The 253518-nt window shown below is 41.3% G+C and overlaps 6 protein-coding genes across 7 annotated transcripts; 2 read left to right on the forward strand and 4 right to left on the reverse strand.

The window, feature by feature from the left end:
• Positions 1-5293: 5293 nt before the first annotated feature.
• abhd17c (abhydrolase domain containing 17C, depalmitoylase) lies at positions 5294-15442 on the reverse strand. Its single transcript, XM_088297286.1, has 3 exons — positions 14580-15442; positions 7778-7957; positions 5294-7435 (listed from the first exon to the last, which is right to left on the reverse strand). Exons 1-3 carry the CDS (start codon positions 15041-15043, stop codon positions 7216-7218), a joined length of 864 nt encoding a protein of 287 aa, XP_088153412.1. The 5' UTR covers positions 15044-15442; the 3' UTR covers positions 5294-7215.
• Positions 15443-40485: 25043 nt separating this feature from the next.
• Positions 40486-131388, reverse strand: arnt2 (aryl hydrocarbon receptor nuclear translocator 2). 2 transcript variants are annotated; one of them, XM_088295611.1, is made up of 20 exons: positions 131089-131388; positions 121776-121887; positions 120865-120912; positions 119089-119133; positions 114157-114370; positions 113687-113900; positions 107169-107271; positions 103084-103149; positions 102206-102291; positions 94491-94567; positions 90256-90390; positions 80976-81050; positions 75859-76010; positions 57383-57455; positions 57118-57241; positions 54137-54239; positions 53889-54027; positions 49964-50114; positions 45192-45337; positions 40486-43654 (listed from the first exon to the last, which is right to left on the reverse strand). In XM_088295611.1, the coding sequence occupies exons 1-20, from the start codon at positions 131117-131119 to the stop codon at positions 43556-43558; spliced, it is 2193 nt and encodes a 730-aa protein (XP_088151737.1). In that variant the 5' UTR covers positions 131120-131388; the 3' UTR covers positions 40486-43555. The 2 variants fall into 2 exon arrangements, with proteins under 2 accessions (XP_088151737.1, XP_088151736.1); XM_088295610.1 differs by lacking the exon at positions 119089-119133.
• Positions 63379-67442, forward strand: LOC148336003 (uncharacterized). Its single transcript, XM_088295944.1, has 3 exons — positions 63379-64683; positions 64858-66116; positions 67071-67442. Exons 1-3 carry the CDS (start codon positions 63591-63593, stop codon positions 67440-67442), a joined length of 2724 nt encoding a protein of 907 aa, XP_088152070.1. The 5' UTR covers positions 63379-63590.
• Positions 131389-135082: 3694 nt separating the features above from the next.
• On the reverse strand, positions 135083-152371 carry fah (fumarylacetoacetate hydrolase (fumarylacetoacetase)). The gene is made up of 14 exons (XM_088297223.1): positions 151871-152371; positions 151618-151728; positions 151056-151177; positions 150079-150128; positions 149350-149440; positions 143696-143793; positions 143207-143259; positions 142981-143080; positions 139171-139301; positions 138353-138428; positions 137819-137865; positions 137347-137448; positions 136343-136460; positions 135083-135613 (listed from the first exon to the last, which is right to left on the reverse strand). Exons 1-14 carry the CDS (start codon positions 152018-152020, stop codon positions 135537-135539), a joined length of 1326 nt encoding a protein of 441 aa, XP_088153349.1. The 5' UTR covers positions 152021-152371; the 3' UTR covers positions 135083-135536.
• Positions 152372-155478: 3107 nt separating this feature from the next.
• On the forward strand, positions 155479-158946 carry mthfs (5,10-methenyltetrahydrofolate synthetase (5-formyltetrahydrofolate cyclo-ligase)). Its single transcript, XM_088296704.1, has 3 exons — positions 155479-155768; positions 157956-158220; positions 158418-158946. Exons 1-3 carry the CDS (start codon positions 155658-155660, stop codon positions 158642-158644), a joined length of 603 nt encoding a protein of 200 aa, XP_088152830.1. The 5' UTR covers positions 155479-155657; the 3' UTR covers positions 158645-158946.
• Positions 158947-160713: 1767 nt separating this feature from the next.
• On the reverse strand, positions 160714-210697 carry emilin1b (elastin microfibril interfacer 1b). The gene is made up of 14 exons (XM_088297189.1): positions 210216-210697; positions 185155-185280; positions 183708-183934; positions 182835-183088; positions 180885-181058; positions 179801-180808; positions 179215-179518; positions 176174-176416; positions 175841-176089; positions 175466-175657; positions 166215-166322; positions 165378-165395; positions 162013-162147; positions 160714-161831 (listed from the first exon to the last, which is right to left on the reverse strand). The coding sequence occupies exons 1-14, from the start codon at positions 210359-210361 to the stop codon at positions 161509-161511; spliced, it is 3507 nt and encodes a 1168-aa protein (XP_088153315.1). The 5' UTR covers positions 210362-210697; the 3' UTR covers positions 160714-161508.
• Between the last annotated feature and the right edge of the window lie 42821 nt (positions 210698-253518).

Genomic DNA, 253518 nt, shown 5'->3' on the forward strand with positions numbered 1-253518 from the left:
GAGCTGGAAGTTCCGCCACTTGCTCCGCACGTCATAGTTCCACTTTTGAAAGGCACCAGCTGTAGTGCAGCGTGGTCTGTCCTGATGATGAAAGTCATGTCACACAGGTAGTATTTGAAATGGCGTGCAGCTAAAACAACTACTACCAGCTTGCGTCTGGTGACACAGTAGCATCGTTCACTCTTATTGAAAGTGTGGCTGAAGTCGGCCACCACTCGCTCACCTTCCGGCCCCAATACCGCCCCCATATCGACTATGCTAGCATCTGTGTCAAGCACAAAAGACAGGGCTGGATCTGGCGGGGTGAGAACAGCATTCATGAAGGCATTTTTTAGGCTCGAGAATGCCTCCTGACAGTCCACTGTCCACATGAATGCCTGGTTGTCTTGAAGGAGGCGGAACAAGGGCACCCGAATGCAAGTAAATCCCTCCACAAACCTCCTGTAGTATGAGGCCTGCCCCAAAAAGCTCTTAAGCCATTTCTGGTCTCTTGGGATTGGCCAGTTTTTGATGGTGCTGACCTTCTCCTTCAGTGTGCTGATGTCGTCACCGTTCACTCGGTGGCCCAGGAACTCCATCTCTTGCCGTATAAAGTTGCAAATTTCTGCAGTTTCAATCCAGTCGCTGCAATTCTCCCCAGCACCAGCCTCAGAAAGTCTATTGTGGCCTAAAATGACCAAAATGGACGACACATCATCCAACTACACCAGGCCCTTTTGCCTCGGAATGTTGGAGAGCACTGTTTTTATCAAGCACACAAATGTTCCTGGTACATTGCATAGTCCAAAACCCATGACCTTAAACTCCCAGTGTCCTCGGGTAGTGCAGAACGCAGTCTTAGGTCTGGACTGGGAAATGCCAGGAGCCACTGAGCAGGTTGAGCGATGAGAACCACGCTGACCCTGAGACCAGATCCAATGTCAGATGCGGATAGTAGTCCTTCCTCGTCAACTTATTTTTGTTTCCCTGATGGTTTAACATCTTTGGGCAGCACCACAGCAGACAGCAGGGCATGCACGTCGAACACGCCCTTCCTCTTGAATCAGATTTCTCCACATTATAATGGAAGAAGACTATCAATTAGAGGCAGTGGTCTTTTTCGCCTTTTCCCCTGATTTGGTAACGTTAGCAATAATATGTAATAATAAATGATAATATATATATAATAAATATATTAAATGAGCAATAATTTAAGAGTTTTATTTATTTATAATAATGTGTGGTTTCACTTGTTTCAATATTAAATCATTTATTTTTCACAAAACCCTAGTAATAAATAAATAAATAAATAAATGGGAGAGTCACTGACGGTGTAGTGGCACACTCACCTGACTTGTGTGCGGGCAGCGAGGGTTCGGTTCCCACTCAGTGACGGTGGCTATGTCTGCCCGGTGACAGGCTGGCGACCACTTCAGGGTGTAGTGGGCGTTTTGCCCGTAGTCAGCTGGAATAGGCTCCAGCACCCTCCCGCGACCCTGTACAGGATAAGCGGTGTGGATAATGACATGACATAAATAAACAGTAAATATAACTTAACTTTGGATCTGGAACGGATTAATTGCATTTCTATTATTTCAACGGGTAATATTACCTCGATTAATGAACATTTCAAGATAGAAATGGGCTAATGGAATGAATTAACTTGAGGTTCCATGGTATTTGTCCGCAGCATGTTGGTCACAATTCATGATATTGATCTGAATACTTGAGGCAGACAGTGAAGTTGCTTCTATTTGAAGATCTTATTACTCCATAAGATACCTAGCATAAAACATGTACTTATAACAGGGTTAAAAAGTAGTAGAAGTTGTCAGTGTTGCTACGTTCATTCTGGACGCGAACAAAACTGTGGCGTTTTGAGCCTCGGACAGGTTTAATCCTCCGTAATCTGCTGTGCATTCGCTTTTACCAGAAAAAAGTGGAGCACTACTGATTTAAATAAGGGGAAAAGTATCACGTTCTTCATTTCCTAACCAACAACAAACAACATACGCTAGCAACTGCAGCTGCTTCTTTCTTGTTGTCCCACAAGTCTCACCATCGAGAACCACAAATCTGCTCTTGAATTTCACAGCCCTCTTGGCATGACAACAGCTTGCTCTTATATCTTTTAATAAGGTGTTGAGCTCCCTGTTTACTTGGATGTTTAGCTAACCTGTTAGAACTGCCTGCTCCCAACGTAGAGACCTGGGCATGATTTCTGAAGCCGGTGGTAGACCTTATGTTGTTCCCTGTAGTGTAAATCGATCTTTTTGGCTGCTTTGTGTCTCACACACAGACGCACACCCACATCTACTCACTGTACAGCATTCTATTCTTTTCGACAGTCACTGGAATTTATTGGTGCTATTGATGACAACAGCTAATATCATTAAAATAGTATAGTAGGGTTAGGTCACGCAAAAGGACACGGAAACCACAGGCACATCGGACTAAATGCAATTAATTGAATACTCGTGTTTAATTAATTTGGGCATATTATGAACACATAGTCTACAGTATTTTCAATCCAACTCAGTGGTTTGTATGATACAGAATTGGCACTTCTCACGAGGAGCGCGACTATGCAGATGAGGCAATTCTGCTGCAGGAAAACGTCATGAGACCACCCTCTGTGGTTTTTTACTCTGCAGATAAAGACACAAATAACCCTGACGTTGACCTTTACATAACCAAAATATCAAACACAAAAGGCTTATATTTCATTCAACTGCATTTTTGTTTTACTCAAGAAAGAGCAATGAATGGATTGCTTTTATTGATTTAACATTTAAAAAATGGATAAAAGTTGTAAATAAAGTCAATATTAATTACTGAAGTCTCGTTTTTGTTCCTTACAAAGACTGACCCTGAGACATATCTATTGATCCTGATGTCATGAAGGGCTGGTTTCATATATATTAATTTGTGAACTTTATTTCACTTCTTTCTCTGCAGTCGCATCGTGGAAATTGTCATCATTAGCGGCATTTAACCGCCTAGAATGCATATGGATGGTTTGTGTGTATGTATGTATGTATGTATGTATGTATGTATGTATATATATATATATATATATATATATGTATATATATATATATATATATGACTGGGTTAATACACTTTCTGTGTCTCTGCCCCCTGGCTCCTTATCTAAAGGAGACTCTCGAACTTGGGTCTAAAACTGGACAGTAATTTTAAATCTCACTTTGAAACAATAATTCATGCTTCGTAACATCTCGGCTAGATTACTGTAATGCACTTTATTTTGGACTCAGTCAATCCTCCATCAAGCGTCTCCAGTTGTTTAAAATGCTGCGCCTTTTGACTGGTACTCCTCAGAGTGGGCACAGAGCTCCTTCTTTGCCATCTCTTCATTCTCTCTTTTAGAGTTCTTTTGAAGATTATATTGTTTTCAAATCTTTAAATGGTCTTGCCCCACCTTACCTCTCTGAACTCCTTCACCGTTACACACCTGCCCGGCTCAGGTCTAGGGTACTGAAGACTAAGCGAAGGCACATAGGTGCTTAGCCTTTTCCGTTGCCGGACCCCTCTTTGGTACGACCTCCCACTTAATTAGGAAATCCCTCTTGCTTCCCATCTTTAAAACTCATCTAAAAACTTTATATTTCTTGGCTTTTGACTCACAATGAGATTTAATTTTGGTTTTACTGACTTTGTGTTTTTTTACTGTCGTCATTCCTAATTTGTTTGGTTTGTTTGTTTTATGGCTGTATCTTACAGCCCTTTGCATTTAGCAGTGGTTGTTTGAAAGAGCTTTATAAATACAGTTGAGTTGAGAGCACCTGAGCATTCACACAAACTCCCTCCCTGAGCATGCCTTGGACAACGGTGAGCAACTGGGGGCAACAGAATTTGCACCAACTTTTTTCTGTGATCGACTTGATCAACATTCTCCCCCAGCCCGAATTGTATTTCTGATGCTGGAGTAGCTATGTTTGACCTAGCGATGGTCCATTAAAAAATTTCTTCGCAGCTGAGCAATGCAGTGGATTGCTGTCTTTGACACAGGGAACCACAATTAAAATCAACACACGTATGCTAGCCCAGAATTCCAAACCACTGTCTGTTACTCCCTACCAAACCCGGATAAAATTGAGCGGGAAGCATCACGAAGGGCATCTGGTGTAAAAAAAAAAAAAATTAAAATTACCAAACATACTACAGTGGACATCTGACCAGATGTGCTCATAACAGCAGACGTCTCACTGCTGGCAGTGTCACCTTTCCACCAAGAGCTAATAGACTGTGAAAAGGTCATAAGTGGTTTAGATTTAGAAAGCAGTGCTAGATTATGCCTTGGTACAAAACATTTTGCGTTGAGCTTTTAACTCGCTTCGCATGACATTTTTTCCAGTGCTAAATCTGATATGTATGATTTATTTTTTTTAACAGAACCAAACCGATTAACACTGTTAAAACACATGACTTCTGAGTCACTGTACTTACCGTGCAGCTAATGTCATGGCTGACCATCATAATCTGGCTCACTACCTTACCATTTAATAATTTATAACGGACTATAGTTTGACTTAATTGAGATAATAGGTAATGTAAACATAAGATGGTGGCATGGACACCGATTGGTTAACACGACCTTCTCTCAGTGCAGCGGTGCAAGATTCGATTCCGGCTTCGGCTTTCCTGTGTGGAGTTTGCGTGTTCTCCCCATGCCTGCGTGGGTTTTCTCTGGATACTTACCGGCCACTCCTCCCACATTGCAAAAACACGCATGGTAGGTTGGTGGAACACTCTAGATTAGCCCCATGTGTGAGTGTGAGTGGTTGTTCATCTTTGTGAGAGCTGCGATTTGCTGGCAACCAATTCAGGGTGTACCCCGAAGATGGTTGGGATAGGCTACGGCACACCCTCGCCCCTTCTGAGGCTCAGATGATGGATGGATGGTAACGTATATCTAAAGGTTTTACAGTACCATCTAAGGCACCAGTGGGCAAACTACAGCCCGGGGGCCACATGCGGCCCGTTAGTTTTAATCCGGCCCGCCGAATTTAAAAAAAATGTAATGAATAAACCTTGTTAATATTTTATTTTCTAAATACTGTGGTTTTTCAAAGACGTATATATTGTTGTAATGCTTTTGTTGACTTTCATTTAAAACTAAATGTCCATCCATCTGCTACTCTGTCAAATTTTAGAACCCATTGTGGCCCGTCAATCAAAAATTTGCCCACGCCTGATCAAAGGTGAGGTGATGTTTTTCATAATCCGTTGGTAAACATTAAGTCCCTTAACCAAACATATTTCAAACATAGTGAAACTCTTAAATCATGACTTCATTTTCTTGCAGTCTTTATTGTTTTTTTAAGTATTTAAACATACGCTGTGTTGCTTTTTTTGTAACAATTTCAAAACAATTAAGGCATATTACATTTCAGATGATCAAAATCTGCCCTTTCTAGTGTCATTTACTTTATACTTGCATCAGTGATTCCAGTGTCACCAAGACTTGCCGGCAAAATGTACACACGCAAAATATTGTGTGATTTGATTTTATAGACTATTAATCTAGCAACAATCAAAATACTAATTACAGAAATATCAAGTATCAAAACAGCTACTAAAACTTAAGAGGGGCCATGGAAACATTTCAAAGGGCAAACAAGGTTATTCAATCAGAAACCACATATAAAAAAAAAATATAAAAAATCACAATTAATTTATGAATTACTTTGTATCCAAACATTAACACTCTTATTTTCAACATTACACTTCATACTCAGTGTTTGGCTTTTTTTCTGAAGCACATTTGAATTCTTAGTCTTGTGGGACTTGTTTTAGTGTTTTGTTTAGTTTTTTTCATGCTAGTGCAAAAAAAAGACAAATTAAATGCTGTCAGTACGAAATGGCCATAAGTACTGGAAGCGACTAAGCTATCTCATAATATTCTTTTCTCATGTCATTGGAGTTTCATCCTAAAAGAAACAGTAAACAGAAACAAACTTCCACTTCCACAGGAACTCAGTGAGCAAAATTTTTAAAGGAGAGTTACAGCTGGACTGCTGCCCATCTAATGGGATTCTGGGACGAATGTTGACCAGGATGGTGGTGGACAGACTTGCATCCTTAGTGCAGTAGCTTAGTATTTCATTTTTTCCAGCTTCCACAGCGTTTGACTGACTACATCTCAAACAAAGAGCATGTCTGCCGAGACATGGCTAGAAACCCTCTGTAGTCGACATGGTTTCTGTGAACTGTCAGAGAGCAAAGCTTGATTTGGACTGGACAGGTAGAAGTTGTACACCTGAAAAAGTGACGACATGATGTTTGACATGGATCATATGTTGCAATTCACTGAAGGAAAATGTAAAAATCAGGTACCAATATCAAAATCAGGTAATAGACTACCCTCTTCATTACCACAAACGTAAGTCTTAAGCGAAACATGATCTCTGGTTAACCAAAAGGTGGCCGTCACATTTCTCGATTTTGCAAAGGCTCGTGTCTATATTTTTGTATGTTCACTTATAATACTTATGTACGGTACATCCTCTTGGACCAGAGGTTAGCAGTCCTTAGGGCCAGAAAGAGCACAGCTATAAAAGTTCAGATATGTAAGAGATCCTTTAGAAAAGGGGTAAAAAGGAGAAAAGAATACTCTCAAAAACAAAGAAAAAAAATGGAATGCTTGTGAGAGGGCACAGAAAATACAATTCCTGAAAGTAGACGCACAATCAAAGTGCATTTGTTTGATCCGACCTGAAAACTATGAATACAAAAAAAATGTACAAACTTCAATTGTCACTTGAGGCGAAGCTTGAACATGTCAGAGACTCAGCAGGCAGGCATCGCTGTATAAAGTTTAAACATTGCATAAATGTGACACACTGGAGTTCTTGGTTGGACTAAATAGATATGGAGTGTTTGGAAAAAGGGAAGTAAATATAGCTGGAGTGAAACAAACAGCTCCTTAAGACTGTCTTGGCCCAGTCAAGTTGTCAAATTGTCCACATGTACAGATACAAGCATCAGGTTTGGTGACACCACATAGCAGTCCAAACCGCATGTCTGTCCTGGCCTAGCGTGACCGTTGACTTCGACTTGCGGCATGCTCTTTCAGCGCACCTTTCTGTCCAAAGACACGGGAATGCCACGTGATCCGTTTACTACAGCGCTGTCAACGTTTGGGGATGAAGTTGGGAACTGAGAAGGAGAGGACTGTTGAAAAGAACCCCGGCCTGTGTGTGCTGGGCCCACTCAGGAGGTGGAAAGCTCAAAGGAAATGAACTGCTTAAGTCGCTCCAGGTATTGTGCATATAGTTCAATGTCATTATGGCCTGCTCCCTCCACCCAGAGAGGCTCGACGGCACGTGGGCAGCGCTCGTACATGGCTAAGCCATGGGAGAAGTCAATCACGTCATCCTCTGTACCATGGATCACCAGCACCGGGGACGCCACCTTGGACACCTTATCAATACTATGGGGAGCAGAGAAGAAGAAGACGTAAGTCATTGTTCAATGTTAGCCAGGTGCACAACTTGGCTACGATCAGCGATGGTTCTCTCAATTCAATCTTAAATGATGACTTGAATGACAGAATACAATCAAGTTTCTGCCATTTCTAATAATTCACCACTCTAAGAAAGTTTACAATTCAGCCACTGCAAAGCAATGCTCCTACAACAGTGGTTAGCTGGAAATTCAACGCTCAGGTGTAATTATTGCAAGTTGGATTAATTGGAGACTATTCAAAAAGTTTGTCTGTGAGATCTGTCCGTATGCGCATGTGAGCTCACATGGGTGTGTGAAAGAGACTCACCTGGGGAAAGCATCAAAGCAGTAGGTTTTGCGCGTGTTAGGGAAAGCCACTCGAAGTCCCGACATGAGCGGCGAGTGGAGGATGATGGCTGCACATTCATGTCGAGCTGCCAGGTCAATGGTGGGCACAGTGCCGATACTCTGACCATAGAGGATGATGTTCTCTGGTGTTACCCCATACCTGTGTTAACAAACCAGAGACTAAGAACATTCAATTGACTCTCATCACAATATAAAGATGCATGCTTTTGTTATTCTTTACAAATACTAACTGAAAAAATGTACATGGCAGACCCAATCACGCTGTATTTAGTCCATATGTGACTGAAGTGTTTGTGCACGGCTCGAATGTTGATTTTTCGTCAGGGTTTGTTGAATGTCGGAACATTCGCCAGACATTAGGCAAAAGTTTTAATGGTTGCAAATAGCTTTTCTTGTCCTTGCGAACATCTTTGCAAACAGATGAAAAAGTAACATTTGCTATGTGCGCACGCTCGCAGGCAGACCTGCGCTGCTCAGTGAGATACGGGTTTTAGCGATTTCTGTATTCCGGTTACCTTCTATTTATATTTGTCCATGCCAATAGTAGCTTGAACTGAGTAGAATGAAGACGTTTTAGTCTTAATCAGAGATGGACCATTCTGGAACAGTCCGTCCGGTATGTCCATCTATAGTGGTTCAATACCTACGTAACTTAAAATTAAAACTATCTTTTAGTGGACTAAAAAAGAAAAAAGCCATGTGGGAGTATGGAGGGCATCAAAACGCGACCCAGGCTCGCACAGTTCATTTCGCTGGTAGTCCACACGTCCAACACTTTTGTTAAAGCATGAAATTATTTATCAGTAGTTGATATTGAAGGGCGTCAGTAAGTTCTAATAAAAGAAACTACACTTTCCAAATATCCCTTCACTATGAATGTGTTGGAGCATTTTCAATATTTTTGTAAAAAAAATTTATTACTAATGCATAATTGAAAAATTATTGCCAAATTGTTATCCATTTTCAGTATTGTCAATAAACTGCAAATTATATATACATAAATCTCCTCTCGTGTGTATGTATAATTGAACATTTGACACTCTGCTTGATAAGTCGAGAAGGAAATTTATTGTTATAGTCTGTGGACCCCCTAAAATAGCCTTGGCCACCCCCTGGCCACCCCAAGTATAAATGTCTAGCTCCACCACTGGTAGGTACAAGTGTAAAATGACAAACATTTGGGTGTTGTAATTTAAACGAGACTCTTTTACGTATTTCAGAGGTCAGGTGACTAGAAATGTTTGTGTTTTATTAAATTGACGTGTTTTCTTTTATTTATGAGTGGACAATGTGAGACCATATTTATACAAATCCAATTGAGACTTGATTATACTAAAAATGATCTGTGCGAAAAGTATCAAACCAGGTCTTATTTGAGTGGTGTATGTATGGGACAGAAAAATGAAAACTGGGCTGTATTTGTGAATTAATGATCGTTGTCCCAGCTTCTGAGGCGTGATTAAATGTTTTGGTACACCTTAATCGAATTCAAATCGAGTGCCAGGAATTCTTTAAACTTGGGAATTACTGCATGCTTCAAGTGTGACTGCAAAAATGTTCATCCATTTTTTTTTTTAACACCGTCTCCACTTTTGTGTTGCTTTACTTGATATTAGGCATTTATCGATTCACTCAAGCCCCGATTTGATTTTAAGTTCCCGATATCAATTAGATTTTCTTTAAATCGCTGCCATGCTTGTCTCTGTGTGCTCGTGTGGTACTGCAGCCTCCCACAAACACAATACAATGTTTAGTGCATTTTCAATGGAACCAAAAACTATACACTATGCTGAGTTGCATTATTACTATGAAACTACGTATAAACACTAAGAGAAATACTTTTCTTGGGCAATAATCCATTTTTTAATGTACAAAGGACTGACATGATGAATAAAATTGGGGAACTCCACTTTTCACGAACAAGACAATTTATGTATTCTTTTCTCAGGAAAATTCGCTACATCACTCATCCGCAAATGACGCCCAGTGCGAGCACACTCGGCTGGGGAGTCAGCCTTCTTAGTCTGTCCATTTATCCACCTATTTTCTGCACAGCATATACAATACAATACAAAACAACCTTATTTGTAAAGCACATTTCACAACAGCTGGAGCTGTAACAAAGCGCTTTCCATATCCTCAATAGGATCGTGCTCTGGCATGCAGTATGTTTTCAAAGTCCAACATTTCACCAAGGTCTGAAAACCGTGGTTGTCGTGAAGTTCACCATCCGACATTGACGCTCTCAAAGCGGCAGTTTTCATACAGTTAGCATACATATAGTATTACGGGGCATTTTTTTGTTCAAGTTCACCATGTATGTGCTTACTAGGGATGTAACAATATCCAAACGTCATAATCTGACCCTCATATGATAATTATCATGCTATTGTGGGCAGGTTGGCGATATAAAACAGCTTACAATTCTGTGTAAAAGGCAGGATATTGTGTGTAAACAACAACAAAAAAAAACTCGATATTGAAAATAAAAGCACAATCTTGTGATTTTGTACATTACAGCAGTGAGAGTTGTCCAGTCATTTATGTGTTGTGTTTCTACTGGCTCAGTGGGGCAAAGTCTTTGTGGTTCCCAATGCTGTATTTGGCTGAAGTAGGTCAACAGTTTTTTGACAGAGATGTGCTACTTTTAACATTGGAACATGACGACGGCGATGTCTTGGCAATTTCAATATGCCAATAACGCCAGTGCCGTGACCTCCCAAGTGCACATGTTCGATAGGAGCACTCCATTATCAAGGATCGGACTTGGACACGCCTATTTTGAAATTTAGTATAATCATGTAAAAAGGTGGTCTGCTTTTGTGAAGTTAATTCGAACATTTGCATGTAACTGTCAAAGATAAAGGAATATGTAGTGATTAAATGGCTTTTAAGGGGTGAGATTTATCAGAAATTGTCACACTCTCTTTTGGATCTTTCCTAGCCAGCCCATTTCAATTGGTGATAATATAAAAGTGATCTGCACAATATTGATCAACATCATAAACATCTCAGTAAAGATTGTGCAGTAAAATTTAAATTGAAGTAGGACAAGGTCCAGAATGGCCCATTTTCCCACCACTAAGATTACTTTATATATTTTTTTATCAGGAAACTGAAATTAGTTATCATTTTCCGTTTTATCTATTCATTAGGGAGAACTTGGGAAATAAGTGATGACTTGAAAAACGCCTACTTTTAATCCGGAATATAAAAATATTTAGTTTGTATTTTTTTAATTCCCAGTTACAAATTTAGCAGTCAATATTGGTAATATGGCGTTTAAATAGCAAAGCTGTGTGCAATTTGTAATGGGAATTTGTAAAGTATTTACAAGTTGCGGACGAAGCACTTAGCATGCTAGTGGTTAATGAACCTCCATGATGAAGTCCAGATGATTTTGACAGTTGGGTTGACACATTTCTTTGTAAATGTTATTTAAAATACTGCGATTACCAAAATAGTCACCATCCACTCCCTTCTTGTTTAGGCAGCAAGTTTCGGGAGCGGCGAGGACTCGATCGCTCTTCCCTTACATTAAAAATATTAAGTAATTCTGAAATGAATAAACCACATTTTTATTAAATATACCTGTAATTTGATTAGTTTTTTTCTCCAACAGTAATGGAATATAACTACAGGGGGCTTTTTGTATCCTGAATACATAATGCTGGTAGATCCATTTCCTTAACATGTTGCGTGCACTCCACAATGTCGCAAGGTCTCCTCCCTATTGACGAAATGCCGCGCCCCATAGATGGTGGTGCCTGATGCGCTGTGCTGTAAATCCAGTTAAAAAGGAAAAGGCACAGCAATAAATAAATAAATAAGCGTTAAAAAATTTTTTAAGTCACACGATTAAATATTTTAACTCAGTTAGCTCAGTTTTATTTCATTAAAAAAATAATTTACATATATTGCAAAGCCAAATTTAAACTGTACCATATCAGCTGTAGATTTTTAGCACATCATTTCACAACAAAACATCCTGCTCAAGTTACCACTGGGCCTTGCAAACCTTGTATTGTATCAGTTTTGAAATTCCAGTAAAGATGACTCAATTTATTGTTTTAAAGGATAATTTTTTATTTAAAATACACTTCATATTTGGATATTTAAAAGTTTCACCAAAAAATAATGGGAGAAAAAATGCGATTATCGCAATTAAACAAGATTTTTCTTCCGATTAATTATTTAAAATGTCATTGCTTGATAGCACAAAATTATACATCGATATTTATTTTATTTACTTAGCGCATTGCTTTTCTCTTGAAACTGTCTTGTCTAGCGCTTTTCCCGATGGCTGTATGCCTGTCTAGGGCGCACATGCGCCGTACGAGTGATCTGGGTCAACTGTGATGCAGAGTGAAGCATTGCAAGTGTCATGGCTACCTGGTGTTAGCAATAGAGTCCTAAAGTTACAGCACATTTCACATTATATGTGCAACTCTGCATAGTGCATATTTTGGGTTCCATTTTAAAATGTACTTAATAATTACAGCTAAAAAATTTAAGGCCCCAGTATTGCCTTCAATTTAAGCTCCACTATCAATTATAAACGTCTCACAACTGCTGGTACAGGTTACAAAATTGAATCAAAGTTGAATGTTTTGTCATCTTATTTATTTGTGCATACTTTAAAAAAATCAAGATGTAAACTAATTCTGGTCATAGAAGAGCAGCAGCTTGCAGGTTTGACATGCCGCAATTTATATACGATCCGATTAGTCGACTAATCGTTACTACTGACGGTGATTAGTCGACAACTAAAATAAAAATTTGTGGCAGCTCTACTTGTAGGCGACACATAGTTAAAGGACTAAAACTCACAGACTGTTCGACCTTGCTTCTAATACCAAGGCCGAAAAAAAAAAATCTTAGAATCAACCATAGATTCATAGATTATATTATTTAACAAAGACAAAAAAAAGGACAGTTTCACTATAATTATAGTTAGTTTAAAGTAGTTTTGTAAACATATGTAGTTTTATACAGTTTTTGTTTACATAAATGCATTTTAATTTTCGTATTTTATTTTGTTAATGAAATTATCTCTTGTTTTTTTTAATTTTGGTTATTTCTTTAGCTTTCGTTAATGGAAATAACCTTGGTGGCCTCAAACAAACGGTACTCTGTCCTGAGTTGTTTAACACATCTACATGTAAATACCATGAAATAAAAGCGGGAATTCAGAAATGCTGACTCACATTCATCTTTTGATGGCAAATGTCTTCAGTATACAACAAAAACAAAGGTATTGAGCTTCCCCTTTCAATGCTTTTGGGGGGGGGGGACTGCAGGTTGTGATGTGTTAAGGAGTGGCTCGGAAATGCACGTAATGACATGTTAAAAGGGAATTTAATTGTTTTAATCACTGTTTAAGAACGTGTTTGGCGGGTAAATTAGAGGGGATGTTATTTTCGTGATTGAAAGTGCCTGATTTGCTTGCCTTGTTACAGCTCCTCTGATCCGTTTCGCAGCTCATGTTGTCCTCCCCAATCCTATTCACAAACTCAAAAATGCCGACCTCAGACTACATGACTCGACTCGAGCTGTCTTGAAGCGTGATACCACATGTAGTGTGGCGTAATTTAACGTGACAAATAAGGCCTGCCAATCTGGCATCGAGGATGCCTCACAACCACAACACGAAGTCTGGCGTGTCATTTTTTTTCTTTTTTCACATTGAGTGACATGTCCAACGTGGCCCCATGATTTGTTTATAGACATTGACCATTAGGTTGATAGAGCGAAAACTCTCATCATTCACTGATCAGGGAACGTTAGCTATTTTTTCTGCTTCAACTATCAGACAAGCGCTCTACGGGTTGCGCGTCATGCATTCATTCCTGTGGAGTCAAGTTCTGGTGCGGACCCGCACTTGTGTCACGGTCCTGCATGCCCACAAATGCTTTCTCTGATGCCTATATTTTTCCTATTGTCCCATCTCTCTGCTGTCGGACAGCGCTTTGGGCAGCAGCACCCAATAATCAGGCACCCAGTTTAAGACAAAGAACATATTTATCTCATAATCTGATAAAGTGACCATCGTGAAAAGCAAAAAAACATTTTGTAGTCTGTGCTTGTCTTGAGTCAAATGGCAGTAATAATATTCATTCTTTAATTTGTTTAACTTTAACACTTTTTTGGCGGGCGGCACAGTGGTCAACTGGTTGGCACGTCCGCCTCACAATACAGAGGACCAGGGTTCCAATCCCAGCTCCGGTCTTCCTGCACGGAGTTTGCATGGACAGTTACAAAACCTTTTACTGTTTAAAGACCACAGAAAGGCTTTCAAACACATGCACATGGAAAAAAAAGGGCATTTTTGGCATTAAGGAGAAAAGGGGCAGGCGCCGAGGCATTCAGAAAACACCCCTCGCCCCTGCATGTGCCTGATATCGAACAAGGCAGAGTGCCACGAAAGGTCCACAGCAATTTCTAAAAAGACTGATTGTGCCAATCAAAAGTGAGAATTATTATCCATGTGAAAACTGAATTTTGGACTGCCTGAAGTGTTGGATTCCATTACACTGTGCACTTGTATTCATGTTGTGACTGGTGAGCGGGCACGTCCAATTGCCTCTAATGAATTGGATGAATGAGTTACACGGATTTGCCATTTATTACTTTTGTGGTTATTTACCTAGAATTAAAAAGGGGTGTGTTTGGGTGTGGGATGGCTGCACTGTAAAATTTAGAAATGCCTTACAATCACAGATGGGTTTCTACTTGAATTTACTCGGATGGTTCCCACTCACTTGTTCCTCAGGACCTGCCAGGCCGCCTCGATATCAGCATACATATTCTTCTCAGAAGGCTTGCCAGAGCTGACGCCATAGCCCGAGTAGTCGTAAGAAAACACGTTGCAGTTGATCCTGGATCCCAAGCCGATGTAAAAACTGCACATCTGTCCCAAGTCCACAGCGTTTCCATGGGAAAATAGTAGCGTGTACCGGCTGTTGGGCGCGCAACGCACAAACATCGTTTGCACCCGGTTGCCTCGACTACTTCTGGTGCTGAAAACCTCCACCGCATCGAGTTCACGCTGGGAATACTGCCAGTCAGCTCGTTCGGTTAAATGCAAGCTAGTTCCACCGTTAGCATCGGTATGCACGGAGTAGGTGGGCTCCGGTGGAAGGAAAGCTAGTTTTGCAGCGATGCGACTTGGACAGGGCGGACAACAGAAGAGCCAGCATATTTCGTTCAAAGAAAACCCATTCATCCTTGGGCCGTGTTGGGGCGTTTAGACGTGCAACAACCAGTACAGTTACAATAGGTGGAAAACTTCCCTGAGGCATGGAATTCTAATTGCGGGCCATTTGGAAGGCTTTTGCGGTGACAGGTGGCTCGGCACTCGACTTTGGAGCTAACGCATTTACTTAGCCGTTACACCGTGTTTATCAACAAACATCTCTTGGCGGAGGAAAACGACACACTGAAGCATAACTTCCAGATTTAGAAATACAACTCTTCAGAAAACAGCGGAAGAAACTGTGAAGTTTATCTGCTACTCCATCATGGGTTTTACAAACTGAATGTGCCATTCTGATTCACATTCTAAGGAAGAAAATGAGTCCAATCCGCTATCCTCAAGAGTGAACACAGCCTCGTTTTCCGCTTTGACCGGATATCCTGTTTGGTTGTGATGCGGACGCTCCACAAAGATTATTATAAAAATAAGAAAACGAACGAAATAACGACATTTTTCATGAACTAAATAAATTAAAAAAGAAAGCCTTAAAAAAAAACTAACTGAAACTACACCTTCCGTTTATAAAGTTAACTCTATTGCGAAAATGTTCTTTTGTTTTCTTCTTGTCAATTAATATTCTACAACTAATCGTACTTTTAACTGTATCACATTTTTCAATTACAGAAGAAGGAAGGTCAAACATTCTTTTGAGAATTGCAGTTTAGTTTCGTTTCTATATATATAACAAAGCAAATTTACTTGAATAATATCTTGGAATTAATGCAAAATCAAACTGTACAAAATGAATGGCCTTTTACATTGATATTTGCAACATATTCCGTAATTGGCATCACTCCTCACTCTTCATGGGTCTGGCGTTCAAACAGCCATCATCAAACTTTTGGAATTTGCATTGTGGTGTTTGAAGTTGGCTGGTGACCAGTTCAGGTGTACCCCGCCTCTTGCCTGAAGTCAGCTGATATAGGCTGCAGCACATCCACGACTATAAAAACATGGATGGATGGCATTGTTGTTTCTGGTTAGAATTTTTGCCTCACAGTTCACTCTGTTCAGTGTGGAATTTGCACATTTTTGCTATGCTTTGAGGGTATTCCCTTTGATTCCCTCACATAGAATTGCATGTATGTTTAGTTATTAAAGACATAAATGTAAAAAAGATGACTGTTTTTATTGTCTAAATTATATTGCATGTCCAACAGAAGATGGCATTACATAGTTACAGTTGACCTCTCAAGATGTAACAATGTTTATCTTTTTCCAGCTTTCATGGATCAGTTCATCTGGCTAGAGCAAACACCCTATTTAGATTTTTAAAGAATACACTACACATTGACTTAAGGTAGCTTGGTTCAAAAAGTATGGTCATCTTGCATCACTATTTACCAGTGATCCTATTGGGGAGACTCCACACTGCAACATTCTTCAATTAATGACAAAGTTTCAATGTTTTTAGTCATGGCTTCTAGAATCTTTAAATCTTTATAAATATGTTTATATTGTTAACACATATACAGTATGTCCTATGTTATTCTTAAATGCACCCTTCAGGAACATTCATGGTTCACTTTTTGAATCATATAAATATTGTATTTGACATCAAACAGGTCTTCAGTGCAGTACCATAGTTTCTTTCTTAATTTGTAATCTGCAACCTAAACAGAATAGTCACTGTATGGGGAGTGTCTCATCCTGGAATATAGGATTTATTTATATCTATTTTACTGTATCAACAGGGTGTGAGTGTCCAGAAATTGAACGAGTGTCACTTGAATTTTTAAGAAAAGGTTGCCGAATTAACATCCAACTCAATCATCTTGTTAGATGCAAGGCTATCAGGGTCACCATTGCCGTGACTTTATCTTCCTGAAGTGTCTTGAAGCCTGACGTTGCAATACACTAATATTTACTGTTTTGGGAAGAGGAGTGAGCATCCTGAGTCAGTTCCTGGGAAGACAACTCAATCATTCTGCTATCATAAACAGATCACATTCTACGGAATCATGCTGTGTGCATTTTATTTGTTTTTGCTCACAGGTTTGTTTGATGTTGCACCAGATTTTGCATCCGTCAATGATTTCCTTTTAAGAAGCTCTGTCAAGCAGCATCTGACTTAGAAACCTCTTCATAAAAGTACATTGTGAATGCAGATAAAGGGATTATAGGTTGTTTGGGAATATTTAAATTATAAACTTTGATAATGGATTTTGTGATGCTTTTCTGCCTTTGTGGGAAAATGAAGGTGATGCCTTACCTAATTTCTGTACACTAGCAACCAGTTCATGGTCATTATCCACCTGCACTGAGAAGCGTAGGCTGTTTGATAGCATTTGGCTGAACGTGAACCCAGCACCCCTAAATTCAATCTGTTCTGATAATGAGAAAGAAGGGGATCCCACATGCATAGACAGGGATAACGGTAAATAAATTTAATGTATTTACAGAAAATCCTAAATACTGACAAAGTACAACAAAAGACACTGGCAACACCAAACTCAGAAAGATTAAATAACAAGCAATTGCAAACAGCAAGAGTAACAACACAAAAACGCTTTGAGAAACGAGATCGCAACACAAAAATGAACGAGCAACGAAACCAAAATTACTATACACGAGGAAAAGCACAAGACGGAGAGAGCTGCTATTAAATGCAGGAAGGGAGACAGCACAGTTGAGTACTTCTTACTTTCAAACCCAAACAGGCTTTCTAGTCGGTTTCAACCGTGATCTTCTGGGTTTATCTTACACGTGTTCCATCTCTACCTGCAGCAACACAGCTGATTCAAATGATCAGCTCATCAGCAAGCACTTCAGAAGCCCGATAACGATCCTTCATCAGTCATATTGAATCAGGTGTGTTGCACAACCAACACTGGTAATGTGGGAAGGTGTGTAGAATTTAGTGCCAAAGAGTTTTGAACTAATAGAATGCAATGACCTAAGTTTGAAACACCACAGTCCTTCAGTGAGACAACACTTCGCATGCCTACTACCGATTTCTTCAGCAGAAGTGTGAGCAAAATGACTTTTAGTATCCCGTCACGTGACAAAGAAAGTACATTTTATTTGTTGCACATGCTGCAGTACAGGAAATTTGTGATCGGGTGATTGTCTCCTTCGTATCTCCGTAGCAGAAAGTATTTTGAGGCGCCACCCATGTGACATAATCAGCAAATTAAAAAAATATAATATACGTACCGTACAAAAATATACGTTGATGTGATAAAACATATTTTTGAACATTATTGAAAATCAGTGGCAGGCCATGCATTTCGCACATAGTGTGACGGTTCGGGTCGGGGAGGAGGGCGTGGCAGTTCTGCTTGTTTACAGATTCACGATCCACCCAGCCAGGCCCTCCTCCGGAGAAAGTGGGCGTCGGCTCCGGCGCACCTGCAGCTCGTTGCCGGCAATCAGCGCCGGCTTAAGAACCAGCCACGCCAGGAGTCCGACGCCGGATTATCTTGTCACCTCACGTGGTACTGGCTCATGTCTCGTCCTGTTTCCCGATCGCCTGACTCGTCGTGCTCTCGTGCTTGCTTGACCCCTGCTCTTCCGTCTCCCCCCTCTAGCCGACCTGAACCCGTCTGGTCCCGCTCCGCACGCCAGCGCCTCCGAGATCCTGCCCGGCAAGCATCCCGCCAGCGCTCTCCGCTCCGCCGTGCTTCGCGCTACCACGCCAGCCCGACTTCGCCTCCCGACGCGCCCCGCTCGACCGCACCCTCGTCCGCGCCACCCGGCACTTGCCCGTCGGCTTCATTCAACGCTGTCCTTGACGACGCCTGCCTTGTGGTGGACTCTCTCCAGCTCGCATCCCCACTCCAGCCTTCAATAAACCCTGTTTCCCACTCACCTGTCGCTTTTGGGTCCTCCTTCCTTCCCACACGGTTCATAGAACCGCGACAGAATAATCCGGCCAAGTTAATGGACCCCGCGACCACGGACCCCCTGGCCGAAGCGCTTGCCCACCAGGGCAGCGTGCTCGAGCGCCATGATCGAATGCTGCAGGAAGTTCCGGGCTCCCTCCAGGCCATCCAACACCAGCTCTCGCACCTCTCTAACCAGGTGGGTTCACTCGCTCCCCCCTCCAACCTCCCCAGGGACGCGACCCTGGCCCCCCCGGCCGCCGCATTGCATTATGCGGGCGGTCGAGAGCCCCACGTTCCTACTCCCGAACCCTACTCCGGGGACTTGGGCTCGTGTAGCCAATTCCTACTCAGCACCTCCCTGGTTTTCGACCTCCAGCCCCACAGTTACGCTACCGAGCGGGCCAGGATCGCCTATACCATCAACTTGCTTCGCGGCCGCGCCGCCAAGTGGGCAACCGCATTGTGGGAGGCGGCGTCTCCTGCGATGTCTACTTACGCGGATTTCAGCGAGGAGTTACGCCGTGTCTTCGACCACCCGGTGCAGGTGCGCGAGGCGTCCCGCCGGCTCCTCTCCCTCCGACAGGGTTCCCGCTCCGCGGCCGACTTCTCGGTGGAATTCCGCATCCTGGCCCACGAGAGCCGTTGGAACGAGCCGGCTCTCCGCGAGGCGTTTCTCAACGGGTTGACCGACGCCCTCAAGGACGAGCTGGCGATCCGTGACGAAACCACGACTCTCGAGGAACTAATCGCCCTGGCCATCAAGGTGGACCATCGGTTGCGGGACCGGCAGGCTGATCGTTTCCGACGCCCCGCCAGAGTCGCCGCCCGGGCAGCCATTCCCCGACCCGAGGTTCGCTCGCCATCGCCGGTTCAGCTATCCACCGGCGCGGAGGAGCCTATGCAGGTAGGAAGAACTACTCTGGACCCTCTGGAGCGCCAGCGCCGTCGGTCCCATCAGCTCTGCCTGTATTGCGGCCTCCCCGGCCACTTCTTGATCCACTGTCCCAGTAACCCAAAAGAGCAGGCTCGTCGCTGAGGGAGAGCCCAACGCCGAGCCTGCTGGTATCCGCTTCTGGCTCTTCTTCCCGGATGTCCATCTCCGCCCGGCTGCTGGGTCAACACACCCCCCGCTCGGTCACCGCGCTGGTCGACTCGGGGGCCGACGGCAGCTTCTTGGACCTGACCCTTGCCCGCCAGCTCGGCATCACCATGGAACCCATTCTGTCCCCCCGAAGGGTGGTCGCGCTGGACGGGCATCTCATCGCCCGGGTCTCCCAACAGACCGCTCCCCTGACCCTCATCGTCTCGGGAAATCACCGGGAGTCCATCAGATTATTTCTGATCCACTCTCCCCAGGTCCCCCTGGTCTTAGGTTTCCCCTGGCTCCAGACCCACAACCCCACCATCGATTGGAGGAGGTGCGTGCTGACCGGATGGAGTGAGTTCTGCCACTCCCACTGCCTGCGTTCAGCGGATCCGGCCCCTTCCTCTACGCTTCCCCCCCCCCTCCCCCTGACGTCTCCTCCGTTCCCCCGGACTACCACGACCTGGCGCAGGTCTTCAACAAGGACCTTGCCCGTACCCTCCCCCCCCATCGTCCGTACGACTGCGCCATCGACCTCCTCCCGGGGGCCCCCCTGCCCAACACCCGTCTATACAACATCTCCAGGCCAGAGAAGGAGTCCATGGAGACGTACATCCGTGAGTCGCTTGCGACCGGTCTCATCCGCCCCTCGTCTTCTCCTCTGGGCGCGGGCTTCTTTTTCGTGAAAAAGAAGGACGCCTCGCTCCGCCCCTGCATCGACTTCAAACCACTAAACCAAATAACTGTCAAAAACAAGTCTTCGCTCCCCCTCATCGACCCGTCGTTCGAACCTCTATGTGAGGCCCAGATTTTCTCAAAGTTGGACTTACGAAATGCGTACCACCTGGTCCGCATCAGGGAGGGGGACGAGTGGAAGACGGCATTCAACACACCATTGGGGCACTTCGAGTATCTGGTGATGCCTTTCGGACTTACCAACGCCCCCGCCGTCTTCCAGACCCTCATGACAGACGTTTTCCGCGACATGCTCAACCGGTTCGTGTTCATATATCTCGACGACATCCTCATATTCTCCCGCTCTCTCGCAGATCACCGCCGGCATGTCCGACTGGTCCTCCAGCGCCTCCTGGAGAACCGCCTCTACGTGAAGCCCGAGAAATGCGAGTTCCACGTCCCTTCGGTGCCCTTCCTTGGCTATATCATCGCCCGGGGGCAACTTCGCCCCGACCCGGCCAAGATCCAGGCCGTGGCGGAGTGGCCCCAGCCCACCACCCGGAAGGAGCTTCAACGTTTTCTCGGATTCGCAAATTTCTACCGCCGTTTCATCCGGGACTACAGTAAGGTCGCCAGTCCACTCACCGCGCTTACGTCCACAGCCACCACATTCCAGTGGACCCCGGCGGCCGCCCAGGCCTTCACCCACCTGAAGAAGGCCTTCACCAGCGCCCCCGTACTCCGGCACCCAGACCCCGCTCTCCAGTTCATCGTGGAGGTGGACGCCTCCGACACCGGGGCGGGGGCCGTCCTCTCCCAGCGGGATCCCGGTACCCAGGTAGTCCATCCGTGTGCCTTCTTTTCCAGGCGCCTATCCCCCGCCGAGCGAAACTACGACGTGGGCAATCGAGAACTCCTCGCGGTGGTATGGGCTCTCCAGGAGTGGCGGCACTGGCTCGAGGGCACCTCGACCCCTTTCTTGGTCTGGACCGACCACAAAAACCTGGCATACCTGCAGTCCGCCAAGAGACTCAACCCCCGCCAGGCACGCTGGAACTTGTTCTTGAGCCGTTTTAATTTTACCCTCTCCTTCCGCCCCGGCTCGAACAATGGGAAGGCGGACGCCCTCTCACGTCAGTTCTCGCCCCCTGCCAGCCCTGACGCTCCGGAGCCCATTCTTCCCTCGGCCTGTCTACTGGGGGCGGCCACCTGGGACATCGAGCAGGTCGTCCGCAACGCTCAGGAGCAGCAACCGGACCCGCGCCCAGTCCCTTCCGACCGCTTGTTCGTTCCCGACACCGTGCGGTCACAGGTACTGCAATGGGGGCACTCATCCACACTCACCTGCCACCCGGGGGTGGCACGCACTCTCCGCTTCCTCCAGCAGCGTTTCTGGTGGCCCCGGATGGCAAAGGATACCCGGGAATTCGTGCGAGCCTGCTCCGTCTGCGCCCGCGGAAAGGCCTCCCACGCGGTCCCCGCCGGCCTCCTCCAGCCCCTGCCTATCCCAAGTCGTCCCTGGTCGCACATCGCCCTAGACTTTGTTACCGGCCTCCCTCCGTCCAACGGACACACAGTCATCCTCACCCTGGTCGACAGGTTTTCCAAGTGCGTCCACTACGTCCCCCTGCCCAAGCTGCCCACCGCGCTTGAGACCGCCAAACTCATCACCCAACACGTTTTCCGACCCCACGGCATCCCGGAGGACATCGTGTCCGACCGGGGCCCCCAGTTCGCTTCACAAGTTTGGCAGGAATTCTGCAAGGCAGTCGGGGCCACCGCCAGTCTCTCCTCGGGCTACCACCCCCAATCCAACGGCCAGACGGAGCGGGCCAACCAGGACCTGGAAGCCGCCCTCCGATGCGTGGTGGCCCGCAACCCGGACTCCTGGAGCGACGCACTACCCTGGGTCGAGTACGCCCATAACTCCCTCTCCACCACGGCCACAGGTATGTCTCCCTTCATGGTTTGTTTTGGTTACCAACCACCTCTCTTCAAAGACCAGGAGCATACCGTGGCCATTCCTTCCGTGGAGGAGCACCTCCGCCGGATCCGGGGGGTGTGGGCCGAAGCGAGGGCCGCCCTCATCCGAACAGCCCAGAGGACCAAGCGACTGGCTGATCGCCGTCGGTCCCCAGCCCCGGACTACGTGCCTGGCCAGATGGTGTGGCTCTCCTCACGCGACCTTCCCCTCCAAGTCGAGTCTCGTAAGCTGGCCCCTCGCTTTATCGGTCCCTTTCCCGTCGAAAAAATCATTAACCCGTGCTCTGTTCGACTCAAGCTTCCCGACTCCCTGAAAATTCACCCTACATTCCATGTCTCCCTCCTCAAACCGGTATCCTCCAGCCCTCTGAGCCCTCCGGCTGTACCCCCCCCACCCCCCATGATAATAGACGACCACCCGGCTTACACGGTGGCAAAAGTCCTGGACGTGCGGCGCCGGGGCCGGGGCTACCAGTACCTGGTGGACTGGGAGGGTTACGGTCCGGAGGAGCGCTCCTGGATCTCCCGAAAACTGTTTTTGACCGACGCCCCCATCAGGGAGTTTTACGCACTTCACCCGGACAAGCCGGGTAGGACGCCAGGAGGCGTCCGTTAGGGGGGGGGTACTGTGACGGTTCGGGTCGGGGAGGAGGGCGTGGCAGTTCTGCTTGTTTACAGATTCACGATCCACCCAGCCAGGCCCTCCTCCGGAGAAAGTGGGCGTCGGCTCCGGCGCACCTGCAGCTCGTTGCCGGCAATCAGCGCCGGCTTAAGAACCAGCCACGCCAGGAGTCCGACGCCGGATTATCTTGTCACCTCACGTGGTACTGGCTCATGTCTCGTCCTGTTTCCCGATCGCCTGACTCGTCGTGCTCTCGTGCTTGCTTGACCCCTGCTCTTCCGTCTCCCCCCTCTAGCCGACCTGAACCCGTCTGGTCCCGCTCCGCACGCCAGCGCCTCCGAGATCCTGCCCGGCAAGCATCCCGCCAGCGCTCTCCGCTCCGCCGTGCTTCGCGCTACCACGCCAGCCCGACTTCGCCTCCCGACGCGCCCCGCTCGACCGCACCCTCGTCCGCGCCACCCGGCACTTGCCCGTCGGCTTCATTCAACGCTGTCCTTGACGACGCCTGCCTTGTGGTGGACTCTCTCCAGCTCGCATCCCCACTCCAGCCTTCAATAAACCCTGTTTCCCACTCACCTGTCGCTTTTGGGTCCTCCTTCCTTCCCACACGGTTCATAGAACCGCGACACATAGGCCTTCATTGAATTCCTACTTAGTCCGACTTGAATAAATCCCCCTCATATGGCCATCATTTATGACACCTCGCCTGGACAAATAATATAGAGAAACACACTTACACAGTGCTGATTGAGTGTTGGACAACATTGCTTCTCAAGTGCTATATAAATAAAATTTGATTGGTTGAAAGGTCCGTCTTGAAAATGGCCTTGCAAGTGTATCTGCAATTAAATCCACCTTTGGCCACTGTGGTTTAAAAAAAGCGAGAATATAATTTAGATCTATAATTTATAATTTATCATTTAGAATATAATCTATCTATCTATCTATCTGTGCAACACGGTGCACAAGTGGTTAGCATGTCTTCCTTCCATTTCTTTTGCTTTGGAGTTCAATTGAAATAAACACTTATTCCAGGACGATATTCTCCTGTGCGCTTTTATTTCTGATCGTAATCCCCTGTCCACTCCAATCTGTTATTTATGCATCCTCAAGCCAGATACGCACTATGGGTGTGGAGCAACCCGATAAGAGGACACCCCCTTTCAAATCTGGCCCTGCACACATTCTCCTGTATGCTTATATCAGAAAAGGCGCACAGCTACGTACTTTATTGGCTGCACAGATCCACCCAATTAACTTAAGTGACACTTACACACTTTGAGTGGGACAACCCTGAAGACCTCTACATGCCAATCCAACGTCAGCCATTGCGGCCAACTCTTGTGTCAGCCTAGAATTCGCCACGTCGTACTGGAAAATGACCAAAGAACAAATTGCAAAAGCCGATGCAGACGCCCACTACTCCGGACTCGAGAAATGAAAATGAAAAAAGTTCATTTAGTTCTTGAGAAATAGCTTACATTTTCCGCCTTTGTCACTTCCGGTTCATTTCCAGTGCACTGATTCGCTAGCTAACAGCCAATCACAGGGCTCACTAAACCCATCAGCCCAACCTGATTCTACATGTTGAATCAGACAAACCCACCCAGACACCCTAACAACGGCTTCAACTTTACAACATTGCTCGCTACGCCAAACACACAGCGTGTGCCAACTTTTCAATGGCTGGCGGCAGATTGGTGTGTTGAGGCCTGAAGACAATGGCCTTCCTTGTCAAATTTCACCACAAGCACATTCTTCTAAAGACTTAAGCGACTTTCATCGTGCACACTCCAGAGGCTATACTGCAGGACTGCCTATTATGCCACTCGCGAGTTACCAGTCAATCCCAAAAGGAGTGTCGTCAACGCTCATGACATTAACTCAATCATTACCAGCCCTCCCAGTGTTATGCTGTTAATATAATATACTGAAGATGCCGGACAGTGAATGACTTGAAAACATAAATAAAATAGATTCCTGCCTATCTCCTGTTGTGAAATTCATCACGTCATTGATTTACAGTGCACTTGTCACATGTCTCATGTCTCACTTGTGCATGACTTTTTAAAAAAAAATTTTTGGGGTGGTGGCCTCAGTGGCTTCATGTTGGGCATTTCTGTAGGAGTTCTGTTTGGTTCAAATGAGACACTTCTCACCTTCAGTACAACAAAACCAAGTGCTATGTTTTATGACAACCTGAACTGATCTGTCAGAGCACAAACCAAGGATGAAGTCCAAGAAATTGTCTATAGACATTTGACAGGTCTTGAGGCACAAATCTAGGCAAGAAAAAATGTCAGTGGCCTCTGTCATCCATAAATGGAAGGAGTTCTGAATCAACGGGACTCTTCCTCGGGTTAGTCCCCTGTCCAAACTGAACAATCGGGGAAGAAGGCCCTTACTCAGGCAGGTGACCAAGAACCTGACATTCACTTTATCAGAGCTCCAGCGGTCCTCTGTCGAGGGAAGAGAACCTTCCAGAAGGATAACCATGTCTTGAGCACTCCAATAATCAGGCCTGTATGGTAGAGTGGTGAGACGGAAGCCACCTCTTACAAAAGGCATATGGAAGACCGCCTGGCGTTTGCCAAAAGACACCTACAATACTATCAGACCATGAGAAGGAAAATTCTCCAGTGTGATGAGACAAAGAGGAAACTCTTTGTCGTGCGTGAATGCCAGGTATCCACTTTGGAGGTGACTAGGCACTACTTATCACCTAACCAGTAACATCCTTAGAGTGAAGTGCAAGTGATTTTCAGTGTAAGGAACTGGGTGACATATTCTGGATGAAAAAACTTCTCCAGAGTGTTCAGGGCCTCAGACTTTCAAAGTTTTCCCTTTCAACAGGACAGCGACCCTCTGCACATACCGAAGGATTGGCTTCATTACAACTCTGTGAATGTGCTTGAGTGGCCCAGTGTCCCCATTTTACAAGCAAATTTGGGCTTTGAATCTTATGGCGTAGCCTGTGTACTTTTTATCTTTGTATTCTAGAGACAGAACATATTGATACATTCACTGCCCTCTGGAGCTTGTTGTTGATGTCATGAACAGTTGTTTTGAGATATCTATTTCCAGCTCTTAAAATGTTTCTGTCATCAGTTACCATTATTTTCTTTGGTCTAAATTGGTCAATGTCTGCTACTTAGATTTATAATGAATTATTTTTGACACACCACTTTTTTAAAGAAGATTCTCGAGTGTAGGGCAGTTGATTGCCGCTGTTGTTCACAGGACTCTGTCCTCTGGTGTTTTCCTGCAATGTTTTGGGTCAACTCAGAACCAATGCTGCAGTTAGTGCAAATTGCTTGCTGTAACCAGGTGCAGTGGTAAAAATTATAATATTTACATTAAGAAGTGAAGCCAAAGCAGTTATATTAATCATGTAAGTTTTATTTAACACGACCTGCCATTTTGTTTTGTTACGCCTCCTTTGTGTAGTGAAAAGATCTCGCGGAAGATGGTTGTATTGTTTGCCATTTAAAATGATTGAATTCATAATAATAAAAAAATAATCATTACAATTGAAAAGCCTGTATTTATGATTAGAGGGGATGGGAGAAGCGGGTTGTTGCAAATAAAGGCTGGCCGAGTTGGGTCAGAACAAAGAAACTGGACGTGTATTTTTCTTAGAAAACCCCACTTAAACAGAATAGTCTAGTCACTCTACTCCTACATTTCCAATAAATATTGTTTGTGCCATAATGTTAGATAATGACATTTAATAAGCCCATTGGGAGAATGAATGGCTGTGGAGCAGATCTAAAGTTTAAAAAAAATTGGCTGGTGGAAATTCTGATTGGCGGGTGACTTTAGAGAGTCACCAGCCACATTGGCTGGTGTTCAAAAAAGTACCTTTTGAGCCCTGATTTTGAGGGGCTGATTCTCATACCCACCACTTCCCATTGATTGTTAACCAGTCCAGTGAGAGTTGAGATCTCAACATGGCGGAGCTTTCTATCAACAAACCAGCAGAAAAGAAATAATCATGATCATGGTTTTCCCATTCAAGCATTGGAAAATAAAAGTTGGACAGGACTAGAGTTTTGCTATCTTATTCGAGAACGACTTCCTCAAAGCAACAAACATTTTGAGTGGAACACAATGAAAGAAATCACTTCATGAACTGAGTTGTTCCTTTCTCAATTCAGTTGAACACAACTGCAATTTGGGCAGCTACGTTAGCTGCCAAAATATGTACACGGGAAACCGGTCCGTGGAGCATAAAAATAGGGAATAGGAGCCAGGCCCAGCCAGGTCCAGACCCAAACTTGGAAGATAGGCAATAAAAGAATAAAAAAAAAAAAGAAATTAAAAATAAAAATTGTTTCATAAATTATAATCAGTCACATTAAAATGACATAGATCCACAGTATCCTTACATCACATTTAATGAACAATACCAAAATAAATAAATACATGTTCACAGTGTCTATAATAATAAGTACAACCCCAGCTTGAGTTAGGCTTTGGGGTGGGGGGTGCAACAATGCCAGGGAAGGGCAACCTTGGGTTAAGATCGGGGATGTCGATTGTGGCTATGTAAAGCCCTTTGAGACTGTCTGTGATTAAGGGCTATACAAATAAAATTGACTTGACTTGACTTGACTTGGCATTGCACTGGGTGACTCCAGGGTAACATAATCTTTTTTTTTTTTTTTTGCAGTACTAGAATGAACTATTTGCTCATCCACTACAGTAGGTGGCATTTATTTATTTCTGTTTCAAGCAAACTGATGGACTTCAAATATTTTCAGTTAAAGACGATGTTAACAAAGTTGTTTTCTTTATTGTTAATAAGGATACAGTGTTACGCAGGTGTACTTAAACAATTGTATTGATCAGGGGTGTCAAACTAAATTTTGTGGACGGGCCACATCGTAGTTATGGTTTCCCTCAGAGGGCCGTTATGACTGTGAACCCATGTGATCACCATACGCTTTCAGATACACACAACAAATTGATGGGAAGCCAGTTTTGAAACCAGGAGCCAGTAAGTAATTGTTAGTTCAACAGTATTTCAATTTATTTTAAAAACGGAGGATTGGTAACAAACAAATATCTCATATCTCAATGTTGTTAAAAGTGACGAAAATGTGCTCGAAACAGGAAGTTGACGCACTTGGCGGGCCACATTAAATGAGCTTGCGGGCCAGATCTTGGCCCCCAGGCCTTGAGTTTGACACCTGTGGTATAGATAAATTATACCATTTATAGTGAATTGTTTTCACCATCCTATGAGGCATAATAGAATATAACTAAGAAACATTGACTTAAACCAATATACAGTTCTCTTTGAAGCCTTGCATTTTAATGAACAGAGAGCCATTAAAAAGAAGGCAACTGTAGAGACACGCTATAACAGGGATTCTCAGTTGACAGTCCCGGCCTGCATCTGGCCCATCAGCCAAATATTTGTGAACCTCCCATCTTTTACGCCCTTTCAATGGTCAGAAGAAATCGGGCCTTTTCATATATTTCATCCATTGTGCATGTGAGGCTTGCACACACAAGGAAGGCAGGCACCAGTCATGTGGTAGCTGCACCGAGAAAATTGTTTTGATAACATGCTTTGGTTGGGCCAGTAGATGTGGATTGCACTAACATAATATTAGATGTCCTTGTGTTACATAATTTCAGAAAAAAAACACACTGAAAAAACACGGATCACAAATACATTTAGCATTTCAATTTTAGCCCTGTGATTGGCTGGAAACCAGTCCCGCCTACTGCCCGAAGATAGGTGGGATATGCTCCAGCTAGCCCACGACTCTCGTAAGGAGAAGTGGCTCCGATAATGGATTTTTAATGTGGCAAGAAGCTAGTTCTTGGTTCGAGCGCTCATTCGCTTTCAAACTAGTGAACAGTTCAACAAGTGTCATAACTAGTTACAATATACACAGCTCTCATGGCCATGGTTGTCGCCGTGGTATTAAAGCAAACCAAGTGATCATTTTAGCCAATGGGACATGTTGTTAGCTTTCAAGTCACAGTGACAGGAAAAGCCCAGCAGGATAAAAATTTCTCATCAGGAGAGTGTTAGTAACTGGCCATGCAGGGTTTTCCAAGGGCGCCCAGTTTGAAAGCGACACGGGGGAAGGGAGTAAATGGAGACTGTTTGTTTATTCACAAAATAACTTGTTCATCTATTTGCAGAAAAAAAGAAAAAATTGACTTCACTACTGCAGTCGAGCTAGCTGTGAACTAGCTAACTGGTGGGTCCACGGCACCATTGGCAGGAGTAAAAGTTTGACCTCCCGTCACAAATCACCCGAAGCTTTACTAATTAAACACCATATTACCAATATAAATAGCTACACTTATCAGTTTTGCATGTGGTTTTATCAGAGATGGGCATTCTGTCCCAGGGAGAGGTTGGCCCTTCTGTCCATCGCGGATGGACGCCAATTTTGGAGGGTGAGGACGCGGACAAAACGTTTTTTTAAAAAAGAGGGATTAAGGACTGAAGTGGGTTTTTGTCTGTCGTTTGTGATCGTCAGACATGGCTTCTTTTAAAAAGAGTTTTGGATTGACGGACTGATGAAATGCAAGGATGGAAGCGTTTCAAAAGGACGAGGACGGATGGGGAGCAAGGAGAATTATTTTTATGAGTAAGGATGGAGAGACAATGTCGAAAGGGTGCGCAAGTCACGGACAGAGGAAAGTGCCCATCTCTGGGTTTTATGTATGCTTATCATGGAATCATAAACACTGCACTGAGATGAGGTGTGTGAGCGCCCATACATATGTGTGTGTTATTTGCGTTAAATTACCGCAAAGGGTTTCTTCATTACGTTAAATTTGCGCCCCTTTATTAAATCCAGTTTTAATTCATTAGAACACACACTGTGTCATGTGGATAAGTTTAAAAACAATGTTATGAAGCAAAGCATCAGAGAGGTATAGTGGTTTTGGAATTTTTTTTCTCAAAATACAAATGGCATTTGCTTCACTTTGTGTTTTTATTATGAATAAAAATTATATTTGGTTTGTAATATTAGAGTATTAACATTGAATATGTGACCTGACCGACCTCGATAAATGGAAAGCAGCTCTATTATTGAGTCTATAATAAAGCTGATGATGGCGGTCACCAGCACTGGTAATTGTTGACCCAGGCATCACTTAGCTGAACAAAAGTCATCGAGCTTTTGAACATTTAAGAGGCCATGCTTTATTGTCACTGCTTTTAGAGCAAATTTGTCGGCAGGAGACCACTTAATCACTGCCTATTCAAACAAAAAGCTTTTTGTTGTTGTTTTTAAGCATTAAATGAATATGAAAATGTATGATCATGAAATTATGTAGAGAGAAGAGAGAGAGGTCATCTAAAAAGTATGGAACTAATATGGAACTTAAAGCCCAAGTGTGAAGTAAATTTGATCCACCGTATTTTGATTAATGAATCTATTTTAACAATGCTCACGTTAGTTTTTTTTCACGCAAACGTCCTAGATTCATAGTACGACTCATAACACCCTAACAACAAAAAATGCTTTTGTTCAGAAATCTACGGTGTTCTTCAGGAATGACGTCATTTACAGAACAACCAGTCGCCATTGTACTGCATTGTTGATTGTCCGGTGCGTTGCTCAACTGCCATTGTTGTTGCATTATTCGGCGAAATGCTGCGGTGCTGTGTGGCGATGCATTGTTTGCATTCTACGAAGCATCTTTATGAGTGGTCAAAACAAAATAATAGGGCACGGAAATGGACAAATTTTGTACTGTCAAAGAGAGGGAATTTCAAGCCAGTGTGAACGAGTGTTCTTTGCCACAAGCACTTCGAAGATCTCTGTTTTTTTGATGTGCATGATAACGGGTTTGCAAAAAGGTAGGTGTACTTACAATTCATTTCGAAAAATGTGTGGTGTGTTGTGTGTATTGTGACAGTTTGTGTGTCTGATAACTGTCATGTATATATGCGGAGTGCGCATGCGCTGAAGAAGAATGGTGAGAAAGGAAGAAGAGCAAAAGCAAGTGAGGACCGTGTGTGTAAACAAGGAGCCGAGGAGAACAAGTGGGCGAGTGTTAAGTAGAGAGTTGAACAGCAAGTGTGTATATATATATACACCGTATGTTTATGGCCAAAAGACACGCTGTATCAACGGGCGCAGCACCAGTATAGGGTGCTATTTCTGTTTTTAATACTTACACTGGGCGCGCCATACTAACTCGCGCATGCCAGCACTCATGCAAATAAAGGATTGCTGACAGCAGCAGGACATGAGACAGATGAGAGATGACATGGCAACACATCTAATCGACAAAGTCAGGGGAGGGATGTCACTGGTCACCACACTCCTTATAGTCACAGTTTCAAATCAAAACAAAAAATATCTCTGTACAGCATACAAGCAAACAATGAAACGAAGAAATAAAATTAAAACAAAACGTGCATCTCTCATGCCATTCATATCCCAAAAAGAAATAAAAATAACGCAAAAAGATTACAGCAATGGATTCTGGGAGCCAATCCGCCTGAGCCAATCACATGGCTGTTTAGAAGAGATGTGAGTGGTGTGATTTGGGAAGTGTGTTTTTTTTTGTCCAGCTTTCTCCTGCACCATCACCAAAAATCGTATTCACATAATGTATTTGGCACAGTCAATTCAAAGCATAGATGTTTCAGACTTTGGCCAGCCGGGTGAGCTAACATGCACTCTGAAATGCCCCAAGGGGATCAGGCCCAATGGTCAAGATAATTGCTCAATTTATACAAGAAGCGCGTCGCATGACAAGGCATCTCGTTTGTTTTGGGGAAATTTTGCACTTTAAAGGGCCCCTTATGGTCGCGAAAAAACTGTACCTTAAATACCCTACTAATGACAACAAAGGAAACTAGTGATGGGTCCAACGACACCGAGGCGTCGATGCGCGCGCCGATCTTCCAGGGCAAACCCCGTGTCGGTGCGCGTACTGCTTTGAGAAAGTCACGTGACCACTACCAGAATCGTGTCGACACAGCGGTCGCGCGCCAAAATGTGTTCATAAGGAAGCGCATCTGTCAACAGGATGGACGCTCAAAACAAGCATTGAGTTATTAGCGCGTTACTTTGCGTTAAAGATCCGCAAGATGGAAGACGTCACTGTTGATGCGCACTCAGAGGTGCTGCGCTTTATGTCAGCAGGACACGTTGCACGTACGGAAGACCCGCTCTTATACTGGAAGTCCATGGAGGCAACGTTCCCTCACCGATTTATATTAGCCACACAGGCGTTGTGCACACCGGCCTCTTTAGTGCCTTGTGAGAGGATCTTCTCAAAGGCGGGGGAAATTGCCTCAAAAAAAGAAATAGACTGAATAACAAAACGCTGGAGAAACTAATTTTTTGGAATAAAAATCTTTAATTACAATGAGTCCATTGTCATTCACAACACTTTTACTTGGGCATTCAGACAGATGTTCTCTTAATTTATCAACTGCGTCTCAAATATCAAAGATTTTTTTTATGAAATTGCGTGCATGTAAAAATAATGTGAAAGCAAATGCCTAATCAGAATCAGAAATCCCTTTGTCATTGTACTCAAGTGTGCAACGAGATTAGAGAGCTCCCCTCTCCAGTGCAATACAACAATAATTCAGTTAAATATATAAATTAGATAAGAGAATAATTAGTGCGATGGAAAGTAATACGAAATAGGATATATAAAAACACATCACGTCGCTAATCAATGGAATTGGATAAAATTAGTTTGACAGATCAGTGTCAGATGACCCTGTCAAATGTTTCCTGCAAGTCCACCAGGTGTCAGTATTCAGCAACACAGTGTCAACACAGTGTCAATACATTGTGTCACTGTGTCGAAACGATACAGGATGCCTCATCTACCCATCACTCAAGGAAACCAACCCTGTATAACTTGTGGTCTCAGTACTAGCAGAATAATCTCACCGTGCGTAATTTACAGCACAACAGAGCATCAAATTTAAAATAATAAGGCAAAGCTAATAAAGCACGCCTATATATCTGACCATTCTTCCAGTCTCAATGAGTCTCGTCTCTCCTCCATGTCTGGTGTTCCGCCAAAATGTCCTGACCGTGTGAATCGTACTACCCGAGGCTCATTTGACAGTCGCACAATCAAAAAATATTTTTGGTCACCAGAGCATCTGGCTCGTACATGTAATGTCCTTCGTTTTCTTTTCCTTTCGGCTTTTTCCTTCAGGGGTTGCCACAGCGAATAATTTGCCTCCATCTAACCCTGTTCTCTGCATCCTCTGCTCTCACCCCAACTACTTTCATGTCCTCTTTAACTACATCCATAAACCTCCTCTTTGGTCTCCCTCTAGACCTCTTGCCTTGTTTTTGTAAACTCAGCATCCTTCTGCCAATATACTCACTATCTCTTTTCTGGACATGTCCAAACCATCTCAGTCTGGCCTCTCTATCTGAACTTTTGCTCACAAGGGTTGCGTGGGGTGTTGGATCCTATCCCAGCTATCTTCGGACAGTAGGCGTGGTACAGATCTTAGAGCACAGATAGACAAACAACTATCCAAGCTCACACTCAAACCTAGGGGCAATTTAGAGTGTCCAATCAACCTGCCATGCATGTTTTTGGAATGTGGGAGGAAACCCACGCAGGCACGGGGAGAACATGCTAACTCGGATGACCTCTGCTCTGTGAGGCCATTGTTCTAACCAGTATTATGTGTAATTTTACTAGTGACACAAAAAGATTTAATTTGGTATTTTCTGAACTTACTTCACACCATGTCTTGAAATATTTAGGGGTTCGGCATAGTAGTCATAGTCAGTTGATCTTGGTTCTCATTTCTGTTGAAACATCTCCGTGTGGCGTTTTGCTGTTCTGCAAAAGCATGCATAAGTTTTCTCCGGGTACCACTGATCCTTCCTTCATTGAAAAAAAAAACATGAGTGCTGGGTTAATTGAAGGCTCTAAATTGTCCATAGTCTAAACATAGTCAATAGTCTGTGAATGTGAATGGTGAGTTTTCTCAATGTGTGATGGAATACACGGAATGACCAAAAATAAATCTATCCACTATTCATTGGCGCATGATGTGAAGTAAACAAGTCACAATTCAATGTGAACAACTTTTACATTAATAATGAATCCAATTGTGATTGATTCAATGCCCTGAAATGTCCAGAATGAAAAAGACTATTCACAGGCAAGATTAATCATAGTAATTTCAAATATCAGTCAGAATTGGGAATAACAGCCACCCAGAACAAGCTTTACAAATTATTTATACTATAATTAACACAGACACAATAGTCCATGTCTTTGATTATTTTGGCAACAGTTAGACATGTGTATCGCCTTCAAGGTGGACCTTCAAGTCCTTCTCTGCTGCCCAAACATTATCAAGAAATAAGGATCATATTCTTCACAATGATGTCATATTATATCCTAGTGTTGTATTTTTAGTGAGTTTTTATCCAATCAGAATTCAGCTAGCTCGTGTTGCCAGGCAGGTTTCACGATACCAGTAGCACGCACAATTCGTCCAAGGCCTTCAGACACAATTGTGGGGGCATCTGTTCTGTCAAAGCCAATGAGCTTTCAGATTTGATAGACAGTTGCAATAGCCAATCAGATCACAAGTTGCTTACAGTGAGCCTTCTCGCTAGCCTTACGCTGAAGGTGATGATTTTTTTAATTGGATACTCACTCGTGAGGGGGCAGTGCTATGCGGAATAAACACCAGAAAGACGTAACTGGCGACTGTTTGAAAATCTAAAATATATTCTTGCTTTTTTTTTTAAACCACAATAGCCGAAGGAGGGAAAAGTGTGGATTCAGTTGCAGATACACTTGCGAAGCCATTTTCAAGAGGGACCTTTCAAGAGAAGCTAGGTCGTCCAACACTCACTCTGTACTGTGTAAGTGTGCTGTCATAAACTATGGTATTATGAGGGGGATTCATTTAAGTAGGAATAAGTAGGACTTCACTGAATGCCTATGTGTTAAATGCACGCCCGCCACTGGTGCCCCCTACCTCTCGCCTTTAAGTCAGTCGGGATAGCCTCCAGTTGTTGACCCAAATATGGACAAGTGCTGAAGAAATTGGATAGTTGGATGGATAATCTTGATTACAACAACCTCCTTTGATGAAAAATCGCTTTAAATATCTGCCCTGCATTATTTAACCCTCAACCCTACACAAGGTACACTGCAGGACTGTTGAAACCATCGGCTGTATTTTTCTTTGAATTGACATGAATATTTTTTGCCAAGATCTAATTAAAGCACTTTCCATAAATAAAGTGAAGTTAAAATAAATCAAATTTAGACTGTTGAGGCTTGCGGGGAGCCACCTGACATTCACAGCACAAAAGTAGGGCAAGTGAACCACAGTCGGTCACTTGTTAAAATAAAACTTTTACTCTTATAGTGAGAGGAAGTTTGTTTCTTCTAGTTCTTTTAATTACTTTTATCTGAAAATATTTGTGTTTGTCTTCGCTCTTTTTTCGTATGACACTAAAGGAGAAGAATTCCAACGTTGTTGTATGATGGAATGACAATAACGCCCATTACCGTAATATTCTGTTCTGTTCTATACATTCTTTGCAGCACATGCACTACCGTTAATATACTATGTGGTATATGGTCGGATCAATTGTACTTGACCATTACAGCATATAGCAAGCACACTGTGACACATGATGGATGATGGGAATCCATCCATTTTCTGTACCGCTTCTTCTCACAAGGGTCGCGGGAGGTGCTGGAGCCCATCCCAGCTATCTTTGGGCAGTCGGCAGGGGACACCCTGAACTGGTTGCCAGCCAATCGCAGGGCACACAGAGACGAACAACCCTCCACGCTCACACTCATACCTAGGGGCAATTTAGAGTGTTCAATCGACCTACCATGCATGTTTTTGGAATGTGGGAGGAAACCGGAGTACCCGGAGGAAAACCACGCAGGCACGGGGAGAACATGCAAACTCCACACAGGATGGCCGGAGCCGGGATTGAACCCACGACTGATGCTGTCTCTCACTGTGAGGCCATCGTGCTAACCAGTCGGGCCACCGTGCCGCGATGATGGGAATATGAACAGTAAATAAAAGTTATTGCGCAAAAACATTGATGTTGCGTTACAGGACATTGTGGTTGGTATTTTCCCCTCTCTGCGGTTTTTAAGCTGTTGTAAGAGCATTTTGAGGACGGAATTTGAGAATGTCCATTTGGTTTGGAGACACACAGAGACAAGAGATAAGCATGCTGCTCTTCTCCACCAACCAAGTGTGTATGTGAGAAATAATTGCATACTGTACATGCAAAGTACGCCAGTGGCTTATGCAAATGGAGCGCTTTTGCTCTTAAACTCAAACGCACACACGCGCTTGCTATTTACAAGACAGTTCATGCCAATAAGGCATTATGTGGGACGGGAGCGTGTAGTGTGGCGCTACAATGAAAACATCCCTGGAATGAAATGTTTCTATCTCCCTTCTTCCTGCCAGTCCATCACTAATGCTGCAGAGCTTAAGAAAAGTCAGAATGGAATTCAAGAGGCTGATCAGAGTTCATATTTGTCACGAAGGAATGTGGGCAGCAATTCATTTTCATCACCTTTCAGCCTGTTCACAATTCCAAATATATACCACTGTCACTGCTTGGCGCCATTAGTCACCAGTGTCGTCTCCCAATGTTTTTTCACTCACTCCTCTGCTCTTCCAGTCCACCGTGCCCACATCTGGCATCAGACACAACCACTTATTTAAGGCTGTCCCAATCACTGACTCATTGCTAGGTTGTTGGCTACACATCCATGCACTTTTCCGTTGCCTGTCTGGCCTGACCTTCCTGGCTCGTCTCCTGGGAATCCTCACAGTCTTCTGACCCTGACCATGAGATCATTGACAAGCGAAGGCAAAGTTTTACCACTTGCTGCAGAGCTGATATAGGTTGAGCAAGCTGCTTAACATCCCATTGTGGATAACCAAACTTCCTCTTTTGCACGGACATGTCCACTTTTTTACACCCTGGGCGGCATGGTGGTCCGACTGGTTAGCACGATGGCCTCACAGTGAGAGACAGCAGCGGTCGTGGGTTCGATCCCGACTCTGGCCTTCCAGTGTGGAGTTTGCATGCTCTCCCCGTGCCTGCGTGGGTTTCCTCCGGGTACTTCCTCCCACATTCCAAAAACATGCATGGCAGGTCGATTGAACACTCTAAATTGCCCCTAGGTATGAGTGTGAGTGCGGATGGTTGTTCGTCTTTGTGTGCCCTGCAATTGGCTGGCAACCAGTTCAGGGTGTCCCCCGCCTACTGCCCGAAGATAGCTGGGATAGGCTCCAGCGCCCCCCGCGACCCTAGTGAGGAGAAGCGGTACAAATAACGGATGGATGGATGGATGGCTAACCAGTCAAGGTTAGCACTTTAGCAGAAATTGATCAGCTTCTAACCATCCAGACATGGGGCTTCGAGTCTCGCATGCCTGCCCGCTCATGCAGTCGTGGAAGAGTAGCTCCACGCCGCCACCGGTCAGCCAGCCAGCTGAAGAGCAGGCAACAAGAGCACAACCTGACAGCGTTCGAGCCCCAACCAAAGCGTTCGCCCGAGCTTTCATTTTTGGATAAGGATGATAGGGAGTAACTCATAGACAAAGGGGGACTTTTGGGGAAAAGCCTCATATTTTCACAGCCAAAAGATGTGCAGCATCAGTTGGGCAGCCAATTCTCCGGGGCACATGCTAGTTCTAATGTAGAGCTAGAAATCATTGCCAATAGCTGCACCTCACGCGATAAGCACTTATATGACTTCACAACTAATCAACATAGTCAGGGGAGGTATTTCACTGGTCACCACACTCCTTAGAGTCACGTTTCAAACCAAAACGGAAAATATCTTTGAACAGCATACTAGCAAACAATGAAACAAAGAAATTAAATTAAAACAAACCATGCATCTCTCATGCCATTCATGTCCCCAAAAGAAATAAAAATAACACAAAAAGATGACAGCAATGGATTCTGGGAGCCAATCCGCCTCAGCCAATCACATGGCTGTTCAGAGAGATGTGAGTGGTGTGATTTGGGCAGTGTGTTTTTTTAATTTTTTTTTTTTGCAGTCTGTCATAAACCTGTGATGTTTCTCACATGCAATAACAGTAATGATAAGACAAACTACAACATCGTGGACAGCTGCCCCTTTGTCCAGCTTTCTCCTGCACCATTACCAAAAAACATATTCACATAATGTATTTGTCACAGTCAATTCGGAGCATAGTGGTCTGAGGCTATGACCAGCGAGTTGTGCTAGACTGCACTCGAAAATGTCCTCAGGGGATCTGAGTGGATAATGCAGGACCATATTGAAACAGATTCTATTTGAACTTGAACAAAATATACTTAAAATAACTGCTGTTATTTTCTTTAAGTGGGGCTGGTTTGATACAAAATGTCTTTTCAATGATTTGATCTATTCTCACGTAGACGGTTTGAATGTTTCTGTAACTTCTACATCATATAACAGGTGCGGTACGGGTTTGGCCGCTATGTGGATGTCTGATGTTGCACACTGTGGTCCAAGGGATGCTCAGGGAGTTAGTCTGAATACTCAGATACATGGAAAATTAGAGGGAACATTGATTGGCACCATCGTCTTTTTATAAACACATTTGTCAACACTAGACTTGTCATTATTTAAGATTCAGAGAATCGCACTAATTAAGCATGTATTGTATGCATTGCATCAAACGCTTCTCCAACCAAGCGTGCATTGACTGTGACCAGCAAAGACATTGTCTCACTGTCTCAGCGCGTCTCAACCCAAATATGCATGAATAAAATAAAAAATAAAAGGCAAGCACATCCTTGCACTCATAATGTTTAATTTAGGATTTGTAAAAATGATTCAGCTCACGATTGCATGCATTTCTTTTCTCAGAAGATTGAGTGCATTCGGGATGAGATTAAGGACACTGTTCCTACAACCCACTTGAATTTAGCGATAACTGAAGTTAATAGATGCACTACGGCTGATAACTGTACGGCAACCTTATCACATTTTAAAGAAGTATCTCTTGAAAGCCTAACAAAACTGGTTGGTGCGTCAAAACCGACAACTTGTGTGCTCGATCCGCTTCCTGGCAAACTCATTAAAGAACTGTTTATGACCCAAGGACCCTCCGTCTTAAATTAAATTAATTTATTGCTCACCACGGGCACAGTACCGTCAGCTTTTAGGACTGACGTTATTCGACCATTACCTAAGCAACCAAACCTCGACCAAGAGAGAATTTTTTTTTTTTTTAATTTGTAGCGCAACAAATGAATACATGGCCGCTAATAATCGATTTGAACTTCCATCAGGATTTAGAGCCGACCACTCTACTGAGATAGCCCTTGCTAATGTGACTAATGATCTTTTTCTCGCTATGAACGCTAACACCTCATCAATACACAATTGAGCCTATCATGCTATTAAAATGCCTTGAAACGTGTGATGGCATTTCAGGCTCAGCACTTTCTTAATTTAATTCTTCCTCTCACAGGCGTGCTCCGTGTGATTCATGGCAATACGACTTCTGAGTTTTGTCATATCATTTTACTTGGACCTTTGTTTAGCATCTACATCCTACCGCTTGGTCATATTTCACATAAATATAACAATAGTTTTCACTGTTATGCTGATGAATTGCTTACTCATTTACATACTTCACTATTTAGTTGAATTGTTTACTACTTCTGTTCTATTTTCTGCCCCCAATTCACCAGCTTGGGAATTAGGTGACGGTGACCGACTTAAAAGTGGTTGTTTCGATTCAACAGCAACTGACTGGTACAAGATTGAAGGCAGACCACATCCTTGGAGGTGCTGCTATGGAGATAACGGCTCTGATCAACTAGGCGAGTACCCACTCCACTGAAGTCATCTTGCTGCAGCACTCCATTTGTCTGACTCTCGCATTATTGTATAGCATCATATTATGTGTCAAATGTTCCCTACTTGGCATCCATTGCAGACTGATCATCCTGGGAGGAGGATTTCCCCATCATCCACCTTTCTCACTTTTCCCAGATGGGGTTTTGAGTTTTTCCTAGCCCTCCTGGGGGTTAAGCTCAGGGAATGTCGTTTGACGGTTATGGAAAGCCCTTTGAGACTGTCGGTAATTAAGGGCTATACAAATAAATTTGACTTGACTTGACTTTTACCATCTCTACACTTAAATCTTTATTAAAATCAAAAACTGTCAAACAATGCAACTAAAACAGCGAAGTGAACACACCTACACAGTAAGAATTTATTGTCACAACTCACAAGTTTCACACAAAAATAATAGGACACATTTACACAATTTATACAAGTCTAGAACTCAATGTACATTTAACAGACCAACTAAATACCAATAGTTAAATATGTATTCACATTGGACACAATATTATTAAGGATGCACATTAAACACATGAAACAAGTAACAGTGTGAAAATAACACCAATTGACGTAAAAATCACATTATTTACAAAAACATTTTGATTTGAGAGCTCAAGCCAAAAGACTGATGTGTTCTCTCACCTGTCTGTCAGAGACATCATACAATCCATCATGTAAAAGCTCCTGCACTACAAAGTATTATTACTAAGTCTTAATTCTCCAAAATGATTAGAAAGCAAATAAGTCAAGTAGCGAATGATGAAGAATACCAAATGCACTACTAAACACACTGCAATTGCTTGGATAGTATTGCGGTTTTCCCTTTTAAATCAGGCTGGTGAGATTAGCAGTTATGAAGTGCACTTTTACGCCTCAGCTCAGGAACGGCCTTCCCTTCCATGTTTTTCTCTCAAATAAGCTTCATTTATACACAGAATCCGTCCATAACCATTTTTTAAATTATTATTCTTTTTTTTTTTTTTTTTTTTTTTTTTTTAACTGGAGTTATGGACATCACTACACTTAGCTGAACTTTACAAAGTAAGGTTGATGAGGTGATGAGAATGAGCAAGCAGCTTTTCTCCCGCTGCTGTCAAGAGTCAGTGATGATGTGCCAGGGGGCTTCATGAGGCAGATGGAGGTTTACTTCTTCAACGCTCACACACAGTTCAGCACTTTTTGTCTCAATCTATACATGTCATCACAATCACCAGAGGGGACTGATTGATTTTCGGCTTAACGCTTACATTCCTGGACGCATGACCTGATACACACATAAACATTAAAATTCTACAGTTGCGACAAACTCTGATTTTAGACCTTATTATCCAATTGCAAAGAGGCTGTAAAACACCATCATTAATACTCTGATTAAACTTACATATTTTTTCAAAACAGGAAGAAAAATAAGCTGTGATAATGTTGCACATGTCTGCATACCCTCTTGTAACTGATAATGTGGCTGTGTTCAGAATTTACCAGTCATATTCAAACTCGTTAAATGGGAGTCAGCACACACCTGCCACTGTTTAAAGTGCTTTTGATTAACTACAAATAAGATTCAGCTGTTGTAATTGGCGTTTCCTGACATTCTTTTGGCTTTTTGGAAGAAGCATGAAGGTTTTTGCGTACACCGACCTGTTTTTGGAACAATTCATAATTGCCTCCACCTTGGCTAAGGCCTGATAGTTCAAGCTGCAGAAAAACAGGCACATGTTCCAGCACAATGCTCCCATCACCAACCTCATTGTAAGAATTGTGTTCTGTTGGTGATGAGCAGGATTGTGTTTTCACCAAAATATACCTTTTTGGAATTACGGCCTAAACGTTCAACCTTGGTTTTATCAGGCCATAACACATTTTCTCATGTGTTTTGGGAGATTATATGGGTGTTTATGCAAATTTTTGCTGGGCTTGGATATTTTTTATTTGTAATATGAGACTTCTATCTTGCCAGGCTACCCTTGTAGCCCAGACATGTGGTACGAACCACACGGGAAATTGTTGTAGCGTACTATAAAGCCGTTACTTTCCAGAAATTCCTGCAGCTCCTTCAATCTTGCTGTTGGCCTGTCTGACATTTTACTTCTTGTCTTTAGCAATTGTGGAGGGTCTTCCATTATTTGTTCATATCAAAGCTGTGCCATCGCTCTCAGCTCTCCACTTGATGATGACTGCGTTTACTCTGTTCCAAAGTTGGAATTTTTTCTGTAAACTTCTCCTTACTGATTGAACATTTATTTGTTTAATATTTATTTATCCAGGTAAGGTAATCAAGAATATGTTCTCATTTGCAATGCCAACCTGGCAAGAGACAGCAGAGTGCACCAGAGTAAAATAAAAGCTAATTGCCATTTAAGTGCACCCATTCTATGAACCACTTATCTTGACCTTACCCGAAATGATGATTGGTTAATTCTGAACACAGCCACATTCCCAGTTAATGAAATTGTGCAAACCAGTGCAACAACATTATCTATTATTTGTTGTACATCCCCTCTCAAAAAGATCTCATTTGTGATTAAGTTGCACAGGATATGGGCACATTAATGGCGGGAAACATGTAATGATTCGTCTTGGTGTCATTTTTCTTTATTTTTATTTTTTTAACAAATACCTAACATTTAAATAGGGGTGTGTATACTTTTTTATCCACTGTAGGTCTATCATGCACCAGGTGTTACTGTATATAGTCTCTTCTATGAGACTTCAGTCTTAGCAGCTAAGTGCGAAACTTGTTCTATAATTAATCCCTTGCATTATTTGACCATGATAAACATAGGCAGAATTTGCCATCTTATTCCTTATTTGACACACAGTCAGTATGCTGTGCTTGTTTTGCATTTGACAAATTGAAAATGCATAAAAAAATACAATGAAACTATTATTAATTAGCCTAATCCTCAGCAAAGACTGCAGCTTTAGGTCAATCAACAGATAAAGTTCAAGAATTCCTAACATCAAATTTTCCTATTCATGGAGGGGTCAAAAATATTTTCACTCCCATCTGTGGAGTGAATGTGCCATAATAGTATTGACGTGCTAAGATCAAACAGCTGCAGTCCTCTGGTAATGGCGATGCTTGCTATCTTGCCTCAGCAGACTTTCTTTGCGTTCATCATTGAGACAACGTCCATTTCGGGGACAGACGGCGAGACGTTGACAGAGGTAGTGTCCATTTGGCAATAGGACCCCCTCTTTCATTGATGAGGTATATTCACAGATACATACTGCAGACCATCAGGTCCAAACGTGTGGACTATGTTTGTATGTGTGCACCTTGACATTCAATGTGCTGCACATCAGTTGTGAGCTGGTGGCCCAGCCATGTTTCCAAATGAGACACAACATGAGAGATGAATGGAAACCAAACCAGTCCAGTCCAGTTCCTCCGTTGCAAAGGAAGAGTGACAGGCGATTGCAGGGTTACTCGGAGAACGGAGGGAACATGCCAAGGTCAGCAAAGTCCTCAATGTTGTAGTTGGCTGTTCCCTGAGTGGGATCTCCAGCCATGGGTAGCATGTCCTGCAGACACACAAGTGAGGGGTTAGGGGTGAGCCTTTATCTCTAACCACCAAGCTACAACCTCATGAAATAGTGATATCACAACTGAATATTTTATCGAAAATCCTTTGCCGCTATTTTAGCGAAAAATCCAAACCTGTAAGACCAAAACAATTACAGTGGAACCTCGCAAATCAAATGACTTCGAACTCCTACAAATCTGAATGCGACCCCCAAAAAATCAGTGTTAAAAATGTTTCAGAGTTTGTCCAAATTCTCGGAGCTCAAACACCTGAGCAATGTCGAACGTCGAACGGGTAGCTCAGTCAAGCTGAGCAATGCCGAATGCACACGGCACGGTAGCGGTGATGGCCACTGCCCATTTCGAGTCAGGCAGGCATAAGCGTGAACGCTCTCAACACATTTACAAGTGCATTCCAGTACAGTCCAGTTCTTAGCCATAGCCCCAAACAAAGACAGCAGTGTTACCAACAGCAATGAAAAAAAAGGACAGTAATGCAAACTACAGTTGCTTTAAGGAAGGAGTTAAATACTCAGCATGAAAATGAGAGCGTGTGTGTTACGGAACGTGCTAAAGGCTATCACCGTATGGCTAAGGTGACAATTTTGACTATCCTAAAGGACAAAGATGTAATAAAGGCAGCAAGTGTTTCCAAAGGAGTGATGAGCATTACAAAGCAAAGGCCACAGATAACATAAGAAATAGAGAAGCTACTTTTGATATTTCAAAGAAAAATTGTTAGCAGGGGACAGTATTAGAGGCTAATATTGATGAAAAAGCTTTTCAAATTCATGGCGATCGCCTGAAGGAAATGCCAGTGCCGTTTCTTTGCAGAGGCTGGTTTCAAAAGACAATATAACAGAACTAATAACAATAACTAATAACAAAATAACAGAACAGGCATTCACAATTACCCAGTCAAAGCATAGAGGAAGATTCCCCTTCTCAGGAGTAAACCTTCCTTCACATCCATCCAAAGAAGTCCAGCCCAAAAGGCAAATGATTCGCATTTAAATTGATTTAAATTTTACAATTCTTATGTTCACAATTAATTTCTTATTGTTTAAACAGAGGATGTACAGGTTTTTACATACAATTCTTACATTAGTTTAACACGTTTTTTGAGCATGGACCGGATTCAACTAATTGACATTATTTCCCGTGAGAAAAAATCTTGCGGAAGTTGAACAAATCGAACTTTGAACACTTCACAAGAACGAATTCTGTCTGAACTCCGAGGTTCCACTGTATGTATAATACATCTGATATTATTTATTTTGATACAGAAATTAATGCTTGCGTTTGCTAAAAAAAACAAACAAAAAAAAAAACAAAGGGGAAGAAGACCTTGAAAAAAGTAATCAAAATAAATCACAATTACAATATTGAGGAAAATTACACACACAATTAGATTCCCTCCCCTCATTATTATTCAGTCGTTTTCAGGACACAGGTCTTATCAGCCATATTTCAGTATATACTTTTGGTCACGTTATAAGCAAAACCAAAGACAAATGTGCGTGTGTATGTTATCACCTGAAACACTTCAGTCTGGCTGGGGTTGGGGTGTGCATGCTGCTCCCCAGCCTGCTGGGAGTGATGCTGGTTCTGCCACTGGGACCACACTTCACTGGGTCGACCCTGGAACTGAGCTCCGCTCTGGCTGCTCTCTCCTGACACGTCTGGAATAACACACAGTTTTGCAGGCACACATGCTGTCAAATACTGTACAGTGCTGCCTTCAGAGTAGATTTCATTTGTTCCTTTGGCAGGCTCATAACTCAAAACACTTATATTGCAAATCATCCTTCCCCACTGAAATGGATGTAAATGCTATTAATCTGTTCAGGCATATGTTGCAAGCAGAATTAACTTTGTCGCGTCAAACTAATTAGTTTCACTTTAGGGCTGAACGATTGATTGCATTTGATATCTTATGTCGTCTAGGCTGCCGTCGTATATTGGAACACGTGCAGTATGGAAAGTGCATGTACTGATAGCTCCTTCATATGTGAGCCAACATGACTGTCTGATGTGGGCCGCCCCTCCCAAGTGTTGACTTCGATTTTACCTGTCTCAGATGCTTAAGTACACGCACAAGGACACGGCGGTGCACGGTACTTAAGTGGGGTAAAATCAAAACGCATCTTCCGGTCAAATGATTTGAAAATGGAAGCGCCGTGCAAAATTGTCAGTGGTCACATATTAAATGGATGAATTCTGTATGTAGCATTACTGTTGCATCATCTGATTTCATGAATGAACCTTAAGACAAATAAATTGGTGTTCCTCCCTATTTAATGGATGAGGTGCCACCACTGCTAGTAATTACTGCTATAAAAACTGCTGGCGCTTTTCCTTTTATTTTTAAATCGGAAAATGTTACATCAAAAGCATGTATAATCTTACGTTTCCTATACGTTAAAGTGTGGCGTTTTTGACTGGAGATCTGGAAGCTTTATTGGTTCTAAATTTTTTTTATTGGTCTGGACGCAAAATTCACTGTTTAAGACGTGCAATCCACGTTTCCATGTCATGTAACATGTTTCAAGAAACATGAAGTTGGATACGTGAGGTGGTAAAACCATGGATTTGTTTCCATTATTGTTGTAATCTGCATTTGAGATTCCTTACTAGTTTGCAGAATAGAATAAACTCATCTTTACATTACACTTGTGTGGCCGAATGCTGTTGTCATGGTGAACGTTAAAAAGACTACACTTCAAAGTTATTTTGTAAGTTTACACCTGCAATTGTAGAAGATAATGTCTTTCAAATGAATGCTTCATTTGGCTTCATCTTCGGATCCTATATGGTATAGTAGAGATGATATTGTTTGGTCTAATAAAGATGAATTAATTGCTTGATTGTTGAAAAATACATAAGAAAAGGACCTTGAAAAAAATAATCGCATCTCAAATCGCAATTGCAATTTTGAGGGTGAAAAATAATCACCAGTAGATTACTTCCCATAATAGTTCAGCCCGATTTCACACTATATCTTATAAGAACACGTTTGAGCCAAATATATCCAATATTTCCAGAAAAATAGCAAGCAAAATAATTATATAATAAAGTTCCTGTTACCACAGCAACCAGTGCTGACAGACACTGAATTTGAATTACATTATGGGTTCATATCATGTCCAAGTGGTAATATTTTGGCATCCTCATTTCATAAAAGAATTTAAAAATTCAGGCCATCTTATAAATAAGCAGAGCCATAAGAAATAAGTTCAAAATCAAATCAGCATGGCCAATTACATAGATGCATTTATTAATTATATGTTGAGAATTAAGTCTTTACTGTTTTTTTAAGATCCATTTTTTTCCTTAAGCAATGTAACACAGAAGCATTCCGCAACAAACCAATAGTCCCGCCCCCACACACACAAATTTGAATTTTCCTGGAAATTATCATCCAATTTTTTATTTCATTTTTTATTCTTGTTGTGTCACACTCAGGTTTAAGAGACCCTTGCAACCAGATTTTGCATTTTAGAGAAAGCTTGTCACACAATGCGGTTCAAAATCATTGCAAAGTTGCATGTCCTTGTTCTGATAATTTGTAACATTTTGTCAGGCTAAAATATACAGAAAGAACTGCACACGCAAGCATTCATTCTATGAGTACCAGAAAGACACACATTCCAGCAAGGCTCTATTGAGAATCAACCGAGAAAAAAACACAAAGAAGATATCAGATTGCCCTACAGAGACATTGCTTCTCTTTAACCATAATAAACAATGTGTTCATCAGGTCTACACGTAGCTACAAAAAAATGTTGGCGGAGGGTAGAGCGAGGGGAACATATAAAACAACAGATGCAAAGTAATTAACAATTCGCAGAGGAGTGCAGAAAGAGAAGGATAAACTGTTTATTACCAATTATTTATGAAACCATGCAGCAGATCATGTAAATGCCATTGCTTGAACCAACTTCATTAGTCTTACAAACCGTCGATGAGGACAGTAAAGGGAGCACAAGTGGCACTGCAGAGATAATCCATTTGGCTAATGTTTGTGCCCATTAAAAGGCCATCAAGTAGCTGTTACAAGCTGGACAAGCTCCATTGCGCTCACCATGTGGACAACAAACAGCAGGAGGCGTGAGCAGCTGCTTGACAATCAGCTCCGACTGAACGCACACTGAGGCTGTCAGTGTGCTCTCATTCCATTTTTAGCCAGTGATCATGTGGCTCGGAAATTGGCAATATTGAGTCAGTGATACCAATAGTTTTAAACTATTGGACAACATATTTGGGACTCATTTCACAGCAGCAGGTAGTGTTTGTTTGATCTTTTCCACTTTTTCATTGGGACCAAAAGGCTGAGTTTTGAAAGTGTTATTTTAACCAGCGGCAAGTAGTGCTTATAACAGGGCTCTGACCGTAAATGGTAGCATTTTGAAAAATAAATGATAAATGCGTATTTTTTTTATCCATTCACGGTAAGTAATCTCATAATCCTTTCTTTTTTTCTTAAATGTATTGTTCCATTTGTTTTGCTGATTTTGCGCATTTCTGCTCCACACTTCTGCTCCACTCAAACAACGGAGGCATAAATAGGTAGTTGTTCCCAGTCGTGGTGTCATAAATGATGGTAATATGAGATGGATTTATTCAAGTCAGACTAAGTAAGTATCCACACCAAATGTGTGTAAATATTCATTTTTTTGTAGGACAATTACGCTCAAAATCAATGCTAAATTACCGATAGCATTTGAATATTGTATATATCATTGACCTAAGCATTAGCAGCAGCGACGTTTTAAAAATGAAGCATGTTTTGCATTTACTAGTGATAGACCGATATACTTTTTTCAGGGCCGATACCGATTATTAGTAGTCATTGAGGCCGATAACCCATATGTCAAGCCGACATTCATTGGTTGAAAAAAGTGGAAATTTGATCAATAAAAACTCAAAAACTTGACTTAGTTTAAATACCTTTAAACACATGTTTATTAAACAACTTTTAGTGATTTACATGTTAAAGCTTTTTTAGATCTTAGAAAATAGAAAACTTAATTTCAAGAGTCTAACAAAAAGTGCAAGGATCTCCCAGGCTCAACTGCATGTATCAATGAAAACAAACATCTCTTTAAAGTTTACTACGGCAAATAGTTTTGTATTAGTTGTGACTCGTAGTAGACTGTCATTTATTAACATCTTTTTGTTGTGTGTTAAATTCTACAGTAAAGTCCAACAGAGGTGTCATTAAACAGCTTAAAGGATGCATCGGGAGGGCAGAATCACAAATGATGCACGCTTGCTCCGCAAGCAACATGATGCCCTACCCCACAATATATATATATATTTTTTTACTGACGACAATGTCCTTTAAATAAGGACGCCTTTAGACATAACATCAGTAAAAAAATGTTTTAATATTGATTTTAAAGGCGTCATTCAATTCACAAGTCCCTCTCTGCCATTAATAGCTGCTCCAATAAAGTGAGGAAAAAAAATTAACCAGCAGTGACTGTCAGCCTTGCTTGGTCCTCATTCGTTTTTCTTATACATTTCCACGATAATCACATCAGGTATGACGTTACAGTTACACTCACAGAGGATCGCTGTTTAGCCATGTCGACGCGCTCTGGAGAGAGCTGTGGCAAGATAAATTTGCTAGAGAAGTTTAAACGTGCAACGATAAACTCAAAGATCATGCTTTGCTCTTGGGGATGAAAAGATTCATCGAAAATCGAAATCAAAATATGCATCCATATAAAAAACAATAAAAGAATCGATTCACAACCCAGACTGAGCTGAAAACAAACTGCATATGCACGATTACTGAATACAATGTAATCCTCCCTTTCATAGCAGCATGGCGGTGATAAAAAAGCACCTTAAAAAGGAAGCTATGATGAGCTATGAAAACTAGCTGTAGTTAGCACGCAAAGGCTACCGTGTGGATCTGATGGAACACAACCTGCGATGTCCTGCTGTGGTACGCTAACATAATGGAGCGCCTACTGTGGATTATGGCGGCATTAGTCAGCGAACTCATGTGTATCAAAAACCAAAATACAATTTACTTATTAATCCCTTTGAAAATTATATAATTCCCCTTATCACTTACACAAGACGCGCACGTGAAGACAAATTCTAAATTAAGAGTAAAACACGAAACACAATTGGGAGTTGAAATATTTTACTTTTATTCTACTTGATTGTGTGTCGATTTGGTTGGAAATTTGTTCATGATACAAACGCAAACTGTGAAAAATATGACTGGAATGATTTCACAAAAGATCCAGTCTTTTCCAAAATAATGAAAAAATAGAATGTAAAAAACTCACCAAAAGCTGTACTGCGGTTTGTCAGTCCAGAGTAGGCATTGCCGCTGGGGGATGATGTGGCTGGTGAGGAAAGGGGACTGTAGGAGCCCGGATCGGTCTGGTAGCTGTGGCCCGTACCAATACCAAAAGGACTGGACTGGGCTTTACTGGACTGTAATGTTGAAATACTGGTTAGATATTTGGCGTACAACAATGAATAAGTGGGCTAGAAAAATTATCTCTTGACTTTTTTTTTACCAATGCAAATTTCATTAAAGATTGATTTAAGACTCTGTAAAGCAACAAAGATGTATTCATGTCACAACACAGAGAAGAGTATTGCTTAGAAGCCTGCAAAAAAAAAATAAATAAATAAAAATAAATAAAAAATCAGTGCGCTGTGTGTGTACATATATCCATCCATCCATTATCGGAGCCGCGTTTCCTCACGAGGGTCGCGGGCATGCTGGAGCCTATCCCACCCGCTCTCAGGCGGTATACACCCACGACTGGTTGCCAGCCAATCACAGGGCACACAAGGACAAACAACCACTCACTCTCACAATCACACCTAGGGCCAATTTAAAGTGTCCCATTAACATATTAATGAGTGTCTTTGGAATGTGGCAGGAAACCGGAGTACCTGGAGAAAACCCACGCAGTTCATACTGCTGCCATTCAAGTCATGTTTCCTGGCAAATACACCTGCTTTGTTTTCAACTATGCAAGCTTAAAAAAAAACATTATTTCAGTGAAACACTAATCTTATACTTATTCTCCTTGATAAAAGCTCAAATTATTTAATATGTGATCCCATAATGTGGCGGCATAGTGATTACTAGTTAGCACGTTCGCCTCACAGTGCCGAGGTGCAAGGTTCGGTTCCGGGCTTCCTGTGTGGAGTTTGCATGATCTCCCCGTGCCAGTGTAGGTTTTCTCCGTGTACTCCGGTTTTCTCCCGTGTTCCAAAAACGTGCATGATGGGTTGATTGGACACTCTGGATTGGCCCTAGTTGTATTTGTGAGCGCGGATGGTTGTTCGTCTTTGTGTGCCCTGCGATTGGCAACCAGTTCAGGGTGTACAGCGCCTACTGCCCAAAGATAGCAGGGATAGGCTCCAGCACGCCTGCGATCCTTGCGAAGAAAAGCGGCTCTGATAATGGACGGATGGATGATCCTTTGTTTTCCCAAGATCAAATTATTAATTACGTTTTATATGATGCACATTGACTGAGATGTGTCATATTTCATATCCAATAAGGATAGAGCAATGATTGTGTATTATTACTCTTTCCCTAATGATATTTATGTGTGAATGAGCTCAGATCATGTATGAATGTAAACTTTGTCATTTCGTCATTCACAGGAAATAAGCAAACACACGTTAGTCATCTTTTTACCAGAAACGCCACCACACTAGATTTGCAATGAAATGAAAAAGATGTGCTTTGACTGCAGACTTTCATCTATAATTTGAGGGGATTTAGGATACATCCAAATCAGATATTGCTGTAGGTAATCAAACAGTTAGTCGTCGATATTTATATGCCTCTCAGTTTTTTACAACTATTTACAGGCTGGCATCGATTATCCTCCGATTAAAGCGAGTTTCCCTGACAAACAAAACACCTCAGTCACGCACACAGCAATTTCTAGGCAGTTATACTTCCAAAGCTTGCTTTATTAAAACTAGATATTACTTTAAATTAGTATTGTCAAGCGATTAAAATATTTAATCGTAATTAATCGCATTCTTTCACAGTTAACTTGTAGTTAATCACACATTTTATTCATTGTAAAAAAAAATCCTTTTATTTATTTTTTTTTGGGCCCAATATTTTATTGACTTGTAATACCTTAAATATATGAGGATTTATTTTTTTGATTTTATGCAAATACTTTTTTTTTTATTGAAAAAACAAAGCATTGGATTCGACTCACACAAACAAAGTCACACAAAACAGCATCTCAACAGCCTTTCTAAGGGATCAAATTGGAGTAATATAAGAAATATAAAATTCCAACAAAGTGCAAATGAAATGGGTCAAAATAATGGGCCACACCGAGGTAGTTATGTTTAACTGAGGGAAGTCTAGTAATCACCGGTGAGGTGAGCGCGACTGCTTCCGCGTTCTCCGCTTCCTGCAAGTCTTGAATGCGGGTTGTAATGGTGTATCTAGAGGACAATTCGTAAGTGCAGTCGTTGGACGCAATGCGAAGTATTTCAGCCAGACCTTCGTCCTCCACGATGCTAACACGCATAGTTTAGTGCACGATGGCAATACACACAAATGACTTTGCTCTTATCAATGACACCATTAGGTAACTTTAAAAAAAAAAAAAAAACTTTACCACCGCCACGATGCTTTTAGTTCTATAAACCGGCAAAAACTCCGCACAGCAAGCCCATGCAGGCGTGTCCTAAATTTCGCGTGCTTGATGTTTTTTTCCTATCTCGCAAGCATCAGCGCGACGTCATAGGACTGCATTGTTTATTAGGCCAAGATGAGTCTTAATTGCTCGTTAAAAAAATTGCCGGCGTTAAAAGGTTGGATTAATCCCATTAATAACACATTTTTCTGACACCTCTACTTCAAATATACAAAGACTTGGGCGCAATGGTTTCCAATGTGGAGCAGGTGCAGGAAAAGAAAAAGCCTCAGAGGTTGGCTCTACCCTACTGCAATATGATTGACTGCCTTGTCGCTGCAAGGATATGACGCACATGCCATGACACGCTGTCGTAACTGCAGATACTGCCGCTACAATGTACGCCGCTATCTTGGATAGCACTCACGAAGGGGGAGGGAGTAAGAATGAACTGGCGGAATAACTGGGATTGAACCGACATGTTTGGACTGATCGGTTTTGTTGGTTTTCCAAAAATAGTTCCACCCCAAATTAATAAATAAATATAAGCTGCTTATCCTCACAAAGCCTGGTGAAAAAGCAAACAGGCAGCTTACTGCACAAGGAACCAATCAGATGGTGCTGTGGGTGGGCCAATCTGCTTCTGCAGGCAGGGCCACAGACAGACAGAGAAAAAGAAGTGTGCTGCAGCAAGCCAAAATAAACCAGCTTTTAATATATAGGCCTCGAAAAAAGGCAGTTGCCGATTATCGGCAAAATGCCAAATATCAGCCCTGATAATCGGCCCAGCCGATAATCGTAGTTTAGTTTATCACTAGTATCGGCCCTGAAAAAAAGCACATCTGTCTATCACGAATTTAATTATTTAGAAACAATTCCAAAAATGACTTACTTGAGAGTTTCTTTTAAAAAAAACAGTGAAACACTAAATCATACACACCAAAAATGTTTTGCCAAACTTCACCAAATGTATTTGCTTGTTTAGTAGAAAACAGCTGCCATCTGGACTATCGGAATCATTGTCTTTAGTGTGATGGGAGCTGATTTGAATTATTTTCATCCGATGCCCATCCGACATCCATTCCAATAAACTTATCCAAACTAGCCTGGAAACCAGAACAATCTGTAAAGTTTATTTGCCCTCACAGATGGGTCCCTCATACTTTTCAGACTGATTTATATTGTGTTTGGAACAATCTTTGACTGAAAAGGCCAAAAAGGGACTCAAAACTTGGTCAGGCTCTAAACTTGAACATGATGTCAGATTTTACCATCTGTTTAGAGGTGGTGAACATCAACCCTCTTTTCCTCTAAATTATGTCACTGCAGTGACTGGATTCATTTGCTGGAAACCTTTGTTAACCCTTACCTTGCATTATATTGATTTACTTTGAAAGTATGCTAACTTCCCCAGTATGCACGTGTAAACACACTGACACGCACACCAAACAAAGACTAATTCATCTGGCATAAAGATGGAACGGGGGATGATCAGGAAATAGCTGAGGAAATCATTTGGCAGCACTGGAAACCGCACCATAAACCCGAGGCTGACACTATGTCAATGTTTGAATACCTGGCCAGAGAAGGGGGGTCGGTTTCCTGACCAAGCGACCTGGCCTGGGTTGAGCTGTCTTGATATCTGAGCTAGATTCTGATTGGAGGAACTTGAAGGTTGGATGTCATTCACACCTGGGACATGAATGACAGAGGAACTGGAAAAAAAGAAAGACAAGTTGACATACACACATTGTAATGCAATAAAATGACAAAAACATAGTTGAAGAATGACTGTTACATGACATCAGTGACAATGACATGTACCTGAAAGTTTTTCCAGAGTGTCCTTGCTGGAACGGAGAACTCTGAGAGTAGAGCTGCTGTCCTCCCGCTGTAGAGGAAGGAACCATCATCTTCTTATCACCCGCTATACACATACACACAAATACCAGATTAAAATTTGAGTAAATAACCGAGAAGAGACAAACATTGGGTGGCATGGGTGATAGCGGCATAAAGCTGTGAAAGCAGCAATTAGCAAATTTAAATCCTTTAAATACAAAGACTTTGTTTGGATTGTTAAAATGAAATTAGGACAAACAAAACCGGAACCTTCAGGGATTTCAGCTCTCTAAAATGTAAACCAGTAACTACAATGCTCCATTAACAGGTCCTCAAACGAGCACCAAAGATTGTTTGGTGACCGACCCACCGACCTTATGGGAAACTTGGGCACATCTGGTTTATCTTTAATGTGTGTATTTCCTAATTCTAAAACATACCAGGGCTACACAACAACATCTTATTAATAGATAATCCTTTCACCAGTGGCTCCCCTCTCACTCATTTGGCCACCATCTAACGACGAATGGAGTTGTTAGCGCCGGTGATAGCCTAGTCCAGTGCTTCTCAATTATTTACTGTCACGCCCCCCCCTACCAAGAAGAAAACAATTTGCGCACCCCCACCATCACCCACTCTCCGCCGCAACTATTAATAATAGCATTTTTGTTGAAAAACAAACCTACATCGTAGAGTTACGCTGCGCACAATGGGCAATGAGAGCGCCACTGCTAACTACTGGAGAGGATGTGCAATAATAATTTATTGTAGTACGGCATAGGGCTGAACGATTTTAGGAAAAAAAATGAATCGCAATATTTCGGGCTGATATTGTGATTTACATTTTTTTTTTTTTTGCATTTTTTTTTAATTTGGTGCAAAAATTCACAATTTCTTCAACATCAATTTTACAAACATGACGGAAAATGCCATTATCTATACCATTAAAAGCAATAAAAGCTACGACTGTAATGCAAGGACACTGTTTTTAAAAATTGCTTTCTGTCAAGTATAATTTAGTATTTTTGTATTTCTGTATATGAAAACGCATTTTTTTAAACCCAAAAATATTTTACATTTCGTACTTATTTACATGTTCTTTGCACACAGATTTTGTCAATAAAATGTTCCTTAGATAAGAAATACAATTTTGAGAGCTATTATTGTGTAGATCTCAAAACTCAGTACTCTGTGAGGCAAATATTGATGAGATGATAAATATTTACAATCCGTTTAACATCGAACCTCTTCGTCATGATGACGTCATCCGTTTCCGTGTTCCGGTCTGAGATTGTCTGCCAAATTGCTAACGTAACCATCGTCTTATTTTATGTTTCGATACGTAATGATTGCAATACGAAATTTCTGTTCATAGCTGCTGGCTCTCCACCCAAACGCGGTTCGAGTCACAGACTTCTGTTAAAAGTTAGGCATATATCGAAGCACTTATTACTCTGCAATTCATTTTCGCGATTAGCACGTTTAGCGCCTCCTCATTTAAAACGCTTCTTGTTAGTGAGGTTGTTTATTTGTCATCACGCAGCTCGTTGCTGCTGCTGTGCACAGACATAGATATACAGTGAAACCCCGGTTATCGCGGTTAATGGGGACCGAGACCACCCGCGAAAACTGAAAATCCGCGAAGTAGCGGCGCCCCTTCAAAAATGCTTAAAAAAAATATACAGGTATACAGTATACCCCCCTGTATACAGTACACCACATAGAATACGGGTAGAGAGAGAGAGAGTAAAATAAAAAAAAAAACAAATTATAATTAAAAGTTTTTTTTTTTTTTATTCCCCAGCCATTATTTTTGTATTTATTCAATTACTTCTTTTTGTATTTATTTAATTACTTCGACTTTTACCTGCTGGTACGCCGTCCGGTGTGCCCTGTGAAATGAAAGGTGGCATTCTTCATTTATTTATTTATTCATTCATAACTGACAGCCTCGCGCTACGCTCGTGCCCGGGCGGAAGAGGTGCTCCTCTTCGGCGTAATTACCACGCACGCCGGCCGGCCTCCTCCGGAGCTCTCGTACGGTCCCGAACGGAGCGAAATGTCGCCCCGCTCGTGCCCGGGCGGAAGGTGCTCCTCTTCAGCTTAACTGCCACGCACGCCGGCCGGAGCTCTGGTACGGTCCGAACCGCGCGAAACGTCGCCCCCGATCGTGCCCGGGGGAACGTGCTCTTCTTCGTCCACTCTCCTCTTCGCCCACGCTCTTCTTCGGCACACGCCGGCCGTCTAGCCGCTCCAGTGCGCCGCTCTGCGAAACTACAATGCCCCCGCGGAGCGGAGCGAATGGAGAGCCCCGATCGTGCCCGGGCAAAAAAGTTTTTAATTTTTGAATATTTTTTAGACCCGCGAAGCACTGAACCCGCGAAAGGTGAACCGCGAAGTAGCGGGGTTTCACTGTAGTACAAATAAAGCTCACACTGCTGCGACGCACGATATCTTGGTGGCTAGCATTCAAGTCGCGGCGAAAGAAATTACTTCTGGGACAACGATCGACAGGGTGACGTTTTTCTTTGTTTTTTTTTTAATCAGTACTGCGTAACCTACTGCGTGAACTAGGGGCACAAATCGCAGCTTTGACTGTCTCAAAATTGCGTCGCCTGAGATCGCAATATCAGTCCCAAAACAATTGTTTAGCCGTACTACGGCGGAAAAAAAGCATGTGCCCAAGGGGGGCGGGCGCCCCACTAATTGAGAATCACTGTCCTAGTCATTGCTAGCCGCCATAACAACGGTTCATAAGCTATGCAACATGCCACGGGTCAATTTCAAAATATTAGGCTTTTATTTTGATGTTGGCCCTCGTCATGGCGGCTGACTTGACGTTCAATTCAAGCTGCACACCGGCACGCTGCTTATGTGCACCCCCCCTGTTTATTATATTTCACATTTGGGTCTAACTGTGTGTGTGTGGGGGTGGGGGGGCGTGTGTGTGTGTTATGACATACATCCCGAGATGCTGGTGTACATTTCAGCAAAGCGTGGGTCTCTCTCCTGGGAAAAAAGGGCCTCTGGCTTGTCGATGCTCTTCCCTGCCTCATGCACTCCACTGCTCACACTGGCCACAGGAACCTGGCAGTTGGGTTGACAAGAAGATTTCAACTTTCAGTAAAGTCACAAAATATCCACAGCACAAGTTTTTGAGCAATTAGGCTTTCCTCAAAACGTAAATGTATCTGCTTCCCCCATCTTAGTTGTTCAGAATTTGTTTACCTGGGAAAGATCATAAGCCGTCAGACCGTCTCTCTGATGAACTTCTAGCTCTGCCTGTTGCTGCTGAAGCTGCCTGCAAAGAAAAGACAAAAATAAATCTAATGCAAAAAAAAAAATATTTTTAGCTTTGTGTTTGGCTCTGCATTTATGTTTAATTGATGTTACAATTGGTTATTGGAGAATTGGTAATGAAACCCAAATCTATAAAACTGGAATCAGAATCATCTATTTTGGCCAAGTATGTAAAATACACAAGCAATTTATCTCCGGCAGTATGAGCTACAGTCGTATTACAGTCACAGGCAACTACGATACAAAAAGACATAACAAATGAGTTTCAAAAAAGAGAAACGCTTATAAAAATCACCACCTCACTAGGGCCGTTCAGAGACTTAGACCTGGCCCAAGGGCCGTGTAATGCCTCGGTCTCCACTACACAGTCAGTGAACTTTCATGAAATGTTTACTTCATTTTATTTGGTTGAAAGATCAGAGTGGGAACATTACTTAGAATACCAGAAATCCTACATGCCAGAAAAAAACCCGAGCATATTTAATTTGGAAGTGATGAGCAACTCCACAGGTGATTCAGCTGTTCGCTTTCCTCCTGTGTGTGCTCATCTACTTCATACCTTAACTAAGCGATTGCCCACAATAACACTACTGCCCCCTACTGTCGAACAGGTTTGCATATCATACGGTAGAGAAATACGCTTAATACCCAGAACATTGGGAACACTGGCATAACATAATGAGATGCAATGCAAGCCCTGCATTTATCAATTAATACTAAAAATTGTTGATTGACACAGTACGACATTCATATTAGTTTTGAAATAAGTTTTTTTTTTTTTATATATAACCTTTATTTAACCAGGAAAGTCACGGTGAGATTAAAAACCTCTTTTTCAAGGGAGTCCTGCCCAAGGGGCATCAATAAACTACAGACATAGAAAACAAATAAGATAACATACAATTATAAAAAACAGTTACAATGAAAAGATTTGACCTCAAGTGCTCTCAGTCTGGTTTTAAAAGCATTTAAAGAAATTAGTTCAAGTTCGAGGATTTCTGCAGTGTTTTCCAGGTTGTAGGAGCAGCATGAGAGAAAGCTCTTTTTCCCAGTTCAGAGCGGACATATTAGGGACGTACAATGTAGTTTGCAGTGGGATACAACAACGTAGTATCACACAGTGGTGTTTATGTAATCAACAATATCACCGCTACAAACTAGAATAATAAGCATAATACTGAAGTTAGTAGAAAGTTGAAATAAAGTGACTTCAACTGTAGACCAGCTTCTAGTTGGATAACAGCTGCAATAGTAGGCAACATGTTGACACCATGTGTCACGAAGATTAAAAGCTGCAAAAATAGACCAAATGCCTCATTATGAAAACATGCTACAAATTCAAATAAGTAAGCAAAATGTAATGATAACACGTTCTCTGGAGACAACTGTGCTTGTGCTTTGAGTTTGTTTACGGAAATGTTGCTCTGTGTAGTGTTGCCTGTATGCTTTGCAATTCAGCACATACTCCCACTGAAGTCATGCTTTGTTTACGTTGGCAGTTTTTCACAACCACCTTACATAATAAAAGCCAAGAAAGAATTTAAGAGTATGACTTCTTAGGTTCAACCCCAAACATGGTTAGCGAGCCTGAGCGACGACAACCTAACCAGTTCACCGTCTGGTCCAAATGGATTGTTTCTGGCATTCCTGAAAGATTACAGCAGCAAGAATGTGACAGATGTGAAGTCAATGTGACCTTGACCAACCAAAATGTTCATTCATAATTGCAGGTGGAGTCAATTTCACTACCTATTAACGTTTACTCATTGTAATCTCCTGTGAAGAAGTTATCCTACCCAACCAACCAAAGTTGGATAAATGAACAAGGCACCAAATGTGAAACTTGGTCGTGTAAATATATAAGTGAAGGTGGATGTGTATTTTATAAATCCACTGGGGCCGAGCGAAACACTTCTGACTGCTGATGTAAAAACATCAGTATTTGTCTTTGTGGTAAAGTGAGTGCTGGTTTCTGATGCTGTCAGAATATGCTGGATGGCAGGCTCTGTCCCATGAGCAATTTCCAGCCCACCATTCATTTTTTTAGCGGCGTTTAGCATGTACCCAAAATTACATTGAGCACAGCTAGTGTCAAGTTTGGCTGCATCGCATTTCTTACTTTTGACACTGCGGCGCTGCTCTCAGTGAAGAAGAACTTCCGTCAGTCACCGAGTTTTCACCAAATGAGTGGCAAGTGACTTTCGTGACTCACAGTCTATTTTTTCTTGGATGCTAAAACTCTAATTGTGAAGCATATTTTAGAGCCCAATTTCAAAAATTATTCATATCTATTGCAAAACCACTCACTGAGTTGCAAAACCTAAAGCACAAACACTGCTTTGTACTGAGTTTGTAATTTTGTTACACACAACTCACAGCTTTACGCACAATTTTCAAATAATCAACACATTCCTTGAAAAACTATACACATTTATGGCTATTATTTATACCAAGTTGACAAGTGTCTGGCCACACTGTCACATGAGTAAAGTATTTTAGCTAATTAATTGACTTTGCAGTCAGCCTGAGCACAATAAATAAGCCACTGGTAAACTGACCTAAATGTGACAAAGCCTTTCTTATGCAGAGAAATCAAAACCCGAATGTTGCCCACTTGGCACCCATTGCAGCCTGGTCATCCTAGAAGGGGGATTCCCCCAACCGTGGTCCCTTCTCAAGGTTTCTCACTTTTCCCCGAATGGGGTTTTGAGTTTTTCCATGCCCTCCTGGGGGTTAAGATCAATGGATGTCGATTGTGGTAATGTAAAGCCCTTTGAGACTGTCTGTGATTGAGGGCTATACAAATAAAATTGACTTGACTTGACTAGATGTCTTTTTCATTCTTCCCATTAGTGTGTAGTTGGTGCATTGTGTGTGTCTGCTACTGTGTAAAATGATAGTTTGTGTTGTGTGATATAATATCTATGCCATTTTTACAAAGGTTTGGAAAGTTAGGCAAGGCGTACTTGCTTTTGCAAAATGTTTTGACATTTTGGTTAAAGATTTCCGTATTTGTCAGGAGAGTTTTCAAAAATTGCCAAAAGTCGGAAAAAAATATAAAGAAAGCAAAACAAAACTAAATAATAATAACCATAGGCAGCACCGTTGAACAGTTATAATTGTGTCTGCATCTGAGTGAATTGGTTCTAGTTTTAAAGGTTGGCTCAGGCCTTCCTGTGTGGAGTTTGCGTTATCTCCACGGCTTCTATAAAATGTGACCTTTTATAAGAGGCCAAAAATGGTACCAAGTAGGGCCGGGCGATAAACCGAAAATTTACCGTTATCGAAATTTATTACAATGACCGAAATCATTTTGCCAATGACGGTAAATTCGGTGTTTAAAAAAAAAGAAAAGCCTCTGTCTGCGGCAATGTTCATGCCCCTTTAAGACGACGACTACAGCGCCTCTAGTCACTTGACTCCACCCGTCTGATCGAGAAAGAAAACAGACGTCGCGGTCGTAGCTGGCGATTCAAATCCAGAAGCTTTTTCACCACCCACAACACAACCATGCTGTGCTGAAAGTTCAAAGAGAGAAGCAAGGTTCGACAAGTGACAACAGCCCATTAACGGAGGCGACACCATACGAGAGAACTTCTCAGTGGTGGACGCGATAGCCCAGTACATAGCTAAAGATTTAGCTCCTCTAGTTACAGTGGCGCGCACAGGATTTAAACGCTTCATGAAAGCCGTATTTCCCGATATGGACTACATCGGGCCGGGAGCTTAGACATGTCAAGCATTTTGCATCTACATCCGACTTGTGGTCGGGTCGCAACATGGATCCCTGATTGAGCCTGACTGTGCATTACATAGACGACAAGTGGCGACTGCACCAGAGTACTCGAGACGGCACATTTTCCCGATGATGCACACTTGTTTATTTGGCTTGCCTTGACATTTTCTTTCATTTTATTTAGCATTTTTTTTAATTTGGTATATTTACATCATGACAGCATCTTGGCGCAATCTATTGGCAGAAAAAGATTTTGCAAGAGGTATCCTTTTTTTTGTGACATTGTTCAAGTCATGCAAAACAAATTATTTGGAATGTTTATACAAATGATTTTTGTACTTTTATTTTTCATTGAAAGTAATGTGTACCAGTTGGTCAATAAAAAAAAAAACAGTCAATATGCATTTCCTTCACTTATTTTGAATCTAGTCCACGGGGGAATTTATCTTGCATTTATCGTTATCGAGGTAAAATTGCTCAATTTCTGGCGATATTGATTTGAGGTCATATCGCCCAGCCCTAGTACCAAGATAATTTAATATGTCAGACTTCCTGCTAGATTTAGCATAGTGAACTTTTTTTGTCTGACTTGGGTCATTCGATGTTGGTGAAACATACAACCGGAGCTGCATCGTTAAACATTTGCAGGAGGCGCAACTGTAGCTTGGAACGCCACACCCACTATGAAAGTGGGTATGGAGACTAAACTCTTCGATTGGGTTTCGGTTTAAAACAAACTGTCCAATAAAATTTGTTTACTTGCTGTGACGTATAATTCGTGAGCAACGTCACTCTTGGGTGGCAGTTTGCTCAGTTTTGCACCGCCTCAGAAATGCGTTTGATGAGACGACCCACCAGGATTTCCAGGCTACTGCTACTAAGACATTTTTTTAAACCGCACAATAACCAAATAAAACGGTGGTTATTTTAACAGGCGGCATGTATATGCAAAGATTATTTCGTTTTTACGACTGATAAGACCATCAAAACTGGTGTCATTCAATCTGAAAAAATGTCTCAGAGGAGGGTTTTTTGACCTGTATAAGAAAAAAAAAATCAGGCCAAATTTAAAGTAAAATTCAAGGAGTTTCTGTTGGGTTTAGCATGTGGCTCCAACAGAATATTTTAGTAGGTCTCGGGCTGTTACATTTGCCTCCAACCTTTTGTAGTTCTGTGTGAAACGTATAACTTATTGAACTTTTGCGTCTCTTAATAAGCGGATAAAATATTGATTATTTTGGCAAGCCTGATGTGTATGCAGTTGCATGAGCGTTGATGCATTTTTAAACCCTCAAAGTTTGCATTGTTTTCTTGGCAAACAGCGAACGCATTGCCACAGTAACTGTGTTTAATGAAAAATCCCCAACTGCTCGTTTCAACATCATGAAAGCCTAAACTCACTCATTAACTCACAAGGAAAAAAAATCCCTGAAAGATCAAGACATCTTTCCATCCATTACCCGAACCGCTTCTTCTCATGTTTTCTTTTTGCCAGTAGGTCGTATCACCATCGCCTGGGCTCTCATCAAATAAGTGAAATTTTGACATTGACATATTTTGGTCTTGCGTTATGTGCAATATGACTTTTCGGTAAGGCTTTACATGATACTCTGCCGCAATTTCACCAGTGTAAACACTCCTGATGCAGGTTCAGAGAATCCATGCCGCCTCCTCCGAACAACTACCTAGGCAGCATGTCCTCGAGGTCTGCTACCACGTAGCCACCACGGCCCACAAAGCCGAGCAGAGGTCCAGAGGAAAAAAATAGTCAACGCAATCGGTTGGACGCGTCGATCCAAACAGGACACACGGAAGTTGTTCGCCTCCGTAGGAGTGCTTATCGTAGTAAGCTTGCACTACTTTTACTGCTTGGAGATACTTTTTATACTTTTTATTATTTTTTGTATACAGTGACTGTTTTAAATTTTTAACCTACGGACACGCTCCCACCGGTGAACCGGCCAACTGTCAAACAACTGTCAAACAGCTAGCATACTCCTGCCTCAGACAAGCCTCTGCTTCCGGTTCCGGCGCCGCGCGAGTGGCTGCCTGTTTACAGCAGCGTGGCTCACGATTGAGCCTTTTTCGTGTGTTTTTTCCCTTTACCCTTTTTTATTTTATTTTTACCTCACCTCAGCAATGGACATCCAACTTGCGGTGGTTTTACTACTGTTGGGGGCTGTTTTTTGCGCGATCGTGTCCGGAGACGAAACTCGGAGCTACGGATCGATCGTGTACACAAGAGATCAGCTGTTAGCACTCCGTGCTAACCCCGCGTGGGCTCCCGGAGCGAGACCCGATATTCCCCGCGAGCTGAGGAGGAAGAGACGGGGATGTCGTGCGGGGGCTAAACGCCAGGCAAGGAGGAGACGATATCACCCCGTCCTCCCGTCCGTTATTATGGGGAATGTTCGATCCCTCTCCAACAAAATGGACGAGCTAACAGCGCTAACCCGGCACGAGAGGATTGTCCGGGAGGCTAGCTTGCTGGTGTTCACGGAGTCGTGGCTAACAGAGCTAACGCCGGACGCCGTCGTGGAATTGGACGGCTTCCAAATACTACGCGCGGACAGGACACTGGAGAGCGGTAAGAGAAAAGGGGGAGGGCTGGCTGTGTTTGTTAATGATAGATGGTGTAACCCTGGGCACATAACTGTTAAGGATCAACTTTGCAGTCGGGACATTGAGATGATAGCTGTTAGCATGCGTCCGGTCTATTTACCGCGAGAGTTCAGTCATGTGATCGCGGTGGCAGCGTACGTGCCTCCCTCTGCTAACGGTGAGACAGCCTGTGATGTACTGAATGCAGCTGTGAGCAGGCTACAAACACAGCACCCAAATGCCTTGTTCCTTATCTCTGGTGACTTCAATCGTGCTTCTCCTTCCTCCTCTCTGCCTTCATTCACACAATATGTAACATGCCAAACCAGAGACAATAAAATATTGGACCTCTTCTATGCCAACACCAAGGAGGCGTACACGTCACTGCCCCTCCCCCCGCTGGGCAAAGCTGACCACAACTTGGTTGCTCTCCTGCCTGTGTACAAACCTCTCGTCCGCAGGCAGCCAGCTGTGACACGCACAGTTCAGCGATGGTCCGGAGAAGCCGAGGAGGCCTTGAAGGACTGTTTCAACACAACTGTGTGGGAGGTATTCAGCGAAGCTCACGGTGAGGACATTAATGGTCTAACAGACACAGTTACAGACTATATTAACTTCTGCATGGAGAACACCATTCCCACCAGGACTGTAAGATGTTTCTCCAACAACAAACCCTGGATCACACCGGACATTAAAGCTCTCCTGAAGGAGAAAAAGAGGGCTTTTGTTTCAGGCGACAAGGACGAGCTGAAGAGAGTGCAGCGTCAGCTGAGAAGGAGGATCCGAGAGGGGAAAAAGTCCTACAGGATGCGGATGGAAGAACAACTGCAGCGGAACAATGCCAGGGATGTCTGGAGGGGCCTGAAGACCATCTCAGGCCACGGACAAGCAGGTAAGACCCAGAAGGGGGGGGGGCTTCAGTGGGCAAATGAGTTGAACCTATTTTTCAATAGGTTTGATCAAATGTCTGACCCCGCTCAGGCTTCCCTGATGCAGCCCCCACCAACCCCTCCTGCCACTGCGAACAAGACTCTCTCTCTCCTCTCTTCACTCTCTCTCTCCACAGGCTCCAGTTCCCAGCCTCATCAGACAACCACCACTTCCTCCTGCTCAGCCTTGTTCCTCACAACATCTCAGGTGAAGAACCAGCTGAGGAAGATGAAGGCGAGGAAGGCGGCAGGCCCAGATGGGATCAGCTCCCAGCTCCTCAAATCCTGCGCAGACCAGCTGTGTGGAATCGTCCAGCACATGTTCAACCTGAGCTTGAAGCTGGGCAGAGTCCCCCAGCTGTGGAAAACATCCTGCCTGGTTCCGGTTCCAAAGACACCCCATCCGAAGGAGCTCAACAACTTCAGACCAGTGGCGCTGACGTCTCATCTGATGAAGACCCTGGAGAGACTGGTCCTCGTCCATCTGCGCCCCCTGGTCAGCTCCTCAATGGACCCACTCCAGTTTGCATACCAGCCTGGCATCAGTGTGGATGATGCCATCATCTACCTGCTCCACACTTCACTCTTCCACCTGGAGAAGGCGGGGGGCACGGTGAGGATCATGTTCTTTGATTTCTCAAGTGCTTTCAACACCATCCAGCCCGCCTTATTGGGAGACAAGCTGGAGCAGGCGGGAGTGGCCCACCACCTCATCACATGGATTCACAACTACCTCACAAACCGGCCACAGTACGTGAGAACACAGGACTGTGTGTCTGACGTGCTCCTCTGCAGCACGGGAGCGCCGCAGGGAACTGTGCTGGCTCCCTTCCTGTTCACCCTCTACACCTCGGACTACAAATACAATTCCACAACCTGTCACCTGCAGAAGTTCTCTGATGACTCTGCGATTGTCGGCCTCATCACTGACGATGACGATCGGGAGTACAGAGGGGTTACGCAGGGGTTCGTGGACTGGTGTCAGCAGAACCGCCTCCAAATCAACGCTGGGAAATCCAAAGAGCTGGTGGTGGATTTCCGCAAGCGTCGGCACTCTCCACCTGCACCAGTGAATATCCAGGGAACAGACGTTGAGAGGGTCTCAACTTACAAGTACCTGGGTGTTCATCTGAACAATAAACTGGACTGGAGCGACAACACAGACGCTCTCTATAGGAAGGGTCAGAGCAGACTCTTCCTACTCAGGCGGCTGAGGTCCTTTGGCGTTCGGGGAACACTCCTCAGGAACTTCTATGACTCGGTGGTTTCATCAGTCATCTTCTATGGAGTGGTCTCCTGGGCAGGAGGCATCTCGGGCCGAGACAAAAAGAGACTGGACAAACTGGTGAGGAGGGCCAGCTCTGTCCTGGGCTGCTCCCTGGACTCTGTGGACTCAGTGGGGGGCAGAAGGATGACGGCAAAACTGTCATCAATGCTGGACAAACCAGCCCACCCATTCAATGACACTCTGAGAACACTTTACAGCTCCTTCAGTGACAGACTTTTACACCCTCGCTGTACCAAAGAGAGATTTCGCCGCTCCTTCCTGCCAACTGCTGTCAGACTTTTTAACAAGAACATTCGGTCAGGCCTACAAACGGGAGGGCATTAGTGCAATTGTGCAGTCCTAGGATGCAATATTAACTACTACTGTACTTTCAGCCAAGGGTGTACTTAAATATTGACCAATGATGTATTTTGTTTACCATTACAGTATTCTTATTACAATACTTCTATCACTGTAGTATTTCTACCACTGCAGGATGTTCACTATTACAGTACTTTTATCATTGCAGTACTTTTATCATTGCAGTATTTTTCTATCATTGCGGTACTTTTACTATTACAGTACTTTTACCATTGCAGTACTTTTACCATTGCAGTACTTTCATCATTGCAGTATTTTTCTATCGTTGCAGTACTTTTACTATTACAGTACTTTTACCATTGCAGTATTTTCTATCATGCAGTACTTTTCTATCATTTCAGTACTCTTACCATTACAGTACTTTTATCATTGCAATATTTTTATGATTGCAGTATTTTCAATCATTCAGTAGTTTTTATCATTACAGCGTTTCCCCCTCCGTATAATGGACAAACATTAGGAGTGTTTCCTTACACTTAGATACGTTTATACTGTGTATATTTGCATGCTTTTTCTGAATGTCTGCTGCTAATGTTATACATTAACGGCTACATTACGCCGCCGACTCTGTGTGATCTATATCTTTGCTGCTGTAACACCTCAAATTTCCCCATTGTGGGACTAATAAAGGACATCTTATCTTATCTTATCTTAGCCCGCCGTGCTAGCCCCGGTCACCGGACCCGGTTCATAATGGTGCAGGATGAAACAAATAAAACAATCTCTGACCGGAGAGAGGAAGTACATCGTCTGACAGAAGAACTCCGTCGAAAAGAGTCCCTCATCTCGTCTTTCACGACCCGTTTCCCACAACTCTCCGCCGTCATTATGGATAGGAATTCCAGCAGAATCATGACAGCTGTGAGTATGACTGAGGCTCCACTGACGGACACGGTGCTCAACACCACTCCATGGTACCACCTGGGTCGAGGTGGCATCCCGCAGCCAGAGGAGCAGAGAACTATCTCCCCGCCCTCGATTGGTCATGAAGAATCGTTTTTCCGCCCTGGCAGAGGATTCTCCCGCTGCCACTGCTGCGCCCCTGCGGTCAGAGACGTCAGCCGTAGCATCTGACCCCAGGGCTGGGTCCCAGGCGCTCCTTTGAATTCCCTGCCGCTCACGTTGAATTCGGCCGGAGTGGGTAAGTCCACGCGTGGCCCGGTCGGCCGTTCTCGAGTGGGGCTGCTCAGGGACGCAGTGTCCCGGCACACGAGTGGGCCACAACATCGGCGCCACTCACCAGTTCCGTCCTCAGTTGCCACCCGGCCTGGGGAGCACGATTTAGGACAACGAGGTCAGGATTCTCTCCACAGAGTTCACGGTTCCCCTGGCACTCATTCTTCACATCCTCTGCACTCACCAACGACCATCATTGTTGGCGACAGCATCATTAAACACACACGCTACATTGGTACTATCACCCGCTGTTATCCCGGAGCCAAAATCACGGACATAGCTAACATCCTGGCAGATGTTCTTCTCTCTCTTCCACCATCCGTATCCCGGCTCGTTGTCCACATGAGGACGAATGAAGCAGTGCGCCGACAATCGGAGCAAGCCAAGCTAGATTTTAATGTCCTCTTCGACCTGCTAAAAACTTGTGGTCTGTCGGTCTGGATGTGAGATAAGCTGAAGATCAATAACCTCAACTAACGTTATGTAATCATTTTGTGTATTCCTAATCATCTTTTATACATTTGTATTATTTGTATCAGTAATAATTGAACACACACACCCACACACACACACACACACATTAGAGCTCTGTTTTAGTGTTGAAGTCTTCTGCCTCAGGCTGAAGTTTTAAACTGACCATTGTGATTGATTGCTTCCTGCCTGCCTGCTAGAATTTCAGCAGACAGACCTCCTTTGTCTGCCAAGGTTGTTAATAAAAGATCTAGCAAGGGGAAGGAAGACCAGAGGTTGCAAAGGCTTGAGCGAAACAAGACGCTTGTGTCTATCTGGCTTCCTCTCCCTTCGCGAAGGATAAAAAGACAAAACTCTAACTGGTATTTTCTGGTTCTCTGTAAAGTTCAGTCTAAAAAAGACGTCAAGGCATTTTAAACCTGACACTGGATAAGCGGCACTTTACCGCCGCTATCCCCCGGCAGCGAGCGCTTCAGTCGTCTTTTAAGCCCGAACACATGGCTCATACGCACTTGCGGACATTTCGGTTTTGCTTTTATTGACAATTTTAACCTATTTTGGAACCGTCGTTCCTTTTACCAACCAGACGGTTTTCACCCGAGCTTCCCGGGTAGCTCGATTTTAGCAGCTAACATTCATTATGCAGTTGTCAATCACGCTCTCAGCTGACTCCTATGGACAAATCACTCCGCCTGTGTTCCCACCTCAAGCTCTAACACAAACCATTGCAATAACAACCTCACTACACTCACCTACAGGCCATTTACATGTTAACATTTCAAATCCATGCGACCATGAGCGCACGTCCAGCTGCTGGCCTTCTACCACTCGTCCATCGAGAGTCTGCTGACGTACTGTCTCTCCACCTGGTACAGCGGCTGCACTGAGGCGGACAGAGTGAGGCTCCAGAGGACAGTCAAAACAGCGCAAAGGATTATTGGCTGCCCTCTCCCCTCACTGTCGGACATCTACACCGCCCGGTGCCTCAGAAGGGCTCTCAACATCGTCAAAGACAATACCCCCCCAAACTCACACCTGTTCGACCTGATGCCCTCTGGCAGGCGCTACAGGTGCACCAAATCAAGGACCAATAGACTGAGAAACAGTTTCTTCCCAAGAGCCATCTCCATTCTAAACTCACACACACACACACGACCACCCGCACCTTGCAGAACAGCAACGTGATGTGTTTTTATATACCCTATTCAGTATTATTTTCCATTGCACTAACTATTCTCTTATTTATCTAATTTATATATTTATCTGAATTATTGTTGTATTGCACTGGAGAGGGGAGCTCTCTAATCTCGTTGCACACTTGAGTACAATGACAATAAAGGGATTTCTGATTCTGAAACATTAACCTGGCTGTGCTGAACGTGCGCTCCCTTTAAAACAAAACTTTTATCATAAACGACCTGATTTTAGACAACAATCTTGAAGGTATTCTTTTATCTGAGACATGGCTAGGTACAGATGCTCCAGTTGCTCTCACCGAGGCTTGCCCATTTTAATTTTTTATTTTCGACCAGAGACTGTAAAAGAGGAGGCGGGACTGCGTCAATTATAAAAACTTCTCTTATTTCAAAGGAAACTATTTTTAACAGGTATTCATCTTTTGAACACCATGCCTTTGTTTTTAGCAGTCCCTCTATTCTCTGCGTCACAATTTATAGACCTCCTCATCACTCTACTTCTTTTATTAGTGAGTTTTCAGAGTTCTTATCGATTTTACATTCCACTTATAACATAATTCTAATAACTGGCGATTTTAATGTGCACGTTGACAATATCTTGGACCCACTGTCCAGAGAATTTTTAAACCTTTTAAACTATTTTGATTTTAAACAGCATGTCGCACAGCCAACTTACAACAGAAGACACACCCTGGACCTGGTCATCACCTACGGCCTGTCCGTTGGTGTGTCCTCTGTTGTTGACCTGGCTGTGTCAGACCACTACTGTGTATATTTTAACATCGCCAGTTCTAATCAAGCAGCAGCCCCGGTGAGAACAGTGAGAAAACGCTACTTAACCTCTGAGGTGGCTGCAAATTCTATTGAGATTTTAAAGAGCTCTCCTGCTGACATTTTACCTGCACCTTGTGATTTTATTGTTGATAATTTTAACAGGGTTTTAAAATCAACATTAGACTCGGTTGCTCCACTTTTAACAAAAAACATAAAAATCAAGACGATACCCCCGTGGAGAAATGATTTAACTCAGAAATCAAAGAGAAAATGCAGGAGTGCAGAAAGGAGGTGGAGAAAGAGAAACCTTACAGTTCATTATCAAATATTATGTCAACAACTCAAATCCTACAATAAAACAGTCAAACTGGCAAGAATGTCTTATTTCTCAAATCTCATTATAATTAATAAAAACAACCCTAGGTATCTCTTCTCCACCTTTGATCTTTTAACCAGCTCTGATCTTAAAAAGTCCTCACAGACAGCGACAGACGCTCTCTGTGAGGACTTTGCAGACCACTTCAGAAGTAAAATCGATGACAACAGATCCAGTCTTTTAGCTCATCAAAATGTAAATTCTATTAACGCTGGACATTTTTACCAGAGGAAACACTGGAAAGTTTTGCTCTGGTTGATGCAAGGTCACTTGGTCGAGTTTTCTCCCAGGTAAATTAAACAACCTGCCTTTTAGATCCAATTCCCACATCACTTTTAAAAGCTTTTTATGGATTTTTTGAGGAACAGATTTTAAATATAGTTAATTGCTCTCTTCAGACGGGTGTCTTCCCCACTGCGTTTAAAACGGCGGTGGTGAAGCCCCTTCTGAAGAAGAGCAATTCAGACCCCAGTGTTTTAAATAATTACAGACCTGTATCCAGCTTGCCGTTTTTAAGTAAGATTTTAGAAAAAATTGTTTTTCTACAGTTAAATTATTTTTTAAATACAAATAATGTTTTAGAGAAATTTCAATCTGGTTTTAGAATGAACCACAGTACAGAGACAGCTCTTTTAAGGATTTTAAATGATTTCAGGTGTTTTGCGGATGCAAAAAAACCTCACAGTTTTGGTGCTACTGGATTTAAGTACCGACTTTGACACAGTAGATCACCACATTTTATTAAATAGACTTAAAAACCTAGTGGGCATCTCTGGTACTGCTTTTAACTGGTTTTATTCCTATCTCATAGACAGACGTTTCTTTGTAAGTATGGATACCAGTTCCTCCAAAACCCATGAAATTAAATGTGGGGTTCCCCAAGGTTCAATTTTAGGCCCAATACTTTTTAATCTGTACATGCTTCCTCTTGGGGATGTCATTAGGAGACACAGCATCTGCTTCCACAGCTACGCTGATGACACGCAGCTGTATATTGCTGTGTCTCTGGATGACACAAAGCCTATCGATACCCTTTTAAATTGCATTTTAGATATTAATTCATGGATGGGAGAGAATTTCCTACAGCTCAATCAGGACAAAACAGAGGTTTTAGTTATCGGTCCTGAAGGTCAGAGAGAAAAACTTTTTTCCAAAACTACAAGATTATAAATCATCACAATTTGTGAAGAACCTGGGCGTAATTTTGGACTCTGAGCTCAGTTTTATTCCTCATATTAAAAATGCAACCCAGATTGTTTTTTTTATCACCTTAAGAATATAGCCAGAGTCCGCCCGTTTCTCTCTCAGACTAACACGGAAGTGCTGATGCATGCTTTTATTTCCTGCCGCCTAGATTATTGTAATGCCCCGCTCTCTGGTCTTCCCAAAAAGAGTATTTCCAGTCTACAACTACTTCAGAATTCAGCCGCACGGGTGCTGACGAGGACCAGAGGGCGGGCACATATTACACCAGTTTTAAAATTGCTGCATTGGCTCCCCGTGTGTTTCAGGATTGATTTTAAGGTGCTTCTATTAGTTTTTAAATGCCTTAACGGTCTTGGGCCATCTTATTTATCTGACCTTCTTTTCTCGTATCAACCCTCGCGGACCCTGAGGTCCTCTGGCACCGTCCTGTTAATTATTCCTAGGGTGAGGACTGGAACACATGGCGAGGCTGCATTCAGCCATTTTGGTCCTCGTCTATGGAATAGCCTGCCGGAGGACATCAGGTCCGCAGAGACTGTTGATATTTTTAAAAGGAGGCTCAAGACTCAACTTTTTAGTTTGGCTTTTAAATAATTTATCTTAGTCTTTTAATTCAGGACTGTCATCTTATCTATTATCATTGTCTTTAATTTTTAGCTTCTTTGTCATTTTTCTTATATATTTTAGCTCCGTCGTTTTATATTAATGTCTTTTAATTTTTAGCTTCTTCTATGTCTTTTAGTATCATAATTTTTCTTATATATTTTAGCTCCGTCTTTTTATATTATTGTCTTTTTAATTTTTTAGCTTCTTTTTCTTTTAGCATTCTCATTTTCTTTTATATATTTTAGCTCCAGTGTTTCCTCAAGGGGGGCTTCCGCGCTGGGAGGTGTGGCTGGCCTTCTCACAGGGGGCTTCATCCCGGAGGCTCCTAAGGCCCGGTGGACCGGGGCCCTCTGCACTATGTGTAGGGTCTACACAGTCTGGGCCAGGGGTCTGTGTGTTGGCGGAGCTCCCTGTGGCTGTGGGCCGTCATCCCTCTCAGCGCGGATGACCTACCCTGGGTACATTTTCTCATATGGTTTCTCTGTGCCTTGCCATGTCTTTCTGTCTTTCTACTAAGATGCTTTATTAAGTTGTGTGAATGCGAGTGTTCTGTGCGTATGCGAGTTCAGGCGTGTATGTGGATGTGTCTTGTGTTTATGTTTGGGTGGGTCGAATGGGTTTTAGTTTTTTGTTGTAATTTGGATGTTTTTATTGTACAGCACTTTGAGCTGCATTTTATGTATGAAAAGTGCTATATATATAAAATTTGATTGATTGATTGATATGATGATGTCGGTTAACTTTTTGGGGGAAGAAAAAAATGTTTGGAAAATTGGAAGTTCCACTGTGTACTGTATGCCAGTGTAATTTCTTGTCCTTCCTTAGTGAACACCTGTAGGTGCAAAGTCTCCAGAGGCATACATGCAGTATATGGGGAGATGTCACACTTAAAATTTAGAACCGGACAGGCCTTTTGAAGACGCCTCAGGCAAACAAGTCTAGTTGCTTCAATACAACCTTTGCAAATGCTTATGTGTAAGAGTTTTACTTTTTGAATTGAACCACTTAAATAGACAAGCTTTATCCCTATCAGGATATATCCCACCACGATTAGCTGGCAACCACTTCTTGTATCCAAGGGCAGCCGAAGACAGCCGGGATAGGCTCCAGCACGCCCGCAACCCTTGTGAGGCTAGGCAGCTCGAATAATGGATGGATGGATGTATATTTCATTAATCATCATGTAACTGGGTTAAAGAAATGAACAAGTATCTTAAAGGTAGAGAGCACTGCATCTGAGCTATTTATACTACAAGGTTCCTACAAGTTTCTTCAAATTAAACTCAAGACTTTCTAAGACCTACATAAGACATTTCTTGAACTTAGTACCTTACCCAGCCATATTAAAAAGAAAAGCTAAATCCATTAATTTGTATTATTTATTTATCGAGAATGCCACTGCATTTTCTCCAAAGGTCCTTGTTGATGGTTAAAAAGTGAAGAAAAAACACTGTCGCTGGAAGCAATCGTGGCTTAAAGACCTAGTGTGAAGTAAATACAGAAAATGTCAAATGAAATCTTATTGTGTCACAAGTAAAGTAATTACACCTAATACAAATAATAAAGCATGAAAAAAAAATATTTGGTGAATTGGACAAAATCGTTTTCCCGAAGTGAGATTCTACCGAGTGACAAAAGGAGTGTGACGTCATTACAAGACAGTGTATTAAGCTAGTCAGAAATTGACACACAAAGCAAAATCTCAAACGTATCTGAGTGGATCCAGGTATTTCAAGACGAGGAGGAAGAGGAGCTTGTTGGAAATGTGTTCATTGGACCATACATGTACGAGCCAGATGCTCAGGAGACCAAACATATTTGCGGCTGTCAAATCAGTCTCTGGTAGGACGATTCACACGAGCAGGACATTTTGGCAGACCACCGGACATGAGGGAGGACTCGACTCAATGAAACTGGAAGAATGGTAAGATATATAGGCTGGGATTATTAGCTTTGCGTTATTATTTTAAATTTGATGCTGTAAATGACGCACAGTGAGATTATTCTGCTACTACTAAAACCACATGTTATAGGAGGTTGGTTTCCTACATTGTCATTGGCAAGGTATTTCAAGTATATTTATGCAAACCTGCTGTTCAACCCTCTACCACAGTGGTTATAAAATGGGGGTACAAGTACCCCTGAGGGTACTTATAGGAACTTCAGGGGGTACGCGTGATTTTAAATAAAACAAACATGCAATAATCCTTAAAAAAAACAATTCAATTAAAATATAAGGTAAAAAAACAAGTTTTATGTTCACTATGTTATTCACTATAATTATTTTAAAAACCAACATTCCACCCCAATCTAGAATGGTTCGACCGAACATGTCACGTGCCACCTCTTGTTACCGGTCAATCACTTGAAGAGAGAGTAAACGGGTACTGGGCAGAAAATTTCACAGAGGGTTCTGTAAATGATGTCAATTCAGAAGAATACCTGAAATTGCCAAACAAAAACACTTTCATTGTTAGGGCGTTGCTATGGGTATATGGATCGAACCATCTGAAAACATTTTGCGTTAAAAAAAACTAACGTTTTTCGAAATACCGTTGATCAAATTTACTTCAAACTTGGTCTTAAACTTTTGCTTCACACAATAACATCAAAAAGGGCCTTTGGCTTTCGCGCCCCCTGCGATTCTAGTTAAATTAGGCCAATTTTAGAATACAAATTATAACATTAACATAGTGATTAGCCAATGCTCCATTGTAATTATCCCCTACAGCTTGGCATTTATTCTTCATTTTACATTTTCAAAGTTAAATATGTTATGTAACAAGTATTTAGAAGGTTGGGAACCATGTTGAGAGGGTCGCTACAGTGTAGGAGAGGCGTAAATCCCCGCAAAATAAAAAATAAAAATACAAATAAATAATAACACAAAAGTTAACCTTTTATTGGCATATTAAGCTGTTTACCTCACAAAGATAGACTGATAGATGGAGAGAGAGAGAAAGAGAGAGGGGGGGAAGAGAACAAATTAACCTTATAAGGAGAACATTTGCAGCAGTAGCTTCACCACTAGCCTCACCTCCAGCTCACCCATATACTCGCACACATGCAAACGCACTAGAGAGCATAATTATGATACAATGATGATGACAATGAATGACATCAGCCGTGAAAAAAACATTTCCCAGTCACAAGTTTCGACATTTTTCCTGTTAATATGGTCTTTAAATAGTAAATCGGTGGGTGATTTCTACTGAACGTTGAAGTCACGTTAGTAGCGAGCTAGCAACTAGCAAGTAGCTCCGCAGTAGGAGGAACGCAGCAGGACTCTTGACAGCTCAAACGTTTCTTTGAAAATGTTATTTCAGGTAAATCAGTCCTTCAGTGAGTAAGTTTTAAGCAGTGAATAGCAGTTACCTGCTGCTACACTGGTCGCGTGTGAGTGGACTGGTCACCAGCACACACAGACACTATCACTGAGTAGGAACCGATTCCACATTGTCCGCACCCAAGCCAGGGGAGTATTCCACTACACCATCAGTGACCTATTATAAATTGGGTACAGCATAAAATTTAAGACCCAAATATTAACAGTTTGAAGACTTTTTCACGACTTTTTAAGGTAATATTTCCAAATTCATAAATTATACGCTGCGGGACCCGGTTGTAGTTGAGCAGCAGAAGTAAAAGAGGAAGCAACACTTGATTGTGAGTATGAGTAACTTACTTGACATTGGTATTGGTGCAGATGATGTATTCAATCTCATCGGAGTAGGGGTTCTGGAAGGTGAAGCTGCTGGTTCGGATCAACATCCACTCTCTGTTTTTCATGCGGAAGCGGTACATCACAGATAGTACCTGACCCTTTAGCTTCACCACCTGCAGAATGACAATATTCAACATTTTGAAAATCTCACAAATGAGTCAACTTAAAACTTGTGGCAAAAAGATCCACTGCTTCTCATCAAGTTGTGTACCATTCCTAATCAGCAGTATCAGATTGTGCTCATCCTGTCTGAGTTCAAGCACTCTTTCATATACTGCTGGAGAAGTTGGACGAGACACCTGGTTGAAAACCATTCAACAATTGTGAAAGCTATTAAATAGCTATGATAAGCTTTAAGCAGAAAATGGACAACACAGAAAATGTCTTGTTTTTAATGGCGCCAAAACAATGTATGAATGAATGAATTCATTGACACATAAAAGTCAAGTCATGTGACACAAGTGCTCCACCCATGCACTGTAGTGTGTAGTGTGTTGCCCAAGTTGTTTGTCTCTATTGTATATATTCTTTACAGCAGGGGGGTCAAACATATGGCCTATGGGCCAGAACCGGACCACAAAGGAAATCAATCATGCCCATGGGGATAGAACATATTAACTATTGCTGGTAATTTAAAGCTGGAGCAGCACCTTATCTACTCCAGGTCAAAGCACAGAACCACTCTCTGGTGTGGTCCCCAACCACCGGGCCACTTTGGACCTGGCTGTGGCAGATCACACATTTGAAGAATAAAAAACTAACAGCACTTCCAGTTTAATTATTTTCCAAGGCTTAAAAATATGTTAATTGAAAAGTCAGCTGATTCTCCGAGTCACATAGTGGCATTTTGACGCATATCAAATCTTGGTCTTGTGAAGCAAATATTAAACGGTCAAGCTAGCAAAATGTGTTAAAAATTAGGCGTATTTGGAAGGTTCCTTTGGTACAGGAAAGGCCCATAAATGAGACAACACAATAACCAATGACCAAGAAGAAAAAGAATGGTGCATTTCACAGACAAAAGTAGGAGACCTATTGAAATCTGGATTTTTCTGCACAATACGCGACGAGCGGCTCTTGATGTAACCTTATGCTGAGTTATTCATGGACTTCATATTTGTTCTGTGGTGCCTTGTTATGTTGGCATATTTCAGGAGGGCACTGCTAATATAGTTACGGAAAAATGTGGCTTCACGTTTATTGTTATCGTAACAAAATACCCCCAGTGCAGCTCGAGTCATTCTTCTGTGGTGTCTGTTGCATGTTTCTAAGCGTTCCCATAGTGACCAAATTAATGAGTTGTTTTTTTCCTTGTTGTTATGTGTTGGAGCTGCCAGTAAGGGCACATAAAATACACGGGGATTCGCATTTGTTGTTGTCGCATTGTATTAATGAGAACATTGTGAAAGGTATTGTAGGAGCATTCAAATTCACATAACTGTCTGAAGGAGTGACATCATCATTTTCAGTGCAAACTAGTCACATGTCCATAAACAGCAATAAAGGAGTCCGATTTTCATGACATTATCAAAATTAATAGTCAGTGTGAAAATGTTTTTGGAAAAATAATACAGCGACAGTATTTAATCACTGTATTGATGTGTCCGCCCTACGATCCAGCGCCCAACTAGTGGGTATTGATGCTGGCCACACATGGACACAACATGGTTTTTTCAGTTATTGATTGATTCAATCAATGTAATTAATGAAATTATTTATTTATTTATTTTTAATTTAAGTTTGAATGTTATTTTTAATCAGAATCAGAATGCCCTTTATTGTCATTATACTCAGTGTACAATGAGATTGGAGATCACCTCGTTTTTGTTTTTTTTGCTCATACCCGGGCGCCTGGGATTCATGTCAAAGCACACTACATAGATGATGGTGACAAGGAACAGTAGATGAGACGATGCAATGCATTCGTTTGGGTGGAAACTATTTGGATTTAGAAAGAAACGAGATTGTATCGACAGGACGGTTGTGAATGCCGAGTGAAATAAAACCGGAGCTGGACAATTTGTCGAAGCATCTTGACTTGCATCAAAAACCGCAACAAACCTGAATGAATCAACAGCGACGGCTGCCGTGCAAGGTAGTGGGACACACCAAAAACATGTTGTTGCCTTATTTATTCAAAGACTTGACCATAAATTCCCTTGTGATAAAAAAAAATACTTATTATAGTGTATGCACGTTTTGTGCACAAATTAGTGTACACACACGGCTCGTAAATGAGGGCCATGAAGAGCACGTAAACAAGTGTCTTGCTGACAAACCACGTAGACCAGGGGTGTCAAACTCAAATACACAGTGGGCCGAAAAGTAAAACTTGAACAAAGCCGCAGCCCAGCATATAATTTTTTAAAACCAATATAAATGCTGATATTTTTATTGAAAATTTTTAGTATAAGTAATTTTATTAATGCAATACAATGTTTTGTTTTTAAAATTACTATTATCATTTTGAATGTTACTATTATCGTTTTGAATGTTACTATTATCATATAGAATGTTAAATAGTATAGTAGTCACTTGGTATTTGGCCCGCCGGCCAGAGTTAGACACCTGTGATGTAGACCAACTGATATTTTTGCAAAACAATATGCAAGTCTTTGGCAAAATTGTTTACTTTTACAGTTGTTTGTGCAGCAGAAGAATCATAGCAGCAGCTTAAGTTAATGTGATTTCACCTTATCTAATTTATATATTTGTCTGTATTATTGTTGTATTGCACTGGAGAGGGGAGCCCTCTAATCTCGTTGCACACTTGAGTACAATGACAATAAAGGGATTTCTATTCTATTCTATTCTATTCTACTTCTATGCCTCATGTAGTTTCAACAAGCATGTTCATTTAAGTGTTCTGTGATATAGCACCGAGCCTTTGAGTTCTTTGCCTGGGTTCCGCAATAAAGAATTTTCACTGCTCATCAAAAATCATGATGGTGTCCCATGTGGATTTCTCCCAAACAGGTTGGTGCAAGGAACATGTCGTGTTTTGCATAATAGCCGCTTTTCCCAGATGACTAAGTACATTTTAGGGGTCGTATAAAATTTGAGTGCATGTTATTCATGAGAAATTCTAGCGTGTTATACATAAAATAGTGGAAACAATGGATTTTAAAGGCATGGGCATTCAACAAATTTCAGATTGCTCATAAAATTTGGAAAAAGATTTGCAATAATAATCAACAAAAGTGAATATTTTCCAGATGTACTTTGTAGGCTAAGAAAGTGGAATTGTTATTTTATAGGTTATTAGGGCGCAAATATTCAGGTCAGGCCCACTTGACTCCAAATTGCGGTAAATATGGCCCCTAAACTAAATCAAATTTGACACCCCTGCGTTAGCGATAGTAATGAATCAAAACCCAGGATAGCAATTAAATTTGGGCACCTGCTGCACTCACACAATCTGTTGTGACTTTTTCTTTAAAGCCCTGATCTCACTGAGTGGCAAAGGTTTTCAAGCGTAACCGCACATAGCGAGTTGTTTTTTGTCAGGGTTCTTTCAATGTTGCAAACAGTTGTTTGCCAGACATTCCCAAACAGTCTTAATGGCTGCAGTTTTTAATGTTGCCATGAAATTTTGAACAAGACAAGAAAAAACATTTGAGACCATTCAAATTGTTGACAAACATCTTAGTGATTTTGAACAAAAAAACATTTGCGAGGTGAACACACGCAATAATAAAACACAATAAGTCTGAACATTTTTGTTTTGTGCAGCAAATAGCGAAAACGCAAATCTCAGACTCTTTCCTCCATTGCTGTTTATGAACATGTGAGCAGTCCATGCGCAGGAAATTCGCACACCCAAAAATTACTCAAACGGTAATGAGAATTTGAATACTCCCACAATGCGTTTCACCATGTTCAAGCTGTAAATACCAAAGTTTCCCTTTCTTTTATGTTGTATTATTTGCAGTTATTAGTTTGGTGACTTTAGTGAGTACTAGTTGATCTGATATTCTGTTGTAATTCAATGAGTTAATGCATTGTTGAAAAATACATTGGAAACATTTTTGAAAAAAAGGCAAATCAAATCGCAATAACAATTTTGAGAAAAAAAGTGCAATTTATTTTCATAATTGTCAGTCATGGCCTGTCTTTGTTGTTTTATGTTTTTGACTTAAGTTTCATGTATTTCCTCGTGTTCCGAAGTGTGTCTTTCTTATTAAGCTCATTGTGCCCACCTGTGCTTGTCATCCCCCTCCATAATGTTAGCTAATCAGCTACCTTTGTGTCTTGTCCAGGTGTTCCATGTTTATTTTTATTTTAGTTCCCTGGCCCCTGTCAGTCTTTGTCCGGTCATTTTTACGTCTTCCTTGCCTCATCTTGTTTTGTTGTTCACAGTCTATGTCATAATCAGGTCTAAGTTGTTATGCTAGTGTTTGTTTTGGTACTTTATCCATGTTTTGTATTTTTGTTTATCCCTGTGGCTTCTTCGCCTTTTTGTTTATATAAATTAAAAACTCCTATAAGTTACACCATTCTTGTCTCCCTGCTTCCCCGCGTTTTGGGTCCTTCTCCACCACATCAAACTCCCTTGCCATTCGTGACATCGTCAGCCCCATTCCTAGCTCAACTACAACAACAGTGTCTCTCAACTGTTGTCACCCTGAGACGCACATTTTTCTATTACCACTAAATACCCACCCAGTTTAATAAGTCATGAACAATAACAAAAATGAATTGTTTGAAAATTGGCTGTGAATCTATAAACATATTTTTTCAAACATACAGATGAATATAGTAAATATATAATTACAGCAAATACACTATTTGTGTAAAAAAATAATGAAATCATTGATATAAAATGAAAAGTAGTATGTGCCTTGATATCATCATGACCCAAAGAGCCCCTACAATTATTTATTTAATTATTTATTTTTATACAACCTGTCCGTGACCCACCAATAATGAATCAGTGACCCACCATCACTGCTAACTGATTAGGATGTTCTTTTTTTTTGCAGCTTTTTGATTAAATAAAACTGATAATTACAGATTGATCCGTAAAGAAACAAGAATCTGAAAAGTGAACAACATACTGTGTATATTAATTGAATTACCTGTTGAAAACTTTCTCTCAGATGACTCTGGTCCTCAGGGTGACAAAACTCTAGAATATCTTTCCCCAGTAGGTCCTTGGAAACAAAAAATAGGAAGTGTTACAGTTGAATTCCAACAACACAATTGAGAGTGAAAATATTCTTCCAAAGTTGTGACTTTGTTTTTGTTTTAATTTGTATTCTAATTTCCCGCTAATTCATATTGCACTATATGGAAAGTGCTTTAGCACAGCTCCAGCTGTCGTGAAATGCGCTATATAAATAAAGTTGTATTGTATTGTATTGTATACTAAAGCATTCCACGTGGGAATCATGCAACAGCTTAGTCATGTTATTGTTCAACTCAACGTGTGCTTTTAGTTGGCTAATGTGAAGGTTTTGAGGTAAAAAGATGCTGCTGGAATAGACACTTTTGACACTCTGTTGCATCACTCTTTGACTTACAGTTCCAGGTATCTGACATTGAATGGATAAACCATGACATTTTTCCAATATTTTTTTTGTGTCAGATGGTGAATGGAAAGTGTTAACACTGCTATCCAGAACTGTCCCCGACCCCGAACCAAGAAGGAAGTTCAGTCCTTCCTTGGACTTGTTGGCTGGTACAGGAGATTCATCCGGCATCAGGCGGGCAAAACAAATGGCAGACTACCTGTCAAGATTGCCGCACATCGTCAATCTCCGGGAGGAGGGGGATGATGTGACGGAGCAGCTCCGTCAATAAGGACAGCACAGCACAGCATGGTCCCGGAAGCGCAATTGCGCACACGCATGCACCGCACATTCCCATACTGATGCATTCAATTCCATCCCGTGAAATACATACGCACCCACCTGGCACCACTTCAATACCACGTCAGTCACAGTTTTAATAGAGCGACCGAGGGTGCACACTTGGGAGTTTTATTATGAATGGAAGCATACATGGACACATACACGCGCGCATGTTCAATTGAACACTCACCAGTCACGAGACGCGGCAGATAACAGCCACGACATAGAGGAAGACGAAACTGCGGGGGAGCTTCCGCGTTTCTTAAATGTGTTTGTTTCGCGCGACAATTATGTCAGCTGATGCCCAAGGGGAGGGGCGAATCGTATATATAGTAAAGTTGTTTGGAAAGAGAGAGATTGAGAGGTGCTGCAGTGAAGGTAGTACTGAAGAGCAAGACAGTGACGCATTTTGTAAAGTAGCTGATATGGTCGTTATGGTTGAACTCCATTCAGTGGTTTTGTAAATATATAGATAGACACCCTTATTTTTGGAAATTATTATATTGTCACTTTTTGCTGGGTTTTGGACTTTTGGGGGGGGACTTTTCACTGTGTTGCACTTGGAAGGGCTGCACAATAAACACCACTGTTGCACATATTCTGGCTACGCCATTTGTTTTGGAGGAGGTCGGAAAGGAACCCGCGACACTTGTATTACTCTATAACCAACTGTTATGTCTTTTTTTTGTCTTTTGTTACCTTAATGTTCTGGGTGTCATCACATCACACATTGTTGCTGTTTAATCTTTGTCCTGCAGATGAACATTTTCCTATGCTGGTTTGTTGGTTGCTATGCTCCCTTGCAGGGTTCCCAGTTGAACCTCTAGACATTTTTAGTGGCACATGTACTTAACTCTCTGTTCTGATTTCAGCCTTTATGGCATGCCACTAACCGCTCGCTTTCCACTGCCAGTCATAATCGGCTACTGTGCTTCCAGAGGTGCAGCTGGAAAAGGCAACACTTCTGCTAGTAATACCGTTGGTGCTTGCTGGTCCCCATTCTAATGTTGTTGTTGTGGCAGTTGGTGTTGCTTGTTTCAGTTCAAATTCACAAGTGTTCTCTCTGGCTGCTGCTCTGCTGTTCTTTATCCCTACCTAATGTTCCTCTGCACTATCACTCTCTCAATGCGACTGGTCAAAGCAGACAGGCACTCAAACCAAGTCTTCGGTTTATTCAATATTTGTCCCTTCCTTGCCTCTGTTGCTGAGTGGTTGCCCATGTTGAGTTCAGTTGGTCACTTAATAAGAGTGAGGTGTGTGGTTGGAGGCCAACTCCATGTTTTAAGTACCCTGAGGCAATTTCCGCTGTGATTTAATGTTATATACAGTGAATATAAAATGTCTACGCAATCCTGTTCTAGTGCCAAACGTATTTCGACAATGACAAGTCATTTTAAAACATTTTCTACCTTGTCATCTATAACTTAAGTAAATTGATTAAAAAAATATTCGTACTGTCAAGCAATTAGATTTTTTAAAATAATTAATCGCAAAAATATCTGTAATTAATTGCGATGAATCCAATTTTTTCTACTACTATTTTTTGTGAAGCTTTTAACAGGTATTTACTTGAATAATATCTTGTAATTAATGTCAAATCACCAAATATGAAGTGGATTTTAAATCCAAGACTGTTCTAATAGCTTTCTTTTATCCTTGAATACAATCAAAATGGAGTCATCTTTACAGGAAGTTTTCTTAGAAACAATTCTAAAAACTTATACATTTAGTTATAAGCACCACACTTCAGCAGTGTTGGGTTGCAAGGCTTAGTGGTAACTTAAGCAGGGTGTTTTGTTTGGAGATTATGTGATGATGTACAGTGTTTGAATTCAGCTTTGCAAGATATGCAAAGACATTTTTTAATAATAATAATAATCGTAATCATAAAACTGAGTTAAAATATTTAATCGAGTAAATTAAAAATATATAATTTTGAGTTAACACTTTGATTTTGACAGCCCTAAAAAATATAAAAGCTCATAAAAGTAAAAAATAAACAGTTGCGATGCGGTGCGCAAGTCTGCACACCCTCTTAAAACTAGGGATGTAGCTGTGTTCACCACATTGGTCAATTAATCACACTGAATTTATATTTAATTTATATGGAGGTCAGCACTCACCTGCCACCAAGTGCCTCTGATTAACCCCAAATAAAGTTAATCGGTTCTAGCTTGCTTTTCTAGCTTGCCTTGTGTGCTGACATTTCAACTGAACACTCGCCTTGGTCAACGGCGAGTTTCCACAGTATCGGAGGATCTCATTCCTTAACAGCAACATTGAAGGTAAAATAATAGTTTGTGGCAATCCTAGTTGCAGAAATTAAAACCCAAATTAGAGTGTGTAAATGTGCGTGTGTGTGCATCCAAGTGCGTGTGCAACTGAACCTCCTGCCATCCCCTCGCCACCCGAGGTAAAACTGTCTAGAACAGCCTGTTCATTCACCCCAACCACAGATGCCACAAGGAGTCGCATTGCTATGAATGAATGCTGAATTAGATCTCATGTTGCCAAACAAGTAAATAAAGCACTAAACAGTCAGAATGGCTCTTAAAAAAAAAGGGAAACGGCGAAAGGGAGCGTTTAAATGCGCTTGTCAAAGATGAGCAGGCAAATCTATGATCTTTTCACATTGTGTTAGTAGTACAAGTCATGCATTCCACTGGTGGCCACCTTCTTTAGGCAAGGCAAGGGAGTTTTATTTATATTGCACATTTCATTCACAAGGCAACTCAATGTACACAACACCAACTAGCAATTACAAACACAGCAGTTGCAATTGAAAAGCAAAGCAGAGAAAACAAAAGTAGCTTACAAAAATTACTAAAATGTACGTTAACAACTCATTCACGACCAGCCCAGGTGAAAAGAATGCACTTTTTGATCTTATCCGTCAATGGCAATGAATGAGTTAAACACATTAACAGAAAACTTAAAAAAACATTTGAAAGTAAAGAAATAAAAGTGGTTTACGAATATATCTAAAAGAAAAAAATCAAATTGTTGGAGGACCTTAATCTTTCCTTTGAGAAAAAAGTTGGACTGTCAGCCAATGGGCGGTAATTAATTTTTGTATTTATAGTCAAAATATCTGACGCTTTTAACGCATGCTCAGAATGACCCGCACGTGCATCCCAATAATCCCACTCAGAAGTTCAGTGAGCACTAAAGTGCACAGTGTCTCAGTGATTTTAGAGATTGTCAAAGCTTGTTGTATGTGTTTCTTTCTTTTTTTTGTTTTAAAGGGCACCCTTTGAGAGCTATACAATAATAGGTCACAAAATTATATAATTTAATCAATTGAGCTTTGCTAAAGGACTCTTTTTTTATTGACATAAACGTTTACATTCATGTACGAAGAAAATGTACATTAGTACAAAATGTCAACCATTGTTGGGTTTAAAAAAAGCATTTTCATATATAAAATTACTCAAATACAAAATTATACAAGCATTGCAGTATGTTTTGCCTTACTTGAACCAATTTTAACAACTAGAAAAAGGACAGCCTCCCTCACAAAATGTCTTTCTTGTCCTTGCATCTTTACAATAATAGTAATAAGAATTGTTTTTAATGATATATAAGGGATTTTCTTGTCATGTTTGCAAATGCCACTGTTTATTATGAAGAAAATCGCAAATAAAATCAATATATATATGTATATATATATATATATATATATATATTAGTGCTGTCAAGTGATTATTTTTTTTAACTAATTAATCACAAAGAATTCCAAGATTAATGGCGATGAATCACATTTTTCAACTACTATTTTTTGCGAAGCTTGGAACAGATATTGTCATGATCCGTTTCTGTCACGCCACGTGTCTTTTGTTTGTTGTCGCAGCTGGCGCGTGGGCGTGCCTCCCGGCACTCTCGTTCATGTCATGTTTTCACGGCCGGAGAGACACGCCCACCGGCCACACAGCTGAATCATGTTATCCCATGATTACCTTGTATATTTAAACCACCGATGCTGACTCCTCAGCGTCGGATTATTCCTTCCTCCTTGCTCACGCTACGTACCACGCCTGTGTTATCTTGATTCCTCGTTTTCTCGATTCTCGTGTATTATGACCCTTGCTCCGCCAATTGACTACGTCTCGTGCCTTGTACTTCTCGGATTCCTTTGCTCGTCCCAATCGATTCCTCTTGCCCTTCCGCGGCAAGCGATTTTGGTTCTGGTTCTTTTCCCTTGCATTTGCAAGCGCTTTTCGTTATCGTTGTTGCTTTCTTCCTGGAGCGGGTTTTCCCTCCAGCGATTTATGTTGGACTTTGTCGGCTCTGCGCCTTTTTGTACTTTAAGTATTTTTGTGTTAATAAATATTCTGTTAAGCACATCATCTCCTGTGTCCGCGGTTAAAGAGTTCCATCTTCACTGCTTTTCCAGCCTACAGATGTGTACTCAAATTATATCTTGGAATTGATGCAAAATCACCAAATATGAAGTCTATTTAATTCAAAGACTGTTCTAATAGCATTCTTTGAGTCTGGAATACGATCTAAATGGAGACATCTTTACAGGCATTTCACAAAGCTGCCCACAAGCGCCACACTCCAGCAGTGTTGGTTTGCAAGGCCCAGTGGTGACATGAACACGATGTTTTGTTCTGAGACGTGCTAAAGATGTTCAGTTAACTGAGTTAAAATATTTAACTGAGTTAAAAAATGTTGGATTAATCACCTGAGTTAACGCTTTAATTTTGACAGCCCTATATATATATATATATATATATATATATATATATATATATATGTGTATATATATATATATATATATATATGTATATATATATATATATATATATATAGTATATATATATGTATATATAAATAAATAAAAAGGTATTTGGTGACTGAATATTTTCAGAGCTGATGCCCCTTCTGCAACTGCAATCATCCATCATCTGCGCCACCAGTAATGCATCCAAAAAACTACAAACAGCTGGATGTATCCTCCGGTCAAATGATTTGAAAATAGCAGCAGCGTGCAGAGTTGTCAAGTGGTCAAATATTAAGAGGACGAATTTGGCCATATGTTACATTAATGAAACCAAAGACAGACTAAAATAAAATATTTTATCAAAGAAATGGCGTAAAGCCTGCTTGCACTTAGCCGTTATAAAAGATGTTACATTAGGGCTGGGCGATATGACCTAAAATAAATATCGCGATAAATTCGGCAATTTTACCTCGATGACGATAAATGCACGATAAATTCCCCCTGAGGACCAAAATCAAAATAAATGCAGGAAATGCATATTAACTGCTTTTTTTTTTTATTGACCAACTGGTACACATTACTTTCAATGAAAAATAAAAGTACAAAAATCATTTGAATAAACATTCAAAATAGCTTGCTTTGCATGACTTGAACAATGTCACAAAGAACAGGAGAAAAGGGTACCTCTCACAAAATCTTTTCCTGCAAATAGATTGTGCCGAGATGCTGTAATGCCATTTGCAAAGGCCTAAATTTGTGTAAAGGTATCTTGTAAACAATATAAATAATGCCATGTGCAAAGGAGCTAGTCGCCTGTAAACAAAATGCTAAATAAAATGAAAAAAATGTCAATGGAATGCCAATGCCAAATAAACAAGTGTGCTTCATCAGGAAAATGTGCCGTCTCGAGTACGCTGGTGCGCGGTCGCCACTTGTCGTCTATGTACTGCAGATTCAGGCTCAAACAGGGATCCATGTTGCGACTCGACCACAAGTCGGATGTGGATGCAAAATGCTCGACATGTCTCCGCTCCCGTCCCGATGTTGTCCATATCGGGAAGTGCTGTTTGCGACAAATATTTTCGTGCCTCTTGTCGGCTACTTTCATGAAGCGTTTAAATCCTGTGCGCTCCACTGTAACTAGAGGAGCTCTATCTTTAGCTATGTGCTAGGCTATCGCGTCCACCTCTGAGACGTTGTCTCGCATGGTGTCGCCTCCGTTATGGGCTGTTGTCACTTGTCGAACCTTGCTTCTCACTTTGAACTTTCAGTACAAGCTCCAAGTCAACAGCATGGTTGTGTTGTGGGTGGTGAAAAAGAAATGGTTGGACGCGCTGTTTCAGGTGCTTACGACGCATTTTGTAGTTCATGTTCTTTTGCTCAAACATCGTCTTTATGGAACCCAAAACATTTCCAAACGACAGATGTCGAATTTCTTTTCGGGACAAGCGCGACAAGAACAATTTCAACTAACGTTACTTCGTCTGCAGCCGTGTCAGCCGCTTCAGGATTTGAACCGCCAGCTACGAACGCGTCTTCTGTTTACATTCTTCGACAGCGCATGAGTCACGTGACTACATGCGCTGTAGCTGTCTTAAAGATGCATGAACATCGCCGCAGACAGAAAATACTTTTCCTTTTTTTTTTTTAGACACCGAATTTACCGACAGGGGCAAAATGATGTCGGTCATTCTAATACATTTCGGTAACGGTAAATTTTCGGTTTATCGCCCAGCCCTATGTTACATCATATAACAGTTAGCATGTGTGATTTCACTCACTGGAATCAGGAGGCTGTCATTTTTATGCACGCATGTTTTATTTATTAAACAGTCTTGATGATAAATTGAGTGATTAAGTGCAGTCCACATTTATATATTTCATGAAACAAAGCGATATGTAAGCTGTAAGCTACTGACTTGTTTGCATTATTGTTGTCTACCTTTTAGTTGATGCCTTTAATAATAATAATAATAATAATAATGTTCCCTTTATTAGTCCCACAATGGGGAAATTCGAGATTCGAACCCAGGCCTCCTGGGGAGGCTGGGTCCTGAACGCGGCGCCTTAGACCACTCGGCCATCCTTTACAGTATATATATACTTTTGTTTACACTAAACATGTGTATCAGAATTATGTTGTCATGGCGAACACTTACCAAACTGCACGTCAAAACATTTAGGAAGTTTATACCTGTAATTGTAAGTAGATAAATCGTCTTTAATATGAACTAATGATTCAAGTGCCTTTACCTTAGTCTCTATTTATGCTATAATGCATAATAGGTTTGACATTGTTTGTTGTAAAAAAGATTGTTGAAAAATACACTAGAAAAGGACCTTGAAACAACATCCACAAAATAAATCGCAATTTGATTATTTTCCATGATCGTTCAGCCTTAGTTGTGGCACTCGTTTTTTGCGCCATTCAAACCAAACCAAACAGCACAATTGAACGACTGTGTTTCTGAATTGTTGGAGTGAAGACGGGCGCGTTTGGAGCGTTATTTCCGAACTGACCCACCATTACGGAAAGGGGATTTCGGGTACGAGTCCAAGGTTTACTGGTCTTGGTTTCTGGTTTTTGAAAGATAAATTTCTCATAAAAATGCGACTCATAATCCGCAGAACGCTTTTTCTGCTTCATCATGTATTATTTGAACGGTGGATCCGAAAAATACTGCGCAAGGAAATGCAAAAGCAGTTTTGGAATTGAGTTGCTTCCTCATATGTGTTGAGAAATATGAAGTGATGGCAGAAAAGAGCATAAAGAAAATGTCTCAATGCCAGCGACTGTTTTTCATTTTGTCAGTGGAATTTGCACTGTCAGCACATCACAAACAATTTTGATAAGATGGTGAATGTCTGAGGATACTGTGGATTTCATCAAAGAACCTATCGTGACTAGAACGTTGAAATGAAAAGATGAAAATAGCTAATATCTGTCTCTATTTTGATGTCAAGACTCTCCAACCACATAAATAATTGCTCTCAGTTGTAAGATTAAAACAATAGCCGACAATTTGACAATATTTTTGACGAACGAAACAAGTCAGTCATGTTTACTCTTAGGTTACTTAGAACTATAAATGTGTCTTGCCTGCAATCACGTCAAGGCTTTTGTAATTATCAGACCACAAGAAGAGTATCTGGTGGTCAATAATTAGGAGTGATTTACTGGTGTATCCTAACAGTTCAGTTACAGAAAACGATCCCCAATATAAACAGGACAAAACAAATCAAAACTTTAACTTCCACTTTGCCGTATATTTTTGTTACACACGACACAGAAAAGCAGAGCTCACATATGCAGGCATGCAAGGAGAGATGTCAGAGTGAACGGGCACGCAAACCTCTTGAGCTAGGGTCTCGGTCCGGGGTTTACATTCCACACTCACTATTTATTATTTGAAAAATCAACCCAAGCCCTGCGATTGGCTGGCAAACAATACTGTCCAAAGATAGCATGGATAGGCTCCAGCACGCCCGCGACCCTCGTGAGGAGAAGCGGTTTATATAATGGATTGACGGATAATCAAACCAATAGGACAGGCCTGGGCATAAAACAAGACCGGCCAATGACACGTTTCTATACCTTTGCTCTTTACATGGCAGACAGTATACGTCGGTTTAAATGAAAGAAAATATATAAATATAAACTATCTTTCCTGTTTTATCGTCCAATTTACAGAAAGAAGAAAGACATACCATGCTTAAATACATTTGTGTAAATTCTCCCAACATTCTCATCATCCAATTTGTATAATCCTTGCATCTTACCTGAGGCTGATAACCAATAACGTTGATGCAGCGCGGGTCGACAAAGGTGATGACCCCATCTGAATTGTGGCGGGACAAGAACTCTGTGGGTACCGATAGACCATTCATATCCATAGAGACAGGAGAGCTGGTTACCTGAGGGAAGGTTAGAGCACAAAACCTAAATGAAACTAAAGAATGAACAACAGCATGCAATTCTGATGCATATTAAATCTATCTACGAAGGTTATAAAAAAAATAATGATTGTGTAAGTCAATGGGCTTCAAGAAAATTACCGCGGGACAATTGGTATATACTGCAGTATATCATGTGATAGAATAAAAAGAATAGGGCATGTTCAAAAGTTTTCCAATTTCAATTAAATTAATCGATTTGTCTAAGTTTCATCTTCACAAGTAGTATACAGTATATGTAGTATTATATAAAAATATTCTCCGTGCCGTATAACCCTACAGTTTTTATAGAGTTATTTTGATCTGTGGGTTTGGTATTGGTGTAATGGGGTAACTCCAGCACCGTCTGACCGTACCTATTTGGGCTTCTAAGCTGCATGAAACCCATTTAGGAAGTGATACTTATTGTGTATCCATTTCACCTGGTGTTGTGCAAATTGGACAAGCAACAGGTGCAAATGAGAGGCAATTTTCTCTGCTCTCGTTCATTCTGGCTGATGTTTTGGTCATGTTTGCATTTTGTCAGTGCCAAAATAGAAACAAATATCGCTGACCATTCATGACGCTTCAACGACAGCAGTCTTATGCCATTTTCGAGAGGAGCGCTCGTTTGATAATAATCCCTAGGAACAACGCACTACTCTCACCCTCTCAACGCACATGGCGATGCTGGCGCACACACATTCCGACACGCATTCCTTCATTTCCACCGCAGTTAAATCGACATACTGGACAATACACTATGCCCACTTTCCTTACAATTTCAATTGTGCGACCGAGAACGCACACTCAGTTGTTCTGCTATAGTTTGACGCACAAACATAGATTCACGCTCACTACGGACGTGCCGTGCAGACGACAGACGGCTCTATTCGGGAAGTTCAAATATGGGTGTAGTTTACGAGCCCCTTAAATGAGGCAGTTTCCCATTTTTCAGAGGTCAGGTGACTAAGAATTGTCTTGTGTTTTATTAGATGGCATTATTTTAGTTATTTATGAGTGGATAATGTGGGACCATATTGAAACAGATTCTATCCAGATTTAATAAATTATGTTTAAAATGATGGTTGTTATTTATTTTATTTTTTTTTAGTAGGGCTGATTTGATCACAAATCTCTATTCAATGATTTGTTCTATTCTAATGTGTAGACGATTTGAATGTTTTTGTAACATCGACATCATATAACAGGTGTGGTACTGGTCTGGCCGCCGTGTGCGTCTCTGATGTTGCGCTGTATGGTCCAATGGATGCCCATGGAGGCATAGAAAATTAGAGGGAACATTGCCCAGGAAGGATTGTAAGTTTAATATATTTGGGCGTAGTACATTCCAGATTTTCCATCTCTTATTTATCTAATTTATATATTTGTCTGTATTATTGTTGTATTGCACTGGAGAGGGGAGCTCTCTAATCTCGTTGCACTCTTGAGTACAATGACAATAAAGGGATTTCTAATTCTAATCATGTATTTACATGCTGTATTCAGTACCTAGGGAAAAAGAAAAAGCACAAAAGGAGTAGGCTGAAGCAGACGCTTGTAAATGTTTACCCCACCACACAGAATACAGTTTATCAGGGGTATCCAAACCTTCTCCATCAAGAACAACATATTTACACGACAAATATATCACATGCACCTTTAGGGGAGAAAAGCGGTGCTTCACATAGCAGTACTTAGTCAATAAATTCTTCCTTGGATGATGGATGAACTTTGGAGCCAATTTTATTGGGGGTTTTTCAATGACTTATAAGACAGCTCGTTGCCACAAAAAGAAAACAATAAAATCAAATGGGAAAGTGACTTAAAAAAAGCTCAGTTCATGCATAAATTTCAAATGAGGACCATACTGAGCTAGATGGGACGAGGCAAGTAATTTGTTTGGGATGTTTCAGTTGCATCCCTCCCACCCCCAAGTCTTAGATCTTTATCTTCTTTTGAAGAGTGAACAATATAACATGAATTGAAAATAAAATGTTTATATATATATATATATATATATATATATATATATATATATATAAAAAGGCAAAGCAAAACACAAACAGAATTTTCATGGTTACACTCCAATACAAAACAGATTTGGATATTTTGAAACATGATGAAAGTGTTTATGTATGATAAAAGGGAGACCATACAGTATAATTAAACCATTATTGTCATCTAAAAATAGCAAAGTAAGTGTCTCTTAAAGTCTTCAAAAGCAGTCTGACACATCCAGACCTCACTTCCACATTTTTAGAAATTTGTTCCACCATTAGCAAAATGAAATTAAGTACTGCATATATGTTGACGGGTATGATAGGAAATCTAACATTTGCTTGTCATATTTTCCACAATTTCATTTCCAAATCAGAAAGATGATCACATAAATATTGACCACATTGAGTCCAGGGGTGGCCAACCAGTCAGAGACTAGGAGCCACTTTTTTTCTGTTACTGCAAAGAGCCAAATCATACACATGGCCAAACATGAACATCATCCCATGCCTTAACCACGTATGCACGCACACAAACAACCCTGCTCAGCCAGATTTATTGAAAACATTGCACACCAACATGATAATATCAGTTATTTTCAATGCTTAAGATTGTGTGCGCTGTCACACACACGAACTCTCAGTTCAAGCAAGCCCACAAACAAAAATAAAATAAAAAAATTTTAATAGCATTTTTCTTTTTTTCTCTTGTCAAAGCTGCATAGCGAGACTTGTGATATTCCTTATCTTGAACAATCCTCTTCAAATCTGGCTTGTATTCTGTTGTTGCCACTTGAAGCGATTCTTTCAAATGAGTGTCAGTCAGAGTGCAACGGTGATTCAACGACCGTATTAATAGCCGATATTCTGCATTCAACACTGGAGTGGGACAGTTGGAGGTCTGATACACTCAGTTTTAGTTTCAGGAGACAATATTTCAACAGCGTCAATGCGGCATTTTTTAATGAAGTCCCCTTCGTCGTATGGCTTTTTAGCCAGTTTGATGTTCTAAGCCAGTTGATATAATGCAGGCGTTACAGTTACAATGTTTCGGAAACTTTTTGAAAAACTACACCTGCTTTTCAGCCTGACTTTTCAAAGCAACCAACTTGTGCTTGCGAAGTTCAGTCCCTTTTGGAAATTCCTGTTCGATGTTAGGATGGAGTGAGCTTAAGTGACGTTGAAGATTGAAAGCTTTGAAATGCCCGAATGCTGCGTGACATATAAGAAAGCCCGGCATGCCATTACGTTCAACTCAAAAAATAAACTCTCCCACTCTGTCAAAAACGTCCTGTGCTCTTCTTTATATTTTCGTTTAACTATGCATTTTTTCTCTGCCATTTTGAGAGCCAACTTAACGGAAACAATGTCGCGCCAGAGATTCTCTCGTCGTGCGTTTGACGTCACTCGAACAGATTTACCTCGTCAGCGTGCCATTTAGCCGTAGGGTGAATGAATGGCAGCGTCAGGCAAGGATTTTTGATGCATGTCAGGTGAAAGCTCCTGAAGAGCCGCATGAAACTAGCCAAATAGCCTCATGAGGCTCGGGAGCCGTGGGTTGACCAGGCCAGAACAAACAAATATGAAAAACTAAGATTTAGAGGGAAATAATGTGTTCAATGGCGGCACAGTCGCCAACTGGTTAGCACGATGGCCTCACAGTGCAGAGGTTGTGCGTTTGATTCCGGCTCCGGCCTGCCTGTGTGGAGTTTGCATGTTCTCCTCGTGCCTGCGTGGGTGTCCTCCGGGTACTCCGGTTTCCTCCCACATTCCAAAAACATGCATGGCAGGTTGATTGGACACTCTAAATTGCCCCTATGTATGAGCGTGAGTGCGGATGGTTGTTCATCTATGTGTGCCCTACGATTGGCTGGCAACCAGTTCAGAGTGTACCCCGCCTACTGCCCGAAAATAGCTGGGATAGGCTTCAGCACTCCCGCGACCCTTGTGAGGAGAAGCGGTACAGATAATGGATGGATAGATGGATAATGTGTCCAATCCAAAATCCTGGGACAGTTTTGCCATGTTTAGAATGAATTTCTTCCGAGACGTTAAATAATACGAAGGCCGGACAGTACCCACCTGCAGTCTTCCAATGGCCACAAGGCAATATTTTCCTGTCTGTCCTGCTTCTGTGTCCTCATCTGGTACAGTCATACCTGAGGGGGAGAGACAGTCCAATTTGATCATTCTATTTTTGCAAAGGTTGCACTTTCATTTCGCTTTTGAAAACTCGGGAACAGCAAGCAGAGGTGAGTCCCCCACTGGCTCAAACCCAGCACATGTCCATTATTAAAACACACACATCCAAGCACAGTTTCGGACATTACATATATTTTTCCTCCCCCAAGACCGCCCCCCCAGGCAAACATATGTTATCCCACTGGCAAAAAAAATAAAATTCAAAATATGAACATATATTAGGTATTCTGTATTATTCAAAGCTCCTGTTGTGGTTGTGGGGACAACTTTGTGTCTTGTGGTGTGGCTCATTACAATGCGGCGGGTGTTTTGTTGTTGTTTTTGCACATTGTCATCCATTTTCTAAAAGTTTCAGGCTTGAAAAATAAAGAGTTTAATTATCAATACACGGTTTACGCCTACCATATGTAGCTTGTTAAATGGCAAAGAAGCATATGCGGTAGATTCAAACCCCTAACATCACCACTCAGGAAAATTTACATTTTTAACAGGTACATTTGCGTTTCGGCCAAATAAACAAAGTCTCGCCACTAGAAAGACTCCGAGTTGTCAACATTTTTGGGGTTTTCATTCTTTGAATAGTTTCGGGTGACAAAATATTGACAGTTTATTTATTTATTTTTTTTGTTACGATTTATTCAATACGATTTCACCGTAGTGGTATAATGATGAAGTAGGACTGGGCGATATGACCTAAAATCAATATCGCGATAAATTCGGCAATTTTACCTCGATGACGATAAATGCACGATAAATTCTCCCTGAGGACCAAAATCAAAATAAATGCAGGAAATGCATATTAACTGCTTTTTTTTATTGACCAACTGGTACACATTACTTTCAATGAAAAATAAAAGTGCAAAAATCATTTGAATAAACATTCAAAATAGCTTGCTTTGCATGACTTGAACAATGTCACAAAGAACAGGAGAAAAAGGGTACCTCTCATAAAATCTTTTCCTGCAAATAGATTGTGCCGAGATGCTGTAATGCCATTTGCAAAGGCCCAGATTTGTGTGACGGTATCTTGTAAACAATATAAATAATGCCATGTGCAAAGGAGCTAGTCGCCTGTAAACAAAATGCTAAATAGAATGGAAAAAAATGTCAATGGAATGCCAATGCCAAATAAACGCGTGGGCTTCATCAGGAAAATGTGCCGTCTCGAGTACTCCGGAGCGCAGTCGCCACTTGTCGTCTATGTAATGCACATTCAGGCTCAAACAGGGATCCATGTTGCGACTCGACCACAAGTCGGATGTGGATGCAAAATGCTTGACATGTCTCCGCTCCCGTCCCGATGTTGTCCATATCGGGAAGTGCTGTTTGCGGCAAATATTTTCGTACCTCTTGTCGGCTACGTTCATGAGGCGTTTCAATCCTGTGCACTCCACTGTAACTAGAGGAGCTCTATCTTTAGCTATGTGCTAGGCTATCGCGTTCACCTCTGAGACGTTCTCTCGTATGGTGTCGCCTCCGTTAGTGGGCTGTTGTCACTTGTCAAACCTTGCTTCTCACTTTGAACTTTTAGCACAAGCTCCAAGTCAACAGCATGGTTGTTTGTGAGTGGTGAAAAATAAAAGGTTGGACGCGCTGTTTCAGGTGCTTACGACGCATTTTTTAGTTCATGTTCTTTTGCTCAAACATCGTCTTTATGGAACCCAAAACATTTCCAAACGACAGATGTAGAATTTCTTTTCGGGACAAGCGCGACAAGAACAATTTCCACTAACGTTACTTCGTCTGCAGCCGTGTCAGCCGCTTCAGGATTTGAACCGCCAGCTACGAACGCGTCTTCTGTTTACATTCTTCTACAGCGCATGAGTCACGTGACTACATGCGCTGTAGCTGTCTTAAAGATGCATGAACATCGCCGCAGACAGAAAAGACTTTTCTTTTTCTTTTTTTTAGACACCGAATTTACCGACATGGGCAAAATGATGTCGGTCATTCTAATACATTTCAGTAACGGTAAATTTTCGGTTTATCGCCCAGCCCTATGATGAAGACAGTTTTATTTACAGAATGACACGTTACAACATATATCAGGTTATACGGTCGTTTCCCAAATCTAAATAGATTAAAAAAATATGTATTTATAAATAAATATTTGATATAAATACTAATTTTTTCATGTATTGTTCAAATCGGACAAATCAAAATCAAAGTGCAGCACAAACAAATAACATTGCTGATACCATAAACATTTAATATACACTGTCTTAAGATAATTGTCATCTTATTCATTATCTGTATTTTTACTGTTCAGATTAAATGGGAAGTCAAAGACAAACATTTCTATTTCAATAGGTATTATGAAACAGGTAACGACCAATCATGGCTAATATTGGGAATGTCACATGACCAAACTCAGAAAACTGGGGAGCCGTGATTGCTTGTGGATAAAATTAAAAAAAAAAGTGTGGATTTTGCTGCTGAGTAAGTCGCACTAAAGAGGCCAAAAATTGGGCTACATGCATGTCGTCTTATGCCGGCATAAGATGCCAAACTGTGCACAGCCGGTATTTGTTTTATTTATTTATATAATCTCATTTTACTGTCTTATTCATTAGTTTTTTCGTTATCCTTTCAAGTTCTATTTAAAGAAGAGTTTTCTAGGATTTAAGAACTTTTATGTTCTTCAAAATCAAGGCTCCAAATACAATTTAGTTATAACAACAAAAATGTCCACATGATATGAAAATAAAAATAGAACAATAACATTAGCTAAAATAAATATGAAAATGAGATGATACTTATTCACAGTTTGAATGTGTGCAAAGATGCAAGGTATCAAACGTGTTGGTGGAGCAGAATGGAAAAGCAAGAGACCCCAAATTCCAGGGTAATTTTGTGCCCAACTAAAAAAATAGAGTTCAAGTTAAATAATCAAAGGTGTTGGTGGAGCAGAATGGAGAAGCAAGAGGCCCTTAATTCCCCAAATTACATGGTCATTTTGTGCCCAACTAAAAAAATAGAGTTCAAGTTAAATAAGTGTTGAGCGTGCTGCGATGAATGGGCACGAGGCTATGATAGTTTTGATAAGTTGAATTTTAGTAGTTGAATAAATACTAAGTTTTGAAGTCAAGAAATAATCCATCCATCCATTCTACAAGCCCATGAGGGTCGCGGGCTTGCTGGAGCCCAGCTGTTTTCGGGCAGTAGGCGGCGCAATTCAGAGTGTCCAATCGACCTACCATGCATGTCTTTGGAATGTGGGAGGAAAACTAAGCACCCGGAGGAAACTCATGCTGGCACAGGGAGGCCATCCGTGCCACCCTCAAGGAATAATAATTGTATTAATTGTGATTTCACTCTCAGTCAAAATAATTGTGATAATTATTTCCACAATCGTCCATCTCTACCAATACTACCAGATTTCTAGAACTACTAGATCTCCCCAAGTTTTTGTTTTGACAAGTTGTGCTCTGGCAATGGCACCATTGTCAAAAATTATTATTACTCAATGTTTAAGTAACCTTTTTTTTTCTTGCTTTTTAAAATTGTCTTGTCTGTCTGTCAGGACATTATGCCTTTGGCGTCTCCTTCTCCTCTCCTGGGAACACCAGAGTCCACACGTCTTTCCTGTTCTCCAACAGCTAGCGCTGCTAGCGGGTCAGCTCTTATAAAAGTATTAGCTTATTTCTTTATTGATTTAGACTTTCTGGCGTGTACTTCGAAAAATATCATTAACTATAGAATGCAATAGCCCATATTTTACTATAAGCTAATAATACCTTGAACTGACTCACCATCAGCTCCAGACTCACCTCACCAATATTTTGAAGCAGATGTAATGCCTCCTCTACTGCATAAATCTTTTTTGGAGTGACTTTTCCCTACAATCAAAGCCACCGGTGGATAGTGGCTGCTATTGAAATCTGCGGCCCCATCCCAGCGGCACAAAAGATTTATATGGAAACAAAGCCGCCAAATTGACAGTCACAGTAGTTGAAGGATTAATCACATGTAAATCCATCCATCCATTATTCGAGTCACGTGTCCTTACAAGGGTCGTGGTGTGCTGGAGCCTATACCAGCCGTATTCGGGCGGCTCAATTAACCTACCATGCATGTTTTTGAATAGTGGGAGGAAACCGGAGTGCATGGAGAAAACCCACACAGAAACTGGGAAGAACATGCAAACTCCACTTGGGAAGGATGGGGTTAACCCGTTGACGACCGTGCTGCCTGACTTATACCTTATATATTTAGAAATACCCCATTTAATAACGTCGATAATCGCGGCTATTAGTCTGATGCAACAAATCCGCTTTTATTATGGTGTGTTTTGTAGCCTGAAAATTACAGTAAGTGGAGGTGAATAAGAAATTAGCCAGCTAATGATCATTAAATAATGTTTGCAAATTATGAAAGCTGGACGGACTGGTGAAGTGCAAGGACAAAAGCGCTTTAAAAGGACGAGGAAGGACAGGGACAAGGAATGATTATTTCATGAATAAGGACGGAGGGACAATGACGAAATGTTGCCCATGTCGCGATCGGAGGACGGACCGGCAAAATTGGGTAAATCTCTGCAAACCGGAACGCTTGGCATCTTACGTAAAAGTAGCTGTTCCTTGCTTTACTCCAGAGAAGGATAACTGAGCAAATTAGCAGTCAAAGTTAATGTGACATTCTGAAATCTATATGAACAATGACAATACCACAGTCCTTCAGTATTTGAGTCTCGGACATTGGTCAAGATTAGCATACTGTAGGAGTTGTTTAATTTGCTTAAACACACGTTACCAGTAAACAAAGGATATCTAAAAAATATAAATTAACACTTTATCATTAATTTCATTTTCCTCCACTAATGCAGTTCACATCGCAGGCAACTAGATAGGAAACAGCATGGGTACACAATGTGCAACGTTGTTTCTAAGCATCTTGTGTCTTCTTCTGCAGTTTATTACTGCATGTGCAGATGAAAATTGTTTGCTAGCCGTCATGTGCAAAGAACATTCCAAGGAAATATTGTCCGTGTAAGGAATCTAAACGTGTCAGTGTTTTAAACATGTGGTAGGTTGAGTTCAGTTTGAGTTATTCCAGATACAGTCAAAAGTTCAAAGGGTTTAGTGCAGTTTGGTGCGTGATGTTTACTTCCCTAACACGAGTGTAACCGACATAGTTCAAATTTTCAGATGGTACCCTATTTTCTTCTTATAAACAAGACAATGAAAATAGCCAATGATGAAAACTATTTTTCTGTTGTATAATTGTTGTAGTACACAGCCTGTGACACACATGTTCACCCATGTCAACGGCTTGTATGTAATCAAAATAAGTTTGTCTGGCTTGGAAATTGTTTAGGTCTCACATCAGTAATTTAGAGCTATTTGAGTTTTGCAAGAATGCCATAAAAAATCCAGCAGCCTAAAATGGGAAAATAGCAAAGTGGAACCATAGTTCAGCTAATTCCTTCAGTGACTCTCCCTGTGAACCAAAATCAGAATCAGAATCAGAAATCCCTTTATTGTAATTGTACTCAAGTGTGCAACGAGATTAGAGAGCTCCCCTTTCCAGTGCAATACAACAATGATTCAGATAAATATATAAATTAGATAAATAAGAGAATAGTTAGTGCAATGGAAAATAATACTGAATAGGATATATAAAAACACATCACGTTGCTGTTCTGCAAGGTAAGGGTGGTCGTGTGTGTGTGTGTGAGAGTTTAGAGTTTGCAAAAAAACAAAAATAACTGATACATATGAAGCATAGTGAGTTGAGAGAGATGGTGAACCAAAAGCAAACGTTTGGTTTCTAAACAAAACAGATTTTGTCCACTGTACAATGAACCTAATTGAAAGTAATAATAAATTCAAAAACAGGAAATTAACCAATGAAAATGTACTACTTCTGAATGTTGGTTTAAAAGAATGAAAGGAACAGACCAGTCAAAATTAATTTTTCCAGTATTCGAGTAGTCAATTGCGTATAAGGAATAAAAGTGCAAACATCAATGGCATCTGATTTCTGGAAAAAGATTTAAGCCGATTAAGTATAAAAAAAATGACATAAGTTGTACGTATTTTAAAACGTGAGTGGTAGATATGGGACTTGAATTCAAAAGACGTAGGCCGAGTGAGCGACATGCTGTCAGCAAGTGAGAATCAGGTGGTTCGTTGACTCAAGCCTCTTGTTATGGCCTGGCTACATGTGAGCGTCTGGTTGTGAGTTGTGGGTGACATCAGCTAATGCTTGGGTGTGCCCAGTGTGTTATATGTCCATTGCTGTTCAATAAAAGGCCACTCTTGCTCTCCTTTCACACTGTATATTGTTCGTTGGTCTTTGTTGACATGAAAGTCTGACTGAATGTCTATATCATTTTTTTTTTATGACATCCGATTTATTTGTGAGCATATGATGTAACTCACATGCAGAGACTCAAATGACAACACAGATGAACAATATACAAACAATAATGAATAAATGATACAAATATTACATTTAGTTGCCTGCTCTGACTATATCCCCATTGAATGAATCTCCTTGAGTCTGAGTCATATCCTCGCAATGTGATAATCGAGCATTTGTCAGTGTCCTGTCCCAAGTTTTAAAAGCAATATTACTCGAATACACACACCCAATTTCTACGTACACAGGTTGAGTTAAATCTAACAAGATGTGGTTTTAATAAGATTCCTGGCCACCCAAAATAATCTGTGATAGCTCTTTTCCCTGTAACTTCTTTGCCTATTCCACTAACACTTCCAATTCCAATGATTTCAAAAGTCATTTTACTTGTTGGTCTCCCTCAAAGCTACCTGAAGTGCAAAACCTTTTAAATACAGCACTCGACAACACTTGCAGACCTGATGCCAACAGCGCACATAATCTATTAGAGCACGTTAAAATGCAATTTAATTCCCATTCTTTGGGATCTTATTAAATGATTGCAATCTTAATACAAAGTCGATCACATGCAGCTTGCACACCAACCTTGTGCGCAATCTGTTTGTGTGGTCAGGCAATTTAGCACCTGCTATTTGGGATCTTAGAAAATCAGGCTCTATGAGAGGAAAATGCACTGCACTTCCAACTGACGTGGAAGGAATGCACTAATTCCTTAGTTAAAATTGCGGAAAGGTACTTCCGATCATTAGTGTTTATCCTTGATGTCTTTTCATTGGCATTCCGAGGATAATGGGGAACTGACTTACTGTCGGCTATCTACGTTCTGCTCACCCTGTTTTTTACTAGGTGAAAACCAGGCCTATGGAGTACAAGATAGGATACACTCCACTCGTTCCCGACACACTTCAAAACAGGACTCTTGTCACAGCAAACACCCATTATGTCAGGTGGGGAAGAAAACACTTCAAAAATATGCTTGTTTGCTTTGTATTGTTGGCAAGAAAAATATATTAGAAAGTGCACTGACATTGGCCACACTCAGATCTCAGATATGGAAACCATGCATCTTATTTTGGATTTCTGCTTTAATTCAAGTTCTGATCAATGGGCAGTGCAAATCCCGTAGCGGCTTTCGATTGGATAAGGTTTCACTCATGAAGTGGGGTGAAGCGTGGGGCAAGAGGGGACACAGAGGCCAGTCCAGGAGGGTGCATATGCAAGTATTTGTTTACCTGCGGGGGGCCAAGCTTTGATATAGCCGGTGCAATGAACCACAGAGTACTGAGCCTCCCCTTCTTTTGATGGTCCGAGGGCATTCCTGTCAGTCAAAAACAAACACACCGCAGCATGTTAAGCTCTGGCGCAAGTGTGGAGCAATGACATTTCAACATTTCTGAAATCACCGTCAATGTGCTTTTATTTTCTTGGCCACAAAGCATAAATGCCTGATTTATTTTCAAGATTTTTGGAAACCAAGAAAAGCAATTTTTAGAACACATTTTTTTTTCAATTGGGTCTTTTTCCTTTGGCTTACTCGTTCACTCATCTGGTTGAATTTTTGTTACAATTTCAATAAAAATACCAGCTGTGTTTAAAAATGTTTTTTCTCGTTTTCCAAAAACATTGTAATATGACTTAGACAATTGTATGTAGCCGACGGTTTTAGTTTACAGCCTACATAGCATTGGTTGTATTTGATTTGTAGAACAAAAGAGTTTCACCACTGACACATCAATTAGATTACAAATGTACAGATTTGTATAGGACATGAAAAAAAACATATCTTGTATCTCTAAATGGCAAAGGTTTCAATTAAACGCCCAATAAATATTTATTCAAAAGTGGTCTGGAAAATTGACAGACTGAGGCAAGTTAGAATCCTGCATGAATTTATCTTTCATGTTGATAACATAAGAACTGGATTACAACTTCAAAATAGCAACAGTGCTGTGGCCTGAAGTATGAAGGAGGGCAGGACAGAGACTCAATTATCATAATTTCAACCTCTGTATCGCAGTGTGAGAAGAGCAAGAGAACATGTTTGACGGAAACACACGATGATGGCAATGATGATAGTGACTGACAAACTTGTTTAGTCAAGACCTTTTACCTGTATCTCTTCCTCATATTAGACAGACGATTTAGTGAAATGTGATCCAGGGGAGCACTGCCACACCTGCGTATACAAAAGAAGAAATCTGTTATTCTGCAGCTGGACTTTTCGTGATACTTGTTGCATAAACACTGTGCGCTAAGCTTCAAGTTCACTGCAGTATTGCCTTTCTGCAAGCTTAAAACAGTGGCAAAAGATGGCGAGTATCCATCAGAGTTTCCTGGTGACCATTGTCAAAATTAGTTGGTCCAACAGTAAAAACAATTCCCTGGCTGGACATTACAAATGCCTGTCTGGATTCAATAATAGTTTCCCTGAAATGTTGGCCTGCAGATCAATCTGTGCTCTCTCGAGCCATGTTTATGTATGTGTCAGAGAAGTGTTTCACTGATTTGTGTCGTCTCTCGCAGACGGTCTCAGAAGCATGTTGTTTGAATTACAAAGAGCCAGGAATAGCAACAAAAGAGGAAAATGCCAGTCCAACAAATTCCTAACAACTTAGCACACTGCAGATGTTATGAAAGTCAAATGACATTATGAACGATATAGACAAAACAAAGTGGCCTCTCATGTTTCGAGACACTGGCCAAAACCACAAAATGCCGGTGATACTTTGTTTTGTTAACCTAACCTTGTGAAAGGCTGTAATTTGATTTGATTTCTATGATGATATGACCTACTTTGGAGCCCATGCTTGTTTAGGGTCAGTTGCGATGGAGTAAAAAAAAACTGGCAGCACGAGCACAGCACATACAACGTATTTAACATTAAACAAGATTTATTTTTTAATGTAACAATCTTAAACAGAGGCAGTACCGTGGCACAGAGGTTAAGCACTATTCATCTCCAAGCATAAAAGTAAAAAAAATGCATCCTCTTCCTGAGCTTAAGTGGGTTCACTAAAGGTATTCCCACAGTCAAAAAATGCACATTTCAGGGAGAATAGACACTCTAAATCAGGCGTGGGCAAACTACGACCCAGGGGCCACATGCAGCCCGTTAACGCTTTAATCCAGGCCGCCAAACTTGAAAAAAATTAAATGAATAAACCTTGTTAATGTTTTATTTTCTAAATACTCTGGTGTGTCAAACACATATATTTTGTTGTAATGCTTTTGTTCATTTTTATTTAAAATTAAATGTTTTTTTTTTTCTCCGATGGGGTGAGGTGACCAAAACACTCCATCCATCTGCTCCTGGTCCGGCCCCTCTGTCAAATTTTAGAACCCATTGTGGCTCACCAAACAAAAAGTTTGCCCACCCCTGCTCTAAATAGTGCGTGCAAGTGTTTGTGTCACATATTTGGCAAAAAACATAAGAAAAATCTTTTTTGATTTTGTACCTTTTTTGTCTCGTGGAAGAGCATTTAATTGTTCTCTCACTATACTACCCTGGCATAGATTGACGTGACTTGTCAAAATGATTTTTGAACTAATTAAAGGTACATTCAAGTCAAACATTTGCTTGACAATATATTCTATGTGGGCCCATTTGTCTAAACACGGCATTCTGATTAATATTGGGTTTGTGGAATATAAATTAAGCAACAAAATCCACCCATTTTTATCCACAAGCATTGACGACTCACCTGTTTTCTGAGTTTGGTCATGATGTTCGCAAGATGAGCCATGATTGGTCATTACCTGTGCCTGAGCAACTGTTATGTCATTTTCAGTCAATAGCAAGTAGCAAAATGGTAGGCACCTGAGATGGAAATTTATGGGTGGATTTTGCTGCTTAATTCATATTCCACAAATAATATGTTCGTCACAATAGTATGTTTAAACCAGTGTGGCCGCATAGAACATATTGTTAATGGGGAAGGAAGGACAACATTTTCTTCAGAAAAATGTTATCATATCAGCATATTCATGTGCCACAGCACAGTGGTTGGCAATCGCTGTTATACAGTATATTGTAAAAACACAAAGAACATTTGTAACACTAAACATTGGTTGAGTTGTGAACTGAACTTAGATGTATAAAAGAGAGTTGGAAACAGATATTGTGGTGCAGACTTTTTTATACTAACTGCTGATTGCCTGAGGCTTAAAGGATGTTACTATGTTACTGTCAAAAATGTGTTTATTATCAAAATGAATTGCAGACCTTTTCCACTGAAAAGTTCTTGAAGAGTTCAATGTGAGGATTATCGGAAGCCAGTGTATTGTCACTGGACATCCAACTATTCTAACTATTGCACAAAGCCATTTTTCCCCCACAAGCAAATATACCAAGAAAGGAAATATTACTCCACTGTGTGGATATTAACCATTTTTGAAAGAGCAAAAACACTCCGAACTGCATGTAACATTTATTTTAAGACCCTGTAAAGCAGTGCTTCTCAAATCGTGCGGCGGGCGCCCCTGTGGGGTGGTGGGGTGCGATGCTGAGGGGGGCACAAGTGACCCTGGTGAACATGCTTTTTTTCCGCCGTACAAGAAAAAAGTGTAATTGCACATCCACTCCAATACAAAACAGTACAATACAATTTTATTTATACATTTCACAACAGCTGGAGCTGTAACAGAGCGCTTTCCATATGGTGTAATATAAATTAGTGGGAAATTAGCAGACAATTTTAAAGACAAACAATAGACACTAGAAGAATAGAAGAACAGTGACATTCTCATGTTGAGTCGAAAGCCAAAGAATAAAAATGTGTCTTCAAATGGGTTTTAAAAATGGACAGAGATGGGGCTTGCCTTACATTTAATGGGAGCTCATTCCATAGGAAAGGGCTGGTAACAGAAAAGGCGCGATCCCCCTGAGGCTGCGCTTAGTCCTCGACACCTACAGCAGCATTCGTTCGGCAGACCTGAGTCAGCGGGCAGGTGCGAAGGGGTGGAGGAACTCAGAGAGGTACGCCATTTAAAGATTTGAAGATGAACAGAAGTATCATAAAGCAAACTCTTAAGTGCACTGGGAGCCAGTGTGTATAAGTGATCCGTCTACCGCGCCAGTAGTCGGCAGTGGCCCTCTCAATTGCCCATTGTGGGCAGCGAGAATTAACTCTACGTAATAGGTTTGTTTTGAAACGAAAATGCTATTATTTATAGTTGCGGCGGAGAGTGGGTGGTGGGGGTGCAAATTGTTTTCTTCTTGTTTGTGGGGGCGTAACAGAAAATAATTGAGAAGCACAGCTGTAAAGTGAATTATGAGATTTTCTTTCCTAAACTATTGAACATTAAACATGTTTGAAGATATTTGTTGAAAACATGAACAAAGACTGAAAACTGTGTTGTACTTAATTGTGGAGCTATAGTGTAAAACTGTACTTCGCCCTTTCAGCTTCCTTGTGTTTTTGTTTAAACCTGCACTGTTATGAAAGACTTTAAGTAGAAGTCGAAGTAGAAGTTATCAACTCCAGCTTTGTACTTAAGTATGAAAGTAGTGGTTTTAAAACTACTTAAAAGTACAAAATTAAAAGTAGCGAGGAGGAAAAAAATGCATGGAAGTCAAATGAAATATTTTCTTTTCATTATGTACTATGTGTCCTGCTAGTCTAAACAAATAGTGTGAACTACCCCACCTCCCCCTAGAAACATTTTTATAAAGGCCATAATGATTATAGGCCTGTTCTCTCGGCTGACAGATATTGTGACGTGTTTCTATCCTATGTATCTTTGAAGCACTATTTTGTATTGTCTTTGTACACTTATTATTTTGCTGTTCCAAGTTGGTTACTCATTGCTATAATGCGCTTCAAGTCAGACTTTAGTGTACTGCATTACCCAATCAATTATTTAGGTGCTTCACATATACACTTGTCATGATAGCATAGCGATTAGCACGTCTTCTCTGGCTTTTCTCGTCCTTGTTTTGCGAAACCGATAGGAGTCAAAAGTGTAGCAAATTTACTGCCATAAAGGCGATCATTTGGGACTTGTGTTGTGTTGACACCAGACACAAAGTGAACTTGCAGCACGTCAGTTCGAAGGCTGTAGCTCACAGGTAAACTGGGGCAGTGCAAAATATTAGGCACCACGCATTCCCTGATAAATTCCACAGATATTTAAATCAGCGAATGACGAACCTCAAGTATGCAAGGGTCGACTGTACAGTAAATGTTAAATACAAACCTCATACGGCAGATGAAGGAGCGCCTAGAGCCCATACACATTCTCATGGAGGACTGCTGCCCCTCCTTTTTCACTGTTCCGGTCTTCAGGTCAAGAATACGTCCTGTTAGCAGAGGGAGAGAGAGAAAGACATCTTATTTTTAAACCAAGTACCAGTATTTTGAAATACAGAGAGATATTTTCAGACTCATTTATGACAGGCTGCTTCTTTTATAATTTTAGAAGCTATACAACCTTTAAGTGTTGCGTGCAATTCTCAGATTTGAAATAAATAATTCAGAGTTTGTTAGTTAGGTCAGAACTTGGGTAATTTTATGTTGGAAATTAATACATAATTCTATGTATTTATAGGTGAAACGTTACTTAAATGTAACAAGAAGGGAACATGTTAATATGATAATTACAGTTAATAATGTCATATTTTGTTTTGTTTCATGTCCGGAACCTTTATTTCTTATGTTGGTATTACGAAAAGTTGAGAGTCAAGGACGTTAACTGCAACTCAACAGTGGATGTCCACCTGTTAAAAGCTAATTCTTGTGCTCAAAGTTAGACTGACGTTAGAGAAGACGAAAAGGAACTTTTTCGTGGATTACTGGACATTAAACCTTTTCACGGCAAGCGGCCAATGAGGCATTTGTTGTGCTTTTTGTTTACTTTGTGCACGCTGTGCGTCTCATTTGTATTGTTCTATTCTATTTTAAATGTCATTCTCATGGCGTGTGCAAGTTCCAACCGGCATGGCAGAAGATGTGAAAGAAGTAAACACCTGTTCCCAAGAACCGCCTGTGTCAGTGTTGTTGTGAAGAGAGCTACACAACCATTTTATGATAAGTGCAAGACAAGAGGTAATGTAAGCAACGTGGCATGAGAAGTAGAAAAGTAGAGAATTAGATTACTTTTACAATCTACAAACCAAAGGATGACAGAGGGATAAGACACACTAGATACACTCTTGCCCATACAGTGGGAATTATTTTGTTTTAAGACACAAACCTGTTTATCCCCATTTGAATGTGTCAGTTATCACTTTTGCCCGGCTGCAATGATTACCTTTCAGAAAATAAACCGTATTTGTAAGCAAAACCTTGTCATAATCAGTCTGTGCATAAAACTTTGAAAGTGCAACAAATTCTCGTTTGTCACACGTGATTGCGTACTGAAACAGTGTTCGCTAATAGAGTACTGGTTATTGACCAATGGCCACTAATCGGCTTTTAGCCAAAGCTACTCCTGGCCTTCGTTTTTCAAGTAGTCAACATTAAGCAATTTCTGTGGTGTTCCACTACCTCCACCTAATTGCACCAAAAGCAAAGTTGAAACTTATAGAGAAATAGTTTGAGGAAGTCTTGTGACTTCAGACGGATGACGCACGCACTAAGATGTGTGTAAAATACGGCGAGTGAATCACGCGTTGGCTGATAAAAACTTCCACTTTTTGAAGGCGACAAAATATTTCAGGCATCTAGCTATTGAGAAGCATGCGATCAGTAAAGAGCATTACGCAGTATTGGCGGATATTGCGAACAGACGCAGCCAGGACCAGAGACCCACCCGGCCGCTCGAGAGGTGGTAACGCAAACTGTTCCAGGAACAGCATCAAGCCCTGACAAACATTTTGCTTGACTGCAGTGTAGTTGGTCTGATAAGAGAAGAAAGACACTGACACTTTTCTGGTTTCTGCCTATTCATGTCACCTGGGTGGTATGCTTTTCATGCTTTTTTTTCTTTTGGGACTTTTATGTTGCGGAGATGTAACATATACTCCCATAGTAAGCAAAATTATATTTTCTGCGGATTTGTGTGGCTGTCTCACACACCCAGCTTTCAACCGTTTCCTTACAGCTAGTCGTTCTCAGTGGGCACTATCCGTATACTTTTGGCACTACCGGACCATTCAGCTTGTGAATTATTTTTACAAATCAAATCAAATTTTATTTATATAACACTTTTCATACATACAATGCAGCTCAAAGTGCTGTACAATAAAAAAATCCCAATTACACCAAAAAAATAAAAACCACTCACACCAACCCAACATACACACAAGACATCCACACGCACGCCTGAACTCAAATAGACACAAAACACTCGCATTCACACAATCTGATAAACTGTCTTAATATCTTAATATAATTTTGTGTGGACTGGGCCTTTAACCTAGCAATGCTACTACATAGCTGGCCGATAGCTAGCCTGCCTTGGCCAGGAGGTGCCTTGTGGCCACCTGTTTTTTTCAGTTTGGCACTCTGCATGTCTTTTCCCAGCGCTTTCTTGTTCTGGATCCGCTCTCCTAGATTCACAGGTCTCGATCTCAGTGCCTCACTGAGTCTAGTCTCCTGCTAGCGGTTAGCTCCGGGCTAACACACCTCATAACCGGAACAATGCTGACGTAATCTGCTTACCAGCTGCAGAGTTTTACAGGGGAAGTCAAACACAAACAAATATTTGCAATAAAATGTTCTACGCGCCTCCACTAGTCTAAACACAGCATTCTGATGAATATTGGGTTTGTGGAATATGAGTTAAGCAGCAAAATCCACCCATTTTTTTTTTCATCTCAGGGGGCGGCCATTTTGTCACTTCTGTCGCATGAAAATGACATCACAGTTGCTTAGGTCTCAGGTAATGAGCAATCACGGCTAACCCGTTCACTGAAGCTGAGCCGTGATTAGTCAAGCAAACTGCCTCAGCAACTGTGATGTCATTTTCAGTTGACAGAAGTGACAAAATGGTCAACCCCTGAGATTGACAAAAATGGGTGGATTTTACATCTTAAATAATTTTCCACAAACGTAGTATTAATCAGAATGTCATGTTTAGACTAGTGGGCCTGCATAGAACACATTTTTGTAAAGATTTTTTTTTAGGTTGACTTCCCCTTTAACGTCTTCCCTACAGTGGCCTAAATCAAAACCATTCAACACCGTGGCCTCCTTCATAAACCCCCCTCTATCCACAGAAGTTCCGGGCGAAAGTTCACTGGCAGCTGTCTCCATCATTTCCATCTGGTCCATTGAGCACCCCATCGCACATCTGCCATATCATCAAAGTGTCACCACAGCGAGAGGAAATACCACTGGAGAAATCACAAGATTAGCGGACCCTGAAAGGAATGGCGCTGGGTGGATTATGGTCTGCTGAGACCCTAACATAGACCCAGCCATCAAAAATCCATATAAACCTATTCAACACAACATCACTCACAAATAAATCATGATTACATGACCAATCCTGCTCAACTTCCTTCAATTAAACAGCAAAAAACCGGAACCTTTACTAATTAGCACACCACACCAGCTTTGCTTCCACCCCCACCATCTCAAAATCATTTCAAAACTCCGTCTGCCACTATCCCCCGCTGTTGACTGTTGAGAATGACAACACGGACCAAACGCGAATGTCCAGTACAGGTGCAGACAATGACCAAACCATGTCTATGGGCTTATTGCGCCAGTGGAGCAAAGCACTGCCTCATGCTGGCAGCGGCACATTTCTTTCTTGGCTCCAGCGTGCATTTTGAGTCGCTTTTCTGGATGTAAGAGTGACTAAATATGTCACACACCATTAAATATAGTAGACAGACAGTTAAACGGCAAGCATGTGCAGTGCATAGAGACATGGTCAAAGGTTTACATACATATTTAAAACTTAAACTTGGTTTTCTTTCCTTATTATGGTGTTTCCAATCCTGCCCTCACTCATTTCACACTTACACTAAATCAAACACAACTTTATTGATTCCGAAATTTGTTTAATCTGAACTAATTTTGAATGTAGTTACAAAAAATGTTATCTTTAAAAAGAAACATGAAATGAAAACAAAAACATTGGGCATCAACGGCAAAGGTACCAATGCTCCCCGTCCCCTTCTGCACCCTCCCGGTCTGTTGTTTTTTAAATAGAAATTGCTTTCTGCTTTGTTTGGTTTTCAACTTTTCAGTGTTTGAAGAGAGGTCATTTCATTTGAAAGTTACGGCACTTAAAGATTTAATTGTAATTTTTTTTTTTTTTTATGTTCATTAGAAAAAAAATGCATGGAGTTTTATGCACATCTACCTCTATTTTGTTTATTAGGTGAGGTGGGTGCGTCATGAAAAAATGAGCAATAAGCCACAACCTCTGGTGCTCCTTTGAGAACTGGACAAAAATTTGTCTGAGCGCCCCTAGTAATATAATCATTTAATGCAAACAAGTACAAAAAAATATTTCCCCTAATTAGGATAAGCGTTTCAGAAAATGGATACTGCACAGTATACACTGAGATTTCGAATGTTTTACAAAGTATTTCATTTCTGTGAGCAACAAGGTAAGGACAGATTGATTGGATGATGGATAGATGAATAGATCAGTGTTTCCCAACTTTTGTTTTGTATGAGAAAAAATGTTACGTCACACAATTTAGCAGAATGCACAAAAAGTGGATAATCAGGCTCATTATGTAACTTCTGTCACCTAATGGAAGAGCATCTGATTATTTTAGCTGTTATTATACGTGAGTGGCATAGTAAATCATCAAAAACTGTTTATTATCAGAAAATACTTGTTTTGTATATTTACATTTTTTTTGGTCAAAATAATTGGCACTGGATAACTTCTGACAGCACACTGGTTAAAAATCACTGGAAAAGATAATGACATACATTATGCAAAGCTCCACGTGGGGGTTCATCTTCCAATGACAATTAAATAATTTTCCAGCCATCAAATGAAACTAATTCTACTACTTTGTACATTTAAGTAGTGTAAATGAGCATGTATGTGTGTGGAAGCAATGAACACACATAATGTAAAGAAACCTACAGTATTGCCTCTGAAAAATGTGTACCTCGTCTTGTCATTTCGAAGCCACCTTAAAGGTCCTTGTGCAACCTTACACCGTGTTTTGTTGTATATTGAAGCAGAGTTTTTATACCATATTAAAGAAGTGGAAGATAAAAGCACAAGCTGAAGGGCACAAACAGGATTCATCATCTTTGCAGAGGACTGATCCCTTCCAGATGGAAAAGGAATTTGCACCATCTTGCAAATATGAACTTGACTAGAGCTTTGCACGTGAGTGTGGTGGCATTCTTTCTTGACCGTGGTAAACACATGACAGCAGATCACATCATCAAACATTGCCCGGTACTTTAAAAGACGCTGATCAATACAAGTTGCCAAAACAAATACATTTTCAATATTTTAATTCACAGAATTGCATTTCCCAGCCAGTCACCACACCATCTGTAAATTTAAAAGTACACTTGCTCTGTATTTAACATATTGGTAGTGTTCATCACTCTTTTGGAGGGCGTAAGATGGTAAAAATGCTCCTCTTTTGTAGTTTAGCAGCAATGTAGTTGAGAAGGCTTCCAAAATTCACTACTTCAGTTTCACAGAATTTGGGGACTTCAAAGGCAATGTATGAGCTTGTGCAGTGGGCAGGATGTGTATAGTTGTGTATGTACTTTTTATCTGTGACAGCTCTTCACGGACATTATTGTGTGATGTGGATTAGATGCCTGCTGGGTATTCAGTTTGCAGGCAGATCAACAGACTGACGGACACAAATACAAATTGAGATGCTGTGAAACCCCCAGAGAAGGTGTTATTTTATCACTTTCCTACAGAAGTCAAATATAAGGCAGTGATGCCCTCTAGTGAGAACATGGGCTTGATATTTTCAATCTCCCTCGAGCCTTTTCACAAAATGTAACAGAGCACATGCAGCACATACACTTACATGTGAAATTAATTTATACCATTCATCACTGGAGCTTAAAAAGATCTTTAAGGCAACAAATTAAGAAAGTTTGTACTTTATGATATGTCAAGACAGTGCCTAACATCTTATGGCAGTATAAAGTTTGTTGAATTAGTTTTCTTTTATAGTGTAGTAGTTTTACGCCATATAGGGATGCACAATAATTATTGGCCTGACATTGGGGAAAAGCGACGTCAATTGTATTGGTCCGATAAAGCAAATTACGACAATATGCAGGCCATTATTTAAAGCTACTATCTGTCAACTTGTCAAGGTTGCTTCTGTGGGAGTCTTGCACTCACAAGTGTGTGCACACATCTATGATGTTCTTTTAGTACTATCTTATTGCTTTTGTTCGGATACATAAAACACTAGTAGGGGTGACAACAAAATAGCAACTTTATGAATAGGTAATTTTTTAGATCATGGGTTCATCTCCATGTCGTCTGAAGTCACAAAACGAGTTAAAGGAGCAAAAGATGCGACTGTATGTTACTGACGACTTTTTTAATATCCTCCGACTCCACTATATTAAGAAGCGGTATTAGAATGTTTTACTCTTTTAAGATGCAACAACATAGAAAGTTGTTCTTCAGAATAAAAATAAAAAAAGGTTTTCGATATCGCGGCCATTCAACGCACAAAATTATTCGTCATCAGTTTTCAAATCGTGCATCACTAGTTACATATAATGCCATTTGATTTTTGGCAAAGTATTTCTAACATGATAGTACCAGTTGACAAGAAATTAATAAAGCCAAACTTTATCTACCTGTCATGGAGTTTTCTGAGGTACTGAGCTGTTCCCTCAGCTTGTCAACATCGTCCGGGTGGACATGCTCATAAAGAGTGCTGCCAAACCACTCGGACTGGGGGTGGTTTAATACTGGTGTCACAGAATCAGAGACATAGATCACGCGTCCCGTCTCCGCCGCCACCACAAACAGAAAGCCATCTGCTGCCTCCAAAATCAGATGCTTCAGTTCCTATAGTTCAAAAATAATTAGCAACTATAAATATATAAATAATAACACATTAATGAAACAATAATAACACAATAATCACTTGGAAGGCAACTCTAATTTGATGGAGGATTTAATTACATTATCAATCATAACATCAAACAAAGAATATCGTACTTGAGTGAGGAGTGTAACCTCATCTATGAATTGTATGAAACTAAATAATGTAGAAATATATTGTGTTTGTAGGTCAGTGGTTTATGTTTAAAACTGAAAGTACCTGTTCAGTGAGAAACGAGGGCTTGTAGGCCCCGTCAGTGGATGTGTTCCCAGTGCCCCGCATTGATTTCATATGAGACACTGCCATACGCAGAATGGTCAATTTGTCAGGTTTACGGGCCAGAGCGCTGCAGGTCGGGACCATGTCTGACAGCTCGGTGATATACTGTGTCATTTTATTGCGCCTGCGTCGCTCAATTTCACTGTGGTTCTCTCTAGAATACAGAAACAGCAGTTAGAAAACTTGAGAAGGGTTTCAACTAAAATCCAATTTGAAACGGATATAAAGACACCACACGATGGATGAAACGTTCTCTCTGGTGAATATTTGTTGAATTCATGTTGCATCGTGAATAAATGACTGTGAAACCCATTTTGAACGTTTTTATTGGACAAGAGGATGGAGCGTGAACATGGACTTTCCTTTGATTTCTTACACCACAATAAGTCAGCCAGGAGGCTGCGGTTGTATTCAAGGGATGTTGAAGAACATGTGAGTAATTACAAAATATTGCCTCATGTCTCTAGAAATTAAAAACGGTCAATTTCCGAAATGACAATCTGTATCCATAAATGCAGCCATCCATTTTCTGTACCGCTGACCTTCACAAGGTGAACTGGAGCCTACCCAGGGCTGATTTGGGGTGCCAATCATATGGCTATCCATAAATCTTTTTTTTTTTTTTTCAAAACATGACACAAAGTCAAAACATTTAGTTATGCCTTCTAATTATTAACGCTAAACATCTCATAATAATCACACCAAATTAATTCTCTACCTAGAGCAGGGGTGGGCAAACTTTTTGATTGGCGGCCCTCAATGGGTTCTAGAATTTGACAGAGGGGCTGGACCAGGAGCAGATGGATGGAGTGTTTTGGTAACCTCACCTCATCGGAGAAAAAAAAGTACATTTAATTTTAAATGAAAGTGAACAAAAGCATTACAACAATATATATGTCTTTGAAAAACCGCAGTATTTAGAAAAGAAAACATTAACAAGGTTTATTCTTTTAAATTTTTTCAATTTCGGCGGGCCGGATTAAAACGTCTAACGGGCTGCTTGTGGCCCCCGGGCCGTGGTTTGCCCTCACCTGATCTAGAGGCTAAAAAATGTGTATTTCCAGAAATACATGAACTTAAAAATCCATGGTTATATGGCATGAAAAGAAATACAAATGCACTCGGACTGATACGCAGCGATAAAAATCTATTTCACACTCAACGAAAAAAAATTTAAAGAAAAAGAAAATGATTTGAAATGTTAAAATTCTAACCGGTGCCACTCACTTAAAATTATGTTTATAAATTCAGTATTAGAAAATGACTTTTGACACTACAGCAAATGCCGGACTATTTTAAGACTTGTATATTCTAAAAGGTAATGTTCGTAAAAGTACTTTTACTCAAGTATAGATTTCAGGTCCAAAAGCCCCGAGGTTGTTCTCAGAGATGGTGGTCCGCCTCGAGCTGAGGTTGGTGACCAAGTTTAAGAGTCAATATTGTTTTCCCTTCCAAATCAATTACCAGATTTGACCGTTTCTCACACTGCACATATAATGCAGAGATAAAATAAACACCCTTACTGAGATCTGTGTTGGTGTTTGTGCATGTGAATATATTTTGAGCAGTGACTAACAGCCACTGAAGATACTTTTAGTTGTTGACATGCCTACACACCCATGTAAACAAGAGCCCTTTATACATCCATTTCAAAAAGTCATTGCCAATAAACTGTAAGAACGAAATTACAATACAATACAGTGAAGTCAAGTTTCACGCTGTCCATAATGTCACAATACGTCATCATCAGCAGAAAAAATATCTTTTAGGGTCATTTTACTTTGAGTCCATCAAGTACCTGCGACAATAATTAAATAAAATGGTGGAATATTATCCACTGGAAGAACTTTAGAAACTAAAACAGGAAGTTCATGTGTTTCACTTCAAGATACAATGTTAACATGTTTAAGAAAGTTCTTTGTTTAGTGATTGGCAATCAGTAATTAGCGAGTAATTTACGCATTGAGCTTGGTGTCCAGTTTTATTGAAAGCAGCCGCCCAATAAAATAGATGGTTACATCTTTTCAAATGAGCTACATGTACTATTATACTACAGTCAGCAGGATTTGAATGGCACGCAGGATTGGCTTTTGCAAAGCGGATAGCTGATTATTGATGGTCTCCACAAAGCATGACAGTCATTGTTTCCGTCTGTTCGCCAATTTTCTGCATACAACTGATCATTTGTACCAATTTGTCAACTAAATAGCGTTGAATGAAGAAGTGGTGGGTTATACATCATAATCGTATTTATCTAGATATGAACATTCAAGAAATTAGGACGCGTGGCATTCCCTTGCTCACGCCGCATGTACAGCTCAGGCCAGCAACCACATACCTCCTTTTGAGTTTGCAGTTGATCGACAGCTAAAGTCAACCAATGACAATCATCATAGAGAGGGAGGGAGTGAGGGAAAGGCACATAGAAACGAAAAGCGAGACACTGCCATTAGCTAGCAAGCCAGAGAAATTATAAACACATTACACACATTGTGTTTTAGAACAACACTTAATCATATTTATAATTTCACATGTACCAGCAGAATTTGTGGTAAAAATGGACAAGCAGTGAGCGCTTTGCTGGTCCAGTCATTGGATGGCAGCAAGCCTCACCTTTTAAAATATAAATTTCCTCATGTTTATTGCCCGCATCAAAATCCCGCATCATTCTGTAGCAACATGTGTGTTCCTTGACAGGCACAATCTTTTGTGATTAAAAAAAGTGATGCAATTAATTGCACATATTGTACAGGAAGACTCAAAGCGCCATAGAGGCTGGCAAAGTTCACACAGCTTTAAATTGTCCTATGTGCGGGAGTGAGCGGACACTTTTTTTGTTTTTGGTTAAACCTCCGGTCTATGTTGGGTTCGGAAGCATTTGAGCCCTGTGCAGCAGGCCGGAGCACTAAAGCTACGTAACACATACATGGACAAAGACTTTTGGTTTGAAAAACACACAATGCAGCAGATAACACACGTACACATACAAAAAAAAACAACAACAAAAACACGACTGTTGTAGCATAAAATTGTCACTTATCTTTAAAGCACGGTTGCAGTCGAACGAGATTGTTTTCTTTAAAATTATTACTGACTGTTAATGTTGATGACTGTCAGAGTGTTGCAATAAAAAAACCCTTTCCACATTATTTTGGATTGATAGTTTGCATTTGCTTAAAAAATATATTTCATATAAAAAAAATTATAAATTTACTGACCCCTTAGTAATGTCGTTAGCATATCGTTATCATGAAAAACGACTGATGAAACTTTGTCCATTTCGCCAGCCCCAGTATGAAGCTAATGGAACTGTTCAAGTGTAAATATAATTACATTACAAATGAATTGAATAACTACAAATAATTTGGTACTTCGGTACTCAGTGCTTTGGTGTCCATGGATAAAGTAGACGGCATAAGTAGAGACAATCCTGTGAACAAAAAGCTGAGTCTTTATTTGTTCATAGCAAACGGCAAGAAGGTTTGCTTTCAAGCATATATCTTTTTTAACTGGTTTTGCACTAGTTCCGTTTCGGGCTCATGTGGCACACTCCTGGACCATGATTTCTGAGAAAAACCCTTAGGTTGGTAGTGGTTCCCACAGTTGTTCAATTGCGAGTGTCGTTTGCATTTGCCCAGTAAGCTGGAATCGACTCCAGCTCCCTTGAAAAGCTTAGGCAGTAGAAAATGGATGGATGGATTCATTGAGGCAACCTTTTCTAAGCAGAGTGCGAAGAAGAATATTGGATCCACTGCATTGTATGACTGATTGTTAGAAAAAATGCACTTGAAAATGCACAACTGTACTTACAACTTAAGCATTGAATAATCATTCCACAGTACCTGTATTGTTGGTTTGTTACACAGTTGCATTTGACATTGTCTGTGTTACAGAATAAAAATTCCTGTGTAGTAGGTGGGTTGTCAGTCATCTAGTTTCACCATTGGTTGTTATTTTCTGTTCTTTTCACTTCCTCGTCTTGAATATGATCTGATAGTACTAAGAAAATATGGTCAAATAACTACTGTGTAGACCAGGGGTCTACAACCCGCAGCATAAGAGCCACATGTCACTCCTTTATCCTGCTTTCCGACTTTGGAAAATAATGAGTACTTCTTTTAAATATAGTCTAAAGTAATTTGTTGGTTTTCTCAATATAAATGTGAAGATTATGGTGCAAAAATGTTTTTCGATGTTTGTTTCTCGCTGATGTGTAACTCCTGACTGACTGCAAGATTTAACCACGGTGAGTAAACCATGAATCCAAGAAAAGAAACTTAAATGAAGAAAATAGAATCCTTAATGCTCATGCTACATTAACTTTATTAAAAGAAAACACTTAGCCTCACAGATGATAGTTTGCAGTAATGTGTTAAAATGAAGGTGATGACGCTATACACGACACTATACAGTGAGGTTCAGGAGCAACAATTACATTAACCAAGTAAAAAAAATATTTGAATTGCCTATTATTATTATTTGCGAATATATATATTTTACGTTCAGCGAAATAGTCCTTAATTGGACATTAATTCATTAAATAATGAATTGACTGCATGATCCACATTTGATAAAATGATAATACAGATGGCATTTTTGAGTGTCTACAGGTGGAAGTTTGCATCTAATTTCAGGAATATGTGGATTTCTTAAATAGTTTATGTTATTATTTTATGTACAGTGTTATCCTCACTTTAGTTGTCAAAACGTTTTTTTGTTGTTTGTTTTTTTCCTGTGGGCGACGGTCAAATTGGCTCTTTGAGTATTAAAGGTTTCCGACCCCTGATGTAGACCTACAGAAAGTTTCGTCTGAAGGGTTTGAACTTCAGCATATCCTGCGTATCCACTTTATTTCAAGCTGGCTAGGCCTACCTGGCATATCTCTCCTTATCCCCACTAGGTATCTGATCGTCATACCTACAGAGAACACACACACAAGAAAAAAAAAATAAATCACCATTCAATCAATTGTAAATAAATATTAATAATTAATAAAATCCTGATTAATAATGCATCTGATATATTTTAGTGTATGACAGAAAACAAAAACAGATGAAAACAGCATGGAAAAAGATGAAGTTTATCCATTCCGTTATCCAAGTCGCTTATCTTCACGAGGGTCGCGGGCATGTTGGAGCCTATCCCAGCTGTTTTTGGGCAGTAGGCGGGGTACATACTGGTTGCCAGCCAATTGCAGGGCACACAAAGAAAAATGACGAGTTGACAAAAAAAAAAAAAAAAATTTGACCATAGTTACATTCTGTATGTATTAAATTAGCATATTTTTACAGAAGTAATTAAATCCTAATTCAAAGTGCACAAAGAGGAAATTGTCAAAAGACATGCAGCAATAACATTACAAGTGAACATGCAAATAAACGATTAAAAAGCTACTTCAACCTTGTGTGTCACCATGACAAGGCTAAACCTCCCTTATCACAACGCAACACAAACACTGTGTACAGGTCACCTCCTTCACTTGTTCTATTCGTCCGCAGTTAGACGTTACTAAGATACTTGCACTGAATCCGGCATTGGGAGACATTCGTCTCACAATTATTCATACAAATATATTCGAGATTTTCACGTTTTGAGATCAACAAATGTACGTACGTTTTTCATGTGTTTTTCAGATCACAAACATTTGTTGATGTTGTGTGAGCATTTATCATGACTTATCAATTGTAAATATTAAATTCTGCATGTGAATAGTTGAATGTGTTTGTGGTTCAGCAATTAAATTTAACACAAACATTGGCGTTTCCAGAAATGCAAACACACAAGTTTCAGACATTTGTCTGTTGCAAGGCGGATCATATCTCTCTTCCGTCCGCCAAGAGGCAGTGTTCCTGTTTCCTTTTCTACTTTAAAAAGTGGAAAAACAGAAAATGAGCCTTTATCTGACCTTCTTTTATGTGTTTATTTAATTTATTCAGGAAGAAAAAGCATAATTGAATATTTACAAATTTTAAGTCATGATAAATGTTCCCAAAACATGAACACATGTGTAATCACGCGTACATTTGTGGCTCTCAAAAACATGTGAAAAATATGACGATATTTGTGTGAATAATTTTTTGAGAAAACTATCTCCCCAATAGTCTGACAAACTGTGGACAGTTTTCAGGCAATTGCGGAAAAAAAGAGTGCAGTTCCGCATGTGATCAGCAGAGAGCAGTTTATCCTCTACACTGCCATCATTTATCTCACAAGAAACCACTGTGGAGATTTCTGCTGATGAATAATACTACAGTTACAACCTATGGATTCCGAGGTGACAAAAAAAGGGAGCGGGGAGGGAGAAAGCAAGTTGAGACAATCTAAACTCAGTTGGACAGCTGAGCTACATGAGAAAAATCATTGTGCTCTTAACGAATGAAAATAAAATGATTTATGAAGTGATCAGACAAAACATTTAGAAGCATGGTTAATCTGCAACTTTTCTTGGTTAAGTTTTAACTGATTAACGATTTTATCAAGCCACTAACAGTACAAGAATTGTCAAATAAAACTGAGAGAAAAGGAGTTTAACATATTGTATGATGTTGAACTGAACTGAAATTTTTATCCACTTTTGTAAAAGTGGCTACTGAGTTGCAACTATATGTACAGAGCGACAGGGAAGACCACCAAATTTGTTTTTCTCACCTTGAAAATTTGCTAGGTCCTTCTCCATCCTCGTCATCAAAGTCCATCCTGAGAAAGAACCATAAGAAGGTCGTATTACCAATTTAAAGACTCAGAGAGCACAGTAGTCAGAGGGCGATGTTTTCTGTCAAGTAAACATCTCTCAACAGAGATCAGTTTTTGTGAGTCACATATACTCTATTATGGTATGTCTCTTTTAAGTGCTGTCGCAGAGCCATTCAATCTATTGCCGATATCTATACTGGGTTAAATACAAGGCTGGCAATTAGTCACTAAATTATCCATTTACATACATACACATCACTGTTCATGAAGGTGCTAAGATAGCTATAAGGAACAATTTACGGTTCACTGTCCTGCTCAAAAAGACTTTGACATGTGCAGAGGAGGAGCTTGGGATCAGGCCGTCCACTTTAAGATTAGTTGAGGGCTGCTTAGCCCAGGTGTTAAAGCAAAAAAAAACAAAAAAAACAATCATTTGACTGGAAACATTTTATGCTTAAAATGACTGTGGTCAATTTAACCAATATTTTGCTGTGAATATGATTTTCAAATTCATAACAAAAGTATTAACTTTTCACTATTGTAATGAACAATAATCAGTATTAACCTATTTTCTGAGTTAGGTCATTTGACATTCACAAGCTGAGCCTTGAACGGTCATTACCTGTGCAACTGTGACATCATTATCCGTTGACAAGTGGCAAAATGGCCAACCCCTGATATGGATAAAAACTGGTGGCTTTTTCTGCTTAAGTCATACTCCACAAACGAAAGATTAATCAGAATACCGTATTTAGACTGGAGGGGGTGAAAAGAACATCTTATTTTTAAGACAATTTTTTACTTGACTTCCCCTGAAGACGACCCCAGATTTTCAGCACTGGTGAGAGGATAAGACGCATACTCACCCGCCTGATCTTCTCTTGCCTCCACGGCCTGGCACAGATCCTCCCATCCTTACCGGGCCAGACCCAACTGCTCCCGGCATCACTACTGTACCTGGCAACTCACTGCCCATCTCTGGAGAAGCGAACACAGGCACCATAAAAGAGTTAATAGCAATAATCTTCTTTGATCATACTACATTTACATATATTCGAATCAATTTTATTCAAACACAGTTGAACACTAAGCTACAGCCAAAGGCACATCACTTAAGGAAAACGGGCTTGTTGAAATAGGGCTGCACAATATATCGAAACAATATCGCTATTGCGATATTGGCCTATGAGATATACATATAAGACATGCGATAATTTACTTATGGAATTGTATGCTTTTATCTGAATTTGACTACTCAAAAGCAAACAAATGGGCAAAGCTATCTAATAGTTGAACATTATCTAGGATAATTAACTAAGAATACATTGAGCTTGCTTATTTTACTGCATGAAATAAAACAATCTTTCATTACATAATAACAATGTCATTTCTTTAGAAAGCAATAATATCGATCTCGCTACTTTCAACAACTATATCGAATCTCGCATGGTTTTCCAACATTTTGAAAATACCGTACGAGCCGCCACAAACATAACCATGAAATTTATGAAAAGTGGAGCCTGAACCGTTAAGTGACCACATTTGTCCTCTGAAAGGGATGCATCCAGGATTGGCTATACAAGCCCCAAATGCACTGCATTTGACACTTTGTGTAAAACATATCAATAAATAAAAATAGAATACAATAAATGACTTCCGGTGGCTCGGTGGCGTGGCATGAGCATGTAAAGTTGAGTCAACCCGAATACCAATGTTTACAACTCTCCTCAACTTCAGATAGACATGTAAAGCTTTCATGTTGAGATGATGAGTGGAATTTAACAAATAATAAAAGGAACCCAGACAACCACGTTAAAGAAAGCATAAACGCAGATGACCATAGTAAGCTAACGTGTCGTTTCAAAGCAGCCTAGATGGCATAAGACAACATATTCAAGATTTACGCAATGGAAAGAAGATCGATTTGAGAGACAAAATTACGGCTCAGATGAAAACTGACTTCAAGGAAATATTGGTCGGAAATTTGCAAAAATAACTACGGATATTGAAGAACAGATCGAGGATATAAATGCCGCACCTGCGCTCACAGAGGAAATTACGTTATGGAGCCACAACGGAACTGTGCACTGCAACAGCGTAAAGCATAGGTCAATGAAGTCTTTAAGAGAGAAGGCACTTTATGCTAGACCCTTGTCAACAAAATGCGCATCCACTGGGCTAGCGTAATAAAAACATGACAGCGCAAAAGAGGTGATGAGGCATCTCTTTGAAAGAGGATGGTGTGGAGGTGGACAACACGGCGGCTGATGGCAGGGGGGCCGCTCTCGTGAAGAAGCTTCAAACGTCCGGGACCGCGACGTGAAAGTACACCAGGGGCGTTTGCATGAGGAGGCTAACAGACGCACGCAAGGACAACTGCAAGACTCCCATCTCAGGGGAAGAAAGGCAGGGCTAACTTCAGCAACGTCAGCATGAGGTGAAATGCATCTGGAAATGTGACTTACTAAAGGAAGGAAATATAAACGTGGATTTGAGGATATATTATAGAAGACTGAAATGTCTTAATGACTGGTTCAAGAGTTCATTAATCCTACATCAGTTAATTCCCGTTACTGGAAGGGTTAAAGCAGGGGTCTTCAACCTGTTCCTCAAGGGAAGGTGTCCAACCCGTTTTCCATCTCTCCCTGGTGCACCTGAACGATCGTTATCTAGCTTTTGCAGACCTTGCGCAGACCGTGCTGATTAACTGATCATTTGAATCAGCTGTGTTGCAGCAGGGAGGGATGGAAAACCTGCAGGACAACGGCCCTCGAGGAACAGGATTGAGGACCCCCGGGTTAAGGGTTTCATCACTCTCTTTATGGGAGAACTTCCCCTTAAAACAGAAAGCGGTCAATGTGGGAGGTGGGTTGTTGGCTTCACTTTTTGGAGGTCATCACTCAACGCATTTGTGTAGAATTCAGACAAGTTGTTTTTTTTATCATGATGAATTAGTATGATACGTGCAGGGGAATTTTATGATGGACAGTGGTTTCCGACCAAGAAGAAGTTAAAATACTTTACTTGAATGTCAATGGCTCAAACTTAGTTACACGGGCTAGAATGATGAAATCTAAGCTTCATAAACAAAGTAGGCCTTCTTTGCGCTTCCCGTTAACCATCTCGCCAATGACAATGTGAAATGGGGAGTGGCCATGTAAATATTTCCAACACTCGCCACGATGGCAAGTAGGGCTGCCAAAAAATATTTTGGTAGCCGATATTAGTCGCGATTAGTCGACTAATCGGATCAAATGTAAATTGCGGCATGTCGCACCAGCAAGCAGCAGCTCTCATATTACCAGAATTGGATGTACAAATTAATGAGATGACACAACATTCAACATCAATTAAAGTTTGGAACTGGTACCAACATTTCTGAGATGTTCATAAATGATGGTGCAGTTTAAATTGAAGGCAATATTGTGGCCTTAAAAGTTTTGGCTGCAATTGTTTAGTGCATTTTAACATGAAGCAAAAACTATTCACGATGCTAAGATGCACTAATTCTATGAAACTATCTTTAAATACAAAAACAAATACTTGAAAATAAATTTCACTCTTCTTGGGCACCAAGCATTTTTTTTTATGTAGAAGGTAGTAAACTCACAGGACTAAATTAGGAAAATGCACTGTGCTAAAGAAAACTAAAATAAACACTTGCATTGGTTTTTAATTTTGTTTTTATTCAACCTTTATCAAACAACAAACAGCCAGCAGGGAAAAGCGCAAGACAAAGCTGTTTCAAGCGAATAGCACGCACCAAATGAATAATTATATAAATAAATGAGTCGTCGACGACAGATTAATTGTCAACGATTTGGATTGATTGATTAGTCGACTAATCTTGGCAGCCCTTTTGGCGAACGGCAAATATATCTAGAGAAATTGCACTCTCCGTCTCCAAAAAAAAACATAAAAATTGTCCGCATGCAAATTGCATACACCAATACTCCATGGGGCCAGTGACACGCACATGATTGGTTACAATCTAATCACATCATCGCTTCAAGCCAAAGACGCATTTTTTATGTCAAAATAATGTGCCAAAACACTCACATTGAAGAGCAACGCCAACAAATCTACTCCATCACGAACCGTATGGATTATAAGAAAAACTTTGCGGCTTCACAAGCACACAGATTAATTGATATGTAATGACAACGTTAGTTGCTGTATCTCTCTTACTGTCTGTTAAGGACCGTCCACAAATTACATTCCTGTTATCCAGGGTGACACATGTGGTACAAGTGTCCATATGTCAAATAAGACGTTTTTTTGTACCAAGAGGCAAGCAAACTTGAGGCAGAGACTCACCCCTTCATCTGAGCCACATCAGCTCAATTTGATGGCAGCCTATTTAACCTGCTTCTCCACTTGTTTCCTCTAGTGATGGACAGATGAGGCCTCAAAGTGAGTATTGACACGTTACACATACTGTGTTGACATTGTATTGATACAAGGGGAGTCCCGATCCAATATTTGTACAGGATCGTAGTCCGATATCAGCCCAAAAAATAGTATAGAATTTTATCGGATCCAAAATCTCCTGATATCAACACAGATAGACAAGCAATCCATTCGAGAATCCGCTCCTGGTCTTGTATCCAGCAACGTTGAGAGTGAGCGTGCATAGCCCACATGGTCAAAACAACGACTCCTATAAAGGAGCTAGTGAAGACGGTGTGGGAGTCAGCATATTCATTAAAAAATATTGACGTTTATGAATATATAAATAAAAAAAAAAAGTCACGCACCGTATTCCTCTATTGACCTTTCATTCTATGGCTCTGCTGCCTTATCCCTCTTTTATCCACATCCATGATACAGTATTTGCCTTGCTGTTTTCTCCCCAATCTCACCACTCTATTCACCGATTAACTCATTCTGCCAAGTGCAATGCATAAGTCAAACAAACCCACTGGTAAGCCCCAGTGCACAAAGAAACACTGAATTCCCTTGCTGACTGATGTTCCAGAAAGAAAAACATAGCAACACATAGTAAAAGGATGCCTTCCAAAGAGCATCTATCCATTATTATTTCATGGGGTAAGTAGAAGTAACCCAAGTCTTGAAATTGGACAAGTGTGATGAAGAGTCAGCTTTATTTTGGCAATCATTCATCTTAGCAGGATTCGCTACTAGACTGCAGCCGTCATTTTAAGTCTTAACAGCCCCACCATTAGACAACCAAAGTACAAATCTCAACAGGCTTTTTCATGACGCCTTAGACCACCTTACAACATTTGATGGAAAAAAAATTGCTGTCTAATGAAATCCTGCACCTCCACTTTATGATTTTGAATGCATAGTGTTTTTTTGCATTTTGAGGAAGTGCCCAGTGCTCTTATTTTAATTTAGTTGCTTTTATTTACTGTCAATGACCATGTTCAGAATATGAATAAGTTATACTTACTTCATTTTGTCATTTGCTTGATTATTTTAAATAGAAAAAGGAACCTTTGTGTCACTGCTAGTAATTCATTGATAACAATTGAACCAAGTCATGGAAGGGTTGTATTGTGATATATCACAAACATTTTGAAAAGAAAATCAAAAAATAACATTTTAAAAATTCAAGATACACTCACATGCTTTGTGTCTGAATAATAAAAATGTCTAAATACATGAAATGTTTGATTTTTCTAAAGTGAATCCATCCCTTCGCAACAGATTCAATGCAAAGCACATTGGGTGCAAGGTGGCCATCAATTTAACCAGACCGAGATGCACTAGACAACAAGGAGGACCTGAGAACATATCAAATGAAAATTAGGAAGTCGAAATGTTGTGCCTCTGTGAGAATATGTAAATAGTTTGTGTATTTTTAATCATGTTTTTATACACTATTTGTATCAATGATAATTACACACACACTCACAGCTACTCACATTATTGCTTCAGCACACATGCGCACAACTGGCACACCCACACGCTTGTTTAAGTTTCACTTTCCATAAGTTTCGTTTTCCTCTGAATAAAAGATCAAGTGGTTGGTCGGAGAAGTCAGAGAGAGTGCGGGAGATTGAACTGGCAAGACGCCTACTTCACCTCCTGACTTCTCTTCCCATCCGCGATGGTAAAAAGACAAAACCTTCCCTGGTTATTCCTCTGGTTCTCTGCATTTAATTCAGTCTAATGAAGGCGTCAGGACCTTTTTAAACCTGACAGCCTCTAACTGTCAAAAGGAGTTCTACTCCGATTTAACAGCACTACTTATGTCCAGTCAAGTCGCCTCCATAATTTTGATTTGGTCGCCGTAATTTTAGATGGTTATCTAAAATTTCACAAAGACAGAATATTGGAAATGGAAAGAAGCAATTCAGTTCTGTTTTTCCAATCTCTGGCTATTCCTTTAATGCCGGGTGCTTGGTCTGGATGTGTCAAATGAGTTTTGAAGGCTTCATTGCCTGATTTACGAGCCGGCTTCCACATATCACATAGAACAGGCTGATTGCTTGAGAATCACCTGTGAAGAAAAACCTGTCTCTTAAATGCAGCTTTCTTTTTCTTGGGACTTGGAGGCTTGTTTTTCCGTTGTATCATTTGTCCTCTTTTGGACATCTCCAAATATGTACAATATGTTTGTTCACTTTTGCTAGCTCGTGGACTTACTTTTTTATTGCGTTCACTATACCTTGACTCGCAGTTTGACACATGTACAGAGGCACAGGCGAATACACCTGATTTTCAAAATGAAACCACGGCCCAGTGGTTGTGGACCAGCCCTAAAATCATCTTTGTTACAGAGTAGCATGCAACACTCATTCGATGATTTCACATGTCACGTCTCACATGCTCTTACACCAATTGGATCTGGGTGACAGCCATCTGGAGCTAATCCTACAGTGACACTGCATTCCAGGTCTGAGATCACTGCATCGTGGTATAGTGCGATGCAAGGGGGAAAGCCCATCTGATCTTGGATCAGCAGGCTAACTTTGCCCTTCTCTGACTACAGCAGCACCATTATCCATTGCTCAGTTCTAACGAGAAAGTCATCACTGGATAGAGAAGCTGCACTTAGTTTTCACTGCAGACATCTGCATCTGAATGGAAAATTAGATTACAACATAACATAACAGGCAGGGGACATACCAAAGTATAAAATTAATCTGAAATGAGCAACCTGCCCATTTCTCAAACAAGGAGGCGGTATCTTTTAACTAATGACTTTTATTTATTTATTTTTTTAATAACGTGACAGGGTCCAAGCAACACTTCATTTTAATTCTTCGTATGCAGCTTGTGTGCAATTAAGCATCCTTGTTCATTTTGGAGTCCCTTTTCATTTACATCCACAGTACAGTGAAGTGGCACAGAATATGAGAGAATATGGTTGACCTGTTTTCATGTGTGGGGCCAGCAGCTCAGTGTGACAGTCTGACTCGAGAAAATAATTTCTCTGTTTCACATTATTATGGTTCATTACTGCTGATTTCTTTTGAAAGACTGGGATTATATTAGCAAGGCTCGAAAGAAGCAGTTTTGCATCTCAGTTTGCGAGTCAAAATAAACATTTTGTGCGATATCAAAACACAATCAATAGCAAAACAGAGAATCACAAAGTGTTAAGGTTTTCCGACAATGGAACGGCAGAGACTGCTGGACAATTACGGAAATTAATAATACGGACCTTAAGACGCTATTTTTTCCCCACTTTTTGAACCCTGCAGCTTTAAATGTGACATGTTTTTTTTTAACTGACGAGTTTCAAGCCGTCAATAAATTTGTCACATATGACCAATGAAATTACATCACATCACAATGAACTAATGAAACTGTCTGAGTCCATCATCATACGGAATACTGATCAGCAATTTGCGGTTGGAGTGAGCACGCGTGATGGCGAAGCAGGGTGAATGATGAGAGAAATGCACAGGACTGCATGCATAGCGGTGCGCGACTGTTTAAGGAGCAATTGAGAGCAAAAAGAAGAATCTTGAGTTGAGTTTAGTGCGCAAAGGGAACGAGTGCCATAAAGACTGCCATCTCTGCAGTGGGAACCCCGTTCACTGTTGTTTGGTTGGCAACTGACTACCATCATCGCTGGCAACGGACAGGACAGGACAGCCATGGAACGACCTACCTTCATGTACTTATAAATAATAAGTCCATTCGTCCCTTACGTCTCCCCAACACGAAAGAAACAAATGAAGCTCATTGCCGTATTTGCCTCATGTGACAACAGGTGACAAAGGTTCAGCAACGCAACTATGTAACTAGCTGCATTCAACATTGGTTAGGGAAAGAAAAAAAGTGTCTACCAGTGTTTGAGGTATTTTTTTTAAAAGGTTGCAAAAATCAAACCTGTGTGACAAACCTGTGACCATTGTATGAACACATTTGTTTTTTATGGCTAGGTTTAGCTCTTGCGACTTGAAATGAAGTAATCGTGGTCATCTTAATTGTTTGCAATGCGATTGAAATCATGCACGCATTTGCAATAAAACAGCAAGTTGATAAAATGTGATTTCCTAATCGCAGAAGCTGCGATTTGACAGGTCATACACTACAGGCGTTAAACTGAAGACCCGCAGCTCGGACACGTAAGTCCAAGTCACTGCATGAAGCCTATGAAAGCAGAAGCTAGCCACACATCTAGTCTGTAAAGAAAGTGGCAAGCAGACTTAAGGGCTAGCCATATGTTAAAAAATAAAAGAGAAGTATGTAGTAGAGTACAAATGCAACTTTAAGCAGCCTCTCCCGGGATTGTCATAGGAGCCAAGGCAATCAAAATATGCCATTATTAGTGTTTTGCAGCAAAATAAATCCATCTGCTAAAACCGTTACACTGGATACAACCTTCAATTCCGAAAGAGACGGCGAATTATTGATATTGTATATTTTTAAAAAGAACACTTAATACTTAGCTTACTGTACCAAATGTGAAAAAACAACCATGAACTTAAAACCAAGGTATGTGTCATACAATAAGGATGGCCGAGTGGTCTAAGGCGCCGCGTTCAGGACCTAGTCTCCCCAGGAGGCCTGGGTTCAAATCTCGAATTTCCCCATTGTGGGACTAATAAAGGGATTATTATTATTAATATTTTTTGTGTGTAACATGAAGACAAAGTTCTAAATGTACCACTGCTGAACATCTGACTCTATTATACATCACATTGTTGTTATTATTATATATTATTATTCATATGAATACCCAATGTGCTAAAAGGCAGATTTGGAATTGGCGCAAAAAAATGAGTAACATTTTTATGACCAATGTTGTCGTTTATGTTGTATTATTATGTTGTACATTTTTGTCTTTAACATAATGACAAAATCAACCACGTCATAAGAAATGAGAGAATACCAAGAAAGTGTGATGATAATAATGACGATTAAATCTTTGGATAAATGGAATGGACCTGTGTTCGCTGCAGTGTTTGCAGCCGTCACAACGTCTTAACATCATCTTTGCCTTAAACAGAAGGCGCAGGACTAACAGCGCTATTAAGTTCACTAATTATTCAAATGACAAGTTACTCGGTGACACGATGACTCTTCGCCAATTTTAAGAAGGACCTAAAATATGATGCGGTGTGAATCGTGTTAGCGCGTTTGTTTAGTTTCCACAAAGCCGTTACATTAATTCATCCCCCGGGTTAGGGTTTTCTACTCCCATTGCTGTGGGGAGCGGTAAAAGCGATTCAATCATTCTCTACACTCGCCAAGTATTTCGGGAATCAACAGGCGAGAAGGTAGAAATAAAGCTGTAGCAGTAGGCTACTCGTTGCCATCTGTGTAAATCGCAGCTGATACGCAAAACCCAATGTACGCGAACAAGTGCAGTGCAGTGAGGCGATTTATATGCAAAATAATCTTTGTGTCGCTGAGAGTGAGAAGAGCAAAGCGCCAGCGAAAATAATGTGAGCGATCATAAACAGAAGGGTTTAATACATTAGTATGAAAGCATCGCTTGTACCTCGGACAACTCATTCGGACAAATTAAGACATAGAAGTTAGCAAAACTGTACGGAATAGCACTGCTGTGACGACCGCACAATATGGGGGAAGGGGATGGATGCTGGAGCTAGGCTGTGGCGGCCTGGCGGCGGGTTTAGCCCTCTTCTTCCTTCGCAGGCTCAGCAAAACGCAGATTCTTAACCGTCTGCTCAGAACGAGGACTTTGCGCGTTCGGTTCGGCGCAGACGTGAAAAGCGGGTGCTGACTTACCGGACGGGTTGACCGCGGCGGGAGTTGCCATGTTTCCTCAACGGAGAAAAATAACAAAACGGCAGCGGGAGAGATGACGCACAATACGTCAAGCGAGCCCAGGGCTGCACTGGGAGAGAAGCGAGAGAGTCGACACACCGCAGGCTTGGCACGCGAGGCTCCCTTGAGCCGCCGCCTCACGTCGAAAAATATGCACTGGATGATCACGGGGACTCGAATGCAATGATTTTGTCTGGATAGTTCAAAGTAGAATTTCAGTGAAACCAGACTAAATAGAATGCAAGATGTCTGGACGGTAACACCGCGAGACTTTCAGACTCCCTGAATAAATTATTGTTATACACAGCAATAGGCGCAGTGACCAATGAGAATGTGACACAAAACGCCTTAGTGTTTCCATTTACTAAGTTTTAATTTGTTTGGACAATTTTCTCTTGATACTGTATTTTGTGAATATTTGAATATATATATATATATATATATATATATATATATATATATATATATATATATATATATATATATAAAGCATTTTTAAAATATATAAAATGGTGCAATTTTTCATAATATTGGAACATTGTACTTACCGATTTTTTGTACTCATTCAAATTTGGCTGGGTAGTTGACAAGACTGCTGTGACGTGTCAGACATCCAGTATTATTTTTTTTGCATTACATTCCCAAAACACCTGTTCAGTCTTTTTCAATGGAAGTAGAAAAATTGTTTCACATCAGTCAAGACTGCAGAATCTTGGAAACTTACAGAGCAGGGTTCACCAACTCCTCAACTGCCCCTATCCTGTATGGTTTAAATGTTTTGAATCTGATAATGAACTTGATCATCATTTCAATCAGGAGTGTTGGAAGAGGGAAACATCTGAAACATACAGGATACATACCGTATTTCGCAGCATCTGTTGAGGTTGCTATTTCTGTAATTCGTACTTAAACTGGGTGCACCACACTGTGAAGCAGCTCACATATGCACTATTTTTGACAACGACAACATCTAAATTGCAGGGAGTGCTCACAAGACTATGAGCTTGGTAAATGCTGTCTGGGGAGGGATCTCACTGGTCACTACACTCCTTAGAGTCACGGTTTTGAAATCGAAACCAAAAATGTTTCTGAACAGCATACAGGCACATAATGAAACAAAGAAATAAACTAAACACAAAACATAAATTTCTTATGCCATTCATATCCCCAAAAGAAATAAAAATAACACAAAAAGATTACAGCAATGGATTCTGGGAGCCAATCCGCCTCAGCCAATCACATGGCTGTTTAGAGAGACGTGTGAGGTGTGATTTGAGTAGTGTGTTTTTTTTATTTATTTTATTTTTTTGCAGTCTGTTGTCTAAACCTGAGATGTTTCTTGCTCGCAATAACATGAATGATAAAACAAACTACGACATCGTGGAAAGCTGCCCTTTTGTCCAGCGTTCTACTGCAAAAGACCTATTCACAATGTATGAGCATTCACATAATCTACTTGTCACAGTCAATTTGTTGTATACTGATCTTTGACTTTGTCCAACAGGGTGTGCTATCATGTATTTTGAAAAGTCCTAAAGGGTGCAAGCCTGCGGGTCGAGGGTCAAAAGCATTGCTCATGTCAAGATCAATGGATCTCAATCTATATGCAATTTGCGTCATTGCAAGGCGCCTCGTTCGCTTTGGGGAAAGTAAGGTTAGCTTTGGGGAAAGTAAGGATCTTCGATATGCCCCTTATGGTTGTGAAAATACGGTCCGGATTTGGTAACCCCCACTATAAAGGCTTGATGACATTTTACTAATAATTTTGACTACCTACATTCAATATTTGATTGTGTTAGAAGCAGAGCCTAACAATATTTCACCCAATTCAAAATTAAACACATTTTGCAGACTAAAACATGGCCCATGCATAAGAATAGCCTTCTTGATTTCATAATACTTGAGTTTTAATGTTTAAGCACAAACACACACATTCCTAGGTACAGCACCTAGCCTTCCACAGTTTGCATACGCAAATCATACAATCTCATTGTGTGTTACTTGTGCACACGTAGACAATGAGTTTGGAGCAGGAACAAAGTTTTTGGTGCAGCGCTTGGAATGGTCCGGCACAAAACTGAAAACAAAAATGACTATTTTAGAAAACATTTCAGAATCAGAATCAGAAATCCCTTTATTGTCGTTGTACAGTGTGCAACGAGATTAGAGAGCTCCCCTGTCCAGTGCAATACAACAATAATATGAAATTGGATAAATAAAAACACATTACGTCGCTGTTCTCCAAGGTAAGGGTGGTTGTGTGTGTGTGTGTGTGAGAGTTCAGAATGGAGATGGCTCTCGGAAAGAAACTGTTTTTCAGTCTCTTAGTCTTTGATTTGATGCACCTGTAGCGCTTGCCAGAGGGCAACAGGTCGAACAGGTGTGAGTTCGGGTGTGTATTGTCTTTGACGATATTGAGAGCTCTACTGAGGCACCGGGTGGTCTAAATGTCCGACAGGGAGGGAAGAGGGCAGCCTATAATCCTCTGTGCCGTTTTGACCGTCCTCTGGAGCCTCACTCGGTCTGCTACAGTGCAGCCGCTGTACCAGGTGGAGACACTGTAGGTCAGCAGGCTCTCGATGGACGAGTGGTAGAAGGCCAGCAGCAGCTTCTTGTCCAGATTGAATTTCCTGAGGACTCTCAGGAAATGCCGACGCTGGTGGACCTTCTTTACCACTGCTGTGGTGTCGTGTGCCCAGGAGAGGTCATCGGAGATCTGTACTCCCAGGAACTTGAATGTGTGGACCCGCTCCTTTGAATTTGATGTATAAATATTTTATGATTTATTGTTTCTCAGCTCTCCTGCCTACTTTTCCCTGGTTGTCACTCATGGTTGGAGAGCTGCCCACACTTCTCCCACACACTATATTCATTTGAGTAATAGATTCTCCCCCTTAGACCAAGATTATTCCACTGGTTTAGCAAAGAAATCTCAAATCCCTCCAACTCCATCGGCTTCACGTTCACGGGACGTATGTCCATTCCAATATTCGTAGCCCTCCTAGAATTCCGGTAAATAACTTGGATCAACCTACTTCATTGCAACTTGGTCTTATGAATATTTGATCACTCTTCTCAAACACCTTGCTACTAAATGACCTTAACATGATTGGCCTTCTTTAAAAGACCTGATTAAAACCAAACGAGTTTTAACGCTAGATGAAGGCTTTTGTAAGTTCACATGTTGCATGTCCTCATAATGAGGGCGGATGTTTAACCCTTATTTCCGAATCTGCTCTCAAATTTAGCCCTCGCTCAAACGACGCCTTCAAAACATATGAAGTTTGTGTTATGTGATCCACAGTCTCATTGCCGTTTTATCTTGCAGTTATTTACCATTCCCATGGTCTGTACTCTGGCTTTTTATATGAATTTTCTGAATTTGTGGCTGACTTGGTGACTCGAACAGATATATTAATTATGAGTCGACCTCTGTGGAGTGTGCGTGTTCTCCCCGTGCCTGCGTTGTTCAACAGTTTTATTTTATAGGAAAATAATCATATTGATGGATCAAAGAAAGCGTTTTTTGATTCAAAATATACGTACATTCATTTTCCACATTAATTCCAAGATCTCACTCAAGTAAATATCTATTACAAGCTTCGTAGTAAGTTGTAGTAAACAAACGAGATTAACTGAGATCAATTATGGAAAATGTTGTGGTTATTTAGTTAAAAAAAGTCACTTGAGAGCACAAGGCGTCAATATACAGAGGTGGGCACTCCATCCAGAGTGACAGACGGTCATTTTGTGGATGATTAACGATAGACGGGAAGCGGCTCAGATAATGAATGGATGAAGGGTGAAAACAAAACACCAAGTTATGACACGGGCAGGGAAATTCATGAAGCATGCATCATCAAGGGAGATCATCAAATGATTACGTTGGAATTTAACATTCAAGTATAATGTCGACATCCACCTTGGATTCATAATACAAAGCACCACCCTTCAATTATATGAATATGATAATTTTATTGTAATAAGGTTGGCAATATAGTTGTGTAGCCATTCAGAATGTGACAGTGATTTAAGAGCGCTTCAAATCTAGTGGTAACATAATACGCTCTAGAACAATAAAAGAAGCAAAAAAAACAGTTAATAAAAAATGTATGCTTTTATTACTAATACAGAAATACCTGGCTGAAAAGATCAATAATACTGGTGCAGCAGTAACATTAGGTATGATGTGAAACAATCCCTCTGAGAGATAAATATTACAGAGGATTCCAGTAACAAGGTCACTATCTGTCTATGGAGCTCTGAAAAAAAAACTATGAATAATTAACTGAGGTGCATTTCACGTCATTTGAGCAGCGTGTGAAACACAGTGTGTCATATTATTATGTATGTGTGCATGTGCGTGCTGACTATTTATTTTCCCACTCAAACAAAACATTCTGCTGGTTTCAGTGTTGCAGGGCAGGGAGGATGACCCCAGTGCAGGATCCAAAGCCCACTCTGTAACTATCTCTTTCACAATGACCTGGGCAGAGAAAAATACACGTTTGATGAAGCAGCTTCATGTTTCGCTCCATCTACTCTATGTTCAGCTCTAATTAAGGCTCAGTTATTATTATGTCCTACGCATATACTGATGATTCAGTGATAGACTGATAATAGGCCGGGTTGAATATCGGGGCCAATATTTGGCATTTTGCCAATTATCGGCATTGGCCTATTTTTAAGTTTCAAGGCCGATATATTTTGGCTTGCTGCAACTGCAACTCTCTCTCTCTCTCTCTCTCTCTCTCTCTCCCTGCTGTGCTTGTGGCTTGTGGGCAGCCAATCAGTAGTAAGCTGCCTTTTTGCTTTTTCACCTCCAATCACGGGAGAGGTCCCGCGAGCAGAGGAAGATGAGGCAATATACTTTGCCGAAATTTTAATAAATGTTAGTCTACTACAGCTCACAACTAATTAAATAAACGATTTTTTTCCGTAGTAATCTTTAGAGAAATTTTTGTTTTCATTCTATAAGACATGCAGCTGAGCTTTGGAAATCCATGTACTTTTTGTTAGACTTTTAAAATGAAGTTGTCTAAAAAAGCTTCAACGTGTTGTAAATCGCTTAAGTTTTGTTTAAACTATTTATTTAAACTAAGTTGAGTTTTTCAACAAATGAATATCCGAATATTCAAATATTGGTTATCTACTACTACTAGTAGTAATCGTATCGGCCCTGAAAAAAATATATCGGTCTATCACGATTTCTAACCTGTAATGGTGACTTCATCTCCATCTTGGAGGAAGGTTCTGGTTTCTCCTCCACCAAGATCAATGTTCTTGGATGCCCTCCATGATAGTTCCAGCATGGAGCCAAAACTCTCCGGATCCTTTCGGGAGACAGATTGTGCACGGTATATTAAATACAAGAGCAAAGTTGATATACAATTGTGCTCATTATGTCGACGTATCCTTGGGGTGATATTAAAACGTAATTAGCCTGATAAAGAAACTACTGTATTTAAAGATCAATTCTAATTGACCAGAAAATATAGTGCTAGATTTATGGAGCAAACACCAGTTGTGAATTTTGTCATTTCCCTACTTGTTAGAGCAGAGGTGTCAAAGTCATTTTTGTGAACGGGCCACATCGCGGTTCTGGTTTCCCTCAGAGGGCCGTTATGACTGTGAACTCATATAAATCACCTTAGATTATCACTTACACACAACACATTGATACAAAACTAGTTTTGAAATCAGAAGCCAGTAATAAATGGCAATATCTCATATCTCAATGTTGTTAAAAGTGAAGAAAATGTGCTAGAAGCAGCAAGTTGAAGCACATGATTTTCCCTTCGCGGGCCACATAAAATGAGGTCGCGGGCCACATCTGGCCCCCGGGCCTTGAGTTTGTCACATGTGTGTTAGAGAATAGCAAGTTACTGAATAATCAGTACTAAAACACTGAAAAGTTGCAGCTGTGCAATCAAAAAGTGAGAGAAGGCCAAAGAAGGTTAAATTCATCACTAAAGGTGATGGTGCATTTTTGGTCCATCTTGAAATGTCACCCGAAAGCCAAATATCCTTTGTGAGTAGTGTTTCTGCACACACATATTTATACACGTATATAGTAGATCACACAGCAGAGAAACAAAACAGTTTGAAAAACTAAAGACAGAAAAGGTTCTGCCTCATGGGCTTTGTGATTGAAAATACTGTTAAGAAATACACAGGTTAACGTAATATAACGTTTATACTGTGCTGTCAGAAACTCACAGGTCCACTGATGGTACCAGAAGCCAGCAGGTCTCCAGGTCGGATGTTGCAGCCATTGATTGTGTGATGAGCGAGCTGCTGCTTCATTGTCCAATACATGTACTAAAGACATGGAAGAGATGAGCATTGATGGAACAGCAATTTGATCAGAAGACGTACAGAAGAGCGTTTAATGATTGCGTGGATACAAAGGATGTTTTCACTGCTCTTTTGAATGGTTTCAGTCAGCGACTACTTGTCAAATCATCACTCTGTCATTGTAGCATGTGTGTACAGTGTGTATGCCTTTGTACTTGTACTGACTGAACTGGAATATGAGAAACAGGCCATGTTTAGGCTCTGGTTTGTGAAAGGAAACATCACATATCTCTTTATTAGTAGTAATGGTCACACTGTATATACTGTTACTGTAATCATAGTAATTCTGACAAAAATTGAATAGTTAAAGTTAGTTTGAGATGCAGAATATTACCTTGAAGTTTGATTTGCAGATATAAGAAGATTCTTTCATAAACTGCCCTGAAGAAGAAAAATTGATAATGACTCCATATTTTTACTGCATAAAACTAAAATATACACCCACTGGTCACAAAATAAAGATATAAAACATATATTTCTATATCAGAAATTGTAGTTTTAATAATGCTCAATTTTGATTGAAAAAAAAATCAAAGTATGAAAGGAACAATGTGTTATCTCTTCATTATTCGGGCCGCTTCTCCTCGCAAAGGTCGCAGGCATGCTGGAGCCTATCCCAGCTGATTTTGGGCAGTAGGCAGGGTACAACCTGAACTGGTTGAAAGGCAATCGCAGGCCACACATACACAAACAAGCCTGTTCTGGAGAATTATGTGAGCAAGAAGGGTTAAAATATTTTGGTTTGGAAGCACATGGAACCAAGTGGATGAGAGACAGGAAGAATTGTGTAACCCACTTGAGTCAGTTTTTATGTGTGGGATGTTACTTGGAAAAAATCACACAGTGAAGCAAACTGTTTCCGCCATACCTTTTAGTGATACAAATAGATTGATGTTGAATGTATATGGATCTTCATGTCGGAGGTAGGGGAGTGGCTGTGGATCCTGTAAGAAAGGATGGGGGGGTATTGGAAATAGGGGGTGGAGCACATGGAAACTAAATGATACACCGCTCATAAAAATAGTAATTCCATTAAATAATGAAACAAATACTGCTACATAATAATGAAAACATGCAAACTGCCCCAAAATATCACATAAATGTCTGGCCCATGCTATAGTCACGTCACATCATTCTATACAAATCGGCCTGACAAAGGAAAAAGATGAATGAAATTAAAGGTAATTAAAAAACTTAATGATGTAAAACATCCGCTGCTGTAGGTTGACCCATGGAATCAAGTACGGTACAATTTTAAAAGGAGCAATGACTGATTCTTACATTCTAGGAGTCTGGATTTACAATTAAGTATTTATATTTGCACATTTATTGATAAAGAAATCAGTAAAATTTTTCTTTTTTTTTTTCATTTTATCATTTAAAACAATGTTTTATGTGATAGTTGTCTGTTTTTTTCCAGTTAACTTTTGGCAAAAGCTGTTAGCTGTTAGAGCCTATCTGGCAGTCTAAATCATGTGCAACCCTTGTTCTGAGTCCCACTCGGCTCCAACGTTTTAAGAGGTTCCACAGGGTTCAGTTTAAGAATTGCTGCTCTTCTCTGCGGGCTATATATTATTAGACTGCGCAGCCTAAGCCCGCAAATCCGCACAGTTGTGCCGCAAAACATGCCAGACTTGTGCTGAGCACAAATATAGGGCCCCTAGAGTTTGCATGCATGATCGTGACCTGAATGGGATTGGGCTCTGCAAAGGGTAACAAGGCCTCCATGGGGACCACCCAAGGTGAGATGGTTGTTCCGAAGTTCTTCCCTAGGAATGGACCCAATGGAACATACTCCCAAGTTTGGATGTCCCGAGCTGAAAGAGATTATACAAGAGCATGAACGTTGATGGTCTTTTGTCCCCACACTCAGATATAGCAAGCAGACAAGTCATTTATAAACATTCTCACCTCACTGCACTCTTCGAATTAGTTGAGAAGGGAGCTAGAAAGTGTGTGTGTGTGTGTGTTTTAGGGACGAAGGATGAATTGCATTTGTAATATAATTCCTATTTGATGAAATGCGATTTGGCTCTGAATTGCCTGGTTATAAGGAGCGGAGGTGTTCAGACCAGGCAGACACAGAAACCATGCAAGGCTAAAATAAAAAAAAAATAAAAAAAAAACAACCTGCCATGTGTGTTAAGAAATTTCACATGGCAGAGTGGTAATAAATACAAAGTGTCTGTGCTGATCAAACTGTCGCATGTGAGCCACCACAGCTGTGTGATTTGTGCTCTCTGATGTTTATGCCCATCCGTGGACACAATCGTTTTATTTAACGCCTTTAACTTTTTTGCAAACGTAGATCAAGTGAACTTTTCTGCCCTAACATACAGGAGAGAGTGTCTGGCTATTAATTTAGGGATTTTGAATTACATGCGGGACGAACAGTACCAGATTAAAATCTTTGATTGAGTTGATTTTTGTGCAAAAATAATTAAAATAGTTCTTGCATTTTTTGTTGTTTTCCTGTTCAGCAGCTTTGAACAATGGTCATAGTCATTTTCATGCATGAGATATCCTTGCGATGGAAATAAAATACAGCATGTGATTATTTTTGTTACAGCGCCAGCTGTTGTGAAAAGCGCTAGATAAATAAAGTTGTATTGTATTGTATTTTATTTTTTGTTGCCCTGCGATTGGCTGGCAACCACTTAAGGGTGTACTGCCTAATTCTAATTGGGATAGGCTCCACCATACACGTGACCATTGTGAGAATAAGCAGGTTGAATAATGAAAAGATGGATGGATGGTTATTTTTTTGGGTTGTTTCAAACCCTTTGTTTTGAAGAGTTTTGGTGCTTGTATTTGAGCATGAAATTATATTAAGTCAATTTTATGTAAATTGGTTCAATAAAGAAAAAAAACCAGACAGATTTATCCATACTTAAAATGGCGTTTTTGTCATATATTTGATTGAAGTGCTATCTGGCCCCCAGGTGCTGCTGATGAGAAATTGTGCCCCCTCTTTATCATTTAGGGTGCCCATCCTTGCTCTCAAGGGCCTTTGAAGTCAAGTGCAAAACAAAAGCAAAGGCAGTTCACATTAAAGTTATGTACAGTAAAAATGTTACCGCCTGAAATAGCTTGAGGTTTGTGACACTTCCATTGAGACACTCAGCATTGAAATATAAGTACCAATAAACCATTATGTCCCCCCAAAAATCTGTGAGGTATAAAGGCTTCCTAAATAAAGGAGCAATGTTTCCCTCCATCAGCCCATCCATATACAATCAAAAACACATGAGTGAAGGAAACAATACCATATTTTATATCCTCAGAGATTTCCTAGCAAAATCATGATTCCTTATAGACTTGGAACGCTACCAAATTGATGAGAGTTGACTTTGCCTTTTAATCTTCATCTATGTCAGTCTGACTAATATGAAGGGACTGCATTAACATCCATAATGCAGGAGTAAATCAAGGTACAAGCCTGCTTTTAAGATAAATGTCACTGTAAATCAAAGTCGCTCTCTCTCTCTCTCTCTCTCTCTCTCACTCTCTCTCTCACTCTCTCTGTCTCTCAAATTTACCTTGGCAACCTGCATCACTTAAAATTCTGAAATTGCAACTTTTATTACACCTAAAGAGGCGCCCTTAAATGAATTGAATAATTAATTGCCTGTTTGCAGTAATTTAAATACGTCATAAACATTGTTTATATGGGCAAATGAAGGAAGTTTAAAGTTCATTGCAATTTTCTTTTGAGTGGTACTAAAGAACATTGCAAACATTATTTCGGCCGCGATCACTGCACCGGCCTCGACCCTCCGGCCTTACTCATAAAAATTGTCGGCCTCCGACCGCATTCCGCCTCCCCATTGCCGCCAAAAAATACGTCTGAGCATGACATCGAGGTTTATTTACATCAGTAGCTGGCTAATTTACTATTCAAATCCGCTTACCTTGTTATGGGTTAATTATGGTCTCGTTCTTATTATTCGACTCCTTTTTCTTCTTTCTTCTTCTTCATGCCCAATGCAAGTAAGTATGTGCTGTTGGTGTTATAGGGTTTGTGGTATTGTTAATTTTAAAAATTGTAAATTGTTTGACGCTTTGATTTTCTGTCGAAACGGCTTCATCTCCTGCTTCTTCTCGCTAGCTGTATTCTTATCTGTGACGCACATGTGTAGTGATTTGCTCCTGACAGTGTGTCACGGCGTAACTGCTGACCTGACTCATCTTTATGAGTGCAGTTGGCGCATTTATAATCCAATAGCAAACTGTTCCCACAGACGTTAACAACACAAAGTTGTCGTGAAATCAAGTTTAATTCCCTATTAAGGACGCTAAAAAAATGCTTAAACAAGGCTGACCATGTGGTATATGGCACCTGTGGTTCACCTCAAGCGTTAGTGGCTAGTAGTGTTTGCCGGAGGTCCTCTCTTGACGAGAGCCCTCGGGTTACTTTTCAAAGGCAGTTTAATGACTCGGCACACTTTGATGCTGACAGCCTGACACTCTGATGACTTATTTAACAAACCAGGCTTACACAAATGTGCTGTTTAGGATGTCAAAATCGCAACTGTGATTTTAAAGTTAGTTTGTCTCATAGACCAACATCTATGGGGAGAGAGTTGTCTTCTTAAATATCATTTATATACTGTAATATACAACATCATATTAAGTTACAGTAATAGAATATGCTAGGACAAGATGTTGCTCCTAATCTTTAGGTGGATTTTATTTACTCATTCATTTATTTTCACTGAGTTCATTACCTTCTACATTAAAAAAAAGGCTTGATGTCCAAAAAGAGTGAAATATGTATTTTTGTATTTATAGATTGTTTCATAGTATTAGTGCAACTCTGAATAGTGTATAGATTTTGTTTGCCTTTTAAAATACACTAAATATTTTGAGCAAAAAAATATGTTGAAGGCCACTGTATCATCTTCAATTTTTAAACTGGTCAGGAATGATTGTACCAGCCGCAAAGTTGAATGTACTTTATCTTAATTCTTTTTATTATTAATTTGTTCATTTTGCACCTTAAAGAATTCAAGTTGTAACCTAATGATTGGTATTATAAGAGCAGCTTCTTGTGCGATACGGCGCAATTCACATGTGGCATCCTCGATTGGTCGACTAATACAATTTCTCCCAGACATCTGAGACTCCGTCGTCCAACTGCGACAGGGTGGTGGGTGTGTGTTTGGAGGTGGGTATGTAGCATGTTTTAATCGCCTTATTTTGAAGCTTTTCCCGACCCGTTCAGCTGTTTTTAGAAACATCGCACAAGCAAGTGTGACAGCGCTGATCAAGGCTAAAGTGGCAGGTAAAAATGTCAGCAAAAGAGCATTGTCTCTTGACTGGAGAAAAAAAAGTCTGAAAAAAAATAAACTCCAAACCTGTCTGCCGAAAGTCTTTGCGACCTTTTGCGCTATGATTTTGATTACATCCAACATAAGGCACTTACTGCACTGCTCTTACCTATTTACCTTTATGCATTTAATGTTGGACGAGAGACAGGTGAGAAGATGGTCTTACCGCTCCAATCGTTCATGAGTACCATGCCAAAGATGTGTTCATGGGCTTTCTCGATGGGGATAGGCTTCCCAAGCAAATTCCCCCCTCCAGCAAAGAAAGCCTACAAACAGAATAAAGCATAAATCTTTTTAGATTCTAAAAGAAATGCACATTTAAATTAAATAACTTGGTTTTGACAAGTTTTCTTTAGCATAGATGTGATGAGATGAGAGGAAGCTGTAATCACCATCTCCAACTCAATGTCCAAATGCTTTGACGGGCCAAACACAGGAGGTTTCGCTGCCAAGGAAAGTAAAATTGCTGTAACTTCAGTCATTTGTGATTACTTTTACATCTTCCACAATTGGATAATGTTCTGCATAACAATGTAGAATTTTGTCACGCTAATAACATAACTGCCTCACACATTTTTTGCAGGAAAACTGTATCTGATTTCTGCATTTTAGTAACATATGCACTGGACTATAGAGAGTCAATTACTGTAAAAATCTGACTTTGGCAAAAAACTAGTTAGACAATTAAGTTATTAGTGAGATGATTCAATGACAGAAAAACACTTGGATGCTTTTTCTTTAAGATAAACTTCTACAACCTAAATATTTACCCGCACAAACTCACAATGTTGGACATATGTGAGCATATGCTTAATTTACCGATCAACGTCCACCAGTGTAGTCAGTGTCATTAATATGAAGTTTTGACACTGTGAACTTACTTTGATCAGGTCTCATCTGGCCCAACGGCCGTCGAATAGGGGTGCCAGAAACAACCACTGATGAGGCTCTACCATGATATCCCACAGGCAAACTCAACCTGCACAAAATAATGTGACAATTAACAGAAAGAAATCAGAATAAATAAATCATCAAGTTGTTTTAACAATGTTTTTAGATGTCATAATGATCTGCGGGACATTGCTTCAGAAAAACAAAGGACACAATATACTGTAGGGCAGGTGTGGGCAAACTACAGCCCGGGGGCCACATCTGGCCCGTCAAACTTGAAAAAAATGAAATGAATAAACCTTGTTAATGTTTAAATAGATAAATACTGTGGTGTGTCAAAGACAGATATTTTGTTGTAATGCTTTTATTCATTTTCATTAAAAATTTAATTTTTTCTCCGATGAGGTGAGGTTACCAAAACACTCCATCCATCTGCTCCTGGTCCGGCACCTCTGTCAAATTTTAGAATCCATTGTGGCCCACCAATCAAAATGTTTGCCCACCCCTGCTGTAGGGGAATAATTGTATCATTTAAAAAAGTAAGTAAACACAACTCTGATTAATAACGTATGGGTTAGGATAACACCTAGAATTTCTAAAATAATTTGGATGTAAAAAGAAATCTGCCTTGTCACACACTGGTAATGTATACAATAGTAATTTTATAACCACTATTGATAGACCAATTATCGACCGGGCTGAATATCGATATTTGGCATTTTGCCGATTATTGTATCTGCCTTTTTTTTTTAAACTTTCAAGGCCGATAAATTAAAAGCTGATTTATTTTGGCTCGCTGCAGCACACCTCTCTCTCTCTTTGCTGTGCTTGTGGCCGTGCCTGCACAAGCAGATTGGCCGCCCCACAGCACCATCTGTTTGGTTCCTTGTGCAGTGGGTAGCAGCCAATCAGCAGTAAGCTGCCTGTTTGCTTTTTCACCTCGAGTCACACGCACTAGCAGAGGAAGGTAAGGCAACCGATTTTGCCGAAATTTTAAAAAATGTCAGCCTAATACAATTCACAACGAATATGAAACTATTTGCCCTAGTAAACCTTAAAGAGGTGTTTGTTTTCATTGAACTATAAGACGTGCAGATGAGCCTGGGAGCTTCCGTGCACTTTTTGTTAGACTTTTAAAACTCAGTTGTCTATTTTCCAAGATCTAAAAAAGCTTTAACATGTTGCAAATCACTGAAGCTGTTTAATAAACTGCTTAAAGACATTTAAACTAAGTCAAGTTTTGGAGTTTTTATCTTTCAAAATTTTGACACCATTTTACCCCTTTTTTCAATAAATGAATCTCGGCTTCAAATATCAGTTATCGCCTCCATGACTACTAATAATCGGTATCGGCCCTGTAAAAAGCATATCGGTCTATCACTAATGACCACATATATGGACTACGTCAAGTTCTGCATGGAAACTGTGTCCCTAAACAGGACCATACGGACCTTCCCAAATGCGAAGCCCTGGATGTCCAGCCAGGTCCGCTCTCTCCTCAAAGCCCGTGACGCTGCCTTCAGGTCAGGCGACAAAGCCCAGTACAGGGTGGCTTGTGCTGACCTGAGCAAAGGCATCAAGCTAGCCAAGGCAATCTACAAGGGGAGGCTGGAGGCCCACCTTGCCAGTAACAGACCACGGGAGGTGTGGCAGGGTCTACGGAGCATCACCAACTTCCGAGGCAGCAGCACGACCTCTGCAGACCCGAGTGCATCGCTGGCAGAGGAGCTTAACTGCTTCTTCGCTCGCTTTGACTCGCCCAAACAGTCACACCCCCCGCACTTCATGCCTCAACCCCCCCCCACTCACCGTAGAGGAACACGATGTGAGGCGCGCGCTCCTGGCTATTAACCCCAGGAAAGCTACTGGACCCGACGCAATACCAGGCAAGGTCCTCAGAGCATGTGCCCACCAACTGTCACATGTTTTCTGCAGGGTCTTCAACCGCTCCCTGACTCAAGCAGTCATCCCCTCCTGCTTGAAAACCTCCACCATTATTCCTGTCCCCAAAAAGTCACCCGCAGTCCTCCTGAATGACTACCGTCCTGTTGCTCTCACGCCAGTCATGAAGTGCTTCGAGAGGCTGGTTCTCCAGCACATCAGGGACGGCCTTCCTCCCACTCTGGACCCCTACCAGTTTGCATACCGGGCTAACAGATCCACTGAGGACGCCATCGACACTGCTCTGCATGTTGTGCTGGGCCACCTGGAACAACAGCAGAGCTATGCAAGGATGCTCTTTGTGGACTACAGCTCGGCATTCAACACGATCATCCCAGACATCCTCGTCGCCAAACTGGACATTCTCGGCCTCCCTGCCCTCACACGCATCTGGATTAAGGACTTTCTGACCAACAGACCCCAGACTGTGTTGTTCGGCCCCTACACGTCCTCCACCCGTACGCTGAGCACCGGTTCCCCCCAAGGATGCGTGCTGAGCCCTCTCCTATACGCCCTCTACACCTACGACTGCGGCCCGGCTCACGGTAACAACACCATCGTCAAGTTTGCTGACAACACGACAGTGGTGGGTCTGATCTCGGAAGGTGACGAGACAGCCTACAGAGAGGAGGTAAAGAGGCTGACGGCTTGGTGCGAGGACAACAGACTGCAACTCAACATTGCAAAAACAAAGGAGATCGTCATCGACTTCAGGAGGAACAAGACGGTGCCGCCCCCCTCTCTGCATCGAAGGCGTGTGTGTGGAGAGGGTCCACACGTTCAAGTTCCTGGGAGTGCAGATCTCCGATGACCTTTCTTGGACACACAACACCACAGCAGTGGTAAAGAAGGTCCACCAGCGTCTGCACTTCCTGAGAGTCCACAGAAAATTCAACCTGGACAGGAAGCTGCTGCTGGCCTTCTACCACTCGTCCATCGAGAGCCTGCTGACGTACTGTGTCTCCACCTGGTACAGCGGCTGCACTGAGGCGGACAGAGTGAGGCTCCAGAGGACAGTCAAAACAGCGCAAAGGATTATTGGCTGCCCTCTCCCCTCACTGTCGGACATCTACACCGCCCGGTGCCTCAGAAGGGCTCTCAACATCGTCAATGACAATACCCACCCAAACTCACACTTGTTCGACCTGTTGCCCTCTGGCAGGCGCTACAGATGCATCAAATCAAGGACCAATAGACTGAGAAACAGTTTCTTTCCGAGAGCCATCTCCATACTGAACTCTCACACACACACGAGACCACCCTAACCTTGCAAAACAGCATTGTGATGTGTTTCTATATGCCCTATTCAGTACTGAATTCCATTGCACTGTCTTCTTTATTTATCTAATTTATATATTTGTCTGTATTATTGTTGTATTGCACTGGAGAGGGGAGCCCTCTAATCTCGTTGCACACTTGAGTACAATGACAATAAAGGGATTTCTATCTTCTATCTAACACCACAGCAGTGGTAAAGAAGGTCCACCAGCGTCTGCACTTCCTGAGAGTCCTCAACCTGGACAGGAAGCTGCTGCTAGCCTTCTACCACTCGTCCATCGAGAGCCTGTTGACGTACTGTGTCTCCACCTGGTACAGCGGCTGCACTGAGGCGGACAGAGTGAGGCTCCAGAGGACAGCCAAAACAGCGCAAAGGATTATTGGCTGCCCTCTCCCCTCACTGTCGGACATCTACACCGCCCGGTGCCTCAGAAGGGCTCTCAATATCGTCAAAGACAATACCCACTCAAACTCACACTTGTTCGACCTGATGCCCTCTGGCAGGCGCTACAGGTGCATCAAATCAAGGACCAATAGACTGAGAAACAGTTTCTTTTCCAAGAGCCATCTCCATTCTAAACTCTCACACACACACACACGACCACCCTTACCTTGCAGAACAGCAACGTGATGCGTTTTTATATATCCTAACCAGTATTACTTTCCATTGCACTAACTATTCTCTTATTTATCTAATTTATATATTTATCTGAATTATTGTTGTATTGCACTGGAGAGGGGAGCTCTCTAATCTCGTTGCACACTTGAGTACAATGACAATAAAGGGATTTCTGATTCTGATATTTTCGACAAAAAATTGAACTGAAAAACAAAACAAATTGACTATGAGGCTATTGCAGATGGGAATACTATCCTGCCAATCATCTTCTCTGCAGTGCAGTGTGTCAAACAATAGAGAGTATGATGCCTCTGTATTCCTCTCACAAGGGCCTGGAAATAAATGAAGTATATTTGTGCTTTGCAACTGAAGCAGCTCAGAGGTTCCACTTAACGGGCCTGTGCTAAGAATGCCCTTATGCTAAAATGAGCATCGTCTACATCAGGCATCACCAAATGGCGGACCGCGGTCTGGTTCGGACCGGACCCATGACCAATCTATGAAGATTTTTTTCAGGGCGTATTCGCAAACGTAGGCGCTGCAATTCTAGTGAATACGGAAAAGGCGTCACTGATTTGAGCCAATCAGATCTTTTGTTTACGATCCACTGCCAATTGCGCAACAGACCGGAAGAGAGTGCTGCTGACAGTATGCCTTGCTAAAAAGTTAGCAAGGTCGATGCGTGTTGTTTTAAATGAATGGACGGAGAAATTTAGTTGCGTTCTTGCTGCAGCCGATTCTAAACCAGTGTGCATCATATGCCCCGAAACCGTCGCAACATTGCAAAGCGCCACAACGAAACAAACCACCGCCCTTTTGTGCAAAGTTATCCGCTGAAGTTTGAGGTGAGCGCACGCAAAAACATCGAACTTCGAGTGCAGTATAACAGATGTTTACATTTTCGTTGACAGCCCAGCGGCATGCCAACGAATGTTCACTAAAAGTATCATGGATTTTGAGGAAACATAAAAAAAACATTCAGTGATGGGGAAGTTGCGAAGGAGGGCTTAAATGCTGTTGCACAAACATTATTTAAAGGAAAACACAAAGCCCAGATGTGTGAAATAATCTACCAAATCCCAATGGCCCTGACTCCGTTCCAACCCAGATTTAAGTTACTGGCAGGGCAGTCACAAAGAGAGAGAAGTTAAAAAAAATATTCAAAAGAAAAAGTGGTGTCAAAGCTCATTTTGAATTATTTTTTCATGAGGACAGCCATTTTTATTGATTGTGTACTGAACGTGTTGACCTGTTTTACTTGGATAGTTAGGCTTTCCGTTTTTTTTTGGCTGATAACTCTTTGATTTAAGAAAAAAAGGCAAAATATGTTAACTCAATGCTTAGCACTTGATATATTTCTGCAGGAGATATTTTACTATTTTTTCCGGAAGTGGCACCCTTAAGTTCCTGGAGCCACATTTTCTTGAATGTGAAATAAACGCCTTATATTTGTTTGATTGGCAAAGGTGTCTAATGGGAACATTGCTAAATATTTCGTATATAAGTGCGCTCTGTTGAAAATGACAAAATTTTGAAACTATATAAAAATGTGAACATAGGCTCGACATTAAGGGAAGTCTGACTTTGGGTTGGACCTTTTAATTGGAAGAAATTTTCGTCGTGGACCTCTGTGACTTTTAATTGAATACCTCTGATCTACATCAATAAATTGAACGTTGAACTGTGCCTATCACAGTACATATCATTGATGCAAAGAGTGTCGCACTGTTGCTTTCACAACATCCGCTCTCTCCATCAGCACTTGCCTGCAAATGTTGAACCATACAAGTATTAATATTAGTTTACCAGTTTGGCATAAGACAATTTTCCTTTCCCCGAAACATGGTGCCAACGTTAGCTGCATGATCTCTGGATGAATAGAAGTCAGTGTAATCACCTGTTTAAAACGCACACCCACACACGCACACACACACGCACACACACACAGGTAAGTCAAACGATGCTGCAAAGTCACATGCATCACTTGAAAAATGTACTTCCTGACTAACGGACAATAAAATGTGGCATTTAACTTATCTTTTTCATTTAAACCATATTTGATGAGTCCTTTCCTGTCACATTGGAAGGAAACACTGCTACCTAGTGCTAATAGTGTAAAATGCATGACGTACCCATTACATCCTTGAGCAGCCGACGGCCTTGTTACTTTGGCCATAACTATTACACTAATCATCACGCTGTCCTGTTTGACACAAGGTCAAGAGCCCTTGGCTCATCACTTGATAATTTCTGTAACATCTGTTTAGCAATAATACTCTCCTTAACTCTCATCAACAACTCATTGTATTCGAGACTTCCTTAGAAAAAAATACCTCCAACTGTGTGCTTGGAATTTTTCATCCCTGATGTACTTTGACCAAAATATATCTGACACATTTTATCAAGGACCTGGGAACTTTTTAAATTAGGAAAATGTCTCATTTTATCTTTTCAACCATTCACAGACATCATTTTGCAGTTGTCCAACATTTTTTTGTGTCTGTGTTAGATGTGTGCATTTGTGTGTGGACCTACCGATATCTGCGGGAAGATGCATTATGGCTGCACTCTGTGGGACAAAAGCTCTGCAGACACAAAAGAAAAACAAGTAGAATGAAAACAAAAGCGGAATACAAATAGCAACAACAAAGTATATTTTTTAAAATAATTAACAAACACAAATTATCTGACTGTCAAACGACATTTGCAACCTAAGGTGTGATTGGTCGTTGCTGAGCAACTGTGATGTAATTTTCAGTCAACAGCAAGTGACCTCCTGGGATGGATAAAAATGGATGGATTTTGCTACAAGATTCATATTCCACTAATGCAATATTAATCAGAATACCGTGTTTAGACTAGTGGTACCATATAGAACATATTACATCTTTTCACGGCAATAACCATGCATCGAGTTCGAAAAAGTGTAAATGTTGTTGTGACATTGATGGGCGCTCCGCTTGAGTGGCTGGGAGCGTTTCCTACCAACACGCAGCTTCTATTGAGGAAAGGCGAACGCGACTGCGGACAGCATACTCTAAAACATTAAATACTACAATTCTTCAATAAAGTACAACCAAACTAACTTCTGCTCCCGCTGCCTTTTTAAAATATACGCTTGGATGTATGCTAGTGTGTGTTTTAGTGTGCATGTATGCTACTGTATGTTTTAAGATAGCATATGTTTCTTATTCCTGCGCCCAATGAGCCTTATGAATGTGTTAAAATACAGAAATAGCACCTGTAACTGAGACTTTGCCTTTTAATACAGTGTGCTTTATGGTTGCAAATACGGTATTGTCAAGAAAACTTTTGCCAGGAAGTCCCATTAAAACACCCTGCTTGATGAATACGCTGACTTGTAATAAATTTTACTAGACCTAATACCTTGAAGGATAATTATGCTTCACTGTTATCATTTTAAAAACACCTTGTGTGAGTGCACGAATAATGTGAACACAATACAAACATACAAGACAGTATCTTGGTGATGATTAACTATACAGACTCACCTATTGCGCAGGGGGCAGTCATCTCTTAGAGTGCTCTCATTAGCTGAGAGCAAAAATTGCAAAGTACTTCTGGTCTCCTTCCATGCTTCATATCCAAGACCCATGAAAGCATTTAGGGTAGGCTGACATAATAAACAGAATAGCATATGTTCAGTAAAGCCCACCATTAAATAAAAGCATGTACGATTGGACAAGTCCAATGTAAAATTTATTGTCACAGTGTATAATAAATATTAGGCTTATGGAAGGCTTACAACCATTGCAAGGTGGAACCCATGCCAGAATTTTAGAATGGTTTAAAGATTTAATGCAACTACAGTACATTGTAGACACTGCAGCACGTGTCAGTCTGCCCTATGACACACTCTGAAAAATAGCACTTGTAGTTGTGCCTACTTGTTCCACAACTCAACATCGCTTTTGAATAATGTTGATCATATCATTGTTAAACTTTCAAAAGTAAAGAATAATACTGCTTAATTTTGACCCCAGTAAACATCTGGCAATCCTCGCCTTATTAAGAAAAACAAAAACACGATCCCTCACGATACAAAACAATTACTTGTTTAAAGACATCCTGGTGTTTGGCCATCACAGGTCCTTGAAACAGTGAGAGTATCACGCTCAGGTCCAGTATCTGGTCTCCAATGGCAACCCCAATGCGACGTTTGGGCTGAGGAAAATAATTTATGTGATTACTTTATTTCATTCTCATGTAATTTTAGCATGCTTTTGTAACAAAAAGTATGCATACAAGAAAGTGTTGACATGGTGAAAAATACATTGTTCATAGAACAAAAACCAAAGCCACTTACATTATCCAATGTGGAGAATATGCCATAAGGTAGGTTGTGGAAAGAGAAATCGGATGCTGAATCTACTTTTATAAAAGACATTTTCACTACAGAGGTAGTGTTCCAAGTTAAAGGTAGCTGAGTTACTGAGTGGGCAGCATCTGTGAGCATTTACAGACGTTGCAGCCTTTGGACAGGCCCGCCTGCAAGGCACATCCAATCACAGGCAGCCAATAGGATCCACCCTAACTTTGAGCCCTCAAAAGTTGATTTAAACCAGTTTGGGGAATGACTAAGCACTAAAAGTTTTGAATGAACAATTTTAAATTGTATTTAACAGTAGATTAAAACCTACGTCCAAGTGCTTAATAAATTAATTATTTATGTTGAAAGAGTTTTATGTTCAGTTCTTTGTTTTCAAATGCGTTTGGTTCTAATGATAGCCAGATTGGGAGGCGGGGGGGAATAAATAAAAAAAAAACCTTGCAACAGCATGTTGCCGTGTAATCACCTCGTTCTGATTTGTAATGTTCATTAAAAAAATTTCGAAGTGAACTTCCTTGTTTTTGGGGACGTCAGTCTTGCGTCATTGCAGCGCACAACCATACGCAAGAGTGCATTGTGCACAGAATCATACGGCGACGTTGCCGCCATGTTTAATGTGGCAAAGTGAAACTAAAATGGTAAAACAAACATTACCTTAAAACATAGTTAGCATATTTCAACAGTATATCTTACGCAGGATTGGACGCGAAAATAGGTCATTTGAGTGAGTATATAAGTAAACTTACTGTCCAAGACCGAAAATGTTACAGTAAGAAGATGACTCTCGTTGATGTAAAGGAGAACAGAGCTGGTAGAGGAAGATGCGACGTAGCTTTATTCTCTCACATTGATCATTACCGTTTAAACTTTTTGAATTTTATCAACAAGTCCTTCTTTTTTAGAAATTATTGTACTGCCATAATTTCACTCCTCACAATACTCCAATCTGAAATAATAGATATGTATTATTTTAAAGGAAATCCATTTTTAAGGTAGAATTGGCATTCAAAAGGAATTTGGGCTGTTGCACACTTGTTAGATGAAAATGGCTACCGGTTGCTACATGAAGATTTTTGTCAAAAAATATCAAATACAATGTAATTTGGAGGAATACACAAATCTAATAAAAGCAATTCTGATCTCTGTGGGAGCGATGGTGAAAGAAGATGTTTGAAATCTGGTGTCTCTCAAAATATGAGACAATTGTGCATAGCAGATGTGGCTTTTTGTGGTCATATATATATATATAAGTACAAATTCATCAGGAAATTGTTGTTAGATTAGTATTATCTTAACCCAATTAAAAGGTTGTATATCTTGAAACGATTTGAGAGGGATAAGACCAAAAACATAAGAAATTATTTTATTTCATTGCCAAGTGTCGCCCAAAGCAAAAGAGCTCCAATTTAAAATTTTGAATGAAATTTACCCGACAAAGGAGTTTTTAAGAATGAAGTTTTTATTTTGATGTGAATAATTGTGTGTTCTGTGATGATGTTGAAAATCTAAACCATTTGTTTTTTTATTGCAATGCTGTACATTCCTTCTGGTGTGATTTAGGGAGTTGGTTGCAATCTAAAAACTTCAACTTCCCCTCGACAGAAGAGGCTATTTTGTTTGTTTAGGAAGATCGGAAATTGAATTTATTTTGAGCGTTTATTGCTCCTAGGGAAGTTTTTCATACACAAGTGCCGATATTTGACAACAAAGCCATGTCTACGCCACTGGAAAAATGACGACTTACTTTTTTGTAAATCTCTGAAGCTGATTGGAGAAAGAAAAGCCCTTTGCCTATTTTCTATATTGTAAATATATGATTTAATCTGAAAACCCCCCTTACAAATATAATGTATTTGTTCTTTTATTGTGTCTTTTTTTACGTTATATTTTAAATTGCATTGTTATAGTTCCTATGCTCAATCGATGTGAAGTGGTGTTATTTGTTCATATGAGTGCCTTTATGTTGTGTATAATTGTTCAATAAAAAAGAAATTCTCTCACACACGATTTATCGGCAAGTGCACATGCATATACAAAGTATGTTACTCCCACCTTGTGGAATAGTGAAACATGCAATACAACGCCACAGATCCCTCTCTTTTAGGAATAACCTTAACGCAAAAAGCATTTTATTTAACACTCGAACCAAACAACTCTGACTAGTCAACAATCAGTTAACTGACAGCATATCACGTAGGCCAGGAATATGTCAGAAATATTTCAGAAATTCTAAACTCAATACAGTGAAACCCCGGTTATCGCGGTTAATGGGGACCACCCGCGAAAACTGAAAATCCGCGAAGTAGCGGCGCCCCTTCAAAAATGCTTAAAAAAAAACTATACAGGTATACAGTATACCCCCCTGTATACAGTACACCATATAGAATACGGGTAGAGAGAGAGAGAGAGTGAAATTCATGTTATAACAAAAAAAAAACAAATTATTATTAAACATTATTTTTTTATTCCCCAGCCATTATTTTTGTATTTATTCAATTACTTCTTTTTGTATTTATTTAATTACTTCGACTTTTACCTGCTGGTACGCCGTCCAGTGTGCCCTGTGAATGTTATGATCCTCCAGCAGAGCTGGAGGATTGAGCAGGACTCTCCAAACGCAGACAGGGGAAAAAAGGTGGTGATACAAAGATATTTATTATAATCACAATATAGTCAGTATCCAATTACAATCTAGGACTATGAGGGTCTATCGGCTATAATATATATAATACCAATCTATCGGCGGAAAGAACGTAAAGCGCTGGTGGAACACTCGCACCAGGAAAAGGGAATAACTATAGAACGAAAAATGCTTGCAAAAGGCAAGGAATGACTAACGAAGATTGCTTACCACGGAAGGATAAGAGGAAACCAATCATCGACAGAAAAAGAGAACAGAAAACGAGCCGAGCTGTAGCTGATAACGAAATGAAAGAAAAACGCGACAACAAGAAACACTTGAACAAGATAACGATCGAAGTACGGGAGCATGAGCAAGTAGGATAACAATCCGACGCCAGGTAGTCAGTGTAGGTGGATTATATAGTGAGTGTAATCAGTGAGTGAATGGGAATTTTCGTTTTTCTGAGTATTTTTTCCACTCTATCTTTCAAAGTAATTGGTTTCCAGTTGTTCAGAGTAATTTTTTTCTTTTTTTCTGAGTATTTTTTTTTTTCAGTTCTCCGTGCCAGGATCAGAACGAATTCGGGCACAAGTCTTATTTCTTGATGACACCTCATCAATAAAGTATCCAGCGATTACTTTCGGATCACTATTTGTAGAGTAAGCATGAAGCCATATCACCATTCATGAAAACCCATCTATTGCACCATTGATGCAAATCCCATACGGTATGAGTTTATCATAAGAATAAACATGCCACAAAAAGTTTGTGCGTGTGTCTGTCAGTGTAAAAGAGGCATTGGTCAGTCCTGAAAAAAAATGGTTTATTTAGTTTAGTCAATCGACTGGTATAGTAGGTACAATGGGCCACATTCAATATGGTGGACTCGCTGACGTACGTAGAAACATGCTCACCATTTCAACGAGGAAGCTATGTATCGTGGAAATAGCGACAAGTACAGGGGTCAGAGGTTGCGTATTTGTTCAGAGCCTCGGACAGAAACGTTTTCTTTCCAAGCTCATGCAAAACGGTTAATATTTAATAAGGCTATGACGCCACGGATGTTAAAAAAATTGCTTATTTGTGCAGACAACCGAAACACAGATAAAGTTGACTTTGCACTCAATCTACAGCAGCAGAATGGCCGCTATGCGGGCAGCTAAACAGGCGCTTAGAAAAGAAATAAAGCGGCGTGTTGCTCTCTTAAGTGAACAGGAGAAACGCAGACAGTCTTTGATTGTTTGCCAAAAGGTAAGGAAATTGGATCTTGACACTAATGTCAAAATGGTGTTTTTAAGTTGCGCTTATCAGTACCGTAATTAAGGTAAATTATTGGCGAAATCGGAAATGTGTTTAGAAGTCTATTGCAATCGGGTGGCGTTACACAAATAAAACTCAATTTCGTTCCTCTGACTTCGGTGAAGTTAATACACATACAGATGTCGCTGATCGTCAAGTTGCAAGTTTTAATGTAAGTTTAACAACTTGCTTTACCCACTTTAAACTTGTTCAAAATTTTACCTCGTGACACTCTTGTTTTTGTTCTGCTAATTTATGTTTATTTATGTTTATGGAAAGCGCGTTGTTACAACTTCTGTCCAATGTTGTTAATGCGCTATATAAATAAAGTTGTATTGTTTTGTAAAAGTTATTGGCTCGGCAATTTATACTTACCACATCATACACAATGGCACAATTCCTCCCGGTATTAAAAGCAAAACGATCAAATATATTTTGGGGACAGCAAATTAAACCAAATCAAATGGTAGTGATGCAATGGGAAGAAAATACAGTTTAAAAAGGGTAAATTATTTTGTGCAATCATAATATATCATAGGCCATAGGCCATGAAAATATTTTTTAAATGTCAATTGGCAGTTTTTTTCTGACGGCATATCAGCTCAATACTGTTGGATTTTGTAAACTTTGTGTCGCAGAGCTTGGCACTTGACCCTTTTTGACGGTCAGTCCCCCGCCCTTCCAGCCTCGACCCACCGCCTTATTCAATAAAACTGTCGGCCCCATTGTTTAGAAAGGTCTTTAAACACGCACTTACAATCAACACATATTGTCACAGAGCAAGAGCATTCAATAGCACATAAATATTGTACAAACAGTGCTAATCCTTCTCTGTGTTCACAGTAACAGATCCCAAACTAACAAACTTATCACACTATATACGCAGTTTAGTTGTTCAAAGTGGAATTGCATCTAATCCTAAATAAAGTAAATAATATTAACTGCACATACAATCTGTGAAATAGTGAGACCGCAAATATGGAGCGCGCCGTGGTAAAGGGACTTTTACTGTATCATTTTCCCACGAGGTAACACCACCGTTGGAGGTTGACTCATCGATTTGTTCCGGTGCTTATTGAACGTTTGAATAGAGAATTTTTCTGATCTTATCTGCCGTGGTGGTCTAACAAATACAGATCACGTGATCTGAAACTATATAGGTAATGAAAACTAGCAATGGCGAAATGAAGGTTCATGAAGCACAATAGTTTTCAGAATCAGAAAGCCCTTTATTGTCATTGTACTCAGTGTGCAACAAGATTAGAGATCTCTCCTCTCCAGTGCATTAAAACATTAATTTAATTACATATATTAGATTAATTACACATTAAATAATTAAATAGAAAATAAATACAAAATTGGATGTAAAAACACGTTATGTTGCTGGTCTACAAGGTAATGGTAGTTGTGTGTGAGGGTTTAGCATGGAGATGGCTCTTGGGAAGAAACTGTTTTTCAGTCTACTTGTCTTTGTTTTGATGCGCATCAAATAAAAGATACAGGTGTTCACCTGTATCGCCTGCACATAGATCAAAGTTTCATGGTGCTTTATTTGCTCTATGGTGTCAAGTGGTTAAGGAGACCATGAGGTAAAATGTACAGGATGAAATAAGATTATTGACTAAATTGTGGCAAGATGTCCATGAGTAGCAATATTGCAGTTTTAGCAGTAGATGTGTAGTGCAAATTTGGCCCAAGTAAGAAATATAACATTGTAAGTACAATGTTGATGTGTGTATATATAAATTAAGTTTAAAACTGCCAAATTCTTATCGAACCCAGGACATTGTGACTGGAAGAGCAACACTTGTCATCTGCTGGAGCTGAAAATGTGTACGCAAGCTTGCAACAAGCAAACATAACGTTGCAATGACTACATACCGGCCACAATAAAAAATAAACATAAGTGCTAATCCTACACGAGTGCTTCTACACTCAGATTATTCTTTTCTCACGGGCAGTGTGCCTCTCTAACTCGGCAACTAACTTGAAGCTCACAACAAATGCCAACAGCTGCAAAGCGGCGTGAGGTCTTGAGTCTTATTATGAAGTATTGATGACACAATGAGACATCAATGGTAATCACTCGTTTGACTGTGCTGTTGAATCTAATTGTCTTGCCCTGTTTATTTCTTTCAGCTCATTCGACACCCAAAATATGTGGCTTGTAAACGTATTGCACTGTTTCTCAGCATGGATGATGAAGTGCACACGGAGGAAATCATCAAAGATGTGTTTAAAGTGGGTAAAAGCTGCTTCATACCCAGATATGACCACAGCAGCAACCATATGGACATGCTGAAGCTCAACAGTATGCAGGACATGGCCACATTACCCAAGACGTCTTGGAATATCCAACAGCCTGCTGAAGATGACAAGAGCAGAGAAGAAGCATTTTCTGCAGGTAGACACTCTGCAATATATGAATTGGTGTTTTATTTTTTTTTACCTTTGAATTTGAATATGGTGAAATAAATTACAAATTAACCTTAAAAAAAACATACGGTGTAGCACAATAATTCGGTTTACATTCTACATTCGAACCTGTATGACTTCATTTGCAACAAATCGTAACACTCATTTTTAACCGATGTTTTCTAGGTGGTTTGGACCTCATCTTGATGCCAGGTCTTGGGTTTGACCTGTCCGGCAAGCGTCTGGGTAGGGGCAAGGGTTTCTATGACACCTATCTGGAGCGCTGCCGCCAGCACCCCAAAGGGAAGCCCTACACCATCGCTTTGGCCTATAAGGAGCAATTGTGTCAGAACATCCCTGTTGATGACAACGATGTGCTCATTGATGAAGTCCTTTATGAAGAGGAAAATTAAATATTCAGGTTATTTATGCTGCTTAGAACTGTATCAGCATATTTTACAATTTTGGTTTGTAGCGTGGCCATTTGCATTAAAACCGCAGCATCACAGAAATTGGTGACTGTGAATCAGCAGGTCACGTGTACTGATGATGCAATTCACAAAGTGTCCTTGAGTTTATGTTGCTGACACAGAAGTCCTTCACATGTTCAAAACTCTCTACTGGTCAAACACAAGTGTAACTAACTCTTGCATGGATGTCCAGGCAGTAGTAGTAGTAAAAAGGAAAAGATTAAATAAAATTATTTTCAATTGTGGCCTCTGGTTTCCAATGAGCTTATTTATTTATAATAATGATTTCAATGTCATAATTGCTGAGTTTTCATTTTTCTTGTAGAGGTACCATTGAGCAGCCGGTCTCATCTGAGATTGCAATCTCTTCCTGAAATCAGTTGGCACAGAATAACACCACCATCTATCGATGAAATTATGTTACTACAGAAAGACAAAACAAACAGGAGGCTTTTGGTTTGTGTTACCCTTCACCATTACGTTACATCCGGAAAGTATTCACGGCGCTTCACTTTCACCTCATTGTGTTTTTTTTCTCCACATGCCTGCGTGGGTTAGGGTTAGTCAGTTAGTTAGAAACTCCGGTTTCCTCCCACATTCCAAAAACATGTGTGGCAGGTTGAGTGGTCACTCTAAATTGCCCCTAGGTATGAGTGTGAGTGCGAATGGTTGTTCATCTTTGTGTGCCCTGCAATTGGCTGGCAACCAGTTCAGGGTGTCCCCCGCCTACTGCCCGAAGATAGCTGGGATAGGCTCCAGCACGCCCCGCGACCCTCGTGAGAAGCAGTACAGATAATGGATGGAATATAGACAAAGCTGAAGTAAGAATGTTGGCTTGGCCCTCGGCAAGCATTCCAGTTTTTCATGAGGCCTCTTTGCAAAATTAATTGCCCACCCTTGATATAGTCGCTTTACCAATGTTCAAATCAATTTTGAATTATTGTTACAGTGCAGGCTTAATTTGAATTTTAACCAACTTTGCCAAAAGCAAGGTGTTAGTGTGTCACAGTTTGTGTAGTAATAGTACGCTAGCATATGTGAAGTTGAGAAGGTCCATTTCTACTACTCTAACAATCAAATAGAAAATGATTAATGTATAACACCATAGAACAAAGTTTTGTATAAATACTTGGTGTTTGTGTGGCTCTTTGCTAAAGTACATGAGCTGTTTTCTGGCTACTCATGTCAGTTCAGTTGGCCAGAAAAGGCCAAGTCAAACTGACATGACATAAATTCCCCATGTATCACTCACACATTTGTCTAGCTAAATCCAGCAAGGGATTCTAAAACCTGTTTGTTGGTCTCATTTTTGACTTTCTAATCTAGTTTAAGACCCTCAAAGGCATACGCCCATAAAGAAACACAGAAGCTTGGTGACAACCTGCAGGTTACAACCATGGTAACAATAAAACTTTGGAGAACTACTTCCAGATGTTTTTCTTTTTTTTCTTTCTTTTTTTTTTTACGGTTTCCTGATTGGTAGCTTTGCAGGTAGATGGGTGATCTGATTTGATCTTTTTGACATGTGCTTTGTGTGCAACTTGAACTGACCCATTGAATGTATACATCCAAGAGTGGCCCCTCCCACAGTGACATGGGTAAATATTCAACGGTAATCTGAACTGAGCTGGAGGAGGTGGAAACATCTGGAAAAGATTAATCAACCAGCAGCCAACTCAATGAGCTCAGCTGGTTCAGTAGTAAAATAGTAAAAAAATCTGCTTCAGTCTTTGCTAGGGGGTGTATAAGCAGTTTAAATAATCAATGGGGATTGTTACAACAGCTTTGTATTTGTTAAACACCATGAATTGGAAAATACATTTCCCGCAAAAATGTGACTTATACTCCGGAGCACTAATAGTCTAAAAAATAAAATGTCCAGATAAATCGTTTGAGTGACATATACACACACAGACATGCGCATGGACGCATGCACACACGCACACGACACACACAATTCACTGTTCAAAATTTTCAAAGCATAACGCAATAATGAACATGACAAAAATGTCTGCATTAACTATTTACATTTTTAATACCTTCTGTTCTCTTTAAGATAAAACAAGGACATTTTGTAAGACAGTAATTCTAATGTGCTCTTATTAGGTTAGAATTCTAGTAACCAACTGCAGATACTAACCAAACACAGAATACTGGTACTGCTAGAATCTATTTTCCTTGTCAATCAAAATAGTCTTGTGAGTGTCATAAACCCATACGGCAAAACAAACAACAACAAAATGTGCAATTTATTATAAAACATTCACAACGGAATCTCTTACTAGCCAGTAAACTGAATAGTATAATTGCGGTATTCATAGAAATACAAGATTCCATGAAAACGTTTGAAAAAGGTGATAAGTCTACAAACATTCACTTGATACCACATGTCCTCAAGGTACCACACTTGACATAAAGTTGCCTACAAAATCGGGCTAGGTTTTCAACAACTGAATTGTAATTAACACTAACCTCAAGCAATAAACAGTCATGGTGTATAGTGCTACTGATTTAATCCATATGAATCAATCCTGTGAAGAAAAGAAAACTCATAGGACTATCACATAAAACTGGTTAACCAAGTTTCTTGTCACATGATCATATACATTATAAAGAAACATTCCTTTGCAATACTCAACGTCTTTTGAAAGAATAGCTCTTGGTCACTTCTGAATACCAAAGTAACATCATTGTTTTGGTGCTGCCTCCTGTGGGCTTGTCTTGACTGGATCTGGAAATTCCGTTAGTCAGGTACTCTGTCCTTGTCATTTAGTGTTTTAAATGTTTCAGACATCAGCAGGAAGCCATCACATGTCTTCATAGAGCAGCATCCCATTAAAGATGGTAAGTGGTTCCACAGAGTGGGCCAGTTTTCCCATCACCAAGTCAATGCAGACTGTGTCCTGAGTCTGCAGGGGCAAAATGATATTGAAAACAGCGAGCGAACCTGGAGAGGTTTTAACTTCAGCCACAGGGTTGTTCTCCAAACCCTCAGGCTGATAGCCCCCAGAATCTACGCGGGCCATGCCATAGTTGGATTTTGAAAGAACTGCCTCTATCTTCTCATTCTTGTGGCCCGTTAGGATGGCGCTGAAAAAGTAGTGTCCATCTACTGGGGCGGTAAAAATACCTGAAGGCAAGAGATTAGCACTTGGTTACTGCAAAAATACTCCCTGAATACAAAAATGTATCAGTAGTCAGTAGTACACTTGATGATCTGGATTTATTTAAAACTCATCAAAAACCATCCGATTCTTGGCATGTAAATCATTGTCAAGAGAAAATAAATGAACACTGTAAAATATGTTTACCTGTCCTGGTGTCATAGAAGTCTCCTTCATTTACAAAAATCTTGTCAAAGATAATGGTCCCTGGGGTCTCCATGGGAACAGTAAGGGCAGCAGAGAAGGACAATTTGGGTAAATGAGCATCAACACCTGGAAGTCCTGAAAATACACGTTTTACAAATTAGTATCTCATTGACACCCACACTTAGAGCTCTGTTTCCAGGACTGGTCCAAGTCCGGTGCGGAGCATTGACTAAATCTATATATCTTGTTGGTAGTTTGGCACACGCATGCAGCATATTTAAAAGAAAAAGTGGTTTGGGCCGTTATGGGTCTGGACACAGCACACTTTTGCCACCAATCAAAATGACTTTTCTCATTCCCTTTAAATGTGCTGCACACACGCACAGCCAGAAGTCACGCCATCGCTCCACTTACTCGATTTGGCACCAGTTACGGAAAGTCGATGTTTTTAACAAATGTGCTTAACACAACTCGGCTGGGTGATTCATTTCAAAATAGTCTTGACTTTTGTACAAACTACTTGACATAAACAGGAACGTTTTGCATCGAGACAAAATCTGGCTGATAAATATGTTTCTTATAGACGCAAACGATAAGCCGTTTGCTTTGGCCACTGATTCTGCTGAGTTTGGTATAAAGGTCAGCGATGACAACCAAACTGCCATGACGATTGAAGAAAATTACCAAAGTGTCCTGCTGTTAACCAAAGCTCACTTCCAAGAACATCCTGAACAACAGACAAATAGAACAACAGAAAATGAAAACTGGAAATTCAAGCCAATTAATTAAAGACTTGTAACATTTTTATGCTCAGCATACTGCATTTTCTATTAATCATTAATACTTATTATTATTAAAACAACATTTTTAATTGCTTTGCGAACTTATTCTTCAAATATTCAAAAATTTGCAATACATAACTTTTGGAGTAGAACAAAATTGTTGCAGGTCCTATTTAGAATCCTGATACGTAACTGGAACTGGAAGTGTGTGTGGAAGACATACTTCAGTCTTCAGCAAGGAAAACACTCACACCACAAAATCAGATACACCATAGAAACGGCTACGAGTAAAAAATCCACAAGTGAGTTCTTGATTTAAGAAATGATAAATCAGTCATAATTATACAACAATCAATTCCACATAGTCAGTATTATCGCCATGATGAGATAATACTGATATTGTGACCTAGAGCAATGTCCGATTCCGATACGATATTAGCAGGAATGATACATGCAGTAATTTATTTGTTTTAGTATGAATTGTTAGAAGAGACTTGATCAAGTTATACTATTAAAACGAATACCATTCGGCAACAGTAGGTATGAGAATATATGACCTATTTATTGCACACTTGGGGTGCATCTGACTATTAAATGGATACACACATACAGTTACTAGTTACTTGTTAAAAAAATGCAGTTAGTAATGTAATCAAAGTGCCGTAATTTTAATGTAACTTGAATGCATTTATTTACTTTTGGATTGCTCCAATACAAGATAGTTTAAAGAAATTAATAGAATGAAAAAGAAATCAATAGTGACAAGCTGCAAAGTGCACAAAGTTGATGTTGAAGTTTTTGAGATGTCTTTCTTTCACCCATTTTCATACACTAATCAGATTTGGGTCACAGATTGTCACCAGAAAGATGTTCATGCCTACAGTCAGTGTATTTCAGTATTTATCACCACTTTAAGATCTAAATAATTTAAGAGTAGACATTCATTTTACAAGTTAAGTTATCATTTTAGTTTTAGACATGTAAATATTCATTTAATTTTTAGTACTTTTTGTAGTATGATTAGTGGAAATAAAAAGATTTTATCACTCCATCATATGTTGTGACTGAGCAATATTTGATGACTTGACTTATGACTTCCGTCTGGAAAATACGGTACATTGATTCAAGTAATGACTTCACGAGCTTGAAATTCGGTGGAGACTTGAGACTTGTGACCTGCACATGTGTGCCTTACTCCCACCTCTGCTCTTAAACACTGGCTGGCACTACTCTACTCTACGCTTGCTGAACTAATGCAATAGTTAGATGTCACAGGTAATTGGTCATGCCTGGAGTGTGCAGCAAAAAAATGATGTAAAAGAAAAGCAGATGCAGTTGTGTTAGTCTTTGATGCTACATTAGTCTTGCAACAAAGCTAACGCAATGCACACTCCTGCCTTCTTACGATGTAATATCTTTCCATTTCAATAACAAATAAGCGCCAGCGGGCATTACAACACTGCAGCATCTCATCATGAAACATCTTTTCCCCTGTCTTTTAGTTTGAAACATACGCCGTAATTCATCCTCTTAATATTTGACCATGTGGCAACTTAATTTGTTTTAATTCATCAAAGTCAACTCTCACAAAGGCGGCAAAAATCAGACAGCCATCAAACACTTCCACACACACGTGCGCCGATATACGATGGGAGCCAAAACATCCCAAAATACACAATACATGTACAAGGTGAGTATTTTTTTTAGCACACAGGAAGTTTTGTTAACCTTGCAAAGTGTAAAGATCAAGCATGTTAGAGACTCGCCTCCATGTCTCATGAGACGGAAACCACACTGAAAACCAGTGCAGCAGCATTCGCTTGGCCTCCTGTGAACCCCTTCTCACCTCCACCGCACTCTCATTAAAGTAACGACCAATTAAACCACAGCCATAGCAATTACAAAACCGCGCTTTTATCAGTTCGAGATTATATGACACAATGTTGGAAAAGTTCTGAACCATAACACACTGCTTGCATGAGACATCATCATTCAGTCACGACGTAAAAGGATTGATAAGTGGAATCCTCAGGCAAGCAAACACGATTCGAAGGAATCAAATTACTCTGAATTGTCTTTTGATTTCCATACCTAGACATCGTTTTATTGATGTGGCCAAAATTGTATATGTGCTTACTGAGAATTATTGATAACATTTAGTGTCATGCTTCGTGTGACCTAGAGTAACATTTTAGATGAGGGGAAGTCAACCCCAAAAAATTCTTAACAAGACTGACTAATATTGCGTTTGTGGACTATGAGTTAAGACGAAAAATCCACCTGTTTTTATCCACCTCAGAGGGCGGCCATTTTGTCATTTGTTGTCAACTGAAAATGACAGCACAGTTGATCAAGGCTCAGCTAATGACCAATCATGGCTCAGCTTCAGAAAACAGCTGCGATGTGAAGACACATGGAACATATTGCAAATAATTTTGGGGAGTTGACTTCCCCTTTAATGATGATTAAAATGATCACTGTCATTACTCATCGTCACTATGATTTCTGTTGTAAAGCACAATGAAATAACTGATCATGAGATAGTTTTGTCTTTCAAATTTATCAAACAAAGTATATACACACCTGTTTCTCCTTTGGGACCTAAAAAAAGCACATCGGTAATCAGTAAAAACATTCAATAGGTAACAGTTGCTTAATTACAATATAATAGTTACACTCAAAACCGTCATTTATTGAGATTAACTCAACATTCTATAGTCTTCTTCTATAGTTAAATGGTATCCATGAAGATGTGAGCAGCTGGACTCGTTTAAATTCCGCTTCCATAAATGATCAAAGTTACACCTTCGGAAGTAGCTACATTTGACAGACAGAAAGTAAGTAAAGCTCGTATAACAAGCCAAGAAACACAACACCATACTTTGTTGTAAAAAAAAAAAAAAGATCTGTCAAACAATATGTGTACATTCAAACCTTTCCTTAAAATGTAACAAGGCTTTCCTCAAGGTTGCGGGAATTGCAGTTTAAACTATTTCAAATGCCAGTCAATTTTGGCTCGAGAATTTCATGCACCTGCTGAAAAGACTCAAGATGAAGGAATTCCATTGTTTTCGAGACAACCAACCGCACCGCAAATAGTTAACATAGACATCTAACTCAAACAAACAATGGATTTGACAGAAGAAACTTATTTGTCCTAAATCCAAATGAAATATTTAGGGTGATATGAAGACGGCTGTAAACTGGGGATACACATATTTGGAAATTATGGACGCATTTTACACTTAAGTTAAAAAAATGCCAGACAGATTCACCCCTCCTCCAAAAGAAACTGAATTCCATAATAAAATCACAAGACACTACAAAAAAGTAAGTTAGACAAAAGTTGCTTGAGAATCTAAATTAATCTGATTTATCATGCATTAGAGCATTTGAGAATCAATATATCGACAGTTCTACCTGGTAGCCCACGTGTTCCACTTTCTCCTGGTCTTCCAGAAGGTCCCGGTGGCCCTTGGGGACCTGGCAGCCCATTGAAGCCTCTCTCTCCTGGAGGTCCGGGTGGGCCTGTATTTCAACATATTATGTTAAATACCTGTACACATACAGTATGTTATCACGTAAAATAAGTTAAGTATAAAACGGCAGTCCACAGGTTCCAAACAAGGGGTGTGAGCTTCCTTAATTAGCGACTCAATATGATTTCAGGATGGTGTTGTGTTGATGCTGGTGGCAACTATTTAATTTCAATTAAAACTGCGATAAGACAAATCAAAATGTTGAAAACGGAAGTCAAGTTAGCCGTTACGCCACCCCCTGGGCCAAGTTCAAAGTAAAAGTCTCCTAAGGCTATTGCATTGGCATGAATGACTCAATGTATTATTTGGTAAGCATTATTTTGAAGTTAGGCTTTGAAGTGGCGGCGTGTTCGTTGTGTTAGTTCGTTTGTTTGCCGCTTCCTTGTCATGTTGTCAAGTTGCCAAAATGCTCCCTTACATGTGACTTATGAGTGTTTTCAACTTCCGCTGATGCTTTCATCGTGAATGCGGACTGATCATTTTGCCTTAATGTGAAACCGCAAATTTTTTTCCCACACCAATCATTCCGCGGGACGTGCCCGGCCCGAACTATGCTGCTTAAACGTTACAGATCATGGATCAAAGATGATACGTTGCACAACTGTAAGTCATCGCCGAATGTTGCTGAGAAGCAACATCCTTGTCTAGTCGACATTTCAAGCTTGATTCGATCTGTCAGGCTGCCATTCACTTTGACTCTTACTGCTCACCGTTGTCCGTATACATCTGATTGAATCTTCAGTGAGGCCAACCCCACTCTATCATCCACAAGGTGTATTGTTTTCCTTGAATTATCCCGGTTCTGCTTTGCTTTAATTAAATCGGTCCAACAATAAAAATCATCAGGCAGGAACGACTCCTATTGTTTTGAAATAATTGAGTTATAGTGCTAATAATCAACATTAAATACAGATATTGGCCTGTAGCTATGACATAATTTTTTATTTTTGTATGTCTAAGAATTATAGAGACAATGGCCTCTTTCCAGGACGGGGGAGTTTTGCCTTTCTTCATAGAGAATCTTAACACTAACAAAAGGGGACATAATTCCTATCTAAAACACTGAGGGGAATCCGTCACTGGCCAAAAATTTGCAATTTTTTGTTGTACTGATTGCATTCTCCATTTCTTCCTCCGTAATCCCAGTGTTCAACAAATTATTCTAGCCCAATAGATGGTAAATCTAAACCATGTCTAGATACTATCTTCATCTGGTTAATCTGGTTGTGTGTATAAAGCCTTCTAATACTCCTCAAATGCTTACTCTGTTTCCTCGGGGTCTTTTAATAACTCATTCATTATGTTGGGGACTCCTAATCTTATGAATTACATTTAATGCTTATTTTACCCTTAACCTTCTTGGATCTAGCTTCATTATTCAGGTTTATGCTGTTCTTGTAATTCGCTGAGTTGTCTTATTAAGTTTTGATACAATTCGTGTTTGGTCCTCATCAAGGGATCAGGATGGTACATTTTTCTCAAACATACAATTTTTTTTTTTTTAAATCAGTAAACACCTAGAATTCTTCACATTTTTAAGTAGCAATATGGCCAACCTCCCTTCAATTTAAAATTGTTAAATTTATTAATTCAAAATCATCATAATTACATAGCTAATATTGTAGAAATAATATGGAAAAACAACCCCAGAATGTATGCGGACTTCTCTGATTAGGCTCATTTGCATCTCTGAAAATATTACAAAACAATTAGACTTTTCATGGCTAACTTAAAAGAGTAATAAATGAAGACTCTACATGCATCTTCAATGAATTTTATGTCTCAATTTTTTATTTTCATCATAAGTCACCAAGAAATGCAAACACAATGGTTTCCGAGAGACTTTTCAGAAGCTTAATTGTTAATAGGTTGTCATAGATTAGATTTAAATCTTTAAACGTTCGCTTGGCTTACATTTACGCAAGGCCACTCCAGAGGTTACACCTGCACCACTCATAAGAAAATGACGCCTGAGTGCGGCGAGACCCAGCGATATAGTCGTGTCCATCCATCCATTTTCTGCACTGTATATCCTCACGAGGGTCATCGCGGGCGTGCTTTAAAGTCTCATTTTGAAAAGGCATGACAACTGGAGTTGTCATGGAACTCGCTATCCAACATTTACGTTCTCAAAGCAGCCATTTAAAAAGCACATGCCGCACTGCGACGCAAAACATCAATAAAGACCTCCCGGGCTGATCAAAGAGGTTATCTGAAATTGACGCCCACTTGCATCATGACGCAGATGGTTTCAAGAATTGTCTGCCTGGCCGACGTTAATGTACTTGACTGCATGAGCTTTGGCAGGTGTCTAAGATAAGATAAGATGTCCTTTATTAGTCCCACAATGGGGAAATTTGAGGTGTTACAGCAGCAAAGATATAGATCACACAGAGTCGGCGGCGTAATGTAGCCGTTAATGTATAACATTAGCAGCAGACATTCAGAAAAAGCATGCAAATATACACAGTATAAACGTATCTAAGTGTAAGGAAACACTCCTAATGTTTGTCCATTATACGGAGGGGGAAACGCTGTAATGATAAAAACTACTGAATGATTGAAAATACTGCAATCATAAAAATATTGCAATGATAAAAGTACTGTAATGGTAAGAGTACTGAAATGATAGAAAAGTACTGCATGATAGAAAATACTGCAATGGTAAAAGTACTGTAATAGTAAAAGTACTGCAACGATAGAAAAATACTGCAATGATGAAAGTACTGCAATGGTAAAAGTACTGCAATGGTAAAAGTACTGTAATAGTAAAAGTACCGCAATGATAGAAAAATACTGCAATGATAAAAGTACTGCAATGATAAAAGTACTGTAATAGTGAACATCCTGCAGTGGTAGAAATACTACAGTGATAGAAGTATTGTAATAAGAATACTGTAATGGTAAACAAAATACATCATTGGTCAATATTTAAGTACACCCTTGGCTGAAAGTACAGTAGTAGTTAATATTGCATCCTAGGACTGCACAATTGCACTAATGCCCTCCCGTTTGTAGGCCTGACCCAATGTTCTTGTTAAAAAGTCTGACAGCAGTTGGCAGGAAGGAGCGGCGAAATCTCTCTTTGGTACAGCGAGGGTGTAAAAGTCTGTCACTGAAGGAGCTGTAAAGTGTTCTCAGAGTGTCATTGAATGGGTGGGCTGGTTTGTCCAGCATTGATGACAGTTTTGCCGTCATCCTTCTGCCCCCCACTGAGTCCACAGAGTCCAGGGAGCAGCCCAGGACAGAGCTGGCCATCCTCACCAGTTTGTCCAGTCTCTTTTTGTCTCGGCCCGAGATGCCTCCTGCCCAGGAGACCACTCCATAGAAGATGACTGATGAAACCACCGAGTCATAGAAGTTCCTGAGGAGTGTTCCCCGAACGCCAAAGGACCTCAGCCGCCTGAGTAGGAAGAGTCTGCTCTGACCCTTCCTATAGAGAGCGTCTGTGTTGTCGCTCCAGTCCAGTTTATTGTTCAGATGAACACCCAGGTACTTGTAAGTTGAGACCCTCTCAACGTCTGTTCCCTGGATATTCACTGGTGCAGGTGGAGAGTGCCGACGCTTGCGGAAATCCACCACCAGCTCTTTGGATTTCCCAGCGTTGATTTGGAGGCGGTTCTGCTGACACCAGTCCACGAACCCCTGCGTAACCCCTCTGTACTCCCGATCGTCATCGTCAGTGATGAGGCCGACAATCGCAGAGTCATCAGAGAACTTCTGCAGGTGACAGGTTGTGGAATTGTATTTGTAGTCCGAGGTGTAGAGGATGAACAGGAAGGGAGCCAGCACAGTTCCCTGCGGCGCTCCCGTGCTGCAGAGGAGCACGTCAGACACACAGTCCTGTGTTCTCACGTACTGTGGCCGGTTTGTGAGGTAGTTGTGAATCCATGTGATGAGGTGGTGGGCCACTCCCGCCTGCTCCAGCTTGTCTCCCAATAAGGCGGGCTGGATGGTGTTGAAAGCACTTGAGAAATCAAAGAACATGATCCTCACCGTGCCCCCCGCCTTCTCCAGGTGGAAGAGTGAAGTGTGGAGCAGGTAGATGATGGCATCATCCACACTGATGCCAGGCTGGTATGCAAACTACGACATGGAGTTTCATGTCCAGATGCAAAGAAGCTGATTTTGTGCTGCTAAACTTGTTTAGTGACCAAAAGCTAATTGCTGCCTTGAGCAGTAACGCTACTTTTAACACCACCGCAGCGTCTAATGTTAGCTTGCGGGGGGAAATATCCATACCTGGCTGCCTCCTGAGATTTAACAAAACTTGAGCGTAGCTAAATGACCGACAAGGTTGAAATGGGTTCTGACACAAGGCGACGACAGAACACGAGAAACCGAGGCAGGACAGGAAACAATAGGTATTACAATGCTTGCCTCCTCGCTATGACATGGACAGGTTGAGATGGAAATACAAATAACAAGCCAAGCTCCAAAAGGAGGCGTGCCGGTTTCATGTAAATCTCATCTCAAAAAAGCCCTCAAATCACAACAGTCTTTTAGGGGGGTGAATTTTTTTTTTTTTACATAAAGGCCTATTATATAAGTGCCAATGTTCAGCCCATCCATGTGCCCGTTTAGGCTGCGCTGTCCGTGCTATGAATTTCCCTCTTATTACAACTTTCAAAGCACCCCGCAAAATAATTGGATTTACTCCTCCATGATCATTTTCTTACCTATATATGGTTATATCTCCCTTCATTTACTTCACTCATTCCTTATCCTTCAATAACACTAGATTCAACCTCCAAACCGCTCTTTCTTCTACTGGTCAGATTCTCTTTAAGATATATGGCACTGTGGTCTGATAAATCAGTGAAACCTATCTAACCTTAAGGTGACTATTCTAAAAGTCTATTCTAGCATCATTTGAATGTGCATGTGATGTGATTAGTGTCTGTAGTCTCTCTCTCTGTATATAAAATATCAATCTATGTATCTATCTATCTATCTATATATATCCCGCCCCACAGATCAGAATCCCATCTATTTCCACAGCGTTAACATTACAATGACTTCAAAAAATTCTTATCACAGTCTGGTGGCGCATACAAATTGATTAATGTAACAGTTTCTCTTTTCATTCTCTCCTTAACCACAACATACCTTCCTTCTCTATCATTTATTTATTTATTTCAAATTTCATTGCATTTTTAAGTCCAGTTTTGCATTCAAGACCATCAACTTTAACCCTGTTAGTTGAGAACACGGCTTGTGAAAAGATCATTTCAGGCCTGTTACCTTTGATCAGTCTCTTGTGTGAGTCAGAATTGCTTTATGGGCCCAAACTAATTTTGTTTCAATGTCAGTGTTTTCTAGTGACAGGAAGGAGGAAAGGAGGAGGAAAATGCCTTGGAGACGTTTCTCCCATGGCAAAACACAGGTGTGAAGGTTGAGTTAATCTCACACAAGATGATCATCTCCGTACATAACCTACTCTGGACACCATTTGACTCTAAAAATGTTAAAATTACACTTGGGAAGTTAAAATCAACTCCCAAAAATGTAACGCCAGAATTTTAACACTCCGTTTTTTGCTGTGTACATGGAAATGTAATTTGCATTTTTCCTTCTCAAAAGTTTTCAACTGACAGTAATGCGAGGATAACAGAAACTAAACCTTATAATTGACCAGTTTTAAATTACTCGTGAGAAGGTTGAATCCATTTTCAAAACTGCCATTGTCTTCAACCTACCTTTGCATTGTTAATCTCACTGCATATTGTTCATTTGCTCGAAGGAGAAAGATAGCCACTGGTGAAACACAACTCACATCAAGGTGGATCCTTCAAGACCTTACCCAACTCTGTAAAATATATGTTGTCATCGCAAATGTGCCGATAACAACATGGTGTGGCTGAAAGGAATGACAGACTATTCCCTTTTAAGAGTGTAATAAATTTGGAATGAGCTGAAGTCAACAGTGAAACCGCTGTAAACACCCTTTGAGTTAAGTGAGAACAGACAATGTTTAAAGTGAATCAGACTTTTATAGCCAAACATGCAAGTGAAGCTAAATCTGTTGTTGGACAGTGCAGCCAGAACAGGAGGTGAACAGAAGAACGTGACAGTTTGAGCACCTCACGAAAATTGTTTGAGCTATGATTATGTGATATATTTTTTTTAGGTCTCCAACCTGGCCCAAATTTTCTGACAACTCATGTAGGTACTGTATTTTAACTACAGTAATACATACAACAAAACTGTATATACAGATCTCTGGCCAGAGGCCAAACACTGGAGCTGTTTTAAATTGCAATAATACACTGCAAAATAATAATTGCAGAAATGAAGAGTATGTATAGTACAGTATTTTCTAGCGGTGCTTTGTCTGGGCCCTCACCTATGACCTGTTTGCCATGGGTGAACCTACCAAAGGCAAGGCCTTCTCTGCTGGCCTATCATAATCAAGAAATCATGTTCATATTCTTCATATTATATCCTAGTGTTGTATTTTTAGGTGAGAGTTTTTATCCAATCAAAATTCAGCCAGCTAGTGTTGCGAGGCAGATTTCACAATACCAGTAGGCACTGTTCGTCCGAGGCCTTCAGATACAATTGTGCAGGCATCTGTTCTGTCAAAGTCGATGAGCTTTCAGTTGCGATAGCCAAATTAAATCATGAGTTGGTTACAGTGAGCCTTCTCACTGGCCTTACGCGAAAGGTGATGAACACGTTTTGTGATTGGAAAATCACTGGTGAAGGGGCAACGCTATGCGGAATCAACACACCCGAAAGTCGTAACTGGCGACCGTTCGAAAATGTAAAATATATTCTTGCTTTTTTTTTAAACCACAATGGCCGAAGGAGGGAAAGCTGTGGATTATTATTATTATATTATTATTATTGCAAATACACTTGCGAGGCCATTTTCAAGACCTTTCAAGAGAAGCTAACGTCATCCAACTCTCACTCATTACTGTGTAACTGTTTCTGTATATTATTTGTCCAGCCGTGGTGTCATAAATGATGGTGTTATGAGCAAGATTTATTCAAGATGGACTAAGTAGGACTTCACTGAAGGCCCAGGTGTGAAATTCATGGCCCACCACTGCAATAAGGTGACTGCTTGATGAGGAGTTGACCATTTTCCAAAATCCAAATTGGATTTAAATTTTTTTGCACTATGATGTGTTTTTTTTTTTGTGTGTTTTTTTCAAAAATACAATTATTCTTGTTGGTTAAACAGTGACCAAATACCAAATTTTCGGGTGCAAGTTTGAACCAGCAGGAAAGGCCTTGAAGCCTTGACCATCCACCATTCCATTTAATACAGAAGAAGACACCAATCAACAGCTATTTCCGCTACTTCCAGAACATCAGGACCCTTTTGCTGATTTAAATGTGAAACTTTCAAGGCCAATGATGAATGAATGAACCATTGAATTAGCTGAGAAGAAAATAGACTTGATGATAATTGTAAATGGTTTGAAGTGTAATGCAGACAGAAGGGGGAAAAAGTGTTGAACCATGACTAATAAAAAAAAAGGAGTGAGAAAAGCAAATGTGCCAAGCAGGAAAAAAAGAGTCAGAAGTAGAGGACTGTCATGGTTCCGTTTTTGTCTCGTCCATGTCATGTTTATGTTTTGCTTTGTCCAGCTGGAGTGGGGGCGTTTCCCTCCAGCACTTCGTTCCGGGTCATGTCGTCACTGGCTGGAGAGATGCACCCTCAGCCACGCACCTGTAACTCGCCACGCTCATGATTAACTGACTATTTAAGGACACCATGCCGACTACTCGGCGTCGGATTACTCCTCTTGCTCACGCTCATATTACCAAGTTGCAAATTGATAAACGTCTCGTTCTTATTCTCGTGTTACGATCTTAGTTCCTCCGTAAGTAATTTCCTTGCTTATAGGTATTTATGTCGCTCGTGCTATCTCGTAAATTGGCATTCCTTGTCCTTCTGAGGCAAGCGATTTACGTTCCGTTTTCCGCTCCTTGCCTTTTGCAAACGCTTTTTGTTCTAATCGATATTTTCCTCGTGTGTTTTCCACCAGCGTCATTTGTAGTACTTTGTTGGTTTCGCGACTGATTTAACTTTCAGTAAAATAAATGTTTTTTTGTGAAATTGATTTGTTTGTGTCTGCATTTTAAAGAATCCAGACCTTTTCCAGATGTTCTGGAAAAAACCCAACAAGGACTGAATAATTGAGAACAAATTAAACAAAATAATGGGGGAAATCATTTAAAGAGAAGAACAATAAAGACAATAGATCAAAATGTGATAAAGGAATAAATAATTAATACTGGGCCATATTCTCCCATGTATGTAAATCAGAAAAGGCGCTCAGCTGCTCACATTCTCCCGCCCACTCTTATCTGTCATTTCTATACCATCATGCCAAGTATGTACTCAGGATGAAGTAACTCTAAAATGTGGGCGTTCTCTGGACAGGCCCACACGAGCACGTGTTTGTTATTTTGTATGAGATAAAGCCAATAAAAGTAATTTCATCAGAATACTGTGCTTATGACTAAACGCATTTTTGGAGGTCCACCAATAAATAAAGGGATAGCAGCTGTGCCCAAGCTTCCTTGAAACACAGACCGGGCGAGTCACTTTAAAGTATTTTTACAACTGATATGGAGGCATATTAAAAGAATGATTCAATATTTGTGTCATTTTGATTCTAAGATGCGACTGTGACTGCTGTACTAGTGGGAGCCCTGTTTCTTACAAAAAAGTCTGCCAGCATCATATTTAAAGTAGAAGCTCCTCATAGGTCAGAAAAGTACCGCAAGTGCCTCTGGTTATTTTTTTACCAAGTGATTATGAGATAATATGTTTTTGAATTTTAATTACCAAAGGCGTGGGCAAACAATACGCCCGCCGAGTAGTTGGTTAGCATTTGGGGCCGGTTATGTCCCTCATTGTAAGCTCAAGTCAGACGGCAGTTAACTGAATCAAAAATGTGCCATATGATGTTTCATCTTCACACGGTGATGGACTGACTGCAGCTTCTGGAGTGAACAACAGATGTAAATCTTTGGGAGAATACGGTCAAGGCACCCTCAGTTCAGGTTTTTCCGCTCAGAGTGTGTATATTTCATGAATGTGAAAAAAGATCTAATTTAATGTTTGTAATCAAATGTACAAATATAGAAAATAAGAGAATAGAATCTTACCAGTCAGGGTGTGGCCTGAGACACTCTGCACATCTTTCAAGACGTGGTTCAAACTGGAGTTGAGGTTCTTTATCCGGCTCTGAACGTCATCTTGGTTCTTCTGAACGAAGTCCAGGATCCCTTCATGCTGAATGATTGAGTTGTTTAGACCCGAAAAACATGTCCATAGGCTCGATACATGTTGGTTCAATCCTGAAAATGGGATACAAAAGAGGAAAGGGAATCACAAAACAAGACGGTGAATCGGTAGAAATACATATTGCAGAGTGTCTAAGTTTTATTGAAACTTCTATCAGCACGTGTCCCATACTGTATAAAACTGTTCAAACGTTGGAGCGAACATCTAAGAAGAGAAAGAAAACACGATGCAATTACCTTCCTTGATCTTATGGATGGAGTCATAGACTCCATCCAACCTTCCACAGACACCTTCAAGTTTGGATAGCCTCTTCTCTAGCCCATCACCTGATCTCTTACAGTCTCCCATCTCTACCAGCAACGTGCTCTCAAAACGTCTGACATCTCGGTCCATCCCATCCAACCGGTCTCGACTTTCTTCAATGTGTTCTGTCACCTCCTGTTGTATTTTGTCCAGTTCAGAGATAATTTTATCCTTTGTGTTTCCTGTCAATTGTTAGAAAATTAGACGGTCACAGCATGGTTTGGTAAAGAATGTGTGCAGAGTCAGTGGGATTAAACTGAGCTTACCCAGGTCAGTGATGACGCTGCCATGTTTCTGTACAGTTTGTTCAAGACCCTTAAGGGTGTCGTTTATAGAACTGAAGGTCAGGATGACCTCAGACAATTCACCCTGCAGCGTCTTCATCTGGTTGTTGTTAATGGCTCCTCCGATCACACTGTGTCCATCTAAAGGCCGCTCAGCCAAACTTGGTCCATCTCCCCTGGTACCTCCATTTGCACCAGCTGAACCAGTGCTCCCAGAACTGCCACCTAAACAGTAAAGAAGTTGAATACTAAAAAAACATTTTATTTTTTTCTTGCTCCTGTTGATACAATACATGTGTTTCCATCAAAAAACATTTTAAAAATCTCAGAGGTGGGCATTCCTTCAGTAATGACGGAACGTCTATCAGTTGGTCACTGACGGCGAATGACGGGGAAAAACTGACGAACTAAGCACAAATGGAAACAGGTTTCCGTCCATCACTGGAACTGTCAATAACTGGGTAAGTACCGATGGAGTTTCTCTGTCCATCACTGACGGACTGCCATTTCGCTGATTACTGACGGAAAATGTCTAACGCGTGTTTGTTCGGGGATGAATACATCGTGCTTCGAGCAGAGTGGAGGAGGGGCTCCTCCTTCGCAAAGCGTCAACTCTGGAGATTAATCTAAAAAATTTTAATGCAGTTAAATATTTTAACTCCGTTTAACTCAATTTTATATATTTTTATAAATACCTGTTTCAAGCTTCACAAAAAATAGTAGTTAAAAATTTATCACAATTAATTATGGAATTTTATTAATGTAATTTATTTATTAAAATGTAATTGCTTGACAGCACTCTATATATATATATATATATCCATCCATCATCTGTACCGCTTCTCCTCACTAGGGTCGCGGGGGGTGCTGGAGCCTATCCCAGTCATCTTCGGGCAGTAGGCGGGGGACACCCTGAACTGGTTGCCAGCCAATTGCAAGGCACACAGAGACGAACAACCATCCGCACTCACACTCATACCTCGGGGCAATTTCGAGTGTTCAATCGGCCTGCCATGCATGTTTTTTGGAATGTGGGAGGAAACCGGAGTACCCGGAGGAAACCCACGCCCGATGCTGTCTCTCACTGTGAGGCCATCGTGCTAACCAGTCGGCCACCGTGCCGCCATATATATATATATATATATATATATATATATATATATATATATATATATATATATATATATAGTAATACCTCGCGGTTCACCTTTCGCGGGTTTAGTGCTTCGCGGGTCTAAAAAATATTCAAAAATTAAAACTTTTTTGCCCGGGCACGATCGGGGCTCTCCATTCGCTCCGCTCCGCGGGGGCATTGTAGTTTCGGCGAGCGGCACCACGGGGCGCTGGAGCGGTTAGACGGTCGCCGTGCGCCGAAGAAGAGCGTGGGCGAAGATAGAGTGGACGAAGAAGAGCACGTTCCCCCGGGCACGATCGGGGGCGACATTTCGCTCCGTTCGGGACTGTACGAGAGCTCCGGAGGAGGCCGGCCGGCGTGCGTAGTAATTACGCCGAAGAGGAGCACCTTCCGCCCGGGGCACGAGTGGGGCGACATTTCGCTCCGTTCGGGACCGCACGAGAGCTCCGGAGGAGGCCGGCCGGCGTGCGTAGTAATTACGCCGAAGAGGAGCACCTTCCGCCCGGGGCACGAGCGGGGCGAAATGAAACCGAGTTCAACCGAACGGAGACACGCTTCGGGGGAGCAGGTCCGGCGTGCGTGACAATTAAGCCGAAGAGGAGCACCTCTTCCGCCCGGGCACGAGCGGAGCGCGAGGCTGTCAGTTATGTATGAATGAATAAATGAATAAATAAATAAATGAAGAATGCCACCTTTCATTTCACAGGGCACACCGGACGGCGTACCAGCAGGTAAAAGTCGAAGTAATTAAATAAATACAAAAAGAAGTAATTGAATAAATACAAAAATAATGGCTGGGGAATGAAAAAATAATACGTTTTAATAATAATTAGTTTTTTTTGTTATAACACGAATTTCACTCTCTCTCTCTCTCCACCCGTATTCTATATGGTGTACTGTATACAGGAGGGTATACTGTATACCTGTATAGGTTTTTTTAAGCATTTTTGAAGGGGCGCCGCTACCTCGCGGATTTTCAGTTTTCGCGGGTGGTCTCGGTCCCCATTAACCGCGATAACCGGGGTATTACTGTATATATATATATATATATATATATATATATAAATATATATATATATATATATATATACATATATATCAAATATATCAAATATATATATATATATATCAAGTCAATTGATTAATTTTTTTAACTAATTAATCACAAAATATTCCATGATTAATCACATATTTCAACTACTATTTTTTGCGAATCTTATAACAGATTTTTACTTGAATAATATCTTGGAATTGATTCAAAATCACCAAATATGAAGTATATTTAATTCAAAGACTGTTGTAATAGCTTTCTTGGATTCTTGAATACAATCTAAATGTCTTTACAGACATTTACTTTTGAAACAATTCTCAAAACTGCCCACAAGCGCCACACTTCAGCAGTGTTGGTTTGCAAGGCCCAGTGGTAACTTAAACACAGTGTTTTGTTCTGAGACGTGCTTAAGACAGCTTATATGGTACAATATTTACAAAGTATGCAAATTATTTTTTAAGTAAACCAAACTGAGTTAGCTGAGTTAAAATATTTAACTGAGTTAAATTTTTTGGGATTAATCACCTGAGTTAATGGTTTAATTTTGACAGCCCTCATATATATATATATATATATATATATATATATATATATACATATACATATATATATATATATATATATACATATACATATACATATATATATATATATATATATATATATATATATATATATATATATATACACAATAAGTGAAATCCATCCATCCATCCATTCTCCACTGCTTATCCGGTCAAGAACTCGGAACCCGCAATGGACGGTGGTTTACTGTAGTTGTACTTCATTACCTTGTAAATGAGTAATTAGTTCCATCAACATTACGTTTCACCTTACATTTATTGGTGCAGCGTGTGACATCCTCCCGCAGTAGACGAACTTCATCCTGCAATTGCGAGCACATCTGGTAACAAGTACCCCCAGAGTCCACACTCAGCTGAAGTCTGTTGATGTGGTTCTGTAGGCGTCCCAGAGCATCCTTGGACTGATTCCGCAGCTTCCGCAACTCATCTTCGACTGTCCCACAAATTTCACAGTCCTGCCCAAGCAACTCCACTTCTGTCACAATACGGTTGAAGTGTTCACCATGGTCACCAGTCAAAGCCTTGATCTTACGAATGTCATGACTCAGGTCCACAACCTAAGATATGAACATTTACATGACAATATTTGAGTTAGCAATCATAAAAAGATTAGAAATTCTGAGCTCCTGTTACCTTTAACACATTTTCATTGTAAGTCTTTGATTTGATTATAATTTAACATAAGTGAGGTTAGAATGAAGCAGAACCCATTGCTATAAATGGAACAATGGCAACAATTGCCTGCTGATACTGTTAAAATTAATGTCAGAGTTGATATTCGTATTTTCAAATGGTTGTATGGTAATGATAAATTGTTTAAAATGTAAACTTGTAATTACCTTATCATTAAGAGAGTCTCCAGACACAGACAGGTCTTTGAGTTTTGTGTTAAAATGTCTAATTTTATCCTCATTTGCAATCACTCTCCACTCCAGTGATTTCCTTGTTGAATTATTTTTTTCTCCTCCTATTCCCGGTAATACTCCGGCTCCCACAGTCCCACTTACTACTTCATCTACACCACTGCTTCCACCAATGCTCCCTCGACTTCCACCAGTGCCATCTCTGCCACCACTCGTGCCACCTCTAGCCCCACCAGTTCCACTGCCGCCACCACGAGCATGGTCACCGCGGCCTCCACCATTGATAGTACTCCCCCCTCCTCCTCCTACTTCCCCTCCTGCTGCCATGCCTCTACAGCCACACTCCTCCAGCTTGCTGTCCAGGAGTGAGGTTCTGTTTGATAGCCTTGATAGTGTCTTGTCCTGTTCATTCACCCTTTGCTTCACAAGGCCCACATCCAGCTCCACATCTGTAATCCTGAAGGCCTGATCATCAAAGCGGTCCAGGAACACAGTCCGAAGGTCACTAAGTTCTCTGTGAAAATAGTCCTTTAAATCATTTTCCAAATATGCACAGCTTTGTTCAGTTTGTTCCATAGTCCCATTGACCCGTCGTTCCAAATCCTTCAATCGATTATCAAGTGTATCCTCAGTTACCACGACATCACCACTACTACCCCTTCTTCCACCTTCAGCACCAATCACCCCACCCCGGAAGCCTCCATCCGTATTACTGCTGCCATTTCCTCCCTTAAGGTTGTTGTTCAGGCGGTTGTGCAGGACATCAAAACTTTCTGCAGCTGAGCTGATCTTGCGCTCTGCATCTGTGATGCGGTTTTCGAGGTCATTGATGGTGTCACAGCATCTGTTTGAGCTCACTACTTCCCGCCGCAATCCATCAATTCCTTGTCGATAACGGACATCCATTGCATTAAGCTGCTTCTCCAGGGCCTGAATTCTTTCCTGGTTTTCCTGCTGCTGCCTTTGCAGGTCTGTCACACCAGCCTAACAAAAACATGCAAAAGTGAATGTAAATTTCTGATAAAAGCGGTGTAATGATTTGGTAATAGAACACTAATACCTGACAGGAGGAACATGATAGCGAAACCCTTCTCTCGAGCTCTTCAAGGATCTCCTCCTTCAATGAGTTCAGACTTTTTCCACTCAGACTTCCTCCAGGAAGACCTCCTTCCAAATCATTTCCTTTTCCATTGACCAGATGATTGTTGATGCTCACAAGGGTTTTATCATGAGCCTAATACAAAACCAGAAATCAGAAATCCCTTTATTGTCATTGTACTCAAGTGTGCAACGAGATTAGAGAGCTCCCCTCCAGTGCAATACAATAATAATTCAGATAAATATATAAATTAGATAAATAAGAGAATAGTTAGTGCAATGGAAAATAATACTGAATAGGATATATCAGAACACATCACGTTGCTGTTCTGCAAGGTAAGGGTGGTCGTGTGCGTGTGAGAGAGTTTAGAATGGAATGGAAAACAATCTCAATTAAATTTTCTTCTTTTTTTAACAGCAAAGTCTTTCAAAACAAACACTAATACAAAGTCAGCTAAGAAACCAGAGGCGGGCATTTTACTAAAGTTTGCTGGTCCGTGATTTGTCATCCGTCATTGGGCTGGGCAGTGGGCACCCATCCGTTATCTGTCAGTCTGTCATTTTTTTTAAGCCGGACCAAACTTTATTCATCTGTTAGTCAGTGTGGCATGTTATTTTAACACCGCGCTTCTGTCAGTAAACGTCACCAGTCCGTCAATTGTCAGTCTGTTTAAAAACAAAAAAAGAGAAAAAAACAGGTTCAACAGATGAGAAATCCATCCATCTGTTAGCTGTACTGATTTGATTAAAATGGTAAATGAAGTGCACTATCTACATCATACTGTGTCTTTCTCTTCTTTTAGTGGTTGGCAAACAACCTTTGGTGTATCACTGCTACCTTCTAAAATGGACTGTGGGGCTGCAAAATACAATTTCACAACCTCCTATTCCTACTCTTCCCACAAATAAAAAAGTAGAAATGTAAAAACAGACGAAAACCCACTTTCATCCATGCTTGGTCTATTTATTTATTTTTTTAGTTCAAACCTCAGCAAGGCTGGCGTTCGTCTATGACGGATTGATAGACTGGTCCGTCAGTCTGATGGAATTCTCCCCATTATCATGATCCGTTCTGTCATGCCTTGTCTTTGTTATTGTTTTTCCCAGCGGAGTGGGCGCTCCCTCAGCAACTCGTTTCCTGGTTCATGTCGTCATGGCTGGAGAGACGCGCCCACCGGCCGCGCACCTGACTCTCGTCAACGCTATGATTACCGCCCTACATAAGCCAACGACGCTGACTACTCAGCGTCTGAATATTCTCCCGCATCGCTCACGCTCATGATCCCAAGCTACGAATTGTATTGTCTCCTCGCTCTGCACTTGCAGTAGACGTTTTTGTGTTCTCTCGTTTTGTCAAGCTAAGGCTCTTCTCGGTAAGCAATTTATGTTCTCTTGTTCCTTGCCCTTTGCAAGCGCTTTTTGTTCCGCCGTCGATTTTTCTTTCCTGGTGTGAGTTTGTCCACCAGCGCTTTTCGTTTGCTAGTTGCCGGCGCACTATAGTCAATGATTGAATTGTATTCTCTATTTATAATAATAAATACCCTTGTGAAATCATATCTTGCTGTGTCTGCAATTCTTGAGTCCAGCTAGTATTTCCCAGTGGTCGCTGGGAAATACCCATAACACCCAAAACAAAGCTACTGCAAAGGAACGGCTTAAAGTTGTACTGTTGGTCGTAAATGGGTGAGGTGTGCGTAGTATTCTCACAAATCAATGTATTGGTCAAGTAAAAAAAGTTAGGAATGGTGGCTGATCTTTAATGTTGCCTCTCATTCCACACTTTGGGAAAAAAATTCAAATGTGACCAAGATTTACCATTCCAACTGTACAGTGAGTTCAATCACAAGATATTTACGGTGACACTTATTTATCACCGCAATATTAGGGGTAATATTGTAAAAGCTGATTTCACCTGTGTGCGATTGTCAAGTTGATCCAGTTTGGTCTGAATGCTGTGGATTGTCTCTTTAATCTCTGGTTGAGCTGCATCAGCAGGGTTTCTTGCTCCGGAGGAGATGCCACCACTGCCATTAAGACCAGGTCTGTTGCTCCCTCCTTGAACGTGCTCGTTCATAGAGGTAATGGTAGATTGCAGGTCCTCAATTGTCTTAGTCAGGGTGTGAATCTTTTCCTCCAGTTGCCTCATCTTTTCATTATTGACCCTTTCTGAGGAAGAAACAAACAGCAACTTAAGTTTTTGTATTCACAAAGCTCCTGAGGAAGGCCAAGAAATAAGAAATTCAAGAAGACATCAGGCGGCACGGTGGCCGACTGGTTAGCACGATGGCCTCACAGTGAGAGATAGCATCGGGCGTGGGTTCGATCCCGGCTCCGGCCATACTGTGTGGAGTTTGCATGTTCTCCCCGTGCTTGCGTGGGTTTCCTCCGGGTACTCCGGTTTCCTCCCACATTCCAAAAACATGCATGGCAGGCCGATTGAACACTCTAAATTGCCCCTAGGTATGAGTGTGAGCGCGGATGGTTGTTCGTCTTTGTGTGCCCTGCGATTGGCTGGCAACCAGTCCAGGGTGTCCCCCGCCTACTGCCCGAAGATAGCTGGGATAGGCTCAAGCACCCCGCGACCCTAGTGAGGAGAAGCGGTAGAGAAGATGGATGGATGGATGGATGGATGGAAGAAGACATTAAAGATAACTAACATTCCATGTTTACTGAGCTTTACTATAATGATTTAGTAACTGTGTTATTTATACATGGTTTTCTCATCGGTCCTATCAAATCTAGTTCCTGTCAGATGGTTGCCCCATTGTGGCAAGAATTGACTTACCACTGTGTCCTCCATTCTGTCCAAAACCAGTGTTGATGCCTCCTTGTCCGCTGTTCATCCCACTTCCTCCGTGTCCTGGCTGGGGCTGAGGCCTGTTGGTGCTTTCTGACCCACCAACTGGACCACTGCTACAGTCATCTCCACTGTAACCCTGGCAACACTTCCACTCCATCTGCGTCACCATTTTATAAGCTACTTTGTACCTGGGCCTCATGTACGTACGATATCTGAAAAGGCAAGTGGATATCGTCATTCAGACTAATCAGTGATTTCACGAGTTAAATTTTGTTATGTTTTACTTGGCAGTGGAATGGTGGAACAGAACGGAGCAGTCATAATCACTTCTGTCTCATAACAAGAAGGTCCCCACTTAATTTCTGCTTTGAGCCACTCTACACCTGAGTTTAGGACTTTTCTTTGCATGTGTTCTCCCCATTACTGCGCGACTCCAGCTGACCAAAGCAAACAATACAAAGTAAGTAGTTAATAATGATACAGAAGATTGCTGCAAGTCGGAGAGCACCTCAGGAACAAATTTAAGATAATAGGGCACAAGGACACGACATCACAGCCAGAGCTCCATTCTCAAGGAAATGCGAGATCGGTAGATTTCCAAATTGTTTTAATTTCAAAAGAAATGCACCTCTGGGAAATTATGTAATGTAAATTAATGAATTCCAATCTAAAACTGTTGATGTATAAAAGCTTTATTCGCTGTACAGATACTATTTGAGATATTATATTTACATTTCTGTCATAGAAAGTTGGGAAAAATAATAATTAGATGAACTGCAATGCAGATGTGAATGATTCCGAATCGGCTATGCCGTTTCAATAATTGATTATTGAATGCCCTGAATCCTCTCTCATGGTCTCACCCCCTTATCGCAATGAGGAACATTTGTTGGAAATAAGTGCATTCACATTTAAAGCATGTTTGACTTTGTAGGTCGCAATGTATATTTTTTCCTTCAGTGACAGACATGACTTTGACCTCAACATGTGGCACTCTGGTTTCAAATTTTTATTCTGTTGAGAGAGAAGACATGTTGCAGTCCACCACAACTATGTTTGAAACAAGTTCTCAGCCAATCAGGTCATTTTAAAATAGAGAGTGACCCTTGATTGCATCAGATTGTGAGGCTGAAGAGACAACTCACAAATACCAGAGAATTAAAATGGAAAGTAGGCATTTGAGAAGCCCAGATGTTTAAGTAATTGAGCAGTCTAAGTCAGATTTTCACCATGCTCATCTTGACAGTGACGCAATGTTCTAGTTACACAGAATTTTTTAAACACCCAAAGTGAGTCAACAGAAAGGAATTTTTTTTTTAGATTCAGAATAAGAATGCCCTTTATTGTCATTGTACTCATTGTACAATGAGATTGGAGATTTGGGGTGAAGTAGTGTGTGTCGGGCTGATGAGTGTGTTTGTGCAATACTCACACGACCACACGGTTGCACTGGCCGCTGCCCCAGGCACAAGGATGGTAGTCTGGTTTCACGTATGTTTCCACGCCATCTTCGACAACACAACTTACTGTCTTTGTTGCCACGTACGCACACCAATTCCTTGGGAACACACACACATTTTGAGCTCTCAATAAACCTGTCTCTTGTCAATACAACCTTCTTACCAGCCTTAGATTCATTGGAGACTCTAAATTGCCCTTAGAAATAAAGAAGAAAGAAAGATCCTCTTCCTGTCAACTACACGTGTACACAAAATTTTGTGTCTGCACTGAACCCAAAATAGCAAACACAAATGTTAGTGGAACCCACTGGAGCAAAGGGCTGCAGCTTAAGTGCCCGGAAGGAGTGCGGGATATCTGTGTTTTGAGCCAGTGACCCTGCCTGTGGTAGGGGGCAATCATAACCACTTAGACACGGCTGCCCAAAAGGCGTGAAGGTGAGTGTAAAAAATTGTCAATACGCAACTGGCTGGCAACTAGCCCACCTGCCACACAAATGATTAAATGGATGGATTTGGATTTGCAAAAAGACCCCAAAACATTTTTCACCTTGTCATTATGCGAGCTAAATTTGTGCCACAATTACTTAAGCATAATGTCAAATATTGTACACAAAAACAGTTTTTGTGTGCACAAAAATATGTATAGTGTGTACTAAATCGTCAACGCACTCGCACAAAACTGCTTCTTGCTTGCAACCTCTCTCCCCTATGCGTACAACACGCTGATTCATGCTTGCGATACTTGAACCAAAGCATGATAATTGTGCCACTGTAGGGAAAAGTCTGATTACTGTTTAATATCCTGCGATTGGCTCACAACCAGTCCATGGTGTATCCCGCCTACTGGCCCAAGAGAGCTGAGATAGGCTTCAGCACCCCCACGACCCTTGTGAGGAGAAGCACAACAGATAATGGATGGATGGATGTTTAATATCCAATCAGGCAAAACTTTGGAAATGTGTCATAATACCGCATTGCATCATGGACATTTCAGCCATTTTTGTACCACTCAGTCCTTTCCCGTTGAGTTGACGTGTGTATCTCTGTGAGCTTTAGGTTTTGTGGGCCAAATGATGTATTGTACAACCTTGTTGTGTTCCATGTTCCTGCTCCCCACTGCTTTCCTGCTTAGCGGACGTTTTAGCATTCACAGAGATGTATACAAAACACTTTCTTGTGTGCACATTCTATGTTGTGGTGCACAATTTCCCATTATTCTTATGTAATTACGGCACTAATAATAATAATAATAATAATAATAATGAACATTGAATGCTTTTCAGCTATTCACAAGCGAGCACAGCTTTTCTAAATGCTCAGAGGCACACATACGGGACATCTGGCAGCTTCAGCTTCACACAGCAGAATTGTCATGACAGTGTCAAATTGTGGGTTATTTCTCAAGAAATGCTTAGCACATGGTGTTCGTACCATTTGCTGCTGTCATCATTGTTGACTGAAGAATATGTCGACCACATTAGTTCAGAGCAGACAAAGCATGACGCAGTGGACGTGAGCCCAAATAGCGGGCGCTAAATTGCATGTTCACTCTCACAAGTAGTGCTCGCTGTTGAAGAATCCAGTGTGTGAACTACTCTCGCTCCACTTTGTCTAAAAGATTGCCCAATGTTGTCAAAAGGTGTCGAACTTATGGAGATCGTCTCAATTATAGACCTAGTGTGAATTAAGTTCAGAAAATGCCAAATTAAATATTTTTGTGTCACGAGTAAACTGTTGTTTTTGACAGGCATTTTAGATATAGTCTTAGTCATTTTGACAAAAATGCTTATTAGTTTTCATCAGATTTAGTCATTCCTATTTGTGATAGTTTTAGTCTAGTTTTAGTCGCCGAAAACTCAATAAGGTTTTTGTGGGTTTTAGTCGCCGAAAACTCATAAGGGTTTTAGTTGGTTTTAGTCGACGGAAACACAAAAAAAAGTTCTAGTTTAGTTTTTGTGAATTCATTAGACCAAAACTCAAAAAGGTGTTAGTCTGTTTTAGTTAAAAAAAAAGGCATACAAGGTTTCCACCCAATAGCAAAGACTTTCTGATGGACAGTGGCACAAGTACAAACTTTATCAATAATGTGTCTTGTTTACTTGCACCAGCTTGTGGTTATCAGAGCATGCGCCCTGCTTGCTATCCCAGTGGTGGGTGTGCCCAAACGAAAGATAGGTTGCACTTCATTGCAATGTTTTGAAAGACAGAAGGGAAGGGATGTCATAAATTTTGAGCGTCTGATGAACCACACGCTAACAATTTCATCCCGTCTCGTCAACGGAAATTTCATGTACGTCACGTCATGTTTTTGTCATCAAATAACCTCGTTTAGCTCGTCATCGTCTCGTTGTCGTCATGAAAAAAAGGGGCGTTAACAAAATATTTTTGTATTTGTCATCGTTGACGAAAACGACTATGAGGCGCCGTTCGGGACATAATTCAGGAATCGCTCTCACACTCACTAGTAGAATGCGCTCATACACATAGGTGAAATGTTTTCGCTCATACACACTAGTGAAATGCGCTCATACACATTACTGAAATGCGCTCATACACACTAGTGAAATACGCTCATACACATGGGTGAAAATGTTGTCGCTCATACACACTCGTGAAATCCGCTCATACACATGTGTGAAATGCGCTCATACACATTACTGAAATGCGCTCATACACATGGGTGAAAATGTCGCTCATACACATTACTGAAATGCGCTCATACACATTACTGAAAAGTGCTCATACACACGTGTGAAATGCGCTCATACACATGTGTGAAATGCGCTCATACACATTACTGAAATGCGCTCATACACATTACTGAAATGCGCTCATACACATTACTGAAAAGTGCTCATACACACGTGTGAAATCCGCTCATACACATGTGTGAAATGCGCTCATACACATTACTGAAATGCGCTCATACACATTACTGAAATGCGCTCATACACATTACTGAAAAGTGCTCATACACGCTAGTGAAATGCACTCATACAAACAAACACTATGACAAGCTCGCTTAACAATCCAACATTTAAAAAAATAATAATTTATTTAACATTTAATGGATGGGCGCCACGGCGATCGAGTGGTTGGCACGTCTGCCTCGCAGTGCAGAGATCCAGGATTCCAATCGGGGATGCGGCCATCGTGTGTGGAGTTTGCATGTTCTCCCATGCCTGCCTGGGTCCTCTCCGGGTCCTCTGGTTTCCTCCCACATTCCCAAAAAAAAGTCTCCTACCACACCGTCGTGTTTCCTCAATGACCATGGTGCTTGGTTCTTTACGCTGGGAGGCTTGCCATCAATGCACAGGAATCTTCAATGAAGTTTTAATGCTTCCATAAGACATGACCTGTTTATTATAATGATGTATTTATGTTTACCAAGACATTTGTTTTTTGTCTCATTTCTTTAGAAAAAGCTATATTTGTCTGCAAAAAAAATCGAAGTAGAACCATTTTCGATAATAATACAATATTACACAATTTTAGGTTGCAATTTCATTTAATAAAACATTGACAATTATCTTTTGAAACACCATGTATGACTCACTTTTCATTTGTTATTCAACAAGCAAAACAGTGGCGATCAAAGTCGTGCCAACTAAATGACATCTCATATGCATCTGACTGCAATAGTATCTCACATTCAAATTTACAATTACAGGTAATGGAAATGACTACTGGTGACCTCGATTCCACTGCATTTCAGTCAGAATACCTCAAACATCATAAAAATCAAAACGTTGTGTATTATTTCTCATTCTAAACATCTAAAGAAATACTGTATAATGGCCTGGCGACGTTAGCATAGTTTATAGCATAGCTTAGCTCGTCTGCATCAAGTGAGTTACGCGCTCTTTGACGCCGATACAGATCAAAATAAGGCTGTCTCCGTCTCACGGTCACTTCTGCTCACCCCAACAGCCTTCCCCGTTGCTACCACATGGAGATTCGATGGTTTTTTTTATTCGCCTCTTCAAAATCATGTCCGATGGTCTTCTCTGGCTCCCGTTTTAGCCTGTCAATCAAATAACGATGTAGGCGGGACTTCCGGTTCAAAATCGACCTCAGAATTTTCTCTATTTTGACATGACTTTCGTTGCAATTACATACTGTCGCATGAACAATTTGCTAACTAAAGCACTAATAATAATAATAAATTAAAAAAAGAATGCCCATCCTCAAACGTCACATGAACGCCAGCGACTACACGACTTCCTATTGGCTGTCCCGATCGTCTTAAAAAAAATGCAACCTCCAAATTAAAAGCATACATGTTTACTAAATGAGCAAAAGCGTTATTTTAAGAGAATAATCAACACAAATATGGATTATATTATATATATATTCTATGCAGTATGTCACCAAGTTGTGGCATTGCTTGAGTTCGGCCACTTCATGACTTTTGGGCAGCGGACATGTTTTACTTTGAAAGACTAAGGAAAGGAGTTCCGATGACGTCATATATAAATACCTCTCACACACTATGGTGAAATACGCGCACACAGTCAAGTGAAACATACTCACACAACACGTTGAAACGTGCGCATACAATCTACTGAAATCCTTTGACACGCCTACGTGAAAAAAACCTCCCATACACACAACTGAAATGGTCACATACACACTACTGAAACGCTTTCATACGCACAACGAAACACTCTCATACGTGCTACTGATTTCGTTTTGCTCCCAAATACAAGTGAAATGCACTAATTTACAATACTGAAACGCTGAAAATTAAAAAAAAAAACACACACAACTGAAAATTGGTTTGCTCATAAACAAGACTGAAATGCGCCCATATACAATACTGAATTGTTTTCGTCAGCAAGCTTGTACATAAATTAGACACCCTTTCTGAAAAAGTATTTAACATGTAATATACAACAAAATAAAATCACATTCAACAGTTTTCATACAAAGAACAAAACGCTAAGGGGATGAAAGTCAATATTGAAAATACACTTTATACAGAAAGTTTGGATCAAATAATTAATAATTGGTTTCTGTTTAAAATAATGTCTGGACGAAAAAATACATTGCTTGAACCCGTTAGTAAGTGAAACAAAGCATGACTTCCTTCCCACAAACTTATGAATATAACATTTATTCGTCACACTGGCGAGGACGCGCTACCGACGTATTGACGTCACGCTGCCATTACCCTCTAAACTTAAATACATACATAAATAAATTATTTGCTGGGTGGGCTGAAGGCGGACTCGACAGATTTCTACCAGGGCTGTGCGCTGTTTCTACCCCTAGGTGTCAGTAACTCCCAGGACTTTTTGCTTTTTGTAAATACCTTATGTGTTCCTTATTCCCGGGTGTGCTGTTTTTAGTATAATGAAATGGGAACTCTACGTAAAGTAGAACGACGTGAGCGCATTGTTTATGACCGTCGCAATTTTGTACCTATTTTATCAAAAAGTGTAAATAATGGTACATTTGCTGAAAAAACACACACAAGCATGCCAATCCTCTGATTTATCTTGCACCACCGGACCAGCCGATTCCGCGGTTGTCCGCTGCAGATTTTAAAAGCAAAGAAGGAAAGGGGAATTAAGCTTCACTTTAGATCTCTACAATAGTCTTTGGTAACCGTGGAATCTGATATGTTTGTTCGTATCGTTTCTCCTTCAAACATCTCTTGAGTTGCCGACACGAATGTAATATGTTCCTCCTCTTTTGCCGACACGAATGTCATATGCTGTTGCAACGCACAACAGCATTCTTTATTATTTTTTTAAATGTTGGATTGTTAAGCGAGCTTGTCATAGTGTTTGTTTGTATGAGTGCATTTCACTAGTGTGTATGAGCACTTTTCAGTAATGTGTATGAGCGCATTTCAGTAATGTGTATGAGCGCATTTCAGTAATGTGTATGAGCGCATTTCACACATGTGTATGAGCGGATTTCAGTATTGTGTATGAGCGACATTTTCACCCATGTGTATGAGCACATTTCACCCAGGTGTATGAGCACATTTCACCCAGGTGTATGAGCACATTTCAGTAATGTGTATGAGCGCATTTCACTAGTGTGTATGAGCGACAACATTTTCACCCATGTGTATGAGCGTATTTCACTAGTGTGTATGAGCGTATTTCACTAGTGTGTATGAGCGCATTTCAGTAATGTGTATGAGCGACAACATTTTCACCCATGTGTATGAGCGTATTTCACTAGTGTGTATGAGCGCATTTCAGTAATGTGTATGAGCGCATTTCACTAGTGTGTATGAGCGAAAACATTTCACCTATGTGTATGAGCGCATTCTACTAGTGAGTGTGAGAGCGATTCCTGAATTATGTCCCGAACGGCGCCTCATAAAAACGACACTGCAAGTAAAGTAATTACTCAATCCAAATAATAAAGTATGGAAAAAAAATATTTGGTGTATTTGACAAAATAATTGTTTTCCTGAAGTGAGATTTTACTGAGCGACAATTCCAACTATGGCTAGCTCAAAATAGAAAGTATAATATGCCGGTCAGAAATTGACTCACAAAGCTAAATCTCAAACGTATCTGAGGCAATCTGGGTATTTGAAGAGTTGGAGGAGATTGTTGGAATCATGTTCGTAGGACCATATATGGATGAACGAAAATATTGTGCGACTGTCAAATCAGCCTCTGGTAGGACGATTCGTACGGACAGGACTTTCTGGCAGAACACGATATGAGAGGGGACTAGACTCATCGAGACTGAATGAATGGTAAGAGTTTTAAATTCGATCCTTTGACATCCTGTAAATGATGCGCAGTGAGATTACCTACTTGGTCCATTTATTCTGCAAGTACTGAAATGACACGTTACATTGGGTTGGTTTTCTACATAGTCATTGGTAAGGTATTTAAGGTATATATACACACTCGCTGTTCAACTCTCAACATAACACCTGCCCGCTCATTCTCCTCGGCTCCTTCTTCACGCGCACAGTCCTCACGCGCTCTGACCCGTTTTCCTCCTTTCTCACCATTCAACAGATGCTTCGCAGAATGCAAACAAGGCATTGCCAAACAGCGCCGATCCATTTTGCCAAATAACGCAACATTAATGGCAGTTGAGACGCTCATTAAACGATCAATAATGCAGTACAATGGCGACTGGCGACTTGTCGTTCTGTAAATGACATCATTCCCCAAGAATACCGGCGATTGCCGAACAAAAGCATTTTCCTAGTTTGGGCGTTGCTATGGGTCTAACTATGAATCTGGGACGTTTGCGTTAAAAACAAACTAACGTGAGTATTCTTAAAATACATTACTCAAAATAAGGTTGGCTTCACACTTGCTCCAAAGATTTTTGCACTTAAAGTAGCCAGAAAATGAAGTTTTAATTGATGGAATTAGAAGTGCTGGGAAAGAGGCAAACAGAATACAGGAAGAAACTGAAAAAAATATATAGTGCCAAATATTTTGGTAAAAAGGTGCACCGAGAGAGGCCAGCATCAACTCTAATTGAATGCTGAAATTACCTTGAGACGAGTAATGAGTTGTCATAGATGATTCTGATTGATTCTGGATTTCAAAAGAGCTAACAGGAATGCCACTTTATATAGTTTCCTCACATGCAAGTAGCTTGTATCTCACGTTATTTCCGTTGTATCCTGTAAAGGATTCTCTTATGAGTGACTTCGATGTAAATGCATTAATTCCAAACCAATTCTTCAGTGCTGGGATTAACAGTGCAAAAAATAAAAATCTGAATTGTAGCAATAAACATGCTTTAGTTACCCGGAAATTGTTTTTTTTACCTTTATAATATGTGTAGCCATTGACCCAATTCTTATTTCTAACATTCAATATTTGTAGGTTGTAATTTAAAGGCACATTGAGGCAATGAAACACATTATGTTGTTGATACAAAAAAGACATCACATTTACAATACTATTGCCAGCTTCCAGTGCATGACTGAAGAAGCATTAGTCAATCTTTACTCTACACATATTGAAGATGTATAGCTGCAACACCAAGTATGTGAATTCTTTTCGAATTACCTGCTAATCTGCACAAACTGGTCATTAATGTAGATTTTGGTGACAAAAATAGAGGTACAATAAGCTTAAACTGATAACACACAAACAATTACAGAGATGGGCATTCTGTCACTGACAGACGCCCATTTTGAAATTAAATGATAGACGGGGAAAATAAAAAAAAAATTTAAAAAAAAGAAGACGAATTTAGCACAGACGGAAGTGTTTTTTCTTCTGTCAGTGTATTCGTCCCTAACCGGGTCAAATAGCTTTCAGTCCGTCACTGGCACCCGTTCTGCTGACAACTGACAGAAAGACTGTCTTGTGTGTTTGTCCGTATGGGTTTCTTTAAGAGGACTGCATTGCCTATCTATCTATCTATCTATCTGAAAGTGAGTGGTCTTGTTCTCAGTAGGATTTCTGTGGGGACTGCGATGGCCAGCTGTGATTGGCTAAGGAGGAAGAACCAGAAGACGTCACACAAATCTACAATGTTTGTCTTATATTTTATGTATGTGTATAAAAACCTTGATGGTTGCGTATTCTCTGTTAAACGGTGAAATATTTTTTCTTCAAGGCTGTCTCAAGTATATGTTGCTTTCATTGACTATATATGGAAACGCTTTACGCTTCCAAGCACTTTTTTACAGCTCCATCGGTTGTGAAATGCGCTATATAAATAAAGTTGTATTGTATTGTATTCCTGTACAGTCAGTGGTGATTTGCATGAAAGACCTGTAATCTTCCCATGAACCAAGAAGAAGTAGGAGAAGAAGAAGAAAAGGCAAAAGAAGCCGCGCAAGATATATAAACAGTAGTTACAGTGTGCTAGTTGGATTGGATTTTATTTACCCTTGGCCTCAATGCAGAGTTGGATGATGGGAAAAGTACGCCATTTTAAACTTTAAGTTAATTTAAATTACTTTTTGGCGTTTTAGGAGTTAAAACTGCTGCAGGCAGTCACCAGTTCGATATACTGCCAAATAAGTAAATGTGGAATGCACTGAATGGAGACCAATGGACTATAACACAAATAATTATAATAATAATAAGACCTGACAAACTACCTGACCGTTGGACCAATCAACGATTACAGATTGGTTTGGCTTGAAAAAAAGTGTATTTCTAACACATATTTAAATCGAGATCAGTGTTGGAGTTATTTGAGAGTTGATTCGTTTAGTGTAAAACCAACTTTGGAGAGAGTTTATCAAGGTAACTTGATTAGAACTGCTCTGCCACAGATTAGACTCCTGGGAGTGTTAAGTGTTTCAGTTACCGTATTTTTACGGCCAAAAGACGCGCCGTATCAAAGGGCGCAGTACCAGTTGAGGGTGCTATTTCTGTATTTGATACATAGATAGAACGCACCGTATCATTGGGCGCAAACAGAACCAGGCAACCGAGTAGTCGCGCTGGCTGCTCAGTTGCGCTAGCGTGTTTTTAAAATGGCAGCGGGAATTCGGTGGTACTTTATTTTAGCTTTTAACAACGTGCTGAAGTTGTCCTCATCCAAAAATGCACCATGTCCTTGTCTTCTGTATCTAAGATAAACAGCTGGACACGTTCTCCACCAAACACGAGAGTCATTATCAGCCTGCCTTGCCGTCTCGTTGCCGCGCAGCCCCTCAGATGGGATGCCAACACAATGCCGGTGTGAGCAAGTCACTAATCAACAAACGATGTGCGGTCACGGTGTTACATCAAAACTAAAACTATCACCCCAAATAATCTGAATAGCATAAGAGTGTAGGCCCAGCAAAATTCCGCCTCCCTGCCTACCATACAATACCTTAGTTTACATGCATGCACACTAAAACAGAAGATAGCATGGCTTGCGTGGCTAGCTGTTTTTAAAAAGGCAACAGGAGCAAAACTGAGTTTGGTTGTATTTTATTGAACTATTTAACAATGTACTCACATTATTATTAATCAGTCATCATCCACAAATCCATCAAAATCGTCTTCTGTATCAGAAATAAACAACTGGGCAAGTTCTCCCACGAATACGCCAGGTTCCCTCTCGTCATTGTCAGATTCCCCGTGTCGCTGCTGCGTGCGGCTCCTCATGATGCCGGCTTTCTGCGAAAGCCCTAACAACAGAGCTAGCAGACACGTTTGCCCATATAGGGGCATTGGGGGCTTCTTTGCACTGGGGGCGTGCCTTTGCGTTGTCATTCACGCCCATCTCCCCTCTCACGTCCGCCTGCTGTCGTTAGCCACGCCCGCCTTCTCTCTATATAAGCAGTGTGCAGGCAGTTAATGTTCGCAGTCAGCCCAGCGGTGCACTTGGTCTACATAATGGGCGCTCCGCCTCAAAAGGCGCCCTGGCTTTTTTGGACGAGTTTCAGGACTTTAAAGTGTGCCTTATGGCTGTGAAAATACGGTAAATGTACCTGGAGAGTTTGTAATCTGTCCCTTCAGTGACTCTTGTAGTACCCTGGGGAGAGCAGAGGGGGGCGCAGCCATATTCCTCATTAAAAGTAAGCGTTTTTCAAATATTTTTTTATTTCTCCAAAATGAATAGAAAAGGAAATAACTAATTTCAGTTCCCTGATCAAAAAAATTATAAAGCTTGTTAGTGTTTTCTTGTTGTCATAGTGATGGGGCACCGTGACTGAACGTGGTCGTGTGTCAGATGAGTTCCTGCCTCACAACAGCAACAAGGAGAGCATTCTCTCCATGAACATGTGCCTGTCATTCATTTTATGTGAATGACTTTAGAGACAGCATTTTAACACAGCTCATTTAAAGACTTGCAAAGCAGATGTACCAATTGCACTGAGAAAGAAGTGAAACACTTACGATTCTATTAATCACGAACTGTATCTATTCGTAAATGTGAACATTTGCTTAATTTTTGCTGAATGATTTAATTTATATGGCGATGTTCCGGGCAGGAGGGTGGGGCTTGACCAATACATGGGCGGGAGCAGAGAAAATAATTCATAAATATATTTTAGAACATCAAATAAATTCTGGACGCGCTTAACTGCGGCCAAGGTGAACCTCCATCTCTCCAATCTTCTTTTAAATTGAGATATAGCAATGATTATTAAACTTTGGTGCGAGCTCAGGCCTAAAAGTCTTGTGATGCGTTAACAATTTCAGAATCCTCCTCCATGTCCGCCCAAATCCTCCTGACTTCTGTGGCAGCTGAACAGAAAAGTTTAGTAATATCATAAGGTCATGTAAGAAATGCTTTTCCCATGATGTTAAGGGGAATGGGTGGGGTTGAAAAAAAAATTCAAAGCATTATTCATTTATTTGCAGTAATGGCAATGGAACACTTTTAAGTGGAGATGTTGGACAAAGCTGCAGAAAATGCGCACCTAAAGTGAGCCAGATTGCAGACTGCCATCATATTTAATTCATTGCCATCGAGCCAACTGCAGTTCCATTGATCAGTTGGTATCGAGACATAATTTAGTACCAGTAGTGAATATGATCAATAAATTTGGGAAGCATTATCACTCCAATAATAGAATAAAATAAAAAACGCAGTGTTTCTGAGGTCCTCTTCGGTCTGACGTCGTTCACTGATATACTCGGTATACTGGAGCTTTAGCCGGCTGGTTTTATTATTTTATTTCTGAGTGGGAATCTTTTTTTCCATGGTAACTGGATTGCAGCAGTGCCTGCTGAGTTTCTTTTATTGATGTCATGCATGCTTTTAGCATTTATCCATCTGCTTAGTCCTCAGGGGTCACAGTGCTACACTCTTTTGTATGGCAACAGCTGCCTGATGATTTGACTATTTGTTTTGTTATGTTAGTTGATACTGACCTTAGAAACACAGCCTCCTTAAACGAGAGTTTAGTCTAAATTACAAAGCAAAAATCCCATTTTCAAAAAAATCTCTTAAAGCAATCTCCTATGCAGTAATGATAGCAGACAGTAGGGCTGGGGGATCCATCCATCTATCATCTATACCGCTTCTCCTCACTAGGGTCGCGGGGGGTGCTGGAGCCTATCCCAGCTATCTTCGGGAAGTAGGCGGGGGACACCCTGAATTGGTTGCCAGCCAATTGCAGGGCACACAGAGACAAACAACCATCCGCGCTCACACTCATACCTAGGGGCAATTTAGAGTGTTCAATCGGCCTACAATGCATGTTTTTGGAATGTGGGAGGAAACCGGAGTACCCGGAGGAAACCCACACAAGCACGGGGAGAACATGCAAACACCACACAGGATGGCCGGAGCCGGGATCGAAACGCCGCCCGATGCTGTCTCTCACTGTGAGGCCATCGTGCTAACCAGTCGGCCACCGTGCCGCCAGGGCTGGGGGATAAGACCTCAAATCAATATCGCAATAAATTAAGCAATTTTACCTCGGTAACTATAAATGCACGATAAATTTCCGCCCGTGGACCAAAATCAAAATAAATGCAGGAAATGCATATTAACTGCTTTTTTTTAATTGACCAACTGGTACACATTACTTTTAATGAAAAATAAAAGTACCAAAATCATTTGTATAAACTTTCCAAATAGCTTCCTTTGCATGACTTGAACAATGTCGCAAAGAACAGGAGAAAAGGAGTACCTCTCGCAAAATCTTTTCCATGTGCAAAGGCCTAGATTTGTGAGAAGTTCTATGCCATGTGCAAAGGAGCTAGTGTGGTCAGCAAATAACATGCTAAATAAAATGGGAAAAAAGTCAATGCAAATAATCAAGTGTGCATCATCGAGAAAATGTGCCGTCTCGAGTACTCTAGTGCGCACTTGTCGTTTATGTAATGCACAGTCAGGCTCAAAGAGGGATCCATGTTGCGACTTGACCACAAGTCGGATATGGATCCAAAATGCTTGACATGTCTACGCTCCCGTCCCAATGTTGTCCATATTGGGAAGTACGGTTTGCGACAAATATTTGCGTACCTCTTGTCTGCTACTTTCATGAGGCCTTTAAATACTGTGCGCTCCACTGTAACTGGAGGAGCTAAATCATTAGCTATGTGCTAGGCTATCGCGCCCACCTCTGAGACGTTGTCTCGTATGGTGTCGCCTCCGTTATGGGCAGTTGTCACTTGTCGAACCTTGCTTCTCCATTTGAACTTTCAGTACAGCATGGTTGTCTTGTGGGTGGTGAAAAAGAAAAGGTTGGACGCGCTGTTTTGGGTGCTTACGACACACTTTGCAGTTCGTGTTCTTTTGCTCAAACAAAGTCTTTATGGAACTCAAAACATTTCCAAACGACAGATGTCCAATTTCTTTTCGGGACAAGCGCAACAGGAACAACTTCAACTAACGTTACTTCGTCTTCAGCCGTGTCAGCCGCTTCTTGATTAGAATCGCCAGCTACGACCGCGTCGTCTGTTTTCTTTTTTTGTTCAGCTGGGTGGAGTCACGTGACTAGAGCCGCTGTAGCCGTCTTAAAGGGGCATGAACATAGCCGAAGACAGAAAACACCTTTTTTTTTTTTAAACACCGAATTTACGGACATGGGCAAAATGATCATGGTCATTGCATTAAATTTCGGTAACGGTAAATTTTCGGTTTATCGCCCAGCCCTAGCAGACAGTGCTGACAAATTAATAGATATTACATTTATCTCCAGCCAGTTTTCTCTTCAGACTCTTCAACAATATATCCCGACTTAGATGCATCCCACATGGAATGCGCTACTATTCTGCTATTTAAATTTACATTTACCAGATCCAAATTTGTAGACAGGATCTGAAAAGGTCATATTGTAATACGGTTTCCTGTGAAATATAGGCTACTTATAGACTTGCATCCTGTATGAGCCATCTATGATTAAATATGCATGTTCTGCTACATACTGGGGTTGAACAACTTCAAATGTTTTGTAGACTCTCCACCTTTCTTTTCAACCATCCTTCTATCTTCTGTACCGCTTCTCCTCACCAGGGTCACGGGGGGGGGGGGTGCTGGAGCCTATCGCAGCTATCTTAAGGCAGTAGGCGGGGGACACCCTGAATTGGTTGCCAGCCAATCGCAGGGAACACACAGACCAACAAGCATCCGCTCTCTCACTCATACCTAGGGGCAATTTAGAGTGTTCAATCGGCCTGCCATGTATGTTTTTGGAATGTGGGAGGAAACCGGAGTTCCCGGAAAAAAACCACGCCGGCATGGGGAGAACATGCCAACTCCGCACAGGATGGCCGGAGCCAGGATTGAACCCACGCCCGATGCTGTCTCTCACTGTGAGGCCATCGTGCTAACCAATCGGACCACAGTGCCGCCCGCCTTTATTTTCATCCCTGCTCAATATTTTTTTAAGGTGTCTCTTAATGGTTTCTTAATTTTTTCCTGCGCTGTGCTGCGTGTACTCATGCTTGTTGCTGAAGACAAAAAAAAAAAACAACCAACACCTCAGAAGTATTACTCGTTGTGACAAAAAGAGACCAAAAAAAAGTTTCTTGGGGTCACATGCGACCACCCTGCAATCGCCAAGCACCATCCAAGGGGTAACCGATCAAACATATTTGAGAAGAAAGGCATTGAAGTGATGATATTCGAGTTGCCGTCGACTCATCAATATTTTTTTCAACTTGCTGTGCGTACCAATTTATACATCCATTTTCTGTAGCGCTTCTCCTCACAAGGGTCGCCGGGGCGCTGAAGCCAATCCCAGCTGTCTTCGGGCACTAGGCGGGGGACACCCTTAACTGGTTGCCAGCCATTCGCAGGGCACACAGAGACGAACAACCATCCATGCTCACACTCTTACCTAGGGACAATTCCCCTCTGTTCTCACTGTCTGTGATATTGCCCCCCCCTCTTGTAATGGTATGCCCAAGTAGAAGGTGGGAGGCGTGGGTTATGTGATACAGGCAGGAAATACAGGCACGCTTGAACGCACATTGCTGTTTCATGTCTCTTCATCCAAGAACAGTTGGCAGTGGCGCTTTTGACGCATTCTGAGGCAATGTTTGTCGTTTGCCGATTTCACGAGTAGGTTCATCACGCGCATGAGGGCCGATTTGTGGGCCGGACTAAAAATAACTTAATCAAACCCATTTTTTAAATGTGCCACCCCCCGGAGTCACGCCCTCTTGATCATGAGCAGAAGTCTGTGCTTATGAGGTTCCCCCTGTAAAGTCATTTTGATGAGGATCATGCCTACCAAAAACTCCTCACGGTGCAATCTGAGGGAGCACAGCAGTAAATTCTCTTTGCCAACGAACAAATAAAATGTACAAATGCTTCAGCAAGAACACATGAAGACGAAAATACAATCACTGGATAAGAAAGAACTGATTAAGTGTGACATTTTTTACTGTTTTGAGTTGAAGCAAATTCTTTTTTTTTGTTATTTGGATTCTTTTTTCTGTTTTACAGTTGTGAAATTTTGCATTTTTCAGTTCAAAGAAAAAAACAGTACAAAGGATTTATCTAATATTCAAAGCTGAAAAATATTTCACTTTGAAAAGTGACCGGCTTCACTCCGTTACATCGGATTCTTAACACGTTAAGATGCAAATTGTCTTGGTCACAATACACAAATATTAAACCCACAAGCTAGCAAAATGAGTAAGAAAAATTCAACAATAACTGTCATTGCACAGCTGCTGCATCGATGCATTGATTAGTGGACTACTTAGTTGAAGCCCGACCACGTACTGGATAGGAAGAATATGCTTCAACTTCTTTGTAATTGAAAGTATTGTTTAATTGCGTTAAAATTAACTTTTGCTCAATTTTACTTTTGAGTGATATTGTTTTGATAATGACCCTGTAAATGAACAATAACAATTTAAACATTTTAACAGCACTCGTGAATACATACTTTTTCGTAATAATGTACAATCCCCAATTCCAATGTAGTACGTAGTAGTGTTGTGTAATGTAGAACTAAAAAACACACAAACAAAAACAGAATGCAATGATATTTAACCTATATTCGACTGAATACACTGCAAAGGCGACATTTAATGTTCAAACTAGGGCTGGGCGATATGACCTAAAATCAATATCACAATAAATTGGGCAATTTTACCTCGATCCAATTTTACCTCGATAACGATAAATGCGCGATAAATTCCCCCTGAGGACCAAAATCAAAATAAATGCATGAAATGCATATTAACTGTGTTTTTTTTTATTGACCAACTGGTACACATTACTTTCAATGAAAAATAAAAGCACAAAAATCATTTGAATAAACATTCAAAATAGCTTGCTTTGCATGACTTGAACAATGTCAGGAAGAACAGGAGAAAAAGGGTACCTCTCACAAAATCTTTTTCTGCAAATATATTGTGCCGAGATGCTGTAATGCCATTTGCAAAGGCCTAGATTTGTGTAAAGGTATCTTGTAAACAATATAAATAATGCCATGTGCAAATGAGCTAGTGTGGCCTGTAAACAAAATGCTAAGTGAAATGAAAAAATATGTCAATGCAAGCCAAATAAGTGTGCATCATCGGGAAAATGTGCCGTCTCGAGTACTCTGGTGCGCGGTCGCCACTTGTCGTTTATGTAATGCACAGTCAGGCTCAAACAGGGATCCATGTTGCGACTCGACGACAAGTCGGATGTGGATGCAAAATGCTCGACATGTCTCCGCTCCCGTCCCGATGTTGTCCATATCGGGAAGTGTTGTTTGCGACAAATATTTTCGTACCTCTTGTCAGCTACGTTCATGAGGCGTTTAAATCCTGTGCGCTCCACTGTAGCCAGAGGAGCTCTATCTTTAGCTATGTGCTAGGATATCGCGTCCACCTCTGAGACGTTGTCTCGTATAGTGTCGCCTCCGTTAGTGGGCTGATGTCACTTGTCGAACCTTGCTTCTCACTTTTAACTTTTAGCACAAGCTCCAAGTCAACAGCATGGTTGTGTTGTGGGTGGTGAAAAAGAAAAGGTTGGGACGCGCTGTTTTGGGTGCTTACGACGCACTTTGTAGTTCATGTTCTTTTGCTCAAACAAAGTCTTTATGGAACCCAAAACATTTCTTTTCGGGACAAGCGCGACAGGAACAATTTCAACTAACATTACTTCATCTGCAGCCGCGTCAGCCGCTTCAGGATTTGAATCGACAGCTATTAACGCGTCTTCTGTTTACATTCTTCTACAGCGCATGAGTCACGTGACTACATGCGCTGTCGTTGTCTTAAAGAGGCATGAACATCGCCGCAGACAGAAAAGGTCTTTTTTTTTTTTTAGACACCGAATTTACCGACATGGGCAAAATTATGTCGGTCATTGTAATACATTTCGGTAACGGTAAATTGTAGGTTTATCGCCCAGCCCTAGTTCAAACTGATAAAACGTTCCATTTTTGAGAATATTCACTGGTTTTGAATTTGATGCCTGCAACATGTTTCTAAAAACCTTTGACAGGCTAATGTTTGCCACCGAGTTACATCACCTTTCTTTTTAATACCACTCAATAATCATTTGGCAACTGATGACAACAGTTTTTTTAAGCTTTGTTGGTGGAATTCCTTTCCATTATTACAAAGTACTTGATGTGCAACTTGAAGTGATAAACAGTCCGGGGTCTCCGTTATTGCATTTTGCACATCATAATGCACCACACATTTTCAAAGGGATACTGGGTCTGTGGGTCTGGATTTCTGTCAGGACAGACCAGTAGTTGCAATCTTTTCCGCCAAAGCCACGCTGTAAACACGACTGTGGCTTAGGATTCTCTTGCTGAAATAAGGAGGGAAATCCCTGAGAAAAACATTTCCAGGATGATAGCACGTCCAAGACTTGTATGTAGCTTTCAGCATTAATAGTGCTTTCACAGATGTGCAGGTCAGGGCCAAACCAAGCCAATGGAGTGCCTTTGGCAAAATTTTATTTGGCGCCCCTCCCTCCAGTGGCGATTTACATTTGGTTACTTTAATTTATAATGTCACAGAAATTAAGATATAAAATTTAACATTCAACATTAACATTTTCTTTATTTCATGAATGTTTCGTTACTCTCAAAGAAGTCATGCAAGTGACTTGCTGATGTGGCACCTAATTGGACTAACCAAAAGAAGCAACACATTGATCTTTTTTTTCTCTTATTTTGGCTTTTTTCCCCATCCCTCCTCTTATTTCATTCCCAGTGCTCTGCTAAGTTCTGATCATTTTGATGTTTACAAAGTTTTCTGGTGTGCCTTTTTTTTCCTATGCACTAAAAAGTTTTTCATCATAAAAAATTCTGGTTGCAGTACATCTGGACTTGAAGGCGATCTTTCTGCAGTTTTACTTACTGGATTAGAACAAATGGGCGGGTCTCGGAGGCATAAAGGACAGCGCCATACAGGCAGAAGATCAACCCCCACACACGTCTTTCTTTTTTTTGGGAAGACCGAGAACGAATAGTAATTTTTGATTGTATTCTTCTTGTTCGTCCAGAACAAGTAAATTCGTGGTAAATCCACTTAACAAATAATCCAATTTGAACTGCGCCTTTCTAGCGCTGACCCGAAAAATGGGCTGTTGAGCAGAAGGGAACGACACAGTTTGGTGTGGCAGCTGTAAATTTATAAAATACCTTGTTTCCACAATCTTTCTCAAAATGACTTTGAAGATATTTGTTGAAGTCCGGAAAACTGGATTTGACAGTGGATTGTAATAAAATCCCCAAACACGATATAAAAGTGTTGTTCTTGCAAGATGTTGCATGTAAGAAGTAGTAATTTGTGACTCAGAAATTGGATGGAATGCATTGTACTGTACGTGCTCCTGAAATGTTTTGTCAACACAACTGTCTTTGGGATTTTTATACTATATATGTTACAGCTGTCCCAATATGCTAATTCACTATTTATGTACAAAAAATGGATAGAGTGAAGCAATGTGTATGAGACAACAAAACTCCTTCAACAGGATCTAAAATGTTGCAGTTTCACTGCAGTGAAATCCTCCCTTTTGATTTAACAGGTGATTTCCAGGTAATTCCCCAAGCATGCGCGTGTGTGTGTGTGTGTGTGTGTGAGTGCGCACACGTGTGAAGCTTCAAGAAAACATCTGTCACCAATTACTAGTAAAATTACAAGGAACTAAAGTATAGAAACGCACAATATCATTCCTCACAGTCAATTGTGTGGTGGTATCTCCAAAGAGATATGGAATAAATGAAGCCGTTGTGTAAAGTCCTCAAAAACAGGCAACACAAGAATCCCGGTGAATCGTTTGAACAAGTACAAAGTGATAAGATGGAAAGTGTGATAATGCGAGAGTTTGCACAGCCTACCAACGTATTATGAGCAGTTTAGCGGTGGATCATGCACACAAACACCTATGCCATATACAACCCTCCAATCCCCGCACAAATGATTGCCGGTTCACGAAAAGCAAGTAGTACTTGATTGAACCAGTCCGTGGCTCAAAAAAAGGTTGGGGGCCACTACTGTTCATTCCTTGAGAAGTGATTCTAGTTTTCACTGTTCCTTATAACATTTTCAATCTGCTGTTGTCAATTATGAATACTATTCTTGGCAACATTATCCACTTACTTTCCAGCTATGACATCGCTTAAACACCATATAATTGACCTGTAAAGTACAGAAGGACTGTTGTACTCTTCCAACATTACTGCATGCGGCTGTTTGGGATTGCAAAAGATCATTTATTTACGGAATAGAAAATTGTAGATATAAAGACAGGGGGCAACTTTAACAGAAAAGTTATGCCAACTCTGTTGGCTTAAAGGATAACCAAATATACATTGCATTTGTACTTATCTTGCTATAAAGAGTATGATCATTTAAGGCACAGCAGCATGACGTCATATGTTATTTATATCTCCCAACACTCAATGAGAAGAACAAGGACCTAATGTGCCTGGTATGTGTGAGTCTTAAGACATTCAAAGAGTGGTCACAAGATGGGAGAGGCTAATTGTTAAAGTTCTCATTGCCTACTTACTATATGTCTCAACCAGCCTGCAAGATGGCTTTTTCTCAACACAAAGTACTTAACTGAACCATATCATTTTTTGGGATGCAGAATTTATTTTGTGAAAGTGATGTGTCTCTCTACTTGTCACAGTTAATGTACACTGAAAACTTTTCAAGAGAATTTCAAAACAAAAAACGGTGTTGCACCATTCATGAATTAATGGGAATCACATGTGCACATATTTAGTTCATTATAATGTAAGATCTTTAAAAAAGTCACCAAAGGGACACGTTCTGTAATTTTCTTTCCTGTTATTTATTTGTGTATTACTTTTTTTCCTGCCTCATTCAAACTGGGCCTGAATCAGCTCTAAACACCATCATGTGACTCAAATGTATAAGTTCTATAGAAAATGGAGGGAGGCACCCAGGCTCACAGTAAAATTGAGAAGTGGAGTAAACATCAAGTCACCAAATGCAATACCGAATCGTCATTGAATAAAAAATCCACATTAGCACTCATGGACCTTTGAACCACCCACATGACTGAAACTGAGTGCTGTTTGATGGACGGAAATACTGCAATTGAATGAAGAACGTCAAATTCGTCAAAAATACATCATGATTTACAAGGGATGACAGTAGCTTAATTGGTCTTTGATTGTGGACCAGATGGTTGTAGGTCAATTCATGCTGTGATGGCAATGTTAGATTAGGACTGGTTGATTGAAAGGTTCTAGTCTTCTTTCTGAGCGCCATCCAGGTGTCCTAGAGAAAGTCACTGAATCTCACCACTCAGTGGCATGCCAACATCGAACTGCACCATCATTCTGGCATCTCTTCTTGCATGCATGCCTGTAAGTGTATGAATTGGATCTTTGTATTGTGTAATGCAATTCCAAACTATTTTGACAGTTGCTCATCACGCTAAACCTGTGACAGACGAACAGCAACGTATTGTTTGGATTGTTATTGTAGTATTCATAACTTGTATTTGTTTTCCTTGCTTTCCGAGGAAATTGGCTGCTTGAAAATCCATGATCATGCAGTCATGTTTAATGATGACAGAATAGGTGAAAATAGAGTAAGTAAGAATCAAAACTATTCTCGAGGCTAAATTAATAATTGAACTCTTTCACTGCCTTTGACAAATACATTTGTTAAACAAAGTAGTCACGCAGCCTGCTTTTCAAGAATGTATTCGTCAAAATGTTCTCGTTTCTCCAAACAGGTTCTGTCACCAAATTCAAAAAGATGGATACACATTTTACAACTACAGAAATAAAGATGGCAGAATAATAATAATAAAATGAGTGTGAGCGCGGATGGTCTTTGTGTGCCCTGCGATTGGCTGGCAACCAATTCAGAATGTACCCTGCTTACTGCCCTAAGACAGCTGGGATTTTTATAATTATAATTTTTTTTTTTGACAAAATCAGGTGTATGTCACATAGATTCATTTTGAGTTATTGACAAAAACAGATCGTATGGATATTTTGACATTTTTCCAATAATACCCACTTTATTCTTTTTATTTTATTCTTATCCTTTCAATTCCCAGCAAAACTGTAGTTGAAATATATGAAAATAAGTGATTTGTAGAAATGTGCGTTATAACTAAGGACTCAAGTGAATGTTTTTAGTTCGCACGTTTCAGTAACCAAGCTGCCTAAACCTAACCGGGAGTTCCTCGTCGCTCACGTCACTTCACAAATTATTTGTAGAATTAACCAATAAAAGTCAAAATGTACCATAATGTGACACCAGCACCAAATCAAACAAAAGACGGACGTACGGACTGTCAGTAGGTTAACCCTCACCTCAGAGCAGAAGCGATTGTCGTCATGGAATCCACACACGGCGAATGTTTGTAATCCGAAGTCAATTGGCAGTTCCAGAGTCTTTTTCTCTTCCAGAGTATTTTTTATACTTTTAATTTAATGCTTTCATGCACCACAGTAAGTAATGTCACTAGTCACAAGGCCGTTAAACGCTCCTCTGTTCACAAACAAGCACGCGGTGGGCTGCTCCCACCAGTTGAGAGTAACGAGTCGGCATAGGCACGAAATTAACATTTTTCCACAAAATATTTGTTTGTTAAAGTTTTTCATTGAAATTCTTTGTATGTTATTATCAGTGTTGGGCAAGTTACTTCCAAAATGTAACGTATATTACATGTTACTTGCATGTGAAAGTGATAAGTTCCTTTGAAATAGGACTTCTCTGTAATGAGTTACTCAACTTGAAGTTTTTTTTTTTAATTGGTGGTTAATTTGTTTAATAATGGTTTTGTCATATTGAAAGGAACAGGTAACATTTTCTAGCATACTGTAATTTTTCATATCGTCGTGGAGCAGCTGAAAAATTACGTCGTGCACACTTTTGCTCATAGTTGGTCATTTTGGATGACCAAACAACTCTTTGTTAAGTTATATTGTGTTATATTAAGGCTTTCCATTCATATCCAATCGATAATCCAGATGTAAATCCACTTCAAAGTATGCACGTCAAAGTGTGTGTGCTGCACCAAACAGACTGCACTTTCCGACAGCTGACGTCGGGTTGGTGTGTAGAGGCCTTAAGAGTACGATAAAAGGGGCGCTTTCTGGGCTCGCATGGCTGCACTTACTACAGTCAAGTCAAGTTTGTTTGTATAGTCATTAAAACAAAAGAGTCTCAAAGGGCTTCACAACTTTTTAGTTGCTAAATATTAACGACATCAGCAGGTAAATTGGTATACAGTAATACCTTGCTACTTCGCGATTCACCTTTCGCGGGTTCAGTGCTTCGCGGGTCTAAAAAATATTCAAAAATTAAAAACGTTTTTGCCCGGGCACGATGGGGGCTCTCCATTCGCTCCGCTCCGCGGGGGCAATGTAGTTTCGCCGAGCGGCACGACGGGGCGCTGGAGCGGTTAGACGGCCGGCGTGCGCCGAAGAAGAGCGTGGGCGAAGAGGAGAGTGGACGAAGAAGAGCAAGTTCCCCCGGGCACGATCGGGGGCGACGTTTCGCGCGGTTCGGGACCGTACGAGAGCTCCGGCCGGCGTCCGTCACAGTTAAGCCGAAGAGGAGCACCTTCCGCGGGCACGGGCGGTGCCAAGCGGCCCCTAAGTTTAACCGAATGGAAGCTCCGGGGGAGGAGGGCATGCTCGCGTGGCAGTTAAGCCGAAGAGGAGCACCTTCCGCCCGGGCACGAGCGGGGCGACATTTCGCTCCGTTCGGGACCGTACGAGAGCTCCGGAGGAGGCCGGCCGGCGTGCGTGGCAATTACGCCGAAGAGGAGCACCTTCCGCCCGGGGCACGAGCGGGGCGAAATGAAACCGAGTTCAACCGAACGGAGACACGCTTCGGGGGAGCAGGTCCGGCGTGCGTGACAATTAAGCCTCAGAGGAGCACCTCTTCCGCCCGGGCACGAGCGGAGCGCGAGGCTGTCAGTTATGAATGAATAAATAAATAAATAAATGAAGAATGCCACCTTTCATTTCACAGGGCACACCGGACGGCGTACCAGCAGGTAAAAGTCGAAGTAATTAAATAAATACAAAAAGAAGTAATTGAATAAATACAAAAATAATGGCTGGGGAATAAAAAAATAAGTTTTAATAATTTATATATTTTTTTTGTTATAACATGAATTTCACTCTGTCTCTCTCTCTCTCTACCCGTATTCTATATGGTGTACTGTATACAGGGGGGTATACTGTATACCTGTATAGGTTTTTTTAAGCATTTTTGAAGGGGCGCCGCTACTTCGCGGATTTTCAGTTTTCGCGGGTGGTCTTGGTCCCCATTAACCGCGATAACCGGGGTATTACTGTACTATATCGGGTATACCTCAGATAATTTGAAAACTGTAAGAATTCCTGACTTGGTTTGCCAGGCAATGAATATCATAACCAGGGTGGGTAGTCCGACCTGGGGGCAGAACGCTCCAGCCCTCCGACCCGGACGGACGCCCATTTTTGGGGTGAAGATGGGGTCTGACAAATTTTCAAGAGAGTTCAATGAACAAAGGCCGGAGGTTGATTTTATCCGGCCCACAAATCGGCCCTCGTGTGTGTGATGAACCTACTCACGAAATGGGTAAACAACAAAAATTGCCTCAGAATGCGTCAAAAGCGCCACTACCAACTGTTTGTGTACAAAGTGACGTGAGACCACAGTTCAAGCGTGCCTGTATTTCCTTATTCTGACATCACGTCGCCCGCCCCTCCCACCTGTTACTGGGGCATAATATTAAAAGAAGGCGGGAGAGAACACTCTGTGGGTGCTTACTTGCATTAAGCATGTTCATGGAGAAGAAGAATGAAACTAATAATAAGAAGGAGACAAATAAGACCATAATAAGGCGATGATTAGGTAAGCGGACTTAAATTGTAAATTAGCCAGATAATGATGTTTAAATAAACCTCTGCCATTAGCATCTCTCCCGCAGCGTCATGCAGGGATGTTTTTTTTGGGGGGGTGAGGTGGGGAGTTCAGGGGTTGGAATGGGGTCGTGGGCCGACAATTTTTATGAATAAGGCCGGAGGGTCAAGGCCAGAACGGTGCTAAGATCGCAGCCGGAGGACGGGGGGTTGACCGTCAAAAAAGGGTCAATTGCTCAGTTCTGATCATAACATATGCCATCATATGGTTAAGATGCCACACGGCATAAACACTTTATAAAAAATTATGTTGCCAAGGTGGACAAAAAAAACAAAACACGTGGTAGTAGGCAGCAATTTTGAAAAGGTGACAAACTGCTAACAAATGTGGTTCACATCTTTGAGAAAAGGCAGGCAGTAAAATGGGCACATCGGGGTTGCATTTACCTCTCACAATATTAGAGGTGATTCGTGTAATTTGTTGCCAGTAACGCTACTATGTTGTGAAATGCATTCTTGTGCGTCCACCTGTTGACATTTCCAATTAATTATTCATGCCCAAAAGCAAATGAAGCTGCTGCCATACTCAACCACCCTTCCACTGAAAAACAGTCCTACGAATGTACTTCATTTGAACTTGGTAAATTACGTCATTTCACCACGTTTTAGTCATTTGCAATCGACATACATGATCAAATTAAGTATTGCTTTTCAATGTATTTAATAGGATGAAGAGGTGCTCGTTGAAATAGTTTTCATTTGGAACGTTTTCTGGCTTCTGTCTACGTCAAGGCGTAGAAATAACTTTAGAAAAGCCGAGTTTCCATCAAAATAACCGCCCATGTGTAGTCGTCTTACCTGTGTCTGCTGGCGACTCGAGCACCTTGGGCGTGCGCATTCCCGCTGGCGTAGAGGTTATAAGAGGTTCTGAGCGGGAACGCGCTTTTGGCGTCCACACAGGTCAAGAGAGCCAGGAGGGGCAAAAGAAGTGCCATCCCGTTCATCAATACAGGATGTCGTTACAAATCAGAGAGGGCTACCTCAACTGGAGATGAACAGTCCAGCTCCATAGACACAAATATAATAGGTCATTTTTAAAGTTAAAAAATAAAAATAAAAAAATGGTCGTCCTATTTACCCTGAGCCATAATCCTGAATCGGCTCCAAAATTCGCACTTGGCGGTTTGACAGTTTGAACGCATCTGGTCCCCTCCGAGTCCCGCCTTTTGTCCACGTTTACTCCGACCCAACCCGACAGATATTCTCCATCAGAACAACTCCTGTCTCATACGAAACAAAGAAAAGAAGAAAAGGTTGCGACAGTACAGCCTGAACCAAGTCCAGCTGCTCCTCCTCTACATCACCGCCCCCGAGAACTGCCCCGCCCCTCCCGGAGGAGAAACCAGAAACATCCAAAGCACCCACAACATAACTTTTCTTACTACTGTTCGTGTTTTACTGTCTCTCATTTATATTGCTTGATGACACCTCTCTTTCGTAGATTTAGTAGTCAACAGTTGGTCAATGTTGTGCAATTCAATGGCCCAAAATGAAATTGAAGAACTGTTATAATAACAACTACAACAGCAAACAAAAAACGAAAAAAAAGAAACGTCACCTCCCGTTTGAAATGTAGTTGATCAGATGAAAAATAGCTTCTGTGAACACATCGCATTTTTTGGCAGTAACAATACAAAAGCATTACAGATGGGAAAGGTAAGACTGAAAATGTTATTTTAGTAATATCAACTCAATACTGATAAAGTAACATTTGTTTATTTTTAAACATTACTCCCATCTCTGTTGAAACAAAAAAGCCATATTTTTATGTCATGAAGGACAATGTATTTTTCCATGTCAGTCTTCAGATTTGCCTGTTTTTAATCTCTCGGGACAGAATTTCAGTGAAACCATTGATTGTCAGTAGCTGTACCAACGTAGAGACATTTTAACATTACTCACTGCCAATGCCCTTTTGTGCTCAAAACAGTTATTTCTGGGAGGAGGGGCCAATTCTGACTTAATGCTCATCTCTGGTTATACATACATATCTATGGATGAATCAGGCCAGCGTGATATTGGAAAAACATAGAAAGTGTTGAATATTGCCATGTATAACGTAACTCATTTTTATTACCTAGTCAAAGAAAAGAAACATTTTCTCGCTGCAAAATAAGAAGGCTCAATTTATTCTTGCCTAATTGTTTATAATAACTTAGAATTGTTTCTCCATATACTGTATATATTTTTAAAAGTTATTTAGGGTTAGCAATGCACTTAGATACTGTTCATCTATTGGATGACGATGCACGAGTCAGGCTGCATCTGATTGGTCAAAGTCAGATAAAAGAAAGAGATTTCCATTCCGTTATATATTTTGGAATATATTCTGCTGCTGTAGATTGTATGTATATGTATATTTTAAGTGAAACATAGTTGATGTCACTGTACCCATTCACAGCTCAAGTGAAAAAAAACACAGACACCCACTTTGCATAAATACGACAAATATTAAACATCACATACCATTTCACCAGCTTGGGCTGAACACCCCTCTGCGCAAGAACAAATAAGACATACATTTTTAATATACGTTTACCGCGTCATTGTTTGTTCATATGTACTTGTAAGACCCCGAATGGCCAAATTAAACAGTGCCCACTTATCTTTTTGCCTGTTCTTGTATGGCACATTTTTATTATGTGTTGCATAAATCACAATGTGACTGTCCTCAGGTGTTACTTTATGGCGTATCCATAAATCAGGTATGTGACACAGAGGTTGTGAACACAAATGGGGGGATTATTAGAGGCTGGCCTGGGTGTCACAAACCTTGAGGTATTTTAGCACTTAAGAAAATTTTAATTACAAAGCAAGGTACAAAAATATAATAAAGTAAACAAAGCATTCAGGAATACAGTATCTGGTTATCAGAATTGTGCATTAAGAAGAACATTATTCAAATACAAATGATTTGATGTAAATAATTAGAAAGAATTAGTTTTATCTTTAAAATAGCATGAACAAGTAGATACAGCACAATGTGTTGGACGGTTCCATTATTTAATTTTACACATCCATAACATTGTCTGGTTGTTAATGCTTTAGTTATGATTTTCTTGTTTTGATTGTACTTTTGATTTTCTTTTTGACAGTGTAGACATGGCTGACATGGGGAGCAATTATTGTCAACAATTGTTCACTGCAAGCATTTTTTTTACAGGCTGTTGTCTGTTTTGTTATACAATTGATTTGGAAGAAATCAGACTGTGTTTTCAAATTTTTTTGATTCACCAACAGGGTAAACAGGAAATTTGGATATTGGCATGTTGGGATTTTTATTACTTATACCAAGAGCAGTCTGTCCCTGGGGCAAAATGGTCCGGCCTTCTGTCCATTATTTAGAATGAGGCAGCAGGCTCGAGGGCCGAAGTTTCGCCAAATCGCGGCTGGAGGGCGGGGGACTGACAATCAAAAAAGGGTCAAGTGCCCAGCTCTGCCAAGTAGGTTATATGTTCATCACGGCTTCTTTCTTCAGAGTATCAATTGGAACCTTTTAGTGTTGATACTTGAATTTTTCTCTGGCTTGAACTTAATCCTGACCTCTTATTACCTCTTTGTGCACTTGCAATTTGCATTCTGGAGCAGTGCAGTTCACCTCAACTGTGGTAGGACTTGCAGCACATCTGCATGTGTGTGCTTGGGCGCATTGGAGGAACTTCTGACATGTTTCAATTAATCCATTTCAGAAGCGTTTTGTGAAACTTAAAACAACAAGCGGCTCTAACCCAGATGACATCAAAATTGATTTGTGGATGGTTGAATCAATATAAGTACCAAGAGAAGACAATCATCAAGACTTAAAAAGCTTCCCTGATGACTCAAAGCCCTTCAGTATTCCCACAGCGGGAAAATTCAGAAAAATAATTGCAACAGTATGGCACAGTTCCGTCATTCACAGCAAATGGCTTTTGTCTTCAGTGTTGCAACAGGATAAAAACACACATTACTTTCTTGAACCAATGACATCACACGCATGAGGAAAAACCTGACAATGTCTGACCTTCAGTGGACGATAACGAAAACATTAACATGAAAAATATGTGTCAATGTGGATGCTGTCCATGACTGCTTTGTATTTAACCTGAGAAGATAACAACCTTGTAGATTTCCTGGAGTACAAGGAAATGTCATATCAGTGACTTACAAAATATACTCCATGCATGACATTGAAGAGTGACCAGCATGCATGCAAGCAGAGCACACACACTCACACACCCCCACACGCACCCACACCCCCACGCACACACACACACAGAAGAGATGTACTGTCTCTGCTCCCACTGATTGTTGGTGGGGTGTGTTGTATTTCAGGCACAATGCATTACGTCTGTAACTAAATAGATGTCTAAAATGTCCACCCATTTCAAGTCCAGTGAGATTGATGATGAATGGTAGAGAAACAAGCCAAGGAAACCTGTTAGACAAAGTTATCATACACAAATGTGCTGAAATATCCGCTTCCATTGACTTTTACTCTGTTACATTTCTGCCCTCTGGAAGTTGTGTCATGATCCGCGCTGTCACACCATGCTCTGTTATTGTTTTCTCAGCTGAGTGGGCGTTACCGTCGGCAACGCGCTTCCTCGACTCTGGGCGTCGTTCGGGAGAGACGCGCCCTCCGGCCGCGCACCTGACTCTCGTCAGCCCCGTGATTACTGGACAACAAGAACTGACGACACGAACCACTCGGCGTCGGAATATTGCCTGCCTCGCTCATGTCCATGTTCCCATGCTATCGATTGAATTGTCTTCCCGCCCTGCAGTTTTCAGTTGACGTTTTGTGTTCCGTTATTTACACTATTGCTTCGCCCGTTTCTGTTATCGTCGTTCAATTGGTTTATTCTCTTACCCCTTATTGGTAAGCACTTTAAGTTTTCCCGTTCCTTGCCTTTCGCAAGTGTTTTGTGTTCCGCCGCCCGTTTGATTTTCCTGGTGTGAGTTTGTCCACCAGTGTTTTCGGTTGCTAGTTGCCGGCGTATATATCATAGATTGAAGTGTCCTAATTGTTGTAATAATAAACATCTAGTTAAATTATATCTCCCTGCGTCTGCGATTCTGGAGTCCTCTTCTTATTTCCCAGTGATTGCTGGGAAATAACCCGAACAGAATATTCCGACCAATATGGACTCCGCAGACTCAGAGAAGATCCTGAAAGCCTTGGCCAGCCAGGGACGCATGGTGGGTCAGCAGGAGTCTGAGCTTGCAGCGCTTCGCGACGCAGTCGGTCTGCTAGCCCATCGTCTAGAGAGCGTAGATGCTCCCATAGGGACTTTCTGTTCGCCCCAGGCATCGGGAGCCGATCCGGCCGCCTCCGCGCCCGGGATGCCGCCTCCCGGCTTCCCCGCTCGTGAACCCAACCTACCCCACCCACCCCGCTACGGGGGGGAACCGGGTAATTCGTTCACCATTGCCGGTTGATCTTCAACCAACAGCCGTATACCTACGCTAACGATTCGGGAGTGGGGGAAGTCCTGTCTCAGCGCTCCCCGGTCAACCAGCAACTCCATCCCTGCGCCTTCTTCTCACGCCGACTCACCCCCGCCGAGGCCAATTACGACGTGGGAAACCGGGAGCTGTTGGCCGTGGTTCTGGCCCTCCAGGAATGGAGGCATTGGCTGGAGGGGACCACCGAACCATTCACCGTGTTCACCGATCATAAAAACCTGTCATACATCCGTTCTGTCAAAAGACTCAACCCGCGCTTGGCACGTTGGTCATTGCTACTCAGCCGCTACAATTACACACTGACTTATCGCCCGGGCGCCAGGAACAACAAGTCGGACGCGCTGTCACGCATTCACGATCCGGTTGAGGAGGAATCGGGCCTGACAACGTGGTTCCAAGCCATCGCCTGGTGGGAGGGTTACAGTGGGAGATTGAGCAGCGGATACGGCAAGCTCAGGACAGCATGGACAACCCAACCCGGTGCCCGGCGGGGCGGCTGTTCGTGCCGCCCCAACATCGCACGGAGGTTCTCCAATGGGGTAATTGTTCCAGGGTGGCATGTCATCCAGGAGCTCGACGAACCCACGGCCTCGTCGGCCAGCGCTTTTGGTGGCCCGCGATGGGCGAGGACATCAAGGACTTTGTCAAGGCCTGTCCGGCCTACGCCTCGAGCAAGGCCTCTCATCAAGCCCTGGCGGGGTTTCTGCATCCCCTGCCGGTTCCCCCGCGACCATGGTCGCACATTGCCCTGGACTTTGTGACAGGACTACCGGTTTCCAAGGGGAATTCGGTCATACTCACCATCGTTGACCGTTTCTCCAAGTCCGCCCATTTCGTCGCTCTACCGAAACTGCCGTCAGCGCTGGAAACAGCGGACTTACTCATTTTACATGTTTTCAGGCTCCACGGCATCCCGACCGACTTGGTGTCCGACCGGGGCCCTCAGTTCATTTCACGAGTATGGAGACGCTTCTGCCAGTCCCTGGGGGCAACGGCCAGCCTGTCGTCGGGGTACCACCCCCAGTCCAACGGTCAGTCCGAGCGGACGAACCAGGACCTGGAAGCGGCTCTTCGATGCGTCTGCCTCGACCGTCCGTCCTCGTGGGCCGAACATCTGCCATGGGTGGAGTATGCGCACAACACGTTGATCTCGTCTGCCACTGGGCGTTCGCCCTTTATGACCGCTTATGGCTACCAGCCCCCGCTTTTTCCAACCCAGGCGGGGGCAGAGGAGGTGCCATCTATCCAGGGTCATCTAAGGAGGGCACACCGCGTGTGGAGGGAAGCTAGAGCAGCCTTGTACCGCACGTCCGAGCGTAACCGGCGGATCGCCGACCGCCGTCCAGCCCCACTCTACAAGGTGGGAGATAAAGCATGGCTTGCTACCCGCGACCTCAACCTGGCTGGGACTTCCCGCAAGCTGGGCCCGCGCTTCATAGGGCCGTTCGAGGTTTAAAAAGTCATCAACCCCGTCTCCGTCAAGCTCAAGCTACCCCCACCATGAAAATCCACCCGGTGTTCAACGTGTCCCTGCTCAAGCCGGCATCGTCTTGCCCCATGGTTCCTCCATCCAGCCCACCTCCGCCTCCGAGGATCATCGACGGTGGTCCGGTGTACACGGTACGTGAGATATTGAACTCAAGGCGCAGGGGAAGGGGAGTCCAATACCTGGTTGACTGGGAAGGCTACGGTCCGGAGGAGCGTCAATGGGTCCCCCGCTCCTGGATCTTGGGTCCATCTCTCATCCGGGACTTCCACGCAGCACACCCGTCCAAGCCAGGTAGTCCGCCAAGAGGCGTCCGTTAAAAGGGGGGGGGGGTACTGTCATGATCACACCATGCTCTGTTATTGTTTTCTCAGCTGAGTGGGCATTACCGTCGGCAACGCGCTTCCTCGACTCTGGGCGTCGTTCGGGAGAGACGCGCCCTCCGGCCGCGCACCTGACTCTCGTCAGCCCCGTGATTTCTGGACTACAAGAACTGACGACACGAACCACTCGGCGTCGGAATATTGCCTGCCTCGCTCATGTCCATGTTCCCATGCTATCGATTGAATTGTCTTCCCGCCCTGCAGTTTGCAGTTGACGTTTTGTGTTCCGTTATTTACACTATTGCTTCGCCCGTTTCTGTTATCGTCGTTCAATTGGTTTATTCTCTTACCCCTTATTGGTAAGCACTTTAAGTTTTCCCGTTCCTTGCCTTTCGCAAGTGTTTTGTGTTCCGCCGCCCGTTTGATTTTCCTGGTGTGAGTTTGTCCACCAGCGTTTTCGGTTGCAAGTTGTCGGCGTATATTGATCATAGATTGAAGTGTCCTAATTATTGTAATAATAAACATCTAGTTAAATTATATCTCCCTGCGTCTGCGATTCTGGAGTCCTCTTCTTATTTCCCAGCGATTGCCGGGAAATAACCCTAACAAGTTGTTGCTGATGTCTCTGATAGTTCTTTCTAAAATGTATTGGCTGTGACTAATGCTTGTGCAAGATTCCACGATCTTTTACAAAATTCATTTTTGTTTTCCAAACCAAGACAGAGCTCAGATTTTCATGTTATGCCAATTTTAATTTCCAATGCTTTCTTGCATCAAAAATGGGTGGAGGTAAGCAAAAAGCATCATCTTCTCAGTTGTCTATCAGAGTCTGATGTAAATTGTTGAATCCAAACATTTTCATTCGACCAAAAAAAATAAAGGAATTGACAATGTTTTTTCAATACTCGTTGGTGGGAGTGCATATTTTGATGTTTGACGCGCCATGACCTGTTTGGCTCACTGATAATTTTTCCAGCACTAACAACTACCCTGGGCAGAAATTGTCAATTAAAAAAATGATGGATGGATAATTTGGAAGTTCTCATTGTAAATTTTCTACAGTAGCTTACATTTTTATTTTGATGATGTACATTATATGACAAACGGAGAAGTAAAATATTTTCATTTTAAGAATAGGGTAATGTTCTCTATTGATTCTGATTTTCGGGAAAATAAAATCCACTTCGATTGGCTGGCAACCAGTTCAGGGTGTACCCAGCCGAATACCCGAAGGCTCCAGCACCCCTGCGATCCTCGTCAGAAGAAGTGGAGAAGATAATAGATGGATGGATAAAATCCACCCCTGCATGCATTTTCTTCAGGTTTGCACTTTTTGACATTTTAGGTTTTTTTTCCCCAAGTTCCTTGTTTGCCTTATGTTTCATCAGTTAAATACCCCTTTAAGTTACTCCTGCCTCACTTCCCTGCGTTTGGGTCGTCCTCTTCCTCAACCTCCACGCAAACCTGACAGAATGCACTGACCACAACCGGACCCAGTGGGAATCATGCGGCGACATGCAAGACGTTGCTGGTGGTGACCCCACCATTTTATCTCCCCATGTTTTTGTTGATTCAGATTTTGATGACGATACCAATTTTGATTTTCCATCTTCCCCCACTCTTTGTTTTGATTCCTTTGAGTCCACTCCCTTCGAACCCTTACTGGGGCAGCCGGTTGGCCAGCTATCGGGGACCTCTGCGGGGTGGCCAACGACGGTGCCTACAGGTTCTGCAACCCCTCATAGCACTACCCGCTTTTCATTCCCTGAGTCACATTTTTCTCAGTTATTATTACTTGAGTAGATCTTGTTTATTAAAGGGATAATGTAATACATACTTAGAATTGCAAATTAATGTTACTGGAGTGATTCCTTTTTAATGAACTAATACTATGAAGTAAAATGGACGGAGAATTCCTGAGTGAAAATAACTTCACTAACTTTTTTCAAGTAACTATCACTCTTTTTTTTCTACAGTGTAACTTGGATCCTATATTTTTTTGTCCAAACCAAGTAAATCACTTTAACCATTCAGCGGTAAGATGGACTGTAGTGAGGAGTCGGCGCTCAAACTCAAATATCATTGTTTGCCCCCATCCTAATTAGAACAACAGCAACAGCAGCAGCAAAAAATAATCTCGTTGCACACTTGAGTACAATGACAATAAAGGGATTTCTGATTCTGAAAACAAATGTCTATGGATATATTCTTTATCTGATCTCATGAATCAGAGCTGTGAGCCCACCTAGGCAGCATTTTCCTCACCACCACCCAGTGAGTGTCCTTTCATGTGAATATTTTCAAATGACGACTTTGTTTTAAATGAATTAACGGACAGAGTAAGCATAGCAGTGGTCCCGTCACTTCACTTAATCACCTTGGAGCATCGCTATGTCATTTCAAATCAGAAATCCATAATCAGATGAAAGCAGTCTTGGAATGAAGGTGGTGCAGTGCTTGCTCACTCAGCCCTTTCTTTGTTTAAAAGTGTACCCTGCATGTGCATAAGCCTGTTTAACATATTGTAATGTGCGGTCCAATACATGTATGTTTTTTCTCCTATTTAAAGGCTGACGAGAAGCGGCTTGGATAATCGTTGGATGTATAAGAATTCAGACAGCAAAGTTTGCCCACAGCATATCCTCACACACACAAACGCATGCACCATGTTTTTTAATGCTGAACAAGTCACAATTTGAACTGACGCGCAGGCTTATTGTTCTATTTCAAGATGAGAACACACCAATATTAAAGATGTAACCCAGTTTGTTAATGAGCAATGCATTTTCTACACTTATCAGCTATTAATCAATGCTTTTTCGATGGTTAGAAATGTATTGCTATTTTAGTCGGCAGAGTGTATTTCTTTCCACGTCGTTGAACAGGTCTACTGAACTACATCTCTATCTGTCAGCAGCCTAAAGTAATTCCTAAATCTACGTATTACTACTGTATATTACCTTTTAGCCCCACTAGAACACTGCACTCCTGGAGGTCAGTCCTATTTTTGGTTAACAGTTACCCAGAAGGCAGAATGGGAGGCAAAGCCATCAGCTGTCTGGCTCCTCTCATATGGAATAATCTTGACATTTTGGTCAGGAAAGTATATTATTAGGAACAGATTGAAACATTCATTTCGATTTAACCTGCAGTTAGGGCTGGCTCATGCCTTTCCTGAAGAATCACTGATTATTTTGAAGATGAGCGTTACTTACCCTCAGTCATGAATTAAAGTAGAAGAATGGCCGTTTATTAGTAATGCTCACTATTGTACTGATTATATTCATATTGGGTTTTATTTTGGTGTTTTTGTTTGCAGTCAGTGTGTTGTGACATTTGTGACAATACAAGAAGAAAGGCACATTTAGAGACTTTTACAAAGGAGGTCCACACCAACTTGTCCTAGGCCTCAAGCATTAAAAGGGGTGTGGTTGTTTTCCGGAAAGAGGAGTGTTCGGTGAACAAATTAATAGCTGGCATCTGTAAGAATGCATCTTCAAGTTTTCCACCTCCTACCTACCGGAGGAAATAGGTTTAATCAGACACTGACTCAAACCTTTGCCACAAACTTATAATTACACAGCAACACGTCACTACATCGGTTCCATAACAACACTATTATTTAATATTTATTTTGAAAAATGTGTGACAACGGATTACCTATGTCTTTTGTCATTTTTTTAACACTCAATGTTCTCTGCGTCTGAAAAACCTCATAACATTAACAAAAAAAGAAAAAGAAAAAAAAAAAAACACTTTCCGAATGTTCGGTATTTGTTGTCTTGGCATCTCAGCAAATGTGTGTCCCCGAGGCTTAAGCCCCATGCCCCCTTCTCCATCAGCTGTCTGACCTGTAGACTATCACCTGGCCATCATTTCTCAGGTGTAAATTGTCATCACTAGTACACAATTTTCACAGACTGAGGGAGGAAGAAAACATTTCACATTGTAGATAGAATGTACAGTGTTGCCTCAGTTGAAAAACAAATTTCATTTAGTAGTCTTTGTTTACAAGCCAAAATACCCAGTAGGGCTCAATAAAGTGGTCTGTAATTTGTTTTAGTGTGATTGTAAAACTACGAAAGTCGCCCAGAGGGTCTACCTCTTGAAGGTTTTCGCTGTGACCTTCACCAGGAGGGTGAAAGGACACCAGGATGAGAGAGAAGAGAATGTAACAAGCATTCTCTTGTCCATCTATCCATCCATGATCTGAGCCGCTTTTCCTCACGAGGGTCGCAGGCATGTTGGAGCCTAACCCCGCTGTCTTCGGGCAGTAGGCGAGGTACATCCTGAACTGGTTGCCAGCCAATTACAGGCCACACAAAGAAGAACAACCATCTGTGCTCACAAACACACCTCAGGGCAATTCAGGGTGTCCAATCATTCTGCCATGCATGTTTTTGGAATGGAAGAGGAAACCGGAGTACCCGAAGAAAACCAAAGCAGGCATGGGGAGAAAATGCAAACTCCACACCTCTAAACTGTGAGGACATCATGCTAATCAGTAGGCCCAGTCCATTTAGGGTAATTTTTTTTTTTTTTAAGTTTAAAAATAGGGGTGTCCCGATGGGATAATGTGTATTGGATCAGATATCACCCAAAAAACAGTAGCCGATTTTAATGGACAACATCCAAAATGTCAAATATTTAATAAAAATCAGAGTCGTCGCCGCTCTCGAAACTTGCTGGCTAAACAAGAAGGGAGTGGATGGTGACTATTTTGGATCCGATTCACGGCAGGACTTATTCATTTTAAATAACATTTACAAACAAATGTGTCAACTGTCAAAATCATCCAGACTGCTTGTCATCATGGAGGAACGTGGACCGCTAGTACGCTAATGCTCCGTCCGCAAATTGTTAGTAAATACGTTAATTCCCGTTACAAATTTCCCAAACCTTTGCTTTTTAAATTACATATTACCAACATAAAAAAAATTGTAACTGGGAATTAAAAAAATACAATCGTATTATTTTGTCTCGGTCACTGGGCGTGTGTGTTTGTGTGCATGCATAAGTGTTTGTATGAGGTGGAGGGAGGAGGGGGGGGTCGCGGTGTGAAGCGTACTTCACTCTATACCTTTAACAAATTTACCTACTGGTCATGTGGAAAGGTTTGAAAAACTATATGAAGCTACCAAATCTACTTTCCCTCACCAGATGAAGTTATCTATATACCTGTCTGTCTCTGCAACATGGTGCACTAGTGGTTTGTATGTCTCTTTCACATTTCTTGTGCTTTGGATTTTAATTGTGGGTGCTCGGGCTTCCCCTACATTCCAAAACCATGTATATTATACAGCCATAACATGGAAAAAACTGAGAAATATATAAAAATAATCAGCATATTTTGTTGTATTAATTTCTTTCAACATTTCTGGTATTGGAGCAATCCAAAAGTAATTAAATGTATTAAAAAATGTAGTCAAATCATGCAGGTAGGAGCCAGTCACATGCAAACATAATGCAGATGACTGCCACCTGAAAATAAAAATGCTTGTTCTCAGGGAACTTCTAACAAGAAATAGCTATTTTGAGTATTTACTGCAAATCGTAACTACATTAATTTAATGTACATTTACTTGATTTTATATTAAATATGTATTATTATCACCAAAAAATGGGTTATGTTAAGCACCGTTGGCCCAGTCACTGACAGACTTCCCTTAAAAACAAAACGCTATGTTCAACATACTGTATCAACACAGCAAGAATCAAAGCAGCTGTGTGCATTCAGTCAAACACCTTCAGTGTGCTGCGCCATCAGAAAACCAACACACACTCCTCTGGTTCAGATTAAGTTCTCACTGATATCAATCACGGTTTTTCAGGCATGTTGGTGAGTATGCAGCAGAGGAAAGTGGGTAAAAAATTCCAAGGTTTTGCTGCTTTACAAGAAATGAGAGACTTCCCAAGCAGTGGGGGAAAGCTTGCAAACCAGAGGACAAAGATAATCTTATCTGTATTCTCACTAGTGGTTTTATCAATCAAATGTTGACAATTTATCCGTTTGGCGAGCCAGGATATTTACAGTACGTGCACAGAACGATAGGTGCAAAAGTAACAGTGCTGGACAACTGTGTGAAGTAAATAAATAGAATCAGTAACTGCAAGTTGCACATCAGGCAGTTGGGCCTTCCAATGATAAACCAACTCACTCCAACTGAAAAATTGCAACCCCTGCAAAAACTTAAGAAAACAATTTATGGGTGTCCATTTACACTGTACTCGATATTTTGAATTACAAACGATTGCGTGACTGTCTGAACACTGTCTACATGGTAATTGTCAAAATTTTGTGTAGTTTGAGGAAGAGGAGGACCCAAACACAGGGAAGCGAGGCAGGGGAAACTTAGAAGGTATTTATTAGTGCTGTCAAATGATAATTTATTTTTAACTAATTAATCACAAAATAATTCCATTATTAATCGCGATTAATCACATTTTTCAACTACTATTTTTTGCGAAGCTTATAACAGCCATTTAGTTCAATAATACCTTGGAATTTATGCAAAATCACCAAATATGAAGTATATTTAATTCAAAGACTGTTCTAATAGCTTTCTTGGATCCTTGAATACGATCTAAATGGAGACATATTTTCGAAACATTTCTCAAAACTGCCCACAAGCGCCACACTCCAGCAGTGTTGGTTTGCAAGGCCCAGTGGTAACTTAAACACAGTGTTTTGTTCTGAGACGTGCTAAAGACAGCTAATATGGCACAATATTTGCAAAGTATGCAAATTATTTTTTTAAGTAAATCAAACTGAGTTAACTGAGTTAATTTTTGGGGGATTAATCACCTGGGTTAATGCTTTAATTTTGACAGCCATAGTATTTATATAATCAAAAACACAAAAGTACAAAATCAACTGGCAGCAACAAAACAAACAAACAAACTTGACTGAAAAAAAAGTGAGACAGGCAAGAGTACAACTGACGTGGACACTGGCAGGGAAATGCACTAGCAAGAAGGGAAAGTAAACAGCGAACTAAATACAAACAAATTAACGAGACAACGAGGAGCACCTGGACAAGACACAAAGGGTTGGAAGGACCTGATGAGTTAACACTCGGACGACCGTAGACGAACACAATGAACATGACGAGACACACCAAATACAAGGAAAAAACATGAAACTAAACACTAAATCAAAAAACACAAAGACAGATGATGACAGTAAGAATAAAGAAAAATAAATAATCAATTTAAAAACACAAAAAATAAATTTTTTCAACAATAGTGAGCGGAAATAGAAAGGCTTGCTGGATAAAGTTGGCTTGTTTGTTTAAAATCGAGCCCTGTGATGGTTCATTGCAGAAGGACCCCCGATCGTGGTAATTAAGGCTCCCTTTCATTTTAATATCTGCTTAATAGACAGAGTTAGTAGGCTCATTGTTTTATTTATAGAATCACCCATTGCTTTAGACCATTAAAAAAACATTTGTGAAGATGTTAGGCAGACTTTTGCTTTCATGACGTTTTCAAAGGCTTTTTTCACAGTCAGGGCTTCATGTGATCACAGACTTTGAAGTACAATGCTGCCGCTGGCTTTGTGTTTGTGCTATCTTAATGCAATGCCAGCGTTAAATTAGCGACCGAATGTATGTGACAAATTTAAAGAAAGGGCTCGACTAAGTAAGGCCGGAGCTGGATTTTACTCTGGCCCACTAATTGTGCGTGTGATGTGGTCGGGGAGGGGACCAAAAGTTCATCTGGCAAATTGGGAAAAAGACAAAAATTGCCACAGAATGTGTCAAAAGCGCTAAACTGCGTACTTACTTGCATTGGGCACGGTTGTGGAGAGGAAGAAGAAGAACAAGGAGATGAAGAAGAAGGAGACGTTAGGAGACGCTTTTTTTTTTTTTTTTTTTGGTGAGGGGGCTGAACGGGGTTGGGGCTGACAATTTTTATGAAGATGGCCAGAGGGTCGGAGCCGGAGGACGGGGGAATGACCGATAAAAATGCCCAGCTCTGTAAATTTGCCACTATCAGGCCAAGCAATTAAAAACAACATCTTTCACCAGTGGATTATGAACTTGTATATTTCACTTCTGTTCAGTATGTCTTAAGACTAATCATTGTTCATTGTTCAAGAGATACTTCCTCATATTTAGTCTGTGTCTGGTGTTAATCTAAACAGTTTGAACTGTCTTTAGTGGAAGGGCGGGCATACCTGGGGGCCCAAGTTAACCCTTGTAACACCATTGCACATGCATGCACACGCACAGACACCCACGCACACACCCCCACACACACGCACACGCACCCCCACACACAGACACATACACGCGTTTATTTAACTTTGTCCAAAAAAGGAGCTGTTAAGGCTGCTGAGATTAGCGTGCAGCGAATAGAACAAGCAGCAGGAACAGTGAAACCGTGTGGCAGTGAAACAGGACACTTCACTCTGTTTGAGTAGATAACTTGGAGACGATGAGAAATTATATTCATTATCCATTGGCAAGGTGGGTAAAAAGATTAAGTACTGTGCAACTAACAAAATCTCTATGTAACTATTTAATGAAATATGCACATAAGAGAAACTGCTAAATATTTGGAGATGTAATTACATATGGCGAAAATCAATGTTTGGTAAGGAACATCTGTTCACTTTTGTTTTAAAACTGTTTCAAGTCTAGCATGCAGACTATGACCACAGAGCTTCTCTTTCCAGCTCACTCCACACATATGGCACAATTCAAAATAGCACATGCTGGATGCAAGAGTCACTATTCGAAAAGATATAAAAAGTTATTACTTTAAAACAGCAGGATTTGCAGTCAGAATCAAAACCCATAATCTTTAAAGTGTAACTCCATGTAAACCACTAAACAATAATCCAATTCGGAGGCATTACTGATTGTGACTTAATTGTACCTGCTGTTGTGCAAATGGCTCAGAAAAGAAGTCATTAACACAACAACCGCACTTAAGGAACAGTTTTTCAGGTGCTGTGCACAGACCATTTATTTCTCATTTTTTTATTTTATTTTGCCTGGACTGGTAGAGAATAAAGGACACAGCTACCTAAAGAAATAAAACATAACCCATGTCTGTCCCATGCAAGTCACCCATCAATTTAAATTCTAGAGGGCCTTAGCTTAAGGATACTTTATATTAACTCACTTGAGTTGATGTCTACTAATTATTTGAAACAGCCATAGAATAAACTACATATTCTGTTTACATATTCAAATGTCTGTGGTTCAGTCCATCATGTCTCCTTCCCCTCAACAATGCCTCTCATTTACTGACCGAATATGTTAACGGTTTTTGTCCTCTGCCCAAACTAGTAATAGACGCCCTCTGATGGTGAAAGGCAGTCCTCCACTTTCTGGCAGAATTGGAATCTGGCACAGTTTTTATTACCTGCAGGAGGTTCCATGTGTTCAATTGTATGTTTTAGTTTCAGGGCATCTTTCCTGCCACATCCCAATGTATTGTTCTAGTTGGGTACTCATAACATTTCTGTGCGAATCCACATATTGACAATATCCTTTGGGTGGTGGCAATCCTTCGCTAGGGACCGGTTTTGGTGGTTCTGTAGGGCTGGCAAACCGCCCTGGATTTCAAGGCTTGGGTGGTGTCCTCTGGCTTTAGACCAGAGACTCTATCCCAGTTTTCCGGAGAGAATCTCATATTTTCAAAACACTTCTTAATAAATAGGAGTTGTCATATTTAGACCCTATGTCTCCGTGTTTTGGGGGTAGACACTTATATTTATGGTGAGTATTTGCGTGTATTAGCTTGTCCTTCATCATTATCATATATCAATATCGTCAAAGACATTACTCACCCGAACTCACACCTGTTTGACCTGTTGCCCTCTGGCAGGCGCTACAGGTGCATTAAATCAAAGACTAATTTCCAAGAGCCATCTCCATTCTAAACTCTCACACACACACACGATCACCCTTACCTTGCAGAACAGCGACGTAATGTGTTTTATTTATCCAATTTCGTATTATTTTCCATCACATTATTTATTCTCTTATTGATCTAACGTATATATTTGATTAAATTATTGTTGTATTTCACTGGAGAGGAGAGCTCTCTAATCTCGTTGCACACTGTACAATGACAATAAAGGGATTTCTGATTCAGATTTTGATATTTTCGGACAAAAAATGGAGACTCATCGAGCACCTCAGCATACATAGTACTTCTCTGTTGTGTACTCGGGGCATACCAAGTTTGTAAACCGAAGAACCAGAGCAAGTTGCTGCACTTGATTTGGGCAAAAAATATAATTGGTTGCTGTTGATGGTTTTGGAAAAAAAAAAAGGCGTCGATACTAGCTGTAAAAAAAAAAAAAGTTGTTTTAGTTTCTACCTGCCAATGTTAATGTTTCCAAATTTTGCCTGTCAGTGTAATCAAATTTGAATCGGTGTGCTGTATTTTATACATTTTTTTTTGTATTATTTCAACATTTTTGTTAACAAAGAAATCTATTTTTGGCAAGATTTTTGAGTCACCTTGGCCTTTGAGTTTGGTTGTACTATCTCAATCACAATGTGTATTGACACATCATCTATTTTAGGTAGAACTACTCCATATCCCTGAAAGAGATTCTTCAGCCTCTCTTGTTCCAAATGCCAGTACCAAATACATTTTTTTTCCTATCTGGCTTGGATTTATAATTGCTGAACTGGGAAAACATCACGTTCAATCTTTGTGAGACAAAATGTGGAGATAATTACAAATGCTATTTGGTGCCCATCACCCTGGTCTGATTGGTTATCGGAGCACTGTGTGAGTCACTTATACTAAGTAACACATACACATGGTCCATATCATGTTGGAAGGGCACCAACCAAAAGCACCTACTTTGACAATGTCATGAAAGCACAAAAATTATGCATAAGCAGAATGCTGCTTTGGACTTGTACGCAGACCACAGTTGCACACGTGAGTTAATTGACGTGAGGATTCAGGTTTCATGTTTTTACACAATAGACGTTCAACTACGGCCCACGAAAGCAAAGACAGAAAGCGCTCCTGTGAGTATAAACTCCTTTCACTGTAAAATCCTTCAATTTTCTGAAGTGCTTTTCCTTGTGGACTCATTTTAAATTCATTCGCTTGTTGTACAAGCTGCTAGGTAGCGCTAAGATAGCCAGTTTATTTTCATGAGCTCTCCGATTTGAAAGTGGCCAAACTCCATTCGTCCGTGTGAGGTGAGGCAGGCAATGAAGTAACAAAGACAAAGTTGATAATATGTCAAGCTGGGTTTCATTGACTGCTTAACAGTTGAATTTAATGCTCTGTAGTTGGCTAAATATTTCCATACAGATGCAAACGCTTCCATGTTTTGTTCTCAAGTGCAGCAGGGTGTCTAACGGCGCATTTAAGTATGTCTGCGCGCTTAGCTGCCATGGTGTCTCAAACAGAAAGGTCCCGCGAGTTCTTAAAATGTAGCTTTAATCCAACCACTGTTTGTTTGGATTTAATTTTTCTTAATAAACAATATCTATTGTTTGTTTATGCCCACCACAGTACACCTTAAGTATGACTCAAGTGAGACATTTTTAAAATGTGATAATATAACGAAACTAAGGCAGAAAATAGTGTGTAGAAATCAAACACCCACTCAGTTTAGGACAGCTGGAAGTCATTACACCTACCCCCCAAACTCACCACCCCACTCCAACTTTGTAACTCCTCGCTCTCTGACTTCTCTGGTGAAATACTGCAAGAACATTTGGAGAATGTTGGAAGAAAGCTGAAAAAGCAATGTTGCTCTGACAGAAGAAACAATGTACAGTTTGTATCTGATCTGATTTGTGCCTGATCAGATACTGTGCTGAGTAGCCCTTTCAAGGATAGTGGTTATCACAGTGGACAGCTTTTCAGAAGTTGCTCTCTCCTACATGACTATATTCCCCCCAAAATCCAAAATATAGGTTATCATAATTTGTTCATCATATATCCACACACTCATGCACACACTCACTCACATTTATACACAAACAGTGGACTATCAGCCCCGACTGACCAGGAGAACCCCTATTTCTAGTCATTTTAATTCAACAAAAAGTGAACAGTAATTTCTTTTTTTAAGGTCTCTTGCCAAAATTTATCTTGAAACATACCTTAAAAATTTTTTTCATGAAATTGTCAAGAGGGGAGCTGGATCCTTGAGGTCGACGTGTCAAACAGGGGACCGCCCTATATGGCGGTGGAGCTGACTGTATCCATTCACACTGATGATTAGTGCTTATTTACCACAATGATTTTCTTTGTTTTTTTCAAGAATGGCTTATTTGACCTAAATGGGATCATTATTTAAACACTTCCCTCTGAGAAATATATTGAGCGAATGTTTGGGTAAAAAGTTTTACAGCGGTTCTTAATTATTATTTGGAGGCAGGAGTAAGACATTTCCCAATACGTCGATTTTAAATTTCAAAATGTAATTTCCTTATGACGGCTTTACTATAAACCCTCTGATATTCACCGTCATACCGTAATTCTTTGTTTTGAACTTTGTGATAAACTACGTAATGAGTCCCCTCTTTTTCTAACAAAATAGCACAGGTGCCCTCTTGACTGATATTGAGTGACACTAACATTTCTAATATTTTGTAATCAGACACAGAAGCAGATTTATTTTTCATTTTACAAAATTCTAGATTAAATAGCTGCTGATTTTGATTGCTGGGACTAATTAAACTTAAATTTATTTCCTAACAAACTATCTGCTCCTTACATATATCTCTCTTTGTGGCGAATGTCATGTATCACTGTGAAGGTGTCTTTTACTCCATACTTTTAAACATCCTGATTTTCACTTTCATACAGTATCTTTTTACTTCAAACTTTATGATGAACTGTATATAATTACCAAGTCCCCCCTTTGTCTGAACAAAACGACAAAGGTGGCCTGTTGAATGGTATGGAGCGACACTCACACTCCTCCGCAGCGGAGCTGTCCATTCATATTCACACTGCTGATGAAGGTTCTTTGTTAAAAATGACAGATTTTACCTAAATGTGATCATTATTTAACTGTGAGAAAAATCTTGAGAAAATAGGTGGATTAAAAGAGCTACGGTTAGTAATAACTGAGGGGGGTGAATGGAGGAGCCAAGAACAAGCGGAGCCAGAGATGGCAGTAAGAAAGGATTTATTTCTGGGTGGATGGAGGTGAAGCAATGAGTCCAGAGTCCGGCTCATCCATTTATTTAACTGCTTACTTATTATTTATAATACAACACAGCTTTATTTTTATAGCAAATTTCACAACAGTAGGAGCTGCAACAAACCGCTTTCCATATGATATAATATAAATTAACAGGAAATTAGAACACAAATTAAAACAACCACATACATTAGATACCAGAAGAACAGCAGAAGAGTGACAGTCTCATGTTGAGTTGAAAGCTAAAGAACAAAAATGTATCTTCAAACGAGTTTGAAAAGTGGACAGAGAGGGGGCTTTCCTAAAATTCAATTGGAGGTCATTCCTTTGGGAAGAAGGGCAACAAAAAAGGCACTATCCCCCCGGAGGCTGCGCTTAGTCCTCGGCACCACCAGCAGCATGTGGTCTGCAGATCTGAGGCAGCGGGCAGGCACGTAGGGGTGGAGGAGCTCAGGGAGGTACACTTGAGCGAGGCCTTTTAAAGATTTGAAGACGAACAGAAGTATTTTAAAGCGAACTCTAAAGTGCACTGGGAGCACAGTGACGAGAGGCCAAGACTGAGCCGTCTTCCGAACTCTAGTTAAAAGACGAGCAGCAGCATTTGCACCAGTTGGAGGCGCTGAGGGAGGACTGGCTGACTCCAAAATAAAGTGCATTACAGTAATCTAATCTAGATGTAACGAAGGCATGGATTACTGTTTATAAGTGCTGCTGAAAAATAAAGGTCTTCACTTTAGCCAGCTGCCTAAGATGAAAGAAGATGGATCAAACAACAGCACTTGATTTGCCAATCTAATTTAAAATCACTGTCCAATTTAAAACCCAAGTTTGAGACTGTTGGCTTTAGATAAGATGCCAGGGGGCCAACGTCAAAGGCCCAAGAGTGAACGAAAAATCCATGAGCAGCGTTTTCCTAAAGACATTCGGGATTCCTGTAAAATTGGACTGTCAAAAATGCTTGGAGGAAAGTAGGATTCTAAGGTATAATGGAAGAGAATTGAAAGCAATGACACACTTTAAGCTTGGCATAATAACATCCATCAAAAGAAATTTGTGCTAACCTTATTGACACTGGGGTCCAGAATCCCAAGAGCTTGCATTATGGAGCATTGATATTGTTATGGATATTTGGGAATGTGGTCAGTGTCTACCTCAGCAGCCTACATGTTGCATTATGTTTTTGTCTGCTCCTGTTCTCTGTCTCTCTATCACTCTCGTACTCTCCATCTCAATGTGTTTGTCTCTCCTCCAACCTGTCCTTGTTATCTGTCTCTCCCGTTCTGTCATTGTCTCTTTGTCTTTCTACTTCTGCTTTTCTCTCTTTTTTTTTCAACCCAACCGGTCAAGACATAAGACACTATGAGCCTTAAGGTCTGCCCAAGGTTTCTGGCTTCCAAAAAAGAAAGTGTTTCCTTTCCTCGGTTGCTAAAGTGCTTGCTCTTGTGGATCAATTTGACTTCTGTCTTTCCCTGCAGCTCTTTCCCTCCCACCAAAAAATTGACTTGGAATAATTTTCTGAATTCAATATCAGTTTTATGTGCCTTAATATTGGAGCTCACGTTATGGACGATTGGTGTTATGTACCTGGATACTGGGAGTTTGCATTATGGCGCACCGATGTCAAGTAAACATAGGAACAATGATACAGTCACTAATCTAGTAGTTCTTGTAAATATAACATCAGTGTAATGATTAAAACAGTGGTTGTTCATGTAACGGCACGTCACTTAATCATACATTGAAATACTTTTTGATATTTTTGTAATTACTTGATGGATCCATAGATATATTAAATAGTTTGACAAGTTTGTTACTTTTTTATCCTCCTTTGTATTTGTTACCTACATTGCTACAAAAAAATGCTCGTTTTGTAAAAAAATAATAAATATTTCTACGTGTTTGGCAGGACTGTTTTTTTCCTTGTAATGTGAATCAAGATACACAACAAATCATGTTTGACAAACAATTATCTGTTTAAGATTGTAGTTTTACCTCCATTTTTCATTTCTTTGCTTTGTTTGATGCTGGAGTGAGAATGTCGCTCTGTGCTATCTAACAGGGAACTCCAGTCACCATTTACCAGCCAAGATGTAAGGGGCTGCTTTTCCACCCGTGGCTGGAAAAGCAGTGTGGAAGGGACCCTTTAACCGCGGACACAGGAGATGCAGTGCTTAACAGAATGTTTATTAGCACAATGGTACTTACAATACAAACGGGCGCGGAGCCGACAAAGTCCAACATAAAGCGCTGGAGGGAAAGTCCACTCCAGGAGGAAACCATTAACGATAACGAAAAACGCTTGCAACGCAAGGGAAAAGAACAAGAACGGAAATCGCTTGTCGCAGAAGAGCAAGGGGAGTCAATTGGGAACGAGCAAAGGAATCCGACAAGTACAGGGCACGAGACGTAGTCAATTGGCGTAACAAAGGTCATAACACGAGAATCAAGGAAACGAGGAATCAACACAGACGTGGCACGTAGCAAGAGCAATGAGGAAGGAATAATCCGACACCCCTGCCCCTGCGCCGAGAGTCCAGGATTTCCCGCACCGTGTACATCGGACCTCCCTCGATGATCCTCGGCGGTGGAGGTGGGGCGGATGGAGGAAGCCGTGGGCATGAGGAAACGGGTTTGAGGAGGGACACGTGGAAGACGGGGTGGACCTTCATGGTTGCAGGGAGCTTGAGCTTGACCGCCACCGGGTTGATGACGGAGTCGACCTCGAACGGCCCCAGGAAGCGTGGGCCCAGCTTGCGTGAGGAGCCTGCGAGGTTGAGATCGCGGGTTGAGAGCCATACCTTGTCGCCAGGGTGGTAGGTCGGGGCCGGTCGGCGACGGCGGTCAGCGATCTGCCGGTTGCGTTCGGCGGTGCGGGACAAGGCCGCTCGGGCCTCCCGCCAGACGTGGTGGGCGCGCTTGAGGTGGAGCTGGACGGAGGGTACCTCGACCATCCCCTCCTGGGACGGGAAGAGCGGGGGCTGGTAGCCGTAGGCCGCCATGAAGGGCGACTGTCCCGTGGCCGACGACACCAGTGTATTGTGGGCGTATTCCACCCAGGACAAGTGGTCAGCCCATGACGACGGCCGGTCGCCGCATACGCACCGTAGGGTGGCCTCTAGGTCCTGGTTGGCCCTCTCGGACTGACCGTTCGACTGGGGGTGGTATCCGGAGGACAGGCTTGATGTGGCCCCCAGTGCTCGGCAGAACAGCTTCCAGACCCGTGAGACGAACTGCGGGCCACGGTCCGACACAAGGTCGGCAGGAATACCATGAAGCCTGAACACGTGTAAAATCAGCAGTTTAGCAGTTTCAAGAGCAGAGGGGAGTTTGGGCAGGGCGACGAAATGAGCCGACTTGGAGAAACGATCGACGATGGTGAGAATGACGGAGTTGCCCCTTGAGGCGGGCAGACCGGTCACGAAGTCCAGGGCGATGTGTGACCAAGGTCGGGTAGGAATGGGTAACGGATGAAGTAACCCTGCCGGCGGCTGGTGCGACGCCTTGCTCGTCGCCAAGGCGGGACAGGCCTTGACATAGTCCTTGACGTCGGCCCTTAGCTCGGGCCACCAGAAACGTTGGGCGACGAGGCCGAGGGTGCGACGAACTCCGGGGTGACAAGCCACCCGGGAGGAGTGTCCCCACTTTAGTACCTCCCCGCGAAATTGGTCCGACACGAACAACCGGCCCACTGGGCACCCTGACGGTTCACCTTCGTCTTCCTGTGCCCGCTGAATGCGCTGCTCGATCTCCCAGCGCAGGGATCCCACCAGGCTGTGGTCTGGGATGACGCTGTCCGGTTCCGGCTCCTCCTCAACGGGATCGTGGCCTCTTGACAGGGCATCGGACTTGACGTTCTGGGAGCCGGGTCGGTAGGTCAAAACGTAGTCAAAGCGGCCGAGGAGCAGGGACCACCGTGCCAGGCGTGGGCTCAGTCTCTTGACGGATCGTATATATGACAGGTTCTTGTGGTTGGTGTACACGGTGAACGGATGGGCTGCGCCTTCCAGCCAGTGCCGCCACTCCTGGAGGGCGAGAACGACGGCGAGGAGCTCCCGGTTTCCCACGTCGTAATTGGCTTCGGCAGGGGTGAGACGGCGAGAGAAGAAGGCGCAGGGGTGGAGCTTCTGGTCGACCGGGGAACGCTGGGACAGCACCGCCCCCACTCCCGAATCAGATGCGTCCACTTCTACAATGAAGGGGAGATCGGGGTTAGCATGGTGTAAAATGGGCGGGTTAGTGAAAGCTTTCTTGAGGGCCGAAAACGCATCTTCAGCCTCCCGATCCCACGCAAAGCGTGTCTTGGTGGAAGTGAGACGCGTAAGGGGGAGCGCTCGGCGGCTGTAGTCCTGAATAAAGCGTCGATAGAAATTAGCAAACCCGAGAAAACGCTGGAGCTGTTTGCGATTTGTGGGTGACTGCCAATCCACCACGGCGCTTATCTTGGCCGGATCGGCCTTAAGATGCCCCTCCTCTACTATGAAGCCCAAAAATTGGACTGAGCGTGCGTGAAACTCGCATTTCTCCGCTTTCACGTATAGGCGGTTTTGGAGGAGGCGCTGCAACACAGCCCGGACGTGCTGCTGGTGCTCCTCTACGGAGCGAGAGAAAATCAAGATATCGTCGAGGTAAACAAAACACGAGACATTTAGCATGTCGCGGAGCACGTCGTTAATTAAATTCTGGAACACGGCGGGAGCGTTAGTCAACCCAAAAGGCATGACTCGGTACTCGAAGTGCCCTATGGGGGTCTTGAACGCGGTCTTCCACTCTTCCCCCTCCCGAATGCGCACTAAATGGTAGGCACTGCGCAGATCTAATTTAGTGAACACGGTGGCGGATTGCAGCGGGGCGAAAGCGGAATCGAGCAGCGGGAGAGGGTACCGGTTCTTTACAGTGATTTTGTTTAACCCCTTGTAGTCTATACATGGACGTAATGTCTTATCCTTTTTCGGAACAAAGAAGAAGCCCGATCCTACCGGAGACTTGGACGGCCTAATCAGCCCCGCCGCCAGGGACTCGGAAATATACTCCTTCATCGCCGCTTGCTCCGGCTGAGAGATCTTATATAAGCGCGCCGATGGGAGGGGCGCGTCGGGCACCAAATCTATGGCGCAGTCGTACAGGACGGTGGGGAGGCAGGGACTGGGCCCTGTCTTTACTAAAAACCTCCCTGAGGTCGTGGTAGACCCGGGGCACGTTATCGAGACAGATCACCTCGGGGGTTGAGGACCGGGGGCTCGGCCCCTCCTCCGCCGCGCGTAAGCAATTCGCGTGACAATGGGGGCTCCAGTTGTCAATCGACAACCGATCCCAATCTATGACGGGCCGGTGGCAACGTAGCCAGGGTAGACCCAGAACAATAGGAGCCGCTCTGGAAGGCATAACAAAAAACGCCCGCCTCTCTACGTGGTTGCCTAGTACTCTTAACGTGAGTGGCGGGGTTACCTGCCTGATCTCCGCCAGGAGCCGCCCGTCGAGGTCACAAACCCTCTTGGGCTTCGCGAGAGTGTCGACCGTGCAGCCTAACTTGGCGACCAACCCGGGGTCAATAAAGCAGTCATCGGCGCCGGAGTCCACTAAGGACTGGACGCTGAACCGGGTGCCCGGGCCGATTACCTCCCCACTCAGCTCAAGTCTCTTAGGTGCCTCGGGCTCCATGTCCCCAGGATCGGCAGGCGGATCGTCGACGACCTCCTCCTGAGAGGAGGGAAGCTCGGGTGGTACGACGGGGGACTTACAGAGTTCCTTGGGGGTTGCCGGCGAGGCCCCGCGTGGGGAACGTGTCGGGCAGGAGGACACGCGGTGACCAGACGCGCCGCAGTAGAAGCAGGACCCAGAACGCAGGCGTCTTTGGCGCTCCGTCGAATCCAGCCGGCCCCCTCCCAGCTGCATCGGCTTGTTGGCAGGGCGGAAGGTGGCGACCGGCTGCTCAGCTCCCCTCTCCCGGCGTCTCTCTTGCAGGCGATTGTCCAGGCGGATTGCCAGGGAGATGAGCTCCTCCAGGGAAGAGGCGTCCTCGCGAACGGCGAGCTCGTCCTTCAGGACCGTACTGAGTCCGCGGCGGAACAAAGTCCGTAACGCACAGTCATTGAATCCGCTCTCCGCCGCACAAATGCGGAAAGCGATCGAATAGTCGGCCACGGATCGGCTGCCCTGGGTGCAGTCGAGGAGTTCCCCCCCCGCCGCCCTCCCTTGAACCGGGTGGTGGAACACCCGCTGGAATTCCTCCAGGAAAGCGGAAAAGGAGGAGCAAAGATCGGACCGGGCATTGCTCACGGCCCAGGCGCTGGATTGGCCGGTCAACAGGCTCATCATGAAAGCCACCTTGGCGCTGTCGTGAGCATAGGTAAGTGGTTGCTGATCGAAGATCAGACGGCACTGGTGAATAAATTGCGCGCAAGTGCCGGGTTCCCCTCCGTAGCGAGGGGGGTGCGGTAAATTTGGCTCCCGTCCGTAAAAAGCGGTTGGGGAGGCTCCGGCCACGAGGGCCGTTGGTTCGGGGGACCCGACGGCCCGCGGCAGGAGGCTGCCAAGGTGGGTGTCGAGAGTCTCGAGGCGGTGGGCCAGCTGGCCGACGGCGCTGCGGAGCTCCGCGAGTTCCGCCGACTGCTGCCCCACCATCTCCCCTTGACTGGCCAAGGCTCTGTGAACTCTCGCTGCGTCCGCAGGGTCCATGTTGGTCGGATTATTCTGTAAGGGGCTGCTTTTCCACCCGTGGCTGGAAAAGCAGTGTGGAAGGGACCCTTTAACCGCGGACACAGGAGATGCAGTGCTTAACAGAATGTTTATTAGCACAATGGTACTTACAATACAAACGGGCGCGGAGCCGACAAAGTCCAACATAAAGCACTGGAGAGAAAGTCCACTCCAGGAGGAAACCATTAACGATAACGAAAAACGCTTGCAACGCAAGGGAAAAGAACAAGAACGGAAATCGCTTGCCGCAGAAGAGCAAGGGGAGTCAATTGGGAACGAGCAAAGGAATCCGACAAGTACAGGGCACGAGACGTAGTCAATTGGCGTAACAAAGGTCATAACACGAGAATCAAGGAAACGAGGAATCAACACAGACGTGGCACGTAGCAAGAGCAATGAGGAAGGAATAATCCGACGCTGAGGGGTCAGCGTCGGAGGCTTAAATACACTGAATAATCATGGCTAACGTGACACAGCTGTGTGGCCGGTGGGCGTGTCTCTCCGGCCGTGAAAACATGGCATGACGAGAATGCCGGAGGCACGCCCACAGGCCAGCTGAGAACATAAACAAACAAAACACGTGGCATGACAGGAACGGATCATGACACAAGAGGGAACCTCTGTGATTCCAAAAAGTAAAAGTACATTTCTTTCATAACAAACTACTTTTGACCATCAATATAGTAGGATTGTAATTTTACATATTGATTTTGCTGATTTTACGTTTCATCCATGCTGGAGTGTGAATGTTGTTCTGTACTAAGAAGGAACTGCTGTCACTATTCCCAAACTGTAAAAGTACTTTTTCCCCTAGAATGTGCATAAAAAACATAGTAAATCACATTTAACCAAAACCTTTACAGTAAGATAAAGCCATTTTTTCTGACATGCGCATTGTCATGATCCGTCTGTTTCTCTGTCCAGCAGTGGGCGTTCCCTCCGCGCGTTCCCCGTCGCACGTCACCGGGCAGACGCGCCCAGCCGCGCAGCTGACGCTCATCACCTGCTGATTACCGTGACTACATAAGCCGTCGCCGAGGATCGCACGGCGTCGGATAATTATCCTGCAATGCTCACGCTCATAGTTTATGCTCACGTTTGCTCCATGTTGTTCCGTGTCTTGATTTTCTCGTTCATAGTGTTTCTTGATTCAGCTACTTTTCGGCTCGCCCTTGGTTCTCGTTTTCGTTATTTGGATTCATCTTTCCCTTCTGTGGTAAGACCATTATCGTTTTGTAGTTTATCCTTGCTATGCAAGCGCTTTAAGTTAAATCTCGTTTTTGGTTCCTGGTGCGACCCGGTCCACCAGCGTTTTCTGTTCTCGTCGCTCGCGACGCTTGTAATTGTATATATACTCCTAAATCTATGTTTGTCACTAGTCCATATCCTCGTGAGGATATGGATTGATTGTTCTCTGTCGGCCCCAATAAACACCTGGTCTGAAACTCTTCTTGTGGTCAGCGTTTGTGGAGTTCACTCTTCGCTTCCGGCCTCGGCCGGACAGCGACCCTATCACGCATGGTACGAAAAAAAAATTGCTTTCTCTGAAGTTTCGACTCAACCATGAAAAAAACTATGTTAAAAAAGTTCATCTAAAAGTGTTATTTCGACTCAACCATGAAAAAAACTATGTTAAAAAAGTTCATCTAAAAGTGTTATTTTAATTACTTTAAAATGTTTAAAAAACAAGACCAAATTGGTTAACAGAGACATGTTCTGCACCCAATAACCTGTTAAACTCTGCAGTCTGAAAAATAAAATTCACCAGAGTGTGTCACATATGATTTTAACTTGTTTTAAAGCATGACCAAGAGAGGACCCAAAAAATGTCATCTGTTGGTGACGCGGTCCCCTCTTGGCGAGAGTGTCCCCACTTGGATAGATACGTTAGTGCACTCACATACACGCACAGGCACACGCACGCATGCACAATGCGCGCACACACACACACACACCCCCACCCCCGCACACACACACACATGCCTTTCAGCCTCTCTGATGAAGCAACGTGTTTTTGAAGTCACTGCGCGGTCTACAAATGCCCAGTGGTCTGGCAGTCCTTTGAGCAGAATTGCTACCCCCACCAGCACCATCTTTTTATTCTAAGAGGCTGGCATACAATTTAGAAGGGACAGCCTCTTCGTCCATTTTAGTTCAGGAAGTACATTTAAAGGGATATTTTACATTTGTGTGTAATTTGTGGCAGCATTTTCATCCATCCATCATCCAAGCCGCTTCTCCTCACATCCCAACTGCCTTTGAGCAATAGGCGGGGTACACCATGGACTGGTTGTCAGCCAATCACAGGGCACAGAAAGACAACAACCACTCACGCTCACACTCATACCTAGGGGCAATTTAGAGTGTCCAATCAACCTACCATGCATGTCTTTTGAATGTGGGAGGAAACCCGAGTATCCGGAGAAAACCCACGCAGGAGGGGAAGAACATGTAAACTCCACACAGGAAGGCTGGGGCCGAATTCAAACCCACGACCTCTCCCCGGTGAGGCGGACGTACTAACCGGTCTTCCACCATGCCACCTTAATATGTTTTCTATAATTAATTTGAGTACTTAGTTATTTTTCATGCACATTTCATACATTTAAAAACTATTTTAAAAATAGTATAGCTGGCCGCTGTATTTATTGAACATGTGGCAAGATATCTGTCACGTGTGTAAAAGCTGGACTAGACTACAAGAGGATTTACAAACACAGCTATGCCAAATGGAATGCATCTATAACACCAACCTGTCAGAATACCAGCCAATACTGTGAAATAAGTCGACTAAGTCAGAATCAATGTTTTATGTGAATAATGCAGCGCCAAATGGTCTTTTGATGGCACAAAATATTATGAATTATTACATAATTTGTGGGAAAAACTGGATAAGGAAGTGCAGCAGAGACATGGTGCTCATTTGCAAGCTCCACATGCATAGACTTAATACAGTTGCTCTTCTTTGACAGAGTTCTGATTTGGTGCAGCGTCTCAGCGGTAATTTTATGCGCACCTATCTGCTTGTCCTTGTGCCCACTGAAGGCTTGACAAATCTTGGGTAAATACACTTTTGTAAATTATGGAATTGGAACATGATGGAACATGCAAGTGTGCATCTTCTATGCTGTTTCTACTCGACTTATTTGAAACTTTTGCTCTGTGTTATGGCATTGTTTTTCTTTGTTTACTCCTCATTGTACAATGTGTGTCTATTGTCCGGCAGTGAGACTGCAGATGTCACGTTTCGTTGGACACATCACGGATGTACCTGTATGTTGAAAATGTTGCACAACAGTGAAATATACCAATGAAGAGATATTTTTCAGCTTCTATGTGTTTGTGCAGGCCGAAAATGTAGTGTTGCACACGGTAAATTGACTTGCAAGGTAAATATTCACATTGCGATGCATTTTCATTGCATGAATCATGAATACGTTCAGAAACACAAGTCGCATTTTACTGTGCAAGTTTTGACACAATATTATCTCAAAGAATAATTTTTCCATCTTAAAACTGACGAAAGTGAGCGGTTTTCTGTTTACCTGTAAGTATGTGCTCTGCTACTGACAGGCACCCACTCCATAATTTGGCCCCGCTGGAACTTTAGGCTTATTGGGGAGAAAGGTGGCGCTGATCTTTCTCTTGGCTAATTGTTCCGTGTTAAAGTTATGCAAGACATTCAAGCCTTTTTGGGTGGTGGTCCTGTCAGAAACGGAACTGGGCAGTAAAGGTCGTACCTGATGTGACCCCTCTGTATGGTGAGTCCACCATCACCAAAAAAGCAAGTTGTCCAATTAAACAACCATAAACCATGCACAAAAGTTGTACGAAATATATTAGGATTGCTGGGGTATAAAAATGTGTTGTGATAACTACTCATTTGGGCAGCACAATATATCGAAAAAATATCTGTCATGATATTGGCCTGTGCAATATGCATATTGCAAAGACAAGCAATAATTTTCTCATGGAATAGTATGCTGTAGTCTAAATTTGACCAGTCAGTCACAAACTTAAATGTGCATACCATCCAACAGTTGAACATTATATAGGGTAATTACATTTAATTATCTAAGAATACATTGAGCTTGCTTATTTTGTTGCGTGAAAAAAAGCAATTCTTTCATGACATAATAGAAATGTAATTTCTTTCATTAAATGTTAAATATCGCAGGAATAGCGATATCGCTATAATCAACAATCATATTGCATATTGCATGTTTTTCCAAAATCGCGCAGCCCTACTCCTTATGCACTTTAAGAAAATTGAATTCGCAAATACTGAAAAATCCACAAGTAATTGCGACCCGCCCCCAAAAGGTTTATAATTTAGATTGCACAAGATGTCAGCAAAATACGACTTTTGTCTGACGCTCCTAAAGTCATTTCAACAATGACTTTCACCAAAATGCCACAATAATCACAATGACAAGACAACACAGCGACACCATGACAAAAGCTTCATTTTGCACAAACAAGGTCACAGATTTAATGTTTTAGCAGCGGAAAGAAGTCAATATTTTAAAGCCGACAGACAACAGGAAAACATATATTTTAAGCTTTTGGTTATTTATTTATTTATTTTAATTAATTTTTATTTATTTATTTAAGTAAATAGAGAAAGCAGCTTTTACAAGGAAGACTAAGAAAATCCACATTCAAACATAGTGTCCTGTCCAAATTAAAAATGTGAATGAAAACACTCATGTAGAATCACTCAGTACATAGCCAAAGTTTTGACGAACGCGTGTGCAGGGGTGTGCGTGCGTGTGCGTGTGTGTGAGTGTAAAAAAAAAAAAGCCCTTCTTGGATCATAGAGGATGTCGCAACATATTAGAAATGAGAAGAAAATAGTTTATCCTTGACCCATGCAACAACCCACTCCCACAAAAAGAAAGAGAAAGCTTTTTTTAAAATGAAAAAAAAATAATAATAATAAATAGTACAGAATAACTTTTGCCTGTCCAAGTGTGCTTTACCATAACCTACTTCATGAAGAGTCACTACTATTCAAATACTCTACATAAAAATGTAGTTACAGTTTTTTTTTTGTGCTGATCTATGTCTGGATCTTTATTTTATTTTATTTGAAACATCCAAGGACCAAAACCCTGAGTCACCACTGAATTCCACTGAAACCACTCTTAAACTGAAATTTACATGGCAATAAAAAGGTGTAACAGGCCACATAGACAGCAGCACACAACAGAGGGGGTAGGGGGTGGGGTTCTGGCTTGAGACCAGTTTAAAAAGCCAAATAAAACTGCTGGACTCCAGCTTGAATATATAGAGAATTTGACCACACACACGGTTGAAAGATTGGGACTGAAACAACATTCAGATATAAAAGAAATAGGGATACTAATGTAGGGAAAATGTTTCATATACTGTAGTAACAAACATCTCCAAACCAAGAGAACTGTCGGGATGGCCATAAGGTTCATTGGGTTTGGAAGTTTAGATACGATACTCGGGTTAACAGAAAGGTTTTTCAAGGTTTTTAAAATGCTTCAAGTAAGGCAAGACGTATTTCCATACATACGCAATTATCTGTAATAGTGTATATAAAAATACATTTTTTAACCAAAAATGATTAACATTTTGTACTAAAGTACATGTTGCGGGATATTAATGCAATATCATATGTATATATTGTTTTTGCTAGAGACTTAACTGCTTCAAAGAGAGACTGAAGGCTGAGCAATGTGTCCTGAAATTCCTAGAAATCGTGTCGTCAGAGATCACGACTTCGGTCCCAAAACAATAAATCGCAATTTTTGTTGCCTGATAAAAAAATATAGAAACTGAGCTTGTTATTGAAAAATCTTGGCTCTTCACCTGATTAAAATGTTACAGGTTTGCTTGCTGTATGTTTGTTTACAATAAAGCAGAGATGGGCACTTTACGCTATTTTGCCGGTCCGTCCTACGTCCGTGACCTGAGCACCCTTCCATCATTACACTTTCCTCCTTGAAAAAAACCCAAAAAACTCCCTGTCCATCTGCCTCCTTTTAAAGAGCTTGCATCCTTGCCTTTCAGCAGTCTTAACTGGCTGAGAGTATCTTGTAAGTAGATTGACTGTTTGCAATTGTTGAAGTGTTAACCTAGATAGCATTTAGTTGCCAACACACCCACCGGCGGCCACCAGAGTGACTCAAGGGGATCTGGCCAGAGGAGGGCCACTGGCAGACAGGAAGTGGTGGGATATCATTCCTTTAATTTTTGGCAGAACTGTACAGTTATGAGTCCACACTTGATAGGATGATAATACTCATCTCCAAGAACAAGAATCCTCTGGAATTAATACTGACTGTATTTTGTGCAGACGTTTCTTTTAATTTTTGAAAAACTGTATATACTATGTATATGTCAGTCATATGAGCCTAAACTTCGCATGATGATCAGGGTCTTCTGGGAGCCTGAAGCAAAGTTTCCTCTAACTGCTTAGCAGCACCAACAATGGCGCTATTGGTGACAGTAAAATCCATCATATCAGTGTGACCGCAGCAATCTCTTCATTTATACTATTATTCTTTGCAAAAACAGCACTACTAAAGCATTGGATCCTTTCTAATCAGTTACCACTGTACAAGTCAAGTCAGGAGTACACTTGAGAAAAATTGACATTTTCCTGCCTCCTAATGAATTTGAATTTGGTCCAGTTGAGTTAAGTCATTGAATTTACACTTCAATGCAATAGACTGATGATTAATATTCATATTCGAACAAAACAGTTTTAACCGAATATCAAATGAGAGTGAGAATCAATGCATTTAACAATTATATGATAAACGAGCCCAAGGAAAGTATCTGAGGTAAAATTGTATTAAAGTACCAAAATGAGTTCCTAAACCAAATTACATACTTTTCTTTCTTTCTTTCTCATGGAATAAGATCAAATGCACCATGTACCGTATTTTCCGGGCCATAGAGCACTCTTTAAAGTCCCTAATCTTCCCCAAAACAAACAAAGCGCCTTGTAAAGCGACGCGCCCATTATATGGACTAAGCATCACTCGCAACCATCAACCCTTTTACTCATTGGGCTGTTCGGAGTGCATGTTAGCACACCCTGCTGGACAAAGTCTGAGTCATCTATGCTTCTAATTGACCGTGACTTATACATTATGTGACTATGGTGTTTGGTTGATGGTGTAGGAGAAAGCTGGACTAAAGGGCAGCTGTCCACAATGTTGTAGTCTGTCTTATCATTTATGTTATTGCAAGCAAGAAACGTCCCAGTTTTAGACAACAGACTGCAAAAAGCCCAAAGCACAACAGCACATCTCTCTAAACAGCCATGTGATTGGCTGAGTCTGAGTGGCTCCCAAGAAGCCATTGCTGTAATTGGCTAAGGCTGAGTGGCTCCCAAGAAGCCATTGCTATAATCTTTTGGTGTTATTTTCATTTCTTTTGGGTATATAGATGGCATGCGAGATACATGTTTTGTGTTAATCTTATTTCTTTGTTTCATTGTTTGCTTGTATGCTGAGGTTTTTTTTTGGTTTTGATTTGAAACCGTGACTCTAGTGACCAGTGAAGTCCCTCCCCTGACGTTGTCTAGTAGACTATTGCTAAGACATCTTTTATTGGTTAGAGTCATTGTTATTGGCAGTGATTCCTAATCGTTTTCTTGATATCTGTCATTGAAATGGGGTGTAAACTCTGGCAACTGATCCCTTAGGGGATTGAGTCCTGGTGAGCTGGCATCAGCGCTCACGTCCTGGTGAGCTGGCATCAGCTAGTGCGAGCAGCTGAGCCAGCGAGCTGAGCTAGCGTCTTGTAGTGCGCTGAGCTAGCGTCTTGTAGTGCGGCGTCGTGCGGCGCGCCTAGTATATGCATTAAATACGGAAATAGCACCCTCAACTGGTGTTGCGCCCTTTGATGCAGCGCGTCTTATGGCCGTAAAAATACGGTATCATTATTGTTGCTGCCAAATTCTTATTCTTAAATACAGTGCTATGCAAAAGTATTTATTATTTCTTTGCTTTTTGGACATTTATCACTCAGAACGGTTTGATTTCATCAAATCAATTTTAATATCACACTGAGATAACCCAATAAATTAATATAAAATAAAGTTCCTAAATTATGAGGGGGAAAACAATAAAAAACTATCTGGCCCTACGTGAAAAAGTAATTGCCCTCTCAACATAATAGCGAGTTCTGCCACCTTTGGCAGCGATAACTCAAGTAAAACGTTTGCAATAATTGGTAATTGGTGATTTCAATCACTTTTTTTTCAGGAATTTCTATGGATCGTGGCATGATGCATTTGCTGTTCAGATTTTGTAGTCCACTTCACTTTGGCTAACAGCGCCTATTTAAACGATTTCTTGAGTCAACACAGAAAAAACCCCACAGAAATCCAGAATAGGCACAGCACACTGACACAATTTAAGCTTTTTTTCCTTTTAAAATATTGGTTAACAAATAAAGTTCTGTTGTGTGATGATGCAGGCGTAGTGGGTGCATTTGCAGTCTGAGCGAATGCACCCACTATCCCTGCGTTGATCACCACACGACAACATAAGTTACAATTCTCAATTTAAACACAAGGCCCTAACAAGGTCTTTTCCTTTTTTAAAAAATTTATTTATTTATTTTTATTTCACATTTGCACGTCTTGCAAAAATAAACACCTTCAACTACAACAACATAAATAGGAAACAATAAATAAAACAACCCACCGGAAAAATAATACCCCAAGGCAAAACGACAACACTCCTTTCCAAGTTTCCTAAAACTTCTTTTTTTTTTTTAAACAAAGTATTCAACTCATTTCCAATTTAGTCAGGGGAAACAGCAAACGTCTCAGCTCAGTGTGACGACGTGTGTAGACTTCTTATTTTTCATGATAACTTGTTTCCACACAAGCGCACGTTGCCTCCCACGACCCTTGTGAGGATAAGCGCCTTGGAAAATGGATGGATAATATTTACGATATTCGTCTGTCAGGTCGTGGAAACGGTTTTAAAACAATTTTGTTTTCTTCTAAACTGCAACCCCCGCTTTTAAACTGACATCCTTGCCAACTCGTGCAGGGTTATAGATATATAAAGCTTCTCGTGAGCAGGAAGCTCTTAATCACTGTGTGACACAAAATGCTTACAGTGGACGAGGCCCTGGTGTAAACAAAGTGAGGTCTTGAGCACACCAGTGAGCTGAAGCAGCATTCACATTAGTCTCCCTCAATTTTTTTCATTTTTATTTCTTCATTCAAGAGTCTGCCGTTGTGCCTGACAATTACTACACCTCATACTGTGTTTTTGGGCAGAACGCTTCTTTGGTACTGTACACTTGTAGGAAGCTTGAGCGCAAATGGCGTGCGACCAAACTTGAGGTCTTCCGTCAGGCATGGTGCGATAGTTTACTAATATACAAAGAAGCGCTTAATTTAGCCAAAACTAATTATTATTCGAGATTAATTGTCTTACATAAAAACAATCCTAAATATTTATTTGATACCGTAGCAATGCTAACGCAACAGCGACCAACCTCGGATAGCTCTTCCTATTCAGCTCACGATTTTATGCAATTTTTTACTCAGAAGATAGAATGTATTCGTGATGAGATTAAAGACACTGTTCTTAAAATTCCGTCGAATTCCGCGATAAATGGTGTTAATAGGGACATTAGGGCTGATAACTGTCCGATAACCTTATGTCAATTTAAAAAAATATCTCTTGAGAGCCTAACAAAATTGGTTAGTGCGGCAAAACCGACAACTTGTGTGCTCGATCCGCTTCCTGGCAAACTAATTAAAGAACTGTTTACGACTCTAGGACCGTCTGTTTTAAATATAATTAATTTATCACTTACCACGGGTGTAGTACCAGCAGCTTTTAGGACCGCCGTTATCCGACCGTTACTTAAGCAACCAAACCTTGACCCAGAGAGTCTCATCAACTATAGGCCGGTTTCAAATCTTCCGTTTATTGCAAAAATTCTTGAAAAAGTCGTAGCGCAACAACTTAATGAATATATGACTGCTAATAATCAATTTGAACCTTTCCAATCGGGTTTTAGAGCCGACCACTCTACTGAGACGGCCCTTGCTAAAGTTACTAATGATTTTCTCATAGCTATGGACGCCGACACCTCATCAATATTACTCTTACTCGATCTTAGTGCCGCTTTTGATACCGTTGATCATAACATATTATTAAAACACCTTGAAACGTGTGTTGGCATTTCAGGTTCAGCGCTTTCTTGGTTTAATTCGTATCTGTCGGAGAGGACGCACCGTGTAATTCATGGCAATACGACTTCGGATCTTTGTAAGATCATATGTGGAGTTCCGCAGGGATCGGTACTTGGACCTCTATTGTTTAGCATCTATATGCTACCGCTTGGTGATATTATACGGAAATATAACATTAGTTTTCACTGTTATGCTGATGATACGCAATTATACATGCCGTTGGATATAACGAATCCGCGTGATTGCTATAAATTAGAGGCATGCCTTGCCGAAATTAAACAATGGATGTCTTTCAATTTTTTGCGTCTTAACTCAGATAAAACCGAGATGCTCATCATTGGACCAGCGCGTCATCGGTACCTTTTCAAAGACAACACTCTGAATATCGATAAATGTAATATTATCCAAAAGGATTCAACAAAAAATCTCGGTGTTATATTTGACGCAACTATGTCTTTTCAAATGCACATTAAAAATATTACTCGAACTGCGTTTTTTCATCTGCGTAACATTGCTAAAATTCGCCCAATTCTATCAACGTGTGATGCGGAAATCTTAATCCATGCGTTTGTTACGTCTCGCCTCGACTATTGTAACGCTTTGCTCTCGGGTCTCCCCATGTCGAGTATTAAAAGTCTGCAGTTAGTTCAAAATGCAGCAGCTAGACTCTTAACTAAGACGAGAAAGTTTGATCATATTACCCCGATATTAGCTAATTTGCATTGGCTTCCGGTCCACTTGAGATGTGATTTTAAAGTTCTGCTACTTACTTTTAAAATATTGCACGGCTTAGCACCTTCTTATCTCGTTGACCTCGTGGTACCATATGTTCCGTCCCGAAACCTTCGCTCACAAAATGCTGGTCTTTTCGTGATCCCGCGAGCCAAAAAGAAGTCCGCAGGTTCTAGAGCGTTCTCTATTCGGGCACCAATGCTTTGGAATGCACTTCCCTCAGATATTAGAGGCGCCACCTCAGTAGAAATGTTCAAAACACTATTAAAGACGCATTTATACTCTTGTGCATTTAGCTGAAATATTTGTTGGCCTGTTTACTGCCGCTTTTTTTTTTCTTTTGTTTTCTTTTCTGCCCCCTTTTCCCCCGGCTGGGGGATTAGGTGACGGTGACCCACTAGGAAGTTTAAGGCATTGACCAACTGGGCATGCACCTGTTCCAGTGATGTCGTCTTCCTGCAGCGCGACATTTGATCAATTTATTTATATACTTTAGCATCTAATTTAATTATTTGTTGGCCTGTTTACTGCCGCTTCTTCTCTTTTCTGCCCCCTCCTTCCCCTGCTTGGGAATTAGGTGATGGGGACATGCTTTGAAGATTACGGCACTGACGAACCGGGAAGGGACCTGCTCTGCCGAAGTCGTCTTCATGCAGCGCCTTTTCTGATTTCCTTATATTTCAGCACTTCATTGAACTACTTGTTGGCCTGTTTGCTATTTCTGTTCTTTCTTTTCTGTTCCCAATTCCCCGAATTAGGTGATGGCGATTCACTTGGAAGTGGCTGTACTGAATTTACACCAACTGACCGGTACAAGATCGAAGGCTCATCTTCGGATATGCTGCCATGGATATTACGGCCCTGGATGAGGACCCACTCCACTGAAGTCATCTTCCTGCAGCACTTCATTCAATTGACTCTTATATTATCTAATCTATTATTGCATAGCATCATTGTATGTGTCAAATGTTGCCCAGTTGGCATCCATTGCAGCCTGGTCATCCTGGAAGGGGGATTCCCCCATCTGTGGTCCCTTCTCAAGGTTTCTCACTTTTCCCCTAATGAGGTTTTGTGAGTTTTTCCTTGCCCTCCTGGGGGTTAAGATCGGGGATGTCGATTGTGGCTATGTAAAGCCCTTTGAGACTGTCTGTGATTAAGGGCTATACAAATAAAATTGACTTGACTTGACTTGACTACACTGACTGCCCACCTCCACTGCTAAACAATGAAAAACAGTCACATGTCAGACATAATCCATGGTACTAAATTAGAGTTGTTGAGCAGCAAATAGCAAATCAAAAAGAATATCATCATTTTGTGGTTTGAATTCCAGTGTCAGTTGATCTTTGCTACATGGTCTGACTGGACTGTCATTGGCTGGGTCACTCAGTCACTATTTATGCAATCAATGGATGTGCTACACTGCAACCAGTGTAGACAACACTATTCGAGTTGTTGAAAGGAATCCATCTCATGAAATGAGATGTGTTCAATCTTGACTTGGAATATTCCAAGGCTGCAGGTCCCTCAATGGTTTTTGAATGGGAAGAAACGTCAATGACCTGAGATTAGATTTCAGGTGTGCACACAGGGGTGCAACATGGTCTCCCAACTACATCATCCTCAAGAGAGATCTTCCAGTTTATCATGTCTAAACACGCTTTGCGCGTGCCAATCTCACCTCTCAGACCCAGCGAGTCAATTTCTTCTTCCGTAATGTTAAGCACCGGTGCGCTTCCACAGCCCTGATTTGAATGGGACTGAGATGAGTGCACTTCGTTTGGCCGAGAGTCGGCTCGTTCCATCCCACAATGCTGGTGCACAACGCCCCGTTACGCGCAATTCTATGTGTGCAACGTTGAGGAAAATCCAAAAGAAATAAACCTCCACCCATGCATCAGGTTAAACTGAACTTTGCGCTGGACTTGCTCGTTGCACAAAAAAAGGGCCCCAGGTGTTCTTCAAAAAAGACTGCCTTCCACAGGTTATAGCTTTGGTGCGACAACACCATCATGGTTCACTAGTCTAATCGTTAAATTCCTTTAAATGTTTTACTTTTTGATCAGTACGTTTTCAAATACTAGATTTTTACTAAATTTCAGTTCAGTTCAGTTTTTTTTTCCGGTTCCGGCGCCGCGCGAGCGGCTGCCTGTTTACAGCAGCGTGGCTCACTATTGAGCCTTTTTCGTGTGTTTTTTCCCTTTACCCTGTTTTATTTTATTTTTACCTCATCTCAGCAATGGACATACAACTTGCGGTGGTTTTACTGCTGTTGGGGGCTGTTTTTTGCGCGATCGTGTCCGGAGACGAAACTCGGAGCTACGGATCGATCGTGTACTCAAGAGATCAGCTGTTAGCACTCCGTGCTAACCCTGCGTCGGCTCCCGGAGCGAGACCCGATATCCCCCGCGAGCTGAGGAGGAAGAGACGGGGATGTCGTGCGGGGGCTAAACACCAGGCAAGGAGGAGACGATACCACCCCGTCCTCCCGTCCGTTATTATGGGGAATGTTAGATCCCTCCCCAATAAAATGGACGAGCTAACAGCACTAACCCGGGACGAGAGGATTGTCTGGGAGGCTAGCTTGCTGGTGTTCACGGAGTCGTGGCTAACAGAGCTAACGCCGGACGCCGTCGTGGAATTGGACGGCTTCCAAATACTACGCGCGGACAGGACACTGGAGAGCGGTAAGAGGAAAGGGGGAGGGTTGGCTGTGTTTGTTAATAATAGATGGTGTAACCCTGGGCACATAACTGTTAAGGATCAACTTTGCAGTCGGGACATTGAGCTGATAGCTGTTAGCATGCGTCCGTTCTATTTCCACGAGAGTTCAGTCATGTGATCGCGGTGGCGGCGTACGTGCCACCCTCTGCTAACAGTGAGACAGCCTGTGACCTACTGACTGCAGCTGTGAGCAGGCTACAAACACAGCACCCAAATGCCCTGCTCCTTATCTCTGGTGACTTCAATCATGCATCTCCTTCCTCCTCTCTGCCTTCATTCACACAATATGTAACCTGCCACACCAGAGACAATAAAATATTGGACCTTTTCTATGCCAACACCAAGGAGGCGTACACATCACTGCCCCTTCCCCCGCTGGGCAAAGCTGACCACAACTTGGTTGCTCTCCTGCCTGTGTACAAACCTTTGGTCCGGAGGCAGCCAGCGGTGACACGCACAGTTCAGCGATGGTCCGGAGAAGCCGAGGAGGCCTTAAAGGACTGTTTCAACACAACTGTGTGGGAGGTATTCAGCGAAGCTCATGGTGAGGACATCAATGGGCTAACAGACACAATTACAGACTATATTAACTTCTGCATGGAGAACACCATTCCCACCAGGACTGTAAGATGTTTCTCCAACAACAAACCCTGGATCACACCGGACATTAAAGCTCTCCTGACGGAGAAAAAGAGGGCTTTTGAGTCAGGCGACAAGGACGAGCTGAAGAGAGTGCAGCGTCAGCTGAGGAGGATCCGGGAGGGGAAAAAGTCCTACAGAATGCGGATGGGGGAACAACTGCAGCGGAACAATGCCAGGGATATCTGGAGGGGCCTGAAGACAATCTCAGGCCACGGACAACCAAGTAAGACCCAGAAGAGAGGGGGGCTTCAGTGGGCAAATGAGTTGAACCTATTTTTCAATAGGTTTGATCAAATGCCTGACCCCGCTCAGGCTCCCCTGCTGCATCCTCCACCAACCCCTCCTGCCACTGCGAACGAGACCCTCTCTCCCCCTCTCTCTCTCCACAGGCTCCAGTTCCCAGCCTCATCAGACAACCACCACTTCCTCCTGCTCAGCCTTGTTCCTCACAACAACTCAGGTGAAGAACCAGCTGAGGAAGATGAAGGCGAGGAAGGCAGCAGGCCCAGATGGGATTAGCTCCCAGCTCCTCAAATCCTACGCAGACCAGCTGTGTGGAATCGTCCAGCACATGTTCAACCTGAGCCTGAAGCTGGGCAGAGTCCCCCAGCTGTGGAAAACATCCTGCCTGGTTCCGGTTCCAAAGACACCCCATCCGAAGGAGCTCAACAACTTCAGACCAGTGGCGCTGACGTCTCATCTGATGAAGACCCTGGAGAGACGGGTCCTCATCCATCTGCACCCCCTGGTGAGCTCTTCAATGGACCCACTCTAGTTCGCATACCAGCCTGGCATCGGAGTGGATGATGCCATCAACTACCTGCTCCACACTTCACTCTCCCACCTGGAGAAGGCGGAGGGCACGGTAAGGATCATGTTATTTGATTTCTCAAGTGCTTTTAACACCGTCCAGCCCGCCTTATTGGGAGACAAGCTGGAGCAGGCGGGAGTGGCCCACCACCTCATCACATGGATCCACGACTACCTCACAAACCGGCCACAGTACGTGAGGACACAGGACTGTGTGTCTGACGTGCTCCTCTGCAGCACGGGAGCGCCGCAGGGAACTGTTCTGGCTCCCTTCCTGTTCACCCTCTACACCTCGGACTACAAATACAATTCCACAACCTGTCACCTGCAGAAGTTCTCTGATGACTCTGCGATTGTCGGCCTCATTACTGACGGTGACGATCGGGAGTACAGAGGGGTTACGCAGGGGTTCGTGGACTGGTGTCAGCAGAACCGCCTCCAAATCAACGCTGGGAAATCCAAAGAGCTGGTGGTGGGTTTCCGCAAGCGTCGGCACTCTCCACCTGCACCAGTGAATATCCAGAGAACAGACGTTGAGAGGGTCTCAACTTACAAGTACCTGGGTGTTCATCTGAACAATAAACTGGACTGGAGCGACAACACAGTCGCTCTCTATAGGAAGGGTCAGAGCAGACTCTTCCTACTCAGGAGGCTGAGGTCCTTTGGCGTTCGGGGAACACTCCTCAGGAACTTCTATGACTCGGTGGTTTCATCAGTCATCTTCTATGGAGTGGTCTCCTGGGCAGGAGGCATCTCGGGCCGGGACAAAAAGAGACTGGACAAACTCGTGAGGAGGGCCAGCTCTGCCCTGGGCTGCTCCCTGGACTCTGTGGACTCAGTGGGGGGCAGGAGGACGACGGCAAAATTGTCATCAATGCTGGACAACCCAGCCCACCCACTCAATGACACTCTGAGAACACTCCACAGCTCCTTCAGTGATAGATTGTTACACCCTCGCTGTACCAAAGAGAGATTTCGCCGCTCCTTCCTCCCGACTGCTGTCAGACTTTTTAACAAGAACATTGGGTCAGGCCTACAAACGGGAGGGCATTAGTGCAATTGTGCAGTCCTAGGATGCAATATACACTACTACTGTACTTTCAGCCAATGGTGTACTTAAATATTGACCAATGATGTCTTTTGTTTACCATTACAGTATTCTTATTACAGTAATTTTATCACTGCAGTATTTCTACCATTGCAGGACGTTCACTATTACAGTACTTTTATCATTGCAGTATTTCCTTTCATTGCGGTACTTTTACTATTACAGTACTTTTATCATTGCAGTATATTTTATCATTGCAGTACTTTTTACCATTTCAGTACTTTTATCATTGCAGTATTTTCTATCATTGCAGTACTTTTCTATCATTTCAGTACTCTTACCATTACAGTACTTTTATCATTGCAATATTTTTATCATTGCAGTATTTTCAATCATTCAGTAGTTTTTATCATTACAGCGTTTCCCCCTGTGTAGAATGGACTGGCATTAGGAGTGTTTCCTTACACTTAGATACGTTTATACTGTGTATATTTGCATGCTTTTTATGAATGTCTGCTGCTAATGTTATACATTAACTGTCATGATCCGTGTTTTGTCATGCCACGTGTCTTTGTGTTTTGTTTGTTTATGTTCTCAGCTGGCCCGTGGGCGTGCCTCCCGGCATTCTCGTCATGCCATGTTTTCACGGCCGGAGAGACACGCCCACCGGCCACACAGCTGTGTCACGTTAGCCATGATTATTCAGTGTATTTAAGCCTCCGACGCTGAGGGGTCAGCGTCGGATTATTCCTTCCTCATTGCTCTCGCTACGTGCCACGTCTGTGTTGATTCCTCGTTTCCTTGATTCTCGTGTTATGACCTTTGTTACGCCAATTGA

The sequence above is a fragment of the Idiotropiscis lumnitzeri genome, chromosome 5, assembly GCF_059441095.1.
Source record: "Idiotropiscis lumnitzeri isolate Australia: NSW breed Sydney's pygmy pipehorse chromosome 5, RoL_Ilum_1.0, whole genome shotgun sequence".
Lineage (NCBI taxonomy): Eukaryota > Metazoa > Chordata > Actinopteri > Syngnathiformes > Syngnathidae > Idiotropiscis > Idiotropiscis lumnitzeri.

What these genes read in the sequence shown, in the direction of transcription:
- fah (XM_088297223.1), bottom strand. Translation starts at nt 152,020, where the DNA reads ATGCTCACAGATGCTGCCCACTCAGTAACTCAGCTACCTTTAACTTGG. An exon ending in TATTCTCCACATTGGATAAT is followed by an intron (nt 151,729 to 151,870) that starts GTAAGTGGCTTT and finishes TATTTTCCTCAG; the next exon opens with CCCAAACGTCGCATTGGGGT. An exon ending in CAGAGCCCAATCCCATTCAG is followed by an intron (nt 138,429 to 139,170) that starts GTCACGATCATG and finishes CCTTTCTTACAG; the next exon opens with GATCCACAGCCACTCCCCTA.
- arnt2 (XM_088295611.1), bottom strand. Translation starts at nt 131,119, where the DNA reads ATGGCAACTCCCGCCGCGGTCAACCCGTCCG. An exon ending in TCCTTCATCTGCCGTATGAG is followed by an intron (nt 103,150 to 107,168) that starts GTTTGTATTTAA and finishes TTGTATACGCAG; the next exon opens with GTGTGGCAGTGCTCCCCTGG. An exon ending in CACTCTGGAAAAACTTTCAG is followed by an intron (nt 54,028 to 54,136) that starts GTACATGTCATT and finishes CTTTTTTTCCAG; the next exon opens with TTCCTCTGTCATTCATGTCC.
- mthfs (XM_088296704.1), top strand. Translation starts at nt 155,658, where the DNA reads ATGGCCGCTATGCGGGCAGCTAAACAGGCGCTTAGAAAAGAAATAAAG. An exon ending in CTTTGATTGTTTGCCAAAAG is followed by an intron (nt 155,769 to 157,955) that starts GTAAGGAAATTG and finishes TATTTCTTTCAG; the next exon opens with CTCATTCGACACCCAAAATA. An exon ending in AGAAGAAGCATTTTCTGCAG is followed by an intron (nt 158,221 to 158,417) that starts GTAGACACTCTG and finishes GATGTTTTCTAG; the next exon opens with GTGGTTTGGACCTCATCTTG.
- abhd17c (XM_088297286.1), bottom strand. Translation starts at nt 15,043, where the DNA reads ATGAATGGGTTTTCTTTGAACGAAATATGCTGGCTCTTCTGTTGTCCG. An exon ending in TGGCAGGTCCTGAGGAACAA is followed by an intron (nt 7,958 to 14,579) that starts GTGAGTGGGAAC and finishes TTGTTAACACAG; the next exon opens with GTATGGGGTAACACCAGAGA. An exon ending in TGCTTTGATGCTTTCCCCAG is followed by an intron (nt 7,436 to 7,777) that starts GTGAGTCTCTTT and finishes TGCTCCCCATAG; the next exon opens with TATTGATAAGGTGTCCAAGG.
- LOC148336003 (XM_088295944.1), top strand. Translation starts at nt 63,591, where the DNA reads ATGGGGAATGTTCGATCCCTCTCCAACAAAATGGACGAGCTAACAGCG. An exon ending in CTCAGGCCACGGACAAGCAG is followed by an intron (nt 64,684 to 64,857) that starts GTAAGACCCAGA and finishes CTCTCTCCACAG; the next exon opens with GCTCCAGTTCCCAGCCTCAT. An exon ending in CCCTGGACTCTGTGGACTCA is followed by an intron (nt 66,117 to 67,070) that starts GTGGGGGGCAGA and finishes ATAATGGTGCAG; the next exon opens with GATGAAACAAATAAAACAAT.
- emilin1b (XM_088297189.1), bottom strand. Translation starts at nt 210,361, where the DNA reads ATGAACGGGATGGCACTTCTTTTGCCCCTCCTGGCTCTCTTGACCTGT. An exon ending in ACAGAATGGAGGACACAGTG is followed by an intron (nt 183,089 to 183,707) that starts GTAAGTCAATTC and finishes TTTCTTCCTCAG; the next exon opens with AAAGGGTCAATAATGAAAAG. An exon ending in CTTCTATGACACCAGGACAG is followed by an intron (nt 161,832 to 162,012) that starts GTAAACATATTT and finishes TCTTGCCTTCAG; the next exon opens with GTATTTTTACCGCCCCAGTA.